The sequence below is a fragment of the Bombus affinis genome, chromosome 7 (genome assembly GCF_024516045.1).
Source record: "Bombus affinis isolate iyBomAffi1 chromosome 7, iyBomAffi1.2, whole genome shotgun sequence".
Lineage (NCBI taxonomy): Eukaryota > Metazoa > Arthropoda > Insecta > Hymenoptera > Apidae > Bombus > Bombus affinis.
The window spans coordinates 8,948,810-9,214,932 of NC_066350.1; the positions used below are offsets into that span (position 1 = coordinate 8,948,810).

The window sequence follows — 266,123 nt, forward strand, 5'->3', positions numbered from 1 at the left end:
CACGTGTTTCTTGGGAAATAAGGGCACAGGCATTACGAACGAAATCGTATTTGCGTTACCGAAGTTGGACGATCGAATAGCAGACACAGGTACACTCTGCTTGCCTAGCTTTTCTTCTCTTTCCTCAATATTCATGTGTTATGCGATATTTGACGGTATGTTTGCTCATGATCAAGTATCAATAGTTCATTTTATCTATATTTTGATCTCTTTTTTGGTATCTGTATAGAAAAAGTTGACTTTATCACCAATATATTCTAAATATATTCTAAATATATTTTCTTTGGATCACATACGCACATTGAATTCTTATACTCGAAGGGGCATGTAGCAAAAATTGATCTCTATTAACGAAATAAATTTATTGATGGCCTTTCTAGGATCTATATGTTATGTTTTTGTCAGTTACATAAATGCTTTCTATTTCGTTATATAACTTCAGTTCACCCTGTGACCTGGCTATCGCCGTCTGTTAGCAGTCTCGTTGTCTGTAGTGGTGTTTAATGATATTGTGAAGAGGTGAATCCTTAAAACGTATCCCACATACATACCAACGCGAAGCAGGTACCCCGTTAAATAGCTGGATCCGGCATTAGGGCGACCTAATTTTTATGCCTTGCTTTAGACCATAATTGTCGCATTAAATTCACGATTTATCATTATTAAAACATCTATAGTTCACGCTTTCTACTCTAATCTTATTCCCAAAAGAGTTCTTTTTTCGAATTTATTACAGACATTTTCAAAGTGGTATCATATCGTACCCATGTCAGAGAAACCATTTATTAAAACCTCTTTCTCATAGTTTAATAGCTTTTTTTTAAATTTGATGACTAATAGATAATTGACGTAGTTGCGGCTATAGAGTAAAACTAACAGGGATATTATCAATGTAGACTGTCGGCGATTTTTACGGCTTCCCACGAAGGAGGTCATGTGATAAAGGACACGAGATACATAGTTGTCAGATGAAAAATCAAGTTAGAATCATCGTCAATCTTGGTTGCACAAATTTATCTGATATCAAAAGAGCATTGAGAACGATAGCTTAGAGCGTGTGCAAGGAACATCAATGCTAGAAAGCAGCGTAAGAAGTGCGAGTCATTAAGTTCCATTTAACAAATTCTCTCACTAGAACAGAACCAGTTTTCTCTGTAAAAGTACTTCTTGCCCTGGCTCATTGAAGGACCATAGTTCATCAATTAATAACCAATTGGATATTTTCTATTTGATTCCCTACTATAATTTGAAACTTGGAGGAAGGACGAGTCGTTGAGACGGATAGTTCTGCCAGTGAAGGAGCTGTGTTCGGAATAAGGGTGGAATGCGAGAAGCGGATGAAGATGAGGAGTCATCTAGCTAACTTTACGCCCCTGCTGTACGTTCCCTCTGACCGAAGAGACAACAGCGAAGAGAAAGAAAAAGAGGACGGTGACGGCGGGGGGTAACACTAGCCGAGTAAGCTCTGGACACTTCTCAGGATTCAGGGCTTAGCACCCCTGGATCCTCAGGCTTCACGTCTGCCTGGCCTAACCTGGGACTCCTCCACTGACTTCACCGGTACCCGCTGTCCCCTTTTTTCCGTCTATCTTTCCACCGATCGACAACTTTCTTTTCCGTGTTCTAATTATTCTCCGTTCGTCTAATACGCCGTTTTCTAGCATACGATCACGCTGTAATAACGAATACACGCGTGAAAGAGATTTGCCGAATATGCTATGTAGAAGATGCATACAGAAATCGAGCTAAGTTTCTCTTTAACCTTTAAAGGCTATCATGGGTGAAATTTCACCCCAAGCGAATTTTGTTGTAATATTATCGTCCTGTGATAAAACTATCGCAGTTTTATTATTTGTAAACACTGTAACAAATAATTTTTCTGCTCTTCATAATAAGGGCTCTTACTTTTTATCTATCGCGGTAATACTACATAATGATACTGAAACATTTAATTCTTTTACTGTGAAGCCTGTACGCCGTACGATCTCGCCGAAAACTCTAAATTGTTAAGACTTATAGTTGTCACGAAGATACATGAAACGCTATGTATTTCCTATTTTAAAATCTATCATATGGGAAGCACATATACAGTGGATAAGTAATCATATTCAAAATCTACATGAAATAACAATTTGTTTCAATTGTGCAACGTAGTTATTGCAGCACGTCGCTATTCTAATTCACATTGAAAATGTTTATTCCACCTGTTACCTTCGTTAACTTTTTAAACTAGAAAAGCTGTGCAACGGTGAACTTTTATCCACGACAGCCTGTAAAAGTGGATGGTAATCGGAAGATCTGAATCGTGCATAGAATGTACATTGCACATGCATCTATAATCATGCATTTCTGGTTACAAAATTCGTGGAATTTGTATACCTTACTTGAGTTGATCAAGTTGGTTCAATTTATTTCTTGTCAGAAGGCGTAAGTGTTTCCCACGAAGATTATGGCGAATTCGTTGATCATATAGGTACCCACCTTAAGTTTATGTCATATTTCATATCGCAATTTTACAATGAAATAAGACAGAAACATAAGACGGCTTTCCTATGTTATTCCGTTTTTGGTATTGTCATTTTCTTCGTTCTTGCAATTGATTCCTCTTCCATTTTCAGCGTGACGGTTACAAAAATGATGAGTAAGATTACAAGTATAACTTTGCGATTGTCCTAACATCATGTATGTTCTTGTCTATAGCGAAATAATGATACTGACGCCATTGTACAAAGAATTTGCTATGTGATATAGTGGACAACCATGCACTGCAGTGTCAGATTGGTATTACATATCAGAAGGGTGGGCACGAGTTAGGATTTCAAACCAAGTCCCTTTATAAAGATGCGTCACTTATTTTTCTTTTTCGTTTTCGTCATCTTTTAATAAATTAAAGTATTGCATATTTAAACTGTTGGGCTATTACAATAATATTCTAGGTCTATAAACAAGTGCGTACCTTTTTTTAACAATATACAACGCACAGTAGGAAATGAATTTATGTAATTTATTATATATAACATTGTGTTTTTCTTAGCAAAGAACAGTTATTATTTATATAGATCTTTTAAACAAGAACTGAAAAAGGTGAAAGGCAAAGTATGATATTTAAACGTTTTAGCAAGAGAAGTAGATTAATTGAAATGATTAGATTAAGAGAAATATATTTGGAAAAAAGAAGGAAACGTTGCATACAGGTGCCTAGACAGTTGCATACGAATATACGCACGTGAAGTTGCATAAGAAGCCCTAAATCTGCTTGAGGTAAACGGGATTAATCTCATCCACCCCACGCGAAGCCTTGTCAATCTCATTGGCGTAGAAAAATAGAGTTCTTCTGTGAATTACAATTTTTTTGGTTCTAACGAGATTCCGTTGTTCGTTTTTAAGACTTCCAGCTTTTCAAAATATCGCTCTGCTGGTCTACATATAATTACACTCTATCTGAGTTTTCGTTAAAAATTAAGCGATTAATATTAAACTGTTCTGGATGTTAAACTTTTAAAAATGCAGAATCTAGTTCATATAGACATGATATATTATAAAGTAATATCTCCATTTGGATTTTGAACTAATGACAGTTTAAAATAATTGTAGGAATAATATAGAATGCCACAGAGAGCATATTGAGGCAGTTAACTATTTTGAATACAACAAAATAAATGTTACAACAAATATTAATATTGTATATCTGTTAACAATGGAATACATTTTATATGATACATATACAATATGTTGGAATACATTTTATATGTATAATAATATCATTTGTTGCTTTAAATTCCATTTAGAACTGATAGCTATGTTAATTATATATCATTATATAGATTTCTAAACATGTAATTAATTATATAAATTTTCTCTTCTGTGTTATAAATTTCGAAAGGTTGTAAAAAAGACAATAGTTTAAAAATGATCATGCTAGATTTTATGCGAATAGCAGGCAACAGTGTATAACTAGACATGCTATTTAAATCTATTTTCCAAAGGTTAATCGTTACACTATAATCTCCATATTACATTTTATTTCAATCATTAGATTTAAATGTATTAGATAATAAAATCAGTACAAACAGAGGATTTTTTCTCCATATTCAACGAATCGTTTTTTATCGTTTAGATAAATTAGTAAGAATTTGATTCTTTGATAGAGACGAAGAAAATTTGTGCAAGAACAGAACGAGAAGACAGAGTGTACGTATATTAAATTCGATTTTTTGAAATGTTGTTTATACCGGTAAATAGCCTCGATCTCCAATGTCCGACGGCGTCCGGCGTGACGATGTCCCAAATTACACGATTTCACGTATTCACATAATTTCTAATTATTCCGTTTCGTCACAACACTCGTATGTTAGAAATTTACTTTTCCGAATTAATAAACAAACGTTTGTCGAACACCGATCGTGTACGATGCGTTCGCCAAAATAACTCGTCGGTTTCTCAAAGTTTAACCCGCCACCTGGTATGCTCCAGAAATACTAATCGGGTTGTTTGATGTTCGCAAATTTTATACAGCTGTTTTACTTTCTAATCTTTGAATAATTAAAATAGTTTTGTTGCTAAAAGGAACATGTTTCATGTTAAAACTATATTGTGTATATAAACGTGGCTGGTAGCGCGGTAGTAAATGCTCTTAAATATTCACGAGATTAATATCTATAATGAAAACTAACTGTTACAGGTTTAGGAAACGAAATTTATCAGACATTTCATAAATGTTTGAATCAAGCCACGTGATAGAAAGTCGATATTACATAACGAATTTTCATTAAAAAAATACTATACATATTGACGTTAATTTTAGCGCTAATAATATTTTCCTTAAATATTAAAAAACGAATTTTTTAATGTTTTAATAATAAAAGTAATACAGCAATCAATAGTATAATCATCTAATAAAATGATAACAGTATTCATTCAAAGCCTCAGCGTTAGTAGGGCAATGGTTCGTAAGTAGAAGTGTCCCGTGCTCGGTCAGACATCTCTCACTGCGTGCTGACCACGATCTTCTTTCGAGTAACGCAACTTTTCATAGTCCGGACACTAAACCATCCTAGTATGTTCGTAACTGGTTCTTGCCACATTTACCAATAGTCATCAAACCACTTGTTTCCTTTACCAACCCTTGCACTAGGGTTACCGATGTGCCATGCATTTATCGACCTACCTTGGTATTGCAGTTTGCAGCCTTGCTGCTTGTTTATCCTTCTTGTGCTTCTCTTCTCTTTTTTTTATAATACATATTTTTTACAATTTTCACCCTGTGTTGATTTTGAAGTTATAACGCTCGAACATTTTAAGGGGGTTGTTCAAGGTTGAACAAGCAATTCTCTTTTTTTACATAAAATATGACATTCAATCATTAACAGCCAATGATTATACAGTTACACTAAAGTGTATTTAAATCTGAATTAATGTCAACGATAATGTCGCATCCATGACGTGGGTCATTTGATGACGTCAATGAAAAGTTGACTATATCAGGACACTGAACTCGTTTCAACAGCTACAAAGGGAAAAGCTAGAGGTACAGCGAAACTGGGGCAAAAAACAGGTATAACAGAGTATAGTTGAAGCGCAATTTTCGTACTTTGGTGGTAAAAATTGATTGAGAATACTCTGGTGCGAAATTGAACGTAATAAAAACTAGGACTAATATTAATAGCGGTGTACTATAGCTCAGACGTGAAATTTTCAAGTTGTGTATAAATAATTCGACCGTGCAAGCAATGTTTTAAAGGTCAGTTAACACGTAGTGAAATATATAGCAATAGATCCGTCAGGCTTTTAAAGACGAAGCGATGGTATACTTGGCATTAGGTTTCGTTAAGGACAAGCAATTGTTTTTAGTGAAATTAGATTCGGTTAATTGAAATTAATTCATGTTTGCATTCAAGAATTATCTCGATATCGCATATCGATAACAAAACACGATAAAGCAAAGCACAATTATTTCCTTGTTCGCGTTGAGAACCGAGCTTCTTTACGTCGCGCTTGTTGGGGTCGTTCATCGGGGGTGGTTCTATAAATAGCGCGCCACCTAATATATAGGTATTCAGGTCAGCAGAAGGTAAGCCAAGGGCGGCTTGTTCAAGATTTTCAACGATGCGTGATTTTTCTACAGCTACCTCGTTTTAGCCAATGACATTTATTACTCGCATTTTTTCTTTTGATTTAACTTTCATGGCGGGGATTTTATAGCGGCAATTAACTTATCTTGTGCTTCCGAGTTAAAAGCGGACTTCGACGAAAATAAATAGAAATACGATAATTCTGAAAACTTACCTGCGGAATTAATCATTGAAAGTATGGCGCATCTGTTAAGTGAATGGATGATCTCTACCGGAGGTGCAGAAATATTTGTCTCGATCTGTGTAGCTCTATTCTTCGTATGGACTATGATCCGAAGAATTTCAAGCTTAATTACCGTACGAGGGTGGTGAAGTACCGCGTACCTTTCCAGCGGAACAACTTAAGGAGACACCTAGAACGTCTCGTGGGTTGACCTAGTTTCTCCCATGAACGTATATTCCATTGACCTAAGATGGTTGCCAGGCAACAGCACACCATGGGCCTTGGATATTTTGGCAGAAGTGCAACGACTTCAATCCTCAAGAAGGTTTTTATTTCGATACATTGGCTTGGCATGTCGTATCGTACGAAGAACTTTGCAGGAATGCAGAGAACGAAAATAGAAGAGAGCATGAAACATCTAAATTTTCTCCTCCACGATCACTGTTAACGAAACTACCAACGATATACGTACATATACTACTTTCTAAATAGTTTTATCGTCCGAACAAATTGACACTCGATCACTATTTTTCGCGAATCAGCGACTCGACACTCGCAATATTTATCAATGAGTCTGATCGCCGTTTTCCATCATCGGATATAGCTGCACGTCCTTGAAAGAATACCGAGAGTAGTTACCGAAATCGGAGGCTGCTTAGTAGGATATGCACTCTCACTCACTCACAATCAATCTGATCTCATCTCTTTTCACTCATCCTCTTTCTCTCTCTATTTCAGGTGCGTGTCGTTGTCGTACTACTTGGTGGGGAGAGATTGTGAATGACGCAAGTCATAGGAAATCTGGGTCACCGGGTCATGCTACTCCATCCCTTGTGAGCTCCTCTTCAATGGGGCTTTATTTATGAAACTCGATGTCACACGATCAAAGATGTACCTGGTGAACAGGTTTGTTATGCGATTAACGTGAATGAGAAACGAAGGTAAGTTTACGTAAATCTCCACCAAGCAAATCTTTCGTCACATGCGATTTATTTTCACTCGCGAATCATGTTTACTGGACGAAACACTTGGGATTGAATGAGAATAAGATTTCTCATTCGAAGATCGATGGATCGGTCCTGCTACGATAACGTTGCAGAATAAAATTTTCTAAAGAAGAGCAACTGGAGATTTTGTGAGAGATAGGAACAACCACAAGACAATATGTAGGTGATAGGTGTTTCGAGATGAATCGTTTAACGTATATTATAACAAAATTTGTCTTCGAAAGAAGAAAAAGAAACGCTGCATAAATAAATATGTAGGAAATAGGACTAGCCACGAGAAACTATTGATATATTTAGAAATAAAAGAACGATTTCATTTAAATATGTATAGTTTCATGATTCGATGATTTGAAAGTTTCGACATCGATCGATTTTCTAACTATAGGAAAATTTATTTTTACGATAAAAGGAAAAGATAAACGACTAGAATAAATAGATGGAGAAAAAGTTGTACAAATAGGGGAGAATGAAGATAAAGGAGAAGTGAACGCGGGAAGAGAAGGAAGGTACGTCAGGTTGAAGAAGGTGTAACGTACGGCGACCTCTCGGTCCGCACAGCCTTGGAAAACTGGGGCTTTGAACTGTCATGCACCATTTCCCGATGCCTATTGCAGCCAGCATGAGGAGAGTTAGGGGTAGGGGGTACAAGCGCATGTAGTCTGTCTCTATGACGTCAGTGAGGTAACGGCCAATCCTGTGTCCGCATTCTACTGACGTCACCACCTCCCCCGAGGTGACGTGCATTCCAAGGAAAAGAGGGGAACAGAGTGTCGATGTACAGGATTGTCGAGGGACAAAGGGGGTCGCAGGAAGGTGCAGAATGGCGAGGATAAGTAGTGCAGCATATTTTGATCCAATTAACGGTGTGGAAAAAAAGAAAACATTTTAGATAGCCTTTTTCTTTGTTTCACGATCGATCTTTATTTTCCAGTAATCGATTACCTTCGTTTCAATACCGTTCGTTACAGTTTCCAAAATTCTGATTTAAAGCTTTTCGTTAAAAATGTTAGAGGCATTTTATTGTTCGTGTCTGAAATTGTTTTTTTTCTTTTTTCTTTTGGAAAGAATTAATTGTTAAATCTTACAATATTTAATTCCGTTAAAAATTCAAAATACTAGGAATTGAAGTATAACTTTTCGTAGTAAATATTGAAATTTCGAAATGTAGGTTTACGTTAGAAAAACGGCGACCAGTTCGCTGAATCGAATGCACCGGGTGAAAAGTAGGACAATGACGCTACCTGCTAGAGCTGCGTCATACTTGCGGGTCCGTTGAATTTTTTATGAATAATTTAAAAATTAATTGATTAATCGATCGTCGCAGAAAACATTGCACGGACTATATTTGATGCTGTAGGTTCTATTGAAAAACTGCAAAGGACATGTTTACGGATGAAAATGACCTTTAAATTCTCGGCAGGAGAGCGTGTTTGCGTTAAAAGCTGTTGGAGAAAATGCTTCAAAGCTAAAGTGTCATGGACAAATTAAGTACGGAAATTTGTTGCAAAATTTAGAATGTGATATTTCCAATTTTTACACTTTAGTTACAACGTTTGAAATTCCATCCATATAAAAAAAGAAAAAAAAAATAAAAAGAATTACAATATTTCGTTTTCAAGCGAAAGCGAAAGGTGTGCGTGATTTTCCAGCTATAGTCTTGTCTGTCGGGAATTTTGCGTGGGTGTGTGTTTGGGTTTTACTCGGACCACGTGTTCGTTTGTTAGTATAGTTGCATCGAAATGATCTTCGATTTCTTAAATAGTAACTATTTATCGTATCTAAAAATGACCTTCGATTTAATGAATTGTCCTCTTGTATTTAATCTAATACCAATCGACGATTTAAAGAACTACATTCCAAAGAGATTTAATAGGAAACTTCGTCGTTAAAAACAAGTACTATCTATCGCTATTTACTTGTTCGAAAGTCAAGAATATAAATTTCCCCGCCAACAAAACGTACTACTGACTACTTACGACATTCCGCAACAAACGAAACACCCAGGCGACACTTTCCGATATCCTCTTTAGCGACAATATTTTCTCCCGACGTACACTTCAGATTGTCAAATTATTTTACGTTATGTCTTCCGTTAAAGCCCGTTTTCTTACAATTTCTAACGAATTTAATTTCTTCCGAGACGAACCAAGTTCTTCTTACATTTTTCAATAAAAACCCGCATATCTTTATGGTGCCATTCTATGATCGATATTCAGAGACACGCGAAAATCTGACTCTACGAACATCTCGACGAAGCTCGACTATTTTCTGTGACGAAATCTATCTAACGAGAAACGAGAGCAAAGTATTTGAGAGAGCGGATCTATCCTCGAATTCGCGCGTCTCAGTGATCGAGGCCGAACTGCAGTCGGGCTAAAGTCCGACGGATCTCGACGACTTTCCACTCGGAGGCCGAGGCTGCCAGGTTTGAATGGAGCTATCTTGCGATTGGTCGGACAGTCAGTGACGTCACTGCATTGATTGTCCCGCGCACGTCGCACCACGTGGCCCATCGAAGATTTCTCTCTCCCTCTTTCTCTTCCTCTCCTCTCTCTTTTTCTCTCTCATCTTTTTTCTCTCGCCTCGTTCTTTTTTTTCGTCCCTCTCCGTCTTCTTTTCGTTCGCTAGAAAACTGCTTAGAGGAGGGTTGCTTTGCCAAGGGAATGGACGAGATTCTTGCTGGAATCTGTCTTACGTCTGGCCCCCAAGCATCAACCACTTAAGGTCTGCCTGAAGTCTTCATATTTTCCTTCGAGTTATTTGCTTCAAGCACGCGTCTATCTTTGAGATACACTCAAGAAATCCGCGAACCTATATCAAAGTTTTCTTCACTTTCATTTCTTTTCTTCAAACCGATTGCCTTTGCTTGCCTCGACGTTGTTCGATAAATTCATTAAATACATAATGCGCTTTCCCTTTAATTTTCTAGCTCTAAAGAATTGATCAAGGTTATTGCGGCAAATTTCCTTTAGGACGGACGAAACGAACGATATATTTTCGCTCGATATCGATTCGATTCGCAGAAAATAGAGCGATGACTATCGTAGGCATGTCCATTTTCGTACAAAGGTCCTTCGAGTCGAAGGTCAGTGACGTCGCCGACCTTCCTAAATATTTTCCAATCGATACGCTTACCTTGTAACTATCTTCTCCTGACTCGTCGCGGGATAAATATTAAGGTCATATCGACCAGTGTCACCGTTCGATCGTAGATTTCTTTTTGGCGGACGCGTACAGAAACCTGCACAGTTCGTGCGTAGTTGATGTTTGTTCTGAATGCCTAATGCGACAATTCCAAAAATATCTCGTTGAAGAAGCAGCCACGGCGGCGGCGGCGACGACGGCGGTGGTGCCGGCGACAGAACCACCACCACCACCACCACCACCGTGGATACTCTTCTCCGGCAACCTCATTCACCTACTTTTCTCCCCTGCTGCACTGTACGTTTGCTTTTCGTGCTGTGAGATTCTTTCGTTTATCTTACTACAGAAATATTATCCTTCTTCTTAACATCGTACATTTCGTCCTTCTCAAATCAATTCAATCTTGTATTATATATTATATTATATCAACCGTGAAAACGATGAATTCTTGACAAATATTTTTTCAAACGTGTAATATCGGATTGATTTAAAAAAATACATATGTGCAATATGCGTCATTGAGAGATGCCATAATTTCATCCTGAAATTAATGTCCTGCGTTACAGCAGGCTCTGTCCTCTCCTCTTGTTCCGGCTGTAACAGAGATGCTGAGAGTTAAATGTATGAAAGAAAAGGACGGATAGATGGCCAGCCAGGCACTGGGGGTGTCAGGTCGATGCACCCCTTCGCTCGCTTGCCAACGAGGGTTCGACGCCCTGCGTCGCCCCCTGACGTCATTCGTTCGCCCTGACCCCACATCCCCGCGCCTTCTGCTTCGCCGGCACCGACGAAATGTCGAGAGCTCGGTAGACTAAGTTTTCGTCCTTCGAAAACTGGATTCTGCGGCTCCTTCCTTTCGTAGCTTCCACTCACGATTGTTTTTTAGGTCAGATTCTAACTCGCGAATTGGCTCGATGCGATTTTTAATTGGTCCCTTGTCTCGTGTTGTGCTTTCGTTAGACATCGTTGATTCTTTTCTACACAAAGCGAAGCTCATTTTTATTTGTGTTTTCTTTTCGCTCTTCGTCGATCGTATGGACGATTGTAAAATCTTATTCCCCGTTGTTATAAATTTTAATGCGGGTTTCTTTTTATAATTAGGTTAAATTCGAGAGTGAATTCTAAAACGTAGTCTATGAATGTTCCTGGAATGCGGGTCGGAATAAACATGCAATATATCGTAAGACGATGAATTTTGATGATTAGCACGGCCTCGAACACCGAATGAGTTATCGCGATGTTTCTCTTGATTGCGATTCAAAGCTTGGCTAACACGTTAAAATTGCTATCTATGCGTCAATCCATAATACGTATGTATATCATCCGCTAAAATCTTTTTTAAAGCAATGGTCTCTACATCTTGATTGACTCTGATAATTTTCAGCTTAACGATTTCCTTTAACGATTCTGTAATTTTCTTGATTATTAACTGTGCTGCGATTTTTTTAACGTTTCGCTACAATTCCACTTTCTTGATCTTAGGAACATCGCGATTTTTAATAAAATTATTGCACACATTACCAATCTTATTAATACGGAAGAATAGAACGAAGAAAAAGAAAAAGGCAAAATTTCGACAGCTCATTTCATTTTTCCCTTCATTGGATACAAATGCAACAAATGACCTAGGATTTATGAGTGGGGGGCGTAGTATATCGTCGTTGATTCTTTCGTATTCTCCTTAAACCGAAGAAATTTTCTAACCGCAGAAAAATACGATTCAGTGGAATATGACCCAGAGCAGAGTTGAAAATATATTTCCGTCATCGTTGATACTCTGCTGTCTATCTCTGAAAATTCTGGGAAATGCAAGCAACCGAACTACACGGCTTATCTACGTGATACGTATCAAGTATGTATACGATCCGATTGAAATATGCAGCAGTTTCTTGCAGTATCTCGAGTGGTCCTCTGTTAACCGGTTATTTCAGGGAACGTCGCGATTGGTGTGCGTGTTATCGTCCGAATTTTCAATCGATGTCGAGAATTAATATTCTCGCTGGTGCAGTCGATAACCTGTCCCTGACGTAACGCCCACGCGATGCAATGGTGGGGATCGACGCGGGGAGGGTTGCCCGAAGGGATGGTAGCAGCGAGGGCGCCAGGGGGCGGTCAACAAAACTGGGTCACTGGAGCTTCATTCACATTACGCGGCCATTCATGAGATTTGCTAACCGTTCGGCTTTCATGCTTTCGACGCATTTCTTGTCTTTTTCGAAAACCTTTTCTCGCTTGTTCCCCGCGAATAAGTTTGCTCGATTCATGCTCATCTTCGTCGTCAACTGCCTCCTCGACACGCCTGTTATTTTCTAAGCTAAACGAATGCACCCAGACAATTCGGTGAGCTGTTGAACGTCGCGCTATTTTTTTCGTCCTTTCCCATCGAATGTATCAAATTAATTGCGACGAACCCGTATCGCTTCAAGTATTCTTAATCTTCTTTGCAACAACGTTTCATTCTTTCGTACTCGGTTTGTCCAGAAACTCGTATAACTACGTTTCACGATGACTGTTTGCGATTGCAGCATAAGTTTCCAAGTAAAAAGGAAGAACGACGAATCTGAATGTTCCTCATTTATAATCACGAAATTCTAATGGTATCCTGACTTAGAAAAAATCCTAACTGGAAAATTATCACGTTTTTCGTACGAATGTCAGAATCGTCGAGGTAGGGCAATGCCGGGTCGAGGTTAGCAATTAATTTGCTTATCGTTCGATTGCTCGTCAAGATCGTATCTTGTCATTATATCGGCAAGAAAGTTACCACTGCGGCAGTGGGGCGGGACGCGTGAATAGGTTCGAGCTTGGCCAGGGAATTTCTCAATAAACTTTCGGAAGCGTCTTCAAGCGGTCCGGCTGGGTCCGTCCGACCTACTTTTGCCCGGGCAATGACGTTGAGTATGACGTCATGGGAGCGAAAACTGGGTCGCGAGGTCGAAGGCACCTCGTCCGTTTCCCGTGGATACTTGCCCCTTTGCTTGATGGCTGGATTCATTGAAAAAAAGGAGTGGGATATGATATTGTTATTCTCATCGAATGGAGCTATTGCTAGTCACTTCACTAGCCTCTCCTTGTTATTTATGATGATTTATCTTTCCTATTTCGATTCCTTTTTACCCGAATCGTCGTTTGAATTGGTTGAAAGAATTCGAGTTGTTGGCGATTTTAATTACAGCATCATCTTAACAAATATTAACAAAACAACTTGTAATGCCGTTGGTTGAATACGAATCGCGTGAGATTTTGAGAAACAGTGACACGTCTTTTTCTCTTTGATTTCTTTCTGATTCGTCCTTCGAACGTGTTAAAGAGACGCTGATTTCCATTTCATTACTATCGGATAATGAAGATTAACGAAATAATTTGTAATGACGATGGCTGGAAATGTATCGCGTTAAGATTCTGAGAAATAGCGATGTCTTTCCTTTTTTAATCTCTCTTTATTCGACTTGTTGCTTGAATCCAAGACATTCGCAAAGATTAACCAAGTAATTTTTAATCACACTGATTGACAAGAAATCGCGACAACTTCTTAGAAATTAACGCGCGAGCTTAGATGGGAAACAGAGAAATATGAACATGCTTGTTCAGAGATCGTAAAGGGTAGCAGATTCTATCTATTATTCCACGAATATTTCATGGAAATTGCAAGGAAGAATGATTTTACGAATACGCGACGAGAGAACGGAGTTTAGGTATTTTATAGGATTATAGCGAGGAATAGAATTTACTATTTCGAGGAAGATTTCGATATATCTAAGTAAGAAAGACTCGCAACGAAGATGTACGAGGGTGGAAAGATCGTACGTATACTCTTCAGTAAAAGAAACGAAGCGATAAAGATAACGCAATTCGTTTCGTTTCGATCGTCCTTTCTGTTTGCTTGGGAATCGGTTGATGCGTTTGTCAGAAATAGTCGAGCATTTGTATCCACGTACGATGTCATTTGACTTACGCGATCTATTCATTCATTATACATTATTATATCTTACATATCATTATATTTGTATCGATGTTTACTCATCGAAATTTATTGGTTAACCGCATTGCGGCCGTATCGCGGATTGAAAAGCGTTCGAAATTTTCCTTTACAGCCGTTCGTTTTGAATCCCGAAGGATTATCGATAATAGAAAGCTACGAGCGCTCCGAGAGATACGGAATCGCGGTTTTAAAACTCGATTAATCACAGTATCCTTCTAACGCTATAAGTAACAAAAAGAATTATAGCGTTAAAATAGAGCTCACATACGTTATATCAACGTATTTAAATGTAATTCAGAAGTGTAATTCAGATTCTGTGCAATACTCTTAACAGGATTAATGTAATACGAAGTCCCAACATATCATGTATATTATTCGTGAAATTATATCGTTATCATTGTATCGTTATTATTACTATTACGATATACGAAAGCAGGTTCGAGATCGAACACGATTACAGTTCGTTTTCATTGTACCTGTTATGGGTTTTCGTTTGAGAGGCTTTCGGCTCGTCCACGAAATAAACGAATCAAATGAATAAATAAAAATCGAATACAAAATGATCAGAATATTTCTTACTTATATTTATATTTAAATTATAGGTAACATTTTACATGAAAAATGTGTATATTCTAATTTAAATTCATACAAAAAATCATGTTAATAATTTCAAAAGAACGGTTTCGTTATCGACATCTTCTCCATTAAAACCGTGTTTTAAATCCTCTTTCTCGCCGACACGTATAGTATCGCAATTCTGCTGTAAATAGAAAAACAAGGAAGAGAGCAGAATGGCAGGATACGGGCAGGAATAGCGGAAGGAAAAGGGTGAGCTGAGTCGGTGAGACTGGACTGGCGGGGTGGAGGACAGAGAGACGGGGTCGGTGGTTCAGCAGGCGACACTGGTTAGGGAAGGAGGAAGAGGCAGTAAAAGCAGCGCGAGGATGGTAGGGGGTAGGTCGGCGATGGCTATTTTTGGAATGTGGGTCACCCATAAACCCCGGCTTGTCCCGTGACGTCACGGGATCGTCGCCGTGGCAACAGGGACGCCGGGTTAATCACCCTTGGTTCAGAGCTACCTCTACCTCCCTCTCGCACCTATTCCACCACCTCACGACCAGTCGATCCACCCCACGACAAGTTTACCTGTGCTGTTCCGATTAGATGAAACAGCAAACGCATCGATGCATTAATTAATGTATAATATTTTCTGGACGAAGAAATCGTGTACCGCATGAAAGCATTTTCTTAGGGTAGTTCGATGGGTAGTATTTATTTTGAATAGGTTGCTTGTATTTATTTTACAATTGATAAATCAATTAAATAAATCATAGATAAATGATAGTGCGTCGAAGGTACAGGAATTTGTTAGGTGTGTTATTTGTGAGAAATATTAGGTTGTCACAAAGGTTTCTTTCGTTTTATAAGGAAATAATAGATGCAAAACATTTGTAGTAATAGAACAGAATGGATTATATATAATTCAATTAAATAATATAAAACAGAAAACGTTGTGCATTTGTTATTTCTTCATAAAACGAAAGAAGCTTTTGGGACAACCTAATGTATAATGTGTATGTGTAATGTAATGTGTTTACAGGCTTGATATGTTATACGATACAGCGATTTTTTGCCTTATTATTTTTTGTTTTATTATGTTTAAAAATATGCATTTATAAAACGATTTCATATGTAATCTAACAGAACAACCTCGTTCATTAGAAGATTATTTAATATTGTAGCAGTTATTAGTCACTGTTGATCTAAGTAATCAAATTTTATAGTATTTCGATACCTAGATATTTATGGAGAGCTCAGGTCATGTATGTTTTGCAAAATTGATTCAGAGTTGGGTAATGAAGAAAGATAGATGCTTTATATAAAGGTAGGAGCTTCATATTGGGATAATTTTGTCGAAGTAGAAGAGTAACTTAATTGCTATTGAAATATTGATTGTTTATTAACAGTTGGTACTAGGTATAAGAATAAATTGTATAACGGGATATTCGTTTATTTTAATCACTTTGTTTTATAAAGAACTTTGATTTTTTATGAAACACAATGTCCCATAAGATGTTAAATTCTTGCTGTATCTATTCAACTCGAACCAGCTAAACGAGCACAGAGCTCTGTGTTATCAACGCCGCGTCGCTCGCATGTTTGACCACTGACCGACTTTGCGGTCTGACTAAGCGTCGATACGTACTACCTGTCTGTGGAAAGAGGACCATTCTACTTAACCCACCGTTTCCTACTTTAGCCGCACAGTTTAACTCCAACGAATTTCAAAGCTATGGAAGAGATGCCGCACTTCATGGAAAATTGTAACCGTGTTTAAATTTTCTAATAGAAATCTTTTTCCGAAGTAAATAGACAAAAGAATGAAAGATATAGAAAAACTTCAAAGATGCGAGATGAGAGGACCCCCATTCGATGAAGACGAACAAAAATTATCGCAGTAAGCAAATTGGCATCGATAAACGATAAACAGACGACTCTAACTTCACCGACGAAACAAATCTGAGTATAGAACAAGCGACAGAGCAAAACATCCTAAATAAATTTCTAGATAAAATGGACTCGATGGCCGAGGAAACAAGAAAAGAATGCACAGAGGTAATTAGTTCGTTTAAAGAAATGACAAAAATTAAAGAAGCAGTGAAAGAGAAAGAGTTAAAGTGACCTGGAGGAAAGAAAAGCCTGGAAAAAAGAATCAAGCTGCTGGAAAATGTAGAGAGAGGCGAAAGAAGAAAAGGAAAAAGGATAATATAAGGCAATAACAGAACAAGCGAGACACTTTCTAAGGAAAAAACTAGAAGTTGACGCAAAAATAGAATATACGCAAGAAATAAGAACGGACAACAACGATGAAATGATAAGAATCAAATTGGCAGACTGGAAATCCAAGCAAAGAATAAAAGAGAACAGGAAAATGCTGAAAGGCGAGAATATTTACATTGGTGACAACGCGACAAACTCATAGATGGAAATAGTGCAAAGAGAAATAGGAAAATATGTATCGAGACATAAAAAGAGCTAGGAAAGATTGTGAGAATAGGCTATCGGAAAATTTACGTCGACAACGAGTTACTGATATGGAAGGTAAACGAAAGACCGGTGAATGAGCAGTTGTTTCGCAGAAAGGAAGATCGACAATAAAAACAGAAGCAAAGAAAGAACACAAGGTGATATAATCTTTTGGAACATACATGGTATGGGGAATGTAAATAGCTCGAGTGAGATATGTGAAATATTTAGAACGAGAAATACAATATGTTATCATTTCTGAAAGACTACGGTTACATGCTAAGCAAGATAAACAGAATGAAGTCGATAGGAAGAGCCAGCGGCGTTATGTGCGCTCTGTACAGAAAAGGTTTAATAGAATTACTAGAAATGATATCAATAACTAATTTATGGCTATGTATCAAAGTCAAGTTAAATAAAGAAGAGTACATAGTACGTTACACCTATACAGTTGAGGAAACGAACAGATAATAAAAACTCTGGTTGAAATGATTATCGATATCGAGGAAAAAAATGTCATTATCGATAATAGGAGGGGACTATACCTCAAGAATAGGGGACAGTAACCAATTAAAGGAAGCCATTATAGAAGCAACAGAATTTACTCACCACAGACAAACAAGGGATATAAAAATAAACAGGGCAGAGAAAATACTATGCGAAGCCATGGAAAAATCAGGAATGTTGGTATTAAATGGTAGAAGCAAACCGGACGCAGAAGGAGGTAGGCAAAAGAATGCAGCGCAATTGATATGATATGGATGGATAAAAATAACCTACGAGAGCTTGAGGACCTGAAAATCATAGAAACAGGGACACCAGACCACCTATCGGTAAAAATAAGTCTAAGAAACATAAGCAAACCGAAAGCTGAAGAGGTAAAGGAGGGTAGAATAGAAAACAAATTAATCTGGGACAATTATAAATTCGACAGATACGCCGAAATCCTATAACATAAAGATATGGAAACGGAAGTAGGAACAGAACCCTAACCATCAACTATTTACCTACATGCACAATTGATAACAAGAGTAACAAGAGCAGCAAATACATTAGGGACGATAATACTATGGAAAGCAAGCAAACCGGAACTCCCAAAGAGCAAGCCATGGTACAACGAAGAATATTGCAAAGTCAGAACAAGCTTGAAAAATTAATTAGAAGCAAAATTAATTAGAAACTATTACCGAACCATCGTGAAGCAGATCAAAAACGAACACCATAAAGAACTGTAGAAATTTCCGGAAGCTAGTAAAGAAAATAAACACAGAAACATACGCAAAATGTGAGATAGACATAAGAGAATGGGAAAGACACTACAAAGGAATATATAAAGTAAATACGAGTCAACCTCACCACTTGGTGGATGCAAAACACCCTTGCAAAACACCTCTCGACCGAGGAATCCAGTACGACGAACTGAACGATACTCTGGGAAAAGAAAAACAAATAAAAGTGTTGGAACAGACGGCATTACCAACGAGTTCTTCAAATTCCTGCCCCATAAAATGAAGAAATACCTGTTAAACCTCACGAACCTTACAATGCGTAAAGGCAGAACTCCGTCAGGCTGGTGGGAATTAATACGACGATGCTATACAAAAGAGGCAAGCAACTACAGAAGAATAACTCTGGCTAACGCTATTACAAAAATATTCATATAGATAACAGTAAACAGATCGAGTACACAGGGAAAGATATATATAGTCTTGGTCGACTTTAATTTCAATTTGCCATTCGATTCTTTGGAGGAAACTATACATGGCAAGGACAAGCACGCAAATTATAAGAGTAGCAATCGAACTGTATCAAAACGCAAATATTCGAATAAAAACTAACAGTAACGAATACGTAGAGATCATAAAAATAATAAAAAGGATATCACTAGAGACAGTATGATCAATTTCCTTTTCGTGAACGACCTTCGATAACATAAAATATTTGGAAAATAAGAGACATGCAAGTTAGAAGTAAACACCGATAAGATAAAACTGCTAATATCATAATATTATGAGAGCACTATTAGATTTCTCATTAAAAAATACATGCTTTTCCTTGAGATAGCACGGTGTCTATTTTAAAATACTTCTAAATCTAAACCATTCTGAATATCAAAAACATCATTTAAGTCGTTTAAGTTTAGCTTCCACTGATACAGCGCAGCGTCTCTGCCGGCTAAAAATGCTCGAGAGAGAAGTCGCATTTTCTCATTTCGCGTGCTACGTCGAAAATAATTTATTTCGACAAAGAAACGTTCCATAGATTTCCCTTAACGTATTACTAAAGTTAGATTTTTGAAAAGGACGAATTTTTAACTACTGTGATAGTGAATATGAACTTGCAGAATAAATAATCGAGGTAAAGTACGATGTACTTGCGAGATCTTACTAAAACAGCGAGATCTTTCAAAATAATAAGGAAAACAGCTCTCGCTTGACGAACATAACAAGACACACGACACAAAATAATTGAAATAATTGAAAATAATTGAAACACCGAAAGTGAAGTACCATAATCACCAAACGTAGTCTCGACGATAGATAGTCTCGATGTTGAATTATCTGGTTTTCTCAAATATTTTATATAACAGCTGCGTATTTTAATCATTTTATTTTATTCAAAATCACAGATAAATCAATAGATTTTTTCATTTAAATTTACAAAATAGCAAATGATGTACGATTAGTATGTATTTCCGAGAAAATTCTATATGTACTAACAAGCTTTGAAATAGAATCTCTGGAAGTGGTTAGATCATCGCTTCACGTACCATGGCCCCCATTGAAAGTCGGAGAAGAAATAATATTAGTTACAGTCATAAGTGTTACGTTTATGCGACGATGTTTCCGTCAGCGTTACCGCGTTTAGTGCCAAACAGCTGGCATACCCAAAATTCAGAACAATCCGTTAATAATATCTTCGCTCCGTCTCGACGTGTGTCGAGCTACTCGAACGATCAGCCGCAGCTGTTAAATTCCCACTACGATCTTTATTCTATCTTTCGATCGTTCGACTGGCCGATTGATCATTCTTTATAGAAACCAAGCTTCGAGGTACGCTACTCAACCATCTCTCATTTTTATTCCCTATAAATAAATTTCGGATACGAAGCTTTCTTCGTATTCACATATATAATCCCTTTCTAATTCGATACTCTATTGTAATACAAAAGTCCTCAAATAACTACACCTACGGAAATTTTCGTGCTTCTAATTAAGTAGCTGTTGTCTCTGCACGAGACAATAGGCTTAAACGTTTTCTTAAGTGCGAGAACTGTGTCAATTAACTAGAATTGGTGTGTCTGATCGATCGACCTTCATTAACGATATGAAAAGAAATGAAGGAAACCTGTCTTCTTCTCGACATTCATAACAATTAGATTAACATACTTAATCAAACGTATTGGAGGACAAGCGGTAGATCGAACGTACAGCTGAACGAACGACGAAGCAGGCTCGGCTCCGTTTTCAGTTTCCGATTATTTTTGGCAGCAAGCACAGCGGGCATAGCTCTCGCCTAAAAATGCTTGTGCGACCAATGGCGAGTCGTCATTGGTCGGCTACTACCACGTGAACAGCCTACGATGGAGGTTCACGACGTCGACTAGGGATTCACGATCGCACAGTCAGCTGCCTAAGGTCCGGTTGGCCAGTCGTAGCCAGCTAAAGTTCTTCTCAAGGTAAGCTCAATCGTCATGTTCGGCCGGGAGCCTCCTGGAACGCGTCGTCGCACGATCCTTGCGATTCACTTCAGGATTCGCGGCTGACTACGCGAAGGATTTTTCTTCTTCGAACCGACCACCTCTGCGAGGTCGCTTCTCGTTTCGTCGAGTATCGAGTGCCAGTGAGAGGTGTGCTTAACAGAGAGACTATTTTCAAGGTCACGAGTGTTGCCCGACGTTTCGACTCGTCTCCAGCGATTGTGACGTTTCCCGCGGAAACCGGCCTCGAGTGAGATCCTACGTCTGTTATCTTCCAGTGACAGGAACCGGGACTTTGTACTCTCGATTCGTCTAATCTCTCCTTTTCGCGAGGAGGTGAACGTTTCTTTTTTCCTTTCGACGAAATTGTGAATCTTGGAGATCTATACCAGTGTCTCTTAGTCTCGATCTCTATGTCTTTGAATTTATATTTGAATCGTTTTAAATTTCCTCGGGATCGGAAAGATAATTAAACCTTTCGTATTTCGTATTTCAAATAATTAAATTATTTAATTTCTTTTATATTCCATAGTTTCGAAAAGTTGAACGATTTCTTTTTATTGGAAATCTTGGAAATCCGTACTAGTGTCCCTTAATTTTTTCGAATTTATATTTCCGAATTTATATTCGAAACGCCTTTAAGCCTCCTCAGGATAGGAAAAACAATTAAACTTCCCATACGACATTTCAAATGATTAAATTACTCAGTTTCCTGTATGTTTCGTAATTCTTCGATGAATATGCTCGAAGTAGAAGTCGCTGGTGATCGTTCCATTATCGTTTCGGTTGCTACGTGAATCCGCGCGGATCTACGTAAACAGCCTCGTACCAGTATTCGTCGCGGTTACCAATATTCTCTTGACCAATATAACTTTAGACGCGTCCATGTCATCGCCATTTATCATTCGCCTCTTGCAAGAAAAAAAGCTTGCGAATCTTCCGACTTCGTTTTTGTCTCTCGTGAATTTTCCTCCACGTTTTTCAACTTCGTGCGAGGAAAAGAACGGCGATGGCGTGTCTTCTTCACGATGTCTCGCTAGGATGCTGGATTTTTCGAGAAGGGAAAAAAACGAGCACGCGATTCTCGTTGATAGAGGATGGCCTAGCTATCGTGGATCATCCGAGGTAGACTTCTGCGTGTTTTCTATTTTTACGGTGCCGGGATCTTCTTTGACATCGGAGACGAGACACACATTGAAGTCTCGGTGGGACGTGTCTTGGAATGGTTCGAACGAGAGGGAATCTATACTTAGCGAGGGCGATCGTCCATTATACATATAAAGCAATTGCCAGTGATAGAATGAAATTTCTGTGAATTGATGATTTTTCGTTATTTTTCATAGTTTTTGATATATATACCGCCCGAAAAAAGAAAGGATCGATTATCAAAGGACAATTTAGTTATTAAAATCTAGATTTTCTAGCTGAAGAAAGGAAAAAATATTTGACAAAGAGTAGATTTTACATTCAAGGAGTAAGATATCCTTGCTATACGAGGACAAATGACATTTTGAGTATGGTTACTGTTGCACACGACCAGGTTATACAATTCAAACGTGCAATAAATTTGATATCTATTTTCAAACATTATTTCTGATTCACTACCTTCGCGACCACGTCGGCACGTAAGATGTTTGCCAAGGAAATGAATTACTTTGAGCTTTCGTATTCTCATTTATCAACGAAATCTTCTCTAACGTTTCATCATTCTCATAGTATTATTTTTCACGTTTACATTTTCTTGTTTCGATATTACAAGGAAGAAAAATGATTTGATGAAAATGAATATTCGTATTTGAATATACTTGGATTTTATAATATCTCCTATAATATCGACAATCTTTAATTCAATATTTTCGCTTTCTCTTTTTTTCTTTCTTTTATTTCATCTACACGGATTTCGTCTACAAGGATTACATTTTGTTTTACATTCAATTTCAGTTTTAACGAAACAATTTCCATAGCGGAGGAGATAACGTTTCTCCGAGAACGATCCCGCGACGTTTCTCGTTTTCTCCAGTTCGATTTGCCTTCCCGTTTTCGCCATCGGATCGAGTTGGAGTCTCGAGGAGACGTGCGATCTACCGGGTCGTTGCATCCAAATTTGGATCGTCGACGTAGCGACGTCTCGGCGACGCACGGCTCGAAAAGTGGGGACGGTCCGCGTCTATTTTCGAGCCCCGGATATTCTATACCGTTGCTGATCGTGCAGCGAGAGGCAAAATTTACGTTCAGAATGTAGGATTTATCGCGTCGATCTGTAGGAACGGCTATCACCGGCCAACGAAAGAAAAATTTATCCACTGACGCAATCGGAAATCTTCTTCGATTCCCCTCCCCCCTTTTTCCGCGCTCGCAAATTTTCTCCTCAACCCACTTCTTCTCCGCTCTCTACACGCAGTTTATATTTAAACCCGTGTAATGTTTGCATTTCATTCGGTTATCCGTGTCGTCGAAACGATCGTATTTACGCCGTTGACGTAACGCGACGTTATTGTTATTTTGCCACGAATTCGTGAAACAACACCTTGCGCGCTTTATTTTTAGGTAGACGGGTGTAGCAGCCAGGTACCACGATGGCGGACGATGAGGTTAGGTGGGTATCTTGGAAAATTTAATTTATACCAGAGACGGATGGGAACTTGATTTTTAGACTCGCGAAACTGGAATCGGGAACTTTGCGAAGCGTCGAAACTTTCGAAACTTGGAACGCTTATCTTTTTACTTTTTGTTTAAAGAAGCATCGATGTTGCCAAGAATTAAAAGCTTAGCAAATCTCTCTTTGGAAAATCACATTATAATATGAGTTTAAGTACAAACTTAATTGGATTATTATGGAATATTATTAGTCGAATAAAAATATATTCGCATCGTAAATTCGGAATATTCTGATAAACTATTTATACAAATTCTCATTTACCTGGGTTTCGAATTACAAAAATAACACGAAGCTTCGAGTTTCGAATATTCGAAATTTTCTTCGTATCGTTCTAAGACGTTTTCACGAGGATATACAGGCTTTAATATCTCTAAAATGTTCTCTTTATTTTATGTTTCTCTTCTTACGACTACCGGGTGCATCTGTTTCTTGACTTTACACGAAAATGGCGAACGATGGATCTTCCGTCTACTTGGGACCGTGCAGTAAAGTTAATGGCATTGAAAGGTACGCATTGCTTGTGAGCTTTGTGCTTGTGAGACCCCTGTAAAAATACTGTAGTTTTTTCACATCGGAACGATCATTAGTTCGAACGAAAACGTAATTAACGTCCATTTTTTGATATCCAAAAAAACCACATCTCCGTTTGTGCTACATTTTACAAAAAACGTCGAAGAACGAACGATTTTTTACCTTAGAATAGAATTTTTAACATTTTCTCGCATCTTTTTTTCGTGGATTAAATTTTTTTTTTTTTTTTGAGTAACTTGTTTGCTTGGAAGTTAAATATCAATTATTATCTATAATTGATAGCAGAGGTTTTTGTTAGCGACGTAGTGTTGGTAGAACCGGGGCTTCAACCGACCAAGCCCTGTTATATGTACCTTTTCTCGACAGTAGAAAATTGACGTAACTCTGTGAACAGTGGTCGACAACGAACCATACAGTTTGGCATTAGTTCACACTGTCTCACGGAATAACGAGGAGACCGCACAAGTTTAATCTTTCCTTTCGTTAGAAACTTTCTCAGACTTTCCATTCTATCCCTGTTTCTTCTATATCCTTCTTATCCGCTCCTTCTTGCGAAAAAGGGTTGGATTTCTCGTAATATCACGGTCTATCCCCGTGGAAGAAATTGTCTTCGATCAATTTAACGCGATTTTAGCTTCTCGAGGATATAACAGATTGAATCCTCTTTCTCAGCCAACGTTATCGATATTCCCGCGAAATCGAGAAGAAAAATATTCGAAAGTTTCAATCAATAATTGATAGGTTATTTCACCTGTCCAAAAGTACGTGTAGTATCCTTCGAACGTGAAATCTCATCGGGACCCGAAGAATAAAGGATAGATCCGGAAATATTACGAACGACGCGGGGTGGACTGTTCTTCTGATTTATCGTCAGGTTCTCGCCCCTATTTCAACCTTATTTACCACCGTGCGTCGTGCTTCCCTTGTGTACCTTATTTGTTCTATCAACTATCCCTTTCCTGTTATTTTACAGCACCTCCTAACTTTTCTTCCCTATTGCGACTTGTTCCCGTTGATTGTAAAAATATACCATCGATATCCCTGTAACTTGTATTTTTCAACTTTTCCTTACAACTTGTCTTCTCCTGTCCTCGTCCCGATTTTGCATTCGAATTGGCACGGAAGGTATTGCTACTAAGATAAGAAAATACTGGAATTCTGTCAGAGTTTCGGCGACATAAATCTTGGCAGAAGTTCGTTCTAAATGTAAATCAATGTAATATATTAGGTAAGGGGAGAGGGAATAGAAATACAGCCTCTGTAATTCTTCCGTGCCATTTAATGTTCTTTTCCACGTTGTAGAAATGTCTAACATTTGTTACTATTCTATTAATTCGATTAAGAATAGTCGTTAGTATGACTACGTAGCGGTAGACTAGAACTCCAAGCACGAGCCATCTAGTAATCCGAAAGCTGAGGTAACGTAGATAATATAATCGCATGAAACACAGAATATTTCTGTGTCCTGTGACGTATAGCGTCCTTGTGTGACAGCTGCATGCTAATCGCGCCTATCCTTCGTGTATTATGTACTAAATGTTATGTCATAATGTTATGTCTCATTTCGTTCAATTTGACAATATTTACCGGTTAAAATATACGCGAACTATTGCATGGTACTTGATGCCAATCTGTACGAATCAAACGCATAAATTAATCGAGATCTATCGTTGACTGACGTATAACGATATCGCGCACTTTATATCGCAAATCACGCGAACGATATCGCTTTCTCAACGCTTGGCGCTCTTTCAAAATGCGGAATTCGAAACACGTTGCTCTTTGAAAATTCTTTTATGATTTTATTGTATCCGTTCGAATGCTTCGTGTTCCGCTCATACGGAATCCACAGGAACGATTTTTCTCACGATGGCTTTTTTATTTCCCTTTACAGAGGAAACGTCTCGAGGATGTACGTAAGAAAAGGGGAAACTATAGGGGAAACTATCGGTGAAACTTAAAGTCAAGAAAAGAAGGACGGCCCTGCCCGCGAAACTTTTTCAATAACTTGTCGAGATAATCGAATGATTTTTCTAATAATTTTCGTATTAAAGGCTCGTTGCAGGCCGCGTCGAAAATTGCGAAATCATTTATATCTATTTTCCTTATTTTTCTTTTTTCTTTTTCTCCTTCCTAAAGACCGACGGTTTTTATTATCTTACTCGTTTATATTATTTTTAAATATCTTTTCTTTATGAGAGACTTTTTCGAGATGCTTCGTTAAACGTTGCTTCGGGCTATTGTCAGATAAGACATTTTAAGGGAGTCCATACGATACAAAAAATGTAGGAAAAGAAGAGGAAACAGGCGGAGACGGATCGAAAGAGGGCGGAGGTCCGCGCCCGCCTTGAAGAGGCTTCCAAAGCCAAGAAGGCGAAGAAGGGTTTCATGACCCCTGACAGGAAGAAGAAGCTTAGGGTAAGCTTTCTATTCTTTGGTAATATCCTACTATATTATAAACGTTTAATCGATGCTCGAATAATATTTCACGACCATTGTATTTTTATGCAATTTAGCTTATATTTCCAGCTTTATTTCCTATATTTAACTGTTGCGTTGTTTCCGTTACTTTGTGACTCAATCGTGCTTATTCTATAATTAAAAAATTCCTTAAAATTGAAGATAATTCTTTAAAATGATCGCAAACCCTTTTTGCTTGCTAAAAAAAAGAGTAAAATTTCGTATTTATTTTATCGAAAGATTCTTTTTTCGGAAGGAAATTTTTACGTAGTTTTCTTTCGAAAGCATTTTCACCGCTTTTGTCCTATAGTTAATAACGACTCGTCCATCAATTTTTATCTGTAGAATTTTCGAAGTTTTCTCCAAACGAAATTCCATTCTTTTTATCGAACCATGTTCTGACAAGTATTTTCGTCTGTGCGCCTTTAGCTGTTGCTGCGAAAGAAAGCCGCGGAGGAATTGAAAAAGGAGCAAGAGAGAAAGGCAGCCGAGAGAAGGCGCATTATCGAGGAACGTTGTGGAAAGCCGAAGAACGTGGACGACGCTAGCGAAGGTACTTTCAGAATTTTCCAAAAATGTATTACTCGATAACACTATAGCCGCGTTTTTCTCGGTTCATCGGCGCGTGGTTAGACTGCTAACAATTCAGTCAGGGTCGAAGATCGAACAACACCTTACCGCAGGTCTATAGAAATTTCATTTTTATCTGACATCGACAGATACACGCGGGTGAAGCAATTTCGATTCGATGTGACAGATTGTCGTGCCCGAAATTTTTTCGTTCGTCCTGCTCACACTTGTTCGCAGGCCATCTCCTCGTTTTTCGAGCACACAGGATATTTTGAAGTTGGCCGAATCTCACGAATTACATCCCGAAGATTCTTCCACGTTCGTGCATAAATTATAGCCGGACACTTCGACGTCGCGACGCTGCTAATTTGTTTAAACGTTCGCTTTAACAGCGAGAATCTTGAATATTCCCTCGTGCTGTTTCAAATTCAATATGATGAATTCTGTCCGATCTTTTTTCACCTTGATCCACACAGAAACCGTGAAGCGCGTGCTGCGTGAATACCACAATAGGATCACAGCATTGGAGGATCAAAAATTCGACCTCGAATATGTTGTGAAGAAGAAGGACTACGAGGTACTTACGAGAAAGAGAATCAGTTGCGAGAACATTACGAGACGTGCAAATAACGAGGCATTCACGACACCGTAACGATGCTCAATGTTGTTGCACTTGAGTAATGTGCCGCGCTTGCTCGGTTGCGTTCACTTGCGATGACGAACAGCCTCGGATACGTTTGGCAAAGTGCTCGAAAACTCTTGGTGGATCGGTCGTGTTACGCAACCGTAACATTGTGATTATTTATAAGTAACCAAAACGTATTTTTATCGTCTAGATGACGATGCACTTTTCTCTCCTTTATTTTTATTTTTTTAATTTCAATTATTTCTTTTTCTCCTTTTTTTTTTTTTTTTTAAGAAGTGTAAAAATTATTCTTCGCTTTTTTTCTTCTTTGTTTTAACTTTTCAAATATAAGATCTTGTCGAACTCTTTGCTAAACGTAATTCGTTCTGATCGCGATCGGTTTCGCGTAATCCGAGCAAGTGTCGCGAGCTTCGCATTTCGTCTCTCCGTGTTTCTATAATATTTATTGTTTTATTTATATCTCTGATCTTTCTCACTTTCATAACACGGCTATTTTCTCTGTCTCTATACTTCTTTATCTTTGTTACTCTTTCTCGCAAAACTTTTTCTGTTCGCATTTATTTGTGCGCGCGATCTATCTACCGTTTTATCGTCTTTGCTCTTCGTTTAATGCTACCTCGACGTATTTTATACATAGTAAGCTGAGCAATCGTGGATTATTCACGTATTAACTTATTGTGTTCTCACAAGTTGTCGCCAGAAAACGCTATATTCGTGTATGATGGAGTTATACTCACGGTATATAATAATGGTAACTCGTTTGGTTTCGAGAGACGCGTGCTTCTGTTCGACACTTTTTTCCCGCGTGTATTTCTACGTCCGACGTATTTAATCGTTTTCACATTGCTTTCTATGTTCACGCCACTACTCCCTCTTCAATTTTCTAGTTATATCGTGTTTTCCACTCGTGATTGTAATCGAAGAGACACTCAATTTGGTCGACATACTCGAAAGCAACGCTGACACTTCGTAACGTCGTTGACAAATTTCAGCTTTGATACCAGACTCACCGCCACACTTGTCCCTGCTTTGACACATTGTCCTTAGCGGTTAACAAAGCGACAAACGTGACACGATAAACTACTTTGTGTTTTAATGTTATGTATCGGGCGCTCGTTTGTTTTAAGTCGATCGATAATACAACTATCGTCGAGCAATGAAACGCTTAGAGTCTAACAGAGAAAACAAACGATACATTACTGGTTAAAATCGATCATACTGCTTGGAAGAAAACAGAGGAGTATGTTTCAAGGTGACTTGGAATTTTGACAGCTAACGTGAAGTCCATTCTGATCCAGTATCATAAGAGGATCATCGCTCTCGAGGGGGAAAAGTACGACCTTGAGTACGAAGTCGCCAAGAAGGATTTCGAGGTCGAAAAGTTTTCGATATACAAAAAAGAAAAAGAAAGATAAAAAACAAAACAGATGACGCTGCAATTAACAAAGCAGAGAACAGAATATTTTTCTTTCCGTTCTTCTTTTATATCGTGTCTTTTTTTTCTTTTTTCTTTTATCCTTTTGTTCTGAATCTTTTTTTCTCATTAGTACGCAAGGACATTTTTGCTAGCACAACCGCTCAACATAATAATCAGTTTTTGTTGTCTTAAACGAAATTGAAGTTTCGGCTGTTGTTACCTTTAACGACGAATTGAACTTAGGCATCGAGGCTGAATCATCTAATTGCACCAATTCTAACGTAGCATTCGCAATATTTCTTTTGACTAGTTTTAGAACGTCTTCCTAGAGCGTACGTAATGATTAGAAAAAGAACAAAAGCAGCAGGCACGCGTGATTCGTAGAATCGCAGCCAGTAGATGTCAAATAATATCATAATGCTGAATACCTAGTCCTCCTATCTTGAGCGATTTCACGTAGAACAACGATTTTCTTTCTTTTTTCTTTCGTTTATTTGCGCGTAGGCAACTAGACCACCTTGTGGCGCCAGTACTATTCCGAAAATACGTTTCCTTCATTTTCCCTTCGACTCCTTCTCTTTCGTATCAGGTTAACGTTCACGCAGTTGTCAGCTTCGTGCTTCTTGCTTTCAAAACGCGAGAATCTCATTCACTTTTATATCCCTTGATTCTTTATCCCCTCCGCGATTTAAACCCATGGTACAGTAGTATAACGATAGTGAAATTTTCGATAGAAACGACGAGGAAAACAACGTCAATGGTAAGATATTATCGGCCGTGTAATTCAACGAAGTATCAACAAAGACATTTCGCTATATTATTTTCTCTCGTAGAAGATGCAATCTTCTTCTATATTTTCTTGTCTTTTCTGTTTTTCTTTCATCATTTTATAATCGAAAATTTAGATATCGCTAACACAAGAGATTTTAATCACGTCATTAAGAATGGTCGAAATCATCCTTCCATTTTTTGTTATCTTTTTTTGCATTTTTCTCTCCATCCTGAAACTTTTGTTCTTTTAGCCGAGCTCCAGACGATCTGTTCGACATATTGGAACAGACTATACTCGCTCGAGGGCGATAAGTTTGACCTCGAGAGGCAAATTAGGTTGAAAGAATTCGAGGTAAATACGATCGGCTCGCCTGAAGAAAACCTAACGAGTCTCCTGCACAGATTATTTTTATCTGGCCTCCCACGTGATTCTTTTTTGATTTAATTTAACTTTGCCACGTCTGCGACCGTATAATGCGATTGGTCGATCGTCCCACGTACTTATTTCTCCGGGTCAACGCACCCTCGAAATTTCACTCTTGATACCTTCACCCCCTTTTCTCTTTGCGAAAGAAATTCCAAGAGTTCTCTTTTTAGATTCTCGATCGAACGCTCTTATTCGATTGCGCGTATTCGCCGCGATGCGGTTAGTTTTTATCGGATTCCTCGATCGTTCTGAATTGAAATTTCGAGGGTACGTAACCGGAGTGTAACCTCGTCTATGTTTCGATACAGATGGAGGTCGATCGGACAATTTCCATTTGAACGAAAGAAGGAGAGATTTCAGAGCAGGTCACGTTCGTGTCAGTTTCTTAAGAACATCGCCGGGTTCGAGTACCCAACACGATTAGGCATTCAGTTTTCGCGCGACTTTTATTATCGCACGAGTAGAACGAGAGACAGTTTCAAAACTCGATATTTACCATTTTCAGTAATAGTTGGAAACTAATAAAGTTGAAAATCGAAAATCGAAATCGGATTAGTCGTCTCGATGTAAGCGGGAATTAAAAAAAAAAGAAAGAAAAAAAGAAAGAAGTTGTAAAGAAGCGATAATTGAATTCAGCATATGTATCTATGTACAATTGGAAACGTAAATGTGAAGCTGTCTGTTTTTCTCTCGTCTTGCCTCCTGGCTATTTAGTGAAAATAACGTATCACGTGAGTGAAAGATATCTGAGAGACACTCCATGTTCTTTGTAGACGATTTGAGGGAGATTTGCCAAATGTATTACGACCGCGTCTACCTTTGTGAGGGTCAGAAGTGGGATTTGGAGCGTGAAGTTCGGAAAAGGGACTATGAGGTACAGGAGATACATAAAAGAAAGCAGCAAAAAAAAAAAAAAAGAAAAAAAAAACAAACGGTGAACAATGCGAGGAGAAAGAGAGCAACCGCCAGCCGCACGTTTCTTTTGTGCAACCCCTCTCTGAATGTCTCTCTTCGCGTTGTCTCTCGTTGTTCCACCCTCTTTCTGTACATATACATACGTCTCTATTTGAGTTCTTTTTTCTCTCTCTTTCACGATGTTTCTCTTGGAGAACACGTTGAGTGGCTTTTCAACAACCAGAAATCGAACAATGAAAAGGAACGACTGCGTTCTCTCGCTCTTTTTTTTTTTTTTTTTTTTTGTCAACGCGAGTACAAAAACGAACGTGAAAACAAAGAAATACGATTTCGCTTCCGGCATTTTGCTCTACTTTTGTAATTTCGATGACGTCTCGTACGGCCATTTAATTCTGTACTGTATAATCTTGGTCAGTCCTGTCTCGGTAATTTACCTACCCTTTTCTTCGATCCGTCTGTCGTTTCCTGGGTAGAATGAAACAATCTACCGAATTGTTTTCTTTTTTCGCGTGGATATGAAGTGCCGCAATTGAAACATTTTTTGCCCTTTACTCCTCGATCGCTCTTTTTCTTTTTTTATCCCCATTTTACTTTTTCTTTCTCTTTCTTGATAATACTTCGTCGATTTATTCGCTCGCCTCCTCTCTTCTTTTCACCGCCTTTCTTTCTCTTCTCTCTCTTTCTTTCTCTCTCTTTATTTCTCTCTATTTTATTTCTCTTACAAACATTATCTATACCTGTATAGATACGTCCGTCTGATTTACACTCGCTGTTTCTCTATCTTTCTATCTCTCTAACAAGTATAACGCAGACATAGGCTTTCTAAGCTTTCTACTAACTCGCCAAAGGAAATAAGATAAAAGCTTCTCGCGAGAATCGAATCAGGGCTGGGCAAGCTTATGGAGGAGACGCTTGTCGGGTCAAGTCGATCCCAATGTGTAGATGCGAGAGTGTAACGTCTCTTGCGTCCCTTTTTTTCGTTCTCGAGCTCACGTCTCTGACTGGTCCGACGATTTTGCCAAATGATCGTTTCGTCGCGATCGTGATCGCAGCAAGCGTTTTGTATCGACCGCATAACGCGTTCTCGCTGAGAAAAAGAATCGTGAAATGAGATGTTCGCGATGTCCCGACGATAGAACAATCATCCTCGACTCTTCTTCATTTCTCTTTTCAATTCCAATTCTTTTTTCCTCTTTTCTTTCTCTCTCTCTCTCTCTCTCTCTCTCTCTCTCTCTTTATATATATATTTTTTTTGTAAAAATTGTACATATATACAGTCAAGGGAAAAGAACACAATCCGAAGGGGCCAAAGTGGTCCCTTTCAATGTCACGCGAGATTCAAACGTGTGCGTGAGACTACGCGCGTGTGTGTGCGCGTGTGCGTGCGTGGGTGCACGGTGCAAAATCGGAAAAGTCAGACGAAACGGACAAAGTATTGTAAATAGGCGGAAGAATAGAGGAAGTTTGAAAAAGAATCGTATCGTATCGTTATCGCCGCTAATCGGCTACTACTGTACATTTCACGTCTTCTTCGTGTTTTCTCTCTGCTCGCTTTACCATTGTGTTTTCTATTTCTCGCTCTCTGTCTTTCTCTGTTGATTTCTCCGCGCCTTTCATGTCTCCCATCTTTTTCTCTCTTCTTGTTGCGATCCATTACTTTTCTCCTCTGGCGAATTGCAAGCTTGATATTCCGGATGTTTATTAAAGTGGCTCTGCTTTTTTTCTTAAATCTGCCTAACTCTGAACACGCATGGCTTTCGATATCCACTAACGACATTCTGTAATTATTTATGATATGTGTATATAAATAAAGTAATCGATTATTGGAACGTAGAAATTTTTCCACCGTATTGCAAATCATATCGGTGTCTATCAATGTCTGCGTGTAATATTTTTAAACAATAACTCGAAAACGAAATAGAATAGAACTGAATAGATGCCGGCAACCGAAATAACTGGCACACGTTATTCAATCGTTTTGTTCTTTTTTTTTTTTTTCATAAAGTTCCAAACGTTCTTTCAATACACGTGCGCACAAATTCTTTATGGCTCGGCTGATATCTAAATTAACAGCATGGATCAATTCTTTACGCTGCACCAACGTCAATACGCATCGTAGATTTTCTATTAACTTCGTTCCGGCCGATCGCGATATTCAATCGCGAACAAATCGATCGATTTCTACAATAAAACTGCAGTTGTATTTTCTCGATAAATAAAAGCGAGGACACCTGTATTATACTTGTGTCTTTGCATCGCGTAAAGGAAGTATGGCACTTCATATTCCCCGCGAGTGGAGAAAAAGAAAATTAACACATTCTGCAATATTATTCGACCAATTGTTTCTCGTCTGGCTAGAAAAATCCAACGAAATATGGTCAAATATCGACGATGATCGATATTATTCCGTACATACGTATAAGACGCTGCTGACATATATATAAGGAAAATCATGGAAGATATTTAAAAGAAACACGATGTCGTATTTGAAGCAAAGAAGAGTAGGTATGTAAAAGGAAACCTGCCTTTTGAAATTTTTGCCGACCCTCATTTTCAACTCTGCCCCTTGAACTTTTTGATTACGTGTTTGAACAGAATACTCGTGTATTATATCGTATCTCTCTTTCCCCAAAAAAGTGTAGATAATCGAACGCTGGTTGTATGTTACCTCCTTTTACCACGCTTTTTTTTTTATCTTGATTCCACTGTTAACTCTCACGAAGGTGGACTGTCTCGAGACCGAGTGGAAAGATCACGAGACCGAAGTGCCATGCTGTGAAAATTCTCCGGCCCAGCCTCTTTCTCTTTTTTATTTGTTACCCTTGTCTTTTCGTCTGAACAGTCCCGTGTAAATTAGTCCGCCACCTCTAAATCCTCTCGTCTGTGAATGTCAATAAAAAGAAACGATACGGATCTTTTCTTTTCTTCTTGTTCTCCCTCTGTTGTCCCGTGGAAGAGACGTGAAAGCGAACACGTACACGCGTCTACGATGTCGAAATGGGAACGAGCGAAAGTGATTTTGCACCGATTCGCACGCACCACCGACTGTCAGTGTCCTCTTGTCATGGTGTTCAATTGGGCCTGTAAATAGCGGATCCTTTCTGGCGGAACTCTGTTCCTCCTATAAAAATATTTATTCAAATATAAATATTTCCTTCTAGCTATTATTAAATAACCGATAGATATACCGATAGATATTCGTTGCATCGATTAATAAACTATGTATTTGATAATCGTTTAATTTTGTAAGATGTGAAACGCGTTTACGATGAGATAAGAACCGTGTCGAATCTAAAGAATTAGAGGGTTGTGAAAAACAGCGAGAGGAACAGAATTCCTACGGTCCAGAAAAGAGATTGTAGTGGACTTTTTACTTCTTTTTTTCTCTTCACCCTCTGTGGATAAAGAGCTGATCGTGACCAGTTTTCCCCTGATTGGCCAGAATGAAATTCACATCCTATCATTGCTGATCCTTTGTACCCTTGATCCTTATGTTACGTTCCTCTTTGTTTCACTTTGTCTGTGATTCGTCGGTCCTTTCTTCCATCTCTCTCTCTCTCTCTCTCTCTATTTCTGTCTTTCTCTCTCTCTCTCTCTCTCTCCCTTTGACCGACTCGCTTCGTCTTCTTCTTCTCATCGACGACCGTAAAGGTGAAAGGGAACGAGAAAGGAAAGACTCGAACGTCTCTTAGGGAGAGAGCGAAGAATCCGACAAGTGGCTTCCGGAGGAAGTTTTACCAGAAGCTATTCAAAGACACTAGAAAATCAATTTGTTTGAAAGATCCTTAGAAAAAAAGTGGCCGCTTTTCGGATGGGAAAACCTTCATGGTAAGATAATATTGGTTGAAACGATTTACTAGGAGCAGAACAACTATTTGATATACATACAGTCGTATTATATATATGCATACATATATATAATACATTATTTAATTTGCGTTATGCATTTCGTTTCACCGTAGCGAACATGCCGTTGACGTTTAATGAAAATCGCAGTGAATGAAATTTGTTACAGTACAGTTCAATCTTTTATCGTTTGCCATGTCTATCCCGTACACGGTCAATGTGTCACGACATAAAGCTTTGAGCTACATAAATTTACCGGTTTTCCCCTAAACAACAGCCATCAAAGCCGTATTTGTTTTCGGCTCAATGTAAACGGAAGAACGTGGCTTTTGATCGTGGCATTGTCGAAGCAACGTGTTAACAACAACTGACTAGCGTTTAATTTAATCGTTCAATTTCATCCAACGATAGCTTGACTTTGCCTGTTACTCTCTGCACCGTATGTCGGGGTATATCGAGGAGGCTACACGTGTACAACTTTAATCTACTCGCTGATGGTTTATTTTCACCGTGTCTCTATTTTTTTTTTTTCTTTTTATTTTTACATCTCTTTGTACATCGACAACCTCGTCTATACTTTTCCAATGCAATCTTTCCTCCGCTCTCCGACTATATGAGCCTTTTCTTCACCCATCGTTCCAATCCTATCACAGTTACCTGGCATTGCAGTTAATCAGCAAACCAATCTACTGTCAATCTCGATTCGTCGAGTGACTCGCTAACCGAATATCTCGGTATCCGCTGCGAAACCTCTCCGTGTATGCAAACCCCATCCCGCCTGCTTCTGGCACGCAGGTCGCATGCTAATTTCTGCTCGAGTACTATGTTCTCGTTCTTTCGTCCGCTTAACTGGTTGCTGCTCGATTTCGATTATTTCTCCTATGTTTCGTGGAAGCTTTCCATGGTTTCTATGCAGTGTTGTGTGTGTGTTTTTGCCACTGAAATCGTGTTCATTGTGATTAAAAAGAAATACTCGATGCTTCTCTTTTTTCTTTTTCTTTTTTTTTTTTTTATGTAATTACTATCCGCGGGGATGAATGTCCCTTCCGTGAGCACGAACTGCCCCGTTCTATAGTAACGTGGAGAAACGATCTCCCTTTGGGAACACGATCATTGATTCGAGCATAATCCACTTTGAGTCTACTCGATTCGACTTTCGAAGCTTTTTACAAATGTTCTCTCGGTCTAATGGAAGTTGCCTAAGAGGATCGTTTCTTCGATTTCCTAGTGTTCCGCGGTATAATTTCGACGAGAAGCACGCATGATTATAATCTTTATCCGATTTGAATGAAACGTGAATCTAATACGATGTTTGCTCGCTGCAGATCGCGGACTTGAACAGCCAGGTGAACGACCTTCGAGGTAAATTGTAAGTAACCATTTCCATCTTCGATCGACCAATTTCTTTGCCAATTTATAAGGCTATTCTTATCGTTCGATAAATACTTATTCCACGTTTTACTTGCTAATAATATTCCATTGATGTCGTTAGCATGAAACCCACGCTGAAGAAAGTCTCCAAGTACGAAAACAAGTTCGCCAAACTCCAGAAGAAGGCGGCCGAGTTTAACTTCCGTAACCAGCTTAAACAGGTTAAGAAGAAGGAATTCACCCTCGAGGAAGAGGACAAGGAGGTAAGGACGATCGTTTTCGACAACGGAAATTGTCGTAAAATTCTGTGTACTTTTAAGTAGGCATTTTTCCCCTGCCCGTCGGTGGTCTATTTTGAATTCTTCCGTTTCATCAATTTATGTGCATCGTTTGTCGGCTAAAGTACGCGGAAATATAAGACTTCGCGACGAAGATGTGATTAACTTTTGTACATTCCTTTCATTCGAGATCAAACTTAAAAGTTAGTCTTATATTTCTACGTACCACTCATGATATAAAAGTCATGGTTTTTTCATCTTTTTTAACGCGGACGTTTTGAATTTTTTCTCCATACGACGGGTGGGTCTGTATACATATTTTTTTCCAGCCAATGAGAAAGACAGTTTTTGTGGCTCTGGTTTTCTTTCCGTGCATAAAACCCAATCGGCAGGTTTTTTCCTTGTATCAGTAGAATTTTGATTATTTGTTCGGACGTCCTTTCAAAGAGATCAAACGATTTAATCACCGTGATTCGTGTTTACAGTATCTATGGCGAATTTTTTTAATCTTTCGGCGATATAATAAAACTAAATATATAAAATAAATACAAAAATACGTGCGTTCGACATTTCCACGGTGAATACGTATAATAATAATTAATATTTACTATATCTGATAGCTTTTATATTTGATTTGAGCCTGAGTCTTTCTCGTGGTAAATACACTGCGAAAAGGTTATATTATTCGAATTTGTGGAATTTAACGTATCAGGTATGAAACCAGTTGATCTCCTGAAAGGCACGCCATCTTTTTGATCCTTTTTTTCGTATACGTAAAATCCCCCCAGTAGTAGCCCACTAGTAGTTGACTAGGCAATTGTGTTGTTCTCCACAGCCCAAGAAGTCCGAGAAGGCAGAGTGGCAGACGAAGAAGTAGATTTAAAAAAACATAAAGAAAACATGAAAAAAAAGAACAATCACACGCGTATACAGGCAATCAAGTAATAATAATACATTATCGAAAAAGAGCTTCAACACGTACACACCGAACCGCGTGAATACGACGCGAACAGAAATGGAAAATCGCGAAGAAAAGAAATAGCTGGAGGAAACGTTTTCGTCGTCTTGCGCGATTATATTATTTCACGTTGATTAACGTGACCTGTTTACCGCTTTCCATCGAACCGTTTGTAAACGCTCTTCCATTTTGCCGGTGGTTTTTTGTTTTCTTGATTTTATTGTACCTCTATAAACCGTTCCTCGTTGTATGAATTGCATTAGGTCGTAAGCCAAAGTTATTATTTTTGAAATCGAATTTTCGCGCGCGCCATCAAACGAGAGCAAAACCGAGAGAGAGAAAAAAAAAGAAACATAATAGAACGCCAAAGAATGTTGTGTTAATAAACGATCGAAGAAAGTGCTTGTCAAAAATAGGCAAATAATTTTTCTCGAAGATCATTACTTGTATCTTTCCACCCTGTTCGACCGTAGCTCGTTCTTTCCTCGATATTTTCTTTCGTTTCATTCAGCGACATATTTTCTGATACATTTTTTTCATTCACTTCTTTTGCACAAGGAACCATACTCGACGAGACTCGATCTTGCGCGAATATGAAAATGTGTTCGCCTCCTCTATAAAACGCAGTGAATGAATGCGATCCCGACGATTTTACGGAATATCCGATAAGAATGGGTCGAGTGTTATCGAGAATCGTTTCGTTCTGCTCCACTAATTTTTTCTTTAAGCTCCACTGATCTTTCTTCTTTTATACGTCTTGTGTGTTCGACGACAATACCGTGGGTTATTCGCGAGATCGTACCTAATTTGCTTTTAACGCGTCTACTTTTTATTTTCTCCTTTCTTCTATCCTACTTTTAATGCCATTTCACAAAGAATGTCGGTAATTGCGTAATAAAGAGCCAATACGCGATATAAAAAAAAAGAAAAGAGAGAAAAGAAATGCAATAAAGAATAAAAAGAAGCGATGTAAAAATAAAAAAAAAAAAAGAAAAGGAAAAGGTGAGAATGGCTTACAAAGTTAATATTTAAGACTTACAGACTTTCTTCTTCGTTTCGTACGTAATCGCAGAAGCGCTTTACTCACAAGTGCCTGTTCTTTCTTTCTTCCTTCCTTTCTCTATTACCTTCTTTAATTATTCATTCATTGACTCTGTCTGCATCCATTTCGTTTATCTTCTGTTTGATCTCGTTATTCGCGCCAGGCTCCTTCATGCAAAAGTACCTTCGTTTAGGAAACAATTATCCGCGTGCTACGCAAAACGTACAGAAAACAAAGTAAAACGATGGCCAGCCGCGAAAGCGTCGCGCGCATCACTTTCAATTAAAATTCTTTCCAACATGCAATAAGCTCTTTTGCAGCTTGCCTTTACCGCCATTATTCGGCTGCCATGCTTCCAGGCTGTACATGTGTAGGATTGTTGTCCCGTCTGAATCTTTCTTTCGATCCGTGCATCGATCGTCTATTCTTTACGGCCCGATACAAACAATACAATTCTAAAATAAATCACGATTCGTATTAAAAATATCCGGACATGTAGAGTCGCGATAAAATAGCATTTGCGATGTTCGACGCACGGTTCGATCACGCCATTCTTATCGAACGTGATTCATTCTCTACGATCGAAAGGAGCGACTTGGAAATGAAACAAGGACTTGGATCGGTCGAATGAATCACGAGCGACCCGTTAATCGTTAAGTTATTAATTAGTATGTACGCTCTAATAATTGTCCATGTCTTATCTGTTGACTAATGATGTTGCTCTTGCATTATGTTCGCAGAACGCGTCAAAAGATAAGGTAAAGCTTTAAACGATCAACTCGTAGATCGGCATGCTTCTAGTATGAGAATACAGTTAGTGCGTGTATTAGATATGATATAGATTACAGGGATGGTGTGAAGGAACGAAGCAGAAGAAACTCTAGGATTAGATTGAGAAAGCTTGGGCCCCCTTAACGATACAAAAACGCGATAATTGGTTTCAGCGAATTTCTACATTTTTTTCTTCGACGTTTCGTTCTTTTCGTTTTTCTTTTTAGCAACTTTTTTCCGTATTTTTCGCTACAAGTTTTTATCGTCGGAAATGACCAGCTCGGCGAAAGTATTTCGATGTTTTCTAGGAAACCTCGATGAATTTTTCTTTTTAATCTTTTTCACACCGGACTCTTCTCTCGCCTCCTTTTCACTAACACACTGCACGGCTTTTTGGATGACGATAAAGAGAGAAGGTCACACGTCGTCGCAACTTCCATCGGAGATTATTCAATTGGCGATGCTTGTTTTAAACAGCCGAAACTTTCAATTCAACAAGTTTCGAGCCACGATTGTACGATGTAAGCGCATACGTATGTACGAGAAGCGTCGTAACGAAAATACACGAGCGGTTGTTAGTAATTTATCGCGATGAATTTTTCGCTCCTCGCCAGAGGAAATTTTCCGCGCAAAAGTATCACCTACGTGTTGTTACCCTGCTTTGCGAAAGTTTCCCATGGCGCTAACCCCGGACCTAGCGTGTGCAAATTTGACCGAGTTATGCTCATAAACTGCGACCATCTCACATGTGTTTTCTAAACTTTTGCAGAAGAAACCCGACTGGTCGAAGAAAGGCGACGAAAAGAAGGTAAAGGAAGAAGAGGTGGAGGCATGAGGCTATTGACACGCGCTCTCGACGTTTTCGAGAAGGGATCGTCCATCCATCCATCCGATAACATAACTCGACGCAACAAACCTCCTCGTTATTGCTTCTATTATTCTGTCTTTATTTTTCTTTTTCTGTTCTCGTCATCGTCTCGATTAACTTAACGTCTAAGAAAGAAAACTCCCGAAATGCACGCAAAAGAGAAAACACGTTGTTTATATGTTTCGTCTACGATGATTGCTCGATGTATTATCGAGAATCTATCGAATATCTTTCGTGTCCGAGTTCTAATCCATAGTACAGAATTTTGTGACTGACCAGTTTTTATCTTTCTCTTCGTCTACAAGATATGTATATGTATATTTTTTTAAAAGAAACAGAAACCCTGTACCGTTCACGTTTCCGTCTGTCAATGTTCTTTTTTTTACACGCTAATCCTACTGTACATGTTGATGCAATTCTCTGTGAACCGGATAAAGGGAGAAATGAAACGTAATGGAATAGCAAGAAAGAAAGGGAATCGTTAATTAAGATTTTAATTGTAAAGCAAAATATTTAACGACAATGAAATACATTGCGCCTGTGTGTTCATTCTCCTAAACATCACGATCCCTTTGTTCTTCCTGTATAATCATTTATGTTTTATGTTGTAAGATCGAAGACGCTGGTTTTAAACTAGGACAACAAATTTACATATAGATGAGTACCGTGTTGAGTGTATTTAAAACTGTCGGCCTTTGATTAAATTCAACGTTAGAAGAATCTTAATTGCATTCGTGTCGCATCGAAGTGAATATTAAGATCGAGCATTTAAATAATGCTGTTAATTCCGCCAATGACTCAATTAGAACGCGATCATTAGCTTTTGCGCGAGAAATCAAATTTTTGTCGCGTTCCAGCGTTCGCTCTTTGGCAAGACTGTAAACCTGTCAAAGAATCAACGAGGCGTATAGAATGGCAGAGCGCACAGTGAGGCGTGCACATTCTACCGGGAAATTTTACGCCACGTCTTATAAATATCGACGATGCTTTAAGAAACCTTCACGTTAAGCTCCTGTGTCATTTAAAAAATTTGTTGACACCTTTTAATTAATTTTTCTAACCAATTTTTGTTTACATGTTTCATAAAAAGAAAAAGAGAATGAAAAAGAAAATTAACAGAATTTAATTTTCAATGCACGGTAGGTTCAACACGTAGATTCACGCTTAAATACGATTCGCTATTGTATTTGTAAAGCTTCGATATAATGTTCGCTATATCTGTACATTGTTTACGTTTAAACATAGCATTCGCGAACAGCATGTTCGTTATTACTTTGCGATTCGTCGCGTTTCGAAAAATAACGCTGTTTACAGTACCTCGATCGTTACCATAGTTCGTCAGCCAATTTCTCGCTTAAATTCTACATCCAGGTTTTCAGACGAACACGCGACCAGAATTATATATGCAAGGGACGCAGTTACGATGTGCACACGAAACTCATTCGACGGACGCGCATTGAAATTACCTAGCAACGTTTATCGTTACGGCGCCATTGTTTAATTATCTTGACAATATTCGTTATCGCAAATGATCATTGATTTACGCTATCGAATAGCCACGGGAGAGGATGGCTCCACGTCGCAAGCTCTTGAGCGTTACATAAAGCATTATTATCGTACGCCTGGACAAATGATGTATCTATAAACGACGCTTTAATGCGACTACATTTGCGAAATGTGCACGGTGACCGTAAATCGCGTAATTTAATGCGTGTGTGTCGTCGACGTGCTACGAGGATGGAAATGTAATTTTATCCTGACCGCGTGCTACAGATCTTGCTGAATTAAATTGCACTACCTTCTACTACTTGTGCAAGTTAAATGTTGTTACGGTTTTTATGATTTTTCTATGGTATTATTTAACGTTTGAATCACATGCATTTGAAACGAAGTTATAAACAACTGCAAAACGTAAGCAATGTTCCATTGAAGAGGTGGTTCGCATACTAAGTACAGTAATTATTTTGCATGCTATTAGTATACGTATGTGGTACAAAGTTTAGTAGTCAAATAGTTCTATAGGGTGTTCTTGCGTAGGGGGAAGCTCCACCTCCAGAACCGACACCGGAACCTGCACCAACACCATCACCACAGCCGGAGCCAACACCATCACCGACACCTGCACCTCCACCGCCAGAAGCAGCTCCAACGCCATCGCCAGAACCGCCAGCGCCATCACCAGCACCTCCTGCTGAGGGAGCTCCGCCAGCGGAAGGTGCTCCACCTGCAGAAGGAGCGCCAGCACCTCCAGCAGGTCAGTGAACTGCGTATCACGTCATCTATTGTATCTGGTAGCGTAACATATCAGTATAATAATTTTTGGACTAAATGGGAAAAGTATGGCAAATCTATTTTTCATGATTCGCTGAGTTTAATGTCGCTTTATAACTAAAAAGAACTATTTTAGCAGATGGAACATGATTAAAAAGGAAATAATTCTTTACATTAACAGGGTTCTTTAGATAGTAAAATTAAAGATATAGCGATTAAACATTAATTATAGATAAAGCGATTTAAATACGACATGATAAATCTACGAAGTTTTGTAAAAAAAAAACAATCGACTCCTGTTAAGAGAATGTATTTTTCATATTTTTCATTTGTACCATACCGCTTGAATTATTTTAATTAGATTTTTACTCTATTGAAGACACGTAACGCTTAGTTTTGCTGTCAAAACGAGATCAATCGATAATGTACTGACTTTTTCAATTGTTCTCCTGTAAAAACAGAAAAATGTGATTTATCAAACTTCTCCCTTGCGGTCTTCCGCAACATCTCTGAAGGATCTGAAAGTCTAAAAGTCTTTTATCAGTATCATTTATTATCTTCAATAATCTCCATGTGTTTTCGTCTTTCATGATAACGATGCGGGCAAGGTGCTCCATCAACGGCAAAAGAAATTCCAGAGGACAAGTCGCACTTTGTCACAGTCTGTCCATTCCATCTTAGAATAGAGTAGTGTTAGTAACGTGAGGTGCATGTACTTGTTCAGAAGGTGCACCGGCGGCTGCACCTGCAGAAGGCGCGGCACCACCAGCGGAAGGTGAAGCACCACCAGCTGCTCCTGCGGATGGAACAGCGCCGCCACCAGCGGAAGGCGCGCCGGCCGCACCTCCTGCTGAAGGTGCACCTCCTGCCGAGGGTGCACCTCCTGCCGAGGGTGCACCTCCTGCTGAGGGTGCAGCTCCTGCACCACCAGCGGAAGGAGCACCACCAGCGGAAGGAGCACCGCCAGCGGAAGGTGCGCCACCAGCGGAAGGTGCGCCACCCGCGGAAGGCGCGCCTGCGGCACCACCGGCAGAAGGTGATCTTGTCATAGCATTTATGACGGCTCATTTGCAAACGATTCTGTGACATTAACTTTCTTTCCATCTAACTCCTCGCTTGTCATCGCAAAGTCGTATTTTCAGTCGATACGATGGTAATTAACCGTTTAACCTAGCTGCAAAGAGACTCGAGCTCTACAATCAGTACAGTAGGAGCTTCATAATTTGAACTAATCATGCCACACGTTATATCGGTTTATTCTGATGATAAATCGAATAACTTTGTTTTCATATGAAAGTATATTATTTTGAGCCATTTCATATATGTACCACAACCTGGAATTAGACTTGGTTCACGAATACCTATACTTATAAATCTATTTGTCCATTCACTCTCTCTCTCTCTCTCTCTCTCTCTCTCTCTCTCTCTCTCTTCCATTCACACTCCGACTTATTCTGACTAATAATTGTCCTACCTATTGCATCTTTCCCACTTATTAAAACTCTTTCTGGTCTCCTTGTACCTTGTCTTTTTCTTTTCTTTTCTTTTGCAACTTCTCGGGACGTTCCACAATCCTCCTATCTTGTCTTCCGCTCATTACGTCTTCCAACTTGACATCTTTTTCAGTTTCCACTGCAGTTCATTGTTAAATATTCGAGGTTGAGGAATCTATTCCCTCATAGATCACAACTTGTTCCTTTCTCCTCTTCCTAATACCTGTTGCAATTTTCCAAATTTCCGCATCTCGCTCGTGCTATTAACTTTTGTCCTTTTTCTTCTTCCCTTAGGTATTCTGACGGTTTTATTGTTAGAATGCACTTGCGCCGATTTGTATATTTTGATTGTCTTATTTTTGCATATGGTCTTTGTTTTGTGCACATCTCCATCCCTTTTTCTTATACTCTTTGTTATTTGAATCATTTTATAAACGTTGTTGTTTCTCAATTTTTTTTACAAAGAATCAACCTCAAATCTTTTTTGTTAATCGATGCTCATAATCGACCGTGTGATTAATAAGTTATCTAACAGTCGATGTTTTACTGTGCCATACGTTTCATATCTTAAAAGTTAGATACATAACGTACGTACATACGTACATAACGCAATTATCAATGTTTAGAAAAAGTTGTAATTATATACCTTTTTCTATCCAATACCAGAAATCTAGGGAATCCTAAGGATACAAAGATATGTACTTAATTATTTTATAAATCTGGCAACCTGAATTTACATCTTGTCAAAGGGCTAATTTCATTAACCCTAAGTGTCTGTGACAAAAACTTGGTAAAAAACTAACGTGAATTTTTGAAGGTGCACCTGCGCCAGCGGAAGGAACCCCAGCAGCACCAGCACCAGCAGCCCCACCAGCCGAAGGTGCTGCACCTGCGGAGGGAGCGCCAGCTCCAGCTGCACCCCCAGCAGAGGCTGCGCCGGCACCCGCGCCCGCTGAAGGTAATCTACTTCTTTTATTACTCTAGCTGATACGATTACGTATTGTTCATTGCAGGATTAATCATCTGTTCTCGCCATTTATCATAGAGAAACTGGGCTACTTCCGCTTTCCATTTTTTAATTAATCTTTGCTCTTTTCACTCACGAAACGTATTCCACGTCGTTCACAAAAGAAATGGAAAGGCAACGTGCTCATTTCGACCGTTCATTATTCTTCTTCTTCTTCTTTCTCTTTTTTTTCTCTTCTCCCGTTATCGTTAATTTTCTTAACGTTGTTTTCTTTTCAACTTAATTTTCTAGCTAAGGTAGTTTTACTTTTGAAAGTTACAATGAACGTCACTCCCAATCGCCCGATAACTGGTTCGAAGTTCATCACGTACGGTATGTTAAGCTGTAAAAATTTGTGGTTCTAGTAGAGGACTAAAAATCTAATCATCAGTCACAAGTAACGTTTACAGAGATAGTCAACTAATAGTATCATCGATCGCGTACCAGGTGTACCACCGTTGTTCACGGTGACATTCATCGACGAGAACTAGAACCGACACTCGTTAACTTTCTAACGACCAAGCTTTCGCATCTTTACTGTACGTTTCACGACGACCGCACTTCGAGGAGAGCATTAACTTCTACCGTTTAATTATACTTCTGCTCCCGAAGTTTCTGTAACTTTTGTTCAATGGAAAGTGATAAAACAATAGTAACAGTAATCGATTCATTAGCATCAGTAGATTATAATAAAATAATAATAACGAATAGAACTTTTGCTACGAATCGTCGAAACTTCAATGAAAATGAGAAGAGACGAGCAAGCTCCTCTTACAAAATATAACGATTAGCTAAAAAGACTAAAAAAATAGATTAATATAATTTTTTTTAAATCGAACCCTCCCGAATTCGTGGGAGGAGCTAACGCAGGTGAATGTAATTTCCCTTTCCTATAAAAATAATCTTATTTTTATTTTATTTACAGCACCGGCATCGTAACTTCGTCGAAGTTGAAACGGACGAAGGGTCACCTCGCTATATGATTTCCACTCGTCACATCGTCAGAATTTGCATAAAACGTACACGGATAAGCATAGAGTACGGATATACAGATACGTCGAGTTGTATCATACTCGTCGTTATGGTTCATGCGTTGCTTGTCATCGTTGTCATCACCGTCATCATCATCGTTATCGTAACCATTGTTTTCGTCCCGCACACGCGTCGGCTTCAACGTCATGGCATACGTTATTGCGTATCTCGAGAAATGCGAGCGAAACGAAGCGAAAGAAGATATATACATATAAATGGGGGGAGCGGGCAGATAGAAAAAGAGACGTTTGTCGTTGACGCGTTTTCCTTCGTTCCTTCGTGGATTTTGCGACACCTTGTTGTTCAAAGTAAATCGAGAATCATGACGGGGTGCCTGGGCAATTTTTCCGCTTGTTTTACCTAATCATAGGAGGAAATTATAAGCCGTGTTGTTATTCTAAAGAAGGCTCTGTTGTATTCGTATGATCATAAGCGTTCGTCAGCCGTCATACGGATTTTTCTATCGACTGAAATCGAACGAGACATAACACGAAATAAACACGTAGTTATACGCTACCACAACAATTTTTATGTAAATAATTTACGACGCGTTCTATCGTATATCGATGCAGACGTTATCAACGCTTCCTTGCACGAAATGATTGGATTTCGTAATAAAAAGTTTTTTTTTCTGCGACCAGCATCTGGAATCTTATCACTCTATAAATACCCTTCTCCGATTAATTTGAGTTTTCATTACTTCCAGTAATTTCATTAAGCCGTACGATTCCAGCCACGTCATCTTTAATTAATACTCAAAGACTGCAAGCTCTGATTTTCACGTTCGCGTACCTTATTTAGGAGTTAGTTTACTACCGCGCCACATGGTTGATAGGCATCATTTGTTTATGTTGCCTCGGTGTAATTCCATGTGTTCTGTTAATCCCTTTGTCGCTTTGTTTCTCTACGCGTGCGCAGTTAACACGGAAACAATAGACCTTTCTACGTAATGGAATTTACGTGGGTTAGTCTTACTTTGAACGGTTTTCACCGTTTCTGCCATCTCTGTTGTCAGCGCAATCGTTCTTCAGGCTATCAACGTAAATTACTATCGCCAACCGTATCGCAATTTAATGGCAGTACAGCAACTGAAACGTTTAATATACATGACAAGCAAATCATAATTATTTCTAGTTTATATTTGCAAACAACACGATTAATCATGGATAAAATCACGATAATTCTAAGCGTAACTAAGTAGACGGTCATTTTACTGCAAATATGCCTCTGGTCGCTTAACGGGAAAAATCTCATCTCGCTCGAGGGAAAGGAAAATAAAACTGGTAATTTTTCATTCGAAAAAAGTGTTTGAACATTTATCATAGAAAACCTTCATGTATACACTGTATGTGTTATGTAAAATATTTAAAAATTTCATTAGCCTTATAATGAAACACGACAAGAACCGCGGTTAGATACGTTGATAAAATACTTATAAGATATTACTTATACGATACTTATCGGAAGCATACATTTCGCAGAGGTCATTACAATATTTCAACAGTCAATTATTTGTTATATTGACCACAATATTTAATAAGGTTTTTAGTATAAACTATATATGTATGTTGAAGATCGATAAAAAGTTATCAAATATTTCTCGTTTGTTCATTGCGTTTGCCGATCGTTGTTTCAAGCAATTTTTAAATTCAGATAAAAAATGAAATCTAGGTAGATAATTGTTTCACTAAATAATACAATGAATACTAAATTCTGAATTTATTTATATATTTTTGCATATCATATACATACTGTCCGCTTTTGCATCCTCAAATTCATCATAAATGCGTAAAAGCCCGTGGTCTATCGTATATTGTACAAAGTCAGAATACGTTTTAATACCCAGAGAGAGAGCTAGGACAAGATTATAATGTATATAAAAATTAAGTGTTTGAATACTTCTGTGAGCTACAGTATTTCATGCGTAAAACGTCAGCTTCAAAATGACCACGTAATAACCATGTATTCATCTCGGAGCAGTAAGACTGACAGATGCAGAATGTAGAGTCGTTAAGCCGCGCGTAATTCGAAACTCGAGGCCGTGTGCGTAGCGTAGCGGTAAGCTAGCCGGCACGGCCAGTCAGTCGCGCTCCAGCCGTCGTAGTGGAAGGTGATTGTTGCGCTTCTCTTTTCTAACCTTCGTGCGAGTTCACTTCGTTTCGCATTTTCTCATCAAAACAAATGGATTGTCTCTCCTCGTACCGCGCGACATTTTGTGCCAACGTATCAGTGTTACCTGACGTGTCTACGCGATAAATCAAGTGTTTTTTCGTATTTCAACGCATTGTGCGAACAAGTTGTCGCGTTACGCAACTTCGTTTGATCATAGCACGCGGGAAGCTGTACAAACTTGCAGTGCATCTTCGCTTCGTGTTTATTTTTTGCTGGCACGCGGTCGTCTCGAGGACGCACTCGGTAAGTCCACGTTTATTATTCCATTCGAAACAGATCGTTTATACGTAACGCTGTTTCGGATTACTAGCGAAGGACGCGGGATTTACTACGCAAAAAGTGTAAAAAATGGCGACATGTTTTGACTCGTGTTTATATCTGAATGGCGCGTTTATTCAATTCTTTCTAACATCACTTCTATGTTCTAGAAAGTATTAATTCGATGTAACTGTCTTTGGTTATGTCTTTGGGATGTAATAATCTCGCGTAATTGCGAATATTGTTTGGATTTGTGCGTAGTGTTCCACGAACTTCTGGTATTTTTGGTGCTTTATGAGGGTGACCGTGGTCGCGGTCGCGGTCGTGGTTGCGTATATATGTCAAACGTAGAAACTTTCATCCGATTAGGTTATGGAGAAGCAGCTACAACTATTCTTACTAAAATTACTAGATATTTATGCAAATTCGTATTTTTATATAATTCGAGAAATGGAACTTCAGCAGAGATTTGATTTAGTTACTAAATACCATGACAATTATTCTATCTTAAATATAAGTCTATATTTTAAATATAACTTTACATTATGCTAGACACGTTCGCTGCACTTTTGCATGTTTAAATTTTCTATAAATACGTAAACATCTGCAGTCCAAAAATTACGAACCATTTCAGAAAAACGTGACCGTGTCACGAAATATTCTAGATTACATCTAGGATACGAATAGAAATACGAATGTCTAGTAATTTCTCGAATAGTTGATTCGTACATGTTCGTAAATTTTCGGTAGATCTTCGGTCGAAACTGACACAGCGTTCGAACGTTCGACGAAATGCAGGTACGTAAAAGCCGCGTATGATCGATTAGAGCGGATGATGCGAGTTCGTTAAATCAGCGGACAGACTTGTTTTGACAGTCATAGAAAGAATTCTGCCTGTTCGTTCCGGTCATACCGGTTCCCATCGTGTAAAGCCTATGAAGGAGGCGTAGGATAGGACAACGGGAGAGAGAAGGATGGTCGGTTCGCTGAAAAAGAGAGCGATACAGGATCCGAGAGAACGGTCAGCCGACGACAAGAAATCCGTCGTGCGACACCATAGGCTTTTCTCGTCGCGTCCCCCGAGATGATCGTGTTATATTGGCCACCGTGCCGGTTCATTTTGAGGTTAATACGTATCAGGTTTTTTATTGACCGAGTGGAGGCGTTCGAATGTGTCTAATTACGCTATATGACATAGTCACGAACTGTTTTGAAACGTAATATATACTTGCACGCGACGTTCTAATGAAAATTAGGGTAAAAAGAAAAAAAAGATAGACTATTCGAAACAATTAGAGGTTCGTTTCCCGTGTCACTTTGATTTTTATATTTATTCCGTGAGTTTCTGCATTTTATTTTTTGTTTTGTTTTAATAGATATTTCGTGCTTTACTTTGTAATATTTGATATTATATTTATTATACTTGACCGTTATTGTGGATTTCGTTACAGGATTCGACTTTGATTTACTTATTAGCATAATTGGTTTTTTCTATCGGTTTCCAGAGCTCGACAAAGGAATTTTTAATGCAAAATCAGAGCAGTTAAAAAATATTAAATATTACAAATATTAAAATATTAATATCTTCAAATTCGTTATCACAGTGTTATACGTATAAAGCTATCAAACTGATAGAATTGGTCCACTTTTGTTCGCTTGATTGCAACAGAATTATTTATATGTAGTAGATAGTAATCCACTAACTGTTCGTAGGAATGTAGATAAACCGATGGTACTATAAATCTTATACGGTCAAAAGGTACGAATCTGGCACGAAATCCGTCCAAAGTGCTGCGGTCCAAGGAAAAGAAACGCGCGACGTAAATTTCAAAACCGCTGGAAAAATCGTGTTATTATGGCAAACCAGCTTGAAACGTGTTTTCCAAAAGTTCGTCCGTAATTCTCAATTGTTCCAACTTTCAAGTTAAAGTCGATAATTACCATAGTATTTTACGAATAGCACGCGGACCTATAGAATTATAATGTAATCTGTAATATTACAAACTATTAATTAGAATCTAACTTGTAGAATTTTCTCGTTTATGCCCTTTTGATCGCAAGATAATTATTCATATCAACTAATTCCAAAGGCAGCTACAATATTTAAATTATATTTATTGGAAGAGAAGAAAAAGTAAAAGTTCAAAGACACAATAATGTTTTCAAATGTTTATTACTACGGACATTAATTGAATCATGAATTCGTAGGACATTTGAAAAAATGGTTCCTATCGCACCTTTGTACTGCGGTTGTCTCTCGATCGTTTTAGCCGACAATACCATAAATCTCTCGGTCAAAAGCTGAAAAACCTGACAGGAACTGTACAAAGTTTCACGGTCCTGGTAAAACAACCGCGCGACGTGAATTTCAAAAACACTCGAAAAGTCGTTTTGTTACGGTAAATTAACTTAAAAGGTACTTCCTTGAAGTTTCTTTCGGAGCGGCGCGGTGGTTCACAAGTGGCCTAACTTTCTCGCGTTCGTCAAATAAAAAAGACCCCAGAAACAACTAAAAAAAAAAAAAAAAAACAACTCGTTGTGGATTCTTAGGCAACTACAGTATCTATCCAGCGAAACGTCCAAGGTAGTTTGAATTCCACGCGGATAGTTGCGGTTTCCGCGACGCGTTCGCTAAGTGAATCGCGCGTGGAACGGTTTAGTCAAGGTTGAAGTAGTTTTCTCGTTACTGAAAGTACCAGCCGATGTCCGCCGTCGAGAGATTTAACGCCAGCCGCTCTTTTACCTTCTTTCGTATTCAAGTCGGCCAGGATTGGATAGAATCGACTGCATGAATATTTCCGCTTTGACTAGCGCCGCCGTGGTTCGTTGCCTCGCGATTTTCCTCCAGATTTTCATCGCGAACTCGACTGCAGACCCGTGCGCGATTTCTGGTTGTTTTAATGGCCGTATAATAATAACGGTAATGTATTTTATGTTTGACGTAATCCGGAGCAGCTTTGCTATTTGAGAGCAACGTGGTTAATAAACCAGCTCGGGATCCTTGATAATAAGTCGACTACGGATGAATGTGGAAACATCCTCTTGGCTTTCGAATATCTTTATGAATGCAAAGAAAGAAATAAAATCTAGAGATAAGTCTGTTTTTAGTTGTTTATCTATTTTCTTTGGATGTTTTACATATTTTTGAATATTATGTGCGTTCTGTGAATTTGTCTACCGTTTATTTTTTTTACTCTGAAATACTATTGTAAGATAGCGCGTTTTTAAGAGAAGCTACTTCTTTGTTATTTATTTATTGACGGTTATAATCATGGAATGGCAGTTGTAAGAAGAAAAAACGCAAAATAGATTCCGTTCAAAGTGGACATAGAGTAGATAATATTGACTGTTAGGTTTCCCATAGGTATGAAATCGTCAAAATTATTTAAGATGATACTCTGTTGTAGAATGGCATTTCTACGTTTTTTGCTATTTTTGTACAAGGGAACTGTACAATTTTTTCATCGGCATTTTGCACATGTATATATATTGCTATTATAAAAGTATTATGCAAGCATTTTTAAAGAAATATAATAAAAATTGGCGCGGATAATCTAAAGGCTTGGACATTCTCGCTGGAAAAAGGTGTCTTTTCATAGCGTCCGAGATTCCAACCATTCTGCTACTTTGAAATAAGAAAACCAAAAAGATTCTTAATCAGGATAAGCTTGGCTATAGCGTGTAGTAGAATGAAGGAGAGAAGTCGATAATTAAAAAACGTACTTTGAAGTTGGACTATCGATTTTTCTAGGTTTCTCTCATCAATTTTCACGGAGTAGCTTAACAAAATTAAAAGTGATATTCGTTCTAGCTTGATTTTAGTACGACTTGCAACTATCGAAAATTCTTATATATTATTCAAAATTTGGATCAACTTGGCGAAATAAATCCTAAAATATTATAGAAGTCCATAGAAATTACATAAAAAAAAAAATAACTAATTTATTCGTCGCTCTACGGTAGAACATCCCTTTAGACGCTGGTCTGACCCTATTCGGTTGCTACATGAACGAAATTATATTTTCCAATAATTTGAACTCCATTTTCACTTATTTTTCATGGTTAGGTTGTACGGTTTTCCAGTTATAGCGTTAACGGGATCGCATATAGGCGCGATGTCGCAAGTTTATATTTAATACACGTATAAATAAGGAGAGTAATGCGGGTAATATTATTCGAAGAGGAAGCAGCAAAAATCTCTTCAGAAAACGAGCCGAGGCAACCGGTCCCCTTATCGCATTTTTACGTGCGTAACGTAAACGTACGTTATCGACCGTTTTGATTATACAAAACTATGTTAATATCTCGCCACATGCACGGACATTTAGAGCAAAGTAAACACAAGCTTATCTTCCCTCGCTGAAATATCGCTATTTTGCGCGTCCCATCTCATTCGTCGCTATATCGTAAATCTTATCACCGTGCTACCGCGAACTAAACATCACGTTTTTTCCTCAACTGGTACCGGAAGAAATTAGAAAGCCCTTCCAAGTCACGTATTCATGGTACCAGTTTCAATTTGGGATTAAGAGCTCTCGCCGTTATTGGCGGCTTGGCATGAGACTGTCTCGCCGTTTTCAGGTTACAGCACATCGATAGTTTTCCAATTATACCTGAGGCACACGACCGTCTCTCGCGCTGAATATGTATCGCGGATACAATGGAAAGAACGGTATCGAGCTATACACAGAGAATCAGAGATTCCTGTTCTTCGATTGGATATTAATTGAGAGTTTTTGTTGAATGGTTGTATAAATGGAGTTCTCTTCTTCTTCTTTCTTTCTTTTTCTACTTTTTTACAAAAGCGAGATAAGAGTAGGGCTACGTACCTAGAGACGATTATATTTTGAATTTCCAGGTCATCGTGGTTATGTGTTATAAGTAGTTTTTAATAAAATTCCAATTTATTATAGAATTTTAATCTATATACATATATGTATAAAATTGGAAACGGTCGTCTCGCTTTTCAATTTGATTTTGATCGAGGGATTTTATAAAAACGAAATAAACGCAAGAAAGGATAACATCGATATACGTGTACATATCTAGAGGCTTTTATTTTGGATCTCATCAAATTAATTAATCAATATTTAATTCATTAAAGCTTCACCGATACAGTGCTCCTGCTCTGAAGGACGACTTTGTTTATATTGCATTTTTTAAATTGATCGAAATATGGATACGAAAGTTCAATGATATAGATATATTAAACACACTTTCCTATATTATTTCTATATACTGTTTATCGAAATTTCATACGCGATAACCTTTAAGGATTAAAATATTGAGTCTTTTTCTTGGCTGAAATTAAAGCGACATTGAGACGTACAACACTCGAGGATCGCAATAAATTTCAACATTTTCTCATTCGTACAATTTTTTTCTCTGAATACGCGTCATTTAAAATTGCCTCTCTGTTCTACATCCATCTAATTTACAAGCTAAATACGAATCTTGCAACCAAGGGAATAACTTTCTCGTGAAACATAGACATAGACGAATGTTGATATTCGACGTTTGCAAAGACGATAGCTAACTTTCGTTGCTGTTTGAATATGAGAATGAAGTTAAGGCAGCGGTGCATTCCCAGGCGTCGCGTTGTGAACGGGCAGATCGGACGTTACGTATGTATATATGGTAACGATTTCTGCGAGCACATACAAAACGCTTCCATTCTAAGTGTCGAGTGTTTCGTTATCACCGTTATCGCTTACTATGTGCGTAAGCCTCGTATACCTATGCGACATTGGCGTTTCTTCTTTTGCATTCGAGAATACGCTTTACTTTCGTCACTCTAGCGGTTAAAACTCTTCAATTTTATTTTCTAAGCGTAATATTAGCGTGGATTTTACCAGAAGACAATTCGTTTATTTTCATAAATTTATTTATCACGGAAGAATGACGCGGGAAAAGAATTAAATAAATGACAATGACGAACTCCAAATTTATTTAAACTCCGTTTTTCCTTAATTCCTCAATTTCATTCTTTTTTCCAATAATCTTTCAAGAAGCAAGCAACTTATTTATTACAAGAACATGAACAGTAGCGAATTCCAAGATAAATTTTAGAAAATGAAACATCTTTTTCTATTATGCTTTCCTATTTATCATGTTCGTTGATATAACTTTTGAGCTGTTCATATCTGATTACGAATGTAGCATTGTTCTCATAGCAGAAAATGACGAAGCGAAAAGCGCCCTTTAGCCGAGGTTCGTCATCAAAATTCAAGGGTCAATGAACACGTCGACCCTATCCTGCAAAGGCGCTAAACGAAATCACGAGAGATATCGATTTTGTACGAAGCATATTTATACCTGTTGCGAACGAGAAAATTTGCAAGAACAACCCTGATACGTAACACGCCGGATAAGCATGCTGTTATCGTTTCAATCAAAGCTACAATCGTATCTATTGCTACAATACTTAAATAGTTAGGATATTTTAGCGAATTTATATTATCCTCGTACAAAAGGTTCAAAGGATTCGTTAAAAACTAGTTTTGAAGAAGCAAAGTTCACGAAGAATACACTGTACTATCGCGAAAGAAGCGAACCATCCACGGGGGTTCCTTAATGAAAGCATTAAAATTAAACGTACCACGTCTAGAGCCGGGAATGAAGCACGTTTCAATTTTTACGTCGGGTCGTTTACACAGCCAGAATTGCATAGTCCAGGACATGGTTGCCGTGAAACTGCTGGAATTTTTCTTTCACCGTCTGACTTGAGGAATTTTTTTAATTATTAAATTGTCCGTTCAACTGTATTCAGATCGATATACGTATTAATTGAACTAGCAACGGGATCAAAGATATTATCAAAGATCGCATGAAAAACACAGTTTTTGATCTTAACGTCGCTTTGTGATTCAAAAGGAATATTTTAATATGAAATGTCGAAGTAATTACTTCAAGAAAAACTCTACATCTTTATTTTTGTATATCCTTGACATGGAGATCGCTGTGGCATAGAAAATAAAATTTAGTGAAATAAAAAAGATATTCTAAATAAGAAGAGGTACATATTATTGCGCTCTTGAATATAAATTATGTTTTGGGTTACAATTATGTTTTTGGGTTACATTATACTTATACTTATACTTTTATTTATTTCAATATATTTTCTATTACAAATTCATCCACTCGTTTTTCTATCAGTCAATATCTAAAAGTGGAAAGAATCTGTTAAATCCAAAGATATAAAAATCAACGACACAAATATTAGGACAAACAATATTCTAATAATATGATTTTTTTTTTAATTTTAAAGACGATTTTAAATACCTGTATATGAATAATGAAGTTGTACGTATATGACTATAGGTCATGTTAAAATATTCTCCTTTACCTACCAAACGAAATAAAAATCAGAAAATCAATGTAGAGATCTTCAAATGTCGAAGTATTTATAAATACGTACTCGAGTGTTGCGAGCACTCAAGGTACTGATTTCTTAGTTCGAGACCAGTTCATATAATCTGAATTCATATTTGTAATTAGCGAATGAATGAAAATGAAACATTGCTTTCTACTGATATTCGAATGTCACAAAGTGGAACTTGTCTGTTGGAATTGACTTGGATTCGCGAATACATTACTCGCGTATTGAACTTGATCGCGCTATCTAATGTCAAACGTACGTCTTCGAATTTGGAACGCGTAACGTCATAGGAAGTCAGTGAGCTTCGATGTACATACATACATACATACATACATATATATATATATTTAACGGCTTGTATGCGATAACTGTCGAGCTGTGATGTAATCTTCGATTGGCGTGAGTTCAGCGTAGCAAAAGCTATGTGAGAATATTTATAAGCGAGCAGTGGACTTTGCCGTATTCCATTATGCCGTACGTGATCTCGCTCCGGTGTTATCGGAGAAGGTAAGCAAAATCGAATGCATTATTGTCATAGCCAGCACTTTCGCGAATGTTAGTAACAACTCCCTCGTTGCTTGTTATATTCGACATTTCTCCGATACAATTCTAGAAATGTCAAAAAAATTACAAAAATCTGATTTTTATTCTTTTAATGACTGAATTAATCGCCATGTACGTACGATGGTTATTAATTGCAATGGCCACTTAGGTTGTCTTAGACAGCGTCGAGTCATTAAATGCACAAGCTCGAGTTGCAGGCTTGTGAAGTCATGCGGTAGATATTAAAAAATTATCGCGTGTAATAAACGCACTGGTAAGTCTAATGTGTACATACTCGACAAAGCGGACTGACGATGATCGATAGATCGCGAATGCATCTGGTCGGTTGAAGTTGAAAGCTACGTTTCGCTCTCGACGCATCCATCGTTGAATGCAAGTTGTCCCGTGGTTTGGCTGATAAATGCTTTAGTTTTCAAAATTCCGAATTTGGCCAAGCAGTTTATAGGCGAGAGGCTAACAATGGAATCAAGTTTGCCCGCGATTTTGAATTGACCGAGAAATTAATTAATGCTCGGAGTACGAACCGCGAAGTGGCAGGGTTGGATCGTGAGTGGCTCGTATGAGTGAATCCAAGCTCACCTAATTTTCTCTCGTAATTACTAGATACAGGGGTAATGAAAAATCGAGTAATAAAAATTTGGAAAGTATAAATAAATATCCATCCTTTTACGAAATATTACAAGTTTACGCAATATAGAAGGCAATATTTAATTTGCAATTTTTTGCAACCAAAAATATTTTACGTTATAAAATTCAATTTTTTAACATTGCGCTTGTGAAAGAGGATTTCAAAAATTTATTTCATCCATTTTCGTCGCTATTTTATCCACGTAGATTATACAATCTTATAAAATTTAAAGTAATTGGACTTTTATGGCTACAATAAGCTATCGCTTGATCCTTAATGGATTAAACTTTCTTTTGATTGTACCAATTGTAAGACTATCTGAGTGTGGAACGTGGTAGCAATCGGATAGTACGAGTTAAACGAACGATTCCCTATTAACCAGAGGCGAGAATAGGGGTAGATTATCATTCGGTCGTGTTCAAATGAATCGATATTAATTTTTAATTATACCTATGATTCCTTCGTGTGGCGCGAGTCGATTAATTTGATCGCGTTATCGGCTCGCGCGTCATTAACTCACTCGTTTCTTGAATATCAGATGAAGCGTGTGACCAGCCGAACGAATGTTCGGGTAGTCCGTTAATTACGCTAATAAGTTTCTATATCGAGCGGAGCCGCGAAACAGTTTCGGTTTAAATCTCGTCGATTCACCGAGCATTGCCTTAAAAAGCTGTAGTCGTGCCACATACCCCTTCTCCTCCCCTCTATTCCACCCTGCCTCTTTCTCCACCCTTTACCCGCCACTCTCGCCTTTTCGCTGAATGCAAATTTGCCGCACGAACGAGCGAACCAGTTCCCTTCTACCTATGCCGCCAATTAAAACACTCCTTTTCGAGCCGGAGCAACCGCAGAACTTGGGATTCAGTGTGCACGCAGAAACCGCCGGCTCTCGCTGGAAAAAGAAAAGAGACGAAAATACTCGGACAGAATGTTGCCTTTTAACGGACCGCTAAACTATTCGCCGAAATGTGAAGTACATATGTTTTAACAAGCGTGTACGATTTTGTGAGAATTAGAAGCTTATCGCGTAATAAGTATCTCATTTGGATGCATTAACACGTTCAGTGGTATAGTAGTATTTATACTTTTGTTTATAAGTTTGGAGTATGTCAGGATTTCGAAAGGGATGATAATCTGCTTAAATTAATAAGTATTCTTTATTCGTAATAATATTCTTTTATGACGTTAAAAGCATAATCAATCGCGTTTTTTAAATTATAATTACGATATTCTTATTTTACAGAAAAATGTACGAAGAAGTTTGCCAAACGGTGCTTCAGACGTTTGGTAAATTTTATAAAAAGATAAATTTTATAGTTGCACAGCTGTGGACATTTCTGAAAACTGTTCGTCTATAAAGAAAGGTTTAATCGATCGTCGAAAGTCTGACCAACTTTTGGAAATGGTTAGGAAAGTAGAGAATGTCAATAGCGTGGCACGTTTCCCGTTACATCGGATTTATGCAAACATTTGGTTATTCGTCATTGACAGAAGGGAAACATTTCTAGATAGCAAATTTTACGTCAGTTTGCTCGTTAAAATTCTACAACCTTCGAAATGATAGACAATTCTTCACTTTTCTAGGCATCTTTTAATTATTCAAAAGAGAAATTTCATGACGATTGCGGACGTAAATTCGAACTTTTACGAGGTTCTTTTTTATTTCACTCGAAGCATTCGTGAATTTAGGGTCACGGTATATACCAATAGTAAAATGTAAAAAATAGTTAATAATATAATAAGATGATAAAAATGTAACAAAAATGTGATACGATGAGACGAAATGGTGCAATAATAGAGAATATTACAGTTATCGACATAAACGATATATTATCAGAATTTCATCGAGCAATGACAATATTGAGGGGACCATCAATGACGTGATTTAAGTGTAATCTATTTAATTATTTCGGTCAGCGAGAACGACTGCAACCAAATGAAACCGGGCATAGTGAGACCTCTTACCGTGGTTTTATCGTTCATGCATTCTGCATATATTTGCATATAGAAATTTCCCATAAATGCATAATTGTCCGCAATCGAACGATTACGTATCGGAGTTACTAATTTGCGGAAAACCATTATAAGTCGGCGTTTCTATAGATCACGATCGATAATATGTATGTAATATTTTCAACGGGCGTCTCGGAGAGCTCATAAATAATTCTATGGGATAATTGAAAGGGTACGGGGGCCGGAGAATGCTGGGACGTGCGTGGGTGTCCGTTAAACGAAAGCAAAGGCCACGCTCTCATTCGCGAGGAAACAAGGAACGCCGTTGTAATTGATTCGCTTGATAGATGTGACATCAACGAACGTACCGCACCGTGATCCGGATCGCCAGCAACCAGTGTACGCTTATCGTTCTTCTAAAAATAATTACTTAACGAGCAGCTCTTTCGTTCTTGTTTCTACGCGCCATTCGAATTGCCCCAAGAAACTCGGTTGCTCGTTCAACGCTTACAATGTACCACGAAATGATAATTTACCGATTGTTTGTCTGCGTTTGTATAGATAATGATTCAGCACACCAGATAACATTTGTAATTTGTTAGGGTAATGCGTGGAAGTATTTTAGGTACAGAGTACGTCACTAAGTCCATTGTGATAGGATTAACGTCGGATTAATGACGCCAAACAATAATACACGACTGATACCAGGCGCGAGATAATAGAAATATCCCATGATTAATTGCTGATACGTGTTGCATGTGTTTTCAGCTTAGACAAAACAAAGAGTTCTTTTTCAGTAGATATATGGGATACGATCGAGGAGTCGAGACGATAAACGATGTAAATCTGAAGGTTTTTCATAATAAATAATAAGATGTTTATTTCTGTTAATATGGCTACTTACGTTATTTATCAGTAAATCAATAGGTTGAATCCAAAGATAATAAATTATTAAACTTGTCTGTGGAAAAGTAAAAGTATATTTATTTCAATCGAAGGAAACAAACAGTTCGTATTTTACGACTTTCACGTTTTGCAATCACGGTATAATTCACACTTATGGTGGTAATTTTGTCAGGTCTATAAAAACCAACATAAATTGTCCTAATAGTTGTAACTTTATTGTTCGTTACCCGTTTGTTTTATTGCTATATTCCGAATTTAATTTATATTTTTTCCTCTCTAAAAGATTCCTTCCCTATTTTTCTATTACGTAACCGTTTACTACTCGTCACGTTCGAGAGAGACCCAACATTCTTTGGTGTATCCTTAAGGTGTATCGTTAGGAGCAAACGAGACGAAAAAATTTGTTTGATTCGAACGAAAGATCTCATAGCTGGTAAGACACGCACGTGCGTGGGCGCGTGCCCGTGCACCTTTTAAGGCGCTCATAGAAGCTGGAACCGTTAAAAGCGTACCATTCGGGAAACTGAGATTGCCTCAGACGGTTCTTTTCTTGCGTAACATCGTGAAAATTCTTTTATCGAAACCAATGACCACCGAAAATAAACGTCATTTGTCTTTTCAGTGGAAAGAGTGATTTCACGGTTGTCCCTTTAAACGTGTACCTTTTTGACATCCTGTGACTGGCCATTGTTTCTACCTGAAATTTTTTAACAGACCGGACGAAAGCCGTGCAATTGCCCGGGTTATTGTCCGGGGAAAATGGCGATTTTGCGTTCGACTGCACTTTACGCTCGCCTGATCGTATTCTGGTCAGAGATGCAACTAGGTTGCATCATAAATGGGTACACGTAGCCAAATCCGGCCACGTATGAATGTAGGAACACGCGTGTTTGTCACGTGCGATTCTCTCTGTGTCTTCCACCTCGTCGTTTCGGCAGTATCCTGCACCCGTCTGCGATGTATTAATCGCAACGTTTCGTCCGGGAGTACTCTGTATGGATCACGTCGAAACGTCAGCTGTTCACGATCGTTTCGAAACGTTTGCGTCGTTGGAGTCTGCCTTGTAAGAGCGCGCCACGTTTTTCTCCGTGGAAAATGCAGAATGGAAAATTCAGGAAACGAGGAAGCCGGTTTCATCCGGGGAGAACGGTCGATGAGACAAGCACCGTACGAGCGGAATAAAACTGGACTTGAAATTTCATTTAATTCGAAGAGGAACTCTTCAACGCGAACATCCCATCAATTTTCGCGAATGAAATATCGGCTTCCGTGTCCCTCTTCGCCGCGTTAACGGCTGCTTGTTATTACCAGGGCAGGTGCTATGAATCCCAAAGAAATATGCCGCATTGTAAAATTAAACGACTCTCTAAGGAGCTCTGCCGTCGTGTCTTTTGACCTGTCTCAATAATTCTTCCCCGTATAATGGAAATAAGTATTTTCCGTTTCTCTCTTTGAGAATCGAGGACCGTCGTATTAACGCCGTTGAATTTATCGAGAAAATTGCATCAGAATAGCCGGCGTAATATCGCTTCACGGTATTATCGGTTTCGTGCAAGTGTATCTTGAAAATTCATAGCTCAAAGGAAGGAGACAAAGGTAGGAGGTTTTCGTTTGTACGAATATCGTGTTATTTATAACGATTACAAGCTTGACGCAATAATTTTGGAGGCAATTGCCGGCGGGTTGGGGGGCCGATGCAATCTTTTACTCTAGGAACTATGTACCGCCAGAGCATTCCTACCTGCTCTGGAAATAAAGCCTGTTGAGATTTCTCTGAAAGGACAGAGAATTACGTGCTCAGGCCGACCCACGACCGGATCCCATAATCTGCAGGTACTCGAAGGTAGCATAGGGGAACGCCACCGTCCTGAAATATAGCCGTGGGAGTATAATTTGAGCGGCGCAGTCTCAGCAGAGGGGTCTGAAAATTCAAGTAAACGGGAACGAAAGGAGCGGCACTGGCGAAAAGCCTCTAGACGATTAAACCACGTTTTTAATCATCATGCAGTTTTCATGGGGGAGGGGAGCTGCGCTTGGCTCCCCTTTTATCCAACGGTAGACGAGAGAAATCTCGTTTGAGGAAAGTTTCGATCCCTCTCGGAGATGTGTGTCACGAGAAAGAATTACTCGTTACGCGCTACAAGTCCTTAGGGAAATCCCCTCCAGCTTGCTGGAACTCGTTCCAGGCACCGAACGATCTCTTCCTCCTCCGTTTCTTGAGTTTCGTGTGAACGACGATTTACAAAGTTACCGCCTAAGTACGGCAGCGTTAGCCTAGGAGACGAAACGATTTCGCAGGAGCACTTTTAATCAAGAAGTTACGGAAGGCCAGCTGTCAATGTGTAACCTTAAGAAAAAGTTTCCTTTAAAGTACTTCTTGATTCGTGTATTGCATCGACTAGCTGGCTTGCTTCTTCGCGTTTCCGCTGGTAACATAGACGAAGCAGAGCGTTCGATTTAAATGCGCGAACACGAAGAGCCGAGGTGTAAATAGTGGCAGGTCCCGAAGGACGATTCAAGTTGCACAATGAACCAAATAAGCGGTCGTGAGAGCAGAGAAATGCCGTGAAAGTAGCTCGTTAAAGACCGAATCACGTACGACTGATTTTTATCACATCGTGTCTTCCATTCAACGGAACACCCGACGTCGCGTGACGAGTTGTCTCGTCGTTGAGCAACACGCGTTAAAACACCACAGTCGATCGTTTCTCGTCTTCCGAGGAAATAGGAAACCATCGGTTGTCCCTTCCACAGACTATAGACGCGCATTGGTGTTCGTTAGCTCCTTTAGTTTCGTTTCATACGTTAAAATCTTAATTAAGCTCATTTACTTTAGACCCGAACGATTAAAATCCCTCGGTACGTATATACTATACGAGTCCGTATCGTGTCCAAAAGCTTCTAGTCCGACGAAGCAGCAGAGAATCGGAGCCTCGAGGATCGATAATTATTTTAATAACATCTCGAGGTCGCTGGTGGAATGTTTGCATCGATCCAGATACATAGTACACAACGGTAAACTCGCCACGTGAAGTAGCTTCGCTAGGAACAACTTTGTTTCTCGTTTTCGCTCGGTTAGTATTAGCAACACACGGTGTCGGGCTATTCAATGATTTTTCTCGTTCATCTTCCCGTTCGTGGAACGAACGCAGAGTTCCGCTCTAGAAGCCATAAGGAGGAATCGATTCAGATACCGTCGATCGACCAATACACGATGTACTCTCGGAGATAAATTTTCCTGCGATACTCATCCTTGATACAACGCCCGATACTCGAGAGGCTTTCCGCTCTCTAATTAGTGTAACGAGCTAACATACCAGGTTAAAATGTCGACTAACTGCGCCGACAAGAATCTTTCGTTGCCCTCGTAACGCTCGCATCAGAATGATACCTATTAGCGACGCTATTAAGAGCACCGATGTTGAGGAATTAATTTAGCCGGTAATTTTTTCCCTGTTTACACTCGCTACCGTTCGAACAAAATTATCATGCTACATCGATCATACGAACTGCTCGTGACCCGTGTTTTTTTTTGTTTTTTAATTCTACGCGAGAGAAAATCATTTACTTTTTGTTCATTTATTAACGTATAATATAATTCTTGTCGAATTGCCTCGTCACGTATAACATACTGTAACCTGATAATATAGCCTGATAATCGAGGTTCGCTATAATACTAGCCTCTCTTGCACAATTGAGCTAATATCATTAATGAAACTTATTCGTTACATAAGTTACAAGTTAATGAATGCTCTTGTATAGCGGCAACAAATTTCATAATGAAACGAATAGTAGTAAACTCGTAGATAAATTTTCAGACGCAACGCTTTCAAATGTTATCGGTTCTCTTTATTTTTCAATTCTGAAGTTCATTGTGATATGACTTCTGTGATCAATTCTGTGTGAACTCGGAATGTATTATTTGTATTATTATTCTTATGTAGAAATTCTTATCTTCGGAATGTATTATTATTCTTGTACTCGGAAAAAAGTTTCTAAGTACTTCCGTCAGCCACTATGTATGCTTATCCTAAATGTATTAATAAGTGTCTCGTGACTTCTGGACGTTGTTACTCTATGTACATATCTTCGTTTCTAAAGTTTACGATTTCCCTTCAACTAACGATCAACGAGAAAAATGAGACAACAACAATGATGCCTTAGGTTGTTTGTATAGCTGAGTCTACGAAACGATCGACGTTCGATTCATCGGTCCTTTCGATTCGAAAGGAAGATAATAGTGCTTCCGCCTACGCGGCGATATAGGAGAAACGGCGACTGATTATTTGTTGTCGAGACTGCTTACCGGGTTCTAATATTTTACAAGCTGTTCCGCCAGTCGGCGAGGATTCGCGTAGGTGAGCATAAGAAAGGGAAAGGCAAAGGGTTCCGCTATCAACGCAGGATAGAAAAATATATATATATAGAGAGAGAGAGACAGAGTAAGAGAAAAGAGAAGCCGAGAGGACTAGGATATTCGAGGTTATGTCACGGTTCATGTCGTGACTCACGATGTATTATTAGTCACCGTTCGTTCTCGTGACTTCCAGGACGAGTAGAAAACGGCTTCCAATTGGCCCTCGGTTCTCCCGAGGACTTCGTTGTCCCCGCAAAGATACAAGATCTTTCTGCTGAAAAATTTGTCGAGTCTCTCACGAGGGAACTCGTCTCGCGTTTCATCGGCCATAGTTTGCTTAGGGTTCGTCGCTCTGTTGATAGAGGGAAAATTGATTGTCGTGTGTGTGTGTGTGTTCATTCGTGAAAATGGTCCTGTAATGTGTACTTTAATGTACTATATGTAGCTTATTGTAATAACACTTATAACGAATAACATATTACTTCGGTCGGTATTAATTTTGTTGAGAACATGCACTTGCTTTATTGGATGGATTTAGTAATAGTAAAAACAGGAAAGCGACACACGTCAATTTGTAAGTGACGTCGGGAACGACACACGTGGTTTTAAGTTTGATCTAATGTTGAATTGGCTTTTGTCGAACGAATCTTTTCGTTTGAATAATTACTCCATACTGCGGATAACATTTATGAACTTTTACTTTACTTCCTGATCCGATACAGCATTTCGATATCAAGTTACCTTCCGGGCGAATATTTCCCGCCGTTTCTTACACAAAAGCTTATTATTCGTTACCTTTCATTGTCCATTATTACCCGAAATAATCAAACAAATGGAAACACTTTGTTCCATATAACTTGCAACATTTCGGAATTTATTTGCGTCGAACATTCTCGTTTTCAATAATATTAAACCATAATTTTCATTTCAAACGAGAGATATCCAAACCTATTCTCACATTAACGCATCACAAGCGTGTAGCAGCCAGTCATAAACTCGATAGAAACAAGGATATGTTTCTACTAAATATAATTAGAAATTTATAAACTAGAAACTTTCGACGCGATTTAATTAACGTATAATACCGCGCGCAATATCCGAACAACAGTTTCCCATGGAAAATTGCTCGGAAAGAATCGGCCGTAGCTTATTGATTCTGATATTCTCAAATGGTTATTGTTATCATTATCATCGTTAACGCTATTTTTCTCCGCGGAGGAACGTAACGCGATCTCACGCCCAAATGGAGCGATTTTCATCGGTGCATTCATTAGTCGTCGTTGAAGGCGGACGTATGCACGCGTAGAATTGCAACAGGAAATCTAATCCATTCGTCCCACTTTGCAAATGGTTCGTGGCCTTTGCTCTTATTTAATAAACGGGTCGTGAACGTCGGTGCCCGGCGGGGACTTGCCCGGCAAAGTGACTGCGATTAGACCAATTGAAGCGCCGTTAACCATCTCGCTCGCGAACCCGTCATACAATCTGCGATAATTGGCCCCACACTGATTCCGCTCGTCGACAAAAATCCGCAAAGGAGAAAATGTCCACGTGCACAGCGGATTGAAAAGTAGGGAAATCCTCTCACCGTTTTTGTATAGCATTACATTCGCTGTATATTGCATCGATGTAAAAGTAAAACGTTGATTTGTTTATAATACGCGTTGACAATACAGTAAGAGGTATTATTGAAATTACGGAAGAATATCCGATACGGTTATTTGCATTTGTAATTTGTTTATTTATTTATATATTCAGCTTTGCTCATACGTATGGGGAATGGAATTATTAGAAATTGATATTACAATGGCATATGGTATACGGAATATGTTAATGAGCTGTTATTATGAAATCACAAAGTTAGCTAGATGTTACACAAGAGAAGCGAGATAATATCATAGGACGTGCCTATATTGAAATCATAACGTCCAATGAAGCGAATAACTGAAGCATTAGCCACGATTTATGTAAATTATTATTTTTTTTATTTTATTACCATTTATATCAACGTATCCATAAAGTAAATGTAATAAAAATAACCTAAGTATCTTTCTTGACGTTGTAAATATTTGTTATTCGTCTGTGATACGAAGCATCTATCGCAGAATATTCGTAGCGATAAATTTTTTAGCTTTAAGGATTGCTTTAATTGCATTTTAGATTTAGCGCGCGTAAAACGAGTTGAAAATTAAAAAACGTGTTTTCTTTTAAAATTGAAATTATCCAAAGGTACATAATTGGAAAAAATTATTTTAGGGAATGTAAAGGTTAATAAAAATGCTAATTTTGAAATTGCGATTACCCCTGGTGGGACTCGAACCCACAATCCCCGGTTTAGGAGACCGGTGCCTTATCCATTAGGCCACAGGGGCTGGTGTTTGAGGACAAATGTTAGCAGCGATAAGAAATAATTTATACAAATTATAATTCAATTATGCTTTCCACTGTATTACGCGGCTTTATTGTTGGCGAATTTCTTCTAATATCCGGGGTTTGTCTCTTAAGCTATTAGTCAGTTCATTGGAATAGTTTTCTCATTTATTTTCCTGCATGCTATCAAAGAACAATTTAGAATAAAAAAAAGGCTACCTCACTCCACCGATACTCAATCGTATCTCTTTATCTTTTTTTAACAAAATTTTTTAACAAATTTCTTAAATTAAACAGAAAAAGGGGAAATGCATCATTTTTCGTTTTAATTTTTTCCAGCGGACTTTATCGAAACATCCTTTTATTTGTTAAAACGAGAATACGTTTCAAAGATAAAAATTCGAGATATAGTAGCGCATGATTAATCGCCAGTTCGAAGTATCATTCTCAAACGGTGCAAAGTGTTACGAGCGTAAAATTGAAAGGGGCTCGGCGGTTTGTTAATGAATCGGAGCAGCGGGTATCTTCATCGGGTAGGTTCTACAATCGCGTCGTTGTGTGCCTGAATGCGGAGTTAACCAAGACTTTTGAAACTAAAATCCTACGGGAGTTGTAACTGATAAGATGGTCTAGCGTTCCTTAATAGAATCTGCCCTCGCAGCTGATGTTCGGCTGACGGCACCAGGTATTAGCTATGTAAGTGAATTGCACTCTGGAGACTGCTCGCGTTGAAATTTCCCTGAAACCGAGGCTAGGGATACCTAGAAATCTCTTGTAACGTAGTTACCTGGCTGCCGCCGTTGGCCGGCAAAATTACGCTCGAGTGTCCACTATATTGTTTGATGACGCCGGCTACGTAGCATCAGTTTTCAAAATTGATTTAGCGTACGTGGTGTCAAAAAATATCGATCGATTCTGCTGCTTCTAAAAATTGTATATCGTAGAGGAAAAATTCTATTACGTTGAAACCTGTACACATTCGGCGGACCGAGGGTATCGGTGCTGGAAATACTCGGAACGACGAAGTCGGTCAATATTACGTAGTCTTCTCGTTGTCGAGGCAGGCAGTCGGAAAGCCATTGGTTAAAAGCCGTGGAAACGCGGCGATACGTACGTATCATCAGGAGGAAGCAACGTGGTAGAAAAATTGGAAACGTTCCATGAAAGTTTCTTTCGGTACCGGGTCACGGAGATTCGTGTGCGAGCGTTGTCTGAAAATTTTGAAAAAGTACGCTTTCTTTGAGGAGTTTGAATCAAGACGAAGAGCTTTCAAAGTTCCCGAGTCGAGCGATTGTATATACGAGGGCGTTGTAAGATCTTGATTCGAAGTGGTATTTTCCGCCGATGGCAAGGCTTTTTCGAGGGAATGTTGGATCGTTTATACGTTTGCTGTTTTCTGTGCGAACTACGAACGTCGATAAGACGCGGTATCTGCTCGTGGCGCGGTTTAAAGCGATGAGCGATTATCCGTACCTACAATAGAACGTCGTCGTTCGAAGGAAACTTTTCCATCGAAATATCGATAGTTGTCACGGGCAGGGTTACACGAAACGCGTTTCAATTTGATTGATGAATACTGAAAGGGTCGATCTCCAGCTTTTTTTTCTTTTTTTCTACCCGCGTTTTCGTTTTCATCATTAGTTGAACCACTCGAAACAATTGAAAACTATCTGTAGCTGTAGCTTTTCGAAATATCGATTGGCTCTGAAAATGGAAAAAAACAGATGCGAAAGGGATGGTCGCGTTTAAGCGAATGGAGTCAGTGGATCGCGTTTCTCCCTCCAAAATATATGGAGATAGAGTTGTAAGGGAGTTTAATTTCCTTTTCTTTGCCCGTAACTGCGAGGACGCGACACCGTTAACCGTGTTTCGTCCATTCGCTTGGCGTATAGTTACACATTCTCTCTTACAGCGCTCTATTTTATTAGCGAGTTTCTGAAAAAGAGGAAAACTACTACCAAGTCTTCCCGGGAGATACATCCTCCAATAAGACCGAACGTGTTTCACGAAACACGTTTCCCTTGGCAAAAAAGACTCGATAAAACGTTATTTGAATAATTGGTCCGGTCGACGTACATCGTATTTAATTAATTAATATTGCCGAGAATTTAGCGCGAAATGCCGTTTGCGACGAAATTTTACTATATCCATATTCAACAGAGGGCGGCTAATTAATGTTTATTTCAAAGTACATATTCATTCAACGCCCCATCTACGTTATTCGCGTTTAACACATTATACAATAAACGGTTTAAAATTAATAATTGTAGTATTAAATTCCACATTTTGTCAACCAAATATTATTTTCGCAAAGAAAGGTGTGTGTAATCCAACGTGATGAATCTATCTTTCGACTAAAACCCTAAATATTTGATTACCCGCGACAACTGCCAGTAAAATCAGCTACCGAAAATCAATAGAACAGAGAGAGATCGCTTTATACAGCGATTCGGAGTTGGAATTAAAAGCCTAACATTTCCATGCAAATTTGCTCGCGACGCAAAACCCGAAACAGCGGCAAGAGTATACGAAGCTAAAAATTCGCGAGATAAAAGTTCCCTTTGTTTCGGAATTCGGCTAATTTCTTTCGCGCAGTTTTCAACAGACGCGAGAGATCGTCGCGGTAAAAAGAGCGATTTCGATCTCCGCGCTACGAGACGAGCGAATTATGCAGCTGATTCGCTCATGGAGGACGATTTAGCGACGCGAGACGAGCTGATCGTTCGAAGATTCGTACGAATCGATATCGAACCTCGTCGTGAAATTTGATATGGAGTAGTTGAAATAGGAGAAACTATGGGGTTGGCAACTAAGTGATTGCGGATTTTGTCATTAGGTGGTATTGACAAACTCCACAATCACTTAGTTGCCAACCCAATAGTAAGATATAATAATAACAAGATAAAGTTATTCGACTCACTCGTGCTTCAACGTTATAAAATTCAGTCTTGAACGTTACACAGAATAATGAAACTGGTCGTATACTCTGAGACGGCATTAGTCTCTAATATAATAACGAGGGAATGAGAAAACATCGTGCATTTTAGGTCGAGCGAAAGAAAATGTTAAAAACGAGAAAATGATTTGACTGTTTAAGGTTAAATTGTAAGATATTGAAGTTTAGCTGACTCAAATAACGTAATTTAACCATACGGAGCTTCAAACAGGAAAATAACGTAGGATAAGGTTCAACCGTTTAAGAAGGAAGCGATCCACTGAAAGGGTCATAAAACAATAAAGGAGGTATCGAAGCGACGCAAAAAGGAGTTTGGACGATCATCGGCAAATAGTTCAGCAGCGAGCGTTCTTTTATTCGGCGAAGCGGCATTCGAGCAGGATCCTTTGATCGAAAACTCGGATATTGTTGACGACTGACGAATAAGAGGTGGATCGATGTGCTTTAGAACGTCGCAAGAGGGAGAAAAAAAACTTCAGCTACCCTTTCATCTTATTTACCTGTTTTCGTGTTCTCTGCTCGCATCTTTGTTTGGCGAGTCGCCTTTTTTTATTCGAGCTTTCGGCCAATAGCAAGTACTGCTAGCTATTACTTATGGGTATTAGGATATTTACTGATATTTAATACGTGAAAATTGAACGTTTCTCGTTGTTCTTATTTTCTTTTTATTTTTAGTATGCGTTTGAAATATGGCGAGTTCATTTTTATTAATTGTTCGATTTTTATGCCACTTGGTGTTTTGACAGAAAGAAGTATTCCTTTGTAAAAATGTGAAATCATCGAAGAATTGGTCGACGATGTATACTTTAATTATCTCTTCATCTATGTTTTAAATACAATATTTCTTGGAATCCCTGTAGACCAGTCGAAGACTGTTTGCACCGTCTAGACGCTGTTCCTTTTTTTATTAGTTAGAAAGTTTCGGGAGTCAAGTTTTATTCGTTCCCGATGGAATCGAATTTTATCAGTGTTTCGTGGCGATTTTCGACACGGACAGGAATCCCTGGATGTGCATAATATCGTGAAACGAGTCTGCGTACGTGCCGTGTGAGGAGATGCGACCCGTGAGATTCGCGTTCTGTTTCTCGTTTCTTCTGCATCGCGGATAATGCAGAAACGGACGAAGCTTTGAGTTCCTGCACTCGCAGTATGAATATCCATCTGTTTACTCGCTATATAGATAAACGATAATTTGTTTCGGTCGTTTGAATACTTTACATTTACGTACATTAGTTATCAACGCTGAATTACTTCCTCTCGCTTAAGAAGCTATGAACGATTAAAAAAATATTCTTTATTGCTAACATAAACTTATGTACATTCATTTACTATTTTCCAACGTATTAGTTGTACCGGAGTTATACCGGAACTATACCGGAATGGCACCGGAATAATACCGGAATTATACCGGAGTAGTGTCGGAGTTGTGCCGGAGTTATACCCGAATAATACTGGAATGGTACCGGAATATTACCGGAATGGTACCGGAATAATACCGGAATGGTACCGGAACTATATCGGAATAATACCGGAATGGTACCGGAATAATACCGGAATGGTACCGGAATAATACCGGAATGGCACCGGAATGGCACCGGAATAATACCGGAATAATACCGGAATGGTACCGGAATAATACCGGAATGGCACCGGAATAATACCGGAATAATACCGGAATAATACCGGAATGGTACCGGAACTATATCGGAATAATACCGGAATAATACCGGAATGGTACCGGAATAATACTGGAATGGCACCGGAATGGCATCGGAACTATACCGGAATAATACCGGAATAATACCGGAATGGTACCGGAACTATATCGGAATAATACCGGAATAATACTGGAATGGCACCGGAATGGCACCGGAATTATACCGGAATTATACCGGAATAATACCGGAATAATACCGAAATGGCACCGGAGTGGCACCGGAATGGTACCGAAACTATATCGGAATAATACTGGAATTATACCGGAATTATACCGGAGTAGTGTCGGAGTTGTGCCGGAGTTATACCGGAATGGTACCGGAGTTGTGCCGGAGTTGTAGATAGATAGTTGGTATAGATAGTTGGATAGATAGTTGAGATACATACCTAGTATAGCGAAAGTTAAGAAAGATTCAACTAGAATTCGAGTCTTTTCCTCGTTTTTTCTTCTTCTCTTTTTTTTAAATGCTCGTCTTTTTAGGTAACGAGTTCCATTGAATAGTTTTTGCAAGCTTCCAGAGTATGTCTTTCTATGTCTTTCGAATAAGTTCCGATAAATACCGTAATAAATACGGTAGAAATTAATACGATGGAAATTAAAGGGAAGAGGTAATTTACTTGATTGATCTTCGTACAAATTAAATTCTATGAATCTCTACTGAGAAACATCGCCAATCGAGTAACTATTTCTCGATATTGCTTTAGAACTATTATTTCTCATCGTTATTCTCAAGCTGTACTGCATTTTACAACTTTTTCGTCGGAGAGTTTTTATGTCGCGAAAGAAGTACAGATTTTTCCTCTGTTGCACTTTCGACGACTATCGCAGAAATTGAACGGTTCAAGTTCTCTCAGCCGGTTTATAGGTCTCCATCAGAGACGTCTGCGCCATCCAAAGAGTATTTCTCTTCCCCCATAGAAAAGTTTCTGTCCACGAGAGTGGCGTGTTCAACGCTCAATCCTCGCGCTGCTACAGACGGTTCGCATTAGTGGGTCGTGGCTTATCGCGGTAAATACCGCGGTCGTAAATCTGATCGCGTTTACACGCCGCACCCAGCTTACGGTGTTTACGCTATTCCAGGCGTCATTTGTAGCCCGTGTCGCGTCGTTCTTGGTCACGAAATCGGCTGACGATTCGCGCTTAAGGGTGGCTCATCAGCCGTATTACCGACTCGAAAGGATGGCGCCCGTTAATTCCAAGGCAAATACCTTCCTCGCTCCACGAACCATCGTGAATCGCGAATCTTCTTTACAACGAGGTGAATATAATCGTATCGTTCGGTTAGCCCTTAACAGGGGAATGTTCAACGCCATAAGCGTGAAATCTGTATCAAAGGTATGAGCAACGTATAAGGAAATGTGTAAGACACAGGGCTGTTACATTTTGTAGAAAAGATAATCTAAGACGTTTTATGAAAAATTTATTTTAATTTTACGGTGATCTATGATTGTGGATTTTTATATATATTTTTATGAGATTAATGGAATTAGACTTTATGTAATTAAAGAAATCGATGAAATAGACTTTAGTTACAGATGGAGAAAAACGAGGACTTTGAATATTTTATATGTTTTTGCGTACTACGTGTATCCTATGAATTCTTATATTTTTCAATCTTCTTAGACACGTAGTGTTATAGATTTATAAAATTTTAATGAAAAATTACGAATTGATTCTTTTGATTACTCCGACGATTGTAGCGTTGAACATGGTTGCCTCAATGGATAATACTAAAGGTGCTATATAGAGATCACCTCTTGTATAATCTCTTACACGAAGATTATCTACTTGAGAAATATGTTCGTTTGTCGTAAGAAGATTTAGGGGCGTGAACAATAATTCGTAGGAGTATTTTATATCAAAGACTCCCACGTTAAGTTTAATTATCTGGAAAAAAGAGCAACGTGCCATACACGAGTACATTAAAAATAAATTATTGGCTTTATATCATTTGCTAATTATTGAGTTAACACATTTACTGTATCTATAGAACACTAGTATAATAGTATAATAAAAGAGAAAGTAGCGTTAGTTTCATAAGAAAGGATTCAATATCCGAAGGTATTAGGGGATTCATAATACTCGTAGCAGTAAGTTTTATCGCAAGTTGAGATTTCATTGAGGAATATTTCGTACAATATATCAGATATCTCGTTCACTGAAACTAGCAGATATTTCAAGAAAATTCGACGAAAAAGAAAGATTCTATTACATTGAATCGTTCGATTGCGAGGAAGAATTGCGTTCGTGTTTCGTTGGAAAGTGACTGCATGTCTCAAGTACATTTGTCGAATGGACCGAACCGCACGTAATTGCCGGATGAACCTCTGTGTGCACGGCGAAAAATAGTGGACAGGGTAGAAAATATGAGGTGGACGAAGGAAGCTGTGGAATCGAAAAAGAACAATTCTTCTCCTCTGCTCCTTCTTCTGCTTCGAGATGCCGAACGTTTTGATAAAACAGATAAAACGAAATTATTGAACAAAATGAAAACGTTTCTGTAATCACGGATAATGGGTAGACTATATATTATTCTAGGTACAAATTTGAATACATTTACCTACACATTATCTACATACCAATATATAAAGTCTGACTGACTACTTATTGTTGTACTTAGAAACGTGAAATTTGGAGATGTATTATACTTTTTTCTGTGATGTATACTTGGAATGAAAAAAGATAATTGTAAATACGGAGCCTAAAGGGATAACAGGATGATAAAAATTTTTTACGGGTTTAATTCTACTAAAGTTAGAGCCGTAAAATTCGGCATATGAACCCCTCGTTAAAAATAAACAAACGCGTATTTGAGCAAAAAATGCAACTTTTATGGCAGCTAAAAAGGGATAAGTTTTTTCTCAGAGGATAACCATGTCTATAAACTTGAAATTTGGCATATGAACTTCTCGTTAAAGATAAACAAACACGTATTTGAATGTTTTTTTTTTTAATTCCACTCTTAAAGGATGTTCCAAAAAGAGGGTAATAAATATAAATTCATCAATATAAAAGCTGTAGGGGCGAAATCGTGAGCGGGCAGCTTTATAAAATATTAAAAGGTAACGATATATATTAAATATTGTCGTTGCATGTGTATTACGTATTTATATTTATGTGTATTTATATATACCCATATGTACATATCTGTTGGCATGATTTCAAGCAACAACTATAATACAATTGTATAACAGAGATTAATTTCGTTTAGTATCTACTCTAATCGTAATTTCAAGCTGCAATTAATATTCCGATTACCGCTCATAGTTTCTAAATAATCTATCGTAGTTTCCCGAAACAATTTTAGTAGGTGACACGGTGTTGCATTCATTCGTAGCATGATGCAGCTTTCAACTTGACGTAAAAGTATATCATACGTCGTGAACGTGTTAACCCTTCAACCCTGGATGATCTTTCCAATTTCCTATACAAACACACTGGTTTCGTTTTTCTATTATTTCCATTTTAATCCACTATAAATGATATAATAATTGTTGCTATAAACGACTCTAACTTACCAATTGCCTATGTGCGTTTCAGGATACGTAACCGAGTCGTAACGAGAGAAAATTTTCGAAAATTCTAAAGTGGACATGCGTATCGAAGATTGGCCTGAAGCTGCACATCGATGACGCAGGGTAAGTGTAACATGGTCGTTACTCGATCGGGGACAAAAGGAGGAAACGCAATTCGGAGGGTCGTCGGATGAAAATCGTCGTGGAGCTTGGCCGTGTTGCCATAAATGGCGTGGCGCGGGCCAACGAGCACGTTTCTCAAACCATTAGGTGAAAGGCCCTCCTCATTGTGTCTCTTTTTCGCTCTCCTCCCATCGACTCCGTTCCTCTTTCCTCATTAACTTGATTGCTCGATACCTCTCGTGGTAACAAACCACGCGTGGTGTACTTCCTGCTTCGTCCGCGTCCTCTACACTGTATGCCGCATGAAAAATGGCCCAATTAATTTTTCCCCTGCAAACCGCACGATTACTGGGGCCGTTAATTGCTACCGCGACTTCGGTATCGACCGTCATTGGAAATTTTAATGCGCTTCACGGTCCATTCGAAGAACAAGTTGATCAAATAAGACTATATTTGTAATCTGGGAACACTTTACACACGTTGTATCATTCTATCATAAAAAAGATCCCGATTATTGTAACGCGCATCAGTCGTTAATACATTCGATCTAAAATAAAATAATTACGGCTATAATTCTATCTTTGAAGTAAGATATTTTTCGTTGGAAATATCTTTGTTTTAATCCTTTCGTTTTTCTTTCAACAGTGACCACACTAATATAACAATATGGACTATATGGGATATAATTCAAACATATTTCAAAAGCTAGGGTAAGCATAATTTTTCAAATAGAAAAATATACAGTTCTATTTTTCATGGAATCTTATAGCATGAAGGATCTTATTGATACAAGACAAATTGTAAAAATTTAGCAATCTTTTTGAGGCTTACTTTGAGACCTATTGTACTATATTTGATCTCAAAAGAATGAAGTAATAATGTTTGTCCCAGCACGATATTTCATTGCCTTCTATGCCTTTCTAAAACTTTCGTTGAGACGTATAAAAACAAAGATACAAGAGCTAGGTCATTGCAATCATGCTAATTGGTATTTCTTTCGAGTGCCAATTAAATTTCAACAAAGTCTTTTCCACGCGCGTAATATGCCCATACAAGTTTTCTACGTTTCATATTCAAATATATATTTTCGACGTGCACACACATTATTTCATCATGACGTTCGTTTCGCTTATATTTTACACGTATATTTTCAATTCCATTGTTAAAGTTACTTTGACTTCGAGTGTTTTACAAATCGTATTTCACTACCGTGTATTACGTACTTTTGTTCTTCGATACCATCTCGCTTTTATCGCCGGAAATAGAATTATTCCTTACTAAACGATTAAATCCGACAGCCCGCTGCAAATTGATCGGCAGAGCATCGATTTTTAGCCTGTTATAATATTTATCCTCTCGGCTGTTGAACCAGTAGTGATGTACCAGGAGAACGAACGAGGCAATATTGCCTTCGGTTTTTCGTGTTGGCACACACGCATCTGCGAAATTCTATCTGAAATCGTTTCGGAAGCGCAATCGATGATCCGCGTTCACGGTAATATCGGAAGCGCGCGGAAGTTTCGTCGCAGCCGGTCGAGCTCGTTCCTCGTTTTTGCAATTCTTGAAATAGGAGCCAGTCTGGAAAATAACGTCTCTCCTTCGTGTTCGAATATTTAAATGAACTACGCATCATCGCTATGAAACGGTCAGCTTTTTCCGAACGTATAACGAAGTTAGTCGTTAATGGAATGTGGAAATTCGCTGGAATAATTTTTTTGACAAATAACGTCTCCCATGGCGGGGATTTTTTTGCGCACGTTAGTTACGGGACACATGATCACACGTAAATAATTAAAATTCGATGCCTCGAGAGCGACTATACTCGGCCTGCTAAAAGATTCATCGAGTGAATTCACATACGAGAAGAGCAGAGAAACTGATAAAAAAGAATCGTAGAACTATCAGAAAGCGGAGTTGTCTGGCATTTGTGAATGTAATTATGAAAGGAGATCCACGGTAATCCAGCATTCCTGGAGAAAAATTCTTCGCTCATTTGTCTGCTTTCCAAAGTCCTGCAATGAATAAAACGATGTAACAGACGGAACTTTCGGAGCTCTGTGTCTCGATTAGTTCGCGAGCTCTTGCCTCTTGGTTCGTTTAAACACTTTTGAAAGACGGGAAATTCCCTCTCGCAACGTTGAACGGGTTTATTGTTTAACGTCAGAGAAAAAATGTTGCTTGTTTCCATGTAAAGTACGCTTGTAAAATAAACAAAGTGAATTCCCAACGCAGAGATTCGCCAGAGAACGAACGGTACCCGATTTCTCGCCGTGATTTATTTTGTTTACACGGAATTGTATCGTTTTGGAAAAGAATTATTCTCCCACTTAATTCCTTACTGAAAGCAGTGGAAATAAAATACGTTAAGCAAACAGCTGGATCGATTCTCCTCGATAATTGTCTGTTCGCGAACTATTTCGCGTTTGGCCACAAAATTGATGAAATTAACGCGAGACCGACGTGGAAGAGGTTTCAGTAGCTGGTTTCATTCATGAGCAGAGAGTGCTCCGCCAATTTCGAGTCGGTGATTTTTTTCCAGGCTCTTCTAAAATTCCATTTATTCGCGGTAGCGCGAAACTACGCGTATCCTGCCTCGGTAATTCGAACTTCAATTCCACCAGTTCGTTTTTCGGCCGCGTTCGCGTTCTTTCGACGTGCAAAGGCGTTCCACCGTGAAATTCCTCCCTCGAAATTCCAGACTGTCTTTAACGGAGGGGTGCCAACGACGCAGTTTCCCCTACCCAGTGCAAGTGTTTTACGATTCAGTACATCATTTTGCACCCACGTGAATTTACACGGAACCTCGATGTAAGCGGAACACATGCCACTCGTTGGATTTATTTCGTACGTTCAGTCAGAGACAAAGAGAAAAAGTACAGCGAAAAAGAAAGACAGATCGAAGGCACCGAAGAGTTATCTAAAAACGATACTAACTTCGTTTCAGCGCCAAAAAGTTAAGAAAATAAAAGGCTATTCGAAACTTTCGAGTGTAAACTGCGTGTTCCGATGGTTCGCCAGTATTGCAGTTAGCTGGATCAGAAGGTCAAGTGGCCCATTGAGACGTCGTCTGGTGTTATAAAGATATCAGCTGACTAACTAAATAAGGCTTGATCTTTGACCAATGATTCGTGACACGAACGCGATCAATGTATACGAGTGTTTCGAAAGCCAAACTGGCCAACTCCGATTAAAACCTCAAGAAAGCAAAGAACTATTTTCACAACTTTATTCGTTTATTACGCGAATCGTAAATATCAAATTTTGAAAAATAATTCTTATGATTGTCATTTTTCTCTGCATTTCATTTCACAACATTTCAATCGTTAATTCGTTGCTGTTGCCAGTGCCTTTTAGAATAAAAATTTTTTTCCTAACGCATTATATATTGTTATCTCAAACGAATATTACTCGTGTCTGTAACGATATGAGTCGGGCATCACGCTTTGTATCAGATTATCAAGCATACTATTAGTACTAGTAGTTCTGAACAAGTACGAGTGTATAGCTTCACGATATCGGACACGTTACAGTTTAAGTATTTCGCTTAATTCGTTCGAAGAATTTAGTTGCAATTTTTTTCAAAATTTCACCATCGAGATATAATTCTGGACACGGCTTACGCCAAGAAACTTCGAATAGTCCGAACCCGATATAAAGCACAGAACCGTACCGCGAAAGTCTGAAAGCGGAGAAAATAAAAAGCATCGCAACGACAATTCTGTTGGAGCTAGAAACAACGGGAGATTGCGGCGTGATAAACCGAATTGAATCGACTGCCAGCTCCGAAGTAGCGAATCCCTCAACGTTGCTTCCGTGCAAGAAATCGTTCCGCTTTAAAGCTTCCAATCAGCGCTTCCGTTCCACGATTTCGATACACTTGTTCGCGGATCTAACTTTTTCAGACTTGCGAGGTCTCGAGAGTTTCTCTTGTGGCGGCGAAATCGCGCGTCAGACGTTTCAAACGCGATGTTTCCAGCAGCGACGCCCCGGTGTGCGGTGAATGCCGTGCTATCACAAGCCGCTCGGTAATAAGCCGGCGTTGAAACGCGAATTCAATAACTCGCGTGGTCGCGTGGAAGACCCGGCAGGAGAGCTGTTCGCGAGCCCGTACAATGGCGCACGCCGGGTTGTCTCTTTGTGAAACCGCGTCAAACCGCGTTGTACCGTGCGTCAAGCCACAGAGGAGGTGTGCGAGAGTGTTAGAATGTGTTTGGCACGAACTAAAGCACGAATTCCAACAATCGCGCTTGTGCAGGTTTACATCGAAGCCCGAAGAACGATCTCGTGCCACTATATCGCTAGGATCGTATTGGAAATAACGGAATTCGAATCAGTATTTTTTGCCATGAATTGTCCAAAGTCCGTTGAACGCGAGTGCCACTCGTTATTCTCGCGATAACGCCGATCCGACGTCCTGTCTTCGTCTTGAATTATTTTTGCATCTTGACGCGTCTGGTCGGCATCATAGCTTCACGTTAGAGTAACGAAAGTGAAAATTATTTTCGTAGCTTATCGATTTGACATCGCGTTCTTGAATCATAAACGAAGATGAAAATTATTTTTGGACGTTATCGCGTTACTTTGCCTCGTATTCACCTTCGATTAATTCCGAATTTTACCGCGTCAATCTAACGTGTCATACGTTTCGTGCTCAATTACTTTTTAGGATATGACGCGGCGTCTACGCCTCCGTCTATTCCCGCACGTGATCGTGTCAATCTGACGCGACGTCTTCGCCTTTGATTATTTTTATATCTCCGTATAAATAAACGTATCTGCCGAACGTGCTATTAAATCGACACGACTGCAAAAATGACGCGTATCAGTCGCGTGCAATGTGTCTAGCCCTAAGCATGTATTCGAGAAGATATTTCTACGCGATAGGAACTTGGAAACTTTGCTTCTTTCTCTTAAGGTACAATAGGAGGAATTCCACCAAGGTGTCGTTCCGGATAAAAGGCTGAAAAGTTTTCGAAAAGTGCCAGCGTGCACTGAAAACTTCGTGAAAACTGAAATTGTATAATTTCGAAAGGAACAACGAGTTCTCCTTTCTCCTTCCTTGACACGTGCACCGTAATTGAAAGTAACGAAACAAATAGAATTAGTCGTCAAGTTGGCGGCGCTAGGAGCCACGTTATCTCGCAATCTTGGAACTTCTTCGCACGATTCCAGTTTCCTAAACGTTCGATGGAATTCCCCAAGTAATTAAGCGGCTGGCATGAGTCTTTCGCGGCACCTGTTTTCGCTTGGCAAACAGAGAGACGATTCGATCTTTCTTCCTCTCTCTCTCTCTCTCTCTCTCTCTCTTTCTTCGGATGTTTCCCAGAGGAAAGGGATCTCGAGAGCAAGCATTCGAGCTTCCTTATTGGCCGCCAACAGTCGACGATGTCGAAAGGAAGGAACGAAACAGGTTGGAATGAGAAAGAAACGATCTCTGCAGAATATCGAGGTGTTCCTCGAAATACCGACACCATCCGATCTTTCTTGACGTTTTTTTTCCTCCTTCATCTCGGTCGTTTCGTTTTGTTATATCCATTTTAGCGGCGAGAAATACCGGCGAGAAAATAGAAGGAACTTTTCCACCTTTGTCCTCGCCAGACGACGTTTTTGTTTTACGCCGTCTAAAGTCACATCGCTCGCCTGTAAACTTTAAACGCCCTTTCACCGTGCTCTTCCTCCTCCTACGATATTAATTTCCCCGTTTCTACGTACTTTCGCTACGCGATTAAATCTTGCCGACTTTCCATCCTCGCTCCAAACCCTCTCTTTCGGTCTATTTGAGAGAACCAGGAACACAGGATCGCAGGATATGCTCTCGTCGCGAATTAATTTCCCAGCGTGATCGCAAACGCAGCCGACACGCGTCTGCTGCTGTTGATTGCTCTTCGAATCAACGCCAAGCGGACAGAGTGCGCCGTGAATTTCGGCGAAACGTTGCCAACGATGTTTACCTAACGTGTTCTAGCGACTTCTAATCAGAAACATTCGTCGGGACAATTTTGTCTCTATAAAGGAGAAAATGTTTTTCTAGAAAGAAAATCGATCGTAGACGGTTTATCGGGATTACGCGTACTTCGATTCCGCTACGTTGGTCGTCGGTGTTGGTGTCAAAGCTTTGCCGATGCTCTGTTCGTTCATTGATGAGCTTTGAGTTCGGTGGATCAACACGTCGAACAGGTTGTGCGATTGCTTGTGAAACTCTGCCTCGATCCGATAGTTTAACGCGACACGACGCTCTTCATCCATCGGTTCTTCTACCAAGCAACTTTTTAATGGACGAGAATTTCCGTTCGGGAAAATTAAGCTGAACGATGTCGTTTCGTTCGAAAGCTACCTTGTTCGAGTTCAGAATTCTTCCTTTATAACCGTACTTGTATTATACCTAGGTAGTTGGCGATATCGCCGTCTAAGAAGCTTCGAATAATATTGAAATAAAAAATGAGGTAGACGAACGAAAGAGGCTGAGGGATAGAGGACCGTTTCAGACTGAATGGATAACCGCGTGCACCGACGAACCTTCTCTTCGTCGGTGAATGCAGAGGATGAGGACTCTAAAGCAGGAAGGCATCTCGTTTAGAATCGTGGGGATTATTTTCTTACCGTTTATTCCAACTTGCCAGGAGATATTCGAATCCTTATCCCTTCGTTCCTCCGAGTGGGTCAAACCCGAAACTGTTCTCTTTCAAACTGAAAGCTGTAGATCCTATTCACGACCTCACGGTACACGGCAGTGTCATTCTATCGACCAGAGACGGTTACAAGCGTTGGTAATTTTGCGGAGAATCACGAACGTATTTTACTCCTAGAATTCTCATACACTAGCCTGCTCAAAATTATCCGGATACTTTTTTATTTTTCATAAGATAGACTAGCCTGTCGCAGGTCAAATGTCGTTTTGTACGATGGAACTTTAATTACACGCAGTTTCTCCTAATTATCTTCCAACGATCATTTTCTTTCGTTATTACGACTAAGTGGACTATATACGATTCTTAGCAACGTGTCAAGAAGAATTTATTCAAATGCTTATTTTCGAGGTTTTAACATTTTTCTCCATAGTCCCGGAAAATACTCTACATGTTGAAAGTTGACGTACTTGCAACTTACTTGGAAGGTTATTTTCTTTGGAATATTTCCTCGCGCCGAGCGAACGTAAGCCGTCCCTTTTGCGACCGCGTTTTCTTACGCCACGGCGTTAAAGCGTAATTTCCTTGTTGTCGATCATGAAAAGGTGTTAGTACGCGGCGTCGAGCCGAAGGTTTTCTTCTTCTAGCTCGATTAACATTCCCTCTCCCGAGCCGTGGAAATAACTTGCTCGCGTTCGCCTGATTACGCTCGGCTTTGCCACCTGCTCGATGAAAAAGGGCCGCGAATGAAAATACGATTTCCACGCAAAGCCGTGTCTCTTGAAATTGTTGTTACGCATACGATGATGAAACATCGTTCGACGGCTCAAAGAAAAGAATTCCAATCTTCTTCTCTCTTCTTTCCTACGACAGTCGGACGTTTAGTCGTTCATTTTTTCTTTTCCACCGGCGACTCAGCGAAGCTCATCTGTCACGGAACAACGTGAGGTTCGTCGTTTCTTCTCGCTTCCGCGAGTCGAACAAATTGTACCTGGCAGCAGGACACGTCCGCTGAGTAATGGGCTAACAGAGGGGAGGCTCGCACCCCTTGTCGCACGTCGAAAGTCAGCGCAAGATCGCTCTTATGTTTCTCTACCATCGGCTGCGCCGGCACGCCTTTTCGATGAATACGCGCGCCGTGTTTCATTCTCTTTGGCCATTGTGTACGAGCAGCGAGAGGCAAATGGAAATATCACTATTTGAATAAAAGGACAGGGCCACGGTTATTTATTTTCCCTTCCTAATAGCCGGAACCGGTGAATCCAAGAATGATGGGGCTGAAGCACGCGGACACTGTTTTGATTAGAGCCCGTGGTGGCTTCGCCGTGTACCGGCAATGTGTCACGACAGAATGAAATGTCATCCCTGCTGCTTTCGTTCTATACGATCTCGTCGAATGGACGTAGGTGGCAGCGTACAAACACTACGCAATTTGAATAACACAATTGGAAACACAGTGTTACCAGGAAATTCGTCAACTGACTCCTCCTACCTTCTCCTTTTTTTTTTTTTTTTTTGGGAGCGATGAGGCTTTGTTGGTAGTTTGGGAACCATAGAAACAAGTTAGGACAGTTTCATTGCTTTCATACACTTAATATCGTTCGTTTGTTCGTATTAATCGAGCAAGCTAAATTATTTTTGAAGGTTTAGTAATTTTTTAATGTACTTCCTCGCTCGTAAAGATAAAATCAAAAGATTGTTAGGGATTGTTATTAAAGCTTCTACATGATACTATCTATATGATTGCGATAGGAAAGTTTATGTATTTCGTGTTATATAATAAAAATCACATCAAGTATAAATAATCAAATGAGATCTGTATCTTTTATGCGAGTGATCTCTTATAGATTTTAAAATGGAAAAATAACGAGCATCGACGTAACCAAAAGCAAGTCCCCAAGGGAGTTGAGAGTTTGTAGGGATCAGAGGGATACTAAGTAGGCGGGAAGGAACCCAAGGCACGATCCTCCATTACGTCGCCAATTGGATTTTCATTCTTTTGGGGCGCACCACGTGTAATCCGCCGTATTGCCTGTCGGGGTTTTCTGCGGAGGAAGTCGATGGTTAACAAGTTTTCAGTTCCCGAGATTGCTAATTGTGCAAGCATTAACTCGCAATTAAAGTTTCCCTCGTTAAATCAGGCTTGTATTCGCGTCGTGTCAATAAGCGTCAAGCTAGACTTTATCTTCTTCGACGTTACGATCTTGTAGCCAGCTCTTTCGAGCAGACATCTTGACTCTACCTTACATCAAAGAACGAGGAATTCCTTGCCGAAGAGGATTAAATCGCGGATGTAACGCATATTATATTTATGCGAGAAGCTCATGGCAGAAGTTAACGTTGAGTCTCTCATCGATGAATTGCGAAAAACAATTTTTGCAGACCTCTGTAATATCTCGCTTTCCACCGTGAAAACACTGTTTTATGAAAGTCTTAAAATAGGGAACAATAAGAAAAAATAATAAAAAGAAAGGATTAAAATATGGATAAGATGAATTACGCTCTTGATGAATATCAAATATTTTTTAGTTATCGTTATTAATAGTATTATTATTATTAGTTATTATTAGTATCGTATTAGTTTAGTATTAAATAGTTTTTTAGTTATATTTATAGAATATTTTTTCCTTATCGAAATACGATGCTCTTTCTATCGAATAATGTCAAATAATATTCTTCTGCAATCGCTGCATCGCAATATTTCGCGAAAGTACATAATACGACGAAGCATATAACATAGAGGACATAATGAAACGAGTGCTACGATTACTAAAAACGCTACGAACTTTCCGAACGACCCGATAACGATATTAGAACAAACACGGATTTCCGTACATTAAGTTGGAGAATAGAGAAATTTCGATTCACAGAAACATAGACAGGAACGTTTTCACGTGTCGTTACGAAGTTCGTTCTATTCGAGTTGCACATTTTGTGCCCTTAAACTGTCAAGTTTCGTGATAATTCGTTCGATCGAGTTCCATTTTCGAAGGAGAAAGCGAATTGTATGCAAAGCTGAGAACTATGCTCCGATGCTACCTTCCAATAGGTATTTTCAGTGCGACGAAGCGAGACTGATCCTCTTACGGACCGAGAAAAGTGATCGTAAAGATTTTAATCCTCCCAACCAGTGGATCCTTCTCGAGAATAACACCGAGGAAACCGAATTCGATTTACTTCTACGTGTAATATCGAAGTATCCTAGCGAATTTCATATCGGTGACAGGAGATGAAATAGAGAAAGCGCGTTTCGGATGATAAAATGCCACGTATGACATTTCGAGTATGAAAATTTTCATACCACTAGGATGCGGTAGCTACGAAAATGTTTCTTCCTTCGCCTTCTCTTCTCTATAGAAAATTTTTCTTCTCCTATTGGGTTGGCAACTAAGTGATCGCGGATTTTGTCATTAAGTGGTATTGACAAATTGACAATATATTCGATAGGAACTCGTCATAGTTGGCTTGCATCTGGTTAAATATCGTCCGAGGTTCGTATATGCTAATCTCATCCAGAAGGACGAAACATTATTTTATTCCTCGTTTCTTCGTTTATTTCATTTCATATATCGTATTCGTATATTTACTAATCCTTTTAACGAATCTACGATTAAGCAATTACATTTGTACAATTGAATAGCTCCTTATTACGTATTTGGAATTCCGGGCCATTCTTGATCGCAAGCTTCGGCTATCGACGTTTGTTCTCTCTTCGTCCGCCTTCTCACAAATTTTTAACCACCACCCGAGCGACGGAAGGAACTTTTTTAAGAGACGTGCACGGAATTCGTTAGCATACAGGAAGCAATTGCTTCGCGTTCGAACGAAATTTGTCACGACAGCAATTGACGTTCACCAAAGCGGGTTTCTTCTTTCACGGAAGGACGACCAGCATGTGTTTTCCTTTCGGTCGGAGAACACGTCTCGTTAAAACAAATCGCATTTTATAATGTCGTTGGAAATCTAGCCAAAGGTAAATTCTTTATTCTATCGAAGAGTCAATTCGGCCGACGAATGTTGTTCGTGTCCTACGCAAACGGTAAACTTCCTCCGCTTCCGGAAGGATCCGTGCGAAGGTTCGCATACCGAGACGACTCGACTTCGATGCTAGTGGTATTCAAAGTACGGAACTTAATGGATTCGGCGAACTCGAAGGCTGCTTTCAACCAGCCGTCTGGATGCCGTTTTGTTTGCCTTCGCGTTGTATCTTTCTCTCTCTCCTCTCTCTCTCTTTCTGCCAGCGAACAGATCCCATAAAGAAATTTCGATCTTGAGTTGAACGGTTGCGATCGTATCGAACGAAGCTATTGACCCTTTTACCACAATAAATGCAAAAAGAATGGTGGATTTTATATTCCACGATAAATCCTCGGGAACAAAGTAAATCGATGGTCAAATCCTATCGTGAGTCATCGTAGACTACCCACCGATGGGACGTATTCGTCGTTTAAATCAAATGTTTGCGCAACGTGTCATCGGCTTATTGACTCCGCGACGATAAACAGTCCATTTCCAAACATATTCCCTAAATCTGCGTATACGTACTCTTAAAAGAAAAAGCAAAGAGAGGAAAGAGGGGAAAAAATACGTTGGAAAATCATCCGATCGAAAATGTTTTACGAAAAGAGTGCAAACATATATTTTTGCCATCATTCGCGCGCCAGCTTAATCGATATCTGGTGAAACAGGTGAATCTAACTTGACGCATCATTCGCGTTCACACACGGGTGAAAACAATAATACCGACATTTAGTTATCATAGAAAACCTATTAGTTTATCCTGCGAAATTCAAGCAAATCTATCTCATTGTCGACGTATCATATGAACGTGACTCGACGTGGAACAAATAAAGCGATCTCTGAACGCGGTATCGTTACTGTTTTTGCAACATTTCCATCGACGCGAGCATGAGCGCATCCGTTGCGCCCCTTATGCAAATAGGCGAATATTTCAAACGTTTGTCCAGTCTCGACCAACGACCGCCTCTGGAAGCGAAATGCACAGGTAGATGGTAAACACCGCTTTCGCGTAACCGTACGCGAACAATCCTTGAACACGCTGTCTCTCAATTCGCCTGGAAGTCGTTACCAGAGACAGCAAGGGAGCAGCAGATTATAGCGAAGCAGCGGCAGCTTCGTCCGCACGAAGGGAAACGATGCAGCGTTTCGTGTTCGTCCACCATAATCTCCACCCCTAACTTTCCCCGCTTTAACTTGCACCGGACTAGGGGGAGGAATAGAAAGGAAGAGGACGCTATCTCGAGGCAGAGATTGCTCTGCCCGCGTCTCGTTGTTCCCTACGATTTACCCCGACGAGATTACCCTTTGCATGCTCTCCAGTCGCTTTAACTTTTATCCCTCTGCCATGGCTCAGATTTCTGCGACATTCATCTCGCCTTTTTACCGCTACGTTAACCACCATTTTTGCGGTTACTCCCTTCGCCAACTCGTCATATCGAGAACCACACCGTTATATCGATAAGCTACGTTGACGTAAACCCTCGTTTATAAATATGCCAAGTACCTCGAGTCATCGATAGTGAATTGTCTGTTATTTCATAGGGAATTTAAACGAAGACCTACGATTTTCTCAGTTACGTTTTTCATATGGAAATGGCATTATGAAATTCGAAATCGTGTCGACGATTCCTTCTTTTTTTTTCATAATTGTTATAGACGATGAAGTTGCTTTCTGATTATCGTTAAACAGGATATCAATGACGGAATTTTTGTTCCTTCACTAATAACAATTATTAAGACGACAGACTTTCCCTTTTTATTGTTTTCGATCATTCCCCGTTTGAAAAAATAGGAAAACTTTTTAACGTAACTGTTATCCTTCCATGAGCTTGAGACTTTCAAGCGAGAATGTAAATGCGAAACAACAGGATCTCGTGTATTAATGTACTTAAATCAATTTTAATTAATAAGTACACCATTCAGGAATCATGGTTGGAAACGAGGCCTTGTTGCATTACACGAGAAGGCTAGTTCATTTTTCTAATTGAACTGGTTGCCACTGGGGACACACGCTGCTAGATTAATACGCAAGTGAGATTGCAAGCTTTCCGCGGTTATTATCCTCTTCGTAATTACGAAGTGGCGATTATTTAACAAGTATAAGCAGTGCTAGGGATATTTTAATTAAATTAATATTCGTCGTATCTTGTACTGTGACCCTACAGCTTTCAGTTCCAATGTACATATTAGCAAGCTGGAAATTCTCGTCATCGGATATTGTTCGCAGACCGTCGTTCCGTTTCTCAGTCTCCTCGAAGGACGTCGCTTGTCGATTTCTGTTTGCACTTAGACGAGCACATAATTAGTCGAATCTTGGCGTCGAATCGCGGAAGTAATTCCTGCCGAAGGAACAAGCTTCCTCCGATCGTACCTGAGCACATAATTATCGACGTCGTGTCGTTGCGGAAACGAATTTATTATATTTATTATACTGAATTTATTATACCGTTTTAATTACGCGTGTATAATTGCTCACGAAAAAATTCAGACACTTGCAGCAATATTTATCGATACATAGATTATGTATACGTCTTAAACGAATTATTTTGAAATTTCATTAGCACCGCAATGAGACTGAAGTATCATGAGTATGCATTAGATTGTCCGAAAAGTATCTTTCTTTCGCAAACGTGTTTTTTTACAACAGTGCACGTTCATATAAACGTGAAACCAAGTCTGTGAAATGTCGCGGTGTTTATCTCAACGTAACAAAATGGATTGTACGTAATTCGACAAAAAACATTGTGCGTCTATTATTTCCTCGTGAAACGAAAGAAACTTTTCGGACAACCTAATATATTTGTAAAGTATCATTGGTACATTGTCCATTATAATAGTGTAATATAAAATGTTCTATTCAGTGTTTTTAACACTTAATATAATTGTGTGATAATTAATCAGTCTTTGGTTAAATAAACTTTAAATATTTTTATACATTTTCAGATTGGATCAAATTTTGTCAATGGAATCCCGACAGTCGTGTCTCATTGCAGTGTTAATGATATCTGAAAATGTTTCCTGCAACGCATACAACGCGGACTTGAAAGTTTTGCGAACCACTGTATATACATTTTGGACTTTGTTGCAAACTCTACCAATATCGTCATGAAAATCATGTCTCATTATAGTTTTAATGAAACTTGGAAAACTTTCGTATAACGCACGTGATGTATTCATAGAAATTGTCCGTCATAAATGTTCGAGTATTTTTCTCAGCCACTGTAAATATGTCCATATTGAAATTTACGAGAGTACGTGGATATTGTAAGTGGAGCGGTATTAAATAATTACAACTGCGCTGAATTTAAGCTGCATTAAATTCTCATACGCTTCAACAGTATCCATTAGTCGGTTAATGCATCCATGTTGAGCCAACAATTGTTTGTACTTAATAAGATAAAGAGCACTTAACACGATGTTCAGCCTTCGTCGATGGATGATCGATTAATATGTGTCATTGTCGTGTGTATCGGTTTTAATTAGAGAAAATATACTCGTGATCGATTCGTCTGTAGTTAAACATGTGTAGAGCAGAGGGAATGGTCGCATAACTCTCACTCGATCCGGTTCTACTGTAATCAAGACGTCGCTGCCGGCTGATCGCCGAGGGCAAGTCTTTCCCGCGTCCACGGCATTTTTCTTCTCCGCCCACACAGGTGTATATAACTTTATACTGCATAGTATCGTACATGCGTCCTACGTACTGTTCTCCATTATCACGAATGGTCAATTTCAAGAGAAAGTAGACTGCAGCAGATTTTAAACGGTATAATCTTTTGTTATCTTTCGATTTACTATGATTGTGTCTTTTAAAGTTCCAGTGAAACAATGTAGCGAATGTACGTAGTTCTCGTAACTTTCGCTGTACGATATGGCTACAATAATTTTACTTTTTTATAATTCCTGGAGCTTACGCCTTTCACACGGTATAATTTCCATAGTTTTACAATTCTACCTTTGTAGTGGATTTTTTTATAAGTCTCGATTTACTATCCTTGCGTAACAAAATAAAAAATTACTTAATTATTTTGTAAGATAATAATATTTACTGTATTATGCATAAGTTTTATATAACGCGTATCTCAATTACTCGTCTGCAGATTTCTATCTTCCTACGTCAATCGCAGTTTTTCCCATCTATAGTAAATAATAATCGTAATAACAATAATATACGTATGTAATCTGGGAAAGGTATCAGGCAGAATCGAGCTAACAATCGCTGTGTACAATCCTCCATCGGAGATTTAAAAATTCAGTCGGGTTTCCTCCGTTTCGATTAGACGATCGTGTCGAAATAGATTCCGTTTTTCGATAAGGTATTCGATCAGGATTGAGAATCCGTTTGAAACGAGGTGTGCAATCCAATAGTCCAACCACGACTGTCACTCTGCACACTATCAACGATATTCGTTTGCGTCAATAGGAACGTGGATGAAATCGAGGAAAAAGTGTGCACATGTGCCTGGTCTGAGCGGAAGTTTATTCCTTAATTGCGCGGTTCGATGGAAAAAAAGGAAGCCGATCAGCAAATTGCGGCTAATTCGATGTCACGGTCACCGATTCGAGAACGTATTAACCCTTCAAGAAGTCTCGGCTCGTTAAATCCACGCCTAGTTTGCAAAACTGTGTTCCTAGCCGTCTACAATTGTCCCGTTATACGAGAGACTAAGGAAAAGTCTCGTAAACGATCTTCTACGCTAATACTACGAAATATCCAAACATTCTAGCCGATTTATATTTTTAGCAATGGTGCATGAATGTTAGCAAAATGAAACTAGAGATAAAAACGAAATTAGAAAACTAGAAATCAATGAGAACGTTCAAAAGTATCAAGCAATTTATTTCATAAAGAAATAATAATTTTTAAATAAATTAAAAAAATCAATAACAGCTGTATTAAAATTGTAGATACGGTTTATCGATGTATCTATCCTTCAAATAATTTTCATTCGTGTATAACTTTTTACTTTTGATCCTGTAATTAAATAACACGCTGTTGAAAATAACCAAATAGCCAGATATTTTAGAGTGCTAATGTATCAGTATATATCTCTCTCGTTTTATCGTTTGGAAAATTAGTCTCGTATGGAATACGGATTTTCACGATTGTACGTCTATAGGGCGCGAATATATTTGATTTTCAAAGGCGAAGGGTGGGAACGTTTTATGGTTTGTACCGTAAAATCGATTCAGCTGCTGGATGTATAATATAATTTTATAACGCGATAAGGGAAATAGGAACGAATACCGGTTGCATGTTCCATCGGATACATAGCCCGCGAGCTTTATCAACGTTCGTTCGATCAAAATCATTACGTGTTTCCAATGGTTTACTTTGTAGACTGGCCGGAGCAATTAGCGCACGGAAATCACTGCCGTTCGGAAAAATATCGCTGCTAGTTATCACGTGGTATAGTATAAAGGCAGAGAAATGATAAAGAAAAGCGCTTTCAGTATTCATCGGCGATATTAATTGCAACTTTGATCCAACGTCCATCATATTTTCGTTTGAATTCCTTTGAATGGCCATTGTGACGATTTCGTAGATTAAATTTACGTCGTTTGAAGTTACGCGTTACAGGTTTCGGTTACGCTCAGACAAAATAATCTTTTTATGTTTATTCGCATAAAATATGATTTAGAAAATTGAATATACGTATTTTGTACAAATAAGATTGTATTGTATTTTTAAACAATTAACACGAGCATGACTATTCTGATGAATATATTTATTCAAATCAAATATCATCTGGAAGATTGAATACACATATTCTTTTATTTTTTACATATTCTTTTACTTTGTAAATATTTTTATTTGTTTCAATAATTTTATTTCATACCGTTATTTGATTTCATATCGTAGCGTGTAATAAAAAATTGTATGTTACCTAGTATCATCAATCCGTTTCTGATATTTCTGATATAAAAGGATTTTTCTGTTACCAATAGCTCAATTTCATATCGCGATATCAGTAGACCGCGGATTTTCATGGAAAATTTAAAGACGCAAAGATATATAAGATATCCAACATATAGTACTTTCTATATCAGCTAATACGACATTTAATATATCAAACGATTTTCTATACCTACATTCTACCTGTTTAATTGTACCTATTCAGACAAATAGAAACTTGCATAAATATCCACAGACTAAATATTAGAATACGGATTTTCTCCGACTAATTAATTCGTTGGAAACACCGCGCGGAGTAAACCGAGGCTAGCAAAAGGATAAAAAATGTCTAGATCAGATCTACGGTGACCGTATCCAGGAAAGATTGGAGGTGGTGAGCCGCGAAGAATTTTTACGAGCGGCTAGCGTGTGCGCGTAACAACCTGGCGAACATAATTCTCGTATTTCGAGGGGAAAACGACGTAAAGACGAAACGAGTGTCCTTTACGATCCCTTAAATGCCTCGTGTTATTTCCAACAGGCGGACGATATTCAGCGTAATAACGCGATAAATAACGGGTCGTAACTTCCGTATACGTAGGTAGTTGCCGCGTACTATTCGGCCAGGGCTCTTTATTCCGGGGCACGTTGGTTTATAAACGTTAATTACGTGTCCCCCCGTAGCACTGCAACCGCTTGCTTAGCTTTGCAGGAAGCGACGCGAAACACCAGTTGCCAGCACCGCTTTCTCGCAGTTCTTCAGTCGCTGGTCGCGGCAAAAAGGAATAACTTGTTATTGCAAAAAAGAACGAGTGTCTCGTTCTGTGACACGATGAAAAAAGAAGCTACACTTGGCGGAATCGATCTTCGTAGCTCAGAATCGTCTATGGACAACCGGTTTCTCCGGTCGAAATGTATCTAAGCGTAGGAAGTTTTAGAAAATTGAACTAATCATTTCAAAAAACCATTACAGTGGAATTTCTAGTATCCGGACTAATGGAGAGACATAATCGTTGGAAAGAGCGAATTTCGGTTAGTAGAATCCGCGTCTTTTCGGAACATTTGAAAATAAGGTGGTCGTTCATCGTCATTTTCAATGTAATCTCCTTGCTTTCAACACGGCTACTTAAAATGTTGATAATATATATGGAAATTTCCAAATGTTCCAAGATATTAACGTTATAATATACGTATTTAGATAGTGGCATTTCTTTATCGCTGATTCATTACTATTATTGCAAAACAGAGCGTTGGTATTTATTTTTCAGTACCATTAAAGTTTTTCTACTTCTTGAAACAGCCGAGTAATTTCCAATTACGTGTTCCTGTTCTTGACGTCATTAATTATCTACCTTCTCTAACTTCTGAAGTATTTTCTTTCCTCTCGGCGCTTGATACAAGACATTTCCTCTTTGATGTCATTATATACAAAATATTAACGTGTACGATATCAGCTTCGTACTAAAGTAATAAGAAAGTGATACGAAATAACAATAAGGACGTATAAATGTTAACAAAGACACAAGCGAAAAATTAAGCCGCTTAATTAAAGTAACTTGACTTGCGCTATGCGACTTTCACAGATTATCCTCGCTGCTCACATTATTTACCATTCGCTGTCCAAAGAAATTTCATTCAGAACAGCCGTTTAATTCAAATAACTCAACTCGCGCTATTAATCCAAACCAAAGTTCAAATTATTTGACCAATTTGAACGAGGCTTCGCCAACAAGTTAGCTAGACGCAGACCGTTGCGTGCGATCGCCAATTTCTACGGGATAAGACGATCGTAACTTTACGACCACGCGAAACGCGATTAAGCAAAACTTCTTGATTTACCTTTCGTTCGTCGAGGTTAGATCGTCGCACCCACGCAACGTCTAGTTGTAAAAGGGGAAAGCGATTCGCGGAACTGCGTGAGATCGAGGGTGATCGTTCTTCCCGGAAGCGGAGGAAAATTCGAAATGCCCCCGAGGATCAAAGAAGATCGCCACGGTTTGTCGGTATAACGTCGGTCAGATTCCGCTTGTTCCCGGCTTGTGCGAGTCGCATTATCCAATTTTCCACGGTGCTACGAGGTGCAATTGCACGCAGAGGCGGATGGCGTGGGCCGGTGTACTCGTTCGTCGGCTGGTTGCCGCGTTGTACGTTTGCCCGTGTGGCGGCTGTCTCCAGCTGGTGCGCGATGGAACCTGCGGTCGAATCGGCCGCTAGTAAATCGAGAGCTGCGATAAAATCGATACCGCGTAGATCTAACGATTTTTCGTCCCCCCTGCGAAGCTTTCGGTCACTGTAAATGATACCACATTACGTGGGAACGATAGCCTCGCGTAATTGAAATGGAAACTGCGTAACGCGCCGACTGGAATCGAGCGAAGGCTAATAGAGAGATGTGGAAAATATTTCTGACCATTACGATTTGTTGTAATAGTTTTATTTGAATTTGAACAAAGTGTACAGATTTGTGACGAATTGGTAATTACAAGCGGTACTTGCTATCTTCCTGTAGAAAGAAAATTTCAAAAGAAAAGGTTCCAGCATCTTTAACTTTTGTTCAATACGTTCCGGTTCCTATAAATAAAATATTTCTCAAGTTACACGATTCGTCTCAGTGTATCTGTGATTCTATCGTAGAAGAATTATTAAGTCTAATTAAGTCGTAAAGTTGTACCTGTGAAGCTTCCGATAGAAGTACGCAAGTACAGGACACATTAATTATGTAATTTTCCTTGAAAGACGAAGTCTAGAACGTAGATGTCATAGCCAGTAGTAACGAGTTACGAAGAATTACACGTAAAAGGAGAAAAGTATTACGAGAAAATACGAAACCTAGGCAATAGCGTGGATAGTCTGGTAAATACCAACGAGCACACTGGTGTCATTCATAAAGATGAAAAAGACGAAGATCGATATATCGGTACATACAAGCTCTCTTCAAAGTTGCTTAGTCAAAGAACGAGCTGCGGTTTGGAAACATCGACGGATGATTTACGATGGTTCGATACAGGAGAAAGGGCAAAATACCTGACTCTAAAGAATACTTCCATACGTCGAGGCGCATTCTTTTTTCTCCCATTCCGGATGAAAGAATTTTCGATTACTTCGAGTTAACGAGCGATCGCGTAAAGTCAGCCAATCTATCTGCCATGCTGCTTCTGCTGTGTGTTTCGTCTTTATCGACGAAATTTCACGGGGCGGAGTTCATGGAATAAAGGAAGAAAGGGGCGTTCGGATTACGGTTCTGACTTAAACCGAGCGTGCCAGGAATCCCCTGTGATGCTTTATGTTTTCGTCGATACGTGATCCCACATCGTACGATCTTCGTACGTCGTCCATCGTTCTCGTTATTAAAGCGAGCCATTTATCTTGTAGTCTGCGAGCTTGTTCGAAATTCCTTTGGATAAAGTCTCCTCCATCGTGCTGTTTAATCCAATCGAGGACCAAGCAAATTTTGGTTTATCGTAATGTTGCAAACAAAATAGTAAGAACGTTGTAAAACCATAGAATTATCATTGAATCGTAAAATTATAGAATCTATAATTAAACGAGTTTTTCGATGAAATACAGAATCGAAGAAAGGTATTGGATGATAAAAGTTTCGAACTGTGACGTGAAGTTGGATTCTCCTGGTCGAACTCCATAACCTGTTCCATTCTTCTTTTCCGATACTATGGATTGATTTAAGAAGATCTTGATATGATAGCTTAGTTTCATTCGACAGGTCGGTTATTGCTTCTCTGACCATAATCCAACTCGAAAGCAGAGATTGACTCTATCTTTGGCTGGTCATTCCGGATGAACCGCAGATGGAAACGATCTTTATAGCTTTCACGCGCGAATAAATCGTTCACGATGCATGTCCAAAGTGTAAAGTCTAAATTCGCCTTTACACGGCAACGAGTATCCTTTTAAGCCGTTAATGGCTCTTGTAGATCGATCGATAAAGGTAAACGACGTGTCCCGATACGACCAGACCGTTTAACACCTTGGAGGTTGGTGTGTTTGCAAATGTGAAACCTGTCGCAGGAACCAACCAATAAAAAGAAGACCGGGGTCTCTGAATGGCCGGCAAGGTTAATACGATTGGATGATTGGCTCGATTAGCAAATTGGCTGGCGACGTGTAGGACATTGGGATAAATGAGGATATGTCTATGCTGGGAACATGGCACTGCCGCAAATTGATGGGAAGGGATCGAACGACAGCCTCGATGTCATCGCTGATATATTATGAGACATGGTTTTCGATAGGTGGGCTTACGTGCGCGTGTCAGCTCGACAATTAACGCGACCCTTGTAGAGTTGCACCAAAGGGCCAAAGGGTAGTGATGGGGGCCCTAAAAAATGGAATTCAAGCAACGCGATCAAATACCCTTTTTTTCTATTATTCACCTCCGCTCTTTCCAGGTGAATCGTCCAACGATAAAATTTCGCGAATCGTACGCGTCCCATGACGCGTCTCGCGCATCCCACGGTACGAAAGTACCGGTAATTTTTATGTATTTATCGTTTAATACGATCGATAGAGCTATGTATCAGTTTCTTGAAAATAACGTGTATTTCATGAAGTAGGAATAATGCGATTGAAGACTTCATGATAGAAGAGCAATAATACGATAAGTTACGTTTTCTATTTTTTACAGAGCAGTTTTAAAATTCAGCAGGTTGTTGTTCAATAATTAAAACGTTATTAAAATTATTCGTTTATTTGTATCTCACAGAGATCAGAAAAATAGTTGAACGTCGTATGCTAGTAACACATCTGCAGTAAATATCTTATAACGTGTATATACATTTTCAAATTGATCTCAAAATTTGTCGACATAATCGTAACATGTCGCGTCTCGTTACAGTGTCGATGAAATTTCAAAATACGTGTAACACATAAAGCATAGATATAAAAGTTTTCTATGGTAAATATCCGAACACTTTCATAACGGTAAATATCACCAAAAATCCAACGATAAAGATAAATCGCGAAAAGGATTTATGTAATTCTCGCGTGGTTTCTCGATAGAAGATAATCATTCAAAATGCATCGATGTTTCTCCATTTATTCCTCCTAAATTATCTGTAAAAACAAATACCAGATGCATATAGATGCGTCATCGCGAACGTGGGCCGTGACTTTCAGCGTGGGCGACGGAGGTGTAGCTGAAAGCTGAGGAGCGTAGCACGTGGGTTAGCAGAAGAGCCGTATCGGGTGAACGGCGCGTGGCAGATGAATTTTTTCATGTCACCGCCATTGAGTATTTTCACTATTCGTTATCCCAAAGATACATACATTTGTATGTCGTTAAGCAAGCCATTTCGATGGTTCTGTTAAAAGCATCGTCCCATCTTGAACGTTCGTTACCTTATAAATCCATAAATGTATTCTTCATTTTAACTTGATAGCTGTATTTTTGAGTAGAGATGTATAATTGAATATACTATTAGGTATTAGTGTTATAAAATAATAATTATACTAATACATTTGAGACCTTGAAAGGGATAGCACTTAGGTGGATCGTCATTATGTTCGTCGTATTTTATTACGTTGTCCGAAAAGTTTCATAAGGTGATAATAGATTCAACAATTTCTGTTTTATATTATTTTATTGAATGAGGTATGATCCATTTCATTCTATTTCTATTATTATGTTCGTGCATAATTCAATAAACTAATATGAAACAAAAAATATTGTGCGTCTATTATTTCCTTATAAAAGGAAAGAAACTTTTCGGACATACCTAGTTGCATCAGTTACATTACTGTTAAACCTGTGCTATATAGTTGTGACGCAACTAGAACGCAAGAAACTAATTATAAATATTTCATTTGAGTTAATTTAACGCGACAAAGTTGAAGTAGCACAGGGCTACAGCAACCATAATAATCTACTTAATATTGTGTAATAAATTTTACTACTTTTACCCTCTAACAGATCAAAATATTTATGTCAAAACCTCGTTACTTATCTCTTAACAGCACATTTGAATATTATCCAGTGACGATTCGTTAAAATAAAACATTCTATCCCCATTACCGCGAGATATCGAGCGGAAACAGTAAGTTTCCTCATCTTGGGATTTCCTCCCCCTGCGGCCTTTACTCTTCCGATCTGTTTGAGTTTTTCGTTCGGGAAAGCTGTTGTTTACCACGTTGTTCCGCGATCTATATCTTTGTTCCGTTGCTTTGTTCCGCTGCTTTGTTCCGCGGGACGTTGGCATAATGAACGATACTTGCAGGAAACTTTGCCGGTTCTCTTACCTCTTTGCATTTCCCGTCCTCGATGTAACAGCGCGAAAACTATCATCCTGAAATTTTCAGCGTATTTCAACGAATTACAGCTGTCCCCCGGACTGGAAGTGAATAACGTATTCGCTGGAATAACGTCAGCCGCACGACAATCCTCTGTGGTAAAATAAAACACGATAGCTTTTTCGATGAATCGAAAAAATGCCGGTTGACATTAAGGGCTATATTGCTATCTGTCCGAAAAAAGTAACAACGGAAGTGGAAAATATTCGATCGATAAACAAACAAAATAGCATAAGCAAAAAGTATGCAAAGGCCAACAACTGCGAAGGGTTATACTACAGCCCATTGCGCGTTAAAAGTTGCAAGCGTTGCTAAAAGAAGAAGGTAAAAGAAACCGAAGAAAAGGAGAGAAAAATATATAAATTCCCGTTCATATGTATTAGGGATACCTGCTGGTCGTGTACAGAATGTCATGGTTGATCCAAACTGTTACACATTGTAACAGTCTAAATTAAAGATTATTCGGAAAAGATTTAGAAGAAAATAGCGAATGAACAGTTAATTATACGTTGACTCCTATGTAATTCTTTGTTCTAACATTTATTTTTAAAAAATGGGGATGAATTGGACAGTTCAATTGGCTGTTAAAATTGTCTGCATATTCGATTGTTGCAACCTCTTTATAATTTCAAAAACGTTATTAAAATATTGCTTCTTAGTAGTCTTTTTACAAAAATCTCACAATCTATCAGACATTTACGAGAAGCATAATCCTTGGCCCTAACCAATTCTTTTCGTTTTTAACGATCACACAAAGATACTATCTATAAAGTAACATTGAAGTAATATATATCCGACAAAAATGTACTTTTTTCCCGAGATCTTCGTATATAATCGATGAGATTTTTATTATGACATCGAACATACCGCTTCTTCACAGGCCATTGTTTCAAGCGAGGTTTAATAATCTTCTAACGGTTTGTCAGGTTATTTATATACATCGTATTTCTCTAATTGTCCTAACCCTAATATGTATTTGTGAACGGTAATGCACTTGCATTCAGGTGGGAACTTCTCTTTATTCTCTGCTCGCGGTCGAAACTACTTCGCCCACACGAGTATGACGGGTCACACCCATTTAATTTCGCGGTTTCTCTTCTTTCATCTCCCCTCTTCGGGTTGCTCGAGCATCGCCTGCAATCAGTTCTTCCACGGTCTTCCTCCGCATTCGACCATCTCTACCTCCGTCGCGTCGCGTTTCGCCTCCCTTCGTTTGTTCTCATTAGTCCGCCATTTATCCTTCGTCTCATTCAACCTCGCGGTTCACCGAAATCCCCACGAAGAATGGCCTGGCCAATTGCGTCTTCGTTGGCGCCCGGCCCAATTGTTTCTCGATCGGCTACGTTCTAATTGCGGAAACACAATTAGCGCGAATAAATAACCAACCAGCCAGCCAGCCAGCCAGGTGCGGTTTCTAATTAATTCTCCGCTGGTTGTTATCGGCCAGTGAACGAATCGTCGCCGCGTTTCATCTGTCGCTTCGTTCAATTGAAATCTTCAATACCGTAAATAATGGACTTGCTTCGATTAGATTACGTTCGTAGAAGAGTATTATTAATTTGAATACCTGAAAGGTGGTAGGTTGCAAAATAGTTTGTTAAATGTATAAGGAATCTAAAAATTTGATAACAGTTCATAAAATATATATATATAATAATTTAGTATATTGTAGGGATAGTAATAATTACTAGAGTGCGCAGTTTTATTCGTTGATAGGAAACTTAAAGGTGATAGAATACGCAGAATGCGCGTAACATGCAGAAGTATTAAAAACAAATTTCTATTTAGGTTCTGTTCTTTTATTTGCCCTTTACAAGAATACCAACTATATCGTTATACAGCGATCAAACAATTATTCTTAAAGAGGAAATATTAACAATTCTTCATCAAATCGAAAGAAATGCAAAGATGGAAGGACTAATGAATTTAATCGTCACCGAGAAAGCTGAAATCGATTTTGATATCGCTTCGACCACGATACGTGGCGAGCTAATCGAATGCACAGAAAAGAAATTGCACAAGAGAAGTCGATGATGCGATGGCTGGAATCGAGTTCGGGTCTCACTGTCACGAAGATAGCAACGACCGATTTCGTGCACGCGACCAAAGTGAGGAAAAGGAACAGAAGTTACAGGAACAGAAAAGGGATGGAGCGAAGGCAGAGAAACGATCGATCGAAAGCTGCATTCCTTGGCGAAGTGAAAGAATCGGTTCGTGCCAACCTATGCCGCTTTTCTTTCGAAACGCTGAAGAGTTACTTACAGTTCCTTGACGTATATCCTTTGCCACTACGCGCCATATTTTCTTTTCATTTCATTCCACTTTGTCACTGTTTCACTGTCTCTTATTCGTCGTTTCTATTTAATGGAAGAAACTCGTGGAAAATTATAGAACAGGACGAAACCGTGCAAACACTAAAATTACTCTCTATTAAAAATATTTTTAATTAAAATATACTCGTTCCTAAAAATTCATTTCGAATCAGACTGGGAGAACGAAACGTTTAACGAAAATACCATGTATATTAAAACGTCGAAAAAGTCGAGTGCGACAGATAGATGAGTAATTATATACTTTTTTACTTTTTAATAACATTTTTAATACATAAATATAATACCCTTTACTTTCCTGTATAAACGAACCACTATTATTCCCATAACTAAACCACTTTCTTCAAATTTGACTACAAATACAACTGTTCCATGATTTACGTTTTTTAAAAAAATCTCCTCTGCTTCATTTGCTCTAATATTTGTTTGAATATGCTCCATGTTCTTTATTGAATGTATCCAATTTGTTCTCCGAAGTCAGTCAGATATCTACTGGATCGATACGAGGTACCTTGAAAAACGGACCGGATATCGTAAGCGACGTACCAGTCAAATATAAGGGGTAAAATCTATCGGATTCTCGTGTCTGTGGCCGTTTGGTCGGAAATGCTAGCGGCGCGTGGTGTCCGCTGGCCTGCCGCCAGGGACCGGAAGGGACGCTCGAAGATAGATTTACTCGCGATTCGAGCGGAGCACGGCTACTCCTAAAACCGTATTCTGAACGCGAAGAGTCGCTATCTCGATAGCTGCCGCCGGAAGAAATACAATTTCGTGTCGGCGACAAGATCCAGTTCCATCCGCTCTGCCTCGGTTTTCATTCGAGAAACGACTATCCTTCTTCGCTTATAAAAATCACTAATCCGATGGAATTCCGTGTGCTTTCAGAGTTAGTGACGAGGTGACGACGACGACCACGGGCACGACGGAGACACACGAAGAAGAAACGAATCAACCAATCATGGCTAAAAGCGCCGAGAGACTTCCTGGTACGTCCACCAGGCTGAGGACCCGAGACGACGGCTGCTGCTCCGTGAATTTCCTGAAATACGTTCTACACATCTACAACGTGGTGTTATTCGTAAGTAATGTAAAGTCATGTGCTTTGATATATCTTTGATATATTCTGTGCGTTATATCGAGCGAAATACAAAATGGACAGTGCATTGTCAGCGACCGACGGGGCAAACCATTTACGTTCTCGCCCAGCTCGGCTGGCGTTTACAATCGGCCACGTCCTCTGCAACGATGTCGTTTCTGGCCTCGTAAACGCCCCCTTTTAATTGTTATGGCTTCAACCACCCGCCAACATCGATGAAACCAACCGCAACTAGATCCTCGGCTCGATCAACGAACCGTGAGCCGGTTCTCCGTATTCCAAAAAAGTTCGCAGAACGTTCCGAGTGTTAGGACACCGAGTTGACACAGCGATTGATCTGGTCGAAAGTAGGTTCGTATGCTTGGACGTGCGTACCGACTGGCTTTGTCAGTCTGAAGTAAACTTGTGGTACATTTGGTTTTCCTTTTACGGGGAAAATGCAGTACAAACAGCAAGCGAATGTGTATTCTTCGCAGAAAAGCTGCTCTTCGGAAAAGAAAGCATCGAAGAATTTCCTAAACGAAAAGAAATGCGATTCTATGAGCAAATTTAAAAGACATATTGATAAATTTATTCGTGAAAAATTAAAGAAAGTTATCGGATGGAACAGTGCATACATACGAACCCATTTTCCGAAATATCTTGTAAATCGTCACAAAATCGGCACGATTTTATCAAACGACTTAATACTACGACCACGCTGTACTTGAAACTTCTTTCGAGCTTCCATTGAAATTTCATCGTATTAGCCCGTTATCGCTTTCTATTTTATAGTATTTAGCGTATTAGTAAAAATTAACAAGAAAATAACTGGCTTCGAATTAACATTTTACGCTGCAGACAAAATTAAAGTCTCTCCGTTCTGCTTAAACTCTCTGAAATTTCTGTTTGGCGGTGATATAAGGGCGTATATTTTCAAACTTCGTGAATTTCTTCGTCCAAAAGTACGTCGAAAGAGAGGTATACCGCAAAAATTAACGAGGCAATTCACGCGCAAATCCACGGGGACATTTCCTTAACGGAAACAAGGTTTCGCGTTTCGTCCCATGGATGTACGAGCGTTGTAAACAGCCGGTGAAACATCGTGACCCATCGTGATACATCCCATAAAATGCTAATGAAGTCCGCGTGGTAAGGTGCAGCCGCGGGCCGGGAATGAAAGCGTCGAAAGGCGAGAGAAGGAGAGGAATCGAAAAAAGAGCAGAAAGATCTCTGAATCGATCGGTAGCCCTTACCACGGAGCATCGCAGTTTAATGCATAAAATGTCGACGCCTCGTTGAGAAGCGGGTCCCACCGAGGACGTCCGTGAGATTAAAATTAAGCGAGGAACTTGCTCGAGCCTTGTACCCTGTTATTGCCGCCGCCTTCTCGCGCAGTCTCATTTTTCATAATTTTGCCTGCACGTGCATCGTTTCCCTTGTGTATGACAGATGCTCTATTCTTGTTATTTTATAGAAAATGATCGTTGCATTCACCATTCCAGCAGTCATAGAAAAGAACAATGAAATTTCTATGATCGCGAATGAAATTCTATCGTAAATTCCGTGTGGCAGAACAGTGGGTGGAGTTGATAGTAAAATAATTGTGATTTTTAAACAATTCTTATATTTGTTCGACCAATCTGTAAGAGAGATGAAATATTTGTGTTTATAAACTAAAAAAAAGAAATAAAAAATAAATAAAAAAGGAGATGAAATAAGTAAAATTCTTTGAATACGATAGGATCTCAAATCAATTAATTATTTCACATTTTTCTGAACTTATACAAAATTAATCTAAAATTATTTTGCTCAATGCAGTAAATTTGTATATTAAAATTTTCTGCGATGAAAGCTATTCAAATCCCAGTGCTACTAAAGTTCTCCGTTAGATTATGATAATGAAATGAAAATTCAGCCTCTTTATTAGAAACGAATGGGCATACTGGAGCTTCTGAAATTCTCTACGCTTTACTAGATCGTGATAATGAAAAAAAAATGCAAAGACGCACTTGCAGGACGAACCGCGTCAACCGAGATTGGTCGTAACGTTACACGTTAACGTTTTCTTGTCATGTTTCTGTACTTCGATTACAAATTTTCACTGATGATATTCTTTAAAAGTGAGTAAAATACAATGCAAGTTACACGAAACAAAAACTAGATTACAGAAAAGCAGAAAAAGCAATTGAAACGAATGAAAAATGCATAGTAACAGAGGGAAACGTTATGTTACATTGTAAAACATTGAGAAACAAAAATTTGATAATATCGAGAAGTTATTCTGTTATGTAGATCGCTGAAACATGGATGTGTGTGATTTAATTATAATTTTTCATTACATCAGCTCTCACAGTGATCATTTTAATAAATTAAAAAGCGTAAAATGATAATAACGTTACAAACATATTTTGTTTTTAACCATTTATACCAGTCTTTACAATTCTTTTTTTTTCTAATTTTCTCTTTCGTCGATTCTAATAAATTCATGAAAATTAATTACTAGCTTTTAAAGAAGACCAATATCAATCATATAACCTAATATAGCTGTAAAACAGAAAGTTGATCAGATTAGTTTTCTAATCTAATAATCTAAGAAACGTTCGTCCAAGCTCCATCTAAGAAACTCGATACGTACAGACAACAAATACATTTCGAAATATTTAACTTTCACTCCTACTTGCTTCTGGCCCCAGTCTATCCTACGTCTGATTATTCCCGAGCGATCATGTCTATTGGTATACTCGTCGAAATTGGAAAATCGCCGCGATGATCGTCGCGCTGGTCAGAGCAGCCGCAAGATTCGATCGAGCTGAATGGCTGACTTTAAACTCGCTTGGTAATAAGGCTCGATAATGCAGGGATAATGCAACAATAACCTCGCGGGAACAATGGCCGCGCAACAATGCCGGCCGCTTAACGCGTACGTTTACTCGCATTGATTGCGTTTGCAAGTGCAGTCACCCTGCCAGACCAAAGTCACTGGATTATTCCAATGACTGCGGTGTTAGTCGTCGCCGTCAGGCTGTTCCCCGTCGCTCCCCGGGCACGTAACCGTTTGAATTCCTTGGCGACAATCTTCTTCGTTGGCAGAAATTTGCCTGCCTCCTCCTTCGACGCATAGTTTCTCATTGTTAGGTGTGTTCGTGTAGGACGTTAAGCGAATAGAGAATGAAGCGTAAACGTTGATTTCTCGATCAGTTGCCGGATCGCTAACGGATTCCCGGTTAAAGGAAAGTTCGACCGAACCAATTGTAAACTATTCGCGGTCAAAGTTGAATCGAACTACGCTCGAGGGAAGAGTGGTACTAGCCTGATACCTTTGCTGCTTGTTAAATCAACGAGCGTAGAGAATAGCTGGCTAGATTGGCAAAAAGGAGAGTTAAAGCTGTAGATAATCGAGCGATTAATAGATAGAGCGAACTTAGTTATTACACGATTTATTAACAAGGGATAATTAAAGGGTGGAAGAGGCGATCCGGTTGCCTTCTCCCTGACATCTCTCTTGTTAGGGTAAAGCCAGGGAAAATTTGTCCCTACTAGATTTAATTAAAAAGTGCTTAAGAAATGATTAAGTTTTGCCTAAATGGAAGGTAGTGGTCACTAAATTCTGAAAAGATTTCTCTAGAAATTAGCTGATCGAAGAACATTGATTCTTTTAGTGCTAAGAATAACCATTATAGATAATTAAAATTGCGTTGGTTACCGGTAATCATTGTCGATGACAGGAGTTGATTTTTATTACGAATAACCATTATCGGTGATAAAAGTATTTTGTGGTTGCTGGTAACAAGTACTGATGACGGAAATTCATTTTGGCTATTAATAATCATTATCATTGTCGACGATGAATTTTCCTTTTTATAAATATTACAACCATTCGATGATAGAAATTCGCTTGGTTACTGTTAAGTTGACTGCGAATTTTGACGCATTTGCGAGAAATTTAAAGGCGTACAAACGCACATGATATGCAAAAATATACAAAATATACAAAGTTACAGTATCCATTTTCCATTAAGTTCCATTTTTCCTAGGTTCTGTTCTTTAAATTATTTTCACAAAAACATGAATTTACATAAATAACACAGATAACGCAGTTATTGTGGCTGAAAATATTTTTGCTATCTAATAACCATTATCGATAGCGAAAATTTGGTTAATTACTTTCAACCATCGTCGATATTAAAGCTATTAGTAAAGTATTACGTGCATATTTAATACAAGTTTACGTTCAATCGCCATAAAACTATAACATTTAACACTATTAATATATCGAAGAGGGAAATTAAACGCAGAAATGAAATTCCCCTTATCGGATCAGTTGATCGATCGTTTGATCGATGCTTTAGTTATTCAACGTTTAATTAACCATCAAGCGCACGATGAATCTCGCGCCGATCAAAGAGTATTCGGGTCTTAACGTTGATCGTCGGACTTGTATCTTTGCCCTACGATCGACCAAGTTGATGGCAAGTTTGTCATCGTTGCATCGTTACTATACAACTTCTAATCGATTGCCTCGGTGTTTCTGAGCAAGTGTATCTATATGTAGCATACCACACGGTGCAAGATTGCTGCAATTTGGACAACTCGAATACCGTTCTGAAACTTTCCAGTGAGAGAGAGAGAGAGAGAGAGAGAGAGAGAGAGAGCGAGAAGGAGAGGGGGAGAGAGAGAGAGGTTACCGGCCATCTACGTAGGAAGTCTTAATTATATAGCTAGTAGAGATCGTTGGCTGAACTACTAATTACCGATTAATAATAATGGACCAACGCATTCAAGCTTGGCTATTCGAGAACGCTGGAGATTTTCATTGTAGACTTGACATCATACTTGAATGTCTTCCTTCTGTTCTACATAATAATGCACCTAATAATATACGGATTGTATTTCACGAAACAAAGTGAAAAGGGATGCGAAATGAAAGGGTATTTTGTTTCCTATTGTTCCGACGTTGTGCGTGCCCAAGCATGCGTACACCCCGGAAAAGTCTAGTGAAAAGTTTATTCATCAAGGGCACTCGCGTGGCGTTTCATGGCAAACTTTCCACCGCAACCGTTACTGCTACCAGTGTAATTTTTTGAAGGGAAAAAAAGAGGATTAGCTTGTTTGACGCAGCACCGTTTTTATTTCGATCCGGATTAATTCGCGTGGACGAAGCGTCACGCGTGTGTTTGTTTTAAAACGGTTGAAACATTTTTGTTAGGATATCAACGATCGTAAATCAACGAAACTATTTCCTATTCCCTTTTATATTTTTTTATCCAGTTAGCCAGAATTCCAATAATTAGTGAGACGATCTTCGGTATAAATTGTATATTTAAAATTACTATTTTCATGCTCTGACTGTCTGAACGGTAACAACTGATCCAGATTATCAAAAAAAGTCGAAGTTGTCAAAATTTTGATTTTGTACGGGATAACAGTTTTAGGAGATTTGAAACTGCCTATAGGAATCGTAGAAACGCAATGAATTAACAATTCGTAATATTCGTATGTAATAATTCCTTTGGTAATAGAAAATGTTTTTCCATTTTATCCATTGAAAAATTTATTCGTCACGGAAGCTATGCGGAAAACGTGACAGGGACGCTTCGTGGAAGAAAATTGCCGCTGTTCCGATCCTCTTAGCAGTCCCTTAAGTCGAATTAATTTTAACGATCGCTAATAACGAATATCAGGGCACTTCCTTCATAGAACGTTGGAGCGCAGAATGGTTCGCGCAATAAAATACGATTATCTCGCCGCGTGGTCCAATCGCATTAGGTACAGCCCCTCATTATATTTGTAATTCCCGCATTCCACGCGGCTCGTTTGAGCCGCATCGTTACGAGTTCCGTGTTAAATACTGCGCGTTTAATAGCGCCAAAACAGCGAAACAACATTCGGCAAAGTTATTCGAAGAACCACAAGTGGAGAAAAAGAAAAAAAGAAGAAAAGATGGGGAGGAAAGAAGAAGGAAGAGAAGAACGGACGAGAAGAAATAAAAAGAAGTGGAATATTGTCTACGTAGTACCTACCATTACTTTTACTAATTCCAAGCTTTAAGTAAGACTGACCTAATGTCAGCTTAACGTAAAGATTTTATACGCTACTTCTCTACTGCCCGACAATAAATGAACGTGAAAAATACGCACATGCTAACAATTATTAATATTATTGATGTAGATGTATATTTATATGGATATTATTCATAGGATACGTGCTTGCGCATTCATCAACTGAGAATTTCAATTATGTTATTTAATTGATGAAATTGGATTAACCTTTGAACTCGGGAAATCTTGATGCGTTTCTCTCTACCAATTCGATAATTAAGCACGGAAGTAATTAAGGGAAAGTTTATAACCAGTCCTCTGGTATAATTAAGAGACATTTGTTTTATTATCTATATACCAATTCATTAATGTATATTTATATTATATATTTTATACGGTGTAGTGAATAAATAAAGATTGTTTGAAAGTTTGATTTAATTACGAAAAGAAATTTTCTCACCGGATTATACCGTAAACTCGTTAAAATCGTTACTTTAGGATGAAACATTCCATGAATTTCTTATCGGAAAGATTCTTGTCACTATTTTTATATTTGATGTTTAACTTGCTTCTAAATATTACGCGTATAACGCTATTTCTTTCAAACTTTCCTACTCTATGTAATTACCAAAGTAATTACATTTTAATTTATATCGTATACTTTATATCATATCTACGTCTATAAAAATTATAAACATAACTATGTAACTAAGTCTTACTATATACTCGCATGTACTTCCTAAATAGACGTTTACTTCGATAGACGTTTCCCGGTTCGATTTGCATAAGTAAAACGAAATTGTAGTCATTCGTAGCGATAGGTCTTCCTCGACTCAATTAGCATAAGTAAAAAGAAGAAGAAAAAAAAATACAAATAGAAGAGTCGACTGCAATTGCATGGCCAACCGGAGGATTGAAACGAGTCACTCTAAACGAACGAAACGACCGTCATCCGGCTTATTTCTCGGACGAGAACGAGTCCGGTGACCGTCCGGAGGTAATGGCTGTTCGCTCGAACGTATACCACGGGACACCTAGTGCATGCCCTAGGGTACTTGCGTTTCCGTGCAGGCAGGACGCGTATACGCACAAGGCAGCGCAGGAACGCACGTAGGCGCGCGTGCATACCGGTGCGTCGTCCAACGACAGATCGCACTTGACACGTTTGTCGATCGTGAAATATCAAGCGTGAAGCAATGTCCACGCGCTCGCATCGCTCATTTCTCAATACCATCCTCTGTGCATCGCTAAAAATCCTTTTCACGCGCCATCCCGAACGTAGCTCGAATTATTCTGCTTCGTTGTTTATCGTTTAATTATCCTCGACAAACAGGGAGTGAAGAATTTTTCACGAGTATCGGAAACGTCTTTGGCTTATCTCGAAGAGGATGGATAATTGAAATTTGTCACGTCTCGAGCTGGTTAACTTAGGTTCGTTAGTCGACTCGATACGCTGCTTAACCCTTGTGCACAACCGAAAACTCGTATATACAGGATGGTTGGTAACTGGTGGTACAAGCGGAAAGGGGGTGATTCTACGCGAAAATAGAAGTCGAAAATATAGAATAAAAATTTTTCGTTCGAGGCTTTGTTTCGTAGAAAGAGAAAATTATAAACAGTTTGAGTTACGTGCGAGAGCAAAATTATCGCTACATATTTGCTAGCGAAATAGAATGTGCGAAACTCACTAACTCCACGTGTGGTAACCTGAGTTCACCTTTGATAAACTGTCGCTAATTTGCAGCAGTCAGGTGGGTTCTCATTCACGCATCGCGTGTCAAACGTAATTTCCTCGAGCCGTCTACGAAGATTTTTTTTCTCCACTCTCTCACAGAAGTAAGATGTTTCATGAGATCTTCCAAATCTCGAAGAAACGAAGGAAAGAGATGTTTAAAAGAAGTATAAAAGTAATGTGGGAAGTCCTCTTAAGCGAAACGTAGTTTCTCTATGTACACTTGAACAAGTCAGGAGAGAGACGAGAGTCGTCGAGACACGATGTAACACGTAATTATTCTAATTTCGCTAGGGAATAGAATAGCTCTCTGGCTATACAGGGTTTACGTGCCTCCTGCAGATTGAATCTGGGAATATTCCGGGACCAGGCTCGGGCCGGTTTCACGCTCGAAGTCACGGAACTAGAATCTTTGTGCAACGAACAGGGACGCAGTCCCGTGATGGAATCTCGTTCTCGGTAGTGAAAAGCGAGGACGAGCCTTAACAGCGAACCTTTGTCGCGCTCTGAAAGGTTATTCAATAGCTTCATCGCTCGGTGATCGTGCATTACGCAAAGTAGCCGCGAGTTTTGCGTTTTCACGTTCATCCACTCGTGTTTGATGCTGAAACGACACGATCTGCTCATGACCAGCGATGGATGTTTGAATTTCAACTTCAAAGTGATTTAAAGTTCCTCAAAACTACGAACAATGAACATTCGAATATGATTATAGACTCGGACATTTTAGATTTTTATTAAATATCTTATGCCGATGCACTCGCTTTGACAAACGTACATATTGAAAATGTTTGTAAGATATTGAACACCTACCGAGACCTGCAAAGTATTGAAAACTTCCAAGACCTTCGAGCATCCTCTCATTTTTTATATTTTCCCTCGCTGCACCCGAGGTACATATTTTCTCACGTTTTCGTTATTATATCAAAGACTAATAACGTTTCATGATACATAACAAAGTTGAATTATTCTGTACGAAGTTGAAGATTGAATCTGGAGATCTTGAAGCTTAAATGACCCAAATAAACCTGTCTTATCGTACATCTTCGTTTTACCAGTGCGCATAGAATAAAATCGCGGATGTGTGAATGATCATCTCTGACACATTGTAAATAAGACAGCAGCTCTTCTCGCGAAGAGATCTTCTCGGTTCTTATGCTAATAGGATGCTCACCTTCGATTTCAAACGCTCGAGCACAAGACGAATCTCTCATCCAACATGCTTAGACCGATTAATGTAAAACTGCTCTTAGAACGACGTTCTACCAAACTGAGATCTACCGTGCAGCACGCGAATACATGCAATGTTTCTCGATCGATTCTGGCTAGCGGCTGGAGATCGATGGATCCCCGAGTCGATAAACTTGGACGGAATGTCACGCGCGCTCGCCAATTTCTGCGAGCATTTCCAACGGTGCATTCTCCGACTCTCTTATCGATCTAGCGAGAAATTGGGCCGGAATTCGGTGTATCGCTGCTACAGCGACCGATTATTTGAATTTATTGGACAGAAGCTATTAATAGCTCCCATTGTCTTTTAAGATTTCTGGTATTTCTGCGCGTTTCGAGACATTCGAATTTCGCGATTTATTAATATTTCGAACAGCTTGTATTCCAACGGGATTCAACCGTCATTATGAAAAATGCATAACGAATGGTACAAGAGAAAAACAAAAATAACATTTTTCATGTTTCACAGAGAAACAATTTAAAAACTCACTCTGTGTTGCCAATCAATTTTGTATTACCAATTTCTCTCTTTTTTTCAATTTAGCGTTAAACATATGTATATCGCTGTCAATTCGAATGAAACTCGCGTGCAAAATCTCTTATCAATTGTCCACTCGTATTCCATTGCGCATTAGTCACGTAGTTTTGACCACTCTTCAAACTATTATATAGATGTAATCGGAAAAGAGACTCCAAATGAAAAAAAAAAAAAAACAGTTATTCTGGATTTTCAATTTATTTTCGCATGTTCGAGGAAAAGGTTCTTACCAAATTGTCCATTCGTATCGAATTAAGAATTAGCTAAGTTCACGTACGTACTTGAACGCTTCTCAAACCCGATTTTCTCGAAAACGAGGCTCCAAACGAAGAAAAGATTATTCTACGTTTTCGATTCATTTTCACGTACAGACAGGGTCCCTTATCCTACAAGCGTATCGAATTGGAAATGAGCCAAATTCACAATAGCACGACTGACCAGTTTGCAGATTTGATCTTCTCGGAAATGAAGCTTCAAATGGAAAAATTTTAATCTTCACTTTTGTATGTAGAATTTTTCCTCTCGTATTCAATCAGAAATTATCCAAGTCCGAAATTATCCAATGTACATGACCCATTTTCAAACTCGATCTTCTCGAAAATGAACCTTCGAACAAGCAAATTCTATTCTACATTAACATTTTGCTTTAGTTAATTTCCTGTTTGATTGCTCCACCGCATCTTATATAACAGAGACGTAGAACAGGAAGTCTGGAAGAGGGAACTGGCGTTTCATAGCACGAAGTCTGGGAGTCGTGCCCGGGGGTTCGACCGATTATCGTAAAGCTCTCGCTGCAAATGATTCCATTAAATTAACCGACATCGTCTAAGTTTCTCGTGTTTCGCGGTTGAGTCTCTGACGGTGGGCACGCAGCGTCGAAATTGTTTATCATTAATGGCATTACGAAGCAGTGCCGGTGGCCTTAAAACGGCCGTCATAAATCGTGCGTGTACCCTGCGCTCTACATATATAGTATAGTATACGTATACGTAAGTATCATGCCAAGGGAGTGGAACAACAGGCTGGTATAGCGATGATATCTCGTGGCAGCTGCAGCTGTACCGAAGAATGCACCGAGACTAAACGCGAGAAATCATCGAACCATCAGGCCGTGTGTCTGTTTTTCCTTTGGCCCTACCTTTTTTTCTATTTACTCTAATGCGAACCAGGAATTTTCCGAACGATTAACGTTGTTACGTAGCTAACGGATTGATGAAATACCACATTAACTAAAATTCTTATTCGTTGAACTAATTAACTAAAATTCTTATTCAATTTTTATTGACTGCGTTCGGAATCGTGTTGTACAGTTGAATTAATTGCATCAACAAAATTTTTCGAATTACAAATTACCAATATGAAGTAACAACTTTGATAATAGTAGAATTTGATTAATTCACGAAAATCGTAATAATAAATGAAATGTTCATAGCCTGAATATTCTATGAGACACTCGAAATAAAGTATCTGTTACAATATTTAGTACATGACACAAATTTCTATTTAAATTCCATTTGTTTAGTAACGTTCACAAAAATATAAAAATGTACAAATATTTGCGATCTATTCATAATTATGTAATAACGAGAACGAAGATCATTGCGCGATCAAAGATCAAAGCACGAAAATTTCTGGCTTCTATTTGGCCGACATTTGATGCAAGCATGTATATATAGGTTGACATGCAAACAGGCGAATTCTTATTTGCGCGTAACTCGCGGATACAACGGGCAGGACTTAAAATTAGACGCATCCCCGACATACTTTGCGCCGCTACGTGATCCGACGTGAAAAGCCAGTGCATTGCGTAACAGCGGATATTCCGTGTCAGTTAAAATCCGCTGGCCCGGGCGGAGAGGAAGCTTTGTTACAAATACAACGCAAAAGTATAACAGGCGGATGTCTGTTTATTTAACGTCGGGATTGTATAGATGAAATTAATATGGATCCTGAAAATCATTAACATAGACCAATTGTTATTATGAAATGTCTCGTTTCGAAAATTTTGCAGATATAATCGAGAAATTGAAGTAGCGAGCAACGTAGATTTCCAATATGAACAAAAGCGCCGCTTTGTTAACCTGGGTACTTATATTATTTGTTATTTCAACGCTGCGGACGTTTCCTTTTATTAACGCAATTTTAACCTCCGTAGTTTCAACCTGTAGACTTTCAACGCTTACTTTACTTTAAAAGTTTAAAGTGAGAATAAATGATGGAAAATACGTCGGATTAGTTAAATTTATTTATCTATACAGTTATATTATAAACATTTAATTTAAATTTAATTATACTTCGAAAATAGAATAGTCTCTCTTTTATATTCAAAATTCAATTCATCGTATGCGCTTTGTAAAAATATCCATTTGCATAAACATCTGACCGCTTGTAACTTTCGGGATCACATTTTTCATAGAATTCGCATCCTTTCCAGGTAGAATAATTACGTTTTAATTTCTATCATTTACATCGTTTACTATTTAAACTGTACTGTAAGTATCATAACAAAAGCAAAATTGAAACGGAAGAAGTTAAAGGCAAGTATAAAGACTCGAAACCGAGCGCGGAAACTAAGGAGCGACGCCTGAGGTCTTCGTAACGACGCAACGTAAAGAAAATGTTGGCAAAATAATAAAAAAGGAAAACAACGTCGTTGCCGGTGTAGGATAGCTTGCTCGGCGGTCGTAATCGTATCGTGCAAGTTATACAACTCGTACCTAGTTACCGTCCTCATAAATCTTGGCAAAAATTCAAGAGAGGGTGTACCACGATTTATGGAATTAGCAGTGTAATATTTTATAACCGTCGGACGAAAAGATTGTTAGACTCGAACAAACGTCGCTCGATTTTGGGGATGAGCGAAGCTATGACGTTACTATTACAACGTAACTTCGTCAAAAAGAATACACTTTCTAGTTGATACAAATTCTTATTTATCGTATGTTATAGGACGAAGAAGATTTGAAAAAAACTGCCAAGAATAATATAACAATTTTTACATCTTAAATTGCACTATGCACAATGTAATTGTCAAATATTATTAAGTACAACAAGCGAAGATATACTGAGAAAATACAGAAGTATATAGATAGGAAATCAGATGACGTGTAATTTATGAAAATTGCTTCTGAACTTTCTTGAGAATTCATTCCTACAATTTGTAACTGGTGGCTATAAAATTTCACCGATAGTATTGGCTCAATCGTATAGGAAGATTGTGAACAATAATATTGAGAATATAAGAAGAATTAATCTTCCGAGAGACTTAATTATCCTTCGATGTAGATTCAGAAACACTGCCCTTCGTAATATCTTCTTCCAAAACTACGTAATCTCTGTTACCCTCCAACATTGCAATAATAATTCTTGCCAATACAATTCAACTTACCCGTCAAAGAATGGCGAGAAGGAAATGAATTTTCTGCCCCATCGACCGTCAGATGGGGAGCGAAATGTGGTAAAAGAATGACCGTGGAGCGCCGTTAGACACTCGTCTCTTTATTTGCTCTCCGAATTCATAATCTCTCGAAGAAGATAAGTCATCATCGCGTCTCAGGAAAACGAACGCACAAAGGTCTTAAAGCCCTCTGGGAGACGAGCAAAAGGGAGCTGCGGAGGCGTTTGTGGGAGACATCGGTGTCCCTCGAAGAATTCCAGAAAACCTGTCCAAACGAGGCTTTTAGGCTGACTGGGACGAATGTCACGCGTGCATAGTTAGCGGTCGGCCTCGAGGAACAGACGAAATCCAGCGCTCCTCTAATTGAGCAAGCTAGATAAAAACGACGCGGCTGGTTCTTTTATTTTCGGCTCGGCTTGATCGAACCGAAAATGGCCCGCTTATGGTTGGAACCGAGTCCCATAACTCGACGACGTTCGATCCATTGTTCTAAGCGGGCCAAGACAGACTGCTGGCTTTGTGCAGTAGGATAACGCAAGAAGTATGTTCCGCGTTATTCAAATAGTATTGTTTGAATTTATTATTCGCATTTTACGTCGTATGGGAGCCAGAGTGCAAAAAGTTGCAATTAAATGAAGAGTTCTTTTAATACAGCAGTAGCGCATGAAATGTATTCGAGCATTTGTAGATACCTTTCATGTGTGAGGTGTGCTTTACGCTTTGAACCTTTTTATCGGTACTTTTTATCAGTGTTTTATCAGACTCTACATTTCGTTTCTATGCCATCAAGTTTTAATATGCTTGCATTTAATTTAATTAATGGGTGAATGCTGTAATAAAGTAAATACGCTGGTGTGTCAATACTTTTTGCAGCCGCTATAGCTTCTTTACTTGTACATGTTTCTGTACGCATTATTTTCCCTTTTCCAAATCGCTTTATAGGAAGCAGTAACAACTTTTTGATCGCGTTATACGTGGTCCTGCCGTTCTGGCAGACCACCCAGAATTCACGTTCGACGGGAACCACGCGACAGAATGCCGATCGTCTCGACTCGAGCTATTCATCGCGCGTAACCATCGACATGTTGGAAAAATACGATGGCGCATGATCTCGTCTACTCGCGGAGAAAGTCTCTGCTCTTACGCACTTGACTTCACCGATTGTAAATATCTCCGCTATTCGAAGCTTATGTGTATGTAAATAATATTCAACCGAACACGTCATAAATATTCCATCGTGAATACTAATCGTAAATTACGTTTATGTTCCTCTCGAGAGTTCGCAGCCTGAGAATCATCTACTTTTGTTTCTCTTTCTTGTCGCGCGAACTGTCTTCTCTTATACTAAAGATCCATCAAAAAATGATCTTGCGATGATATTTTTCTTATATTTTCAAGCTTTTGATTTGAGAAACATTTCTTTTCTGTTAACTTTTTAGCCTCCTGTCATGACTAATTGCAAGATCAATTGCTCTTCGACGTTCAAACTGGAACAGATAATATACCTGTGTCGTTCAAGTTCATCCATAATTAGATTACTCTATACTTATACACCGTATCGTACAAAGATACAAAATATAATCCACCTATGGTATCTACGATATAATACAGGATTTACGACTCCGTGGCCGAGATACGTGGCCGCCTTCGGCATCGGGACTATGATAAAATAATAAATCGCTGCCCCCTCGAGCAGCTTCCACGCAGTGAGATATTTCGGAGTTGTTCGATGCTAGAGCCACCGGCATTCAAGCGCATCGCGGAGAAATATACTGACTCAAGAAAGTATTCGGAGACTACTTAACGCAGAAAATTTTTATATACGTATTATATATTTTGTGCGTGTTATATAAAACATCCTAAAATTTTATCAACATCGTAACGAGACACGACTGTAGCAATTTTATTGGTAAAACTTCAAACCAATCTGAAAATGTATATAACAGTTACAAAATATGTGTTGCAAGCATATATTTAATAAAAAAAAATTGGTACACGCTGTATATATATTATAGTTTAAATAATTATCTGATCTCTGCGAAATATAGGTACACTTACACTAAATATCCTGTAACTTATACTACGTATACCTACTCTGTACACTTTATACACCTATATACTTTCAAATTGGTTTCAAACTTTACCAATATAATCATGTTACTCGGGTCGCATTACGGTGCTAATGAAATTTCAAAACGTTTCGTAAAACACACATAATATGTTCATGTGTACAGAGTTCCTCTAAGTATTCAGATACATGGTATACAGTATGTACCAATATCGACTTGGATTCGAAGCATTCCTGGCCGGATTTTTCTATGAAGATATATGGTGTGATGCGTAGGTGCGGTTTCGTTCTGTCAGCCCCGAAAGGAACCAGCCCGATGAACGTCGTAGATAAAAGAATATCGATTAACCGTTGATGCAAACCCTTTTTCGATCGTGGCTATTTCGAAAATTTACGGCTCCATGCGATGAGATAGAAAGGTTTTATAATTTTTGCAATATGTGCTCGCGTAGAACGTTAGGATATATGACAGGGAACTATTTCTTTCCGGTCAAAAACAAATCCCGGTTATATTAGGCTGTAACGTATGAAATGCCCGTTTGAACGCTTCATATCCTTTGCGTAGATTGCCTGCAGTATGGTTTATGTAGAAGTAAAGGTTGATTTATGTTTTTCCATTCCCTGTATCGTTTATATATTATAGCGCTGCAAAGTCTTCGATATTCTATCTGCAACGAGAATTACATATTCTTCCTGAATATTCTACTTCGAATGAATATATACCTATAAAATGTTAGTTACATATCTATTTTAAAAGTCATTCTGCGTAGATGATATTAATATAGTTCTTGAATACATAAATTGTTTTATTGTAGTGTATAATACATTGCTAAGGAATATATTATTCTTCGTTGGGTTTTGTAATTTTCTTCTAGAGATACCGGCAGCTCTGGAGGTAAAGAACGAGGCAAATCCACGAAGATTTTATAAAATCTAGAACAATAATATTTTTTCAGAAGTAGTATTGGAAATATTATATCTCGATAACAAAAGTATGTCAATATTTATCCCGGTGAAAAGCAAAAGCATACCTATTTCGTCCAAAGAAAACAGATATTTCATATGTTGGACTTGATACTTTCTAGAGAGACTTACACGAGTAGGGTGAGATTATGACCCTAAATTTGGACTACTGCTTTGATTCATCGAGCTCCCTGGAGATTCCTTTTCCCTGAATCTATGTATACCGTCGCACACTGTACCATACACTAGGGAAATTTTAACATTGTAGGATAACATTAGTAGCTACGAATAATCTTTAATTTCTTAATCGTTAAAATAAATAAAAAAATGGAAAAGCAATGTGTTAATGAGAAACAAATTTAGATATCGATGCAACATTATACCAGTATAATTAACCTAGATACGATTGGCAGATGATTAACTATATAATTAACGCATTCGTTACTATGTGTCACACATATATGACACATTAATTTCAGCTGAGATATCAGCCTTGTACAAGATTTTATTTCAATTTCGGATAAAATAAATGAATGAAATGTTATCCATGTATATTCAACACAAATGTTTCTGTATAGCTCAAAGAACAACGAACTACACTTAGACTGTTATTCCAACACGTTCCAAAACTTAGTTGTTTTAGTTCTCAGCATAGATTCGAAGAAAGGAAAGAATAAAAACATTGTACTTCTAAAAGAAAACAGTACGTTCACGTATATTAGAGCAAAAAGAGATATACTATTATAAAAAGACTCTATTAAGCCAGTATAAGAATAATATTCTTCCACAGCATATTTGTACAATGTTTATACAACGATTTAATAATACAATAAGACATTTGGAGCAAATATAAAAAACTATTCCACGAAAAGATATTAGGAAAATCTGCTAATTCTCCACGAATTTACATTATTTCAAGAGAATGGTAACAAACGAAAAAATTCTAGCACGATTATCGCCGGTAACAATAAAGTACGATCTCACGTGTGCATCTTTCGTAGCACGGATAATGGCCAGGAACGTTTCGTTCGTCGAACACACGTGTCTAGAAACTTGGTCATTGCACGAACACAGACCACACTGACCGCGTACACTGCACATTCCTGGATACCGTAAATATCGCGCGTCCACCGATATTTACGTGGACGTTGTCCGTATATCTCCTAGTGCTTTCCACCGTTGCTCCCGCGGGAGAGGCGATTGGCGTCGCTACCGCGTTGTCACTGGCCGGACGAACAAAAATTCCCCGGAATCAAGGCAGCGAAAAAATAAAAGGAGAAAAATGGAAACGAAATACAGAAAAGGAAAAACGAAAAAATAGATAAATCGTCATGGAGAAAAGATACGGAAGGGCACGGACGGTTATCGACGACGTTCGACGTTGTGTACCGACTGTTCGTGGGCGGTGACCGTATCTGCACTATGACCGAATTCGATGGAATTCGAACTTCGATATCGGCGGAATAAAACGTACTGACGTATCAAAGACGTCATGGTTATATACGCCATTACGATATCGTCGTTCTATCCATCATATAGCTACATCGTAAATAAATTGCACAGAATACACATAATATTAAAAAAATATATACAATATTCAGAGTGCATATGTATATTTTCATGAGCAGAATTAAAGAAACAGAATTGAAATAGATATTCGTTTTACCTGATATTATACTTTGGATGTTTTATATATTGTTATATATCGCGCACTCTGTGAATTTTCGGTATAAGTATAATTCATATAATACGTTATTACAATCCTTAGAAGCGGGAATGTACATATTACAAAAGGAAGAACTATTTCTGACTAGATATTGCACGTCCCTGAACTCTGTTCTAAATCCTTATGATTCGCAATACATGTGAATTGAATTCTTGCCGAAAGTCCTAAACTTCGACCACTAATCGATTTTATAAAGCCTCATTATACTGTTTCCATTTACTACACTTTTAATCGAACGAATTAACTGAACTTAGACATGTTGATTGTATCTCGTGGGGAAATGGTAACTTTCACAATGGAGTATACAGGTTTAGTATGTATACGGAGATGGCTTAACGAGTTTAGCATAGGGTGAAATACGATTAGCCGAAAAGCCAACTGCGAATCACTTACTCCGTGCAGGTTTATTTGACAGAAAAACGAATAGGCAAATTCTGTTGGCTTTGAGCGCGTAAACGCGCGAGAGAAAGGGCATATTGAACCGCGTTTTATCCCTCACGCACCCAGCATTGCGGTGATTAATTAAAGATTAACAGAACGTGCAAAACTTGAGCATCGACTGGTTTATTTTTGTTTCAGTTATCTGGATTGGTAGTGGGCGGAATCGGTATCTGGACGGTGATTTCGAAGCACAATTACGTGTCCCTGATGACGACCTCGACGTACCCGGCGCTAGCTTACGCTTTGATCGTCGCAGGTGTCCTGGCTGTGGTCGGTAGCTGGCTCGGATGCGGCGGTGTAACCTCTGAAAATAGATGCGTTCTTCTTATAGTAAGTAATCAAAGGATATTTCTATTTTTCCGCGAAACACTGATGAATGCTCTTTCGACTCGATCGACATCTGCTGCTTTGAATCAGTCGTTATCTCTTTCAGCATATATCATATGGTTTAATACGTTGTAAGTGATCATTTATTGGTATGCTTGTAGTATGTACTGGACGGATATCTTTATTTTTCCACGAAGCACTGCGAAGATATAGAATAAAAAAAAAAACTTATTAAATACTAATTGTACAATTATTTCTTGTTTTTGGAATAAATATTTTAAACTCGTAGGTTTGATCGCAACGTGACAAGTGTACGAGCATTCCATTGCACGTATGTTATATTTGTACCTTTATATTCATTTCTTCATTCAATGTACACGATTTTACAAGGTTTTAGTAATTAATCATCGTACAAGTGTTTTCTATGTCCACTGTAAGTAATATCAAAAACTCACTCCACAAAGTCGGTACCAAAAACTGTCGTGAAAAATGAAAGGTTGGATAGCGAAGTTCAACCGCAACCAGCTAACATCAATTCCTGTCTAGCAGAATTGACTCGTAAAATTATTTAATTCGCCGTAAGAAAACCGCTTTACGGCCTCTGAATCCATTTTAGCCAATAATCTTGACAGAGTCGATCGAATCGGAAACGATCCTCGCGCGTCTCCGTAAGATTCATCGCTTTGTCGAGAACATGTAACACCGTTGATGGGTAGCACGGTGTCTCTTATCGATCATGCGCTTCCGTGCCGGCCATTTATCAGGGTGCCACTATTGTCTGATTAATTAATTCTCCGGTCTGGGTAAACGCGCCTAGCCGAGAGAGATAGAGGCAAAGATAAAGCAGAGGATGATATAGAAGGTTGGAATGTTAGAGAAACCAGCCACTCTAGCTATCGTTTTCGGAATTGCCTATAACCTTGGTAGCAGATGCTCTTTAGTTAATAGGACAATCGTTCACGAAACTTTCTCGAATACTCTATTCGAAGCTAGGAAAAGCTTACTTGTTTCATACATAACTAAGTATCATAGAGGTTCACGTAGTTTCGTCTAGGAAACAATCTTTTCTTTTTAACGCTATATGGACCAAATTGCAGCTATGTAAGGTACAACTTACTGCATTTTTTATTTCTATACGGAAATGCATGCATTTACAATGATAGGTAGTTATCGGATACAGAGATCTAGAAAAAGATTAAAGTAAAATATAGATGAAAGAGATTAGCTGTAACGGTGAACTTAAGACTAAGGTGGCACTCTACAATAGAATCACAGGAATTCGAATCCCTAAGGAAGAGCTGAAAATCTTCGAACGGTGTGGAAATAAAGGTTTCGGAGAAAGGCAATTTCAACTTTTAAATGTATATCATTTATTTTCAAAAATAGATAACACTTTACATGGTGTACATAGAAATACAATTTTTTATTTTAAGGTGTACATATGTATATACCTGTTATTTTGAATTGTAAAATTGTAAATGTTTCTATTAAATTCGTAAATTATTCTTCGATATTATTTGACAGGACACTAAGATGGCTTAATAATTCTTGGGGATTATTTTCATACTGATGCTCGAATTAAGTGTTGCCGCTTTCATGTCGATAAAACGAAGAGGATCGTCTTTCCCTTTGAATTTCAGTCACCGTGTCAAAGATCCGGCACGAGTTAAAACGTCACGATTTAGCATTGGAAATTGGAAAAGAAACCACATTGTAAGCCGAATATTACGCGATCTCGATTCTATCATGAATTCATCTCGCTGTCGTTTTGTCCTCCATTCCATTACCTTTTCGTTTTTCCGTGTTTCCTCTCCTTTTCGTTCTAAAACTTTTCGAGGAAAAATTCCATTTATGATGTAAGCGTTCGAATGGAAGACGGAAGAAAAGGATATTCACGATGGTAATTAAAATGGTTCGCCACTATTGAGAGGGACGTTCTCGCCGAAGCATTTAAAAAAAGATTTCTCGAAGTTCCGTTTCCGGGGCAGCTTCAATGCCCATCTACGAGCTCCGTTTCTTTCTCGGCTGTGGGGCTGAACTTCCCTTTGACTTGCATCGCTGCCTCCGACATTATTGCTCCAGGCACGGAGACTTTGTCCGCTGTTAAAGCTCGCTTCCTCGATGAAAATGAAGGAATGGCGTAGGGGAAGAGAGTGCTTGAAAGACTGCTCGTTTACATTATACCATCGATAGCTCTTCCCAATTGTAGATTTTGACCGATGCTGTGAAGCCTGTTATTTTATTCTATGTGTTTCCTATAACGTATGAAATCGGTTAAAGAATTGACAGCAATGATATGTTTTAATAATAATATATTGTAATATCATTTTTTATTAATTGAATTCAATTATCATATGGTAACACCACACAAGGAAGAATGCATAATATCATTCATTTCAGATCTGACTTTAAAGAGACTTACGAAGGGATACACAGTAATATGCAATAGTCCTATGCCATTTATCAAACAGGAAGTTTGTAGTATTTTGGATAAATTTTACGTCTTTGATCTGCTTTCATCTCATACATCATTCTAAATCGTTCTATCCGTATCTTATGACATTAATTTACGACTTAGGATTAGGATTGTGATTTGAGTTGTATCGTTACGAGATCGTTATCCGTGGATGGTCTAAGAATTTTGCACAGTATATACTGCATAGCACTTTTTCAAATTTACTTCTTCAATCTTTTTAATTTGAAAAGATAGTAATTGAAATTACGAGTAAATGGAGCTTATCGTTACATATTTCGAAGATTCTAAATCAGCTGTTTATCTACCAGTGAAATAAATCTTAGCTATATGTAGATCGCGCTACTTTTTGTACTCTGCATAAAATACACCTTCCACTATAAAGAAATCCCATCGACGTAGTAACACGTAATAAAATACTTAATCACAAGGTCGATTTCGCCTTGAACGCATAGTCGATTGCCTCCGACATTATCGCTTGAACTCCTCGGCAAAGTCTCCCCTTGTTGATCGCGACGTTCGCGATCCAATGGCGGTTCTATCGTCAAAGCTAAATGTGCTAAAGTAAAACAAATAGATAGAGAGAATGCTGTTAAAAATATCCAGATTTTTCCGCGGAGAAAATCAGTCGTTACGGTTGATACGGTACCAAGGATATTTTCTACGGAATTGCTTCGAAAGCTCAGATTGCATTGAAGTTCGATCAGCGAAATCAAAGGCGATTTTCTCTTATGAGCAAAGGAAAAACAGAGAAAGAAACGAAAAAAATAGAAAAAGGAAGGGAAAAAAAGAATCACTTTAAAAGCTTCCTTGTTTTCTTGCGCTCCAACGACATAATTCACCGAGAGAGGATATGCCGTCACACGCAGTCTGGCAGCTTAATGGACTTTAATACGTATTCACAATATCTCATCCATGTTTGCAAAATTTATATTTTCTTTATCTTGTAAGTATTCGAGCACTTTCGGTGCCAAAGATTTTTCGGTTTGAGATTTTCGTTTAATAAATTTTCAAAATAATTCGAAGAAAATAGTTTTGTCTTATGTTTCTTTACATTTTCTTTAAACCAAACGGAAGTATAAAAAGCCAAAGAGTATTTCGAGTATTTAGATATTTAGCTAGTAATACTCTCTTAATTATGTTAATAAAAATATGGATCTACGCAAACCTTCGTAATTTATTATTATTATGAATACAGAAATTCGTAGAAATCAAGAATTAAGTAGCAGGAAATGACCATAATCATCCGCTTGCCCCTGTCAGAATTTTCCCAGTCGAAATGCCATTCTCCAACATTGTGTATCGACGTATTCACAATTTATTACATTTCCAGTGCTTTACATCGCGTATTCTCTTTTATCTAATACGCTTTTCCTGTTACGATATTACATTATTGAATAAATAATTAAACTCTATACAAAGTTCCGTAGTTTGAAATAACCATATGTTTCAATGCAAAGTTTCGTCCTTCGAACCTGTCCGTTGTTTCTCTATCTGAAAACTAGCGTTCCCTGCTAAGCTATAAATTGTGCTTAAGCGAGAATTAGCGTAGCACCGCTCTGGTATCTCGCGCTACCATTGAGCCTGCAACCTTCGTGGACTGGCTCACGCTTAATTCCACATAAATGATAGTTAAATTCCACTAACAAACCTTGCAAACCGCAGAGAGATCTGTGAGAACAGATTCTTCTTAATTTGGCTCTCCACTTGTTCAAATCGATTGGCGAAGATTACGATTATTTGATGAAAAGTCACTTATTTTTTCTCGATGGAGTCTTTGATTTTGTTGGGAACGTTGCAAGAATAATTTCCGATACTATTTCGTTCGTCCTGCTCCTTCGATGATACGCCATTCTCATGGCGCTAAACGACAAATTGTCATCGTTAGCCGGTGTTACACGACAACGTAGAAATTTATCGCTGTTCGTTCGATGCTCTTAGCGTGTACGCGTTGTATCTACTGTAACCTAAAGTAACATTTACGAGGCTAACGTTTCCGTTGAGTAATAACAGCTGCTATGCGCTTCTATGATAAATACATCTTCGCGATTCTCCTATTTTTATTAACGTAACCACGATTTATATCCAACTATCAATATATTTTTTGTCATCTTTTCAGTACTGTCAAACATATATGGTAGTTGTACCGGGGTTGTACCGGAGTTGTTCCGGTTTCATATTTACATACCTGGTAGTTGACTATACGTATAAAGTTTCTAATAAAATTTTATTTCCTACAATTTCGCTTATCAACACAAGCCTAACTTGCGACTAAATTTCGTATCATTTAATGTTAAACATTGCATAACTATAAAAATTCCACAATGTGAAAATGAAACGCACAGAATCCAGTAAAAAAAACATATCATTGTAAAATAAGGATATACGCCAATACTTTTTCTAGCCACCGTATTCTTTTGATATATTCATCACGTGCGAGTAGTACAAACCCACACAGTTGATTAAATACAGTTTCTAACAAAATCTCAAGTTCTGTAATTTCCCTCTTCACTGAGTTCTCTGATAAATAACATTTCTGACTCCTAGGCTTCCATTCCTCCTAGGCGATCACGTCACAAATCTCATCAGGAATCCGTCAAATAGATTCAACCTTCAAACTCCATTGTATAATCATATAATCGGCTGTGTAATTTACTATGTATAATCTAATGCTCTTATCAAAGCTACCAGCAATTACCCGTCGAACAGTGATCATAATCACGGCGAAGGTCATATTCGATCGAACGATACGCCTAATTCACGATTGCTATGTCCCAAAGGATATCGATGTTTGCGTGTGTCACAGATACCGTGCGCTTCGAGATCATTAAGCAATAATTAGCAAGCTCGCGTATTAACGAGACGCGGCGCGTTTCAATTAGTATCCATGACCATAGTAGCGATCGATTTTTTTTTTATGGCAGTAAATGACGTATCGCGGCACTGGCATCGGCGGACAAGTCTCGACGCCTCGGACTGGTTTCGAACCAGTTCCACTCGTCGTCCTGAGCACCGATCCGAACGCTTCGGGCGAGACCACATTACTTCCTAAGTATCCAACGGCCGATCGCGCCACTTACGACCAATTTATGCTCGAACGAACGCGTACGAGTAAGAAAATCGAGGTACGAACTCGAAGTTCATCGATTACCCGTCGATTTGCCGATTTCCAGCCACCTCTGCACGTTCCTCCCTGAGCACTTTCTAGTTTATCATTGCGACCGTTTCTTCGAATCGTTCCCTCGCTGGTCGATAGTCTTTTTGTTGAAATTATCTTTTCCTCGTGTCGTACATGCTCGTTGATAAATCTCTAGCGAATACCCAACAGAATTACTAGTGAGAATTACTAGTTTTGCAAAGAAGCGCCTACAATATCTAAAATATGATGTAAGATCGGATATTCAATTTGAGATGTATCGTTCGAATCTCAGGTAAAAGAGTGGGAAAGAAGCGAAATTGACTTGTACCTTTACAATCGTGAGCATTAGACAGCAGTGTAGAGGATATTAGCTTACCTATCTCGTTAGCCAAAATTTGACTAATACTCACTTGCTCGCCCGAGAAATGAGAATAATCAGACATATTAGCGTATTCATGGCAAATGGGATGGAAGTAAAAAGTTATTAGAAACTTTTTAAAATCCTTGCAGTTTTGTTTCATTTCTTGGGATGTGAAAAGTTTATACGTTGCGTGTTCTGATATAAAAATATGTACTATGTGAATCAGAAAGATAAAAGTCCTCGAAAAATCCTCAAAAATTCTTCATCGGGATTTATTCCATAATTTGTATCATTTTTGCGTAATTCACGATGACTCTCTCTCTCTTTCTCTCTCTCTCGCTCTGCAATCAATATTCAAATGACGGTAAAAGTTGGCCGATAGGTCGATAGGCGAAAGAGGATGCAAGGCGAGGCTCGTTAAAGACGCCGTTTTACGCAGGAAAGACGTAAAAGGAGATTCTCGAAGGATCATAGACGATATCTCCTTGTTAAAACGTGTCCATGTCGCGGTGTAACGAGCCCGTCTCTCGATAGCGAATCTAGGGATCGTTGGTCGCTCCGTTTACCTTCGACACGCATGAAACTACGATATCCGTGATTACGGTTAACCCTATACGGATAGAAAATATATCGCGACTGCCTTATCCGGCTCTTTTATATTTACTTGCATGAAATACTCTCGGCGAGGAGATAAGTGCGCGCTGGTTAATCCAGTTGGCCGGAGGAAACCACGCGGTAGCAGCGTTAAGAGACAAAAGCGGAGGATATCCTTTCGCAGAATCGGGACCTCATTACCGAGATACGTACGAATAACCGCCTCTTCTGGCCTCTGTTCGTCCGTAATGGTAAACGGTTTGAGAGTTGGGCGAAGCTTATTGTAGAAGATCAGTGATTCGAACATTGCGTTGGCGTTGAATCTGGAGCGTAACATTGGAGCGTTGCACAAACAAAGGGAATTTTAAGTGATTTTAATTAGAACATTTTAATCCGAAACGAACAACCCGTGCTTTTCCTCTGATCGTAGAAAATCGGTGATTCGAGAGTTTGTTTAAACAGGGAAAATTTTAAGTAGTTTTACATTTTCATTCGACAATTTAACGTTACAAGTACGAGGATGGTTAAAAAACGATTAATTCGAGATTTTTCAGGGCTACTTTATACATTTGCAACGGTGTATTTTTGCAGATGATTCTTTGTAAAATACTTACATATATAGAAAGATAGATAAAAGCTTCTTCTTCGTGCTACAACATCTGGATAGCCACATGCTGCTCGGATAAAAATCAGCACATTATGCAACCATTTTGCAGACCACATCGCGTGTCCGATACTTTACGTACGGCTTTACGACCGTGTCATTGAAAATTCCTATATAATTCTTTATATATTTTGCATTTCCTTTATATTTGCGGGCTTTATATTTTAGTCGACAGTTCTAACATTAAAGGAAATTAGGTCAACCTTTGAGTACCTTGCAGTACTATGGTTAGAGGGAATATTTTCCAGAATTTTCTTCCTTGTCTTCCAATTTTCTTTGAAACAATATCGTTTGGATGTTATTCGAACGTACGATAATCGAAGATGATAAATCAAGATTACGTTATAATCAATATTGTTATGCCACATATATCGATCTAATCTATTAGTTAGAAAAGACGAGTTAATTCGAATTATTAATTATTATTTTCAGCCACGATATCGTCAGCTGGCGTGTTTTAGTATCCAGGAAGGCATCTCCCGTCTCTAATATTTGTCCGAAAATCTCACATCTTTTTGCGAATTCTCTTGTTCTCGACGATTCGACCATTTTAGATTTAATGTTCTTTTAATTACACACCGGTAGCTGAACGAGCCAGTTTAGCATCGTCGAGATCTTCTTGCGCCGGATTATTTCGTACCTCTCTTAGGAGACTTGGACACGTTGGATTCCTGTGCGCGATGTTCTCAAGGGGTTGCAAATCCTCTCGCTAGCACGCGTCGTCACCATTAGGGTCCGCTGAACTAGGTGTTTTTAGAACAAACAGGGGCGCGTAATCTATGCTTTGCTCGTTCAAAATTATTCTTATAGTATGCAAAAGATAGCTTTTCATATTTATTTTACATCTGTTACGAGGAAAAATTTCAAACTTCAAATTTTATTATTTATGGAGTTTATTATTGCCAGTTCGTTTACTTGTCGATAAATAAAAGAAGATAAAATAGGAAGGTCCTTTGATCTTAATTTCTCCCGATATTATATCTGAATAACATTGACGTATCGCTAATGCCAATGGATTAAAAATGTTCATATATTTACAAACGAAATATTAGAAAGATTTCGATAAGGACATCTGCGAACAGTACGAAACGCAGCATGGTTTATAACCACCAACGAAATTCACATACTAAACGAAACAACCGGCAACAAATTTAAAGAAGCGAAGACCAGCATCGATATAGATTCAACGGCAATATCACAATCGGTTGAGTAAACATACAAAGAAACAAAGACAGGACCGTTTTATATCGAGTTGAACGTTCTCTAATTTCTCGTTTCAGCGAGCATGATGAATTTTTCTGTTGGTCGGTTATCGGACAGTGGCGAAGTGATAATATCGCTGCTCGTTTCTCTCGAATCCGTTGCTCGTTCTATGATTATCTGGAATTTCTGCATTTTATTTCGTCCACGATATTTCGGAAACAAAAAGGGAAAAACTATTACATCCACCATGCGACTGAAATCAGATTGTTGATTCCACTCGATCGGAGAATCTTGATTTCCGATTGATTCCACTGTCCCCCCTTCTTTCGTTTCCTCCGGCTCTTTCGGCTTCAGGCAGCTTTAAACTATCGTTGCAGTTGCCAATCAGCTGGACGAGCATGGATGCAATTTTTGCCCATTATATCACCAGTAATTGGAACATTTTGGATCGATGAGGCCTCGCGAACTGTCGATTATCTTTTTATTCTTTCATCCTTCGAACGAACGCCGCGTTCAGGAAAATTACTTTTCCAATCGGTCTATATGAAAAGTAGAACGACAGCTCGACCAGCTTGGAAAAACTTCCATTCTCCGCAGATTTTCACTCATTTTCGCTCGAGAATTCTACATCGTGGTCCTAAATTCGTGGTATAAATCAAGTAGGTTATATGGTTCCAAATAAGTGGGAAATGAAGAGTAATAAAATTACGTCGAAGGCTTCGTTCTCGAGAAAATCGAGTTTGAAAACTCGTCAAATACGCGTGAATTTGTTTAACTCTCAGATAGAATAAGAATAGATAATCGATAGGAGATTTATGTACGTGTGAAACTAAGTCGAAAACGTGGAATAAAATTTTTCCGTCTGGATCCACGTTTTCAAGAAAATCAAGTTTAAAAATTTGCCCAGTAAACATTAGTGACGTATTCAAATTCCATTTTCTCTAAACTAAGGCCTTAAACGACGAAATTTTATTCTACGTTTCCAAATTATTTTTCAATGTAATCAAGATTCAATTCGTCATATTTCTCAGATTCCTGAAATATTCAAACTCGATGAAACGCTCAGCGCAATTTCGCTACTTTTTATTTTTACCTTATTTTCACCTACGAATTTTCGGCCATCGTGTACGAACACCGTTACGTGAAACGGATAATAAGACTAATGAAAGACCGATTACGCGCCGCGAAATGTTTTCTACGTTGCGTTGTCTCGGTCAACCTTTTGCTTCTCCGTTCTCATAGCCACTCATAGGTCTTTAACTCCCTTTCACCACCTGTGCACACTATGGCACGAGCGAATCGTCTCATTAGCCGAGCCCATATACGGCGTTCAATTAAAATTTTTGCCGCCGCCGCAACCATCGGGTAGGTAAATCCCGATAACGACCACCGTGGTATTTTTAAGGAAAGTGCGGCGATTTTACACGTTTACGCGGGAAAAGTAAAAGGTGAATCGAGTAGAGTGTCAGTTTGCCAGCGATCAATCGACAGTTTAATTTATCGCGAGAGACAGAAATTTCCTTTTGAAAATTCTTTCGATTTTTAATGACGAAACTTGGAGACAAACGGTCGAGAAATTTTCTGGGAAAAGAATTATTACGTAACTTTTTCCGGTTCTCAATCAAATACTATACGTATACCGTTTGAAGAATTTGTGACGAAATTGATGACATTGTACCATCTATTTAATCGCCTCACGATTGCTTTCTCGATAAACTTGTCATCTCTTTTAGTACTTTATGAATACTTTCAAGATTTTACGAGCTTTTAAGTATTCAGTTTCGGCGTTAAAAACTTTTTGTAGAAACCGAAATAAACTAGAATAAAATATTCAAATGACTCAATTTTCTAATTTAACGTTAGATCGACGTTAATTGATTTAAAAATAATTCCCGTTTTATTGATTACTTCCGAATATTTCTCTTTAACGACTGCATTTAATGACCAACTAGGAGCAATATTTATTTGAATCTTGCATGACGTCGTAATTAATTATACTCTATTCCAATCAAATAGAAAACGCCACTTAATATCAATAATTACGTAATACTGTACAAGTTTTTACATCCAATATAATAATTGATATTTTAACGAAGGAATCTTGAACTGTATATTTTTTTTCTTTAACAATTTAAAAAAGAGATATTTCGATCGATCTTATTCCGCTTTCATTCCGCTTTCATCTCGCGTCGTTACACGACGTCACTTTCGAATAGAATCGAACCATGTGCCAAGCACGAAGCCGTTTCTGCTCGTAGAATCGATTTATTTGCATTGTCCACGGATATCGGCGGTGATTGCCGTGACCGCGGTCAGTGTTCATGATCGACCGTCTATTCGCTGTCAGCGGTTCTGTCCAATTCTAAACTGTCAATTGCCGTTCCTGCTCGGATGCTGCGGCCAATGTAGTGTACTTACATATCACGCGCGTGTACATTGAATTTAAATTGAAGCGCGCGTATGCACATTGTGTCGTTTTCTATTGGATTGCCGGATTCAGGGAAGAAATTTTCTTCCATCACAGTTTGTGGTATATTTCAGGATCGCCCGAGGAGACTATTCAAAATTGCATAGCAGGAGCATAATCAATAGCGCGATAATCGATTAGCAAAACAGTTAAAATAACGTGGAACTAGTTAACAATGTATTGAATTTTTAAATTACTTTGCTGCCGAAGACAGACAGAAATGTGTGATTTATCGTGTCCCTTCTTATAGTTTTTATTTTGATAATAGAAATCTAAATAGGTCGATTAACACTTTGACTGCCACCTTGGTCGTATATGACCGGCCACGGTTTCTCCTGTGACGCCACGCTGGCCATTGGTGACCGGAGCGCTTGAACTTCTTACAATTGTAAAAATTGAATGAAAACTAACAGTTAGGGTATTTTGAATATAAACGATAAATAGAAGATACTTTGAAATAAAAAGTGAAATAAACGTATGTCGCTATCAACTGTTAGCAAGGCGCCACGGTGGTCATCCGTGACCACCAATAAGATAAACAATCCATTGGGGAAGAATGTTGTCTTACATCGTCAATTTATTATTATTTTGCCATTATATGCTTTGCATAATAAAAATACTTCCGTGGCGTCCTCAGCGAAACATGTGACTTCGGCGTGGCAGTCAAAGCGTTAACTTTTTTCAATCAGTTCAGTTAACATTTTTCAAGCAGTTTCTTCCTACGAAGATGATATAGAAATGTTTCCAAAGTGATGGGATAGCCATAGGAAATAATAGACGCGGTATTCCTTCTTCAAAAAAGGTTGCGTTCCTTTCTGAAGAAGTTTTCAAAGTTCAAAAGGTAGAGGATTAGAAGAGACGTTACAGCTTGGAAATGTTCAAGATTCAAAGGGTAACGCGTTTTGCGAATCACGAACGAATTCTTCCTTCCTCAGCGATTCGCCTGGAAACTTTGCGAAACGATCGACCGTGGCCAGTTCCTCGCAGCTTGAATATTCATGCGGACAGCTCGTCGACGCGTCGGGGATTTATATTCATGAAAATCCTAAAACGCTTCGCACAGCGTTTTGCGGCTCTAACACGTAACAGACCGAATTTCATCACAAAGAAAGTTTCGGTTAATTCCGACGATCTTCGTCAGCTTGTCGATGAAAGCTTGCCGATGAAAGCTTGCCGATACCATCTTCCGAAACGCTATGTTCCAGCATAATATTCTCCTTCGCGGTCTTAGCTTGTAGAAATTTAAATAAAAAATATAATTGAAAAGTTCTTATCCTCCGTCTTTTTCTCTTAGTTCGTACGAACAATAGACGCTTTCGACTTTTAAACAATTCGTAAGCTTGAAACGAGCTTGAGAAGATTAACGCGAGTTGAACTTGCGAACGCAAGAGTCGCTCTAACAAATGAATTACACGCCGCTGATTCTCCTTATTTATCTTTTCCTGCTCTTTCAATTCGAATAAATGAAATTTTGAAATTTTCGAAAAACCGAAAGCTCGAAATAGAGCACGAAACAAATTTACGCGACGACCGGTTAAAAAATTTAATTGCAAACTGTTGGTTCTTCCGTTTTGATCGACGAAGCTCGGTAAAAGGAATTAATTTTGTTTAATTTGAATATATAACGGGCCCATTCGAATCTCAAAAAGTTCGGAAATCTAAAATAGAACAGATTGGCGAAACGAAGCGGCGACAAGCAAGGCAAATTACCCAGACTTGGGTTTATTTGCTTGAAAATTAGAGGAACTCGATTTATTCGTCGCGTGCCAGTCGGCTGTTGACAAGCGTGGCATAATTTATCGCGACAGAAAGGAAACAGGTTCCGAACACGTTTTCATCATTGGACTCGACGAGTCGCTGTTGCGTGTGGTTATTAATCGACCATTCTGAAAAGTCCACGTTGAAGACTTGATCGTTTCCAACTACGAGAGAATCATTGGCGTGATTCGCGTTTCGCTCGATGGACCGTGTTCGCGCGTGTTAACGACTCGCTGGACAAAACTAGAAACTTCCATGGAAGATTTACGCGTCCTCTCGCGAGTATTAACCACGATTTTCCGCGTTTGGAGACGCGGAAGTCGTTAGAGGCGGATAATCGCAATCGAGATCGTCGACATCGTGGGAGGTACGGGGGCTGGTTTCAGGGACGCAAATCTTTGACGGAAACGTTCAATCCTGGTCCTCGCTCGTTACGTTAGAAAGCCTGCGATTTGATGATGCTTAAGAGCGTTTGCTCTTTAAAAATAATTAATTTTCAATGGGTTAAATCGCGAACGTATGAAATTTCTCATCTTTAATCTATCGATTAAGGAATAATTTGTCATAATGTTACAAGCACTTGTTCATCGATAAAATAGATAATTATTATTTAGTATGGACTGTAGACAGAAATTCAACTAATCGATGCTATCTGTGCAAACTAATTGCTTAATTTTTTTTTTTTAATGAAACATCGATCGGATACTCTGATACCAAATACTGTCATAGGAATTTTTAAAAACTATTATAACCGATCAATTTGGCTTGTAACGATAAATAAATTGAACGATCTGTCCTGGCAGAATCGCAATTTCGTTATGATTGCAATCAAAATCATGTTGCCGTTACGGAAAATGAAGATAGATAGGTATCGTTGTTATATAAATTGAACTATTTCTCCAATTCCCTTCATTTTGTATTCCTTTTCCCTACAGTACGTGTTCGTGGTGATGCTGGTGTTCGTGCTGGAAGCGGGAGTCGGTGCTCTAGCGCGGCTCTACGAGGAACAAGTTGGCCCTGAATTGAAGATGAACCTTAATCGCACGTTCCTCGAGAACTACTCCATGAGGAGCAGGGAAACTTCGGCGATCGACCAAATGCAGATAGAGGTAAGTTACCGGTAATATAGTGGCTGTCCAAAGCGATCGGAAGAAGCATAGATCGTTCGGAAATTTGGCGTTAACATGACGTTTCTACCTTGTATTCACGTTCGTTTATAGAAATTTTACAATTTTAAGACACACAAAACATGAAGAGATCCCAGGAATACTTATAAACAAGAACCGTTACGTAAAACTTCTTTCCATAAGAAGAACAAACATTTTTATACACATTTTAATACAACATTTATATTCATAAAGATTCGTTTCTTTGTAGCATCGTGCACGTAGAATGATATCTCCTGAATATATAATTAGTTGCTATTATGAGATCACAATCGTAAATGACCTAAGCTTTTTGCACGTTACTGCAAATCTCTATAGATGATCCAGACGCTGAATCTTCATTCACTGTGAAGAGATGCCGCTAGACTTAACGTTTAGATCGTCGACATTTCGAATGTATTAAGTACTTGACAAAGATATCTGTTTATGGTACGGTTAGTTCGCTAAAGCGATTTTCTCCTCCCTTTACCTTTCGTTTCATCTTTCTTCGTCACTATCTCTCAACGCAACGTAGGATGTCGTTAAGTTTTGTAGTACGCGAAATGGCTAAAGGCTGCCTTACGTGGCCGCGATATCGCGTAGCCATTTTTCTCCATACCCTGACTACCGGTGCCACTGTTACTTCGCTACGTTTACGACTGCAAATCATCGTTATCGCGTAGCGAAATGGCCTCGAGTTCGTCCTCTGCGAATCTATTAATGCAGCCGCGGCTCCTTGCATCGATCCGATTTTCTATTCTCCCATCGTGGCTGCCCCGCGAGAGGAAACTCGACGTTGTTGTTAATGTTCATGGTTCTTACTTTCGACAGTGGAAAAGAAATACTCTTTCGAAGGAATGTTCTTTCGTTTAACAGTCACGCGATGGAGGCTTCTTACACGTTCAAAGATTTCAAGATAATTATCATACGCGATTTTTTTGTTTCGAGAATTCGTTTTTAACATTACAACTCTTAAAGGTATCGTCTCTTTAATTTTATAGTTGGTTAAGTTAAATTCGTGCTTCGGGTGATAGGTCTTCATGGCTCGGAAAGATATAATAAACTTGTTACAAAATAAGTAAAAGACGCTATTTTATGGAAAATAGCAGCGGTATGATTTATACCGTTATAATCCACGCCTCAGCATGTTTGCCACAAAACTTGAAAGAGTTAATTATTAAGCGACACGAAGGTAGTAAAAAGTGCACGTAATTCACAGTTAATAATGTATATTACACGCTGAAACTTTATTAAAAATAATATTTTTTTCTTTTCGGTGTGTAGGATGACTTAATTAATTTAAAAAATAGAATAATAACAAGTAAATAGAAATTACGAAGTGTAACAGCAAACGTGAAACGTCTATACGAGTCAGAATCGATCTAATCTTCGTCGTCTGGGTTTAACCGAGGATTAAGCTTGAAAATATACGTAAATGGGAATAAGTTTAATGTACTTTTCACGATAATGCTAAGTGGTATTTATATTTACAGTTACTTTATTTGTAAATCATTGTTCCAGTTCAAATGCTGCGGAGCCGTGAGATTCGAGGATTGGCTGGTGAGCGAATGGCACAAAGGCGAGGATGTTCTCAAGGACGGAAGCCTCGTCCCAGATAGCTGTTGCAAGACACCGACCCACCTTTGTGGAAGGAGGGATCATCCGTCGAACATCCATTACACGGTACCAATCGATTTTCAGTCGAATTCAATTGTCCCTTCCTTGTTGAAGCACACGCTTTTTCAGTCCAGCTTCAGTCTTCAAGAGCTACAAAGATATGAGCTGTAACATGTTGAACGCCTACTATAAATCGAATATGTGTCGAGTTGTAGAAAGAAATCTTCCAACATTTTCCAAGTGTAAAAGATTAAACGACAAAGTTGGAATCATTGGTTATTGTTAATTGCAATTGGAAAATCAATTCTTGCGAATTATTTGCAAAATTTTACTTACGTAAATGGAGAAACTCATCACTCATAAATGGATAATATGCAGAACGTTCAACATGTAAAGACAATACATCCTTATCGTAGTTTGTTTGATACAATTTCATTGCACAATAATATGAAAATCGATCTGTGTCAAAAAATCGAATCGTTACAATGCAACGATCGAATTATTGAATCTGGAAATTCTGTACAGGGTTGTATCTACAAATTTCTGGAGACGACGAAGGACCACTTGATCATCTTAGGAGCAGTAGGCCTAGGACTATCGGTCTTAGAGCTGTTCGGTATCGTTCTTGGCTCGTGCCTGTATATAAAGCTCAGACACGATTTCGACGACTGAGAATTGCTGCAAATCCGTGAGAGCAACAACAACGGCCGTTCCTGGTGCAGATACATGCAGAACGGTGATGGAACCGTTTGATCATCGTACCGGAAAAGAAAGAAGAGGAGCGGTCGTTGAAAAGAGATCCTTCTTCCGACGTTCGCCATTCAGGATTTCCTCCGTTTCTGGCGCTGAAATCCTCCCAGCCTCTCGAAGAGACGGACTCTTGGAATTTCTGTCCTATTCTATCCCTCTCCCAAGGGGAGATTACGTACAAAGAGACTCGAAAGGGAAAGAAACGAGGAAAAATGGAGTAAACGGTGCGTGGCGTTTGGGTCACCGTGACGATCTCCCTCGCCACGGAAATCTTCAAAGACGAAACTCTTTCTCTTTCTTTTATACGTCCCGTGCAACGCGGAATTCAATGGAAAGAAGAGAAGTAAAAAGAGGAGCAACACTGAGTTACCGATATTCGATAACGAAACGGTCGCGAAATCCTCGCTTCCATTCGTTGACCGATTCACCTCCGCGAGGAATCCTATTTCGATCGAATTAATCGGCCGAGAGGAAGCGGATGAAAAGAAAAACTCTGTCTTTAAAGTTCACCGACTTCCTGCTCGCCTAAATGAATCTCAATTAATTCTCGAGTACTGGCCGGGGTCATACCACGTGCATTTTCCATATAAAAGAACCATGACAATTTTAGAAAAAAATGTTTTAAAGAATGCCTATTCCAAAGTGTGTTTGTTCTTCGTCGTGAGCAACTCGTGTGCTCGAATCCGAAGCTTTTTGTACGCCGTTTCTCTTTCTCGAGGAAGAACGGGGAGGCGTTCTTCTTTTTGTAACGGGACAGCATCGATCACGATGCCCCGTTCACTCGCGACAAGTGATCTCTGGCTACGTCGAACGTACTTGATTTCACTGTCGGCGAACGTTCTTCCGCTCGTACAAATCACGCTGTCTCTTCGAATACTGCCGTAACGAATCCGCACAAATGTTTCTAAAGGTATATACACAAGTTACACGTACGAGAAGGGAGTTTAGCGTTCTTTAGCTAGTAAAAAGTCACAACGACGTGTTCCAGTGGTAGCGATCGAAACACGGCGCTGTTCCTCGGGGCCAAAGCAAGTCCCCATTTGTCGATTAACCGGACTATTCGATCGTCCTGCTTTTTCACCAAAAATAAAAACAGAAAAAAAGGGTACCGAGAAACGAGAGAACCGATTGTTCGAGCGATCGCGAAACGATCGTTCTCCTCCTATTCTGTGAAAGTCGACTGCGTTCCTCGAGTTTTCTTATAACGTAAAAACGATTTTGTCCCTTAATTTATTCGACAAAGGACCTTAAAGATCGTTAACCTCAGCGGAAAGATGGAGGACGTGTAAGTATCGACCATTTCGAACGAGGGAACGACGTGAAATTCAGCGAATCCATAAGCTCGGACAGAACTGTAAACAGTGCCTTGACGAGTTAGCGTTTAAGTTCAGAGATATTTTAAATTATCGCCGATGTAAATTCGTGCAGAGAAAACCGCTAGCGATTTGTAAATGTACGTACAGTATTTATTCATATATGATGCGTATATATATATATACATATATATGTATTATATTGTAATATAATATAATATATATATATGTATATATATATATCTATCTATCTGTTGCTTCGCAAATCAATACGAGCCTTCGCACATTATTTATAGCAAAGTTTGTCGTGCAACAAAAGCACGCGTTATATCGACGATTGTATGTGAGAATATTCTCTCTCTCTCTTTCTAAACAAATTGCAACGCACTTTGCGTGCATAATTTATCTTTCTTTAATACTTCTTCCTATTTCCTCGTTATTTTATTTATTTAAAAACTTGCAAAATTTATTTGCGCAATTGTTGATTCAACTTAATGCCGCGCTCAAAACAAAATCTAAGAACATATTTTACTATTACAACACGATCGCGCTATATGTTATTTTATTCTCAATGTTATTGTCTTCATTGGTATTACATGTACGTGTACTGTCTGTTAGAATTTAGAACTTTATAAATATTGTACATATCAGACCCTATTCTGTTACGAATAAATATTGAAATCGCACACGTCACAGTTCCTCAGCCAAATACGATATTCCAAATTAAGAGAAGTTTCTTCTTTTCCGAAGAAACTTTGATTCGTTTACCGTCTGGAGGACTCGATATCGTCCGCGTACTTCTCCATCGACTGTAGGTAAGTCAAGAACGAATCATCTTTCGTACCAAGGGAAACAAACAACCAGGCGAACACTGCAAGTAAATCTTTCGACATAGATATCCTCTGCCAACTATTTAAGTCGTCCAGAAGGGACTGAACATTGGTGACCTAAAATAACATTTCTTTAACATAAAAATATATTTTTTGTGTGCTTTGTAGGTAAACGTGTAATCTTCTGCTTACGTTTTGCCATACGGTATGATTGGAACTGTAATAATGTATCAAATTTAATTGATCGTCGGTCCCTGCGCCGATTTGATGAAGACAGAAAACGACGAGATACAAAGGAACTGCGATCATTGCTTTGTTATAGTCGAAATAAAGCTCACGCAGATGTTCCACGTCGAATCGTGCCAAATCAAACCTAACGATTATGAAGATTTAAAAATTCTGGGAGAATATTCGACGATTTTTAATTTTTTAATACAAAGTAAACGTACTTATCGAATGTTGAAACGACGCACATGGCAATAAGAAAGGAAAAGATGTTTGTATAAATCTCGCAAAACGGTGAATATTCTGCGATGAATTCTATAGAATTATTAAAAAATACGTGCAACTGAAAAAAGAAAAGGTTAGATAGACAATGATGGAAAGATTTTCTTTTATAAAGTAATGGGAACATACCATGATGAAATGAGCAAGCGCCATACCGCCTAGAAGGCCTTGATACAAAAGACCTGTATTTTTCCAAAATTGTTGAAGCATAATAGCTACCTTTATAGGCGGTGAATTTTCTTCGTTACGAATATCAACGCCACTTGCCCTTTCAGTTTTCTTGTCACTAGGAAAACCTTTTGTTTGATTAATTTTCATTGTACTAAAACCACCCCTGTGCTGTACGTAAACTTTATCCGTGGTTAACACAGGGAGTGGCACCTGATGCTCATATTTGGTTCGCGCATTTTCTTGCGACCTCCTTAAGATTTCCGTAATAGGCAATTCATTATCCCCTGCAAAGCAAACCAAAGTCATCTGTCTAATTTAATATTTTCGTATTTAAATTTATTAACCCTTTGACTTGGGCGTGAAACATCTTAAATGTGGTTAGACATAACACGATTATTTTTTTCCTATGAAGAGTCAAAGATTTAATTATTTTCATACTGTATCATTTTATCACGCAATCAAAGAGTTAAAGCATTCTCAACATAAGCAATTTTACCTACTAAATCTCGTTTTTTTCGTTTCGATCGTTCCAAGTCGCTTTCATTATAACTTTTGTTTGATGACTCTGAACTGGATGTTTCCTTTCGTCTTTTATTAGCAGCGTCTTCAGAACGCATATCGTGTCTTCGTTTATCACGTCGGTCGTGTCCTCTTCTCTGCTTTTCAACGATCTTTTCACGATTGTCCTGATACCTTTTTCGATCAACATGCTCTTTGCGTCTGTGAAACTTTTTCGATCCCTTTTTATCGGATGACACCTCTTCTGCATCGTTGATCTCTCTTTGTTCTCGTCGAAACCTATTGATCTCTTCGGAATTTGTCCATCTAGGTCTAAGAGGCGTGCTGGTGTTTTGAACGTGTGGTGAATGCTCGGTGCTCTCGGTAACCGACGAAGATTCCTCGCTGCTGCTCAAGTCGTTTCTACGTGAAACTTCCGGATTGCTCCGTCGTTTCAGAACTCTTTTGTTCGTCCGATTCATTTTACCGATTCTCCAATGGCGTAAAAATGTTCAATCTTTCTAATATCGCGGTTAGAATACGTCATATTTAAACGTGTCTATCTCACTGGAAACGAAAACAGTTTCATACCCGGAACTTCATAGAGGCAAGTATCCATAGTAACCGTTTGTTGTACACTGTGAGAGATACTTGGAAAAAATCGATAATTCAGGACAATATGCGACGTCCATAACGTGCACGTTAAATGTGAAAAGATTAAAAAATAAATTAAAAATACGGCACAATTATAGATAAGAAATTCAAATTTATTTAACTTATTTCTTGTCTAATATATAAAGAATAACACAGACACTACATGTATATAAATAGTATGTAAACAGAATACAGCAAATAGGATACATAGTGCAAGCATTGCTATGAAACATTATTTACATCAGAAGGTATATCGTTTATTAGTAGCCGTATTGTACAGAAGTACTTATAAGATCTCCAGATCACAATGTCGAATCTCGGGATGCTTTTTCTACAAGTATTAAAGAAAAAAGTTAAATCATAATGTCAAATAGTTAGAAATCAATATGTAAAATGTTCTTGGTATACCTTTAGATTTAGTTCCATTCTGTCTATCTCTCCACCAAGCGTATCAACAATAGCTTCGCCATGCTTTAACATAAATGCTTCCAATTCTTTTATGTCTGTCATTCCTGTTACTTCCTAAGGAATAGAATAATTTGAAAATTAATGTAATACTTTTTGGACACTAAGCTAGTACCTTTAGCATTTGAACAAGATCGTGCTTCTCCAAATAAGACCTTGTTAATTCCCTGCCGTCGAAGTCTAATTCAGCCTTGTACCGAACTAAATCGTTACCCATATCGATACCCTTGACATCATAGATTGCTCGAACCTGATTATTTCGAATTCAATTAACTTAACTAAAGTTAAATAAGTATATATATACTTTTATATATATTTTATATATGTACTATATTTATATATATATATATATATTTATTTATTTACTTATTTATTACGATACAATCATAAAAATATTACCATTATATCTGCTTCTAATTCTGCATTGATTTTATCTAGATCTTCTTGAGATATACTTCTTCCAATTAAAGCAGTGGCATTTGTATGTATTATAAACCCAGCTATACTGCCAAGTAGACCACCAACTAGAAGAGATCCAATGGCATCAAACATGGGGTTTTCCAAATAGGATGTTAAACCCATACATGCAGCTGCACATACAAGACCAAGCACCTATCATATTCAAAAGAACACCTTATGTTTAATAACTGCAATTGTTCCTTCCTTTCTTTTTTTCTTTTTTATTTTTTATTCTTTTTTTTTTTTTTTTTTTTTTGTCTAATAAATACTTACAGCTGCACAATCTTCCATAAGTACGACGTTTACGGAAGGATCTTGTCCTCCTAATACATAGTCCTTAAATGTTTGTCGTTTTTCTCCTGCACCTTTTTTTATTGATTGTATTGCTACTAATAAAGTTGCTCCTTCGGATACCATAGATCCAGCCAAGATAAAATATGCCCAATAAAATGATTCTATTGTCGAAGGATTCAGAAGGCCGTGAATTCCGTGATATATAGATAGACCAGTTCCAACACAAAAGATACCAACCCCAGATATTAAAGAAGATACATATCTCATATTTGTATAGCCATATGGATGATCAGGATTAGGAGTCTAAAATATTAAAAATGTATATAGAGATATAAAGCAAGATTTATCTTAATTTCACATGACATAATTTTATGCATACTTGTACTGATTTATGTATACCATATGCTAATATCAATTGATTACAAGTATCTGCAGCAGAGTGAATACACTCTGAAAACATACTATGCGAACCAGTATACAACCACGCACACAGCTTACATAAAAAATTGCAACCATTGCTAAAAGAAAGAAAGATAAATGTAGTATACCAATAATGAAGTATTTTTAAATAAAAATAAAAAGACAGGACTTACATTACAATAGCAGTTAAAACTACTTTGCCAGATCTTCCAAAAAGACCTTCTTGATCTATGGATTGTGTTTTACTACCAATTTCTCGTCTATAATCTCTTAATCTTCGTTTAACAGTAAATATATCTATGGAATCATAAAATATTTAAATTAAAAGATTTATATCAGTCCTACAAAAAGAATATGTTAATAAAAATAGTGACAATGATCCTGTAAAATGAAAAAATGTCCAGAAGAAAATGAAACTAATCAACTTATCAAATAAAATGTTTTCTAACTCTATTGTAAATATATTTAGGGAAATTCATTTTAAATTATGTCTATATAAAGCAGAGAATATTATCCTTACTTTGCTGATAAGCTTTCTGTTGAAGTTCCTTCTTAAGAAGTTCTTTTGCTAAGATTTCCCGTGATCCCCAGACTTCTATCGCTCTACAAATAAACACAGTATTTTAAACATAACCATCTATTTTTTATTACAATAATCATCTCATCAGATTTCATCGTTAAAATGCGTAGTATTACTTTGCTTCCACATCTTTTCTCCAATAAACAGTAATTGGAGGTTCAAACTCATAAGGTGATCTTCTTTTTGTCTTTGGTAAGTTTTCAAGATCAGATGGTTTCAGTAAAAAATCTGACATAGCCCTAACTGGCGTAATGAAATTACGTTCTAATGATGATACTCTTTTTTCAGTTTTCTTCTTTTTAACTGTAAATAAGAAACATGTGAATATAAGAAATAATAACAATGATGAAAATTAATGAAAATAAAAAATAGAATTAAAAATCAATAAGATAGCTTTTTACTATACTTTTCTGACTATGTTTCCTTTTGTACCTTCTGTCTTCAAATTTTGTTGCCCTTCTTTAGTCTGGTTATCATCAGGTTTAACATCTAAATTCCTTTCTTTTAATTGTCCTAAATTTTCTTCTTTTAATTCTATGATTCTTTGTACATTGTTTTGTGTACTTTTGCTGGAGTCTATTGTTTCTTCTTTTTGTACTTTTGCTATGACAGATATTGGCTTGGAAATTGTAATAAGAATCCATCTCCATTCTTGCAGATGTTTTACATTATTTGCAGTAAAAATCTTTTGAGGATTCGCAACAATTTGCACCTTGTATCTGGTATTATAATTATATGTTATCAAAGTATTAATATGTCTCCTTGCATATCCTATTTGAAACATGTATAGACATTCTTTATTGTAATGGCTAATATTATGAAAAACTTTCAGAAGATTAGGCACACGTTGTAACATGTTTTTAATATTAGACCAATAATAAGTATTGCAGAACAAGCTGAACCGTCTAACCTGTACAAAAATAAATAACACTTAAGTATTTTGATGAATAGCAATTCTTTTCATAAATATTCTATTTTAAAAAATGATTTTCTTTTATAAAACCTAGAAATAGAAATATTACAATTTGAATACATTTAAAAAAGTTATACGCGCTTAAAAAACAAAACATATTTCAGTATATCTTTCTTTACCTTCTTTCACATTCACTTATTTTATACAATGGAATACATTGTTAGTAATATTATACGGAAAGATATTGTTCGATATCAAATTGATCTTAGCAGAACGTTATAATAAGTTCCCTTCAAACTGTCAAAAATGATAATCAGTTACTTTCTACTTCGGCAGAAATAATAGAATACCTATATAACCGATGATTATTACAAGAAATACCGTATTTTTATGTAGTTATACATTTTTATAGATGACAAACTTTTTAAATCTATTTGAATATATAAATTCTTCCACAATAATAACATTAATTACATTAAAATTAAAAATTGGATCTAGTACAAATATATCCCTATATGTAACTATTTTAAGGCTAATACATCATGAAAGTATTAATCATTCTATTAATTCATTCACAATTGCTTGAATTACAAAATTAAATTTTTGTTATTTTGTTTAATTATAAAAGGAATGATTTTTATACGATTCTGTATAGATGTTATCTTATATATGTTATATTAATAAAAATTGTATGGGATTTACAATTATATAAATTCATACATATAATTTATATGCGTTTTTATCAATATCTAAACATGTTATCTAACTATCTTTTATCTAATGACGTGTATCATGTAAAATGAAACTATTTAAAAATATACTAATGAATAATAATTTATAACATCAAATGACGAGATGAATCAAATAAAGAGATCTATACATATATGTATGTCCATACATATTCCCCTTTACAATATCAGAGATGTGTTGAGAGATCGCCAATGAGCATGAGTAAAATTTTGGAAAAAGTTCGCTCCACGAATTGCCGCCTCTAGTGGTCAAACAGTTGAACTGTACACACATTTCTTCCTCAGACGCTTTTGGTGGGGAAAACGTGTATATGCATGAGAAGAGGGGAAAGGCATCTTCGGACCGAACAGTACGCAGTTAGCCGAAAGCAGCCCTTCACAATTAATAGCGCTTCGAAAACTCCAACAAAATGCTACGCCGTACCGCAAGCACTTATAAGATTTTAATCCTCATTTTTGCATCAGAAGATTTGTCGCATTTCTATTGATCGAGTCATGAAATCAAATTATTATAAAATTACACAATTACACGAATAGTTATACAGAAATTGATGAACTCGTAAAATTGTACAATTATTGTAAAATGGCAAATTGAATTGAAAAAAACAATTTTATTTTGCGAATCAACAAAGCCATTTAGTCATTTAAAATCCTTCCAATATCCACAATCCCCAAATCCTTTACAGTTCCCATACGGTTAAGTTATAAAAAATGACGAGAGACTCCGACAAAACTGGTAAGTATAGGTAAGTATTGATGAGATTAATTTTTTAGGAACATAAAATAACACAAGAGATAAATTGCAATAAATTATTTTATTTTTTATTATATGGTACAATCATTTCCAAGAAGATTGTTGCTGCTGGTTCCTTGTAGTATCGTGTTTGTTGTATCTTCCGTCAGAGTAGCTTTTCTGTAATCAATACAAAAAAAAAGCAAATTATTTCTAATATTTAACTAAACTTTGGAACAATATTGAAATAATAAAAACAAAAAAATATAGTGAGTAAAGTACTATACTTAGGAAAACCTTCATTAATAGTTGAAATAGATTGTCACTGTCTTTATCTGACTCATTTGTTAAAGGCATATTAACCGGATAATATAATACTACAAAAGCATTTCTGTAAAAGTAGCTATATGTATGTGTTGAAATATCTCTTTAATTTATTATATTCTTTTAATATTATTAGAGAAATAATATTATTGTTTTATTAAAATATTATAATATGAATTTCATTACAGTGTAAATTATTAAATGTAGAAATAAATAATCACGATTAGACCGCGGATTTTGATGCTAATTTATATTTTCGAGAATGTATAATTAAAGAAGTAGAGTCTCGATAGAAAATGATTTTGCCTATCATTATAGAAAACACGCTGTTACTGCGCCGATACAAATACACATTTCCCCGCTTTTCTCCCACCAAGAGTACTCGAGAAGAAATGTGCGTGTAGTTCGTCTATTGGCCGCTAAAGATCGTCATTCTTTGTGCGCATTTTTTGGTTGATTTATTTAACATTGCATCGGCGATCTTCCTACGTACTCATCTCTGGCAATGTCTATGCGTCACTTGTGTCAAACGGATGGGCAAAAGTACAAAATAAACAGCTATGGATGGAAGTCAATCTAAAACAAGCGATTCACAGTTCATTTCGTTTCAAGATTTTCCTTCGATAAATCATGAAGGAAATATTGGTCAAGCACAACTGGATGTCAATACTTCCAGTCATCAAGGTTTTAATAACCTGTCAAATGATCCTACGGGAATTGGTATTATCGAAGATCTTCAAGGAATGCCCGATAAAAGTGAAGGTTTATATTTATGCGATCTTTTATTTAGTTTCAAATAACTTTATAACGATTGTTGCTATTCCTGTGGAGGGCAAATATTATAATTTAAGATATTATGTTACATCTGTTACATCAATTTCAGTCTATGCACTGCTTTAGAACATTGTATCGCTTCCCTTTTAGCAGCATCGCATAGCTTTTGGACAATAGAGTATTACCAGAAATTCTTCAACGTAAAGACAGATGATGTGGTAGAAAGAATCAAAAGGTCTATGTTTCCACATGGAAGTGATAATTATTTGATATCTCATATTAGACCAAATCCAGATCTTTATGGTCCATTTTGGATATGCGTTACACTAATATTTTCTATAGCCATTAGTGGGAATCTGGCTGATTATTTACATACAGCTAATTCAGGCAAATATCATTGGAGGTATGAATTTCATATTGTGTCTTATGCTGCCACCTGTATATTTTTGTATGCATGGCTATTACCACTTACGTTATGGGGTGCAATGAAGTGGACCAGCAGTTCAACAAATACAGAGGAGGAATTAATCGAGGTTTGACTTTGCCCATTTATCTTTCTTAAGAGACACTACATAATAATAACATTCAAGGGACATCTTTGTTTTAGTCTTACGCAACACCTGGCCTTTTGGAACTTTTATGTCTTTATGGGTACTCTTTAGCCATTTATATTCCCGTAGCTTTTCTATGGACAATTCAATTTGAATGGTTACAATGGAGTTTAGTTGCACTAGCTACGTTTTTATCTGGAGGAGTATTATTGAGATCTTTACTCCCCCTAATATCAGGTATTACATATAAAAATATACATATTTTAAAAACCATAAGAATAAGTAGATAAAGTAAATTAACTTTCAGGAAGATATAGGATAATGTATATTGTGATAATTCTTGGGATGCATCTTCTACTGGCAACAGGATTTATGCGATATTTTTTTCATGCACCAACAAAGTCATTTCCCATAGAACACATGGAAACGACCATACACACGATAGCAACCGGGAATGATTCGCGTAATAATTCTGGCTAATTATGTTGCCATTTATTCGATTATAATGGATTTGGACGCATCTATATTTTAAAATGAACTGTCGACGTTGTCGGTATGCTTATTTGTTCCAGTAAATACTGACTGACACAATGGAGCGGTACGAATATGTTTGTTGGACGTTAATTCCGTCTTCGCGCAAGTAGATGTAATATTTATACTATACCTATGAACGAAAAATAAATGAAAATAACTAAAATTTGTCGTATTTGAGGCACTAGTGTTTATTAAAAACATTTCAGTCGACTCATATCAAGTATATATAATATTCCTGTGTGTCAGGGCAATATAGAAGGCCAACAAAGTGTCTGGTTGATTTATTTTCACAGCCCCCATTTTAACATAGGGACGCGTTACATATCAACGCAACACATATCATTTACAATCATACGAACCTCCATGTGTACATAGCAATTGTTATTAGTACTCATAATACAATAGATAGTATTTATAGTTATTAGTCGTCGTTAATATAATTGTATGTAATTAATTAAGTTTTTCCTCCTTTGTTTACGATTAACCAATGTGATAAAAGGCAACATTCACTTTGTAGTAGTATCGTTACATTATTATCATCGGTCTATCAATATATTTTGCGATAGTAGTAATTTGCTTGCCGTTTAACGTTATTACACAAATAATGCAACACTGATGTATTGACGAATAACTTTCCAATTGTTTATCGGGACTTTGATAGATTTCAACTTTTTTCTTCACCACACGAAGACGGTTTACATGATCTTCGCTGGTGCCATTATCGAAAAGAAACGAAGAGTGCGTTGAAAAGCTACTTTCGCTAAGAATGTTCACTCTTTCTACGAACGATAGGTCGTAATTTCGCGTTTCAATCTAATTGCAAGTTAAAAGTGTTCCTCTTTATCTTTTTCTCATCTTTTTCGAAAGGTACCAACACGATAATCTTGTAAAAGTCCATCAAGCAATTCGCAAGAGATAACACGATAGTAAAATTTAGCAAATATTTCGAGGTCTACGAAGTCTTCCGTTTTGCAAGCCTTGTCGATGTGAGCGTCGCGTGTACAAAATACAAAAAAGTTCGAGCAGAGCTTGACTCCTCTTTAGACAGAAGTGAAGCATCTCTCGTAGCTTGTACTCTCGTCTACTCTCGTCCAATTCTCTTTGGATCTGTTCAATTATTAAAAAATAAAATCGATATACGATACTCGATGGCTGTTGACGCGATCGCTAACTGTTTGATACAAATTAATTCAGTATCTAAGGGCAAATATCGTCGCACGAGTTGACCTATGTAACATGTAGATTCTTTAAAGGAGATCCAAATCTCAGCATACTTTTGCATAGAAAATCTGTGCAAGGAACATTTATTGGATTACGGTGATATAGGCGCAATAATTACGATATATGCCGTGCACTTAATGACTTGCTTTAATACTGTAAAACCATAGACACTTTTTATCAAATCGGTTTTCTTCGCTTGGACAATTGGTACACGCGATACAAGCTACTAGAATTTCTGTTCGAGCGTTTAAACTCAAAGCCTTTCGACGATCACGAAACCGTCGGAACGACGTTCTACAATTTACGGCTAGTGCTCACAACGACTTGGTCCAACGTGTTTACGAGATAATTACAGTCAAAGTTTGCGAATAGGCAGGAGCAATAATAACGAGTAATAAACCTACGACAGTCTACTTAGTTACTTGTTTTTTTCTTTTCTTCTCTCGACTTTTCCTTCGACGTTTACACGCAGCGCTGCTTCGTCTCATTTATTTTGTTCGCCGTTCTTTCAAAATTTAAAGTACCGCGGATTCTCAACGCGTTTACACGAACAGGGGCAACGTGTTAAACGAATTGAGAACCGTGCGATTAGTTCTTATTACCGTTATTTACAATAAGATGTGTCGTCGGGCATATCTATCGTCATTAATATTAATATTAGTATCATATAATATACATTTTTTTTTTCCTCTTCTATTTCATAAATGCAAACACGCATAATTATTACAGAGACATACGGAGCAGCTGTGCGCGGATTGCGCACCAGGCGCTCTTTAAATATTACACATAGATAATAGTTAATGTTTACCCTGGTTTTATCAATTATTACAAGTATACGCATATATATGTAGGTACTTTTATATATATATATATATATATATATATATACACATACTCATATAACATTGCTCATAAATGTCGTACTCTTTATACAATCGTTGACTATTATCTTCTACAATGTTACGCAATATTGCAATAATTTCAGGTTGATTATTCAGTCGCATGCTTAGATAGTACGTAATCCATTTCTTTTTCTTCGTTCTTCCCTTACATTGAACTCATCGGCATCTTCGAAACTTTTACTCGCGATAAACAAATATTACACGATACTGTACGTCGATTGAGTTTAATTCGAGATCATGGCTACGTATCTTCGAAAGCTTATTTTTATTCTTCTTAAAAAAAGAAAAGAAAAGAAAAAACTGCATATAGTCTACTTCGACGAGAGATATTATATCAGGCTGAAAACGAACGATCTTTTTTACGACACGGGAAAACACGTTAGTATTCGTATATATTACATTCTTCCTTTTTCTTTACTTTTTTCTTTCATTCTTTATCTCGTAGTTACTGTTGTATTTTAAAAGCTTCCTGCACTTCTTACATTTCTGCGTACGTTCTTCTCTGATGTCTAAGATACCATTTTCGTGTCGAAGCAATCTTATCGTCGATCGAACAATTACCACTATTTATCGTGACAGAAACGCGTATTTGAAAAATCGGATAAATACCGCCTGTCGGTCCAATCAATTCAATTTACTCGATTCGTTAAACTAACACCTACTGTTAGATTCGTAACCTGGCTACTTCGGTTAATTAGGACGCGCGCCTTGTAATTAAAAACAGTCCCGCCTCTCAGCACGTTTGCAAGGAACTTCTACTTTTTATTGTACTATCTAGGTGAATGGTACGTTTTTCCGAAAAACTAAGAACGGATAGAAAACAGGAGAAAAATATGTTCTGTTCAACCGTCTATTTTTAGAAACTTTTAAAAAGAGAATATCAGATTTTTCGTATCGACGACCGTGATACTGATATGTTCTTTCCCTTATTTCCTTTTCTTAAGGAAGAAGCTACGTAGTTCAACCCGATAAGCAACTAGCCCTACGTTCCCGTTTTAAGAATTGCTAACGCAAAGTTTGATCTTTACTTTTTTTTCCTTTTTCGGAGTGGCAAATCTTTTTACCATCGTTCAAGTGTAAAGAATTTAGTCTGACTTTAAAGGAGCTACAGATATTTGAACCATTTTCTCGTCTCATTTCGAATATATTTTCAACGAAATATAGTTGAACCACGCAATCGCCTTATCGTAGCTTTTCGGAAGATAACGTTAGTCCGTTTTGGTCGGTTACTTAGGACAGCTAATTAACTTTAGTGACTAACACGATCGAGAAACTACAAGAAAAACTTACGTCGAATAATACGCAGTTATCGTATCGAGTGTATGTACGTGTATAGACGTGTATCAGTATTTTTGCTCTACAGAATTCATTTTGCGTTCTATATATTATCGTATATATTACAATTAGACGCTATGACACGCGTTTCTACGTGCTCCGAGTAAAAATCGACGCTAAATATTTTCATCGTGTGTGTATGTCTGTGTGTATCTGTTTATACCATGTAGACCATGTACAAATGTATTATGCTAAAAGCACAGTTAGATATAGAACAGAGAAGAAACACGCCGCGAATAAGACACGCGCTAAGTTACTTATTCCGAGTCCCCAGAAAAAATTCGTGGTTCGCTGAATTTGAGGCAAAGATATAAAAAGGGACGTTTAGTTTGCTACTCCTCTACTTCCCCTAATGAGTTTTCATCTATGGCTTGGCTTACACGAACGCGAGGCTCTTTTGATCAAATGTTTCGCGTTGACCGTTGCGGTCTTTATTTTTTTCTTTTTTCTTTATTCTTTCCATATTTTATTTGTGGTTCGATCGAACGGTTGCTTTGATTGCGTGCTTAAGTGATAACAGGTACGTATTGTTGATGAAAGAGATACAGCAAGATCACAAGAAGCATATTTGACATAAAATTACAGGAGACATCGCGCGTATCATTGTTCAAACTTGAGATATTTTTAACGTTAGGAGGATATAATTTGGTCAAGAATGTCGGGAAGATTGCGATAAAAGTAACAAATAATGCGTAGTGTAATCTGAGAAGCAATTTCTAGACACGCACAGTTTGCTATTTATCACATGATCCGGATGTTATAGAAAAATTTAATACGCATCGATTCGCCAATGACTTCCACGGTTTGAGATTCAAAACCCTTCTACGAGATGCATATCGACATCGAACATAGACACTAGGTACATCGATCTATGTCGCTAATTGTTATTCTAATTTACAACCTCGTTATATCTCTCCCACCAAGCGTAATTATACATGTAATGGACTCTATTTTTCTCTTTTCAAAAGCTTTTCTTCGAAGCTGCGCGATATTACAAATGAGTCGGTGCGTACACAATATCGCTCATAAGTATCAGGACACTTTTTACTCTATCTACTTACTAATTTTATTGAAGTATACAAATTAACCCTTTACATTCTGCTATCCGGACATCTGAGCGGACATCGTAAATCTAGCGAACAACTCGGATGTTTCCTCTAGGGGGACACAAAGAGATTACCGATGGTTATATAGCAGAAAATTACACCAGGCCCGAGCTTTTTAAAGATACGATCATTTCCTTGAAGTTTTCAAAGATCATCTCCTTGAAGTTTCGTCTTCGCGTTGTAGGAAAAAAGAAATAAGGAAATGAAAAATATGCCGAGTACAAACGGTTAATACTGAGTTAGAGTAATTAAAAGCAACACTCATTGCCCATTTATAGAGTCACCGGGCGGTAAATTATTATAGACTTCGCTGGAAACATTGGATTCTAGGAACTCATACATTCAATATCGTAATAGAAAGATTTGAAGATCACAAGCGTCAATCATATTACCGCGTATTCACTTCCAGAAATCAGTTTGGTCGGTTTATGACACGCTATTGCACGTAGCCGTGGTAATTATAACAAATAAAATCATCGTAGCTCGATTCTATAAATTTATAATTAAAGCATATAGATACTGTATATTAAAAATAATCAAGCATCTGAATACTTTTGAGCGGTAGAGTACAGTACTTTACCAATTTGAACGCCAACCACAATTTTTCTGAATATATATCGTGTTGTACGAAACTGTTTGATTAACGCTATATACATTTACAGATTCGTCCCAACTTTAATCAATATAATCGTGAAAATCGTGTTCTGCCACGGCGTTAATGAGATTTCAAAATGTTTCCTATAACATGCTTAATATATTTGTAAAATGTTCTTAGAAGTGTTCAAATACTTCCGAGTGTCACTGTATATCGTCCATTCTCTTTCCCTCCCTCGATTCTCTCGTTCACGAGCTCATCGATCGATCTTGTTACGCTGTTATTATACCTTAACGATCTCATGGTTAAATTTCTTTTGTAAAACCGACACGACGGAATCGCAATTTCTTCCTGCCGTAACGCCAGACACGCGTAGGTTGCGCCAGAAACTAAAGAATGCAGGAAGTTGAGAACCGGTAACTCCGATGTCCGCGTACGGCGTACAAACCGACACTGCGACGTGCTCGCTCTTACGCGTACGGCAAGAACACGGGACACGATGGTGTTGTTTCTATTTTCGTATACCGTTCGCCGACGAAAGGGTAGAACAGATACGAAGGAATATCATAATGATGGTCCATTGATCGTCGATGGAACGTCGACGTTGCAATGGAATTAGGTTTGAGTCGCGACCATAGCGCGCGAAAAGCAAAGTAAAACGAAGAAACAAGGGTTTGAGACAAAGAGCGTTTGACAAAATAATACAGCCGTAAAAGAACAGCAAAAATTCAGTTGAAAAAGTGTCCGAGCGAATACACGGACATCTGCATTTATTAACCATTTAAAACATAGTGATGCCTGATACCGCTGTGTGTACTTTTCTCTTTCTTTCTCTGTCGTTTAATTGAAACGTTTTATTATTATCTTTTTTTTTTATGTATATGTGTGTTTCTTTTCGTTTAATCGTTTCTTTCTTTTTATTTCTCTTGCACTCTTTTCTTTTTCGTTTGCTTTTTTAATCGTTCAGTTTGCATAATTTCTCGATTACACTTACGCGGCTTCGAAGAGCGTCGAGGCTCCTATCGATCACCTTAAGCATTAGTCTTTAGTGTTTGATTATTATACTACAGTAATATACAGAAAATCGTGGTTCTTGCCCCGGCGGCCTGCTCGTCCATCGAATTATGTATTTCGTTTTTCCATGTTCGATCCTTCTTTTAGTGTTATACTGCTCCTTCGGTAAATTAATGACTCTATCGTAACGCTGGACGAGCAGCTCCCGGGGCTTTCAATTAATATTCAATAATTACAATACACTAAATATAATCGGCCCGTGTATATTAAAATATAAATATCAAATAGACTTCTTGCCCCCAGGATGTATGCACCTAAATGCCGATGCGCGACTTAAAAAATTGAGAAACGTTCGTTAAGTAAGTCGTCACCGATTAGTTAAGACCCCTGTTGACGGAAGAATGCGGAGCTCGCCACTACCAAAACCTCGATAAAAATCGAAATAAACAGAAAAATATCAGTCGATTAATTTTTTATTTTTTTCTTTTCTTTCTCGATCGTAAGCAAAATGTTCACGACGATGTATGTATAACAGTTAGTAGTCGCGAGCTACGACGCGATGAGATTAGAATTTTTTTTTTTTTTTTTTTTGGTTACCTAGATGATATAATGTTCCATGCGCTCCATTACAATATCTAAACGTCGTGTCGGTCGACAGTGACGAAGAAGGTTTCGAGAATCGTTTGACACGGTGCAATTTAAAGCCTAAGTACTTTTGATTTGTCTGCTGATTGATTCATGGTTGTCGTTCGTTTCCGTCGCCCTCTCCAATGAAGCGTTTATTGTCGGACATACGAAAGAGAAGCCAAAGAACGGGACTCGTCGCGGTCGGTCGACGCAACGCTGTAAAACCGTAACGCAGCGGTTCTTTCGCTCTATGCTAAACTCTGTTTTACTCTTCCGCTTTTTTTTTTTTGTTCATATTTCCTTGCCTTTTCGTCTCTAGGATTTTTCTTTCTTTTGTTCGTTCGCCAGTGCGTACAAAACATTTCTCGTTTCAACTTATCATTTATCAACCAATTTTCTAACATTCGGCGACGACGTTCGACTCGACTCCTATAGTCCGTATTCGTGCACAAACTATTTCCGAGACCAAACTAAACCTACGCTTTGTACTCTGGTCGACCTCTGAAATAATTCATCACACGCGCAAGCAATGGATATTCCAATTTTTTTCTCTGCTTTCTATTATACAATTTATACGTAATATATACGTACATGTATATATATATAATATGCATATGCATATATGTATATATCTAATAGATAAATGTATATTCATCCATCCATATATATAAGAGTGAAATGGTGTTCAGCGTGATACCGGAGTATAAGACGCGAGACGATCGAATCTAGCTACGAAAAACAATTAGTCCGGTCGAAAAACGAAATCTAGAAAAGATCCTGCATGGATCGTCGATATATAAGGCACGCTCTACTAGTAAATAAATTTCACTGTCGACGAATGCTTCCACTCGAGTTTCGACACATCTTGGTTACTTTTCGTCGTTTTACAGGCCACGCGTTGAGCTACGATCGTTCGAAATTATTATCATTATATATATTACGGCGTGGAGAACCACAGATTTCTACGTGTCCTTTGTAATGCCAAATGGCGAATATATCGTATATTCATCTATTTTACAAACTCTACGGGTCGCGCACAGCGAGAACTGTTAGATTCGAATTGTCTCGAGGTTCCTATGCTCGGGTATATCGGTTGAACACCATTCTCGTTCGACGACTCCGCGACCGTGCGGCCGCTATCCCATACGCACGCGGCAAAGACAATCGGCGCAGCCTGAGAGTTTTAATACTTTAAGACAGACTTCTTGCGAAAGCTTAAAAAAACTTTTGTTTTCCTTTTCCTTCTTTGTGTGTATGTGTGTGTTCCTTTTCTCTTTTTACTTTTTGTTCGTTTATATTCATCTACGCTAAATACCGCCATTTAGAAACTTCACTTTATATTACGCCACGAAGGCGATCGATCGGGGTTACTATGTTGCTGGATGTATGGTCGTATGAAGGATCCACGCGTACTCGAATTCACAAACTTTACGTTTATCTTTCTCCTTTGTTTGTTCTAAATTTTATGTAATACCGCGTATCGGATCTGATTGATATTCGATTTGAAAAGATTGTTAGAAACGATCACATTAAATGTCGATAAATTCGAGCACACCTGGTAACGATAATTTATACATTTATACAGCTGTATCCGTTACGTATAGGATAAAGAAGTTTGGCAAACAGTAATGTTAATCGACGGCACAAAGGACTTATCCTCTTAACGTGTGTTACGTTTGTATCTACTTTGCTGTGGTGTATGTGTACATGTATGTACGTATGTATCTGTACGTGTGTGTATATGCTCTGATGTCAGTGTAATTATTATATATATCGATGGTAATGGTACCGCGATAAGGCAAGACATCAAGAAGAAAGGAAAAGAACAGCTGAAATCGACTTAGACTCGAGAATTCTGAAGGTATTTTTTACTGATAGAAGAGAAAATTACGACCATAGAACGAAAAGACACTAAATCGCTATCGTCGTGGAAGATGAAGAAATTTACGCTCTATCTATTTTTCATCGAAATATTTAGATCCAAAGCTTACTATCAATTTAGATTGAAAACCATCAAGATTGGAAAATAGAACAGGTGTGTATCAGCCCGTGCGACGTGAATCAGATAACACAATTATTTATAATCATAACGATATTAAATCTGTCTATCAATAATAATAGTACAAATAGTGCTACTACTATCATAGTACAGTTAAAATACACAAAAGGCGCACATTTATAGGCGGTACAAATATATAGTATAGCCATATAGCGAATAGGATTATTCGTAACATTCCGAATTCGGCTTATTCGTACGATTGTATAAAGTTTCTAAATTATAAGGAGTTTACATAGACCTGTTTTAGCTTCGTTACAATTCGTAATTATTTTTATCAAGCACTTATACCATTTTAACTACTTCAGAGTTACAAAAAGGTTATATAGAGTTAATTAAAATTACATTTCCGTACAATTGGAAACTCTTCGGGAAGATTCCCAAACTTTGAAAAATAAAGGAGAACCTTTGGAAAACGACGAATAATAAGCAACCAGCATCTTTGAAACTATCTATACATATAAAAAGTCGAAAGCTCGTTCGAAAGCTATCTTTACCAAAAAACCGATCTAGTAAATAACCGGTCTAAAGTAGAATGTCCCGTGGCACGAACGAAAACGATGAGAACGGCTGCGCGTTGTATACGAACAAGAAAAGACAAAAAGTAGTAGAAGAGAACTACGAAAACGAAAAATATTCTAAACCGTACGAACATCGAAACACCAAATTTTCTACTTTCTTCCACAGCGAAGACTATCCAGCTATGCCACGGTATGCTCCTAATTATCAATCTGAATCCATCACCCTATTAAAGATGAGAAAAATTGTTAACGATAACAACGTTTTAGCAGCAGTGATGTGTTTACACGAGTGTTTTCCCCCATATTTTTTTTTTTTCTTTTAAAAACTATGATTAATCCTTACTCGTATAATATTATGCATAAGTCTGACAAACGTATAATACAAGTACTACCGTTCATAATTATTTGCAATATTACCATAGTATAATAGTGAACATTAAGAACATCGAAGAACAGTCAGATGTGAATCATCGATTCTAGCCTAATATACCCGCATGATCTATCGTTTACTTCTTGCTTCCCTAATCGGACTTCATTTACTCGCTATTACGATATACAGTTGACTTTAAAAAAAACAATGAAATATCTTTATCACGTGTATCTTGATGGGTTCGTCTCTCAATATCGAATCGTTCAGAGAAGTCGAGGTACGAATTAAATAGACTACAGACTATTGTGATTTCTCTTGCACGTATATAATCTACGAGATCGCGCGCGCACGTACCGAAGAGTACGTACACATGGATCGTGAGCAAAATTCTAGTGACATGTCGCGACGAACCGAAATTTAGAACAAATATCGTACATACATAAGATATACATGTCGATAGCATACGCCTCTTGAGTTGTTTCTTTTTTTCTTTCGTTTGCTTTTAATAATTCTCGTTTCTACATGTAAATGTGGTCCGATCGTGATGAGCAATTCGACGATTAAAGACCAAGAACGTAAGAAGACAAACGTTTAAGAACTCACAGAGCACAATACAATATCGATCCTCTAGTAGTATAACTCCAAAAATATGTTATTCTCTCCTATACTTATAATAGCTACACTATCTATTCCTCGCAAAAAGTCAGTTGCTTTGTTTTACAATGATAATATATATAATATATATATATAATTTTATACGAACTATCCATACAACGCGATGAACATTAAATTCTAAGTCCACAAAGAAACGTAATTTTTATCCGCGGATGTCCTTTGATTCCATTTTTTCTCTTTCATTCATTCTTTCGCTCCCTTTTTTTATTCATTTCTGGCCATTTCAACGCGAGTATCTGTTTATTAACAGTGTTAGACTCGCTCGTCGAACGTTATCCGTTTCACGACTCCGGGCGCTTGTACGGAAAAATTCTATCAGCCTTGGAAAATGCTTCCTCTTTCGTCAAATCATCCTATTTTCTAATTTTATGGTCAAACATGCTCGAACGAAATTCGCGTTCCTCTTACAAGCACTCGGAATCGAACGTTAGAAATTCCACACTAAATAAATTTTCTATTGGACACAATCTCATTAACATTTTAGGCACTACACCTAGACACTAAGAAATCACTCCGCTCCCCTCTGCCCTGATGCGATAAGAAATGTATGTACAAATTTAAAAATGATTAAAATAATTATATCTCTATAGCTTCGAGTGTATATGTATAAGTGTGCGCTCGAACGCGCACGTTATATATGATCCGTGTGTTATGTAGGTGTATTTTGTACATGTGTTCCTTTTTCTTTTTATTATGTTTATGTATCATTGTGTCACCCGAAAGGAAGAGGTAACTGTTACGCTCGCGCTCAACAATGTTATGAAACATCACGATCTACGTTAAAAAGATCGTATTCTATTAACACAATTCTCCACTTTAAAATGGCAAAGAAATATGGAAGTAAAAATCTATCACAAACATGATTTGATGTGTCGTATCACTCGAAGCGAAATCCGTGAAAAACAAGGAAAGCCCATGAAGAAGAATGGCGTGAAAGAATTGGAGCAAGCTAGACGATGAGCAGCTAAGGTAACGTGTCATATCACCCTATCGGAAGTAACAACCATATGACAATAATCTTCCTGGATTGTTAACGACAAGAAACACTATAGTATCTTCTCTATGCATTACACACATATCGCGTCATGCACGTGTTGGCCTTCTGAAAAGCCTGACCAAAATAACATCGCGTACACAAACCCTATATTAATAAAATATCACAACTAGAACCATCGTCACTGTTACGGTACGTTCTCAAAAGAAGAAAACAGTCGTTCTTCTTTTTGCTCTCTCGTACAGTTTCCATGGTAGCCTAAGATTAATTAGATACTCGATCAATGACGTGCTTATTTATCTACTCGTACACTGCTTAAAAACGTGCTACTTAAAGTAACAATGACTGCGCTAACGTGACTCTGAGCTCGTACTGACTGACGATCTACACCTAAAAAGTGAGAAACTAACGTAGGACCATTGTTTAGTTTGCGTATACGTTCTAAACCCAAAGCTGTTAATTAGTAATAAACATCGACAACGATAATTCTATCTGTTAGACAATAACCGACATCCGACTCCACAAAGCTGACCACCTAAAATCTACTACCCAAATACTTTTGCATATTCGACGCTAATAACAACGCGAACATAATAAAATAACATACTTATACTTAGGATATTATCAGTGATTAATTCGAACGATCGAATCCACGATCGACAATTACAGTCTTATGCTAAACATTACAAATATTACATCGTCAGTCAAAACTTGCTCTTTGGATGAACAAAAAAAAAAAAAAAAGGAAAAAACAAGAAACAGAAACTTGACTGAAGTTCCCTTTGCTTATCTAGTGACACAGGTATCTAAATACGTTCGAATGTACAGAGGCAAAAAGAAAATGAAGCATGATGATGGTATGACTATGATGCGTAGAACTGTCGCATGTACATCTCCTACGTGTGTTTTTGTGCATGTATCGATTCCTGCGACAAAAAAAAGGCATGTTCCTATACATACACACGCGCAACAACAGTTTTCCCATTTTTCTTTTCTACGTAAAATGCGAAAGATCTAAGGATATGACTTTTGTTTTTTCACGACTTAAGAGAAGAAACGGTATGTTTTCTCCTACGCGATATAATTTCTACGGTTTATATGGAAGCATACATATATACATGTAGGCGCGCAAACGTGTTTGTATAATTATAATTGTATATTCGTACCGTGTGTGGTCGATAAAATACGTAACACTTACAAGCTGATTGTAACTTTTCTTTGTTTTCTGTTTTACTGCAACTTTCGCTATACACGTTTTTTTATGAGTTTACTCGTTTGCAGTAAATATAAATGTAAATATGATTAATTGTTAAACAGGCACATCGACTTGGTTACACAATTCTTTTTCTCTTTAATTTTTACGTCATATAATACGCGTAAAGAAATATATCGACGAAGCCAATTCGCGCAATTGATAAACGTGATGCTTAAATTTGGAAAATTAATAAAAAAAAAAAAAGACAAACGAATGTTTAAGTAGACTGTTTAGTATTTCGCGAATAAAACAGGAAATTAGCCAGGTTTTTATCATAGGTGCCCTTTGATATAAATAGTATTAATTAATTTCTAAAAATATTAACAATTTTACAATTATTTATCCGACCGAAATTAATGGATTACCAGCTTCACGTTATATTCATTTTTTAAGACATTGAAAAATGTTGTTTTAGGATATCGGTAACATATCTAAAGTGTCATTTTATTATTCTCTCTAACACTGTTCTCTCGCTCCCTTTCTCTCCTTATCAATCACGCTAATCACGTAATCACATTCGTTTACTCATTTCGACTTGCTCACTCACATTCTCGCTCTAAGTGTAAAATACTTCTAATTAAACTCTGGACATGGTTTCACTCTAATCAACATACCACAGCTAATATCCCGTACGTTATCATACAGCTATGTATATAAAATAATTAGCAAAACAATGCCTAAGCGTCATTCCATTAAAAACCACGATATACACGTCAGCACGCAGAAAAACGTTTTTGAAACTGTTTCACAAGTCGTAAAATGTGTGCAAATCCATTCTTACACCTGTTCGAAAGTTGAAATGTAGGAGGAGAACCACTCATGATAATTATACGTACAAATCGACATATGGGCATGCACATATACATCGAATGCAGTTTACTCAAGGAATTGCAATCATATACATTATACATGTATATATGATATATAGTTTTTCTCATTTTATGAGATATTAGAAATTGCTTTCTTTATACTGACGTGGAAAAATGTGAGAAGGAAGAACATGATTCGACGAGGGAGAAAAAACGAATGGGGATTGTTAAAAACTTGCACCATTGACGCTCTCATCGGAATAGAAAGAATCGAATGTACGTTGAAGAAAACATGTGTGCAATCCGACATTATAACAGATATTTGCAACGAAGGCTTCTTTTTCGACGAAAGCGATCGAACTAAGAATCTCGCGAAAATTCAATATATGTATATTTCGTTTTGTTCCTTTTTCTTCAAACGCAAATTTGAGTTATTACTGTACACAGATCCTTTTGTTGTTGTTCATGCTAATCGTTGTGTACCGCAGATTTGTGCAATATATACTCGATACATACATTTTAAGACTACAATCCTCGGTGAAATGCAAAACATTAAAACGCAACAGATGAATGAAAAAGTTAATGTTAATATGCTGTACGGCCATCGTTCAACGCTGAAAAATGTTGCAGAGGGAAAAAATCTCATTTCAAACGAATCTAACGCAAATCTATCGCGTTATCTATACGTGGTATTTACAAAAAAAAAACAAAAAAAAAAATGACTACAAACTGCTACTGCAATTATCTTAAAGTCGGTGATGCCTATTTGCAATTAATAATAATAGTAGTAATGGTAATAGTAATAGTAATAATTATGATGAGAAGAATAGGATTAATTACGTAGTAAAAATAAATAATGAGGCTGCTGCGAGAAAACACAGCTTTTGTCAAATACAAATTTAACCATGCAATCAAATATACCCATAATGTATTCGAATCAAAACAGAAGAATTCGATTCTAAACTCAGACACACTTTTGTATAGTAACGTCATTGGAAAGAAGTGTTTGGTATTACACCAGCATACCTATAAGACAGCTTGAAATAAATCTAGCGATAAAATCCAGAACACATTTTACAACAAATCAATGTGTCATGTTATGATTGTGTGTATGCGTGTAATTGAACAACTCGCTTTCAATTATTAGATACAAGAACGGGAATCTTCATCAACGTCGATGACCCGTTTAAAAGAGAACGCTTAGAATACATTAAAGCGTTGTCACGCTCGATAACAAAAATCTCAAGTCTGACGAAAATTCCATCGGCTAGTGACCGTGGATACCGCGCTAAGATTAGCTTTGTTAACGAGTACTAAAAACGTAATGTATATGATATATATCATATCACAAGGAAATGCAAATTTATTCCCGTTAACGTTGAACTTCAATAAAAGATAACTTCTTAACTGTTACACCGTAGAACAGTTTTGACAAATCACCGACACCTAACATGTTTCTCTTTATCTGCTTAAACTGCGCTTAATTTCAAATAATGCAGATTCAAACTTTACGATAAAATCGTCTGGCCTCCTCTAATTTTTTCGTTCGTATAACCTCGTAAAAATTCTTTTTGACGCGGCAACGCTATTTCTTCAGAATCATACAAAACATGTCAATTATATTATATACTATCACGTATATAACATAAGCGCCATCTAAGTCGGACAAAATTGTACATCGATCGTCAAATAATATTTGGAAAAATAATACAAATACAAATCATCAAAGCAATGGTTCACTGAGGAAACGATTGCGCAACGAGAAGCATCAAAAAGCTTCTTTTCTCTATCGTTCTATTTTTTTCTTTCTCTTCTCCGTTCGTTACTTTCACTTGCTTCTTCGTTTCGAATACGATGTTCACATCGTCGAACGAAAGGAAAAAGACAACACGTTTCACGATGAGAATGATAAATACGCTAATGAAATCATTAGCACACGACACAAACGCGATCAGTCTATCGACGTTTGAAGCCATATTATTTACTTTCTTGTCAATCAAAATCATGCGTAAAGCTTTGATAATCTTTTTCGTAATAGCACAGACAGGCAGTTCGAAGGGGGCGATCGCTTTTTAAGGACGGATTGTCAAAAAGTTGAGTTGAAGAACGACTTCGGTCTTGTCTTGAGACTCCGTCGACTCTTTCCAGTCGTAATTTCTTTATTCCTTTCGTAACAATACAAGCCTAGTTTTTTACTCTGTGTTTTCAATAGCTGATAATAGTATCGCGAAGGGACCCCTTCGTTCGCTAGTAAAAAAAACACTTTCGCGAGGAATGAATTCGATAAAGATGATGGGTTCTCTTTTTCCTTTCGTACGGTTATCTTTGATGCGATCGGTTATTTCTCGACCTTGTAAAATTTCGTTAAAAAAAAGAAGCGGCGAAAACTAGTACTCGCACGCCGTTTGATTTTTTCTTTTGAAACCAGATAGAGGAATAATTTACTCGGTGAACCACAAACCAGAAGGTTGATATTGATGTTTGGCCGGTGAAAGTGGGGCCAATCCATAAACGGCTGTTGGCTGCATATGTGCAGGCAGTGGATGCGCTGCATGACTTGCTAGCAACGGTCTGGCCGAGCTGTGATGAGCTGGTGGTGGCAACGCTCGACTAGAATCATACAACGTTAATGGAGACGAGCTGTAAAAAACGGGATAATGAACGTTAGAAAGTCTCCGTAATGCTCTAAAAAGGGAAATGAAACATTTGTTTTATAAAGATCATTTCTTCGTTCCACACGCATACGGTTTTATAAGTATATAACATTATATATACGTATATATCATACATTTAAGATAATCGAGTAATCGACAAATTTCTTTTTTTTTTTTTCTTTACATATAATACATCATTCGTTAATGCTTACGAAACGTTTCTTTATCTTTGTGCAATTGTCTAAGCAGGCAATCAATGGTCTACTTTGTACAAAATAAGTGTACAATCGAGCGAAAAATATGTATTGTATAAATATATCTATTACATTTTGATAAGAAAAAAGAACAATACTAGTAAAAAATAAAAATAAAATATGTAAACAACGTTCAGATCATTTTTAGAGAAGAATATCGATTATCCGACCGAATTATAATAAATACATCACACGATCTTTTACAACGTTACATGCCATTGAGAACGAGATAAAACGGTTGCACGGGAACGCACTATATTCCAACAATAACTACTACAGTACGATCACAAATATAACAACATACGATGAACTATCACTAGAACGAAAATATAATAAATGGTACACACATGCATGCATCAACTAGGTGTCTAGGTACCCACCCGGGTGTGAATCCCTGATAGGTGGGCACTTGTTGCTGCTGGATAGCAGTAGGCGCCTGAGAAGGCGCGGCGGTTACGTATACCGGGGGTGGCACGGCATGGGCTCTTGAACGCACATGGGCGTACTCCTGGTACAGGGGCTGTCCCAGATGCTGGGCACTTCCTATTACAGGCCCCCCTGCAGGACTTCTGCCCCCGCCACCGCCCCCAGGACTGAGGTGGGCCGGATGCCCATGGTGACTGTGGGTATGACCCGGATGGGCTGCCGAACCCACCACCTGGCTCTGCCTACAAAACCCAAATCCATCCCTTCGTTATGCAATTCCCATGCGCTCTTTACTTACTGTAAGAAGTCTTTCTAAGAGGACAGAGACCAAACCGACAGAGAATCAGGAGATCGATTCATTCCGAGATCCTTTCAGATTCACTTTTACTCTCGGTCTTTTACTTTCCGGAAATAACATAGAAATTCATGCTGTTTACTTGCCCGATCATGATATTCAGCCCGTCTGTTGTCTCGACAACGTATACACGAGCTGCCTGTCATCGGTTTGGTCATTTCTCATTCAAAGAGAAAACCTACATGCGTTCAATAACTACGTGCATATAAATCTCGCTTAACTATGCTATTCTATGTACTTATCTGCTAGGTTTTTCTAAATCTATCTGTGTATGATATATTACATGCTTCAAGTGTCGTGTAAATCAAACGTTGTAACATGCGGTGCGATGCTTACCTATACTGATGCACAGTATTCGCTACCGCCCATTTCTGGTGGTCTCTGGAATGAGCAGCCGGTGGTTGAACGTACTCGTGCTTGTATTCAGCTCTCTTTCCAGGCCATGATACCCGCTTGTCCGTGCCAGTCGTATACACAATGTGTTGCTCTTGAAGGTGCGGATGCGCGCTACTCGTGGTCACATACTGCAAGAAGTAGTCATGCATGTCATAGGCATCATCCTAGAAAAACATTTCCAAAAGAAAGATTACTAAGACAGAGGAAGGGGGTATCCCAATGAATGCAGATCAGGATCGTCGTGCTTGTTCCTCGATACTCCCAGAAACTTTCGGTTGGAAATTTAAATCAATTACAAAAAAAAGGACAACAAAGAAGAAAAAAAAAGAAATAAAAATTATATAAAATAGAATAACATAGAAAACGGAGAGAAAAGATCGAGAAACGAAAGAAAGGATTGTAATTTGAATTAAAATTTAACCTGATAGGTCGGTGGCTCTTTACAGGCTGGCGCGTGACACGGATGAGGTGCAAGGTACTCAACGCCGGGCTCCGGTTTTGTCGCAACATTCACCATATTACATTCGGACTGTACTTTGGCCAATAAACGTTTCTTTTGCGATTGAGACGAATATCCAGAACTGCTACTGCAATCAACAACACATTGTCTTCATACACAACTGTTTCGAATGATATTATAAACTTTGATCGTTGATATAATTACCTGCTGACGTGATGTTGCTGTTGGGGTTCGTGTTTAATTAACTGCGTAGTTTGTTGATGCTGAGGATGTTGCGGTAAATGTTGGTATGGATTATGCGCTCGACCTGGACTAGCTTCGCCATCGCTGTCACCGACAGTTACACAACTGATAATATTTTTTCGTTGCGATCTTTGAGATGTACTATGCGTTGTTACGTGGCCATTAGTATGCGACTGACTACTTGAATGGGTTTGCTGTATTGGTTGAACCACGCGTGGTGTTGACTGCGTACTAGAAGTAAAAAACATATGCAGTAAGTTACACATGAAACAGTCAGGGAGAACAGATATCCCCATACAATACAAAATACGTTAACACTCAGCATGAAAAAATGGCATTAAACGCTAGAGCTGTAAATCAGAGTGTTGTTAGTCCGTTGAGACAATTGACACTTCAAGCGCTACAACCGTGTTTCTAGATTGCTTTTATTATGTACAATTTTTAGTCCTGCAATTTAAGTATTTGTACAGGTGCAGTAACACGAAATACGTTAATTGTTTTACAACATTAATTTCTCAATGTGCTATGAAGCTTCGTGTTATACCATGTTCTTAGCGATTATTAACCATTAATCGATGCTATGGTGTGTGATTGCGTGATACTACGTTACATTCATATACCTTCGAATGACTTCCTCGCGGACTGGACGTCCATCGCCAGACAGGCGAGTTGCCAAATTTTGACAGGCTCCACATTGCCGATCTCCACAGCTGTCAATGATATTCATGCATGATTCCACTACTTTCTATTCTAATAAATTACTAATAAATATGTTTCACGATGGAAACATCTATGATTGGAACTTATCGACAAAATTCGATAAACATAATACAAAACAACATTACAAAATCATAGACACTTGTAAACGAGACACTGGATAATCATATTTTTAAATTCAAAGAGCTACAGAAAAAAAATTTCTAACGAAGCAAGATAATAACAAAGTAATAAAAATAATAAAAATTCAAGATGGCTGTAACATTTTCGATACGGTACCCACAAAACAGCAGTTCTCTTCTAACCTTATAATTGCGAACAATAATTTCTAACTACTTTCCAATATTCTACGAAAATAATTAAATTAACTTACCACTTGCCCGGTGTTTCGTCTTCGCTATCACTTATCGTGATAACAGAAACTGCTGGTGATGGTGTATCGTGAATTGTAATAGTTTGCTGCCGACCAGATGTAACTTGATGGTGTTCTACATTATGACTACTGCTGTGTTTGCTGCTGTGATGGTGTTGCTGCATGGGTTGCTGTTGCCAATGACCGCTGGAAGGTGAATGCCGTCTCATATTGCTCGGTGGAGTACTTTCTTTTACCCTCTTTTTCACTGGACTTAACTGCTGTGTTTCCTTTTTATGCTCGTGCCTATGTTGAGACTGCGGGGGTACAGACACATGATGTTGATGATGTTTCGTAACACTACGCTTGCCCCAACCTTGAGGAGGATGCTCAACAAGGGCACTAGTATTGTATACTTCCGTGACAGGAAATACTGGCCTCTGATCCTTCCCCAAAACAAGGGAGATTAGTTACAAACCTATCCGACTGACTTATAAAAGTAACCATTAGGTAAGGCAATAAGGTTTACCTGCAGAATAGCAGAACTATCGACAATAAGAGGTCTTCCCCAATCTCCGGCATCACTCAGTAATGGCTGCTGTATGGCTGCATGTTGCGGTGGTAACTGTTGCCAAGATGGTACGATAGCGGCCATTTGACGACTTCCACCAGGCCAAGAGGTTTGTACAGCATTCTGTGATCCAAGGATAAAATATAATTGGCCATTTATAATTCATAAACGTTGTAACATTTGTTCGTTTCAAGAATACTTACGGTTAGTAACATTTGTCGTCCAGTTTCCACCATAGATACGGGAACCGCTGCATACTGTTGTTGGGCAGCTGCAGCTGCAGCAGCAACGGCCTGCTGCGATATAATCGATGGTTGGATTTGTAACGGACCTTGTTGCGCTTGTGGAGGCTGTTGAACGTGCAAAGCGCAATTAAACGATCACGAATTTTTTTTAAACATTTGATTATATACAATATGATTATATGTAACTAAGTTAAAATGAAAAGTATCTTATTTACTTGAGCAACAACTACGTGTTTTGCAGGACTTGGCATCGTCTGATAACTGGGTGGATGACAAAGTAGACCAGGCACCAATTGATGTGGAAAGTCGTGCACTCCACTTCGTCCGCTATTTGATCCACTTGACGAGCTACTGTACTGAGTCGCACGACGACTACTGTTACTGTATATTTGATACTAAAAGAAAGAATACACTGTGATAGAAAATCAACTCCATATACAAAATATATAATCTGAAGAAACATAAACAACAAACAATAAAACTAAAGTGCGAAAGCGAAAGGTCAAAACTGAATTTTCAAATAACACGATATTAAACATTGCGTCAATTAAGGGTACCGAGAAAAATTATGAACAAACCAGATTATCATATCCTGTTTGCGCAGTCCGATGTTCCCTAACCAATCGCTGTACTTGATTGGTCAACTGGTTGTTGAAGGTGAAAGTTACGGCACTACCATTTGTCGTCGGCACGAAATTAGCTACCAATGATGTTGGTGGTGGTGGTTGGGGTGCTGGAGGAGCTTGATGATGCGCTGGACTTGCAGTGAAGTCACCGGCTCGTCGGCAAACCTCCATCATTTGGACGGAAGCCTTAACATTGTTACAATGTGCATAATCGACTAAATGGGCCAGCGTAACAAAGGCATGGTTCAGAGCCTCCCCAGGTGTTATGCGGCGCTCCTACAAATAATAAGGATACGCGATGGATAAGGAATGACTCTCGCCTATTCTAGAAATTAGCCATTGTCTTCCAATCGCTGCATGGAATCAAAGCATGAACTAGATATTACTACCTGGTCCATTGTGAGCATCCTCTTCAAGAGGTCAATGAACTCTCTTCTATCTGCTTTTTCTGCCAAAAGTTGACCACCCTCCAAATCAGTCGGGACATTAACTTGACCAATATCATCGAGACAGTTAAAAATATACTTCCTCGCTTCCTTTGATTTGATACCAGTTTCAGCCTCATGCTCTTCCGGTGTTTTTAATCGCCAAAATGGATATGTACCTGCAATTCATTTAACGCTATCTGTACCTGTTCTTCAAGAATATCAATTTCGAGATGGTTATGAAGCACAATACTTACTGTCCATGTCTCTGTAAAAGAATTTTGTTGTTTTGCTGGCATTGTTTAACATGTGTTCCGTTGGTAGGCCTTGCGTCTGACTTATGTATCGAATCTGATCGTATTCTGAACTACCAGGGTATAGAGGCCATCCTAAAAACAATTCCGCAACTACACAGCCGAGCGACCACATATCTATTGCTTCACAATATGGAAGTCCAAGTATAATTTCAGGTGCACGGTAGTATCGCGATTGTAAATACGTGTTGCAGACAGCTTTAGATACATGGGAAGCTGACCCAAAATCAATAACTTTTACACGATAAGGCTGACGAACTGGATCCACCAACATAATGTTTTCCGGTTTAAGGTCTGCGTGAATTAACCCCAATTGCTAAAAAGATATATTCATAAGGTTATTCGGTAATCCATAAAAAAGTTAACACAAAATTGTCCCAGCATGTAAGTACATAAACGCAGTTTACCTTAAGTTTCAAAAGAGCGGTGAGTACTTGTTGAAGAATCGGTCTGATATACTTGAGGGGTAGGGGTGAAAATTTATTCTGTTTCAGGAAATCATACAGATTTTGTTCTAGCATCTCAAAGACCAAGCAGGTATGGGATTTGTGCTGAAAGCACTCATAAGCGCGCACAAAGTTGAACTCATCCGCATTTTCCTGACTGAGTCGAGACAGGATGGAGACCTATTCAGGATAAAAATTGCATTTAGTCATGATTTAAGAATAAAATTGACTAATCATCCATATCTTAACTTACCTCAATCTGCCCTTGGCGCGCATACGATGGATGGTTCTTCAGAATTTTGATGGCAACTATTTCATTGGTTCCCTTTTTCCAGCATTTTACGACCTAGGGACAGAACAAAGGCGAAATGTCGTTTAGTTTTTATGAACAGGAAGAAATAGCATAGTTTATATGGAAGAGTAAAAAAAAAAACTTTTACCTGTCCAAAAGTACCTCTGCCCAAAAACTCGAGGACTTCATATTGATTAGTCATAGAATAGAGAACCTCGTGCTGTACCAACTGGTAATCTCCATCTCCTTGGGGGTTGCTGCCACCGCCTCCATTGGCAGCGTTGGTTACTTGCTTGCTATGTGCCGTCATGCCTGTCTGCTTGTGTTGTTGTTGTTGTTGCTGCTGCTGTTGTTGTTGCAGCTGCTGTTGCTGTTGATTATGATGTTGCGACACTACAGTACTGCCCACTGCGTTCGTCGCGTTGGCGGAGTGGACTGCCAGGCCGTCACCATTACCCTCCCTCGACCAAGTTTTTCTCTGTAGGAGGAATACACCTTATACAAAAATTTTTGGACGTTAAGAGATCGTAGATAGTTTTTGATAGCTTTAGTTGGGTAGGGATGATAACGACGAACACACGCAGGACGAAACTTTGATGAATCCAAGCCGAGGCAACACAAATCCAAAACACAATCCATAAGAATCGATGTAACATGAATAACATGACTCTCGTCTGTTAAATAAATACACACATACACACAGACAGACATTCGCACGTTGTTAAAAATTAGTTTCAAACACGTACGGGATGTGTAGTCAGTAGAATATGAAGAAAAATTTAGTTATTAATGTTCTACGTAATGGTTTTTTGCATACACATCGATTTACGTCGTTTCGATGATGATCTTCGACATTGAGATTTAGCAAGCATTATGAAAATTCGAACACTAGCGGAAATACATCACGATGGCCGGTCATGAAATATGAAATGAAAGCCTTGACGGCAATCGATATCTAACTACGCCACATGGAAAAATTTCTAAGAAACGCTCGTACATCTGTACTTGCTTACAATATCTTGGCGATCGAAGGATCAACGAAAATCAATTATATCCCTAATTATCCATCAGAATGGCATCGTATCGATTTGCGAAGCATTTAATACGATAGATACGCAAAGACAAAAATAGTTTACAGCTCTGTATGTCCGTGGAGAACGAAGCTACCTTCGTGAAAGTTGGCTCATGACACGTATTAGACGATATTAATCCGTAGCTGTCGAACGCTGACGATACGATCGGCGGATACGATCATTCCACGGATACTACGTTCTTTCTCTCTCTCTCTTTCTCTCTCTCTCTCTTTCTTTCTTTCTTTCTCTTTTAGTAAAACTCTCTTGGTTCCTTTTTTAGTCTTTTACCAAACGATTCGACGAATCGCTGTCGTCGAAAGCCACTACTTACTTCTGCGAAACAGCCAACGTGGCCAGATGACAAAGTCGATTTTCGAACGGTCATGGAGAAAAAATGGCGAGCACGATGACCGTTCGCTCGGGAAAGGAAAGAACGCGCCACTATTTTTAGCGATCGTAACGAGTTGTATCATGAACGATTGCGGAAACCAGCATGGTGAAAAATAAGCAGGGACAAATACCGCTGGTAGACACAAGTTTTCTTATCAGACAAAACCAACTGGATGACGAAATAAAGTATATACACGGATAAAGAACGGATTAACTGTGTCGTTAGCTGGTAGTAGAAATCGCTGCTTCGAATCAAACTGAACGAGACAGGACGCGATGTGAAGAGAACGAGAGAACACTTGGAAGGATACGTTCCTAAGATTTCAGGATGTCGACATGCCCCTTGAACGATGTAACAAACGCTTGAAATAAAACCGAGGCTATTTTATTTCACAATAACATTCATAAATAACACGCATAAGGACTCTGTTTCCTATCGGGACATGTCCCATCGCACGATTGCGCGTTACAAAACCGTGAAAGAAAGTCTTCTTCGGGTTGTTTTTAGGCGAGGAGAATGGCTTCACCGTTAATACTTATTTATAGCGATTTCAAGCGGTAAGCGGCGTCTCATCGAGCGTATCAATAGCAAGGAAGAATAAAATATAGGAAAAGAAGCGAAGGATTCAATAGATATAAAGTTTAAACAGCAAGAATTCGCTTAAAAATACATCATTCTCGATTGTAAATTTGTGATCTAAGCGTTTACGAACGTACGACCAGCGTTCGTCTTCTACGATGATGGAAACATGAACGCCAAAGTTGACGAGCAACGAGACTAAGAGAAAGAGGAATAGAGACGAGGATAAGTCGACTTTCCTCGACGCGATCACGCGGGTCAGAAGAGAATTATCGGTAAGAGAAAATCGGAGGAAGTGGCACCAACCTTCTGGCCACAGCGTTGGTACGTGTCTAAGAGCTTGATCGTCGAGGCTCGTACCAGGGTCTGTTGGTTCGGGCTACTCTTCTGCAGCGCATTATTGTTGTGCAGCGAGCTAAATGCGGTATTAGCACCGTTCACGGAGTACCGTTGTTGCAGACCGGTATTGTCTAATTGGTAGTCGCCGGTCGATTGAACCAATGCGTGTTGGATCACCGGCTGACTCACGTTGTACTCCAACTTGCGTTTCTTGCTGTGGTGGTGAACGGTGTTGTTACTGCTGCTGCTGCTGCTGCTGCTGCTGCCGTTGACGCTACTCGTCTGCTGTGTTTGGATGAACATGTCACACATTCCCTGTAATGATAAAGGGAAACACGATCGTTACTATTTCACACGATCGTCCTTCGCGAGGTAAAGACGTTATCGAGCGTTCGAATGTTGGAACATTTCTCGAATCGGAAAAAGGCTGACAGAGAGCGGTGCTGATCGCCAGTTTGATCGAGTGAGATGCGCGAAACTCGTTCCTACGATCTACAATTGTGTCTCTCTAATCGTACAATAAGTCAGCTAACAAGCGATATAACGCTGTTTCCGGTTCGACAGCAAATGATAAATAACGGAAAAGCGTCAGCAAAACTAAAAATAAAACGAAAATGAACAAAGCTACGGCAAATGGAGGATAGAGAATAGAAGAGGATACAGAACAGCAAGAGTTTCCGTATATTCGTGGATGGATTTTATTCCGAGGCATGTTGTTGCGAGCAGTGGGAGATCGAGCCAGAGAAAAGAGGGGACCCATCGTGCGTCGTTCTGATTTAGGCGAACCGAGAGAGGAACCCACGGCTCGCCATTGCGACGAGGCGACGCGCGATATATAAAAACGTACGCAACTAACAGCCGACCACGACGACTATGAATATTTTAGAATCTCCTTCACGTACATGTGCCTTTGTATGGTTCCACGCTGATTCGGGCCAGCGGCTCTCAAAAGGCATCTACCGAATATCAGGTTTCTGCGCGTTGACACTCCGAGTAGCTGCAACAGGGCAAACATATTGGGTTGGTCTCTCTCGAGCTAACGCTTCTACATACTCCGTTATTAATCGTGAAATTTTCCTACGTGAAAATCGCATCTGTTTCACCAGATCCAGCTGTAGAAATCAAATTTCCCATAATTTCCAGAAAATCCCGAATATACTTCCAGGAAATAGAGAATATAACGCGATCAATTTCTGGAGCGCTCGTTTCTAGCGCCGGAAACTTGCACTTATGAAATTAAGCTTTAGATAAGATAACGTTTGTGCCTTTCTTTCCTCTTATCGATCGCGAAAGAAAGCTTCGCGGGTGCACGCGCGAGAATCGACGTTACACGTCGCTTAAGTAAAACTCGAGAGCAGCATAATACGTAGGTGTATCCCGGTGTGGAAAAGGAAAACGAAACATGACAAAGAAATACCGTGGCTCGGTCGACCGCGTCCCGGATCGATCGGCACGTGACGAATGTTTTGGAAACTTTCGTTAGCTCCGATTCGGTTCTCGCCCCCGCGGCACCTCCACACGCGTTAACACATGTCCACGGTCTTCTCTTTCTCTTTCCCTCTTCCGGCTATCCCACTTCATCCGCGTGCACGACGTGCTCTAATTATAGTGCTACTTGTCAGAAATAGTGTTGCTCCGTATTATGAACGATCTACGGTACCACCAAGTACAGTTACGTTTATGTTAACTGTCTCGTTACTCGGTGAGAGAGAGAGTTCTGTTTAATTGGTGCACCAGAGACAACGCGATATCCAATCGTATTGTATATGGTACACTATAGTCCAGAAGTACTGAGATTTTCTACTCCAGCCAACTAATATTAGCCAAATTTTACAAATCGTAAGTTACAATAAGTTCGCTTATGCAACAATAACAAATTACTAAAAGGAATTAAATTTTGCAACTGAATTATACAAATGACTAGTTATCCGGTTAATATACGTAAAGTAGAGTTGCAAAAGAGAAGTCTACAACTTGTAACTTGTCAAATTACTAATATTATTAGCTGGTAAATTATTTTACAGCGAGACTCTGATGTAATTCGATCAAAAAGTTGTGATTTTCGTTGTATTGTCAAAGTTGTGGGTGAGTTTTCTCTACTAAAGTTTATCTACTATTAACTCTTCATAATTGTGTCTAATGACCAGGACCAAACGTTCTGCTAAAATTAAACTGAAATAAACAATGTACCGACGTGACTCAAAAAATTCATTACCGTCTCTAATAAATATCTGACACTTCCTAGAATCTACGTAAACATTTAGAATATGGCCAAACACATGTTCCAGCTGTTCGAAGATCTTAACATTGAATAGAGACGTTTAAAATCTTCATTCAGATATCTCCGCAGGATCGCTTTTATCGTTTATATCATTTTTACGACTAATGAATTTATAAAAGTAGATCATTTGGTTTCTGAGAATTGATCGTTATTAGTGTGGCCGAATAATGAAATCGTGAAACTGATAAAGAATGGGATTGATAATTTTGCCTATTGAAAGGCTACCACGTCAACAGATTACGTGTGGTATCAATAGATCACGAATCTATTCTTCGTTGAAATCTTCTCAATATATCGCGTCTCTCGCGGCGCTTGGCTAAAAATTAATTAGAAGCTATGTACAAAACTACTCGAAAGCTACTACGAATTCGCGACTCGTTGGTCGTGAGCTAAGTTTGAACGCGAATCGCCTCGTCACCGTCGCGTCGTCTTTGTGCCAAACTATTCTCTCCCTGCACGCTCTTCTCGACGATCGTCAAGTTTATAAGATGAAATCAGTGGAGAAGAGTAAGTAGCAGGGCTAGAAAGTTTCGTCTCACGGTACCTCGTCACGCCAGGTAAAAGAACGAAGAAAAGAAGAACGATCGTAAATGTGGGTCGTAGTATAATTCCAGCGGATGGCCGGTTGGTGAGAAGGTGAAAAAAGCCGGTTGTTGGCTCGACGACGAATTTCGGTAGCACACCTTGGATCAGACGAAAAACAGGGCTGGTGAAAACGAAGAAAAATGTGAATAGACGTCCTCCTTGATTAGTGGTGTTTGAAGAACGAAGCGCAATCCGAAGTACGTCGTAATAAGAGTAGCAACTTTACGTAATAGCTGAACGTAGCAGATAGCGGATCGAAGGAGTTTCAGCTTACTATTCGTGATCAGTCGACTTTTATATATTATCATGTCGATTGGTTATTGCAAAGTTCAGCAACGGACCCAACTTTTCAGACAATTACGTAGCCATCAATTAAAAAGAACGAAGAAAGAATAAATAAAAGGCAATAGCGTTGGCTCGTGACATCGTGATAAACACGATACATCGAACACAACGGTCGATCTTTGCATTGCAAAGTCGCGTTGTCGAGCGTCGTCGTTGATCTCTCTCCACTTATCTACGAACGACTCGCGTATAATCGTTTCGAAGCGACGGTACACAATAACGGAAAAAAGCGAGTAGGCGCCGACCAGCAAACAACGCGATTAGCGTACCTAATCTATCGCGATTTTTCGTGACCGACGAGTGGTTGAGATTTGTGAAACAATCCACTCTCATGGCACAGCCGTGACTCTCCAAACGTGGACAGCTATTGTTTCTATCGCGATATAGACTGGCGACTGGCGATGAGTCACTCTCTCTCTCTTTCTCTCTCTCTCTCTCTCTCTCTCTCTTGCTCGCTCTCTTGTCTATCCGTGCAAGTTGCGCGAACAAACGAAACGAAAGTCCGACTTTGCCGAGTTTGCGCTTGCTTGCGATGATACTCGCGCGTTCCAAGCCACAGTCCACGACGCTACCCTTGCACAGGCTACGAATAATCGCGCGCAACTTCTAGACTACTGTATACAGTCATCGTGGTGACTCAAGCTGATCGCTAGATAAACGGGAAACCCGAAAAGACCCGAAACTGACCTAGCTTTCGTAGAAACTTTTGCCGCAGCATGGAGTCACCACCGATCGAACAATGAACCGTCCAGATGAATCACGAAGATATTGTGACTTCCCGAACCGGAAAGATAAAAGTCGACTCATTTTCAGCGCGGATGCAATGAGAATGCGAGACGTTTGACGCGAGCACGTTAGAAACGCGTCGAGGCATCGATTCCGTCGGCTATCAATTGACCAATTCTTTGTATCTGGCGCGTGAATAACGACCGTTCAAGAGGATATTTTCGAAGTTGCGACGAATGCAAGGAAACGATCGAAGACGCCATACACCACACGTATATATGTAGTTTCACTACTTTCTCGCTTTAGATAACGGATTGTTGTCGTCGATCAATCGCGGTATTCGACGCTTAGACGATTGATAACGCAAGGAAAATGACTCGAAACAACTTGGATAACACAAGTTTCTACTTTTCGCTGCAGAGTCGTACTTCGAGATACAGATACGCGACGATAAATCGAATCTTACTGGACCGTATACCAAATTGTATCGAATTGAAACACTGCCCGATTAAGAAGTACGCGCTCGCAAACTCGAGTTGCTTCTCCTCGAAAGAGACAGCGAACAGTTCGAGCCCGTCCGTTGTCGTAAATTAACCGTCTAGTATCGCGATCATAAACGTCTGCTGTTACGTCTTGTATTTATAACCTGCAATCGCGCGCACAAAAGTTCGCCGACAAATTGGATGATCATGCGTTAGACTCTTCGTTTCTACTCTAGCGAGTTTTCACGCCGCTGCTAACAATCGTTGGAATAGGATAGTGGTAAGGTCATGTTTGCAAGTAATCCACGAGTATGTGCATGGCGTTTGCAGATCGAGTACGAGTCGTTTCGAAAGGATTGCTGCAATTATTATCAAATTGTTATTAAAGCAAGCTTCAATTTTCACTGAAACGAATGTTTCAAAGAGAACATATTTGAAGAGGTTGTTGCAGTAAGTGCTTTCCCCAGTGTTGCGAACAAACCAACGAAAACCAACTCAACGTCAAATCACTTTTCCAAACGTGTTACAAATTCATAGACGATTAATGTTTGTAATAATAAAGTAAGGTATTTTTGGATATGAAACTTACATTTTTCTTTCTCTCGCAGTCAGTTCAATTTAAACATGGGAGTTGCTTCCTTACTGCTGCAAACTCTTCATTTTCTTTTTTACGTTTTCGATCTGTTTCCTCGGGAAGAAGCATCACAATTTATTCCTCTACGCAATTTCGTTCTCGACAACGTTTCGTAACTCGTTATCCTTCGCTCGAAAGCAATTTCCAACGAAAGTCTTGAATCTGTCTCCTCATTTTCTTGTATGTTAGATGAGAGATATCCGCGTTTTTCAAACACTCTGATTCGGATATAAATCAATAATGGTAAGTGGATATTATCATAACGAAGCATGCAATTATATAATTGAAGAGCACACAGGAAAAATGTGAGATGCTGTATCGTCGTTGAATTTTTATTTCAATGTCACTTGGTGGCTAATATATACAACTGAACATCACAGGAAGAAAACATGATAACTACATATCTGTTGATTATCTAATATTAACGTCAGTTTTGATTAAGCAGAAGCATTTTAATACGACGATTGAAAGACAAGGTATTAAGGCAAGGAATATTTTAGTACCTTCGATATTTTGAAGAGAATGGAGAAAATAAAAGTACTTTGGTGAATTTGAAGAATTTTGGTGACACAACATTTTTTGAAAATCAATTGAGCTGTAAAATTGACATTATAGCCTTCAATTGAAAAGAAAACGATTTGTCCGAACACATAACATTGTCTCATAAAAATTAGTAACAAAACTATAAAATTTTGTAGGCAATATGGAACGATTGTGTTTGAAATGTTCAGTAGAATACAAAAATACATATTTAACACCGCAACCGAATAAAGGGATAACCTTGGTAAGGAATTAAGTAATAAAATAAAATTGGCTATATGGAATTTAAAAATTGCTTATCCCGTTCTTTATCTGCGGCGTTCGATTCTTACGTGAATCAACGACGCACGTCGGGAAAACAATAAATCGTTGCTCAATATTATGTAAGAGACTATTTGGGCCGCTTGAGCGGGTACCGTTTTTCACGGTATCGTAAAAACTTCGTCAGTTGATTGTTAAGATTATTACACAATAAACACATTATATGCCACTTCTTCCCTTGTAAAATTCCATGCTTTTCTCGCCGACCAGCTGCACGCAAGATAACGGTTCCTTCGACAATGGAATTTTCCGAGTAAACTATTCTATGTCACGTTTACACCCTTTTAGACTTATGTCTCCCGTCCGAAACGTGTATCCTTCCGCAATACGAGTCCTATGATATTTACGTGTGTAAATCGAGACGCTATTTGTCTGCAACGTTCCTTGCTATGTGTCACATCGAAGACCAACTCGTTCATATTCGAATTTTCTACTGGCGATATGAGTGGCGAAATTGTGCGACCAATATCGGCTCTTAAGCGTAATTTATTAGAAGTATTTACGAATTTTTATCGAACTACTGAAGAACCTTTTAAGGGATTATTTATTTCGTCAGCTAACTAATACTATACGGAAATTCAAAACGATGACTCATTAGAAATTCTACTTTGGTTTCATGCCGAAGAATGTTCGAAATTCGAAGAAAGGGAAAGATAATAAACCTTAAAGAATTTATCTTGATCTTACAGATAAAATTCGAAAGGAAAATCCCTTCGAAATTTTGTTTCAATCCTATGTTCAAGATAATCGGACAACAAAATTTCTTAACAATTTTACTCCGATTTCATTTGCAGACTGATGTGGCAGAAATAGATAAGTATATTCTTGTTTTCCTGATTTTTATGTCGCTCGAATAAAAAAAAGTATGTATTTCAGGTATGAAAGAATTGACGAAGCAATAGTCTGATAAATTTGAAGATACTTTAAAAATAAGCTATAGATCCGCAATGTTTTGAAAGACACGAAAAGAATATTAACTTCGGTACTATTAGTCTGCGTAAATAATGATACTAATGTTTTCTAAATGCCCAACAAGATGATACAAAATATTTAGTCCTCAAATCAGATGAAGAGATAGTTCCGATACAGAATTAGTTTGTAACGAATTTTGAATCTTAAGATTCCTTCCTTTACTATAACTTCCTTAAGAATCTTGATCCTATTTCATATCGGAGAAACGAACGATTTTTCGGCACGAAACGCGTGAGAATAAAAGTCGAAGAACAGTATCGTCGATTGGAGGAGCATCTTTATCTCATTCGTTGCAAGGAACATTGTAACAAGATTCCACAGTGTTTCTATCGATCAAACAGTGTAACAGATGTTTGATGGGTCTTGTGTGTCGCGTTCTATTTGTGTTTGCAAAAACCTACGCTAAACTAAATCGAATTGGAAGCGTGTCAGAGATGGTTTCGAGTGGAAACGTGGTTTACGACCGACGAAATAACCAGATCTACCAGGTAAGCGACGAGTCTCGCGTTCGAGCGGTACGAGCAAAAGGATACTCGAGCTTTCACCAGAAGATAGGAGTATTCAGACCAAGCTTAGTCCTTAAACGGAAGGCCATGAAGCATGGAAAATTCCGTTGAACGATATAAGCGAATAGTGAGGGTTTTATTTCATTAAAAAAAAAAATACGAGATTTCTTTGTAGAATACAAATATGATACGAAAGAAAGATCCATCTTCTTAAAAAAGAGACATTGAAACGTTTCTTACGATTAAGAATATAATTGTAAAATTAAAAGTTTGGATATTATTTAGAGTAGGAATTTCGATGAAGATTATCTTGCGATTATTATGCAAAAGTTCACTGTCAAATGAATTTTTCGCTTTAAGTATATTCTAACATATCGATATCTAAAAGAGTCTTTCAAGAGATATTTGGTATAAGGATATGGCGAGTGAAAGAAAGCAATGCAGCAAATAAATATCGTTACGTAATTATACAAGATGATTTACGAAACTGGAACAAGTCTTATCTCTTTCTCGGATAAAGTTAAAAGAAAATGTTACAGAAAAAAGATGAATGGTTGCAAGGAGAACTACGAATATTTCCCGGTGATTTTTCTTCGCAAGTGCAATGATGTATATGCATTTAGCAGTTATATTATTTCTTGAAACGAGAACATTTCTTATAGAAAACCAAATCATTTACTCACTCCACATAGAAAAGTATTAAGACAACAACAACAACAAGGTCGAAAATTGAGTACTTTAAAAGATATTTTAACTTTAATTTTGTAGAATTTATTATTTGAAAGACAAGGAGAGATATAACATAGCACTCTCGTGTTTGAATGAAAGATAATTAAAAAAATTTGTTTAAAGTATTATTCTATCCGTTATATTGGTCACTGTATTTAAAAACAGAAATAAAAATCGCTGGAATCTCATAAACTCCGTCTTGTCAATCACGATTTCAAATTATTTAAAGTATCGTTTTTGAAGTATAAAGTGGGAAATCTATACGAAAACTCTTACACACCACTGTATAAGAAATGAGTATTCGAAGATTTTAAGGGTGAGCTCGGCCACCTATCTTGCTTTTATAGCGCGATATCGAACGTATTCCTCATTTAAGGTTACCTAAAGATCAACAAATGTCCCAGAACGCTATAGCAAGTTCGTTTAATGTATCGATCGATATTCAGTTTACTTCACAAACTTGCTCGTGATCGCCTTGAAATCACGAAACAACCATTTTCGATCAAACTTTCTCATCGCTGTACAATTTCGTGTAATTATACAATATTTCATTATAATGTCTTTAGAAACAATAACTATCGTTGAGCATAGTTGATGTATGTGCCTTACCGTTCCTAATATACAAGGTGATTGCGAAATCATGATTTAAATGTATTGAGGAAAAATGGAACGAGTCAAACATGGATAAAGGTCATTTTTGTTATGAATCCTGGATATTTTTAGTAGATGTGAGTTTAACTAATTCTCGACCGAATATGGAAAAACAATCACAACAAAATTATTTTATATATGAAAATAAGCTAAAATAAGTTTATCTTCGAAAAAACTGATCACGTTTAGTCGGGAATTAATCTGATAAACGCAGACTGGACAAAATTTTTAATTTCGATTCTCTCGTAAAAAGGACTCCTAATGAAAAACCCTTGCTCTACGTTCTCAACTTGTTTTCGTGTCTACAGTAGTGTCCAATCTATTGTCCACTCCTGTCTAGTTGGGTGAATCAGGCAGATTCACATAACTAACCTGACAAGTTTTCAAACTGGATTTTCTTAAACGCAAATACTTTATCCTTCGCTTCAGCTTCGTTTTTAGTCACAGAATCTCCCTGACCCCATTTTTATCATGAATTACAATACACCTTGTATGTATATCAAGAAAATTATCAAACTGCATTTTCTCGAAAACAAAGCATCGTATGAAAAATTCGACATTTCCAAGTTACTTTTATACGAGGAATCACGTCCTTCCCGCTTGTGTCAAGATATATTACCATAAAACGTTGTTTCGTGCTTTGTCATTCGCCTATCGCGGTGTTAAAAACGAAACGCGGTTTGTAAGAGGAACAGGAAAAGTAAATGGAATGACGTACGTTGATATATACACGCACGCACGATGAAGAGAAGTAGTAATCGTAAAGTGTGGTAATGTCCTTCTGGGACGTATTCGAACGTGCCGAGAGGTGAACCTCGAAATGCCGAAAGGCCTTTCGGAAGGCCACGTTTGAGGAAATCTCGTAGAAACGAGATAAAAAATGCTGGGCGAGCGCACTATGCCGCCGGTTGCCACTTCCGATTACTTCGTTTGCCTCACGGACTGCTAGACGGCGGTCGATAATTAGAAAACGATAATCAAACGCGACAATATAGAGCACCAATCGATCTGCGGATGAACGCGCAGAACTCCGAGGAACAGGGATACGGATGAAACTAATTGGATTTTCAGTCGGAGTTCCACGGGAAAACGATTCGATGATTATTTTTCTTTCTATCTTGAAATTGCTTTCACTCGCTATTTCGTTTTCGAAATGGAAAGAGAAATGTAGTTAGCGGCTCGTCTTATTTCGAAAGATTAACGTCTTTCTTTATAATATCGAGCTACATTTTCGACTATCTCAGAAACTAAACCGTGTTCTCCACTTTCTGTTAATTCCTCAATTTCATTACTCGAGTGAACAATTAATGTTCAATTCTCAAGAAACAAATCATTTAGTTCCATAAAGTCATCTATCAGGAGAAGGTAACATGAATAATAGCAAATTTGAAGTACAGCATTCGTAACATCATTTTCCCGTACTTGATTTATGGCGTTGACCAATGTGGCTTCTAAATTACTCATTTCTGAAGTGAAACAAGAGGAGTCACACAACCGTATCAAAGTTCAATTTTAACCCTGAATCTGTTTTAAAATTATAATATCATAGATTACTGAATACAAATTGTACTCTTCTCAGTTATAGTATCCTATCTACCATATCGAAACCGAATAAATTCGAATTTTTATCATATTCATTGTGCTATCTTTATTTTGCCTTGTTCAGTTCAAAGTGTTTGGTCATTATTTCGGAACAGCCAATATAACCTCACTTAAAAAGTAAAAAAACACCGATATAGTTTAAATATTTCAGCATATCTTGAAACATGAAAAGACATTACATAAAACGTTTTGACTAACATGGACAAAATCATGTGTAGATACATTGTTAAAGTATTAATTAATCCTAACATACATACTACAAAAAAAAAAAAAAAAAAAAAAATGGAAAAATCATGAGGCAAGAGTTGATATTGATCGACATCGCGAGCAGTTTTCGATCCGTCGCTAAAATATAACTTCAGCCGGGGGAAAAACCATTCGACGGCAACGTAGCACGATTCACAAAACGAAACGTGGTATCGATACAAAAGTCTCCTAGCTAAGCGGAAATAAAAAATATCGCTACTGCCTATGACAGTAGGTTTTAACATAAAAAAAAAATAAAGAGAAAAAACGAGGACGGTCGCACGTTGGTAAATGATCCAGATACTGTATACACTTTGGCACGAAGCAACCGACGGTGTGTTATGTGGATGGGGAATTTCCAGGCGAGCTTACGCGCGTGTTGAACGAAGCAACGAAAAGTGCTAGGATTTCGTTCGTAATGAAACATCGTATATGTATATATATACATATATACGTACGCTATCGACGTACAACTCGGTGACACGTAGAAATCGCGATCCAGTAAACGCTTCTACGACGCGACTTCAAGCCTACGTGCACGCAGTTGCTTGGTCGACAGATGTTCTTCGCTCGCGTGTTACAATTCAGAAACTTTTCCACTCGGTCGGCACGACTCCGTTTGCGCTGGCATTTCGTCCAATTTCAGGAATACTACGCGTTTCGTGAAATTGCATCCCACTGCGCAACATATTATCGAGATCCACGCTCGAGACGATCGTTACGATTAAAAAAGTTAGGCAAAACGTTACCACGGCAAAAAGTTATTTATCAAGCTCGAAACGCGCACGCACACACCTACCAACGATTGCTTTCGTTGATAAAAGCATAAATCGACGGAAATGAAAAACTCGAATCCGAACATATATCTTCTACCTAACGACGACGCGTGCAAACCGACATTCTGAGGTTATGTTCGCCGTTCCAAGCTTTCGGCAACAGATGTTTCCGATTCAGCTTCCCGTTTCGCGATCTCCTAGGTGGCTGTCGTATCGACGTCGCACGAAACCTGGTGCGGAGAAAAAATTTAAACTGTCACGCCGCTAACCTGATTAATTTACACCATATGATCGCGCGATCAACCAACTGATTTTCGCAGAAAAGTTTCGTGAAACGAACGCACGGCAATTGACCGAAGTTCACGAGGGGGAAAACTTTAATTTTGTTTACGTTTTCAGTGTATCGAACGTACGTATGCTCGTGAGAATATACGCGTTCGCAATATGATAGGTTATACGTGAATCGCTCGACCGAGAGTGGAACGGGTAAGACACGCGAGTCACGGTATCTTCCGGTAACCTGTCAACCGCAAATATCGTTCGCAGAAATACAGAAAAGCATCATTTCATTGATTCGTACGCAAGGGATGGAAACACACGAGATTAACGGCGTGTCGGAAAGAAAGAGCGAAGGAAGGAACATGTTACGGATCGTCGGCAAAATTGTAGTAGGAGAGAAAAGAAGAAAAAGAGAAACATACCTCTCGGTTCTTGGCCAGTGTCTCTCTGTTCAGGGACGGGCCCGACGATCACGTAGCAGCATGTTCTGTTTATTCCCGGGTTATCTTTTCCCCGTCTGGTTTGTCGGGCTCTCGTTAGCGACACACAGCCATCTTGCGTAGTGCCTGGCCTGGCTCGGTCGCTTTCGGTACGATGGCCTCCGTGAGCGCGACAGAGAGGATAGTCGCGGTGAATAGGGGGATTCGAGAGAAGGAGGGAATGAAACGTAACAGGAGAGAGAGCGAGAACCACGGCCCCGCCGAAGTGCGTGTCTCACCAATATACACGCGTATATACACCGAAGTAGCACCAGCAATACCACACCGCCGCCGCCACCACCACCGCCACGACCACCACACCACCAGCACCACTACTACCAATACCGCCACTGCCACCGACGTGGAGGCACTGCACCTCTCTCACAGTTTTCGCCACTTTTTCGCACGGCCCTCGCCCACCTCCGTCACATACATATTCCGTGGAGCAGCCAGCGTTTGCGCGCACCTTCGTTTTCAACACGACGGATCTTCGCCCGGACAAAACAGAGTAAACGCGACGAACCCGTTATTTACCCGTTTACCGATGTCTTCTGTCAATTTGACCTACCATATTCTCCTCTCTGTTTCGTTCTGTTGTTAGCGTTGCACCACCGCTACGGCCGTCGTGGACGCTACTGCTGCTGCTCCCGTTGCCGCTAGTCCACTACTGACTGCCCGTACCCGTACCCGTACTCGTAGTACCTGTCGTTCCAACGCGCACGACTGCGATCGGGGGATCGCTCGGGCTCGACTGCCGCACGACTGAACCACTTCGGCCATCTTCGGTACGCCTCGGCGATTTGCGCTCACTTTCTGCGCAGGGGCGGCGATATCGTGGGCGCATCAAGCGCCCCGTCCCCGTTTCCTCTTGGATGACTCATGTGCCACACTCTGACGTATACGCGCTCCAACTCCAACCGCCACCGTCGCTTTAAGAAACCATCGAGGCCTCTTTATCGCGTGAATCTGCAGGACATATGGATACGTTGCTACGTGAAAATGTTGCAATTTTATTCGATCAAAAAGAGACGTGTATAATCTTCGTCCAATTAAATCTTCTGGAACCGATCAGTTTGCATGTTGATTTTTGAAAGCGTACCCCGCGTTTCGTGTTTCGCTGTTCCGATCTTCACCGCAGCGTTCGCGTTCAAGGGAAATCGCAATGACGTCGGCGAATGACGCTAGTCGCTAATGGTCTTTCAACATATGTAGATCGATCTGTGTAATTTTGTTTTCGTTAACGAGCGTTCTTATCGAGGATCAGCGTATACGCAACGCGTGCGCGAAACGTTCGTTTTGTTTGTTAATTTTGCAACGCTGGGTTACATGGAAATAAACGTCTCGTGCAATTATTTTCACCATCGATTTCTTGTTTTGCTGTGCGCCACGGTACGCCGGTCTCTGGCGAAAAAAAAGGACAAGACAACGGTATACGGGTGGTCGAACAAGCTATTTGTAATCATCGTAGTGAAACAAACGGAAACAAGTAAAATACCAAGCGATCTAAGGACTTTCACGGTCGTACCACCATCGAATAAAATGAACGCGCTCGTACCTCGCGATTAATCGTTAATCTAATCGAACGGCAATGCGCGAAAGGTCGCAAGTCTCCTGTTTTTACATCAAATTCATGCAAATCGTTTTTTTCATGAAAATGTCGAACAAGAATGCATGCGATGAGTAAAACAATACTCCATCGAGGACGCTTTATCGGACTTGAACTTTGTAGTTTCTGAAACGGACGTTTTACTCGTCCATGCCGTCGAAACGATTTAGCGTTTATTTGATCGAAGGACACGGGACTCGAAGAACCAAGCGTGTGCCGGAAAGGATGATATCTTTATGACTACTTCGTTCGAATGACGGAGTATTAATAACGCGACGGTGGTCTTTTCGTAAATTACAAAAATAGCTACCCGTTTTACGAATTGCCGATCCGATCACATCCGAGAGCTACGCCCATTCCTTGAAACTCGTCTCGAGTACTTTTTAGAGAAATGAAACAGTCGTCCTTGATCTATGAGGCGATAGTCAATCTAGTCGATAGGTTCGCAAAAGTAGGCGAAAAGTAGTTTGAATTTTCGGCCTCTAGATTAGAAGATAATCCGTTTGCGCCCGAGCCAACTGAAACCGGATCTTTCTACGTCAGACCCGGCCAGTCTAAAGATACAGTCGCTCTTTTTCTCGTATAGTACGAAACGCGATCTCGCATCGCGCTTAGAAGAATCGCACGATCGAAACGACCGAGCGGAGGGTTGTTTCCATGGGAAACTCGTGAGAAAATATTTTCGATTGGAACGGAAGGTTCGCTGATTCGAGCGTGGCTAAGCGAAACGTTTACGATCCTATTAGAGTCTTGCTTGTTCTAATCGCGTACCTGGCGACGCGTGACGTCATTGGCCATTAAAGGATAGCAGTTCTCTCGGGCGGGACTTTGAATTTTCCAATCGGAACGTGAAAATCCAACTTGTCTATAATACGTTCGCGATATATTGTGCTAGAGGCGCAACGTCGTCGAGATCTCGGAGCGAATTGGGTCCACGGCACCGACCCAGAGGAGGGTGCAATAAAGAGAGCCAGGCCGTACATACGATGGTTTACGCCCCTCCCTCGATCCCACTTCGCCACATCATACCGCACCCCACTCTAACCATCGTGCTTCTGCACCCTACTTTGAAAATCCCTCAACGGTTCCACAGCAAGTGCCTTCGAAAATGGACAAAGAGAAAGAGAGGTTTGGAAGCCTGCAGGCACTCGTTTTTCGTACGAAAATTCACGCGCTCCTGTCTGACCTGAAAACGCAATAAATAGCGTGCGTCCCGTTATTCTCCTTTCTCGGCCGGCTCCGGCAGTATATACACCGACAACGTCCATCCGCTTTCCGAGAAAAGTTGCACCGTTCTTCCATTATTGCACAGAGAAAATTATTCGACACGTCGTATTATCGCTTGGAGAAAATTATTATTAAGTTAAACGACCCTATCACACAATAAAATAAGTAACGGGAAGCGTAGTGTTAGAATAAATACAGTTCATAAAAAACACATGATATCAGCTTTACTTTACGAAGTATTTAATAACTGTAATTTTCGCGTGCGTAAACGGACGATGTGATTTCTACGATTGTCTCTCAGTAGCTAAACTGTCCCTTTTTTTTTTTTCGTCATACTCCTTGGTTTCACAGATTAGAAAAAATATCCCTATCCTTTTAATGGGCTGCACTTAAATTTTCGCGACTCATCTGCCTATTCCAACGTTACTCGACGCTTCGAGTCTTCCCGTTTTCAATGACGGTAAACTGCTTTTCCTCGTAGAACGCGCGAGGTATGTGTAATACGATCGTGGAGAAAAGCAACGTCGAGGACTCGAATTGCGACTCGCGGATTGGAAAGTCGATGGAGATTATACGAGAAAGAGATCCGTGTCCGATCGGCTAAATAGGTGAAAAATTAAAATCGACGTTATTTGCGTAGTTATCGAGGCATCTCGAGTTAGCCAAGTCACGTGGCTTTTTTTCTTGCCAAAAAGTTAAGTTACATGCCTCCGTGGCGACTGTCATCGTCGATATTAGCCGGCAAAGTCACCTCGCGAGTTTTCGATGCGACCCACACCGTGCACGCGCCGTAGAGATTTTCCACGTGTCACTGGGTCAGTGCACTTGCTGTCCTGCGCGGGAACGTGAATACAGATCGCTCTCTAAATATCAGAGTACCGCGAACCTCCGTATTCGCCCGCGGTCTCTAAAGTTCATCCAGGAACGTACGTCTTAACGAAAATACTCGGTGAAGATCGTTGAAGGCATTTTGAAGAAAAAGATCGATAGTTTTTAATCGAACGATCTAAATAATATAGACTATTAGTTACAATTACAACGAATCTGTTTTCTGACGAACTGTCGTTCCGACGAACGAAATATACAAATACGATTTAACCAGCGAGTATCGTGGCTTACTGACATAATGTATAATTGACTGTGTAAATACTCTCAGAATCTCTGCGAAGTATGGATATACTTGCGATAAATATCTTGTAACTTCTCTATACATTTTCAGTGTTGTTTTAAAGATATACCAATGCAATCGTGACGATCGTATCTCATTACGGTATTAATGCAAAATATTATATTATGTAACATTTATACGGCGTACTAAGTACTAAGTTTTCACAATGTGTATGTTTACAGTACATAAATGTTTTGTAACTTGCATATACATTCCCAGATTGGTTTCAAATTCTGCTGCTATCATCACGATACATAATCAGTTTCGATTGTATACGAGTAGCAATGAAATTTCGAAAAGTTTTGTCCAACACACGTAACATATTCGTAAAAATATTTCCTTCTTTCAAGTCACTGTATGTACTCGTACATTTAATTGTTTCGACGTATTCGTCGGAACGACACTTCGTCGGAATACGCATCCACTGTAGTCATAATCTTATACACCTCGGGTGTCACCTGAATTGTAGCGAATTGTACAGATCGAACCGAGCGTAGTTTGGACGAATGGAAACACGCGGACACGGTGAACGATCGCGAAACCGATGAACGTCAACGGCGGGTTACCGTTCCACTCGAAACGAGCCAGGCAGCTAACATTTTCGTGAGAAGCCTCGCGGCACCGTCGCGTCGGTGCGTCGTTGCGAAAAATCATTCCCGTTGAAGGTGGTTTCTGTCTGCGTCTCTGTCCGCCTCCTATCGCTTCCCTGTCGCGCAATACGAAACGAGTTTCCAACACGATTCAATGCCTCGGTCTGCAAATGTGAAAGTACATTACTGCCAGCTCTGAAAGTCGTTTTGCTCGAAGGTTTACCTCTCGAGCGGCCCTGGACTGTTCACCGAGAAAAGAATCGGCTAGTGAGGACGAGGCAAAGAATCATCGAGAAATTTATAACGAAACCCCTCTAACGTTGACGGTGAACAATAAACAGTCGAGGAAATTGTGTTTGCGAACCAAATGAAAGCAAGCCCGTATGGCGGTCCCATCGTGTACACAGCACAACAGAATTCTGTTTTACTACGGTTAGTTACCAATAGGTTAATCCTTCGTGACCATACCTTTCAATTTCTTTCATAAAACGCATCTTTCCCTTTTAAAAGCTTTCTATCAGATAGCGAGTACAATTTATTGGTCTCGGAAGAAGTTTCTGAAATTTAAGTAAAAATACATGAGCGCTTAGGACGCGTAGGGCACTTGGTTGTCAAGGTTGTCTCCTCTCATTGTCAATCAGCCTTTTTTCTTATATTTTCTGTTTGACAATGTTGAGTTTGTTGAGAATTAGCCGTACTCCGTTTAACGACCCTGTAATTCTGGATAAGGATAACCTTATATCATGGAGCTTTATGACCTTTAAAGGGACAATGGAGAGAATCGAAAGGAATGATAGATTAACTAGCCAAGGAACATCCCATTTTTCTTCAGAATGGACCGGAATCGATTGCACTTTTCTATGAGTAGTTTTGCATCCCTCTAAAATAGGCAATCATTTTGCCAGTGGATAACGCTCTACGTTTTTCCATTTGAAACGTATGTATCTTTTGAGATCGTGAATTTTTGTCGAAAAACGACAAAAAATTCGAAACCTCGACAATAATGTGGTTTTTGAAGAAAAATTATAAAGCGAAGTCAAAAGTCAAGATGCGTTATCAAAGCTGGTATCGATGAGCCTACCGTGAAACAGACAAAGAAACCAAAATGACGACGGAGAGGGACGAGTAGTGGATGCGATTTAACTTCGCGTCGATCTCTGCGAATCTTTATGACGCCACAGTGCGTCACCGTACACACGGAAAAATACTCGAGCGCAGGAAATATCGGAGGCGAAACGCGCAGCCCGTAAGTCGTGGTCGGAAAATATCGAGAGGAGGGAGGTACTCGAGGTATATTCTTCTGCCCAGCTATAAAAAAGAAAGAGAGAGAGAGAGAGAGAGAGAGAGAGAAAAAAAAAGGAAGAAACGACATGCAGCGTATAACGAATATCAAAATTTCGTTCGTATCAAGATTAACGTCGTTACGGAGATGTTGTGTCGCGACGTTTCGTCGAAAAGACCTTCAGGACGTTGCTCGTCGTCCTCCACCACGGAAGATTCAATTAGGAAAGACTCGATCAATCTACAATCTAGCGGGCGAAAAGCGTCCTATCAGCAGCAACATGGTCTCGAATGCTCAAACGAATATTAACCCCGCTACATCCTGTGCATCATTTTCTGTCCAATCGATTTTACCATTAGAAACCCTCTCATGCACCTTGCATATATACAATATCGTACATATTCTGTTAAGTGGTTAATTAACTGAACGATAAATGTATTTATTTTTAGATGAAGGCGATCTTAAGTTTTAGTACATTATTTGTTCTCTATGTATCTGTACGAAACAATGTGCTTGCACTATCGATACAGGACGCATTGCGGACTTTAGATATGTATTTAATTATTTTATATATAGTAGCACGCAATAATTATACGTATAGTAGCGCGACAATAAAGCTGACGCAAAAACTACGTCAATTATTAAAGAAGATATACAAAACGCGAGTAACGATCAAAGTCACACGGATTTTTTAAACATATAAAGAATCGTTGTTACATAATATTGCCTTTTGTCGATCTTAGTCTTTTATGTTTTTAATTAACGATCTTTTTGTTTGTCGAAACGAGACGAATAACAAATATTCAAGGATTGTAGTTGGATTAAACATCGTCCACACAAGAATCTGTACGTATGTTAGTCCAAACCGGAACGAATAAAATAGTGAAACTTAATCGAACGCGATGAACATTTTAATGAACAATACCGACGAAGCTACCCGCGCGAATAAAAGAATTGTTGGATTACCGGATTCGTTCGCGCATAGAATAGTTGGTTTTCGATCGAGCAAGAATTTCTGATTGCACGATGGCTCGGATGCTTCCGGTGTATTGCGTTTTAATGGGTCCTACCAGGATGACAGGGCGACGATTTGGTGGCGAACGCGCTGCAACGGCGAATTATCGCCACAATTGATAACAATTTGTTTCCCCGTGTTCTCCATATGGTACAGGGACGAGGCCAGTGAACCAACTGCACACGATGATGTTGAACTAACGACCAGGCTGGCCAGTTTTCTCGATCGACCAAATTTTCTTTCTCGAGTCGTACAAAACGAACGGAGCAAAGAATATCACGACGAGAGAAATCGTATCCATGGTAGGATCGATTTTTACTTGGAAGTCGAGATTGAACGCACATCCTCGTAAAAATCTCTATTCTTCTTTTTTTTTTTTTTTTGATTACAGGGAATAGAAAAATTCTGTATCATCGTTAATTAATGCATTCGAAGTTAACAATGATCTTATTTAACAACGATTTGATCGTTGTGGATCTCGACCGTAAATAATAAATAATATTAAGCAGAGTTAGGATTGGCCGTACTAAATTTACTCATCCTCGTATAATTTCTGAATCCGACTCACTAACGTGTGATATTTGCAATTGCCAAATTACGAAGGACGCGATGTTCTATTATAAAATTTAATCCCCACAGAATTTTCTTTTATCTTAATAGGCACATACGCGCGATTAATGCAATGTTAAACTCTACGTAGAAAAAGGAAAAAAGTCGAAGTTTTATCATTGTTGTTGTGTCGCCTTCGTTCCTCTTCGTACGATTCAAAATATTTATCGATTATTTCGTAATATCTTGTATAATAATATTTTACTTAAAGAAGATAAAAATCATAGATGACTTCAAATAGTTCAACATATCTTGAAAAATAAAAGAAAATGCTAGATAAGACATTTTAGTTACTGCAAGGAGAACAGCATCGGACGCTACTACACGATCGATATTCAGTTAATCACATTACCTAAGCGGCATATAATTTTATTACGGGTAAAACTGGCGCGAATTCGCTGGCTGGATTCTTCCGGATCGGCCATCGGATTTGCGTAACCATAGGATGCGGGATTGCAACGGAAACGAGTCTTATCGGTTTCCTCGAGCCATTGATACTCGCGCGTTAATTTCGTTATTTTGTTAGACGCGCATAAAATGACTTCGAAACTTTTAGCAGTAAAGACGTTCCACGTTTTATAATAAAACGTTATTATAAAACGTTAGATTGAGAATTTCTTCAAATCGAAGTGCCTTCGTTGGTCGTTATTATGTATGAACCGGAAGTAGGGACAGTTGGAGAGAGAACAAATTGTCTAATACATTGATGGTATCGTATATGTATAATATGTAACATATGTACACATCGTTCTTTACGTTTTGATGTTAAACATACAATGGTTCACGTTTTTGAACATTTATCGCAGAAACGTAGAAACTTATCATATGAAGCTTATATGCATACGTTGTGTGTATTGCATGAAACATTTGGAAATTTCATTGGTAGTACAATGCAACACGCTGACCGTCGTAATTATATTGGTAAAATTTGAAACTAAACTGAAAACGTACGCAGAAGTTGCAAGATATTTATAGCAAATACATATTCGTTCAAAAATTAGTGTACAAGAGAAATATAAAAATATTTTACACATATAATAAATGTTCAAAATGGTTCCAGTTGACATCGAGACATTAATATAACAGATAATTGGCTGTTTAATTACTTTCATAATTTTCAATACAGTATATTGCAGTAAATATCTTGCAGCTTCTATGTACTAGATTTTCATTATTAGATGCACATATAAAACAATAAATATGGCGCATCGATTATTTTCTTATAAAACGAAAGAAGCTTTTAGGATAACCTAATACATTTTTAGATTTATTTCAAACTCGAGCGCTATCGTCGTGACAACATATTTCGCGTAACAGTCTTAGTATACTCGTTAAAGGATGTCACAAATGTTCGAATATTTCCGTAAGCCACTGTGTTCGGCAAGAACGAACTGACAGAACGGTCCGCCGAATGATAAGCAGCAAAACGGACCTAATATTGCGTACCTGAGCCGACTACAAGAAACGATACATATGCAGGAGTCTACGCACACGGTCGCTGGTGTAGGACAGTCGCGGAAGCGGTGACCCTGCTTGACCGAGTCGACCGCGATCTCCAAGTCGACCGTGTTCTCTCCACGTACCATTTATCTGTGTTCTTTTATAACCGGTCACGATAAGCTAGCTTTGCTTACAAGCGTGGCCCGATACCGTTCCTAGATAGAGCTAGCTTAATTCCTCCAAACACGGTATATCTTACCATTTCGAAGTCGCTTCACGATTCACGCCTTCAGATTTACAAACCGTCCGTCCATAGTCTATACGAGTTGAGTAGAAAGAACTCTCACGAAACACGTTCGAACTATACTAGTCATCGACACAGTTGAGTCACGAATAACTATACCGTCAATTCTAGCTCGTTATCCTACTACTAAACCATGTTTTTTGTTCGGTTGTTCAAGTACCGAATAGAAGTCTATATGGAAGACTGAGAATTTTACTATGAGGATAAACATGTAAATAGCTTTAGGTTTTGTTACCGGTTATTTCGGATGAAGATAAGCGTATTGACAGAGATTTATAGCATTTTCAGAATCTTGGAATTTTCTGTAATTTCGGTTGGTTTAACCTCTCTTGTGGACAAAGATCGTAATCTAAAGCCTCTGACGTACGAGAAGATGTACTTAGAAGTTGTCGATCTTGTTGAGACAGGCGAAAAGAAAGTGGATTGAATGTAATCGTCGAATAGAACTGGGAAACTAAGTAACTGCTACGTCACAAAGGGACGAAAGGAAACAGATGTCAAAGGGCGAGAGGATTTTTCGTGAGGTCGTATAACGTGCGTGTGTAGAATGATAACTGCGTAGATGACGACACCTGGCGGCCTCGTGACGAAAAGCGTCGTTCTCGGAAGCGAGAACGGTAAAAATATTATTTGAACGAACCTTTTCTAGTATTCTTACGATCGGATGTGTCTTTTAAAATTTAAAATTGTAAATGAAATATATCGCAGTACATTCGTTTGAAAATTGTCAAGAAGCTTAGTATATGTATAGCTACATATCTTGAAACTGCGAAAATTTGCAGGCTCGGGGAAGACAATTTTCTACAGACTTATATATAATTTATCTTCTTTTCTTGAAAAATTTGGTCATTACTTATAGGTTTTTTTTTTCTAGGAATTCCATTTATTTGTATAAAAAAATTTCGACTACGATATTCAATGGAAAAATATTGGAGTATGTATGTAGTATAGATCTATACGTATACATATAACCTATGTATTAACAGTAGTAATTCTTCCATTGTCGGTAAGAATCATTCTCCATCTCAATTAAAGTCACAATGTTATTTCCGTTTCTAAAGCATATCGTCATACATGCCTTTTATTTTTTAAATTATGTACGTTAAATTAATAGATATATTCAATATAATTGATAAAAATCATATTATTCGCTATCCCTATACCTAAAAGCTGATGCAAGCAAAAATAAATTAACTGTACTAAAATAAAACTTTTTGTAAAATAGAATCTGTATTTTTTAAACCTGGTTATGGTTTCTGTTGTTACGTATTATGTATAACGTTCGTTGTTAAAAGAGAAACACGCCCCGAAAGGGTTAAATTGTACTCACGAGAGGAAGCGTTTGGACCCGAATTTTCGCGAGAATAGCACACTGCGTAGCTGTATCGAATAATAATCAGACACAGTACGAATACGCGGATACGTTGGTTACATGTATACTCACTGTTCACCATCAACATGTACATACATTATACATATATACACATATACACCGTAAGAGGCGCGCCCGCGGCGTCGATTATCGATTCGGATGTAAATAGACGCAAATGATAAATTTATTGGCGGCAAAGACTATGAGCCATGCCGGCTTGCTTTTACCCGGCATTCCGTTTTCCTAATTTTCGCAAGATTACTCTATCATTTCCTCGAACGAAGCTATCGACGATGATTAATCAAAGTTTTGTACAAAATCGTCGTTTAGATGTACGATTGATCAAACACGATAGATAAGCGTTAAAATTCCCTTGAATGCGATAAACGAATATATATTGTTATCTGTTTCGTGCAACTGTTTCTTTATTGTGTGCCTTGAATCTTTTTATAAAGTAATCGATATCACGTTGAATCGCCTCGAATGTATTACTAACTAAACTAAGGTCCTTGAAAGGGATTATTTAAGGAATTATTACTTAGACGAAAATAAAGTACGATCGTATCGAATAAGATTTTCGTGACACATTCCACCAAATATACTTGTTGCGTTTTCAAGTTCAAAGAGATGGATTATGTTCGTCGATTATGGCGCGTCTTCACGATATAATCATTCTTACATAAAGTGTTCTTACGTGGTTTAAACAAAATTTATAAACGTAAGCGTTTACCTTCGAATTACGAGAGAAAGAATCATCGATGTAACGTCGTGCCACTGAAAGTATCGTTTAATGGCGGTGATCCTTTACTGCGTTGTTATTGCGAAAGGTCAACTCGAACGCCATCTAGCCAAAATCTTGAAACTTTCGAAGATAATATAACAGTTTATCCTGAATCGATAACATCGTATTAGACATTTTCGATGTTCATAAAAGAGGAATCTACTTTACCATCGAACGAATACAATTCTTATCTATTGTCGGTAACATAAAATTACAGCCGAAGCATATTCATAAACAAAACTAAGTTTACTTATTACGAATAAATGATTTCGATACTTAAAACGTAACTATGGATAGAGAAATCCATTGTAGAATTTCAAGCAAACAATTAAAAACGATGCAACGTAGTCCACCTCAAAACAAGAGTAATATACGATAATTCGAAGAAAAGTATTTCTAAAGAATGTCATTTAAGAAACGCATCAACGCTCTTTCTCCGATATGGTGCACACGTGAAAGTATAGAAAAGCACAGGTGAAGCATATGCACAGGGGAGTTCTTCCGCTTTTAGCAATCGTAAAGCGCAGGTGTACGCGGTTGTACAATGAACAATGCTCTCTGGAACGAATACCGTTCTTGTAACGGTCGAACACGGCTTTTTGTCAACAAAAAAACGCATAAAAATGAAAGCAGGATTTGTTGTTTCGACAAACATGTCAGAACAACGAAATGTATGTATGTACACAGTGAATCTGGAAAATATTCGAACATTTACCATAGAAAATATTTAGCAGTATATACTACGTGCAGCGTATAAAATTTCATGAAACTCCATTAGTCCTGTAACGACAGCTGATTATCATAATCGTATTTATAAATCTCGAAACGAAAATTCAAGACGTATAGACGAAATTACAAGATTGCTTAATGCAACCACGCATTTCACGTAGATCACCAAAATATTTGAACACTCTATTGTTCGCTATATCGGTAATCTATAATATTTAATCAGATCATCTTTAGCACTAATTATATTATGTTATACATTTAAGACCACTAAGCGTGCTGTATACTAATTAATTTACCGAATGTATGTTCACAATGAATGGCTTGTAACTTCTATATACTACATTTTCGGATTGGTTTCGAATTTTACGAACATGATCACGATAATCGGGTTTCTGTTACAGCGTTGATAAAATATCGATATGATAAAATACATTTAAAATACATATAAAACATATATAAAATACATACAATAAAATACATATATTATCGTTGATAAAATACATTTCGTATAACAAACTCGATACATTCGTACAAAATTTCTACAATACACCTTCGAATATTTTCATGATCCGTCGCGTACATTCCGATTTTCAGACGTTTCGTTCGATAATTCGTTCGAACGCGTTTCTATCTTAACTTAGCATAACGTCGACACGGTGTCATCAACGTCGCACAGGATACACGATCGACAAAAAACGAGTCTCGGATCGGTGCAGATTGATGCATATTTAGCGCCACGGCTTGGTGAACCCATTGCTAATTGCGGTGCGTTGACGATTCGAACGTAGTGCACGTTAAATCGTATGAAACAATCACGGAATATTTGAATACTTAATCGTAGATTCGATCGGAAACGAATATAAAATAGCCGAGTATCCGATGCGAACACGAACACGGATACTTTGAGGGGTTGCAGGGAAGAAGGGAAAAAGTTCCATTCAGGGACAACGTGGACGGCTAATGTTATTTCCCATGAAGCCAACGAAGCGCGGACGGGGAACTGATCGCGCGTGCAAAGTTTAAATTTCGTGAATTCGATAGCTCGATCGAAGTTGGAGAACGCGTGCATCGACGGTCACGTGAGCCATATGGTTCACGTGCCCCCAGCATGGAAATAATGGGCCACGATTACACAAAGAACAGCCTGTCGAAGGATATTTCGTGTCGCAGACCTGCTTCTCGCGACGCGTGGCTCGTTAACCTATTAAGAGTTAAACCATACGGTTTAATTTTATAAATATTCTTCGCATTTCATGAAATTCTAGAATCTAGATGATAACGAGGAAGATATTAGGTCATCCCATAAGTTCGTGCCGACTTTTCTGTATACATTTCACGTGTCGATTTTATAAACATACGGCGATAAGGGGCCGATGCACTTGAAAAATGGGAAGAAGTCGTAGAACGAGAGGGGTATTAGATTTTTTCACGAAACTGAAAGGTATGTAAACGATCTTAACATATATAACCGCTCGGAAAACGGAACGAACTTATGGCATAACCTAATATTAAGCAGGACTTGTTGCAACTCTTTTTCGTAGCTACAATGTTGAGAAGGGGAATTCGATAACGAAAATTGATCGAAAAAGCTTGAAAATGAAATATTGTATCGAAGCAACGGTGAGCTTTGACGGATTAAGACATTACATTGAACACACGTTCAACAAACATGTTCTGAAAATCTAGAAAAATATCTTATTCGCAGGAGTTTGCGGCAAAGGTGCGATTACCTTCAAATTTCCCATATAAATTTTATCAATTCGAGTGTGAATAATTTTCAAATTTCTTCGAATCGGACGGATCGAAAGCGTGAAGAAAAAACGTTCGCCGTGCGAAACCTTTTCGCTGACAGGAAAGACACGTGCCCATTGGTCGTCCCTTAATCCGGAAGCAAATACCAACGGAAATGTCTTCAAGGGATTCCTTCGTCATTTCCTACCGGACGTACCGTATCTCAAAATGCGCGCGCAAAATTACGTAACGCGAAATAATTTTCCTAAGAAAACAAAAAGATGCAATTCTAGAAGTAAACATTCGTATTGTACTAATAGCGAATGCGTTAAACCTTGGAACCACTGTGTTCGGTAGCACGAACAAAAAGGGAGAAGAAGAACGAAGATGAACTGGGAATCGTTGGTCATTTTCACACGCGAGCGTCAAAGGGGAAGGTTCTGCAAGAGTAGTTTGTTTACGGAACATAAAATTCGCGCGTAAAATCGCACCGTCGCGTCGTCGACGACGTCGTTCGTTTCGCGTGTTCGCACCTGTCGCGTGTGAACCAACGAAAAGTTTCGCTCGATTTCCCCGGACTGCGGCATTTTTTTACATTCGTATGCTAATCTCACGCGTTACGCTCGTAACTTGGGGAAATTTAGTTCACGCACAAGTTAATATCCGCGTAATTGCGAGCGGCCAAAGGAGAATACACGCTTTCCGCGTTACGCGCCAAACTTCAAATCCAATTTATGTGTACGCGCTTCCTCCAGTTTCACAAAAAAATGCTCGCTTAATCGGGATGCGTCTCATTGACAGTTCAACCCTTATGTGAACAATCGAAATAACAACTCGCGTCGATGCAAAGGTCTTTAAAGAAATAAGATCCAGAGCGACTTTGCGATATTTCCGTAAGAGCGTAAACAATTATTAACGGACAAATAAAAATGTCTATTTCGCTGTCAGCACAAGGGTTGCTCGAGGATTACATTTTTTTTTTTGCCGCATCGCATACTCCTGTTCCCTAATGAAGCGTTGTTTCGTCATGTTTTACGTATCAGGTTCGCGGTATCAAATTTGTGTAGTCGTATGAAAGCGCTGCTGGATGATGCTTTGTGTTCGGAGAAAATTAATTAACGTGTCAATGTTATAATAGTAATAAAACTAATAAATTGACATACGAATATTTTTCACATGCATCGAAACGTTGTAACGTAGTAAACGGGAAATAGCTGTACGAATCAGAATCGGCGAAGCCTTCGTCGGTCTCTCGAGGCGAATTCTCGCTAGGGTTGCTCGAATTCGGCAAACAAAGTGTCAGATAATCGCTGGAGAACGCACAGGGCGTAAGTACAGAAACCGATATTGTAGCAGGGAAGAAAAATGTGGGGTATAACGTAATAGCGTTATCTGATGCGGCTTTCGTTCCGGTAAATTTCAACGAGCATGCCGCGTCGAGGATCCGCGCGCGGTAATACGCGGGCGTACAGCGTTATTACGAATTTGCATATCCGAGATACGCGGGCTGCTTCCCTCCTGCAACAAACTCCGCTCCGTGCGGAGCTCCACTCGTTAATTTAACTTCCTCTCGTGTTACCGTGCGTGGACGATCGCGCGTGCACGTACATAGAGGCGCGCTTGTGCATGCTGCGAGTTAAACGTATCGCGACCTGGAGCAATCGTCGCGATTAAACGATACCTTCTATGATCCTGTTCTTCCTAAAGGAGGAGTCGCGCGTCTGCACGTGTTCTTTACGTTTCCGTTACGTGGTGCCGCGTCGTCGATCGAATCGAAGTTACAGAAACGACTGACTTAATCGAGAAATTGTACGAGGTTAGCGTTCGATGTTTTAGATTTCATTTATATTTTTCGGTTCATACTCGGACTATACGAAAAGCATTAACACGTAAAGTAATTAGATACTGACGTTGTGTCTAAACCTTGTAACTGAAAGATTTTTCTAGAATAGGCAGATATCGTTAATAGAATATCCTACACTACTCGTTGAATAAATTCGTCATTGAAATGAATTAAAATTTCGATATACGTTTAAAAAATTGAAGGTGGAAATTCTTTTTCGGCTTTCTTTCTTATTTGATGTAGGTATTGTCATTTGATCGAGTTTAAGACGCACGGTGAACGATAGACTAGTTTCCAGCGAGCATTTGAGAAATAACGCTGTTGTTTGCACATTACATAATCGATACAAAATTGATGTTTGCGGTGCCTCTCAAAAACATACGGTAAGTGCAGACACGTCGATGGAGGAAATTCGTGTCACGCATCGAGCAATCGACGTATCCGTTCATTCCCTTTGTTCGTCCACCTTTCACAGTGCATTGTGGGTAACCGCTCGTCCGTAAAAGTCCAGTAGAGGTCCAGAAAAGGGTTAGCAACCCTTGAAGAGTGTCTTTGACAGATGGTCGATCGAGTAATACCGATCGATAAGATCGATCTGTTGAAATTTAGTGGATACGACTCCACAGGAAACGTCTATCGCAGAAAATGTCGCCAGAGTATCACTGGATAAACCTGGAACGGTTAGCCATGCCATCGTGCAGATTTCTATCGGTTCAATCTGCGTTCCGTTCTGTGTTTATACTTCGTCTCTCTCTCTCTCCTTCTGTTTGACGTGATTCTTAATCCTTTTACGCGCATAAAAGAAAGCATGCTGGTACACACACATTGAAAATAAAGAAAGAATGCACCATAGCATAGCGATTATACGCAACGTTGACATGTGTCGTGTATTTTAACTCTGATTTCAACGCACAGAGACGATTAGTAATCCGTGGACGTAACGCTTTGCAGCTTGCAGAAAACACGTGGCATGCATCTCTGGTTGAATGACTTGAAAATGGTTGGGTCTGAAGGTTGCCTGAGTAACCGGCTCCCCCGCAAAGCGGTGGTTACTCGACGAATTTGGAAAATCCCTGTGATGAAAATTACGGTCAGCGCACAATGCCCAATGGTCGCGGCCAACGATCGGTTACAAGATCGTTCTTTGCCGCTATTATTAACGAACGAACCGGGCCACGTCGTTTACCGATGGACAAACATCGTTATGAAAAGGGCTTGCTGGTTTCCCTTTCTTCGTGGGATGAAAACGAGATCGCTTAGGATTCTAAAAGAGGCAAACAGAGGAACGACAAACATCTGGATCGTACCAAATTGTCCGTTGCGCATACTGTCGTAAATTCTTGCCAAAGATCAAAAGATGACTTTACTTTGCGTGAAACAGAGAGTTACCGGTTTTTTAGTGCCTGGTAAGAAAATATCAAAAACGATGTATATATAGTATCGTTGAATACATATTAATTTGATTTAATTTGAGCCGACATTTTTCAAGATACAGAGTCGATTGCGTCCTGTGTATAATTGCATATATATAAAACACTTATTTATGTGAAAAGTACGCTCAGAAAGCTTCCAGACTAATGTTACTTACAAGAGAAAATTCTACTATTCGTTGTTTAACAGCGTCCTTCCTTCTCTCTGCGCGCTTACGACAATGTTCGTAAAGCCGCTGGAAACATCAGAAACATTCTTCTTTTTTGAAATACCATTTAAAATTTTTATTCAGCTTTTAATTGGTTCCGCTTTCGAAACGAATATCTTTCATGACTACGTAGCCTCAATTACGGGAGGAGGAAGAAGTTGACCGGAACCAATAAGCAATTTTCGCGGCAAAGATGAAATGACGATTATCGAAGTGTAAAACAGCACGTTACCTGACTCATCGGATTCATCATTTATGACAGCTGTTTTAAATGATATTTCAACAGAAGAATTTTCCAGATATTTCCATTGGCTGTATCGTTACACAGACGTAGACGTATATAGAGAAAAGGAGATTGCGTTGAATATCGGAAACTAAGACTTCTCTGTAAATGACATCGACCTAGCGATTTTTTGATTACACTGCGAGTAACGCGATCGCTGGAGAAAACGAACGGAGAATTCATTTTTATTATTCGTTTGTATGATTATCGGAGTTCATAACTATGTAATAACGCGATCAACTTGGTACAAGTTGGTAGTTTGCTGGCGATACGGTGGTCTGGAGAGAAGAGAGGAAAAGAACGAGGGAGAAAGAGGGAGGAAAAAATCAGGCGAAACCGTGAATTAGGCAGCTGCCAGGAACAATAACGGGCAAAAGAGAGCGAAGGGTTGCCTTTGCTTAATACACGGTTAATGTGGATTGTCGTGGGCGCGTGCAACCACATCCTGTCCAATTTTTGTCACGCTTGCCACGTTCTTTTTCAATTTCACTCGGTTCTTACGCCCACGTCGAACACATGAAGGGCGTTCGTCAAAATCGCAACCACCCACGAACTACAAAAATCAGGGGAGAGTTCGAGGCATTATATTATTCACTGATACTTACGGTTAACCACTGTACGTATGAATCGGTAGCGACGGCTTTATCGTGATACAGAAACGGAAAACCGTGATAAAAGATATCGGTTGCAACCGACATACCAAAAACGGACATATATCGATCCCGTTACCGTTAATTGTTTCCTATCATTTATTTTATTTCTTCGATTAGTTTCTAGTTTAGTTTCGTCGAGTTCAGATACGTTGTTATCCACCATTATTGATTTGCTTCTTCGTAGCAGCGGTATTAAAACTATGTAATTAGATAATTTTTGTCGTAGTTATCGATCGACTAATGTTACATATAACAAGGTGCAGCGCGAGGAAATTAGTCAAATTAATTAAAACAAACGTTATGAAAGTTCTAGATAAAACTAAGGAGAAGCATGCGATCTAGATATTGTCCTTGAAGTAATAATACGTCTTTGTAATGAATTATAGAAATATATTATCGAATGAAAATATCGAATGAAACATGTATTATCTCGGTCTATCAGAAAAAAGCGATAACGTTGATACAAGTATGTTTGAGAGTAGGGATAAGCTGATTCTTTTATATTCACTGGCATATACGTTTTCCTTCACTTTCAACCTGTCTACCATAAAATCGAATTATACTGTAACATATTTAAAGTCGCGAGTAATAAAAATTATCAGAATCGAATAAGACAATATATAATTGTGAAAGAAATATGAATCGACAACAATTGGGATTATTATTTGTATCTACCTTAATCGTTATCAGTAAGATCATATAATGTATTTAATGTCGCAACTGCTTATAATTTGTTGAGTGTTAAATACAAAAATAATTTTTATTATTAAATTTAAAGCTAACGACGTGTATATAAATGTATATAAAAGTAGTTTAAAGTGTATCACGTTATAAAAAGTTTCAGCGACCTCTCGGAACATTAATGGACAAGGATTAGCATCGAGATCAGAAAATAAAAATGTGATGAATGCCGAGGAAACGAAACTAACAAAAAAGGATTTTTTGTACGTCGTAAATAACACGATAACAACACTGCCGTGTATTTTGACAAATATGTCAATTACCATTACGACGAATACAATGAAGGATAATGTATGATCTAAATATGAAATATTTTTTATATTGCGTATAATGGTTAAGGGTGAATCAATATGGTGCATTAAAATTTTCATTACAGAACGCCAATAAAATCTTAAGTGTTCCAGTCAACGCTACAGTCGATGGTCATTGTTCATCTGTAATATCAGAAATGAAACTAATTTGGAAAGAAAATAACAATGACAAAGAAAACACAATTAAATTTACATTTATCAACGATCACGAAAATTTCTCGCTTTTTTCTATCGGTCTTAATATATACCTAAATAAAAATAATTCTTCTACTTCAACGGGTAAAATTTAGTGCTAAATATCTCTTTCTACGTCATATCTTATACTCCGTAATTTTTTTACAAACGTATGTATACTTTAGACGATTGGTTTAACGCAACATCAGATACCGATCTTCGTTTATTCGTTGCACCCGTTACGAATGGAATTTATAAGTGCGAAAGAAATGAGGAAGTGAAAGTTGGTAACGCAAAAATAGATATAAAAAACGTTTTTTTAATCGCATTTTATAAGAACGGCGATATCTCTGCGCCCAAAGGTAAATTATATCTATATTATCTTTGTACGATCTGTAATAGATATTACGTGTTATTCTATTAAGACCTAATAATAGAATAATAATAATCGGAGTATGCAAGAATGGGAAATCTAATAAACATTTATCGTCTTGTAGGAGAGCAATGCTCCGATAAAAAAAAAGAAACTCCAACATTTCCTTACGTTTTAAGGGATAAAAATGGCGCATGTACATTAGCAAGAATGTCAATTTCTTTGAAGATACCATACAGAAAGAACAATATGCAAGTAAGAATTGAGATATGAAACATCTCTTAAGTTAGAATACTTTTATATAAATTAATTACGTTTCTTTAGAACGATACTGCGATTATAAAAGTTCCAACCACACTTAATGTTTCCGGAGCATGTGACTCTTCAAGGGGAACTTCTACTATGGTGTTAAACTGGAACCCAGAAGTGTCGAAAACTGAATCGACATTTGCAAATAATATAACAAATACAATTATATTTTATCTACAGAGAGACAATATAGAGAGCCACGTTTCTGTGATTTCTGCTAACATTTTCGTAGATGAGACACATTTCAAGGATGCTCAGAGTATGCGTATAAATTACCGCCCCATTAAAAATATCTGCCTTTTTATTATTTATGCTAACACATGATAAATCCGTTAGACGCAGGTGAATTCATTCAGATGCTTGCGACATTTAAGGATCTCTTTTCCACACCCGCCAAAAATGGAATCCATAGCTGCTCTGAAAAAATATTTACGTCGATAGGAGGAATTACCGTAACTATGCGCAATGTTCTCTTAGTCGCCTTCGATGCCCAACAAGATTTCGCATCGAAACAAGGTAAAATATTTTTACCATCGGCCAAGACAAACCTGGCATGATGCTTCAAGCGATTGATAAAAAAATTGGTTACACGCGCATGTAATATGCAATTGATTACAAAAATGAAACTAGATCTGAATATTTCAGTAATCGACTGTGAAAGAACATATTTTGAACGTGACTTCACGTATATTGTGTGGCGAAATGATACTGGTATACCTTGCACATTGGCCAAAATGTCGATAAATGCGACAGTCCTGTATAAAAAAGGTGATTCGCAAGTAAGTTTCTAAAACATGTGATATGCTTTTGGTCTGCTACTGTTACAGTAACATCGACTCATATGCTACATTTTACAGATTAATAGAACGCTAAACGTCCCGTCTACAGCTGTTGTTAGCGGTAATTGCGGTAATAAATCTTCCGAAATGACACTAAGCTGGTCAGAATCAGAGAAAAATAGTACGATAAATACAATTACGTTTCATATTGGTAGAAATGAGACTAATTTCTTCGTTTATCAAGTAGCGGCTACCGTATATTATGATAAAAATGGTATGTTGTGCCACTATGTTTAGGAATCATTCGCGTATCACTGAACTGCGGATTTTTATGTATCTATAGGAGAATTGAAAATGCAAAATTGCATAGAACGCGCATAGTACGAAAAAATATATAAGATATCCAAAATATAGCGCTTTCTGTGATATTTGGCAGCTAAAACAATTTTCTACCGAGGTTCTAATTTCTTAATTGTATTCTTATAAATATGAATTTACATAAGAATTCACAGTCTATATATCAAAAAATCCATGCGTTCTTATACTTTGTAATCGTATTTCACGATTAACGCATCGTAATAATAATTTTAGACAAAACAACAGCTATACAGGGGGAGTCATATAGTATGCAGGATCTGTTTTCGGCATCTGGGATTAACGGACTTTATAATTGCACAGGTCTTAGTCACGAAATAAAGGTCGATGATATCCACTTAAACATAACCAATGTTACATTTATCGCATTCAATACCAAAAAATATCTTAACCCGAAAGAAGGTAAATTAATATTAATCGCGCCAAATTGTACTTTAAATATTGCAAATTCTTCCAAATACAATAAAAATGCTTTCGTTTTTTTAGTGACAGAATGTCCTGCCAACTCAGGCGGACATAAACCTATACCTTCTGTAGTAGGCTATCCTTACGTAGTGATAAATAAGGAAAATGTACCTTGCATCGCAGCTAATATGTCGATTTCTATAAAAGTACCATACGCGACAAAAGGTACATCTACAGTACGTATCTTTCGAATCTAAACTATTTTCATCATGATGCACGCTTCGTTTTAATGATATTCATGCTTGATATGAAATTAATCTTGTACACTCTGTAGACGCGCCAAACGACTTTGATAGTACCAGAAAGTAGTAGTGGAAAGAAAATGAATGTAAATGGCACGTGCGAGAATGAAAAATCTACAATGAATTTAATTTGGACTGAGAATCCAGAAGCTAATTCCCAAGAAAATAAGGTTACGATTAATTTTGTGAACGACAAATCAAATTATTTCATTCAGTCTATGAATCTGTCTATTTACTTAGATGATCATACATTTCCTGAAGCTAACGGTAAGGTTTCGAAATGTGCTGTAAGAAGTTTTACATTATTACAGTATGTTATGTTAATGCTAGTTTGCTCATAGCTATCGGTTCATATATAAATGTCACAACGGGAAAACTCGACATATTCTCCACTCCTCTAAACAATGTGTACAAATGCTCCGATAAAACTTCGGTGAATGCTCAAAATGTCGTCATAACTATCGGTAAAGTTTCTTTGATTGCGTTCAATAAGGCGAAGAATATTACTTCGAAATCAGGTAAAACGAACGTCAATTTTATTGGTTCAATAATAGAAATTCATCATTAATCTTAAATATTTGTATAACGCCAGAATGATACTAGAGATATCTTTTCAGTGAATTGTGCCAATACTGAGTCAACGGATAGTAATGTTGGAGCCATAGTAGGTGGTATTATCGGAGGTATTATTCTCGTCGGTATAATTGGATATCTAGGCGTGATGTACAAGAGAAACAGAGGATACGGTGTTTGATAATAAACACGAGTCAAATTTGTGCAACTATTATCTATTATAGAAGTAGATTTTAAATTTACCAAGACATTGCAAAATATCGATAAACAATAGGTTTTCATTAGTGATGGGATCAAGTGCAGTGTGCACAATGTACATATTGACGAACAGATCCATATGATGTACCAACACGCTTACATATGGCGCTGGGAAACTGCATACTACATTCGTTAATTATCCTGCTTTAGGAAACAATTCGATGTTTCGACCACCCTTCACGTTCCGTCACGGTTACGCCCACCCCAATTATCTCGTTTACTTGCCAAACTTCAATATGCGTTACGTCATGTGAACGGTCGTGTGAACCGAAAATCGATTTGAATGCAAAATAGTAAAATTGTACGACAATTTTATACGTTCGAAAACAAAATTAGTTGCAGTAATATGAATCTGTCATCTTTAGTATGTTTCTTGATGTACTAAAAAAAAAAAAAAAATAAATGTATCTATGAATAAGTGATAGAATACGTCGTCGAATGTAAACCCTGGTAAATATAAGACCGGAAAAAGATCGTATTTCATAGCGATTTTGGGTAAAATAATATCAAATTCTGGACACACCCTCCTTTTACTACCTGGATATCATATCGTATATAACAGATGTTGTAATAAAATCGATGATAATCAGCGTTAATTTCTCGTCGAGAATATTTACGATCTTTTTAACTACGTATGCATCGATCGAAACTTTTTACATCCGTGGGAATTAAGCAACTACTAGAAAAAAGTTGGTCTAGGTCGTTAAAGATATCCTACTCAATTCAAGCAGTTTTCACCCTCGCAGAAATATCGATCACCACTTCCGTTTTCCCACGTCAAGCAATTGGTTTTGGGCTATTGGCTCCCTGTAATCTCGGAAATAATTGTTTCGTTTTCGTTTCGATTATGATCTTTCTGTCGTTTGTTCAGTGAACCAATAAATCAGGATAGTCCTTTAGGACAGATTTGGTTGGTAAAAATATTTGACTTATATGTATAATATGTATAATATTAATGAAGTTTGAAACAAAATTGAAAACGTACACAGAGAATACAAATATACACTTTGCGCAGATCCCTACAGTGAACAATCAATTCGTTAATTATGTGTTTAAAACGATCATACCGTATATACCAATTTTTTTATAAATCGTATGTTTTCAACAAATATCTTGCATCTTATATATACATTTTTGAATCGACATCAAATTTTATAAGTATAATCGTGATAATCGTGTTTCATTATAACGAAAAATAATAACTAATAACGAAAAATTTTGTTAAACAGACACGATATATTCATAAAAGTTTTCTATTACATGCGTTCAAATACTTTCGTGAAACGTTCTAAACATATCCAATCTAATCGTAGTTAATAAAAGTCAAGTGGCATCCGTATAGTAAAATTAAAATTTTCAACGTTAAAATTGCTTGAAACTTCTTCGGGTACATATCGCGAAATCAAGCAGCTTAACCGTATTATGTGAAAAGTAATGCTACTTATGGACTCGTACGATACAACAGAAAAGATCGAAGGTAGGCGATTTTAAATTTAAAATGAAACGCTAGGAATGAATCACCGATTGCAATCAAATATTTGAAAAATCGTAGCGATTTTTTTCACTTCTTCCCTAAAATTTTTCGAGAAATCCGACAACAGGCTTTTTGACTCCACTCGTGCAAAAGTCTTTTTAAGGGGTACAAAATTTATCAAATGAGTGTACATGGTTACCTTAGAACGCGTCAGCTGTTCAAGGATCTTCCCTTTAAAGTTTAAAGGACCTGGAAACCCTATTATGCGCCTCGTTCCTCGAGCTGGGATCTCTTTTATGATATCCTGCGCAAGCTGTGGAAAACATGCACCTTTTCCTAAGAAGGCAAGTTCATGAGAAATTGGGGAGAGATGATTTTTCGTCCAAGGTCTTTTATAATCTAGCAAGTGTTCCTTTCATTGCACTGTATCGACATATTATGGTGCACATAGTGCACAAGTATAATGCATGTGTCAATTATTACGAACAAATCTATCGTAATCTCTAATTAAATAAAAAATATCTGTTGAATTTTATTGGAACGAAAATTTTAAACAGTCAGTAAATATTTCGTATCGAACAATTTATAGAAATGTGTCGAAGAAGCGCGTGTTAACGCTAATTAGACATTAACATATTTTTTCGAAATGCATTCGTTAAAAGTATATTTAAATTTATTGCGTAACTAGCCGTAAAGAAAAGTCAGCCTGTCGGTGTCGATAATGGTCTAATTTGAATTCTTATCCCGTTTCGATGCCTGCCGGTAAACTACATCCCAATATCAATAAATCTTAAAGGCCCAAAGGACCAGGCACGCGTGCCTGAAGGATCAGCCACGTGGCTACAGCTTCCTTCCAAGAAACGATTTGTGTTTTAACCGTAACTACTCTTCGTCTATGGCCCCTTTCGGCACGAACCACAACCTAGCATCTCGAACGTCTGGTTTTTCCACGTCCGCATCCAGAACGGGTGTCTTTATTGACAAAAAATTATCCGAATTCAAATACTTCGAAAGGTCTGATACATCGAATTGATCTATCATTGATCGCTTTGCCTTTCGTATCGTTTCGTAAGTTCATCGATGTTACGTGTGCAAAAGTCTTATATGACATAATGCGTGCAGTTCGACGTAAGGAAAGAAAGCTAAAACGCTTCAACCGACTGTTTTGAAGCTTCTACAGGCTTCCTGTTCTTCCTCTTCTTTCTTCGTCTCGAAGAGCAGCATCGGCCACAAGACGTTTTGGAAGTATGAGGGCGCAGATGCGATTGTGTTTAATGAAGTTTGGCTCGAGTTGCACCTGCCACTTTCGAAGCATCTCGGACCGGCGGCCGTTACACTGCCTCGAGCACACTTTAAGAAATTGGCGGGAACTTTGTTCCCAGGTCTCTCGGAGATTCGATCGCGCTTACTGTTTCCAATTATGTGTGTTTTCACTTTTAAATCCTTTTCCTCGTCGTTCGTACTGGCTTTTTAACACCGTAACCCGAGAAACCATCAAATAAATAATTTACCGCAATTTTCCACTAAATTGAGACGCAAAATGTTTACTATTATTTAAAGGTAAATGTTTTACACATTTGTGCAGTTACTACGTTGAGCAGTGTAATCGTTCCGATAACACACGGATAGAGATATATATGTATTTCCTGTTTTAAATCTGCAATAGGAAAAGTGCATATTAACCAAGGGCTAAATGTGTATCCAAATATTTCAGATAAAGCATCTTCTCTTTATATCTTATGTAACAATGAGCGATGAAAGAGTTAAAGATATTCAATCATCGCCATCGTTTAACATTCAACGACTTATATTCGTACAATCGCGCGATGATGAAATAAATTACTGTCCGTAAAGGAAATGGATTATTTGATCAAAAAAGGAGAATCTAGTCAAACTTCCGAGGATTCGATTTCTTTGTATCGATGAGCGGTCCTTGATGTCTCGCCTTTTCTTCCGTCGAACGGACGTGTCCTTCCTGCTTCCTGTTGGACCGAAGAAACACGAGAACCCATCTAATACCAGATCGACGGATGTTCGGTCAACGATTTAATTGCCATCAACATCTGGCTATAACGTAATATTTAAAGACCAGCAAATCCGTTATATCTCCCATGCGTAAAAAATGTATGAATGCCCTTTAAAGACTTATTTATGGAAAAACGAGTTTTTAAATGATATCAGCAAAAATGCGAGGGACAAAATTCGCGTTCAGTGTACAGTTAACGGGCACGACTTACTTCCCTTATTCGCACGCTGGATGACGTGCAGGACCTGGTTTTCGAAGATGGTAGCTGCCTCGAGGGCTGCCATCCGTCAAGCAACGTGAAAGGTTCTGCTCCTGTTTACGGCGATTTAATTACCCTCGGCATCTGGCAATCCTGCGTTTCCTGGCCCAACTTCTTTCTTTTTTTTCCTCCCCTTCTTTCATCCACCTACGAGCTCTAACCGCTAACGTAACCACAACCGTTTAAAAACTAGTCCACCAGACACGATGACTTTTGGAACGAAACACCCAACAAATGTTAACTCGCGCCTCCTTCAATTTCACATACTTAAATCGTGACGAGGCGTCGGCTAAAGGCAGCTGCATTTGCGTAGGACGTTTTAAATAGGCCGATGAAACGCGTATGCAGTGCGTACATGAAAAAATGACGAATCGTTCGAGGAATCGTGGGTGTAAAAACGAGGATTATTAAGAAGTAATGTGGAGAGCGGGGTGAAAGTATCACGCGATTCGTTCGACCGCGAAGGTTCTGTTTCTAAGCGGAACAGCTGTTCCACCCCCTCCTGGGCGTCTGTTCGAGAGATCTGCTGGTATTCGTTCTATCTGAAGAAACTATCGTGCGGAGGTGGTTTCGAGAGAGCAACGGTGAAGGTAGGTATATACGAGCAGCTGGATCGGTAAAGACTCGAAAAACTCTCGGTCACGCCTTCTCCCCTTATTGTTCGTATCTAATGCTGTTCTCGTTCGTTCGAGAAAAAAGATCTCCACGGCGGAATGTTTCGTTTCGCCATAACATATTACCTGCTCCTTAATTTTTAATTGCATACGACCGGAGCTACGTTATTTTTCGTCCAGGTAAATCCTTCAGGTTTCGTGATGGTCTTCTGTTTCCGTCAGAGAGAAAACGTTCTTGTTCACCTTGAGTATGGAGCTTGAAAAAATAACTGAAATTACGCCTTTTCTCTGAAATTCCTCTCTCAATCAACCGTTTATCGTTTGCGAAGTATGCACGGATGTACGTTGAACAAAATGTCACGGAACATTCCCAGTAGACAGAGGCCAGCGATCGTGTAGTTTCTCTTTTCTCTATCCTTTTACTTGATCGCACGAAAGGTTAATGTCGGGAAATGAACGAAATACAACGTTGCACGCACGGGTACAAGGTGGAGAGAAACATCCTGTGTTAAACGCTCCCTTCTCCTCTTCTTCTGTGGTTCGGTTGCATGCATGATTTTTCTGTCACGGATAAACTAGCTCAATTACTCGTAATCGTCCTCGTAGAACGCATCTACCTGTTTAACGATTGCCGTCTGCGACGAATTTCGTCCCTCTTGATTAAAATTTCCTATCTAGCATTTTATAATTTTTCAAAATATATGGAAATATTTGACTCTTTTATTCTTTAAGTAATGTTACGTTGTACAGGTTGTTACGAAATTAAAAGTAAATATCTTGAAACGAAGAAACGCAAAAGTGACACAAAAAAATGAAAAGAATTCAGCTTGTTCCGGATTTTTTTTTTTTTTTTCTTTTTAATGGAAGATGGGATATCTTAACTAAAGAATTTTTATGTAATTTCATATTTTCCTCAATGTAAGTGGAGAAATGGAATTTAATAGAAAGAATCTCTTCTTCCTACGTTTGGCTATAAATCACAACGTCATGAGTCACTACTCACCATTCACGGTTAAATATCTTTTATTCACGTTTGCCGTTTACGCTTACCGTAGAGATTCTAGAATTTTAAGAGCATCTGAATGCCGGCAGTTGGCTACATCACCCCTTTCGCCATTTATTCCTTCGGTCTATGATAAGCGCGATACATAAACAGGACGTTTCCATCTAGCAACTGGAAAGAGCAGATATTAACGGAATTATCAGCAACAGGACTACGAGATGAACGAATATATTTCTCAAAAATGTCCCGTTAGTACCACGTGTAGCAAGAAAGGATTACGGCTGAAGTATCAACAGTAGAAATCGGAAAGAATCAAAGTGTTAACTCCACGCGCGATGCAAGGAGTAACAGGAAGGATGACGCGCCTCGTGGCGTTGCGAGCAGATGACCAAACATGTTGAAATATATCGAGTTTCTTTGTAATGGTGCATTTATATACTAGGGCCACACGAAGGATTCTGTTTGTTTTCGGCTTCCTTGTGGTAAACGTGCACGTGGAAAGCCAGCTTTGTTTTCTTACGCACGCTCCAGGGTACCTGAGTATACAGGTGATTGCGAACACGTTCTCCTTTGTTCAATCTCTCTTTCCCTCCTCATACTTCTTCAGCCGCTCCTTTCTACTCCTCTACGTACTTCCTCAAGTTGTTCTGACGCTTGATAAAATTTTCCAGCAGCTTCCGGAGATAAGAATCTTCATTGACATACGAAACAGATCTTTTTAAAAAGAAGTTTCGCTCTCCGGAAGAGATCACGTTTCTGGAATATCAAAACGATTGCTTGGCAATAGTCGGATTCTTATCGTTGGTCGAACGTTAGACGATGCTAGGCGGCTGTTCCCTTTGATGTTTGTAAAGATACCGACCGATGTACGTTACCCCGATGATGTTGGATGACGTGCCTTGACCAAGGAGAATTTACGAAAAAAAGAAGAGCAACGCTGATCGGGCTGTCCTCTAAAGTGACGTTCTGTTCCTTTCTTTCGTTCGGAGCATATGCTGCCAGCTGCTCGGACTGCGCCGCGCCGGCCAAAGGGTTGAGTCTCGAATTTTCAAATTCCATTCTTCGCGATTTCTTTCCACGCACTTCCTACGTCTTTGTCCCATTCTGACCGTTCGCGAGTCAGCTGTTGATCGTTATTTTTTAAACTCGAGCACCAACGTTGTTGCTATCTTGAAATTTGAGTGTTCAAAATCGTGAACGAAATCGAGGATCGTACGTAAGGGAAACGATCATTTCAGAAGAATCCAGCAAATTGCTTGTTCCATCAAACGTATTGGTTAATCTTTATTTCTTCAAATTCGAATCCCAACATTATAACCTCGAAATTTGAATGTCTAATATTATAAAAAGAATTAAGAATCTTTCGTAAAATTCGTTCGTTAGGAACCGAACGTTTCGAAAAAATCCGGCAAATTGCTTACCGCTTAAACGTATTATCTATTAGGGTGTGCAGGCGTATGGAAAATGATCGACCCTGTAATCGTCTTGGGTTCGAGTTAAAGTTGCCGGTATTAACTACATCCTGACACAGAACCCCTGCGGATCGGTTTCTCTCTAATTTTCGACGATGCACTGACGTCACCGTGTTCCCCGTGTGTTCCGGTCTGTATGCTCGGGACCGGAAACAACGAACTCGTTGGGGAGCGCGGAGCGTTCAAACTGAAAATCCCCCACGGATATCGATGTTCTCGCGTTTAAGCAAGGAGGAAGTTGATATTCCCTCGAGGACTCGACGGTTGCCCTTAGAAACGGGACTAAAGTAAAGTCTGAAAAGCATTCGAAGCCTATGATGTTTGTATTATGCGATTTATTGCTTTTCTATGGGAAAGAAGTAAACGATAAAAAAGGCAAAATGGTTTTCGTTATAAAGTATGACATATATAATGTCCGCGATAAATAACGTCTATCACGAGCTTCCTAAAAACTGAACAATCATGAGCCACTAATGATGTTGCTCGGTTATAATGTGGGAATATCGCAAAACATCTTTCAAAGCAATCACAAACCTCGGTAATAATCGTTACGGCGGCTGACCATCGTGGTCACGGTGTTCACCTGTCCATACTTTGGTCACAGTCAAAGCCGCTTTACACGTATACGAACACACGTAAGCTTGTGTGCCCGCATGATCTACGGTGTATGGTGTTTTTCAACTCGTTTTCTGTAACGGTCGAATTTACCCTCATCGCATGGAAACCGTGATATATGTACAACGAAGCACATTCGTACACACTGTTCATAATTACGATATTACGTTCGTTAGTTCACCTACGATTCGCATTAATTGCATACACGGTTGAAACGAAATAGAAAGGGTGTTTCGAGGCGACCGATCCAGTGCGGTATCAAGGATAACACCTTGTACTGAAATGAAATTACGACCTTGAACGAATTTGCTGACATTCACAATGCGCAATGCAAAACTCGAACCCCTATCGCGTTGCGTACAGTGACACAATGTTAGTTTCAAAATTCTACGAATCGGCTATAAAAACAAGATATTCTGTTGAAGGAAAAAATTGCGAACGGTGTAATTAAAATTGAACGATCATCGAGGATTTGCATTTGATCGACGTCGGGTTGTATCGTAATCATTGCTGTGAAAAAGAAAAAATAATCGCAATGACGCGATGGTCAATTTTCAACACGAAACTTGTTCCTACATCGGCTCTCCCTCTTTTTCTGTCTGGTCCACCTGCTTTCGAACGATCGTCTTTTTTTCCTTTCATCGCAGAACGCTCGGCTTCCCGCGAAAATACATAGTACGTATTTTTAACAATCGGTCGACTCACCCTTCGAATTCATAAATTATCAAATAATTGGCAAGCTCGGACGCAACTTTTTATTTTTATCACAAAACCTATTTCTTTTCGTCAAGCTGTATATTATCAAAACGCACGACTAATCTACGAAGATAAATATCATTTGGAATAGCTTAGACATTGATTCTATCAACTATTAACTCTCGATCTTATCGATTCAAATAACTATATTTTTGACATTGCCAAAAGTACAAGCTAAGAAATTGGCTAAATAAATGTGGTATCTTTTATTTCCACGCGCGAAGAATCGCGATGATAAAAAGCTGAGAATGATTTAGAGAGGAGGAACTGCGGCACACACTCGTATAGGAGAGTATTCCGCGCGATCGTGATCGCTCTATACGTCGTGCTACTTAGAAAAAAATAAAAGGTAGGCTTCATGGCGCGAGCCTCGTCCCTTCTCTGACCAAAATCGTTTAGCATAATCCGTTGGACGGTTCGAGGGACGAAAGTGCGAGGGAGACGGAGGAACGAGAAGAAAAGCGTGATTGGTAAGTTGGAAAAGGCGAGGACGTATTAATAAAAGAAGGATGGAATGATAGTGAATGCGCGCCATTTTTACTGCGCATCCACGTTGGCGCACCAATCAGATTTGAATCCTGGAAGTCGGTGGAAGGGCACCGGACCTCGTGGCTTCGGCAAACGGTGGGCTCGAAAGAAGCTTCCTTGCCTTGAAGATTCAACCAGAACGAGTCTGACCGTCGAACGGTGAAGACTAGAAGTTGCTTATTTAGTTCGGTTCTCGTGACTTTGTAAGAAAGATAGCGGCGAATTTTCGAGAAAACTTGACAGAAAAGTGGAGGAAAACTCATCGTAACATAAAAAGAATAATTCTTCGAGGAACGCTGAGCGTATGAAAACGAAGAAAACGTACCTGCACACCTTCGAATTTATCTGCAAAATAGGAAATTCGTCAAGACGTTCGAATTTCTGAAGCGGAGAGCGGAGGATCAGAACAAAAGTGTTTCCTTGCAAGTTGATAATCCGATTTATAAAAACAGAAGACGTCTTCGAGATGCTGGTAGCTTCGATTTGTCGCGAAGTTCACTTCACAGTGTTGTCCAGTACTACGATGGCCTCGCGCGTACCACGTTGCCTGTTCGGTAAGCCGAATTCAAGGGAAACCGTGGAAATGCTACACGAGGCGCTCGATGCGGAAAGAAGCAAATTCGCAAAACGATGGGGCGTCGATCCTCGATCCGAAGACAAGGAGAACAACTACCAGAGGAAACACAACGACAAGTACGAACAATCGCCGAAAAAACGGAGCAATCCGTACTCCAGACAAACCAGCATGCACGGTGAGTACGGATTTTTCGACAATTTTCTTTGTTCTAATAACGAAGTAAATGGTTTCTTGGTAGTACGCGATGCATCGAGCGTGACTCAGCATTACCTGAAAATTTCATGGAGTTTTATAAGTTTTCTATAAATGGTAACAAGTTCTAACTGAAAGTATCCTTTTTTTCAATATTTCTGACAGAAACCAACAAAAAGTTCGTTTAGAACTGATCATATAGAGAGAATTTCTTTGTTTTTAATATCAATTAGTTTACCAAGTAATTCAATAATTATAAATTTTCTAGTGGAGTAGAATAATGATTCTGAAATAACATTTTGAACGAGAAACGTGTATAACTTGATGTATCTGATGGGATATCCACGAAATGGAAATGAATTTGATAAGCTTGTTGGTACGGTGGTAAGAGCATCGTAGATTTTTGGCGGGAAAGCGACAGCGTTTGGCGAGGAAAGGGAAGGTAGAAGCGCAAGCGCAGGCCGGTCGCGTGGCTCCGACCTGTTTTCTTAGTCTAGCCTCGCTCCGCGTCTCTTCCGCCTTCTCTCTCCCTCCATCTTCTGATCCTCTCAAGCTTCTGGTTTTACGCGACTATCCAGAAACTTTCGACCCTGTCGGCTAACCACTATCGCTTTCCAAAATTACAAACCCACCAGCGTAGTTGGCCCTCTGGATCTTTTCTTCCTCTCTTACACACACACATACACACGTGCGCGCGCGCATCCACGATACCGCCTCCCTATTAACATATAGCTCGTGCATCTTTTCGTACGTCAGAGACGTGTACCGTCTCGTTCACCACAATCTTTGTTCGGTTAATTCGCGTTGCGGTTCAATTGGTCGATGGAACACGTTTCCCGACTGCATTGCTAACAACTGACGCAAAAGTTGGAATGACGAATCGTTATAAATAAGAAAGCGATGTGCAAGCGGATAGAAGGTCTAGAAAGTGTTCTCATAGGTTATCGAATGAATCACGCCGATGAGTCACGCATGTTTGAAGGCGGACGAAATACCTGTAGGGTCCCCTGACTCATCGAAGGGCTCCAGTTTTCAAGGAGTAAGACGAACTTACGATCGCATTCCTTGGATTCTTTGGACCTAAGCGCACCTTGGAGTAGTTTTATCATATACGTCAACGGTCGCTCGCTGCACAATGGATATCATGCAATGTCGGCCAAGTGCATATTTCACGTGCGACCATTCGTCACTAATACTTTTACTTTAATTACTTGTTTAACTTTATTTGCTTGATTAATTCTCTATTCACTGTAGCTTTTATAAACAAGATATACAGGACATTCTTACCCGATTGATACGAACACGAAGTATTTACACGTTGGATATTTTACAGAAGTACCATCGTGCGTGATAACAAGTCGCTGTATTATTCTTTGACCCAAAGTATACAAGGAGAACCGTGAAAAGTCAACGAAGCGAAACACTACAACAAACCCTTTCCCACTAACACCTGTTAACCTCCGCTACACCGCTGCGACGACTTCGGCGTCTTTTCCCACGATTAAATCAGACCCGCGAACACGCGATACCAACGGGACCTTTCGAAGGTCGTATACCACCTGTCGCAATACCCGGCTCCTTACGATTGCATTTGCATTTCCTTTATCCATCCGTTTCTCGTTACGACTATAAAGAGCAGCAACGCAGGTTAAGATACTCCCTTACTTCTTCCCTTCTTTCTCCTGATATGCGTACGGACCAACCAATCAAAAACTTTAAGCGTCGTCTATGATCTCCGAGAATTGTGACGCGTTTCGAATAAAGAGAAGGGAGATTTAGGTATGTTCTTTAGAGAATCCAAAGGAAACTGACCTCCTTTTGAAATCCTCGGGTGGAAATTCTTCGTTCGATTGAGAAACTCTCCAGAAGGAAGGAGGGTGTACATCGAGGATCCACGCACAAAGGTAATCCCGATCTTTGTTCCCAAATCTTGCTCGGAACATATGGACAGATAGACGTTGGCCTCCGCGAAAATACGCAGTCGTAGGATATTTTGTAGATTGGTTAGGCGAGGAAACAGATGTTGACGGACGAAATTCTCGACGGAATTCAAGCCAGAGGAGAGAAACTAGAGGACGTTAGTTAAGGAAGCTTGGTTTCGCACGCCATATGGCAAACCAGTGCGAAAAGGGAGGACGAGAGAAAGGATCGTGATGTCCTCGACACATGGCTGCTCCTTCGATTTATTCCATCTCTTGCACTTGTCATTATCGCATAGAATCAAGTCTCTTAGTTTGTACACTGTTAATATCGTTGATAATAATTGTCCCGCTGTTATGTTATTTGATACTCGTTTCCCCGATTACTATCTTTTTCAATCATCGAGTAAAATTACGTTTCTTGATTTTGAGATTGTCGACATCGTTGATAATAGTTTCAAGTCTAACCTATTTTATCTTTCAATTCTCTGATTGCAATTGATACTTTCGATCTCAATTCTCAAACAGAATTAAGTGCCTTCATTTTAGGATTGAATCGATATCCTTGACAATTGTCTCGTTTTTAGTTTTAGTTAGTTCATTTTACTATTTTCAATTTGAATTATCGAATAAAATCAAGTTCGCTAAGTATGTTCCTAAGTTCAATCGATTTTCGTTTCCTTAGTCCTGATTGTTTCTCAATTTTGTTAAAAAAGAAAAAGATTAAAAAGAAAAAATACAAAGAAGAAATTGTCAGCGTGACACCATTAACGCGAAATCGTACCTGCTGGGCAAAGAAAAGACAAGAGATTGAGTAAAAAAAGGAAACAGCAAGGGTGCTCAGGTGACTACCTGATCAAAAATAGGGTGTCCACAAGACGTTTTGTTCGTCCGTGGCTTTTGTTGTGGAAATTTTTGTGCTTCTTACGTGGTGTGTTCCCCATACTACGTTAAACTACGTCGCAATAAACTGAACCCTCCAGCTTTACAAGTGTGTCGTTCTACTGCTCTTCGACGAAACCTTACGACTTATCTTCGAACAAAGATATGGCAACGGTTTTTATTTCAAATTTCTCATTCCTTTTTCTTTTTACGGTAAACTACAGACTAGACTAGCGAAACTACACACGAGTTAATTCCTAAATTTATTATGCATCGAGCAACGCATGTATCGTACTTTAAATTTCAATTAATCGCAAAATGTGCATACCAATCTATAACTTGACCCATTTTGCTTATTGCAGATTATTGGCGAGCTCGAAAGGTATGCGAGGTGAATAAGAAGCCTCTTGCTTCATCGGTAGATGCTTCGAAGCAACAAAACGAAGCGTCGAAGACGTCGAAGACGATGAAATCATCGAAAAAGGCGGCACAAAACTGAGAAAACGAGCTTGTATTTAATTGCAGCTACTTCATCGTGACGAGAGCGTCGCGGATCCTGTATATTTATTTGTCATCGCTCTTCCCTGATACCGTCGTCATTGTAAATTAACTGATCGTCGACGTTGTCCTCGTTAGTATTAATTGCCAATTGTTAAGCATGTTATTTCTGTAAATAATTCGTCGGGTGATATATATGGAGGTTTGGATGAGCTCGCCATGGTAGATGTTTTGACTTAGACGAGATAGAAAAATTCTTTCGTCGTAGTCAAAACACAAGATTATCGTTAATGGAGATATAATGACGTCTGTAATGACAAACGTTCTTTAAATCAATCGCAGAGTGAGCCATCGAAAGCCTGATTCGGTTGATTCTTCGATGAATCAACAATGCAGCGCCTCCAAAGAATAACTGAATATGAAAGAGTTGAAAACTCCATGTTGTTTGATCTCGTCTTCCGAGATACTGAAGTCCTAACTATATCTGAATAATTAAAAATATAAAAAACTCTAGTCATCTAGTCATTTAAGGAAAATTAAATAATAAACGATCGTGCTTTCGTACATTTCCGCTGTGTGTATTCATTTATCCCCTTCCTCGTAATTAAATTAGAATTCTAAATGAAACGTCCGTTGATCGTATGTAATTGTTGGGTATTCAACGCACGAGAGTCAAATGGAATCATCGAAAATTAGGCAGCTGAGGAATACGAATGCTAGTTTGTAACGAACATTTTGTAACATTCACCTGGATTCTAACCATGACGGCACGCCGCGATGCACGCATACACGGTAAATTATAGGGTGGCACAAAATAATGATCACAAACGTTATCAAGTAGAATTTAAAATTTTAATAAAAATAACCTGTAATTCCTTCGCGTAAAATATGAATAACCTCGTCTACATTATTATTAATCGTATTGTACATCATGAAAAAATAAGACAAAAGACGATCAAACAGAAGAAGAATGACGACTGCCGCACGATTTTTTTGGTAGACCCTGTGTAGGTGCGTGTCGGAGCATTTACTTATCTTTGACGTGCTATGAACATGGGGGGTGGCAGAACACGGTATACATATATATGGTTAATTATAATGCGTGATGCACCATAGGGTCTTCTACCATGGGGGAACCTTACGAAGGGAAGCAGCTGGTTCGTGCTTTTAATGGCTGTCATCCTAGCTGGTCATTTCGATAATGGTAACTAATACGGCTGGTTCCTGTGGTCTGTACTTACAATCCTGTTAAATCGAATATCGGTCGAAAGCTCGGGTCGATCTAATGATTTCCAAACCGTAACGACATCCAACGTACACTGCCAACGTCTAATAATTTCCTATTTTCAATGTTTAGTATATTTTCACGCATACGCCGATATTGTTTATGGTTAGCGTTAAATATGATTGATATTAAGGGAGACGAAGCGCTAGAATCTTGCATCGCAGCTTTCGAGTATAATTGGAAACCTAAAACAGGACGTGACCTCATCGGGTTATTGTATCCAAGATCGTTAAGGACCCGGTCGTTGCGATATCCAATTACTCGAGAAAAGAGAGAAGAAGTTCTGAGTGTAAAGTAAAAGAAAAAAAGAAGAGAAAGAGGAGAGGAAAAGAACAAAGACGCGTTATGGTAGGGATAAATTATAGGAAAAAAGAGAAGGCAAGGGAGAGGACGACAGCGCCATCGTAGATCATATTTTCGCTTTACAGAGTTCTCATCGACGTTTATGAAAATTCAGGTGTGCACCACTGTAATGTACGCTTACCGAGCATTTATCGCCAATACACGCTCCACCGCAGGCTTAATTGACTGAATTAGTCGTGGAATCAGCTTATATCAAAGTTACACCTGACCCCGACAAAGTTACGACGGATCGATTTTGATGGATCATTGGTTCGTGCTCGATCGATCAAGCTTCTCTTCTTTTTTTTTAATCGAAACTAAGGTTAATCGATCACTTTTTACATGCCACCGGGTTCATTAACTGTCATTTGATGTAGGCTCGTTCTTCTCTTCTTTTTGTCTACTTCTGTGCGCCACATAATCGAGCGTTTTCGTTTCTGGCATGTTAAAAATATTTCTTAACAAATTGACGACCGCTGTCACGTAAACGTGATTTCACTCTACAATCTGTTGTCGGCCGCCATCATGTTTACGTGACTTCAGTTTCTTTTTTCTTTTTAATTTAATCGACACTTACTCGCGAGACAAACGATTCCTGTAGTTGATAGCGTTCTATTGCGAGTTTAACGATCCAACGAAAGTGAATGATCAACAAATGATCATAATCCCGATTTCTGTAACTGTACGGGACAATCGGGAAATAAATAAATAAATTTATATAATGCACAGATGTACAAAATAAATTAAGATAATATGATAAAGATTCAATAATGATGATAATAATGATCAATGTGATTTCTCAAAAAATCTAACATAATTATACAATAATAGACTAAGTGGAAAGTGCCGCGGTGATTGGCGGTAAGATCTACGCCGAAATGTACGACTGCCAAAGTGTTAACGTTTTTTCGGCGTAGAAAATGAAGAATTAGTTAAAGATTCGAACGATTTACAACAAATGATTACAAATTGGAAGGCAATTTTGAATTCATGCGGTAATAAATCACGTAGTCTAAGAAAAAGACTAGTCTCGCGGGACATTTCAAAACCTTTATCTATGTGTCTATCTGATAAAAATTTAACGGGCAATGAATTAAAGATTCCAACGATTTCAACGAAATTTCAAACGAACGCCTATTGCGTGCAAATTAAAAATTGATTTTAAATTTATGCAGCAATAAATTATATTAAACGTCTGAAGACGACGAGTTTCTTGAAAAACTGTTACCGTACTTGTCTCGACTGATCAAAATACATACAAAGGACAAATATGTAACAGCTGGATGATCAGGAAAAAAGGAACATAAATAAAAAGGTGATATATTACAATCGTTCCAACGAATCGAAGAATAGTAAGTGAGAAGGGTAATGTCCGATCAAAATCCTCCAAATGATGACCACAATAGCGTAACGAACTTGCAGAGTGGCATTTCACTTTCTAACGGTAGCACGCGCCTCGTGTTTTCCTTTCTCCGCAGAGCCCGTTGCTCCCTCCATTAACTAATACCCTGTAAACACGCGTGTTGCGAGGGGAGTAACCAACTGCTCTAATTAAAGGACATTCATATCGAGTGGACCAACCATCGAACCCTTTCCATTCGTGTTCGCGGAAACTGGTCGGGATGACCGTTTGCTCCAACATGTGAGGACCATTTGCCATTTCGTTTCACTCTAGGTTTTTACGTTATTCCATTAATCATTCTGAAACGTCAAGGTTTTGAATCGTAATAGTCTGCCATGCAAATATGTAACTTTGCAAGTTCACTGCATAATTTATGGGTAAAAATATATTCGAGTATTTTAAATAGTTATGCGTACGAGTTCGTTATATATTTTCAATCTTTTCATCCGTTATCTTTTTTTCTCTTCCTGGCGAGATTGGTCTTCTTTTTCTTTTTTTCCTTTTTTTTTAATAAATCAAAGGCTGGAGGATATTTAACGTATACAAGGGAAGGTATGCATCAGTGGAGACAAAACAAAAGTTAAACTGAGTCGGGAACGCTCGCAAGAAAGTGCACGTGTCGATGCTTGGAAAGGAAGTGGGAATTATAAGAAAAAAGGAGGAAAAAACTAAGCTGTTTCTTGTATGTGTCGATACTGAATGTCTGTACCGTGACGTCCACATGCTGCACCAAGCGAACTGCACTCAAAGTACGTCTTAACGATTGATAGTAATTCTGTCGACGCTCCACGCAACGAGCACGTTGGACGCCACATAAATCCCTCGATTGCATGAGAGTTCAAATGGTACTCGAGAATTAAACAAGTACGATGCGAAAAATCGCATCTTTAAATGGATGCAGATGGCCGCATATACGGTATTTATTTATTAGGTCGTTTTATCAATTTTATCTCTGTCATTTAGAATTTGGCCAAATTTCCCTTTCACGATACTGCCGGTTTATTACCTCTACAAACTTAGTAAAATATACAGTACCTAGCAAAAAAGCTTTTACTTTAGGCACTCGATTGCTATTCTTGCACCATTTTGCTAACCCTCTTCAAACTAGCACCCGTCGTAATTAAATACTAATTAAGCAGACAAGTAAGATACAATCTGATTTTGATAAACTAGAAACGATACCTTATTAAAAATAGATAATGAAGAAACTTAGAACTTATGTGTTAAAGAATGATCTGGTATAGCCTGAAGTTTTTTGTAGCTGTTCGATAATTTTTAACGAACAGGTAAACACGATATGAAGTTAACGAATAAACGTGGAATTTATGGTGGTGAATCACAATCATGCAAGAGAGAAGGGTGAACGAGAGGGAAGCAGAAAAATCCTCCGGAGAGACAACCACTTCTGGTCCCGATGAAATTTCAACCGGGCCACTTTTCCCCCATCCACAAAGTTTCGATGGATCGATTCGCCCGGTAAGTTATAGTTACGAGATGCAAGTACGTTTGTAGCGTGTTATTCGACGGCAGATGTCCCACGGGCACCTCGGTACCGAGTTCTCTGTTCGGCGGACCAAGACTCACCGCAAAAACTGACCGACCGTATTGAACCGAGCGAGGTTATGTCTACCGACGAACGATCGAATCATCGTCCTTCGTCCTATCTCTCACGGTAGTCTTTCTGGGAGAATAGCTGTTGCGAATTCGATCAGAGCAGCGACCACAGAATCTTCGAAATCCTCGTTTTCTCATGGCACGTCCATACCGCTTTACAGTCTCGCGATTACTAGTAGCAAGGAATCCATCTGTTTAACGACAAATACAAAATGCATTTCCAAGAAATGGTAGGAAAGAAAATGCGGCGAGTAGTAAAAAGAAATAGATATCACTGTGGTTAACGCCTTGCTAGGAGGTGAGGTTTCCGAGGCAGGATGCCTCGCCTAGATCCTGTCTGGAGGCCGAAGGGAGGTCCTTCGAAGCGTGAAATCACTTCCAGTCTGAATATAAAGAGCGAAAAAACGAGTGTCCGTTTGTGTTTCGGTCGTTCCGTTCCACCGCCTTCGGAACTGCCTTGAAAATCGTTAAGCGCCTACTAGCCTTCTTCCTTTCGTGCGCGGAAGCCACGGATCGCGCATCGTTCAAGGCTCACGAAAGTGATTCCTCCTTAAGCAAATCAAGTAATCACTGCTTGGCGCTCGGAATCTCGCTAACGATAAGTCATACGGAGTGTTCTCGCATTTTAAGAATACCGGATATACGTACTGTTACTATGGTATTCGACGATGCATTATTAGGTACGAATGCCTAGGAAGCCGAGAGCAGAACGAACTTACGATACATTGTAATGACTTACACTTAAAATTCCATGTCCCAGCAGTTCGACCACTGTGAGGTCCGCATTATCGTGCGAAAGGCAAGACAGGCTTCGGACAGTTTTCGATCGCTCGCTCGAAAGTGCATCCACTCTCAGATAAGTGGTAGCGGAACGGCGCGGCGTGATGACTACGAGATCCAGGCGTTTTAAATTTATCGCGAAACGGCGAGACGTCCTTCCGCCAGCCCCGCTAATGTACCTCGCGAACTCTTAGCACGAGATACACGTTTTATGTCCAGCGCGCTAAAGAGATCACGGTGTACACGGACAATTTCAATTAAAAGCCACGAAATGATCGCCTTTCTGTTTTATCGAGAGAAACCAAGCCAAAAATAATCCTCCAAGCACCGAACCCTTCCGATTACCTCGCGTCTGCAACTGAATTATTTTTAACCGAAGTCTAATCCATAAACCAAACGACTTTTTCGTCCTCGATGGTACTGCAGACCGGGTGCTTCTTCACATTTCGTGGTACTGCCTTTTTTCCGGAAATAGACTTCCTTTCTCTGAGTTAAAAGCGCATACACCGCATCAACGTAGCACGTGTACAAGGTTCTGCGTATACGTCACGTATAGCCCGTGTGTACATATGGTGGTGGTGTATCGAAGAGCAGAGGGCCACACGCTCTTTCACTTATAAATAGACATACGTAGATGGATTAAGCGTATGGAATGCAGTTCGATGCACGAGGGGTTTTAAAACGTGGAAGCGCTGCAAGCGCGTTCTGCACCTCATAAAGGAGCCAAAGCTTCAGTTACTGCGTGAAACGTTGCGCAGAACGGTTCTATCGCGAAACGCCTCCAGGATCCGAATCTTTTGTCAACATGCTGGCTGCGAGACACAGGTGAGGTCATAGCGGTACGCGATATCGCGAATGCTTGTAACGCTTTGCTAACTCCCGTGCCCTAGTGAAAACTGGGACGGCGCACGATTGTGTTTAGGACGACTATCTCGCTTTGACTTTCGATTCTATCATCTTACCCTTATTAACCACGAGTAAACGCGCGTAAAGGAGAAAAATTGCGAATTTTACGTTTAACGATAAATCGACGTGAACTCGTTTCGATTGAATCTAATATCGCGGTACGCATAGGTACCCAGTTTTCACGTTCCTAGCGATTTTTTCCTAGCGATAAGACACATCCCTCCGGCGACCAGAGATCCTGTCATATTGCGGTCGTTCCTGCATCCGGTAACTCACGAGAAGAGAGTACTGGTGACTAACGTTTCATACGGGATTTAACAGTGTAACGTTACATCGTTGGTTTGGTCTTTCCTGTGCTCCTCGAGTTCACAAGACGAGTCTTGGATTTCTCTGCGTACGAAAGGAGAGGTTATTGTGCGAGGGTTTTAAATTCCGAACAGGTTGAATGCACCCACAGCAACCAGGAGACACCTTTCTCTTTACTTTAACTATCTCGGCGAGAACAGTATCCACCGGGGTGTGTCATTGTCGGTAGAATAATACGAAGAGAATCTACACATTGAAGTATAGAATTGCTTAACGGAACAGCGTAGATAATGAGTCACGTCGTTAAATTCCAAGGCGATCGATAATATAGTAATAGAAGATTTAAAATTTCATAAAGGTCGTTCAGCAGCCTAGTAGGTCAGGAGACGGCAAATATATGTACACGGCCTTTTCACTTTCTTATCTTTTGTTTGGCACCACGGTCCCATTTATGAACCCCCTAGCGGAAGAAGTAAAAGGAAATTGGATTCGACGAATGAGAAACGCAAGTTCCACTCTATCAATGAGAAACAAACGGATGATACCAAGTTGAGTGGTACGGGCAGCTAGGATAGGTAGAATAGAGTCGAATGTTTTGATTCGATTTATTGATGAAATGAAACACACGTTTGGAAATCTGTGGGCGTAGTGGTAAAAAGCTGTAAGAGGCCGTCTCGCGGCAAAGGGTGGTCGTAAAATTCATCGAGTCCACGCGACGCGTCACTTTCGAATGCTTGTATTTCTGCAATGGAAAGTCGGGGAAGAGTGTCATTTGTTAGGCGATACGTGGGCTGAGTAACGTCACTGACCTGCCGCAAATGGGCGAACGGTACGCGAACACGAAATAAATGTTAGATAGAAATCCGCAGCTGCGTCCGCGACCTACGTGAATCTATTTTCGTCCATAGAATCGACGGAAAAGCCGAAGAGGCGTCTAGATTCGCGACCAGCAGTGGGTGGTTTAACCTATTTTTAGAACCATTCATTGTCTTGAATTTACAATCGCAATTGTAAAACTTCCTGTCGAATAGGAATCGAAAGAGGAAGAGAAACTGTGTCAACTTCCGAATAATGATTCATCGATCGCCGTGTTAATCGTTAAATGTTTGTAACGGATGTGACGCAAATTCGTGTCGCGAAAGACGATTCTTGGAGTAGAGTTTTGAATCGATTAACAAGGTGATAGCGAGTCGATAAAGATCAGTAGAGTTATACCGATAGAGTGAATGTTATTACCAGGAATGGTATTTACGTATACGATTTGTAGAATGATTTTTCGTTGTTATATCGTACCTGGAATAATCGGTTAATGAACTTTTAATAATTCTTGTTTACGGAACACGCTGCGTATAACTTTCCTATGCGCGTTTTCAAGCCATTATGAAAACTCTTCCACTAACGAGCATAAGTAATTATATGTATACTTGAATTACAGGTAACTGATAATCTTGTGCCGTTCATTTACAAGCATAACTCAGTCGTTAATTGTGCTGTGGTTAATGTTATTCCATCAGCAGGTCTGATAATGGGTACATATTTTAAAGCGATTACGCTCAAGCTATCGAATCGCCTGACATAACAAAAGCGAACACGATTAGCCGCTTTGCATAGGATACGTGATCTCAATCTCATCGCTCTAATTAATCTCAACTATTTTCAATTTGCTTGAATCGCATCGACTTATCTCTTTTTGCGTATGTTTCTTGTATCTCATGCTGTCCGACATCACCGTCTCCCTGTTTCTATAAATGTCTCTTGACGACGCGACGCAGAGACAGATTGGTCACACGTGAGTCGTTGTTCGCTTTCCTACCGTAACTTTCCGCCCCTGGAAACACGTCCGTCTCTGGATGAAAACGTCCGACAGGAAACATTCCCGAGGGCGTTCCGAATTGTACGAGACCCTCCGTAACGATCCAAGTGACGTTTAAAAAGGATAAAGCACATACGTCGGAAGAACGGAATAATTTTTAAGGGTGTCGCCAAGTCGTGCAGTCTGGTCCCTAATGGGTAGGGTTCGTTCTATTTATTTTGCTTCTTTTCATAAAGGTCTCGAGATATCGAAGCACTTTCGGCATCAGAGTCATTTAACGCGATTCTCGAACGCGTACAAAGGACAAGAAAATGAGCAAACGTGTTTTGATCGATCGTAAGGTTGTCGAGCGAGAAGGTTAGGGTATTATTCGCAGGAAGTTCGGGATCTGAACCGTCCGTAGTCGAAATGGGACGGAATCGGAAAGACAGGTCCGGCTTCCTTTCTATATAGCAGCACCGCTTTCTTTTTGCACGTTTCATCGTCGAACGGAGCGTGACCGAGGTGATTCCTTTTGGCGGGAATATATTTCAAGGTCCGTGGATACATGCAGGAAGCGACAGTTGGCGAAAAAGATTTTAGCATATGTTGAAATCCGTGGCAAACAACACGTGCATCGATATTGCGAAGGAATGAATGAATATGCATTCCATTCATAAGAACGGCTTGGTATTTGTTGTATGCGACCGTTTGAGGAGGACGCGATTTACCGTGAACCGTATGCGATCTCAACGATCGTTTCGATTAAAATGCCGCGTTGCCGGAAGACTGTAAAAACTGCGTGATTCGTGAGCAAACGAGAAACAAGTGATATTTTAGCCAGAACGAGACTCGCGCGTGTTTGCGGAGAAATTACAGGTTACCGATGTTAAACTCTTTTTTATCGTCGAACCTATCTCGTGTTCGCGAATTATGTAAAACAAATTTACCGTGCTCGTACAATTATCGATAAGGGAATTAAAGTCGAACGGCTTCCAGCGCGATGTTTGATCAAGTGATTTCAAGGATGAAAAAGGTCTGCAACAATTTCGTGCGATTGAAAAGAACGGAAAAGAAAGTGCGACGTGTCTCGCCCGATGACCAACACCGTTATGACAATGACAGTCCTTTGTGCGACTATAAAACACGATTCTCCATTCAATGTCGACAACTTTCGATCGTTTCGACGATCGAACGTTCGATACGAGCGAATGGTATCAAGAAAAACTATACGATTTTCATGATGTTGATAACAAACCAAGGCAAGGGCACGATCAAACTTAAAGAGCTGTTTCGATATCGTTCGTTAACTTTCACTTTGCCATTGTTTGGCGAAATTCCAATTACGAGAGGTGAGAGATCGTTTACGTCAAAATACACTATTCACTTGGAATTAATTCGAACGGGAGTTTGGATGTTCCGTAAAAAAATGCGTTTACAGTTGTGCTTCTTTTTTGGTCTGTAACGGTTCGCTTCTCTAGCGTTAATATTAATCAGACACGCTCATCAACTGGACATGTTCATGCTGATCACACGCGTGAAACGTTCAAACTGATTGTGAACACTGCAAACTTTAACCTGGACGCTTTCCAATAATCAATTTCCCGTACCGCTAGATCAAGAATTTTTCTGCTCCTAATCCAACCAACTATACTTTAGCGATCACCTTGACTGGATAATTATCTGTACGACTGATGCGATCCACAAACGTTAAGAATGCAAATGAACTGCACCGTATCGAACATCGGAGCGACCACAGAACGTTTCCTCGATGAAAGATTTCTTTGAGCCATCCAGTAAGAAATCATTTGTTAGTATAATTCAAGCGGAATAATTAACAACATAGCTAGCAAACATAGATAGCAACACACTCGATTCGTTCTTTGCTATTTCGCATTCGTTTAGATGAAATTAAGCGAATTCTGCGAAGTACGTGTTACATTTGCTTTTATCTTAATGGTTCTCTTTTATAGCTTTCGATTATAGCGACACGAGCCATTAATCTTATGTCTTATTCAACGGTGATTTTATTCTTATTAATGATTTTATTTTTATTATGATTACTCGTTACGGAAGTGTATCAAATACAAGTTAAACTAACAACGATTAGAACGATATGAAAGAAGAGCACGAGTCTGCATCTGGCTATCTTTTAACATCGATACATCTTTTTTTCTCGTCGATAGGGTTCGTTGAAATTCGAGAGGTGGGGTCGAGCGAAAAATTTGAAATATCAGCTGTCGCTGGGTACGCAAAATATTGATGGCACCGTTTAAAGGCGCTCCTGCTGGTCGAAGCGTTTCGAAAGGCGTGCTCGTCGCCGATGATCGACAGCTGCGTGGGTTGCTAGGGAAGAAACGAGTCGACAAACCGCGAGAACACGGTTTAAACGAGAATCATGATACGTGATATAGATACAAGTGATAGGTGAAAAGTCTTTTTACTAAATACTCTTTATAGGAACTGATCACCTGTAAGGTCTCGTAAGTCAGTCTTCTCAAGATACGTGGGAGATATTTATAAGATCGATTCTATATACCAGAACGGTGGAAAAAGTTGATATATCGCGCTTCGCGAAGATTTTGACGAAGCGTATTCAAATGTTTTTCTTTTCACGTATCTAGCTGGTTGCTACAGAGTCACGAGAAAGAACAGAAAAAAGGCAGGAGGCAAAATTATGCGCGATCTAGTTGCAGCAATTTCCTCGGAAGTTACGACGCGGAACACCGGCCCGGAACGGTATGGTAAGCGACGGTTGCTCTGGAGCCGTTAAGAGAGGTCGAATCACCGAAGGAAGTGTAAAAGGCAAAGGAAAACGAGAAAAGAAGATGTTCGACGATCGAGCTGCTAGGAGGTTGCTCTCTCAGCTGCCGCTTTTTTACAACCTTCGAAGAATTCTTCGGAGAATACGAGTATCTATATGTGAGAATTTCCTACCGTTCTACTTCCCGCCATTCTACCAACTATACTCTCACGGAAACGTTTCAGTTTTTCTCCTTGGCAACGCGAACAGCAAACCTCTTTCCTTGCTCCAAACAACTCGCCCTCGTGGTTCGTTCGATTTTATTCCAGCTCGCAAATATTGATCGATTGCTTTCGAACGATCAGTTTACCGCTTGAGAATAACAATTCGATACTCTATCCCGGTGACATCGATATAACTTCCGATCAGGCATACGATCCATCGAGAAAAACTATTCGTCGAACGATCACCACCTTTTACGTTGTCATGTTCATCGATTCCTCGAAGATAGATATTATTCGTTGGAAAATCGATAATTTTCGTCATCAGAAAGGTGCTAGAGTTTCTTTCTAATGGATGACATCGATCCGCGAATTATTTATTATTATCCGCGGGTTAATTATTATCCGCGGGTTATTTCGTATTGCTTTTGTGTATATATATTACATTTTTATGTGCAGAATATTTTGTATAACTAAACAAACTGTAGCTCTGAAATAGAAGATAGAAAAGAAAAACGTAACGCATTGTACTCTTGCGTTTATGTTTTCCTTGTCTTTCGTACGATAAGTCGTATAAAATTAAAATTAAAATACCTTTCAAAGTAACCATTTCTCGGCCTGAGCGCCATAATACCTTTTTATAGAGCATAAAAAGATACATCGATTAACGTATCAAAAAAAGTTGAAAGTTCCACTTACAAAGATAATGGCGACCTTCAAATCGCGAAAAGAAAATCTTCATCAGACCATGCATCATTCGAAATTTTGTTTTAGAAAAAGTTCCAGGACTATGGTTTAGTCCGTAGTTGCGTGAGTCACTTCGTATATTATAGATTATTATGTACCATCTTTTTCATCAATTGCACCATTTAGTATTATTGCGCACCATGCGGACAATCATTCAGTTAATGGGTATTAGCGCAGGCGTCTGTTGCACTACATAAGTAATAGTCTGCAAGAAGAATCTAGGCTACTCAGCTGCACCTGGGATACAAGTAACTATTCCGACTTTCCGTCAGTCGCAGTTTAAGCTTTGCACCAGCTGCATCGTCTCTGTTCCTCGCGTGCAATTCTAATCGCTCCTCTTTGTGCACTTATCGAGCTCTCGGCGTAGTCAGTTTAATGTCAGTAGTGTTCCTCAAAGTCGATGGATATGAAGTCAAAATGCAATACGGATTCGAATTTGGATACAAACCAGAATATCTCCGGAAATCGAGAAGCAACGAGCGAACGATCCAGGTTAGTTTTCAAGGTCGTATAAAATAATCCCGTTATTTGCTAATATCAGTAAAAATCGCATATTCTAACTCGACCATATGTGCAATCATATGTAAACGTATTTTCAATGAAAGGAAGAGAAAAGAAGATCGATATACATATATAACAATCGAACGGTTACCATTCAGCGATCCAGTACAACGATAGAGAGATATTATTGCACATAGATGTATGTATATTGAGTGTCACATATCGATATCCGTGCGAATGCGCACTGACAGTATTTCTCGTTGCAATGTGCGCGCGCACTAAAATACCCCCTCGTACTTTAGTACCAGTCCACACCCCCGACGAAAACGATGGAATTATCGATCGCGTTGCTATTCAACCTAAGAACTTTTCGCTAGCTGACAGTTCACCGTAGAGACGGATTTTCGAGGAAGGAAAACACGCGTCGTTTCGATTACAGGATGAGACCAGACTGAACTGTATTACGTGTTAACGTGTCTGTGACCTGTGATTTGTGATCTGTGATAAAAGAAATTCGCGCGTTAAATCTACGACAATTTTCTTTCACGGACAGTGAGTAAATGAAAATCACGGCAAGAATGAATACTAATACTTTGATTAGTGCACAAGACCTTGGAAACATTCTGCATGAATTGATATTTTCAATGTGAACTTTAACCTTTTCCTTATCAGCTGGTTTTACAGCCGGTGAACAGATCATGCACGACATCAATTTTTATTGATAAAATTTTAACAATGCAAGTGATATAATTAGCGACATTTATTTATAGAGATCCTCGTTACGAATAAATTGATTTGTAATATAAAATATCATTACCAAAAGCAACAAATTTAAAGGTCGAACAGGTGCATGCTTGTCGGCACGGATTCTCTGATTTACCGAGGGTGTTTTCGTTGCGTCACCCATTGCATGATTTATGCTACATGTTTATTCTTAGATTTATTTCATAGTAAGTTTTGCGCGTTATTGATTAACGTTGAACAATCGTGAAAAAATATTGATTTGCATGCATTAAACTTGCAAGTATTCATTATTTGCAATGGCCAATCCGATAATGAATAGGAATAAAATGAATGTTTCTTTGTAGCTCGACAACTTTTGCAGTTTGTGATTAACGACGTATACGAACAATTAATCTTAAAAGAAATAACTAACGCAGTAAAGTCAAATTGAATTGACTGTAATTTGTTACACGCGTTTGTTTCTCTTTTTGTGTGTATAATTTTACAAAAAAAAAAAAAACCAATTGCCTTGATACAATGTTGCATCCATTGCTCGTATTCAACTTTCATTCTGGGATACCAAATTCAACTAGATGTCTAACATTAGTGGTTGTCTGTCTCGTAAGTATTTCAAGTTGATTTGGAAGCAAGAGGTTCATTAGATATTAGCGAAAGTTCCGATATAAAACCAGTTTATGATCGAGCATAGAAACAAAACGTTAAGATAGTAATGCCTGGTTTCACGCGATAGCAATGTAGAGGATTAACGTTGATAACAACTATTCGTACGGTTTTTGTAGAGAAGACTCGAAGAAACAGTCGTTTTTAGAAAAGAAGTCACATTAGCAATGTTCGCCTGAGAAACTGTAATTCATCAAAGATTTGATGTTATACGTAAAAATTTATCTCGTTTATAAGTTGAATAACGTCTATTATCCCGTATGCAATCTTACGTTCGTACAGGAAGTGATATGCATTCCAATACATCCGTTCAACGGCACATTGACCGAGAGTGCTATAGATTTCTCTTCTGTTCTTTCTTTCTCGTTTGCCAACACACGTGCGCAGGCTTGCATACTCTGCAACGCGGCAAGTCACGATACAATCACATTGTTTACACACTACAAAGAACTATTATCTATGCTAAATCGTGCGTAGCATTAGTAACTAAAGTTGTCATATACTCTTGAGAATTCCCTTATCCCTGTTTATGCATAGCATGTCACTTTCGTTTCTCTGCATAACATTTTAGTCTTCTATCATATATTTGTCATAGCTTTCTTTAATTTATTACAAGTAGCTTGACTCGAACGAATCGTTTCTCTTTCTCCGATTCTTTCTTTTTAACGTAAACTTAATCTGAATGTGTGAAGGGCTCGACTCATGATGCAATATCCAAACATCGATATACAAGAGGGAAGAAGACTCCGTAGCGTGCGAAGAAGACTTTTTCAAGACGAAGACGATGATAACGAAACGGAATCGGTACGAAATTCTGGTGTCGAGGACAACTGTTTTTTTGAAGAGACACGAAAAAATCGAGAAAACGTGCGTAATAAATCAGACATAATTCATCTTGATCGGGAGTGATTCGTTGATTGAATTTTCTTTGGATTGTATTTTCTTTTTGAAAACAGGCTAAGGAAAGATGGAATTTCGACTTCGAGAAAGAAGAACCTCTACCTGGTCGTTATGTATGGGTAAAACTTGACCAGCACGGAAATGAAATCTGTAATCCGTCGGAGACAAAAAATCGAATAGAAAATTTACAAACGATGCAAGAAGAAGACGTGCAAGACGATGACATTACGATGCAGGACCACGTGGAAGGCAAAGATGACGAAAAATTGACTGATAGTACGTGAACGTACGTAATTACAAAATACTTTGCTCATGTTGACTTTTTTGCTGATGCAAAAAGTTCCTTTTTGTCAAGGGAACCAGAAAACAAGTTTTGTACTATGAAGTTGACTAAATTGGAATAAGTAAAGTTCGGACAGAAATTGCGAAGTTATTGATCGCAAAAAACACTGATTCGACTTCTAGTCAGAATAGACACGCTTTAGTGTCTGAGGAGCTAGTAAACCAAAGTTAATCTTTTTATTTAAATTATTAAAAATTCTCACTCGTAATGATAATTCGACAACCGAATGTTCGAGATCATTTGTCGTGATATTTGTTATTGTATTATTTATCTTGATTTTATTCCATTTTACGTGATTATTTAATATTGTTATATATGTGATTAGTAAACGAATGATATTATAATGTGAATAAATTATACAGATGACCTTGTACTTTTTATAGGTAGATGAAATAATATATTATATTTATCTATAACTTTATAATCCTGTGTGTGATTTCCAAATGCTTTTCATTTCTCCTACGTTTTAATAAAACAAAGCAACTGCGACACGAGATTCATACAGACGGATGGTTGGAAGCACATGGTGTATGACTTATGTGTGACCTGAATCTTAGGCACGAGAATAAGATGACACATCTGCTGTATGTATCTACCGAAGAAATGATACCGGCGAATGAAGTATCCCTCTGCTATAGAATGACGTCGTTAAAGTGTAACGATTATTAATGCCGGCGCTAGTTACACTTGATTCCACGAGTATCACGATTCCTTAAACTTAATCTCAAGTTCTCGTGAGAAGGCAGCGTGTGCACCTGGCATCGTTTCTTAAGAATCGTTCTTTTTTTTTCACTCTACTCGCGCTATGGAAGCTGGCCACGATGATGGCGGTGTACCCATTGCCAGAAATTGCACTTCCGTTCCGCGAATTCCCACGGAAGTGGGTACAATCGCGAGTACGACAAAAGATATTTGCGTATAACGTGCACCATCTTCATTGTTCGCCCCCTCAACCATTCAATACTTCTATGTTGAACAACTATATGTGTATATACTAACGGCTATCGCTAATGAAGTATCAATGAGCGATCCTTACAAAGAACTTTCTATTGGACAAAATGAACAGTCATCCTATTAAAAAAAAAATTTCGTTTACTCTCGTCCACATCCTCAGTTTCAATCCACCACCTTGATCTCGAATCAGATGATTTATCACGGCTACATTTTCACTCTATGGCGGCGTGCACGCGACGAGATAACATACATATACCAACGATAAACTTGGATTTGATAGCGAAATACTTTTACTGATGGAACAGGTGACTCTTTTAGTAGTAAACACAGTGATACAGACGCAGCCACGCGTCTTCCGGTCGTCTATTCAGGATGTATAACACAAAGCTTCCTTGAGAAGTAATCTAGAATAGATCTAAGCTCATCGTTGGAAAGATGAACGTAGAAGACGTTATAAGAGGAAACGGTACATATTTATTTTCCATCCTTCGTTTACGACAAACCATGAGAAAACACCTGTGCAACGGAATACCTTGCTAAACGGGTACCCCACCTAACCGCAGATGAAAGAGAGACGGTAGTCTTTGCGAAACGCAAAAAGGATTGTTTTACGCGACTCATTCGCTCGTTCTCCCCTCATTGAGATGCATCCGGTGCCACCCTCACCACTTCCTGGATGTTGCGTGGGATTTTCATTTTCAACAACAAGCTTTGCAGTCCTCTCATGAGAATCTGCTTCGCTCCGAATACATCTCTCATACTTTTTTATGTTTTTCATCTTTGTTCATTTTCGATAAAGTAGTTATCCGTAATATACAATATAAAGAATATATCTTAAGGACAAAAAAATAATTGGATAGTAACGATAAGATATTACAGATATCTGTTACAGGTATTCAAGATGTGAAAAAATATTCTTAAAATGAGGAAAGAGATATTTTTCTTTGAGTCCCTTTAAACGTTTATAAAGAGGACGTGATAGATATAACATAAAGATAATATGTACGAAGTTATTCTTTGAATTTTATTAGGTTCGAACATTTAAAACTTCCCGCGAATGTACAGTAGCGCCAGTTGGTCAGCCATATTCTACCAGACGGATATACACTAACACTAGTCAACGTTACTTGGTACACGGGTTCCCTGATTGGTTGCGGCGATCGTCTATGTACGGTTCGTTCAACGCGAGTTGCTTAGTACGCGACAGAAAACTATTTCCCCATTGCCTTCCATACGAGACACGATTCAGGCCACGAGAACAACAACGAGGTAAATTGACAATTATCATTGAAAAGTGTCGATTCACCTCGTTTATTTCGTATCTTCTCTTAGTAGCGCCGCAATAAACATCTGTTGCTTAAGAATCATCAACTGTCACATATATAAAGCTTAACGAGTAAATACGAATTCACTTTTTACATTTACATAATGTTAATGAATCAATACTTATGTTCATTCCTGTATAAAGATATAAATATTTACATCGATCATTGAAATATTTAAAAGCATAGTTGTTATTTAAATGCAAACAATTCGCTGAATCAATAAATTCAAATATGTAAGAAGTCAGACTTACAATTAGTAGATACGAATACCGCTTACCAAACTCATCTTTGCTTTGTCGAGAACATTAATACCGGACGAGATTTTATTTTTACATCTTGTAAAACATATTCTGGTTCTCACCATAGTGCCTAGAGACAGTAGCCTTATATCAGTTGAAATAAAATGACGATGATAATCTGAAGAGTATGCAAATAAATTCACCGTGTGTAACGTACTGCCATGCAAACATGGAAATCCGCCGAATAAACGTACGCACGAGTGTCCGTGATAAGATTACAGCCGTTGTTTTGAAAGCTGGACTTGTTTATTTTTCGTTTCTTTGTCAACATACAATGCGCTTCATTTTTTCTTCCAATCACTTGTACATTTCTCATACGCACGTATATCATAAATTTATCAAACATATATCGAAAAACTTTATCTTGAAGTTGATTAAACACGGCAACTATTCTTTGCAAGAAATCATTATACCCGAAATTCAAAGATTGCTTTTTATAATTCCAAATTTTTAAGTTATCGTATTTTACTTTGAATCAAACACAGATTCGATCGTGCATTGAACGCAGTCGCGCGTGGTGAAAATGGGAGTGGTAAAGGAGACAACAGTGACCTATTACTTATCCCAACCTTCTCGGTAGTACAGTCCCCCTGAATGCAGAAAAGTAAAGTTGGGTGGTATTTACCATGGAGGTTGGCATACTGGGACGCATCCGATGGTTACAATCAGCATTCTACTCGTTTATGTTGCCGTGGAAGGGGCCGATAACTGTACAGCCTTCTCGTACGTATTTTCAAAGGCTTGAAATTGTGCGCTCAGGTTGAAGGAACTATATTCTGCAAATGGCGGTTATTTCGTTTCTCCCTGACGCGCGGGGAGGAAAAAGGGGTGACACCGAATGAACCGAAGGTAGCCGAAAACAGCCGATGTATTTAGAGGCTTGGTTACTTGCATTGAGAGGCGCATGCTTCAGTCGCTAGAGAGCGCTTTACACGTGTGGAACGTGTCTTCGCGTAACTCCGTGCATTACAGAACACGCACGTACCTCACCAGCGTCAACATAACTGCGCAATCGTATACGACCTTCCGCCGAACTTGGAACCACGCGCGTGCCTTGACAGTCGTGTATTTGGCGGGAAGCGCGGTACTGTTTTCATTTAGAGTTTATGCAGTATCAGAGTCGATTCAGTGGCTCCCCACCGTGTCAGCGAACAGCATATTGGTGCTTTCGGGCCGTGTGCAATAACGTTTTACGCTAAATATTCTTTTGCCGAGCGAGAAATATTGTGTAATATATTTATGTGCTTCACATTATACAGACGTGATAATTGTGAACTCAGACGGCCGATGCACGATCAGTTTTTAATTTCAACAGTAACGTGGTAATAACCTTCGCGGGAATACGTCGAAACACGTTCGCCGTCTCTTGGATGCTCACGCGCAAGTGCGAGCAACGTTGCCGGTTTGTTCTTCCCGCGGGCTATAGCGACAGATCTGTGAGAAGAGAAGAAAAAAACTTGGAAACGTGTTCGATTGCTGACATCTATTTCGTTTGTTTCGACTGTGGAGTTGTATACCCATCTCTGATGAAATATGAGATAGTTGTTACTGTTTTCCTGTCTTGTCTCTCGCTCTTTTATCGTGATACGCAATACTGTGTTTACCGTGTTGCCAAACTTTCTAGTTTCGTCGTACATCCTTCGCCTTGTCGATGATACACTCAGTTTTTAAATCTAACTTCGAATTCGCGGATGTGCCCCGTGAAAAAATCAACGTCAGAAAGTGTTGGGTGCACCCACGAATCACTCAACGATCAGCGTAGTCGCGAGGCGACGCTGAGCACGGCCATTATTCGAAATTCGGTGTGTCGCGCCACGACAACGTTGCCACATCTTCGTGAGCCGCGAGTATTTCAACGTACTGTGAACAATTCCTGGAAGAAGAATCATCTCCGTAAATGGGACGTATGTATGTAACGTGTAAAAATCAATGCAAAAAAGGTCGACTTCTAAAACAGCGCCGCGCGTCTATTGAAATCGATCGTGTTGTGTAGATTCAGTAGTGGCGAATCGCGAATCGAAAACAGTGACGCTGAAAGAGAGAAGGACGGAAGGAGACAGGGAGTGAGAAAAGTAGTGACTGCGTGAAGAGAAACGGAAGCTGTTTATTCGTGAAAACGCTTGGTTATTGGTAACTCCGAGGGAGAACGGCAACGTTGCCGGCGTGAAAGACTAACGAAATATGAGCGCTCGAGTGTTGAATCCGGTGATGATGACGGAAATGAGCAGGAATTTGGGTGGAGGACGAACGGTGCCGAACAGAGCAGCCCTTGCCCGTGTTCGAAGGGATTTATTCGGACCCGTGGATCATGCCGCAGCTCGTGCATTAGCGGAAAGGGAGCTTCGCGCTCAATCCATACTCGATGCCGAAAGATGGGGCTTTGACTTTCACTTGGAGATACCAAAAGCTAATTCGAGGTACGAGTGGGAGCTAGTTACACCACAGGATGTGGTGCCTGAACCCTATGCCCTACGAGGTATGCCCTACTTAAGGAAACACGCACCTAGTACGCCTCGGAAACTACGAGATTCCTCGCCCACCACAAGATTCCTCCGTAAAGATTCTTCGTCTCCGGTAACTCCAATTTTATCGAAATCGGAGAGAACGCCACCACAGGAGCCAAGGGTACCACAGATCGGCGAAATCACCACCAACGATTTGTTCGACTTCGATTCGGACAAGAAAATATACATCGCTGAACCCACTACCCCTGTTTTATCAACCTCCACAACGAGAAAACAATCCTCCATAACCGGTAAGTGATAACATACATTTTTTTAATCTCATCACTTGTATTGTGTACGATGTGGAGTAGGATGGCAACGTGCAGAAGCACGTGCGCTGTGCGCTTACCACTCTTACGATACCATTAGAGATAGAGCGTCATGCCGGTTACTATGTTCTGTATTATAAGAACTCTTTCGCTTATTTTTTAATGCAACCCTATTGGGGAAGATTAACTCTTTCTTTCGTGAATGAATAGCATGTTTTGGAGTTGAATAGTTACTTGCAATGATATCGATAACTCTTAATTATTTGCATACATAGGCTAGAAGTCTAAGATAAATTAAACGTTGCATTGTCGTGCAAAATACTAATTTTTCACTTTTTACTTCATTCTTTTTTGTTCTTTTTGCTTCTTTAAATTTTTATGTCATAAATTACATACTCAACACGAGCGAACAAGAAGTGAAATACTTTTAAGATTATCGTTGCACTCGTTAAAAAACAGTGTTCTCCGCACCGTTTTACCACGCGCCAATCTGTTCGCGAGAAGTTACGTAATTACATACTCGGGGACACGAGGTTTCCTGAATTATTCTGTTTAATCGACGCATGTTATCGAAGTTAATTTGCTGGCATTATTTATGCGGGAAGTAGTTTATCCTAGGTCAATCTAATTCGTCGGCCGAAAGGTCATCGTAATTTACGTAATTACGAAAACACTTGATCTAGGAAATGAATTGTATCCAGTCACTGATCGAACGAGTACGCGTTTTTTTCTTTCAAAGTAATTGTTCCTAATGATTCTCTCCGATCGTTGCAAAAGATACTGCATCGTGTCAGTTTATGGTCAATCGATGATGAAGTTCAACGTGATTGCTTATTTAACTAGTGAACAGTGAAATTATACCTACGGATTGAAAGATAGATAAAAGAATTGGACTTTCATAGTTATTGATAAGATCGACGGAATAAAATTCACATTTTTTTCTCCCGGATAGTTATCGCTTGATAATTCGTCGTACGCGCACGTAAACAAGGATGACATAACGATAAATATTATTCGTAATTTCTCCACCGATCGTCTAGACAACGAGACACAAGTGATGCCATCTGGTTACTGGGGACATCGTCTGTTTTCTTCATTGAGAAAAAAAAATTAAATGGACGCTGCGCCGTCTGGTTCGACATCTCCCGTCGCACATGATTTTCCGCGTTGCGTTTGTATGTTGCATACGGCCATCTTGTTTGGACCCGTACCTCACGGTCTAGTTCCCCTTTTTTCGCCTATTTATTATTCAGGCGTGCACACCACCCACGCGACGCGACTATTTCTGGACGTGACTCGTCATATGTCCCGCACGCATGCATCTACACGCGTGTAAACACATTTTGCGCCGCAGCATCGCACGCACTTTTGTTTATACCCCAAGAGTTCCTTTCGCGAATCTTGGAATTGCCCATCTCATAGTATTATCCCAAAAATCATTATCTCGAGACATAGTGAAATCGATGGAATCTTCGTGAAATTGTTTCCATATTTTGTTTGTGACGATTCTTCTTTTTTCCTCTTATTTTTCTTTTCTTTTTTCTTTCTTTTTTTTTCAAAGTCCAAAGTATAATCTCATGTACTCGAGACAGACAAATAGTAATTGCAGCACCGAGTTGCGTGTAATTGGATTTACCTGTATCGCGTTGATTCGAAGACTAGACTGAATATGGTCGCGTGCTGCGCGTGACCGTTATTAGTTGACGATAATATCGTACGATACGCTCGCCATTCGATTAACCGGATCGATACACCGGACGCGTTTTGATCTCTCGATAGGATCCTTTCTGCGATGAGCGAACTCCCTGTCTGTTTTTCAAATATACGAGAGAGACGGAGCGTGTGTTTTCGTAACGTACGCGAGTTCGTTCTGGGATCGTGAGTACGATGGGGGCGCAAAAATGATTTTCCTAACGTACATTATTAATGAGCCGCACGCGGTCAGCTGTGCAGTCCATATGGGGTTGATAGAAACGCGCACCCCCGTTCCATTCTCTTCCGCACACCCCTCCGTCATCAGCTTTTGTTCGCACGCGCGTTCCGTTCTGCGAGCGATACCTCCTGCGTGTTACGCGCATGGGGGTATCAGCTGTGCTCACAATCGTGCATCTCTGACAAACAACCCTCTGGATGGTACTACACTACGAGGGTCGAACGGTATTTAAAATCAGGATTAGCCGGCACAACGATTGCAACCCGCATGTGCGGAGTGCAGTTCGAGCTATTTAAATTGCACGCAACGATTTTGTTCGTAGATATCGAACGAAGCTACTTTCGCAACGTTTAATAACACGTATAACGTACGTAAAATAAATTTGAGATTTTTAGATGTATGTAGAAAAAAGGAGAGAGGAATCTTGAATAAGAAAATATCGAAGTTCCAGGAATATTTAAGGCATAAGAATGTTTCGTGATAATAACGTGTAACGTGTCACATTCGAAGTTATTAATTTTTATGTGCTCGATTCATAACGTAACGTTTGGAAGGGGGGTAGGTAGACTGCATCACAGATGTCCCTGAAATGTCGTTAATTTGTGTCGCGTGGCAATGTGTTTGGATTTAGATGCAGAGGGTTAGTCAGGGAAATCGAACAGATGTATCAAATTTTCCCGTGGAAATTCGCCAAATGTTGGTTGGAGAAAGGGCAGGCAGAGGTTTTGTGTTTGGTACGTGCTGAAAGCAATGTGATATGACTCACGATTACGAGTATCAACCTAGCGCAGACTGTGTTTTTCTGCAAGCTTCCTATATCATGACTCACGAGAAGTTCGCAAACAAAGCGTATATGAAAGAAATGAAATTGCATGTATCTTATTCGAAATTCTTTGCTCGCTTTTATCTCTCTTTGTCTCGCTGTGTTGAGCCGTATCGATATGTTTAACGCTTTAACGAATATTACGAAGATTTGTTCGTATCTTATCAGTCGCCGATATAATTAATAAGCATGTGAGCCGGTACTGTATTCGTAAGGTTATCGGGAATGCGATTTGACGTACGTGCATTGGTCTAGCTAGATCGCGCACGAGATCAAATTTTATATTGCATGCGATTATAAGCATTCCGATTTAAATGCTTTTTGGTTAATTCCTTTCTTTCTCTGCTGTACACATCGATTCAGAAGTACGCGTGTGTGTATGTGTTTGTGTGTACACTTGTTATTGTTTTCATCATTGATCACATATCAGGAACACCTGTTATCGGTATCGTTGATGTACAATATTAATGGAACTGAAAATAAATCGTTTAATACATGTGGTGTACGTATGTATACATGTTTGGTTTGTTGTGTGTTTCCAGACTTCATGAAGAGTCGTAAACGTAGCCTAAACGGTAGCGCGAAGAGCATGATAGAGCCGCCGGAGAAGATCGCTCGCAACGCGGGTCAGATACGCAGCTAAAAGCCTTCCAGCTTCCTCCTTCAGCCTCGCTGTCTTCTTCCATCTCCTTGGAGCGCGAGTGGGACCGGAAACACGAAGCATCACTGCCAGGAGGAACGAGAAAGGCAGAAGCTCTGGCAGGAGGCGCGAGGTCCGTTGGCTGTGCCATTCACGTAGATTTATCCGCCATGAATATAGGCGAAAACGGTGGGAGAAAAAGAAATGGAGTAGTGCCGTTTGTTTCATTGCGTATACTTTCGTAGACATGCCACGGAAATTTACAAAATAGTAGCAACAACGACATTAATTAGAAGTACGAATACAAGAAGGACAATATTCCATGGTTGTTGCTATCTCCTTTTTTTTCCTTTTTTCTTCTTTTTTTATATCTCATTCGTGTCGTTTTGTTCTTTTGCATTAGGCTACACAGATTAGAATATATACAACGATAGAAAGAAAGAAAGATAGAGAGAGAGAGAGAGAGAGAGAGAGAAAGAGAGAAAAAGTGTGTGTGAGTACGTTAATTTTTCATGAAATTAATTAATGTAATATATTGTCCGTTTGATTCTGATATGAAGCGAGAGTAAGTTAGTGACGAGGTCGTCGCATACATAGGTACATTTTGATGTAAGTGTAAGCAGACAAAAAATATATAAATACCTTGATATATGTACATGTTAAAAATAGGTATTAAGTAAAAGTGAATTGCGTTTCTATTAAAATTCACGCAAGAAAGACTACTTGAGCCTGATCTACGAATTTTTGGAAATCGGAGACTGTTTCGATCTACATTCTGTGAGTTTTCATCGACTGTTTCACTCAATGAGGACCCACAGATGTTTGAACATACATATCTACGTATAAATAATAACGAAGCTGAATCTATCGGACGAATTTCGCGACAGTTTTGACTGTGTCCTTGAAACGGTCGCGAAATCATACGACATTAGATTTTTTTTTACGTATAACGTACAAAAATATAAGAGACAAAATTTCGATCATGATTTTTACACATTTGAGAATACAAAAGGAACGCAATCATATTTTTGTAGCCGAAAAGAGACCAATCTCGAGGACAATTAACGGGGAGAAAGATATGATTTAGATTGTAGTTGGTTACCCATGTTTAAGCATTGATCTCCTGTACAATTTTAAGAAAGTACAGCCGATGCCAAATCACCCCCGCGACTTTTTTCTTACCTTATACCTTCGAAGAAGGAATCCTTATCACATTTGGCTTCCCCATTCTCATTTTTCCTATTCACTTCATCACCATGAATCCCGTTAAGTGTTAGAGTATATTTAAAAATCTAAAGCTTCGTGAAGATTGTAATCTTTTTAAATATATTTTCTATAAATGAGAAAGAAACCATTGATCAAATTGTGTTACTTACGTATTTCATGGACAATAACAATCAAATTTATAGCTGTTCCATAAATATAAGACCGCAATCTTCGTTTGGCTTTTTAAATGAATTCTTTACTTTACTATCTTTGTTCATCTTTTTGTACAAATCATCACGAAGAATTTACTCGCATTTTTAATGTTTTACGATCAGACTTTAGGTATTGGTGGTGTAGCGTGATCAAAGCCGTTGAAAGCTCTCCGTAGCCTATATAGAAATCGTACAGCATTTTTTGTTTCTTCGAAGTGGTAGTAGTAGTCTGAAATTTTGCGCAGCTTACACCTAAGAGAATGCGTAGGTTTATTTGGAAATATTTCACGAGTACAAATATAAATCGTAGCTTCTGGAGGTCTTTAAACGGTTCTTGAAATTATGCAAGGATGTAACTTGTATTCGAATCGTTTTTTTACCGTGTTAACGAAAGTACGAGGTGTTTGACGTACATACTGTTTACAGATTTTGGAACAAACCAAAACTTTCCTTCGTTACTTTCTTCATCGTGGATGAATTTACACAAAACATAATATTAATGTAAATGTAATTGTATATCTTAAATGGTACATTGATTTTATAATGGTAGCTGTTTATTACAAGTTCTTTTTTTTTTCTTTTTGTTTATGATAATTTTGTTAACGCCATCCTGTGAAGTATGCCCCTTGAATCGTATCCTCCTATTCCCGGTGCACACTTTTTCCGTTCACTCTTTTCCCACTTTGAGATTATAATTCAAAAATACGACTGGTGGTTACAAGCTATTTTTTTCGTAGTTCACTCGCGAAGTGCGCTATGAGTGGTAGAACTGATTCGTTGTGGAATTCTAATGGTCGTTTTTCATACCGGTTACTGTGTATTCGATGTTTCAATAGCGCTTTCATGGCTACGATACTCGTACTATGAGAGCATCGCGATAAGAAATCAAATTGAAGTAACAGTTTTGTACGGAGCACGTTTAAATTTTATTCCTCCTCGACAAAACTTCCAATTCGTTGACTACTCATACGGATAAGCAGGTGAAATTATGACGAATTATCGAAACAAAACGATGTTCGACGGCAGACTGTGCATAATGGACAAATTTGATCTTAGCTTTTCTTTTCTTTTTTTTTTTCCTACCTAGCGTGAAAAAGACGCGTCGAACGACTATAGAATCTCGTTAGATCTAAAAGGACCTCGACATAAGGAAGAAGGTAGTCTGCCGTCGGGAAAGAAACGAAAAAAAATAGTAAAAGAGAATAATCTTATGCCTATGTAACCCTGTGATGTATTAGTATGATCTCAGTAAACATAACTTAGCGTGTACTTCTTATTTGTAATAAGCATAGATGTATATGTGCGTTTCAAACGTGACGTAAAAATCCCAATAGAAAGAGTATGAAAGGTTGCATATGCTTGAGCACGTGTGCACGATGTTTGTTTGTGTGGGTGAATGTCAAAATAAAAAGGGTGAGCAGAAATACCCAGTGCCTCATATCCAGTTGGTATTCGCGTAAGAATTCTATCTGTAACGACAACATATTATATAAACCATAATCGTAAGAGAGTCTAAAAAACTAACCTTCATAAGTGAATGCCTATGTTTATTAAAAAAAGATTTATCTAAAAATGCTTGGTATCTTTTCTTTACACGCCTGGCATCCAAACCTGTGTTACATGTATGTCATTTGTAAATTGTTGGGTTAAATTGTATTTTATCTGACTCTGTCTTACACGTAATGGTAGAAGGAAAATCGAAGTTCAGTTTTCGATATAATAATGCCTTGTCTCTGTCTCACCCACACCAAACAAACACCTTTTCATACCCTTCATAGTAATTAGTTTGACTCCTTGGCATCCTTTTTCACATGTATCATTTCCTTGTTACAGCAGAATACGCTTCCTAGAATCTCCTGAATCCACAATCAGAATCTTCTATACAATCTCCCTACGCTGAATCAGGAGCATTGAAAATTTATTCGTAGTGAAAAAATTGAGACAGGTGCAGGTGCAATGGCGGAAGTTGTATGCAGCAGAATAGTCGAAGCTGACTGAGAAACAGGTGCTGCTGGACCTGCATGTATTTGGCTTTGGTAAGTGACAATTTGATTTTATTTTTTTTATTTTTTTTTTTCGTTTTAAAGCGAAGCATTTTGAGGGACGAATAGAATGTATTAATTAAAAACATATAATAATTTGTTCTTAAATACTACAAAAGGTATAAATCTTGATCGAAAGAAAGTTGATTTACATCGAATTAAAAAAGAAAAATAATTTGCCGTATTAATTTTAAATTGATGGTTATGAACACGAAATACAAACTACGATCGCCTCGTATGGTCAAATTTGCAAGTAAATTAACATCGAACGGAGGATGTTGATATAAAGTTGGCTCATTTTAAATACAAAATGCATACACGATATGTATTTTCATAATTGTTCGATTGTCATACGAATCTATGGTTGTTGACGCAATTTCATAATTACGTTTCTCATTATATATTAGATGAAAATAATGCATCGAACGCTGGCCGGAGCAACGCGTTTAATTTCAATTTGAGTTATTGGATCGTCGCGCGAATACAAAATCGAGGTCAGAGGATTATGCAAGAATTTCTTTAGTGAATCACACTTTTTCCTTGAGTAGATACAAGCAATCAATGAAACATTGAAAATTTCAATAATAGATCCAAATCGACGTATGTCTTCAATTTCTGTAAACAACGTGGAAAGACAAATTTTTTAAAAATATTTTGTACTGTTTTTTTTATACATGTAAAGAACTATATGATTATTTTGGACTAAAACGACTATTCTTTAAAATACAGTGCGCGTATTTTTCTGCAATCTGCTCTTTTGAATGTTTATCTGTGTATATACTCGTCTCGTGCCTTGAGAAGACGCATAAAAATATGTCCTGTCTTTTATCACACATCTTTTTATATATCATACTGAACAAGTTTTTTTCACACTAGTTAAACATGATATGTTATTTATTTTCTACATTTCCAATTCGATTTAAATACTAAACATCGATACGAAAGCTTTTTCTACATGAACATACTACATATGTAGTTTTAAGTATAATGGAACGATTGTTAAATATACAACGAATAGGAAATTCAATTCGATACGAACCGGTTATTTGTTGAAATTTTAAAAATTGTTTTATAGAAACGAAGAAGTTTTGTTTGTCAGGTTCCTTTTTCCGTAACTCATGTCCTCGTTGTGCCTCGGCGTATAAACACGCACGTTCACTATAGTTATGCTTCTATGCAATCTCTGTTGCTAGGCGCACCTCGGCCCACCAACAGTATTTTTAGACGATACGCTCACATTTCGACGTTCATTCTTGAATGAGAGTGCCCTGTTCGTAGACCCGTCCACTACTGTCTAAAGAATTCCCCAAATTCCAATATGGGTTTCTGTAAAAAAAAGGAGCACGAACACGTGTTATTAGAATAATAATTAATTGGTACAATATTTTCTACAGAACATACATAGTAGAATACATTGGTGTTTATACGTTTTTTAAACGTTCCTGTTACTTTTTGATATTATAACGTTGCTTGCGTTGCATACATTATCATTTGCATATCATTTGATGCAAGAATTGTAAAAAAAGTAGCACATTATAAAATTGTGACAAAATATTTTAGATATACATACGTATATTAATACTTATGTTTATTTTGTGTTAATATATAGACAGTCATTATACCTATATGTAACTAAAAAGATAGTTAACTGCATGAAAATTATTGATCGTTTAATTTTTACACAATTACGTTTCGTACTTAAGGAGGTCTTGGGGATGAAAGCCGGAAGTGACCTCGATTTTGTTATCGACTCACTACCGTGAGAATTTATGTACGCAATGGCAGACAACGTTCCTGCAAATAGTGATAACTTTGTCTTTATCACATACTCGACAAAAGACAATTTGAATATTTTTAATTATCTTTGCACATAATATACATAAATATTTTATTAATTGTTACTGTTAGAATAATAACATAAATATAATTTTGTCGAGTAACAATTGAATAATTTGAGAATGGTAACAAAGGTATGAGCATCATACGTTTTAAAATTTAAAGTATATTGTAATAAATAGAAATATTCTTTTGGAATTTTGCGACAGTAGCGACAGATAGTGGTCGAAGTAGGAACTGAAAATGTCGGTAACTAGGCCTATTGACAGAGATATCGATTCACAACAAATACTGATACAAATTTACATAAAATTATCCAAACTGGCGTTGATTTCTTCTTGACCGAAGATTCAAAGTGGTGCATTTAAATATTATTTTAGATATAAGAGAAAATCGTATAAGTTATACCGATATAATGTAAATCTACATCGATTTTTATAGTTACTACTCTCTGAAGATATGTATATGGACATTTTGGTACTCAAATTTTTTAATCCTCTGGACTTTGCAGTATCAATTAAATTCGTGTTAATTTCCAAACAAGTATATAACGTATCATAAACATAAGTGAGACTTATATTGCAGAAAAATATGTTGTAAGATTAATATAAACTAAGATGGTCGTAATCGTTATACGAATACGGAAAAATATTACGCCTTTTTACGAAAGAGGCGTCTAGATTCGATCGTGAAGCTCCAGCTGCCTCACAAACCGGAAGCCGACAACGCTGTGCCATCCTGATACCATTTGCCTCCGATTAGAAACGATAGTCCACTTCCTTGTTAGAGGATTTTAGAAGCGCGTTCAAAAACGGGAAACGATATCAAAGTTCTTCTATGAAACTATATGTAGATTGCTTCAACGTCAACGAGGTTCCGTCGTATCTTAACGAACGTTACCGTTGACTTTGCTTCTCGTGATGACCCGTATTCCCCTTTCACGAGCTCGCATTACTACTCATTTTGAAAGCAATCTTGAAAATTCTATGATTTAGCAGAGAAGAAAAAAAATAGAACGCAGTATTAGGAACGGTGGCCGTTACTCGAAGTAGTCTTTGGCATTATTTTCGGACGGCTACTTCCTGAAGAAGAGTCTTCTTTGAATTCGCCTCTTACAAATTGCGCCACGGGTGCAACGTACCTGTTGTTTACCACATAGTGGGTTCAAAGCCCGGTCAGTGCAACGGTCCTCCACCTTCCCTGCCTTCCTACCCTGCTCATCTTTCTTGCCCCACCATCGGTGAACATCATCCCATCCCCTACCGTCCGCCTCTTCAAGTAAGGACAAAGCGGTAGTTGCCTGTGATTCGAAGTCTTCGAGGATGCGCAAGACGAGGAGCCCGCTTGTGCCTCTTTGTAAGGTACACGCGGCGGCGTCTGTGCTTCGTGCCTTCTGCTTCTGTGTTTGGTCTCTTCCTAACAGACCATCTTTTTTTATCCAACTTTTTATCCCTTATAATCGCTCTTCCAATCCTTCTAGACGTCCTAATTATTAACGTGGATGAAGGTTAATTGCATCGTGCTTCGCATCGTGTATATTTCCTCAATGAAACGTTCGTACACGTTTACCGTTAATTTCGACGATAGACATCTAAGGCTGGTTGGTATACTGTTTGTAAACATTTTCAGTGATCCGCGGAAGGCACATCAAGGTCACCTAGAACCTTTTCGTAGTTTCTTTATGTCTTTTAGGTTAGATTTTCGTCGAGTACGAAACTGTCCAGGGACAGAAAGCATCGAAAAATGGTAAGGTTGTTGTTAGCGGAGTATGAAAGAAAGGGTGGAGACGAAGCAGGGTTGATAGTGTGGTAAACCGAGAAGAGTGGACGAAACAATCTGGAGGGAGGCCGTACTACGGCGTAGTACTCCAGTGGGATCAGGGTTCAAAGCCCGGTCAACACCATGTCCATGGTTCTTTCTCCTACTCCCCTTCTCTTTCTCTGCATAACGCTTCCCCTCCGACTCCAGTTTCTCCCTACTCTGTCTCTCGCGTTCTACCTCGGTTATTTCATGTCCACCACACACACGTGCTAAGCATCACCATGGACCTCTCTCCTTCTTCCGACTGTCTCTTTCTCTGGGCATCGGTGTTGGCCGCGGTGATTCACCATCGGTCGGAGATAAGGGGCCAATGAAAGGAAACTGTAGAGGGCAGCACCGGCGAATAAGTGTATACGTGCTCCACTTGCCGCAGGAAAAGGTGGTATCAGGTAACGAAGATGAAAAATCGCGAATCGGTTCCTGGCTCCTGTTCATCCCGTTTCTCGGTAGTTTACGATTATCCTGTCCAGGGTAGGATAGAGAGAAGTAACATTGTTGAGAACTTCGTCTTCACGAGAGAACAATATTATCGAAGAAATTTACTGCCAATTTACGAATCGATATATAGATTCCGGATAGTTAAGTTCCAAGTGTAATACTTTGCAATTTTATACCGGATATTCTTACTTTGTTTCTATAAGCTTCAAATATATATAATATACTTTAGAATGTACACGAGAATGTCAGCGAATACGAAGCGAAGGAAGGTTACAAATCAGATTTATGTGAGCGTAGTTTCTTCCATCGTAAAGACTTTTAAGAGAGGAGCACTTCTTTCGGGAAGCAAATACAATAAACATACTTAGTATTTGAACGGATAATTTAAAAATATGCTGCACCAACGGTGCAGCATATTCACGTGGGTTTTATGTACGAAACTGACCAGGGAACCGGTTACACAAACATTCATTAAGAGATCATGGTTCCCTGTTCCAAAATTACGTAGCCATTGACAAACCTGGCATTATTTTGCTTGTGTAAAGCACCCTTAATGATACTATGTCTTCGTTTCGGGATGAATATGAAGTACGAAAAATGTTCATAACGTACACTGTCATCTCTACGAAGAGTCCGATGGAGGTGCTGATGTAATTTGACTGTTCCAGAATGTTCCATTTGACTGAAGCTGAATTATTGCTAGTAGTACGTTTGGCATTCAAACGGCGAGTAGAAATGACAAAAGAACTTATTACCACCGCGTAAACAATTCAAGATATTAATCAGTCGTGATCATCGCACACTAGAGTAATTGATACGTGGCGATGAAACTTATCCTTTAGATACAGACAACCGTTACATCGAGAGGTAAGGCCTTGCTGTTCAGACGACCATTGAATAATGGAGCAATATCGGTCATTAACACTTTTTACAAGATGAGTTTATCGTAACAATCTTTGTCGTTCGTAAGATGTACAAAGCGCAAAATCGATATAGATTTTAATGGATTATTATTTTGCCGCAATATTTGATGTAATTTGATGTTACTCGAGGAAGCGCATCGTAAAATGTCTCTTCCCTTCTTCCCTCGTTTCGGAAAATAAAATTTTTACAGCATATTAAAAAAATAATTAGTACGTTACCTGCTACTTTTCATAAGTTATCATTCATAATTCGTTGCGATGATCGCATCGTTTCATTCGAGTTGCTCGAAAATCAATTGATAATCTGCAATGGTGTTTATAGGAATATTAGAACAGTTGACTGCAAAGGGTAATCGTATGCCGTACAATGCGTACTATACATACTAACGTCCTTGAGCGTAAGCGATCTGTTTACGAAAGGGACGTCGACCCCTTTAGTGCTCACACCTATTACGGAGTTAGTCGAAGGGGAGAAGAACCTAAACGATATTGCGTGGTATAGCAATTATACATGCATCGTTTTTCCTCGTTCGTCTCCTCTTATTATTTTTTCGATCGATAGATTTATCATGGCACTTTTTACATTCTTTAATTATTTTCTTTATGAGTCTGATTGAAACTTGAAAACGCGACTATTATTAGATTCATTGAGAGTAGAAAATCTCGTTTAGTATCTACCTAAAATTTATAGCTTTTGCGATCGATAGATTCAACACGGTAGTTTTTACATTCTTCGATTACTTCCTTGATCAAACAATTCCGGTTCGAACAGAAAAATATTATACCGGATTCGTTGAAAGCGTTGGAGGTCTCTTTCAATGCCTACCTAAAATTGGTCGGCCGTAAGAAGATGGAAAAAGAGGAAGATTATCGGTTCTGAACGCAGGAAGTGCAAAGTGGTGTTGAGAAAAGGAATGGTTTTGCTTTCTCCGAAGCGTTTACTTGGAGTTTTATTAATGCAGAAAGCAAGCATCTCGGCTGGTTGCAGTGGTTGTGCTCGAGCAATTGTAATTTTTTTCAAGCGTTACTTACTGGATTGTAGATCGCATTCCAAGAAGTAATTTCGGTTCGAAGTCGGACAGTTTTCTTGTTCAATTCGATTTACTCCCGGACGTTGGAGCCTTTTTTTTGGTTTTCTTTTAAATGTCAATTGTCAAACCAAGTTGGAAAGAAGATCATAGGACACGTTACAGAAATTACGTTCAAATAATTTGACTTTGCTTATTCTTAGAACTCTTCTTTGATACGCGACGGTTTCTACCGAGTAGAAGAGTATCTTAAAACATTGGGTTCTTCGGCCGACCAACGTCACACAACCTTGTCGATTTAAATCAAGTCGAAGGATGGATACCCTTATGTTCTACTATGTTGGGTTCCATGCAACCCGTCTATCTTCGTTTTCGTCAACGGCTTAAAACTGTTCTTTTTTCCCCCATCCATAGCAACACCGTTTAGTTTCAAAACCGGATTGGAAAGACAACAATACGGAAATTCTTGGATATAAGAATTTCCAACGAAGTATACCTCCGGAGGATCCTATGACTATCCGACACCAGCGATTCAACCTACTAAAACGTTCACTTTTTTCCTACTTTTTTCTTTCATCTTCTGATTTATTCATTTTGCTACAATTTAATCCAGACAACACGTTTATTGAACACGTACTGTCCTCCTTAGTCACGAGATCCTATCTAGAATTTTATTATTTTTCAAGATACGTTGAAACATTTCAAGTTCTTCGTATTATTTAGACTATTGCGAAATAATGATTGGATAAAAACGAACATATCTCCAAGAAAGTGATAAAACTTCAGTTTCCTGCAGTTTGGGAAAATAAGACATTTTAACCAAGGGATACGGTACAACACATCAGATACCATTTTGGTCAGTACATTTTGCTGACATTGATAAATTTCGCGTAACAAACAATATCGTCATTTTCCTTATTTCGCTTTCCAAGGGAACTTTCTGTATTTCAGAATTGTATTCGTAAAGTTTGAACAAAAGTTTACTTTTGTCGCGCTCCCGCCGTTTCACGGCTCTTTTAAACTATGCAGCGGACTAAATTTTATCCGGCTGGTGGGTTGTAGAATGTAGAGTCACTCTGTGGCACGCGGTAACACCCAGCACGAAAAAAGTTTTTGTTGCCTGCAACCCTTCGAGCTGGGTCAGTGGCCGAAAAATGACCTGCATCGACTTCACGATCGTGGGTACCAAAGGAAGTGAAGTTTGTACATCTACAAATGTTATCATGTTCTCTGGGATTTCATCTGCTACCTAGAACGGTATACGTAGTTGATGAAATATGTACTTTGAAGAAGATACAAAAGATGTTTTTGTAAGAATTACTGCAAAAACGGAAGCATATCGTGAAACTGTAACGACGTAATATGCAAGAGATAGTGTGGTTTCTTTGCAATGTTTACGGATAGCAACGGAAGAAACCGCGATTCACGGTCGAGCTTCCGGAGGTAGAAACTTCTTCGTCGTTCACATGGGATCATCAGAGATACGGGAAAGAAAGGAGAGCCAAGAGCGGTACCGAGGCCTCGGGTAAGAAACCGTAATTGCCAGGCAGTGACTTTTGTAGCAGAAATTGCTCGTCCGCGATGTGGAAAGCTAACTTTGAAAAGCACGTAGTAATTCGCGAAGTGATTCAAGGGATTCAAGAAGCGGCGATTGGCGTACAAGAGGTTGGCATTCGAACAAGAAATTATGGAACTGACCCTTGAATTGTCCGCATACGACAATGGAAATATAATAATTCTTCCGTGCGATGGTCACATTCCTCGATTGTTTGAACGCGGCTTAATAATCGATTTGAATCTAGCCTAGCATTATTCGTTAAATTCATTTGGGTAGAATGCGTTATTACTTAGAAAGTGAAAAAACTTGAAGAAAGTGGTTTTGTTATGAGCCCCTTATTTGTGAAGTATTTGTTTATAGCTATTACGTTGATTACTCATTATGAGACTCGTAGTTAACGTAAGCGGTAATAGTTACTCGTAATCAAGGAAATGGGACGGTTCGTAGCAAGTTTCTTACAGGATGACATTATATCCATGCAGTAGATAATTAAAATATCCAGAAAAATTAGTCGAAGGTCTCGTTGTTGTGTTTTTTACACGATTCGAGAGTAAAGCTTCGCCATAATATAAAGATTTACGTCATAGATAAGTCTTTGAAGGTATATGAATTTGGTATCAGATTCTGGTCGCTTATAATGCTCTACAAAACATCCATAATTTCGAGAAGAGATTGCATTGTATTTTTGTACCGCTCGTTAAGCTGTGAAACAGGCAAACCTGTTTACAAAAACCGTTCTGACCTTCGCATGGAACGGATACACGTATATAGCAAGTTCATCTCTGCTCTTGTTATTTCAGCGTAAAGTGAAAAATGTTTCTCATGGTAAAGTTAATAACGTATCGGACCTCGGTGCACCTGTGGCGCATGTAGATGCTGTCGAGTTTACAGTGTGCATTAAACGTACGCGTATATCAGCCTCCGGCAGCCTCTTCTCTGTTCTCTCCATTATCACCAACAATCATGATCATCACGACCTTTATCGTACTTAAATTAATGTCAAAAAATGTACCCTGGATCTCGTGTTCGGATATTTATGCGATTTCATATAGGTATTTATGAATAAAACTAAAATAAGCCTACGTACGTAATATTAGCTCACCTACTAAATATTATAGCGAGTATTTTACTTTTGATATTTTACATATCGCGTGTATGCTACGCATTTATATTTCTTTAAATTTCCGCAATATACACAGCACGAATAACAGCAAACCGATATCGATAAGCAAAAGAATTGCGCGACTCGTGCACGAATCTGACTCATAGATGCGTGATTTGGCTTTAGTCACGTGCCATGTGTCTATCACGTTATTCTGCATAAATGACTAAAAAATGGTAAAAAAAAACATGCATACGTGGAGCACATATGGAATGTGAACGAAGAATAAGCGGAAAAGCAAGCAGTGTCGCAAAACAGCTTTATTGAGAAAACCAAGTTTTAATATTTAAGTCCACTCGGAAAGGAACAACATTCGATGAATTCAACCGTATTGTTCGTACAACGAAATTTGTACGCTACTTATCGTTAGTTAACGTAAAAAGGAATGACTAATGAAATATTCATCATTTTTATCCGTGTTTTGTTCCAGTACAAAGTGGATATTGCATGTTTTTAACCAAATCTTTAATGCTATCTCACAGAGACATTTTGAACATTATAATCTTGATTTGATATTTTCGCAGTGGCAATTCGCATAAACGGAATGTGTTAAAACTTGGAATATCACGCAAAATAGATATTCCTCGTTTTTCGTATTTGTCGTTCGTATCAAAAGTATCGGTAGATTAACATTTGTTATTACTAGCATCCGCAGAATAATCGTAGGAAGCGCCGTACCAATTTTTCTAACGATACACTGGAACGATAGCGTATCGCCATTGAAAGAGTAATCTATACGCGTAATGTCAGATTTGGTCGGATTAAGGTCAGATTTATCTGGATGGCCGTGAAAAAGAGGGAAGCTGATGATCCTGCGCGTTTCGATCTCGATCTGCCTTCGGCTAAAAGCTCGACCTGCATCGCCATTTTTAGTCACGATCTGCAGCTCACCCTCGTCCTCTTGTCGCACGGGACGCTTCTGCTCTAAGCAAGGTCACTTTAATACCGGAGACATTTATCATACGAAACAAAGCAACATTGAATATCGAATCCAGAGATAAAGACGATTGCATCGAACGATTACGGCGATAAAGACCCGTTTGCAATATCCCCGTTATCTCTAGTGGTATTCATTGTTGGAAAAACAAATTTAGAGAATGAATGCATTTACGGTGAAAGTCTGAAAGCGTTCTTTTCTCTCGCGCAAAGATACGGGAAAACGATGGATCGTACAAAAATTCATATTACAGGGAACGTAGTTAGTCGTGAATAATTGTCCACGGAGATTGCTCTGTTGCCTCGTGTTCTTTATTTATTATGCTAAAATTTACAACTGGCTTGTAGGTCTGTTATTCCTTGTCGCGTTTGATCACTGCAAAAACACGCGTTCGCCTGTCGCAAAGAGTTTAATCGTAGATCTTCCTGTACGACCAGTCACCTCACTCCGAGGCAATGCCGTTTCCTTTAGTAGGATCAAGAGACAAGATGGTACCGGTCTAATAACACCGATCATTAACCACTCGACTAATGCGGCGGCATGCACAGCCAAGCTTTTTTTACCGAATGGGACAAATTTAGAAGAATGTCGAAGCGTGAGATATAAAATACGTGTGAAACAAAAAAACACAGAGAACGAATGAGAAAATCGAGCGAGCGAGAAGAAAGTATGAGAAGTATTTAATCGAGATATTGAATGGAGCAATAACAATAGAATGGAGATAAAGTTCAAATTGCATCGTGCCACGACTAGAGATGGTTATCGTCCTTGTGATGTCATTCAACACCCTCTATGCGCCAGGCAACGACTTCCAGCTTTACCTTCAGCGACACAGTTGTTGCTAAGGGGAATCCGATTACATTTTTCACATAATCGTAATCAGTCCAATAGCCTGACTCAACCTGCGCGTCACGGCGTCGATATCTTGTTATTTCTGTATCTTCCCGTGTATATACATACTTGTACATTTACGTACATGCGTACCTACACGATACATCGTAGGTTTCTTTCGTCCACGCGTTTCGCTGGTAGAAAGAGGGATTACAGTTAAACGCGCGGAACGCGTGGTTTCTGGCAAATGTAGCATGAATACAATCGAACCGTACTGTGTGGAATGGATTGCGGCAAAAAACCGCGTAATCGACGGGGATACCGTTTTCTACCGTTCTGCTACAACTGCGGAATACGAACAGTCGTAATACGGCGCGGAATGAATTGGCAGCGATGGCGTGCGAGTCGAATCGATTTTCCATTGGCCCGTTAAAAACCTGAAATTCGTGCCGTGTTTTCGCTCGAAATTGCGTCTTGATAAAGCCAAGAAAAAGCAGCCGAGACGAAGAGGATTCGACAGAGAAAAACGGAAAGAGTGGAAGAAAATATCACGGAACGAAATAAGGACAGGGAGAAAAAGGAGGCACCGGGTGCCGCGCCATTAAAATATCGGAGCAAATTCTCCGGACTTGGACTTCTGTAACGCCATATTTTTATGTATCGCCCGTTCCTCAAGTCGTCTGCTTCGTTTCAATTTGTTCCGTCCTTATTCCACAACTACTGTTTCATCTGTCACCTTCTTTACGAGATTTCATTTTTTTATTTACTTCTCTTGCTCGTTGCATATATTTTTCATTTCGCCGCCTCCCCCCCTCTCTCTCTTATTAAAAACATGCCATTATTTATTTCGTACAATCGTTCCTAGCAGTCCAAAGCATCTCTGGTTTCGTCGACGAGACATCTGTTCTCTTTGAGACGCCGTATACCTCTCTTGTCGCACGAGAAATTTATTTTTTTCTCGGATGTTGAATCGCTGCCAACAGCATTAATGAATCTTAACTGCCTGTCAGCTGTCGGCGAGATTACTAGTCCGTGATAAAAACCCGTTCGAACCTTCCATAAAAATAGGCGCAAGTTCGCCTTTGAATCAAGGATTTCTTTACGATCATTGCCAATGTCCCGAAACGGATCTATCACGTGGATAAAGCGAGTGATTTGATTTCCTATTCAAATTAAAAAAAAAAACCTTATTCTCTCGCAAAATAATAATACGAGACGGAAAGAAGAAGGAATTTCATCGAGTTAATAAAATTCAATAATCCAAATGGTAAAGGAAGAGAAGAGTTCGTGCACTTCTCGAACAATTTCTCCCGATCCCGATGACCTTTCCACAAGGGCATGCACCAATGACGTCATCGCGCCCTTGCACGCTACGTAGAACGCAAACAGGTCGAACAGCATCGACGAGATACGGGTGTGTAGTGTAAGCACACAATCAGTCGCGCTAAATCTGGTCGCGAAGGGACACAGCGTATACGCACGAACAAACCGCATCTTGCTCGTAGCCTTTACGACGTGTAAATCACAAATGTGAGACGCCAAGGATCCCCCCTCGCATACACGGCCGCGCTATTAAAGTGTCTCCGAAGGTTTTACGATGGCTAAAGAATTCTTTCGGGGCTCGGTACATCGAAACGAGCAGGCCGTGGTTCAGTGATTTCGCGAGCCAATTTACAATTCACGAAATTTTCCCGTCGAATTCGGAACTGGAAGAAGCTAAGCGCCATCGTCCTTCGGTAAAGCCGATCGAACGATGCGAACTTAGTTAACGATCGAAATCGCGGTCGTTAGAGAGTCGTGCAAGTTGGTGTGTATGGCGCCAAACAAAGAACGACGATGACCATGGGCCAGAATCTCGATATACCGCGAGCGAATGCGAACATCTAAATGCAACGAGACCGAGGATCGATAAGAGATGCAACGCGTTACAATGCAAATTCTTTGACAGAAAGTTGCCGATTGAATTTAAGCCCTCGATCCTTCAACCTTGATACGTATGTATATTCGTTCTCGTACGAACCCCAAAAATTATTGTTCTGTAATTTAAAAGACTATAGTTTAAGTTTTCGATTTTCGAACTTTCATTCAAAACGTACATTCGTTTGCGTATAAATTCCAAAAATTGTCAAAACCTGTAATTTGAAATTAGACGAATTACACTTCGAGAGCAGAATGTACTTTTGTTGGTGTTAAGAAAAAAAAAAAAAGAAAGTTGGAAGGAAATCGTATGGCGATCAACGTAGTTGTAAAGGTGGTTGCAGTTCCGATGGGCGAGGCCATAAATGGAGGAAGATTCGACGATTTTAATCTGTTCTGATGTATACCTCTTGTAAGCCTCTCGTCCTCTTCGATACACCTCTTTGATCTCTTTTTTTCTTCCCCCTTGATCCGCTTCTTTCTCTTTCTCTCTCTCTTTCTTGTATCCTCGGTATTCTCCTTTTTCTCGTTTCACCGTTCGTTTTGCTCCTGTCTTCCTTCCGAATGCTATTACGCGCACCGGCTACCGCGGGGAATACAACCGCCATCGACTCCACCCAGATGAACGGGACGACGAACTGGAGGAACTTACAATTAGGCAATTTAAATCAACCAGTTTTGATAGGCGAATGATGCTCGCGATCGACGTGCTTCGTATTAATATCGCGAATAGCGTAAGAAATTGATTTTGTTTCGCGAATGTTCGTTTCTTATTTCTTTCTGATTTTGTCTCTTTCGTCTTCGTTTTTCATGTTTATCCGTCGATATATTCGATCGTATTCGTTTCCAATGGAAATTTGTCAGTCGTTTAGTGGTAGCCGGACGCTGATAATATAATTAGCGAAGCAATTAAGCCGCAGATCGTGCCGGTTAGAAAGAGTAACGTCGCGTACAGAGTAAAAGAGTAACCGCGGGTGGTGGCGAGCGATGTTCGATTAACACGAACGTTCGACGAAACGAACATAGGTCGCGCGTTTGTAATTGGCGCGGATCGACGAATACGGGAATCGTTTTTGTGTTGGTCGAAGAAGAAGTTTCGGCTACCGGGGAACGAAGAGAAGGACCTTGACATCGGGCGATTATCGGGCTGGCTCGCCAGTGTGTGCCTGGCCGTGGCTGAACCGAACAGGATGATGCCAAAGTGGTACACACGCAGGTACATAGCCGCACACAGGAAGAACCGGTGCACGTTATGCTTCTCGACACACGTGCGGCTATACGCTGAAAAGTCGAATGCGCACGCCGTGGCACTATATCTTGCCGTACTGTACCTTACTACACACACTCTATATGGTAGAGAGGAGGATGAAGAAGGAAGAGAACGAAGCGGAGAAGGAAAGAAGAGAGGCCGAGAGTGCGCGTGGTTTTGCCCCTTTTGCCAGCTCTGCCTTTTTTCTTCCTCTCTTCTTTCCACTTTCACCTCCTTTATCTCCTCTACCATGGGCCAGGGACGTAGCGACCGAGTATCGGCCGCGAAGAGACGCGTTTTCGTTTGTTTCGGTTCATCGACTCCTCGCGCTTCGAACTTCGCTTCACCGATCGAGATACTTGCGCTTTTTCGCTTCGTTGCGTTCTCTTGTTCTGCTCTATCAGCAGCGTCCGGTGAATTGAATTTTTCAGCGATCTCGTGTCCGCCTTCGGCCACCATCGTGGGTTAGGTTTACGACTTAAGAGTGGGTTAATTGGTCGGAGTAACTGAGTTTTCCTCGGGAGAAAGGTCAGCCTTGAACAACATCGGCCAGCTGATTGAACGTGTTACTAGGAAGGCGCTCGAAGCATTGCGCTTGTGCGACTGATTGTAGATACAAAGCGAGGCACGAGGTTTATCTATTTTTCTATCTAAGAATACAAATGGTTCACCGCGTTGCGTAACCCTTGCCTTTTTCTGCCCAGCTTGACGCTCGTTCACATCAGGTGCAAGAACAAATATACATAGAATTTTACAGATAAAGTTAATTCGATGAACTTTTCTATGAACTATTCTTTTTCTCTGTCAGCATGAACAATTTTTTCACACATAAATTATCCCTAAATCTTATAGATATTCTATCTACACACAAATCTTATAACTCCAATATTTATTAGATTTGTCGATATTCGAAATTTGGTAACAATTACAGGATGTTCTCGTAGTTTCGATCAAGCGATCCATCTAATCGTACGAGGCACGAAAGTTTCCACCTTACATCCCTGAGGTCCCCTCGTTCGTTTAGCCGGTCTCTTCTTCTTCTTCTTCTTCTTCATCGTCTTCTTCTTCTTCTTCTTCTTCTTCCTCCCCTCTTCGTTCCGCGTTGCCGCGAAGGGCCGCTCTTTTCATCTTTTTCCTCCGCGGCTGTCCGTTTGGTTTGCTCGCTTTGCACGGCATCACGGCTACTTTTGTTGCGCTTCTCTTTCCTTCTTCTTTTTCCCTCGTTCTCTCCTTCTCCGTTCCACCCTCTATCCCGCTATCTACGGATATTCGGCGTCTTCGTCCCTTCCTTGAACGCACCGCTGACGAACGATTCCTTTGGAACCGCGGAAGAGAGGAGGACAGAAACATAGGGGAAGGAGAAGGGACCTTTCTTTCTTTTTTCCTCCGGTCCTTCCATCCTTTCGTTTCTGCTATCGCTCGCCTTCCTCCAAACCCTTTCTTTCTCTTTTTCTCTCTCGTTTTCTGCCCACACTAGTTGCTCCTTTTGTTTTCACCGAGTAAGTGAGTCAGTGTGCGCGGCCAAGAAGAAGAGGCAACAGGCGAAAAAAAGAGAGAGAGGATGATCGGTGCGAGAGGAAGGAAGAGATCTAGAGATGCGAGAGAGGAGAGACAGCGAAGCGTGTCTGGACACGCGAGATGCGAGGATCGAATTCGACCCTCGGATGCGGATCCACAAAACTCTCGATCTCTTGAGTCTTGGATCATTCTCGAGAGAACGTTCCTACTCCTCCTTTTGTCGATAGATTTGACATTGGAGAAAGATTTCTGGGACCGTAGTCATCCGTTTCCAGACGCGTCTCTCATATGGAAATTATTCGACCAGCCTATTATGTAGTATATGCGTCACTTAGACTTGTAAACGCTTCGAAGATCGGCACGAAATTAAGTGGTTTTAATAAGAATCGCGATCTAAATGGGACGGATGAATTGATTTCGACACGGTTTGTCGAGCAACGCCACTTGTGTTCCTTCTCGTTTCGATGGGGCCAAGTGTACGGAGGCAATGCATTCGTATGCTGTAATTTGCATCTCTTCTCGCCCTGTTCCTCGCCCGTGTATAAATATTTAATGGAGCGATTTCAGTATATATCAACCGGGCGTAAGGAGATTGTCTTTACACCGGCTGAGACTATAGGTTACAGTGAATACACCTTCTGGTGAATTAATGTTCCGAGGAATACTTTGATGCGATCGAATATATGAATTCTTACGAGAGTAGCTACAATCAGTCAGAAAATTGTTCACACATTCCATAAATTTGGAACGATTGAAAAAGTCCATGCGTTATCGTACATTTCATATTACCAAAATTGTCTTTCTATTTTGCAAGCAAACGTGAGTTTGTCATCCCCTTAAAAATTTTCAAAATATCGTTCGCCTTTGCGATTATACCTCTGACTTCCATGAAACTGACTTCATCCGCTTATCAGCCATTCTTAGAAGAGTTACATCCTTGAACCTAATAGGTTATTTTAATTTTCAGCGAAGTTGTGTTGAAATTCCTTCCTATACAATGGTAAAGTGCCATTGAAATAAAAAAGACCAACGAAAATGTACCTATCGTGTTTTTCTGCCACGATCTTCGTTCACGATGCTCAGTGAAATTTAAAACAGGGGAGAAAATAACGCCTAGATCCCGCGTCGATCATCCTGCGACAAAGAGCCAGATAAAGTAACGAATCTCTTTACTTGTTAATTACTAATCGGTAGAAATTACAGAAAATTGTTATCGCTATATTACCCTGTTCTCGTGTGACGATCTCGTAAATTCGCACGGTGATTCGGGTCCCCTTAATCGCCTTTTTCACGCAACTCTATCAGCATAAAGCTTCGTGTAAAGCGGGCAGATACGAGGAAGAACTTAATCGACGAGCCGTTACGCTTCGCCGTAGCCACTTACCGCGAAACCGCCCTTTTAATATCAATGTCGGCTCGTGCGAACTCGCCTCGTGCGAACCCGCCTCGATGAAGTTGTATGTACTTAAGGTGCTGGATAGACTCGTAGATAGCGTCGTGAAAGAGCACCGACGGAAAAAGGAACAGTCGGAATGTTGGCGAAGGGCCATTTATCGAACGCGTCGCCAACTCGCTGTGGTTTCTGTCGGCTAGATTCCACGCGAATGCGCTTTAAGGAGAACGTATTCGTAATTCTATCAAACTGTATGAAACGTCGTTGGTGCCGGCACGTAACACAGAAGCGACCCATCTTCCGCTATTGCCAACGAAACTTTCAATAAACGATAACCTTCCGGCTCCAGGCTTCTCGAGCGGAACCATTCATTACTGGGATCAGCGGAATCGCTGTATTATAGCATAATATAGGTAGCTATACTGCGACAGCAGTAGCTCGTGAAAATGTTGGAATATTTATGAGAGGACCCTTTTACGAATACGTTGTGTGCGAAAGTTGTACGAAAGTTTTCGAAATTTCGTTAAAGCTGTAATGGGACACGAGTGATTATATTTTTATACCGTTACAGTTACACACATGATACATACGTTTCTAGAAATGTTGAAAGACTTTCACGAAACACTATACACATATATGGATACAATACAGCATTTATAAAATATCTTTCTGAGAATGATCGAATATAATTCCGGATATTCGGAATTCAAATAAGTAAGTGATTATGTCTTTTGGGTTATTACAGTTCCACGAACGAGAAACTTCCTTTATTCTGTCCCGTTTTTGTGAATTTTTGCGCAACCAAGCAGGCTACTTCTTGCCCCTTTTTACAAGCGTTAACCTTCATGAAGATTCCGTGCTTGAAAAAAGGGAACATAAATGAAATATTAGTGTCGACGTCTTACCGTGTTGTAGAGTAAATAAGTACGTACTCGGTTCTCGGAGGTAATGTCGGTTATTATAATTCCATCTGTACATGAGAAGAAAAAAAAGAACGAAGATATGCGAATAACTTGTTCCAATGATCGCACTTTCCTCTATTGAAGTCTGAATTGAAAATATGATTGCGGCTACGTTTTTCTTCTCGTTGTTTATCGCGTATACCTTGACTGTATCGTAGTTTATAGTTTATTTTCAATCGAAGGTATGTACACTATCGGCCATAAGTATTTTGGGACGTTTACTCTGTTCTCTATAGTCAGTCTCCTATTTACCATTTCAAAACATTCGAAAAGACTAAAGTTCCATCGTTCCTTCTGCCGTCTTTGTTTCTTTTTTCTCTATTCAGCTTGAAATATTTAGTCATTACTTTGTAACAACCTTTGCTATATATATAATATATATATATATATAACTTTATATATATAACTATATATAACTTTCAATGAAACATAAAAAACATGGGCAAATATTTCAATATTTTAAATGTCCCGATAAACGAACAAATATTAGGGTACTTTAAGTTACGAAGGACAGCGCTGATACTTAGTACGGCGCGAATTAGTAATAGTATTATTATTAGTAATAGTAGAATTGTTAATAGTAATTCGCATCATGTGTGCTCCGTAACGTAAAGTATTAAATAAAGCAGAACTTGTTCGAGCTGTCCAGCAAATGTAACGAGTAGGTTAAATATTCTGGTATTTATAGCAAGCAGTGTACATTTGCTTTTGCCTGATTTCTCGATCGCATTCATTTCGCGAACAGAAAAAAATTCGTGCAATAATGGCAAATATGACGTCGATCCCGATCAAGGTCTCCCTCGTTCTTCGCCTTTTTACGTTGTTTTCGATTCCGTATAGGCGCTTCTATATCGCGTGCAGATCAAAAATTCCTCGTGATACTTTCGTAGCATAAATTACGTTACCAATTTTGTAGTCAATTTACGCTCCGAACCTGATACTTGCCACTGATTGCCTACGTAAATAACGCACGGCTGTACTATGATGAATGAAGTTTCTAATAAAATTCGTGAAATGTAACGGTGTTGTTATCGTTGGATAGAGAACGCAGCATTCTGGTTGTTCTCCATGGATCAGAGAAAAGTGGTTCGTGTAATTTAGAAGCCATCACGCGTGGTCATCCTTGCACGCACATATTATGTATACGACTCATGTTAGAGAAGTGTGCAGTCGCGTGACTAAAAATACAATCCTGTACGTAGAAACGGTTATCTATCGCCGGCATTGTTTCATGGACAATCATCTATCTCGAGCCTCGACCCGTATAGACGTATGATTTCTTTCTTGCCTTACGATACGAATCTTCTACTTGTCTCATTCTCCTTTATTTCTTCCCTTACTCCGTCTTTTTTCTTTTATCCTTCGTAAGGGATATTAATCTGCTGACGAGTCATTCTATGACCAGCATAATTGTGAAATGAAAAGTTAACACAGAAAAACCAATTTCGGATATCGATCTTAATTCTTCCAGATATAAACACGATACAACTTGTTTCCAGTAAAAACGAAACAGGTCGTTAAAAAATACAAAGTCGGGATATA

General features: G+C 38.8%; 11 protein-coding genes, 4 long non-coding RNA genes and 1 other non-coding gene across 61 annotated transcripts; 9 read left to right on the forward strand and 7 right to left on the reverse strand.

Moving 5' to 3' along the window:
* The first annotated feature begins 20,985 nt into the window (after positions 1 to 20,985).
* Positions 20,986 to 41,216, forward strand: LOC126918912 (troponin I). Of its 21 annotated transcripts, none has more exons than XM_050727474.1 (10): positions 20,986 to 21,133; positions 23,702 to 23,745; positions 26,239 to 26,256; positions 26,634 to 26,762; positions 27,234 to 27,357; positions 31,409 to 31,509; positions 36,722 to 36,765; positions 36,889 to 37,030; positions 39,786 to 39,803; positions 40,586 to 41,216. In XM_050727474.1, the coding sequence occupies exons 2-10, from the start codon at positions 23,731 to 23,733 to the stop codon at positions 40,649 to 40,651; spliced, it is 657 nt and encodes a 218-aa protein (XP_050583431.1). In that variant the 5' UTR covers positions 20,986 to 21,133; positions 23,702 to 23,730; the 3' UTR covers positions 40,652 to 41,216. The 21 variants fall into 21 exon arrangements, 20 of the variants coding, with proteins under 20 accessions (XP_050583431.1, XP_050583439.1, XP_050583433.1 ...); XM_050727476.1 differs by lacking the exon at positions 31,409 to 31,509 and adding an exon at positions 29,293 to 29,393 and having other exon boundaries at positions 20,989 to 21,133; XM_050727478.1 differs by lacking the exon at positions 31,409 to 31,509 and adding an exon at positions 30,460 to 30,560 and having other exon boundaries at positions 20,990 to 21,133.
* A 1,343-nt stretch (positions 41,217 to 42,559) lies between these two features.
* LOC126918168 (skin secretory protein xP2-like) lies at positions 42,560 to 48,402 on the forward strand. The gene is made up of 6 exons (XM_050725805.1): positions 42,560 to 42,595; positions 42,722 to 42,938; positions 43,680 to 43,991; positions 45,266 to 45,406; positions 45,707 to 45,787; positions 46,380 to 48,402. The coding sequence occupies exons 1-6, from the start codon at positions 42,560 to 42,562 to the stop codon at positions 46,391 to 46,393; spliced, it is 801 nt and encodes a 266-aa protein (XP_050581762.1). The 3' UTR covers positions 46,394 to 48,402.
* A 146-nt stretch (positions 48,403 to 48,548) lies between these two features.
* On the forward strand, positions 48,549 to 138,266 carry LOC126918906 (CD151 antigen-like). 2 transcript variants are annotated; one of them, XM_050727464.1, is made up of 8 exons: positions 48,549 to 48,901; positions 75,286 to 75,383; positions 76,029 to 76,093; positions 101,444 to 101,636; positions 119,908 to 120,099; positions 133,691 to 133,864; positions 135,422 to 135,583; positions 136,043 to 138,266. In XM_050727464.1, exons 3-8 carry the CDS (start codon positions 76,050 to 76,052, stop codon positions 136,187 to 136,189), a joined length of 912 nt encoding a protein of 303 aa, XP_050583421.1. In that variant the 5' UTR covers positions 48,549 to 48,901; positions 75,286 to 75,383; positions 76,029 to 76,049; the 3' UTR covers positions 136,190 to 138,266. The 2 variants fall into 2 exon arrangements, with proteins under 2 accessions (XP_050583421.1, XP_050583422.1); XM_050727465.1 differs by lacking the exon at positions 76,029 to 76,093 and having other exon boundaries at positions 48,550 to 48,901.
* Positions 67,002 to 67,074, reverse strand: Trnar-ccu (transfer RNA arginine (anticodon CCU)). The gene has a single exon. It is a non-coding gene; the product is annotated as a tRNA-Arg (tRNA).
* On the reverse strand, positions 94,343 to 94,741 carry LOC126918927 (uncharacterized). The gene is made up of 2 exons (XR_007711468.1): positions 94,597 to 94,741; positions 94,343 to 94,496 (listed from the first exon to the last, which is right to left on the reverse strand). It is a non-coding gene; the product is annotated as an uncharacterized LOC126918927 (long non-coding RNA).
* On the reverse strand, positions 138,138 to 140,304 carry LOC126918899 (uncharacterized). Its single transcript, XM_050727446.1, has 5 exons — positions 139,585 to 140,304; positions 139,047 to 139,372; positions 138,860 to 138,978; positions 138,603 to 138,783; positions 138,138 to 138,527 (listed from the first exon to the last, which is right to left on the reverse strand). The coding sequence occupies exons 1-5, from the start codon at positions 140,066 to 140,068 to the stop codon at positions 138,345 to 138,347; spliced, it is 1,293 nt and encodes a 430-aa protein (XP_050583403.1). The 5' UTR covers positions 140,069 to 140,304; the 3' UTR covers positions 138,138 to 138,344.
* A 28-nt stretch (positions 140,305 to 140,332) lies between these two features.
* Positions 140,333 to 143,894, reverse strand: LOC126918891 (zinc transporter 9). 2 transcript variants are annotated; one of them, XM_050727433.1, is made up of 11 exons: positions 143,722 to 143,894; positions 142,891 to 143,368; positions 142,575 to 142,761; positions 142,399 to 142,481; positions 142,052 to 142,175; positions 141,838 to 141,976; positions 141,438 to 141,761; positions 141,105 to 141,317; positions 140,821 to 140,955; positions 140,649 to 140,762; positions 140,333 to 140,571 (listed from the first exon to the last, which is right to left on the reverse strand). In XM_050727433.1, the coding sequence occupies exons 2-11, from the start codon at positions 143,312 to 143,314 to the stop codon at positions 140,527 to 140,529; spliced, it is 1,788 nt and encodes a 595-aa protein (XP_050583390.1). In that variant the 5' UTR covers positions 143,315 to 143,368; positions 143,722 to 143,894; the 3' UTR covers positions 140,333 to 140,526. The 2 variants fall into 2 exon arrangements, with proteins under 2 accessions (XP_050583390.1, XP_050583389.1); XM_050727432.1 differs by having other exon boundaries at positions 143,551 to 143,894.
* A 1,022-nt stretch (positions 143,895 to 144,916) lies between these two features.
* Positions 144,917 to 195,244, reverse strand: LOC126918876 (homeodomain-interacting protein kinase 2). Of its 20 annotated transcripts, XM_050727354.1 has the most exons (20): positions 183,772 to 183,920; positions 172,577 to 172,671; positions 171,642 to 171,989; positions 169,441 to 169,770; positions 169,254 to 169,346; positions 168,962 to 169,180; positions 168,498 to 168,870; positions 168,202 to 168,419; positions 167,768 to 168,091; positions 167,405 to 167,584; positions 167,148 to 167,294; positions 166,903 to 167,067; positions 166,395 to 166,819; positions 165,925 to 166,014; positions 165,266 to 165,535; positions 165,023 to 165,188; positions 164,542 to 164,765; positions 163,772 to 164,092; positions 162,978 to 163,156; positions 144,917 to 145,033 (listed from the first exon to the last, which is right to left on the reverse strand). In XM_050727354.1, the coding sequence occupies exons 2-20, from the start codon at positions 172,628 to 172,630 to the stop codon at positions 145,020 to 145,022; spliced, it is 4,140 nt and encodes a 1,379-aa protein (XP_050583311.1). In that variant the 5' UTR covers positions 172,631 to 172,671; positions 183,772 to 183,920; the 3' UTR covers positions 144,917 to 145,019. The 20 variants fall into 20 exon arrangements, with proteins under 20 accessions (XP_050583311.1, XP_050583308.1, XP_050583310.1 ...); XM_050727351.1 differs by lacking the exon at positions 144,917 to 145,033 and having other exon boundaries at positions 153,745 to 163,156; positions 168,205 to 168,419; XM_050727353.1 differs by lacking the exon at positions 144,917 to 145,033 and having other exon boundaries at positions 153,745 to 163,156; positions 166,395 to 166,813.
* On the forward strand, positions 145,633 to 147,199 carry LOC126918904 (protein YIPF1). Of its 2 annotated transcripts, none has more exons than XM_050727462.1 (4): positions 145,633 to 145,939; positions 146,102 to 146,484; positions 146,559 to 146,739; positions 146,810 to 147,199. In XM_050727462.1, the coding sequence occupies exons 1-4, from the start codon at positions 145,738 to 145,740 to the stop codon at positions 146,980 to 146,982; spliced, it is 939 nt and encodes a 312-aa protein (XP_050583419.1). In that variant the 5' UTR covers positions 145,633 to 145,737; the 3' UTR covers positions 146,983 to 147,199. The 2 variants fall into 2 exon arrangements, with proteins under 2 accessions (XP_050583419.1, XP_050583420.1); XM_050727463.1 differs by having other exon boundaries at positions 146,105 to 146,484.
* On the forward strand, positions 183,900 to 194,296 carry LOC126918923 (uncharacterized). 2 transcript variants are annotated; one of them, XR_007711456.1, is made up of 3 exons: positions 183,900 to 184,336; positions 184,430 to 193,686; positions 193,944 to 194,296. It is a non-coding gene; the product is annotated as an uncharacterized LOC126918923 (long non-coding RNA). The 2 variants fall into 2 exon arrangements; XR_007711457.1 differs by lacking the exon at positions 193,944 to 194,296 and having other exon boundaries at positions 184,430 to 193,280; positions 193,349 to 193,476.
* Positions 195,245 to 202,605: 7,361 nt separating the features above from the next.
* Positions 202,606 to 207,103, forward strand: LOC126919055 (uncharacterized). Its single transcript, XM_050727744.1, has 14 exons — positions 202,606 to 202,789; positions 202,939 to 203,132; positions 203,218 to 203,431; positions 203,512 to 203,688; positions 203,824 to 203,954; positions 204,024 to 204,267; positions 204,345 to 204,524; positions 204,654 to 204,787; positions 204,866 to 205,061; positions 205,379 to 205,564; positions 205,649 to 205,803; positions 205,902 to 206,136; positions 206,211 to 206,387; positions 206,487 to 207,103. The coding sequence occupies exons 1-14, from the start codon at positions 202,738 to 202,740 to the stop codon at positions 206,621 to 206,623; spliced, it is 2,412 nt and encodes an 803-aa protein (XP_050583701.1). The 5' UTR covers positions 202,606 to 202,737; the 3' UTR covers positions 206,624 to 207,103.
* Positions 207,104 to 215,561: 8,458 nt separating this feature from the next.
* LOC126918556 (uncharacterized) lies at positions 215,562 to 220,085 on the forward strand. The gene is made up of 2 exons (XM_050726598.1): positions 215,562 to 216,199; positions 219,380 to 220,085. Exons 1-2 carry the CDS (start codon positions 215,914 to 215,916, stop codon positions 219,514 to 219,516), a joined length of 423 nt encoding a protein of 140 aa, XP_050582555.1. The 5' UTR covers positions 215,562 to 215,913; the 3' UTR covers positions 219,517 to 220,085.
* Positions 220,086 to 225,623: 5,538 nt separating this feature from the next.
* On the forward strand, positions 225,624 to 235,225 carry LOC126918555 (uncharacterized). Of its 3 annotated transcripts, none has more exons than XM_050726596.1 (3): positions 225,624 to 225,763; positions 234,251 to 234,425; positions 234,515 to 235,225. In XM_050726596.1, the coding sequence occupies exons 1-3, from the start codon at positions 225,744 to 225,746 to the stop codon at positions 234,740 to 234,742; spliced, it is 423 nt and encodes a 140-aa protein (XP_050582553.1). In that variant the 5' UTR covers positions 225,624 to 225,743; the 3' UTR covers positions 234,743 to 235,225. The 3 variants fall into 3 exon arrangements, 2 of the variants coding, with proteins under 2 accessions (XP_050582553.1, XP_050582552.1); XM_050726595.1 differs by lacking the exon at positions 225,624 to 225,763 and adding an exon at positions 231,908 to 232,145; XR_007711358.1 differs by lacking the exons at positions 225,624 to 225,763; positions 234,515 to 235,225 and adding an exon at positions 231,908 to 232,706 and having other exon boundaries at positions 234,251 to 234,424.
* A 3,075-nt stretch (positions 235,226 to 238,300) lies between these two features.
* On the forward strand, positions 238,301 to 246,539 carry LOC126918552 (cyclin-dependent kinase inhibitor 1). Its single transcript, XM_050726591.1, has 2 exons — positions 238,301 to 240,134; positions 243,451 to 246,539. Exons 1-2 carry the CDS (start codon positions 239,561 to 239,563, stop codon positions 243,549 to 243,551), a joined length of 675 nt encoding a protein of 224 aa, XP_050582548.1. The 5' UTR covers positions 238,301 to 239,560; the 3' UTR covers positions 243,552 to 246,539.
* Positions 246,540 to 248,129: 1,590 nt separating this feature from the next.
* LOC126918561 (uncharacterized) lies at positions 248,130 to 250,127 on the reverse strand. The gene is made up of 2 exons (XR_007711364.1): positions 249,986 to 250,127; positions 248,130 to 248,334 (listed from the first exon to the last, which is right to left on the reverse strand). It is a non-coding gene; the product is annotated as an uncharacterized LOC126918561 (long non-coding RNA).
* A 12,961-nt stretch (positions 250,128 to 263,088) lies between these two features.
* LOC126918560 (uncharacterized) lies at positions 263,089 to 263,937 on the reverse strand. The gene is made up of 4 exons (XR_007711363.1): positions 263,611 to 263,937; positions 263,452 to 263,524; positions 263,268 to 263,360; positions 263,089 to 263,169 (listed from the first exon to the last, which is right to left on the reverse strand). It is a non-coding gene; the product is annotated as an uncharacterized LOC126918560 (long non-coding RNA).
* Between the last annotated feature and the right edge of the window lie 2,186 nt (positions 263,938 to 266,123).

Coding starts and splice junctions, on each gene's coding strand:
- LOC126918912 (XM_050727474.1), top strand. Junction 26,763..27,233: donor ACAGGAAGAAGAAGCTTAGG/GTAAGCTTTCTA, acceptor GTGCGCCTTTAG/CTGTTGCTGCGAAAGAAAGC. Junction 36,766..36,888: donor AACGACCTTCGAGGTAAATT/GTAAGTAACCAT, acceptor TGATGTCGTTAG/CATGAAACCCACGCTGAAGA.
- LOC126918168 (XM_050725805.1), top strand. CDS start 42,560: ATGCATTTGAAACGAAGTTATAAACAACTGCAAAAC. Junction 42,939..43,679: donor AGCGCCAGCACCTCCAGCAG/GTCAGTGAACTG, acceptor GTACTTGTTCAG/AAGGTGCACCGGCGGCTGCA. Junction 45,407..45,706: donor GGCACCCGCGCCCGCTGAAG/GTAATCTACTTC, acceptor TTAATTTTCTAG/CTAAGGTAGTTTTACTTTTG.
- LOC126918906 (XM_050727464.1), top strand. CDS start 76,050: ATGGACTATATGGGATATAATTCAAACATATTTCAAAAGCTAGG. Junction 101,637..119,907: donor TCTACAACGTGGTGTTATTC/GTAAGTAATGTA, acceptor TTTTTGTTTCAG/TTATCTGGATTGGTAGTGGG. Junction 133,865..135,421: donor TCGACCAAATGCAGATAGAG/GTAAGTTACCGG, acceptor TCATTGTTCCAG/TTCAAATGCTGCGGAGCCGT.
- LOC126918899 (XM_050727446.1), bottom strand. CDS start 140,068: ATGAATCGGACGAACAAAAGAGTTCTGAAACGACGGAGCAATCCGGAA. Junction 138,784..138,859: donor GTCGTTTCAACATTCGATAA/GTACGTTTACTT, acceptor CATAATCGTTAG/GTTTGATTTGGCACGATTCG. Junction 138,528..138,602: donor ATCATACCGTATGGCAAAAC/GTAAGCAGAAGA, acceptor ATGTTATTTTAG/GTCACCAATGTTCAGTCCCT.
- LOC126918891 (XM_050727433.1), bottom strand. CDS start 143,314: ATGTTACAACGTGTGCCTAATCTTCTGAAAGTTTTTCATAATATTAGC. Junction 142,482..142,574: donor AGAAAAGATGTGGAAGCAAA/GTAATACTACGC, acceptor GTTTATTTGTAG/AGCGATAGAAGTCTGGGGAT. Junction 140,763..140,820: donor ATCTTGTTCAAATGCTAAAG/GTACTAGCTTAG, acceptor TCTATTCCTTAG/GAAGTAACAGGAATGACAGA.
- LOC126918904 (XM_050727462.1), top strand. CDS start 145,738: ATGGATGGAAGTCAATCTAAAACAAGCGATTCACAGTTCATTTCGTTT. Junction 145,940..146,101: donor AATGCCCGATAAAAGTGAAG/GTTTATATTTAT, acceptor CTTCCCTTTTAG/CAGCATCGCATAGCTTTTGG. Junction 146,485..146,558: donor CAGAGGAGGAATTAATCGAG/GTTTGACTTTGC, acceptor TCTTTGTTTTAG/TCTTACGCAACACCTGGCCT.
- LOC126918876 (XM_050727349.1), bottom strand. CDS start 172,630: ATGCCTTTTGAGAGCCGCTGGCCCGAATCAGCGTGGAACCATACAAAG. Junction 168,092..168,201: donor TGCTCACAATGGACCAGGTA/GTAATATCTAGT, acceptor TATTATTTGTAG/GAGCGCCGCATAACACCTGG. Junction 167,295..167,404: donor AACACGTAGTTGTTGCTCAA/GTAAATAAGATA, acceptor CACGTTCAACAG/CCTCCACAAGCGCAACAAGG.
- LOC126919055 (XM_050727744.1), top strand. CDS start 202,738: ATGAATCGACAACAATTGGGATTATTATTTGTATCTACCTTAATCGTT. Junction 203,432..203,511: donor TAATTCTTCTACTTCAACGG/GTAAAATTTAGT, acceptor TGTATACTTTAG/ACGATTGGTTTAACGCAACA. Junction 205,062..205,378: donor CGTATATTATGATAAAAATG/GTATGTTGTGCC, acceptor TAATAATTTTAG/ACAAAACAACAGCTATACAG.
- LOC126918556 (XM_050726598.1), top strand. CDS start 215,914: ATGCTGGTAGCTTCGATTTGTCGCGAAGTTCACTTCACAGTGTTGTCC. Junction 216,200..219,379: donor CAGACAAACCAGCATGCACG/GTGAGTACGGAT, acceptor TGCTTATTGCAG/ATTATTGGCGAGCTCGAAAG.
- LOC126918555 (XM_050726595.1), top strand. CDS start 232,054: ATGGATATGAAGTCAAAATGCAATACGGATTCGAATTTGGATACAAAC. Junction 232,146..234,250: donor GCAACGAGCGAACGATCCAG/GTTAGTTTTCAA, acceptor GAATGTGTGAAG/GGCTCGACTCATGATGCAAT. Junction 234,426..234,514: donor CACGAAAAAATCGAGAAAAC/GTGCGTAATAAA, acceptor TTTTGAAAACAG/GCTAAGGAAAGATGGAATTT.
- LOC126918552 (XM_050726591.1), top strand. CDS start 239,561: ATGAGCGCTCGAGTGTTGAATCCGGTGATGATGACGGAAATGAGCAGG. Junction 240,135..243,450: donor AAAACAATCCTCCATAACCG/GTAAGTGATAAC, acceptor GTGTGTTTCCAG/ACTTCATGAAGAGTCGTAAA.